General features: G+C 41.9%; 4 protein-coding genes across 14 annotated transcripts; 2 read left to right on the top strand and 2 right to left on the bottom strand.

Annotated features, from left to right (window-relative positions):
- Window positions 1-3,581: 3,581 nt before the first annotated feature.
- Window positions 3,582-62,790, bottom strand: ERCC8 (ERCC excision repair 8, CSA ubiquitin ligase complex subunit). Of its 3 annotated transcripts, none has more exons than XM_084629358.1 (12): window positions 62,573-62,787; window positions 57,786-57,881; window positions 57,516-57,617; window positions 54,694-54,817; window positions 49,990-50,071; window positions 48,849-48,917; window positions 46,937-47,003; window positions 34,312-34,415; window positions 31,896-32,020; window positions 25,062-25,259; window positions 11,474-11,560; window positions 3,582-4,714 (listed from the first exon to the last, which is right to left on the bottom strand). In XM_084629358.1, the coding sequence occupies exons 1-12, from the start codon at window positions 62,647-62,649 to the stop codon at window positions 4,658-4,660; spliced, it is 1,188 nt and encodes a 395-aa protein (XP_084485484.1). In that variant the 5' UTR covers window positions 62,650-62,787; the 3' UTR covers window positions 3,582-4,657. The 3 variants fall into 3 exon arrangements, with proteins under 3 accessions (XP_084485484.1, XP_084485485.1, XP_084485486.1); XM_084629359.1 differs by lacking the exon at window positions 3,582-4,714 and adding an exon at window positions 4,745-7,623 and having other exon boundaries at window positions 62,573-62,789; XM_084629360.1 differs by lacking the exon at window positions 3,582-4,714 and adding an exon at window positions 8,207-9,445 and having other exon boundaries at window positions 62,573-62,790.
- Window positions 62,791-63,003: 213 nt separating this feature from the next.
- NDUFAF2 (NADH:ubiquinone oxidoreductase complex assembly factor 2) lies at window positions 63,004-194,463 on the top strand. 4 transcript variants are annotated; one of them, XM_084629352.1, is made up of 5 exons: window positions 63,004-63,278; window positions 137,194-137,283; window positions 158,191-158,249; window positions 162,996-163,036; window positions 189,902-190,123. In XM_084629352.1, exons 1-5 carry the CDS (start codon window positions 63,152-63,154, stop codon window positions 190,002-190,004), a joined length of 420 nt encoding a protein of 139 aa, XP_084485478.1. In that variant the 5' UTR covers window positions 63,004-63,151; the 3' UTR covers window positions 190,005-190,123. The 4 variants fall into 4 exon arrangements, with proteins under 4 accessions (XP_084485478.1, XP_084485480.1, XP_084485479.1 ...); XM_084629354.1 differs by lacking the exon at window positions 189,902-190,123 and adding an exon at window positions 192,829-193,099 and having other exon boundaries at window positions 63,006-63,278; XM_084629351.1 differs by lacking the exons at window positions 158,191-158,249; window positions 189,902-190,123 and adding an exon at window positions 192,829-194,463 and having other exon boundaries at window positions 63,013-63,278.
- Window positions 194,464-197,673: 3,210 nt separating this feature from the next.
- Window positions 197,674-199,294, bottom strand: SMIM15 (small integral membrane protein 15). Of its 2 annotated transcripts, none has more exons than XM_084629367.1 (2): window positions 199,036-199,294; window positions 197,674-198,288 (listed from the first exon to the last, which is right to left on the bottom strand). In XM_084629367.1, the coding sequence occupies exon 2, from the start codon at window positions 198,271-198,273 to the stop codon at window positions 198,037-198,039; it is 237 nt and encodes a 78-aa protein (XP_084485493.1). In that variant the 5' UTR covers window positions 198,274-198,288; window positions 199,036-199,294; the 3' UTR covers window positions 197,674-198,036. The 2 variants fall into 2 exon arrangements, with proteins under 2 accessions (XP_084485493.1, XP_084485492.1); XM_084629366.1 differs by having other exon boundaries at window positions 199,095-199,232.
- On the top strand, window positions 199,181-236,667 carry LOC311521185 (THAP domain-containing protein 6-like). Of its 5 annotated transcripts, none has more exons than XM_084629361.1 (7): window positions 199,181-199,319; window positions 228,420-228,535; window positions 230,018-230,225; window positions 230,936-231,043; window positions 231,785-231,880; window positions 233,573-233,617; window positions 236,324-236,667. In XM_084629361.1, the coding sequence occupies exons 2-7, from the start codon at window positions 228,456-228,458 to the stop codon at window positions 236,516-236,518; spliced, it is 732 nt and encodes a 243-aa protein (XP_084485487.1). In that variant the 5' UTR covers window positions 199,181-199,319; window positions 228,420-228,455; the 3' UTR covers window positions 236,519-236,667. The 5 variants fall into 5 exon arrangements, with proteins under 5 accessions (XP_084485487.1, XP_084485489.1, XP_084485490.1 ...); XM_084629362.1 differs by lacking the exon at window positions 199,181-199,319 and adding an exon at window positions 203,770-203,984; XM_084629363.1 differs by lacking the exon at window positions 233,573-233,617.
- The last annotated feature ends 51,691 nt before the right edge of the window (window positions 236,668-288,358 follow it).

Genomic DNA, 288,358 nt, shown 5'->3' on the forward strand with positions numbered 1-288,358 from the left:
TCTAGCCACCACAGTTTTTCACAGGCAGACAAGACTAGATCCCAATTCTCTCCTGTTTTTCTCTACAAACAAAAAACCCAAAGTCCTTACAAACAAGCACATAAAAGAAAAACAAAAAGCCACACAAGCCCTTTTCATAGCTTACCATTAAATATTTCCTCAGAGCAAGGAAGTACATTTTAATGTAAAATCAATCTTAAATTATTTGTGTTTTAAGAGTTACTTACGTTATGTTTTGATAGAGGGTGGGAAATACTGAATGGCAGAAGTACAGAAAGGAATCTTCTACCCTCTGAAACAATATATTATCTTCAAGAATATCTTACTGCTGGAGAAAGCTAAATAAATACACACCCGAGTAGTTCAGCTAGCATGCCACAAAAGGTATAAGTTGTATTATTTGTATTATAGTAACATCAGGAGGCCTCGATCAGGGTCCCACCACATCAGATATTGGACACGCATACTAAGACTGCACTGAAGAACTTACAGTTTAATGAACACTGTATTGATCCTCAGCTATTTACACTGGGGGCCTTTAGGGCTGTACTTACATTACAAAAATGAGACAAGGGTAAAACTGAGGCCCTTTCTCAAATGGTATAATAGTTCTCGCCTACATGTGCGAGGCAGACGAGGGACTGTAGCACTAGGTTAAATAAAGGAAAAATGCCACAAGGGAAGTTATAACTAATCACTTTAAGGGTCTCTGACCCAGTGTTGCCAGATCTAACAATTGCTTGATCAGTCTTGTGATATTTGTTGCTTTTCTTAAAGCCCCACATGCTGGAGTAAAGTGATTACTGAAGATTGCTGGAGATAAGGGAGATGAAAATCTTAACTTTCAATGAAATAAATATAGCTTAGTCCTCATGATTGCAGAGAAAAGCTTGTAAACATGAACTCCAATAGCTCAAACAAGAAGACACAAAAGACCCCTGCATTTATTACAGTTTCGTGGATTTTGAGGGGTTTAAACACATTATTTTTGAACGCTTGGAGTTGACAATACTGATGGCTTCAAGTGACAATGCTGGCTGGCCCTTTGTACCTTAGTCCTGGCTATAAGGAAAAAGAACCCTGTTTTCCTCCATCTTGGGTCATTCAGAAGGGTCCACTGCTAAATCACTAGCAGACTCCTTTCAATCCTCATAACCAAACAGAAACATAAAATCATACATCGTAACTGAGAGTCTCTTCAGGCAGAGTTCATGCAGAGATGAAGCAGGCTGTTTCCAAGGGTTGCCTAACTTTTCAGTAGGACTGGCTCAATTCCCTCTTTAGACTGGAAGGAAAACGGAAGAGTGAAAGAGAAAGAACTCTAAAAGCAAATCATTTCCTTTTCATGTTACAGTACTTGTCCTGCCAAGTCCTGGTGGAAAACTTCCTATTTTACTGGAAGGCAAAGCAACTTTTCTGGCCAGGATAGATCCCTGGCCTGACCTTCCCTGCAGGGAATTAACCCCTTCCCAAGCATTATCCCAGTACCAACTGCTATAGCAGAAGTGCCCTCAGTAAACTACTTCCTTCTCTATGGAACCACTTGCTTTCACAAGCAGTAGAATTTCCCTTTTCTAAGTTGATCTGAGCTTCCAAATTTCTTTCAGACTATCAGGCAATATTTCATAAAGATGCTCAGATACCATGGAGGTGGATATGGCAAAAATAATCAAAACAGAACTCTTAACTTCTCAGGCTTGAATGGCACACAGAAGCAAGATCTGAGACTGTTCTATAGCTTCTACAATTCAATGTAGCCTATACCTGGCACTGTTTCAAATCCTGCTACACAGCATTCAGTTCTATCTTTGTTTAGTATCTGGTGTCTTCTGTCATAAAATTGAGGGAAAGAAATTACTGTGACAGTCCTGTTACATTTATATGGCATATTTCATCCAGAAGAATCCTTAATGTATCAATGAACTACAGTAACTTTTGAAGAATGCAGCAGCAATTTAAAAAAAAAAACAATAAAATCGCCTGTAATATTTTAGGGAAGGAAGTAAATGTCAAAACTGAATCTTTAGGGGAAATCTAAACAATCTATTACTTGCAATGGAATTTGTCCAGAATTTGTGTAACGACAATTAAGATGCCCAGGTGTTTAATAACTTGGGGACTAGCCATATGCTATGAGGCACTGCCAGCCTGATGTAAGATTTTTGGCTTCTGGGAGGTGGGAGTTGGCCAGGACTTTTGGCTTATGTCAGTGAATATAAACTGGCCCCACCTTCTCTTAAACTCCTCTCCCTTCAGCTTGGAACTAAAGCCAGGAGGGCTGGGAAAGAATTGGTACAATGCAATACTATACAGAATGAAGCCAGGCAGAGATTCCCTTGGTGCTCAGAAAGTGGGGGAATGGGAAGCATGTAGCATTTCAATTGGAAGAGAAAGGCAGTGCCAGAAAGAGGACAGAGAGTCAATGGCTGTCAGTTTGGAACCCTGGCTGGAAAATGAAAACTTTCTTTACCGTATTTGTCTTCTTCCAAGTGACAAATTTGGATCTCTCTACCTCCCATTTGGTATGGAACACAAAAACTACCCTGGGTCTACTTCTTTAAGTACCAACGTTTTCGATGATTACTGCACAGCTCAGGAAGAACTGATTAGTATGTAATTTATTTCTCCTTTTGATGGTTAGCTCTGAAGTAATGCACAAACCAGGAGAGTGGTTTAAAAAACACAGGATCTAATGAACATTTCTCTCAAGACAAAAAACCCCACCTTTTTAGTAAATTTGGAAAATGTGAAGTACAAATATTATATGCAGTATGAAGCACCTGTATATATACACATAACATGCAACAAAAATGTTGCCCAATAATACAAATAGTTTATTCATTTAGCTTTTGTCTTGTAATAAAGCTTATTTTCATTAAGTTACCAAGATTCCCTAGGCTTCAGGAGGAAAAGAACTAACAACTGGTAATTAAATGAAAGTTTCATCTTTAAGAAGCCAATTTCAATTTGCTATATTCCCCTACACTTACGGGGTCTGGGCTGGTCCCTTGAACTAAGATTAAGTGAAGCTTTGGGAATCTCCCTGCCCCCAACTAGTACAGCTTCATAACAACTTTAAGGGAGGCCAAATTTTGGGTTTCAACATTCCTGGCAATTGTAAACTTAGTAACACTTTTGAATTACTAGGATTTCCTTGAGTCTCTCTATGCCCCTTTCACTGGACTGGTGTATGGAATAACAGTATGCAATTTTTAAAAAATAGCACATAAAACTTTTACAAATGTAATTCTGAAATGTGCACTAGTGACATACAGTACACAGGCTAAATAATTTTCATCCAGTTGCTTAACACTTTTCCCCATGTTGTTTGAATCCTGCTCCTCCATTTGGTATAAACTTTTCCCTTTGAAGTACTGCATCCCAGCCATCCTTCCCTCACTTGATGGGAAGCCTTTTAGTGCAGCTCCTTAACTCAGTCCTCAGGGAATAGTGAGTGCTGCTCCTGTAGCACGCTCAGCCCAGCACTGTGCTAGGAACTGACCCACCAAACCTCCTGCATGACAGTACAGAGCGAAGACCCTAGCCACACATTCAGTTGAAATGAAGACATTTTGAAGGACTGTTTTTTACATTTCCATTTTATTCAAATTTTTCTTCTGACTTGAGGTTTATTAAAACCATAAGGCTACATTATAACCAAAGAGGGAAAACACACCTAGCACAGACAGGACACTCTCAGCTTGCTGAGATTCCTCTCAGTCGTCTTGTTGAGAAAGGGAGAGCAGGTCTTGCACACCCAGAACAGGCAGGAGGTTCAACCTCCTAAGTCACAGCACATTGGCAGAAGCCCAGTGACTCAGCACTAGGTTTCCCTTTCTCCTCCTGACTCTTTGGCTGTCACAGAAGCCAAGTCCATTCAGCGTTTGCCTGCCGCTATCCATGAACTCTCCCCTCCACTTGGGGGGTGGGGGGGGGGTGGGTTCATGCAGCAGAGGATGCCCACTGATCTTATGATCACCTTAACAGGACCAATAAGATCTTATTCCATGTAATTTGCTTCTATTTTTAAATACCTGGGATGGGGTCAGATATTAAATTGATGGGGGCTATACAAATACCTATATAAATAATGCCTCAATTCTAATTGAGGAAGCTGGATTCCATAATGCACCCATGGAGAGGCATCTGTAAAATGGGGATAATACAAAGGAACTAGGACTTACACACCCCAGCTCCTCTCCACACTCATCTAGTCTCAATCTGCCCCATTTAGATCCCCTGAAAATAGAAGGAATCATTAGTCCTCACTGTTTTAGTGAAACCAGAAGAGAGACGGGGTGTACTAGCATCTGATCATCAGAATTTTTGCTTTTCTTAATATGCAGCTCAACAACTAGGTACAATATACCAAATTGCTTTGCCTAAAGTTTGGGGGTGGCGGGGGTGGGTGGGAAGAGAGTGAGAAGGCCAGGTGAAATAAAAGAATACGATTTCAAAATATAGTAATAACACAGAAGAAACATTAAGACAGTACAAAAATGTAACTTTCCAAGAAAATCTCATTTCTGAAAGCCTGAGCTTTAAGGAACTCTACAAAGAAGCTGATGACAAATACTTGTTCAATTCTGCAGATAAAGTCCTTTCTTCACAAACATGGTGCATGAATGTCAGTTTTATATCAACAGCTAATTGAGATTCATCCTTCATCATCACTGCTGCTCCATCCATCTTCAAATGCTGGATTTAAGTGTTGCTGAAGTAGAAGATAACAGATTTTTTTTTCAATAGTTTGCTTTTTAAAAAGTGAGTGAAATCATTAAAATTTAATTATGATTTAATAAAATATGTAATTATTAAGAACTCAATTAAGGTCACTACTCAAGTCATTTCTTACATTACCATCTGAATATAAACTAATAATTTTCTCTGATTTTTACAGCATTTTTGAAGCTGATGGTTGTCCATCCTATAAACAAACAGATTAGAAGAGTACATTATGAAAGAAAGTAGTATCCTGCATATGACCGACTTAGTCACATGGTTTCTGGCACATGGATTGGAATGGAAAATTTCTTACCCAGTAATTTCTTTTCTGCTAACAGCATCTCCCACAATTCTGTTACATATGGGCTATTCCCTTCCTGTCTACAATTTGCAGAGGCAGTTCAAAGCTGCAGGAGAGCCTGTGATAGCCACACACCTTCTCCTGCTTGCTGCCAGATGATTCATTCAACAGCTGTGAGAAAGCTCTTAGAAAATTAACAACTTCAGTGAACTAATGAATTATGTACAATAGGCCACTGCCTACATGGTGACTATCCAAATAAAATGCTGACTCCTGGTTGTGAAGCCATCCAGTAGGGTATAATTGGGGATGATCCTGTTAGCAGACAGAAAATTATTGGGTAAGAAATTTTCCATTCTGCAGCCAAGCATCTCCCACAATTCAGATATGTATGAGAAGTAGCATGCAGTGAACTGGAATAGGGAGGGACAGAGAAATGAACATAAATAGGATATACCCCACTTTTTGAATTGTTCAAATGGCCAGGTTATGTCTGGACCACCACCTGCAGCATCTTTCTGCCAAAGGCCTCTGTGGATGCAGAAACTCCACCCTATAGTGTCTGACAGAGGCATTAGCCAATGATCACGTGGCTGCTCCTCAGATCTCTGTTGTAGACGTGCCTCTCTTTTGGCCCATGAGGTTGCCATGGATCTTGTAGAATGCACTTTCATTTTCCAGAACCGGCACGCTGAATGACTTGTATGTCTCAGCAATGTACAGTCCGATCCACTTGGTATGGGATAGCTTAGACACTAAGCCTTGGCACCTCGGGATGAAAGGAAATGAAGACAGCCCGATCTCCTTGAGCATTCTGTATGCTTGATATAAATATTCAGTGCTCTTCTGACACCTAGGATGTGCCACTGCTTCTTGGTCAGGTGCTGTGGCCATGGGCAGAACAAACAGAGGCTCAAAGGGTGGTTGGGTGGTTAGGGCTTTCAACACCAGTGGTAGTTCCCACTTAGGGAAGATCGGTCTGACCACTGGTTTGGCCACTCTGATTGCTCTGACAAATCTGCATACCTGAGGGTTCTGCCAAGGAGCCCACGGATCCTGTAAATCGTACACTACTTATGGCTGGCAGCTGGTAGGCTACAGTGCTGGGCAAAAGACCTTTATCTACATATTCCTGAAGGAAGTCCAGAGTGGCCAGAATCCCAGGATCCCTTGGACCTCCGCTGTGCTCCTGCATCATGAACTGAATTTGTAGGAGCAGGTTTTAGTGTGGAAGCTCTCCTGGATGAGAGTAGAGTCCTGATCATTTGAGAAGACTGGCTGAGAGCAGCTAATGCTTCCCTCTTTCAATAGCCAAGCTGCCTGTTGAAGACGATCTGGGTCTGGGTGGACAAATGGGTCTTGGAAAAAAAGATGTCGGGTCTTGCCAAAAGCTGCAACAGTGGTTCCAGCTTTAATTCTACTAAATCAGAGTACTAGGGTCTCCTTGGTTGGTATGTAGTTAGCACTGTCTCCCTTCCTTCTTCTTGCCTTATTGTTTGGATCACCTTCCCTAGAAGAAGAAAGGATGGGAATGTGTGTAGTAGGCCTTGCGGCCATCTGTGCAACACAGCATATGTCCCCGTGGGGTCTGCTTGCTAGGTAAAGAATTTTGGCCATTTTGTCTTCCTGAAATTGACAAACAGGTCAACTGAAGGGAGACTGAAAGTCTGCAAGATCAGAGTGAAGACTTCCTGGTGCAGGCATCACACTGAGTAGTTGACTTTGCATCTGCGGAGCCAGTCTGCCTTTAGGTTTAGCTCTCCCTTTTATATGCATCACCTTTAGGGAAGGGAGAATCTTCTTTGTCTTTTCATTGTTTCCATCACTTCTACACTCCTTGTTCCCCTTTGGTTGTTTATGTATGCAGTCGTGGTTACCTGGCTGAACCAAGACATGGTTGCCCTCCTGATGCACTATGCTGTTCTGGATCCCGGAAGCACTCCCCCCACTCTTCAGCCTGGCATATGTTGTGAGAACCAACAGGTCTGGAAGGTATATGGGAAGATCCCTGTGGATGTTCTCTGAGACTATCCATTATTTAGGGGATTCCAGCACCTGGTTTGGAACTGGAAAGTGGTCTTGCATTCACTCCAAGGAATGGTCCCATACTCCTAAGAAAGGCCGGGAGACACCAGATGTGTGACCTAGTCCTTGGGGAGACCCATGTGTACGAGAGCAGAAGGCCCAGTGGATAGAGACTCTGAATTATGGTTGGCCTTATGCATTTGTCCAGCACGGATATCATATCTTGGATCATCTGGAACCTGTCTAGATGGGTGGATCTTTGTCATTGAAGTGTATCTCCACTCCTAGGTGAATTATGTTTGTCTAAGGAATTGGGGAGCTTTTCCTGGTGTCATTGCAAAGTCTTGTGCTTGGAGACAATCCAGAGTATAGGTTGTAACACTGCATGCTGTGGTTTGTGCGCTGTGTCTTCTTGTGATTACAACCAGCCACTTAGGACTCTGGATGCAGAGGGTGAATCAGAAAGAAGGATTTAGTTATGCTGAGGATTTTGTTGGTTTCGAGGAATATTGATCTAGGTTTCCTTGGAAGCTTCTGCTTCAGATCCTTTTCCCCATGCCACTGTAGAAGTACTGTAATGCAATCAGAATCATGAAAGTGCAACTTACCTTTTATATGACTGCACTCAAAAACAAAGAGCCTACAAGACAAAGCATGAAGGGGCATACGAACGTTTAGCATATCAGGCATGTAAATACCATGCAACAGCAGCCACAACAGTGCCATGTGAACGCTTGTTCTCATTTTCAGGTGACATTGTAAATAAGAGGCAGGCAGCATTATCTCCCATAAATGTAAACAAACTTGTTTGTCTTAGCAACAGGCTCAACAAGAAGAACTGAGTGGACTCATATGAGGTGAACTGAAAAATACTATTTCTTTTATCTTTTTACAGTGCAAATATTTGTAATAAAAAATAATATAAAGCGAGCGCTGTATTCTTTGTTGTAACTGAAATTAATATCTTTGAAAATGTAGAAAAAGATCCAAAAATATGTATAATAAATTTAAATTGGTATTCTATTATTAACAGTGTGATTAAAACTGTGCTTAATCACAACTATATTTTTAATCTAGTTAATTTGTTTTGCGTTAATTGCATGCATTAACTGTGATTAATTGACAGCCCTAATATAAATATAAAAACACATTTTAGTTTAAGACTTGGTTTAATCAGGTGTCCTCATTTTGCTCTCCTTCTTTGGAGGTATCAGTGGGAAAACATGCATCATCATAATGCTCAAAAAGAAAGATCTATTAATAAAAAGTTTCTTCCAGGCCACTAAGAGACATCCATCTGGTCTTGGAAAAGTTCTGCTGGATTTTTTTGGTTTGTGTGTGTGTGCGAGCAATGCCTTTTTCTCTTCTTCCCCGTCTGCTTATAGGGGCAAGTGGTACACTATTCATCCTGATCTGGGGACTGTACAATAGAGGGGAATTGTTATACATCCCTCAATTCAGAAAATAGTTGTTAGATGTCCCAGAAGCTTGAAAGATTGTTTGCCTGCCCCTCCTAGTTAATAAGTACTATGTGAGTAATCTAGTACCACTTGGAGCTATACTCAGGAAATCAGTATCATTCTGAACATGTGAAGGGATTTCTCATGTACCCTTATGTAATCCCACATAGGTGCCTCTGTTCTGGTCACAGACTGCCTGAAGTGCTCAAGGCTTTAACGTGGAGCCACACTGTGAAGCTGGGAAGGGGCATCGAGAGACCCTTCCCTACCTTTCAGAGTCTGAGCCCCTTTTCATGGCACAGCATGGTTTATGGCTGATGCTCAGAGGGCAAAATTCCCATTCTGCTGCTGCTTCAGATCTACACCACTTTCCTGGCAGAGTGAGAGTCCGTGGGCTGAAAGCCAGATAGCCCATGCAGCCAATTCCCATGAGGCTGCAGTCTGAGGCAGGGCTGCACAGGAGGGAGAGACTTCTCCGCATGCCTAGATATGGTGCAGGGTGGGAGAGGGACGGTGAGCATGCTACACTGCACGGGGAGAGACTCTGTGCGGGAGAAAAGTCCTAGCAAACACTCTTTCAGGAGGAGAAAGCAAAAGTAGGGTTGCCACCTGCCCGGGTTTTAGCCAGACAGTCTGGTTTTTGGCTTCTTGTCCGGGAGCCATTTAGGGTTGCCAGATGCCTGGTATTAGACCGGAAAGTCTAGTCAAAAAAGGGACCTGGCAGTGTCTGGTCAGATGCACTGACCAGACACCAAAAGTCCAGTATTACTGCGGGGCAGGGGGAGATGCCAGGTCATTAACCCACACCAACCCCTGCTTACTGGGTCTGCCTCCTACCTGCAGGAAGGCTCCTTGTCAGGCTGCAGCAGCTCCTGTCCCATCCACAAAGCAGAGGGAGCCCAGCTTGGAGGATGGGGGACAAGTTGGAGACCATCTAGAGAGCAATGGGAGAGCAGGAGGAGACAGGGGAGGAGCAAGTGACTGGGGCGGGCCCTTGGGGGAAGAGGCAGAGAAGGGGGAAGGGCCTTGGGGGTCCGGTTACCAGCAATTAGAAAGGTGGCAACCCTCGGCAAAGGAGAAGGGGTTTAACCCCTGATTTTCACCCCACCCCATAACAGCAGTACTTGCTCCCTTGCGCAGGACACTCTTGCTTTTGCCTTTCTGGGACCCAGAGTCTGGGGTAAGTCCTGCAAAATCCAGAGAGTATCGTGAGAATCTGGATTCACGGTGTGAGGAAGCGGAGCTGTGTACGAGCCCTACTTCTCTCCCCAGAGATTCTAGGACCAATTTTAGGACTTGTGGGGTGACCCGTAGCCTTTGTTGCTCCAGGATTTACCCCCTGGATTGAGTCCTCCTCATCCTCAGAGCGTCCCCCTGTCTGCTCTGTCTACCCTGGTTGGGTTTTTCAGTGGAGTTGCAGCTACCTGGGGAGGAGGGGCCCCTCAACATGCCTGTCTGACTCAGAGCCCCATGCCCTAGCAGAGAGAGTCAGCTGGCTGGACACAGGCTGGGCATATTTTAACCTTCTGCCAAGCCTGAGAAACTTGATGCATGTATAGAGCACCTTTTGGATTTTGCCTGGTGTTTGTGCAGCTGCTCTGCCAGATCTGAAAAAGGGCAGAGGAACTTGGCAGGGAGGTACTACTCGGGTTGCCAGCAATGTTCCCTCTAACTTTTCCCATCCATGTGCAGAATTAATTTTGCTATATGCACCAATATGGAGGTGATGTGTGGTGGGGGTGGAGCCGAGGGGTTTGGAGTGTGGGAAGGGGCACAGGGTGGAGCCAAGGGTTGGCAGGGCTGGCAGGCTCCCTACTGGGCTCCGTGCAGCTCTGCGGAAGTGGCAGGAACCACAGTACTGAGCCCCCTCCCACAACCAAACTGCCCCAGCAGTGGCCGTCTCATCTGCTCGGGCAGCCTCAGAGCCAACCGCACTGGCCACTGCAGAAATCACAGAGGTCATGGAAAGTCACGGAATTTGTGACTTACATGACAGACATGAAGTCTTAATGATGAGGGCAATCCTTAGAGACCAAAAATTGAAGGAAGCAATTTATGCGCCTTTGGAAGGTACTGTTACTTAGGTTTTCCCTTTGGAAGCTGAAATTAGAGGTATTGCTACCAAGAAACACACACTACTCTAGTTATCACAGAATAGTTAGAAAACAAACAAAATAAAGACTTTTAAAAAATAACTTTACCAATATGCAGTACCAACTGTAAATCATGGAACAGCTAACAGATCTCCAGTTTAAAAAAGGATGATGAAACTGGACCTCATTTCATAAATAGGTCCTGTAAGACAGAGACCTAAATCTAAATTCACTTTACAATAATGTCTAAGAAATTAGATTGTTTAAAAAAAATAAAAATTTCCAGACTTTGTTTGTAAGCTTCAATGATTCATTAAAAATCTGTAGATGTATCAAAAGTTTCTTGGGAACTTGGATAGTAAATACATACCCGCCCCACCTTCCTTTTGTCTCAGACAGACTCTTGAGTAAGCCTGCTTAGAATTTTCCTGATACTTCCAGATCCAACAGTAATTGGATGCGAAAAACTGCTACCCTTAATCTCACTGTTCGTTTACTACTCAAACTTTTTATTATTAATTTTGTTACTATATTTCCAAAGGACCTTAAACTATGGCAGGTAAAACATAGCATGGAAATTACAAAGGCTAAGAAGAAAGTCAAATAGCCAAACAACATAAAAACAAGAAACACTTTAAATACAGGAGAATCAGGAACTCTAGTAGAGAACTGGCAGATCCATTAGGCTACTCTGCACCATAGGAAAAGCGTATTGCAGAGAAAAGACAGCTAGATCATTTCTGTGTATCAATCTTCACTGCAAAGGGCAATTGGGAAATATTTTCCTCATATCTAATTTTTCCCCTTTGCTGTAAAAAAAATAAATAAATAAAAGGACAATTGACATTCATAGAACATTCTATATATACCTTTTCAGCATCTTCATCGGGCATTGGCTCTCGTAAAGCTGGAACCCACGCAAGGATATTGCAATCTTTGCTACCACTATATAGTTCCTGTGAGAAAAAGCAAAAATAACTTCACTCCGTATTTGCTGAATATTGAACAAGAAATGCTTATGAGAAATATTATATTTAAATGACGTTGAATGTTTAGAAATAAAGAAACATTCTTAGAATCCGATCTGTAACGTAATCTAGATCACTGCAGATTTTAAAATGTAAAAAAGTCAATAGGACACAACTGCTGCCAATTTCCTTAGGAAGAGCTTACCAAAATAGCATTGCTACCATTTAAATTGATTTTACTGTTAAATTTAACTCATTTCTCATCTCCCTGTCAACTGTATTTCAAGTTTCTTCAGAGCAAAACTTCTTCCTTTGACACAATAGATCAAAAATTTAGGCTTTGTCTACATGGATGGTTTAAACCAAATTAAGTCAAGTTAATTCTGTTTGAAAACGCTTGCATTCACCTGATGCAATCCACTGTAGTATACTAACTCTTCATTTGCGATAAACTCTGGAGTCCTTCAAAGAACTTTGCTGTGAATTGAGTTAGTACAGTGTCATAAATATAAAGGGAAGGGTAAACCCCTTTAAAATCCCTCCTGGCCAGAGGAAAAATCCTCTCACCTGTAAAGGGTTAAGAAGCTAAAGGTAACCTCGCTGGCACCTGACCAAAATGACCAATGAGGAGACAAGATACTTTCAAAAGCTGGGAGGAGGGAGAGAAACAAGGGTTTGTGTATCTGTCTATATTCTGTCTTTGCCTGGGATAGACCAGGAATGGAGTCTTAGAACTTTCAGTAAGTAATCTAGCTAGGTATGTGTAAGATTATGATTTCTTTAAATGGCTGAGAAAAGAATTGTGCTGAATAGAATAACTATTTCTGTCTGTGTGTCTTTTTTGTAACTTAAGGTTTTGCCTAGAGGGGTTCTCTATGTTTTGAATCTAATTACCCTGTAAGGTATCTACCATCCTGATTTTACAGGGGTGATTCCTTTACTTCTATTTCTATTAAAAGTCTTCTTGTAAGAAAACTGAATGCTTTTTCATTGTTCTCAGATCCAAGGGTTTGGGTCTGTGGTCACCTATGCAAATTGGTGAGGATTTTTACCAAACCTTTCCCAGGAAGTGGGGTGCAAGGGTTGGGAGGATTTTGGGGGGAAAGACATGTCCAAATTACGTTTCCCAGTAAACCCAGTTAGAGTTTGGTGGTGGCAGTGGATATTCCAAGGACAAAGGATAAAATTAATTTGTATCTTGGGGAAGTTTTAACCTAAGCTGGTAAAAGTAAGCTTAGGGGGTTTTTCATGCAGGTCCCCACATCTGTACCCTAGAGTTCAGAGTGGGGGAGGAACCTTGACATACAGTGTATTGTTCATGCGCATGCGATGCTGCTGCCAACTACTTGGCAGTCCTCGAGCAGCTATCCCACACTGCTTTCCAAGCAACCATTACTGACTTGTCTGTTTAACTGTGTACCCTACCCTGCTCTGGCGTCAAGTTGGCTGGATGTTCCCTCCTCCATTTAAAAGCTGGCACGGGATCAGATTTTGCCCATTTGCTCCTGGATTCTAGTATATCAGAACTACTGCAATATTACTCTGGAATCCCTACAACATGCCTCAAGCAGCCGCTTGGAGCTGTATTAAGACCCTGAATCTTATCACAACCTGAGGTGGAGCATCCGTGCTGTAAATTCTTGTGGTCAAGCACCGCAATAAAGAGCTTTTTTGTGGACATTGCTAAGCAGATGTCTGCGACTAGGATGCTGACCAGTGCCAGATAATGTGAAAATTGCTCAGGAGAATCTATATTAAAACAAGGGATGACAGTGCCTAGCATAAAATGAGGACATTGAAATAACAGACATCATGGAAACTTCCTGGAATGAGGCAAATCAGTGGGACACAGAAATAACAGGCTACAAAATACATAGGAATAACAGAGTAGGTCATGCTGGTGGGAGAGTGGCACGATACGTCAAAGCATAAAGTCAAATAAAGTAAAAATTGTAAATGAATCAACTAACAGACTTCTCTACTGATAAAAATTTCATGCTTGAAAGTAAGTGTACAGCAGTAGGAATATATTACCAACCACCTGACCAGTATGGTGACAAGCAACTGTGAGATGCTTAGGAGATTAGAGAGACTATTATTGCATCTTCTATCTTCGTAACAATCCTTACATTGACTGGGTATATGTCACCTTAGCGGAGATAAAATGTTTAGACCCCATAACTGATTGCTTCTTGGAGTAGCTTATCCTGGAATCCACAAGGGGAGAGGCAATTCTTGATTTAATCCTCAGTGGAGCACAGAATCTGGTCCAAGAAGTGAATAAAACTGAACTGCTCAGTAACAGCGGCCATAATGTAATTAAATTTAACATTTAAGGAGGAAAATACCAAGGACAGTCACCACATTTAACTTTAACTTCACTTAGCATTTAACTTCAAAAATGAGAAAGCTAGCAAAACAGAAATTAAATGCAACAGTCCCAAGGGTGAAATACCTGCAAACTGCAAGGAGACTATTTAAAAACACCATAATAGAGGATCAATCTAAACATATACTCCAAATACCAAAACAATGCCACGATGGCTAAACAGCAGAATAAATGAGGCGGATAGAGGCAAAAGGGCATCCTTTAAAAATTGGAAGTGAAATCCTATTGAGGAAAACAGAAAGGAATATAAACAGATATAAAATTATAAGGTAGGCCAAGAAAAAATTTGGAAAGCAACTAGCTAAAGACAAAATTTAACAGCAAAGTATTTTTAAAATACATCAGAAGCAAGAAGCCTGCCAAAAAGTCAGTGAGGCCACTGGATCAAGGTGCTAAAGGGGCACTCAAGGAAAACAGGGTAATTGCAGAAAAGCTAAATAAATTCTTAGCGCCGATCTTCAGAGAGAGAATATGAGGGAGATCCCTACATCTGAGACCTTTTTTTAAGGTGACATAGCTGAGGAACTCTCCCAGAATGAGGTGTCAATAGAGGAGGTTTTGGAACAAATTAAACAATAAGAAGTCATCAGAACCAACTGCTATACACCTCAAGAGTTCTGAAGGAGTTCAAATATGAAACAGCAAAACTACTAACTGTGGTATATAACCTATTGCTTAAATCAGCCTCTGTACCAGATGATTGGAGGAGAGCTACCGTAACACTGATGTTTAAAAGAGCCTCCAAATGGGATCCTGGCAATTACAGGCCGGTAAGCCTACCTTCAGTATCAGGCAAACTGGCTGAAACTATAGGAAACACAGATGAACATGATAAGTTGGGGAAGAGTCAATACAGCTTTTGTAAAATGAAATCATTCCGTACCAATCTATTAGGACCAGAGCTGTTCAACATATTCATAAATGATTTGGAAAAGAGGGGTAAACAATGAGTTGGCAAATTTTGCTGACAATACTAAATTATTCAAGGTAGTTAAGTCCAAAGCTGACTGCAAAGAGTTACAAAGGGGTCTCCCTAAACTGGGTAACTGAGCAACAAAATGGCAGATGAAATTCCGTGTTGATAAACACAAAGTAAGGAATAGCTGCATAATCCTTCCCCTTTATAGCTCACAACTCCCACTCCTGTAGCACTTCTGGGGAGACCATCTTGGTAAATAACTTCACAGTGTATCTTTCTGGCCTGCCCTTTCCCTTTTTGAATAAAGCCATTTTCTGCCTGCCAATCACCTGTCTCTGTGTAACATTATCCAGAGTCAGGACAACCTAAAACTGGTGTATGGGGGTTTACTATCTAGTTTGCTCCCAGATGCCCCCTACTAAGCCCTCTGACACCATACAGACACCTCCATAATTCCCCTCCCCTACCACACAACCAGGAACATAGTTCTTAAAAACACCAGACTCCAAGGCACAATAGCAAAGCCAAATAGCATATACTGCACAGACAAAAATGCCAATGCACACTCTGCTTATCTCTGAGGTACCCTCAAAACTGGGAAGAATCTCAGGGAGGTGAAGTCAGAAATGCTTATTAAAAAAATGCTGTCACAGCCTCTCTGGAATATGAATAACCAACTGTGATTTTTATTAATACTCCCACAACTACGGCACCCACGCTGGCCAGACCCCTCAAAGACAGGTACTTTATGAACGGCTGAGTATTTGGCTAACCTAAGGGAGAAAAAAAATCAGAAAACATGTGATGAAGTGTTGGACCTCATTCCACGGTTCCTCCCAGTACCACAAAAATGCCAAACAAAACACTCCCCTGCCCCCCAAAATAGCAGAGAGGTGCAGACAGTATTTGAGGATGGAGAGAAAGACAGACAGGGAGCACTAGAAAGAGATTGTGGGAGTGGCCAAGGACAGCATGGCAGTTGCCAGCAACAGCCCTGCCATGACAAAATACAGCTCCAAAAAAGACAGGGAGATGCAGAGGCAATACAAAGCCAAAATGCCCTGCCGAAGTGCATATTGCTGTTGGTATACAGTCTGCACTGCCTGCTATCCTCACACCCAGCCATGTTATGCAGCCCCTAGACAATACAGATTTCTGGGAACAACAATATTACCCCACTGTGCACCCGCAGAAGTGCTCCCAGAGGCCAATCCCTTCATAGGGCACTGAACAGCTGCACCTGGGATTCCAGCTCTTCTGAGCCCTGTAGCACTCCTGATACCTTTGAACCTCACCACTAAATATTGGAAGGCTCACAAACAAGAAGAGAGAGATGAAAATGTATATTCACCGATGACTTTAAGCCTCCCAACCCCTTGTGTTGTGCCCAGAACTGCACTGTTGCACTTTGGTATTTTGTTTCACTATTGTTTTAATTAAAAGTTTAATTAAAAGTCCTTGGACAATAGATTGTTATTGTTACATAATTTAAAATGTTTCATTATTGTTTCATTTAAAGGTTTATTTTTGTTTGTTACATAATATATCATTAATAACAAAAACGTTAAAAACTTCATTCATAAGGAGTCAACAAGGCATTTTACACAGAAAAGCATTACATTTTATATAATACATAAGGTTTTACAAAGTATCTAAGCAAAAACACAAGGTAAAAATAGAATGGCCACAACGTTGCATCTCCTCTGTCCATAAAACACAGAGCTGCTCTTAGTCCATACTACCCCCACAGGCCTGAGACTCAAAATTAAGAATTATGCATCCTTGACAGAACTACCCTGGCTGTTTCCATTTTATATTGGATGCCTTGCTGGTTGCTTAAACCACTGAGCAAGATGCTATGCCCAAGTCTCCCACTTACAATTAAGGCTTTCTCCTGTACTCTCAAAAATACTGTGCAAAATATAAACATATTGCTACCAGCGTTGGCATGTTTTTTTCTGCCGCTTCCAACCTATTCCACGAACAGCATCACCTTCCTTTCAAATACACACTCCTCTACTATTCTGCACCTACTGAGGCAGTAGTTAAACAGTTTGTTCCTTCTGTCCACGCAGCCCATGAATGATCAAGGAAGCAGAGGATAACCTGGGTCTCTCAGGATAACCAGAGCAACGCCAACTCCGTTAATGTCCACAGTGCTCCTAGGGGCAAACGTTCCTTTCTCCACTAAGGTAAGCACCTGAATTCTGAAAGATCCTAGCATTATGAGCCCTTCCAGACCATCCTGCTTTTATTTCTGTAAACCTGTCATGTATGGAGAAATACCCCTTTCTGTTTATAAATTCTGATCCCTGATCTGGGAAGCAGTGTGGGGGTGGGGGTGTTTGTGTGAGGAGAAATAATAGGCACATGGGTACCATCAATTGCCTCAATACAATTTGGGAAGCTCACGTATGCAAAACCACCAATGATCTCCTGAGCATTACACCAAGCTTTCTAAATTGGTGCAACAGCACCTTTCCCATGGTATCACATGCCTGCATGACAACAGCCGATATCCCCATGCTGAACTGGTTAGATACGGACTGGCAGCATTCAGGGGTGGCCGGTTTCTAGATGGCAGTGGTAACCCACTTGTCCACAAATGGGTGTCACCACATGATGGTATGCTGCCGCTGCAGCTCCCCACAGCTCAGCACATTTCTCCAAACAGGTTGCCTTCCCCATCAGGAAATTTTCTCACCACTGCTTGTCATCCCAGGTCTGCACAACCACCTTTCCAACCAATCCAAGCCCAGAAACAGCATGGCACAGGGTGAAGCTGCTCCAAGAACCGGTCCTGTACTATCAATTGTTGGTGTCTTCCTTTTCTTCCTCGCACTGCTTCCTCGGCTGCTGTTAGAGGAGCAGCTGCTGCTGCATCATCTGATTGGTGGTATGGTGGGCAAAGTCCATAACTGAATTAATCCGGCTTTGAATGCTGAAATACAGCCGAAGCAGCTTTTGTTCATTCACTGTTGCCAGCATGGCAGCATGGAGCATTGTTGGGGCCCTACTGGCTGACAAAAATCGGAAAATGGCACTAGCCCAGCCAAAAATTAAGTATAGGAAAGTGGAAAAGTAAGAGGAAAAAATGGGAATTTTTTAAACATTTGAACTTGCCTGGCTTTTGCTATGCATCCCATAATGCACAGGAAGAAAAATTTCAGAATGCACACTGCTCAGCAGCAAAGCAAAGAACCATTGAATACCCTGCAAGAATGCCATGCCCTTAGGATGCAGTAAGCCATTGTGCGTATACAATGATGTGCGATGAAAGAAGGCACACCATCCCACATGCATGCTATTAGTACAGTTTATGTAATGCGTGTTACCTGACATGCATCAAAAAGCTGTGGGTTAAGCTCCCCCTCCCCATAGAGACAAAATCTCAATTATGCAGATGGCCACTTGGGGTTCTGATATTCATCTTGTTTACTAATAACAATGTATTTAAAAAAATTAACCATCTGGAAATAATTTGTGCACATTTATGTCTTAGATGTGCAATTATGGGAGCAGTAAGGAGGTGGGAGAAATCTCATTTTATTCAGGGAGAGAAAAGAAAGAATAGGAACATAATGTGACACTTGTATCATGTTAGGAAGGCAAATATCAAACATGTTCATTATTATTACTGGTCATGTTTATTATGGTAGTGCCTAAGGACTAAACAAGAATGGGGCCCCACTGTGCTGGAGGAGCAGACAGTTCCTGTCCTGAAGAATTTACAGTCGAAAGCATCTTCAATTTCTTCGCATTTTATTAATAGGATTCTGGTATTTTCCAGACTGCGATTTATATAGATGCATAGCATAGGAGGATGTTTATATATGGTGCTGTCTCCAAACAGTTATTGAACTGTTAATTATTTGTTAATAATGTTTCACGAAGCACATTTAAGACAAGAAATGCTGCATGTTTAAACAGCTGGAGTGAAATTTACTATGATAGAACAGAATATAAATTCTGCTTAAAGCAGCATTGGCTTTTACACTTAGCTATGGAGCTGCTATGACACCTTCAAAATAAACTCTTCAAAATATCAAGTTAATTTATTGGTATCTAAAATGGATCGTCACTGCTCCTTCTTTCCAAAGGCTCTCTTTTCATATTATATCTAAAATAAGTCCCAGTACAGGCTGAATTGATTAAAACCTGATACCCATTCTATGGCCCGAGTCATGCAAACACTTGTGCACATGAATAAGTTCTCAATGCGAGTTGTCACACTGGCCTCACTGGAACTATTCACGTAAAGTTGTGTGTGTAAGCATCTGTAAGATCTTCTGGATCCCATAATCCTCTGGAAGCACCTGCAAAACATTTTTCTTCTTTTTGGTTTTTCATGATTAATAGGTATATGCTGTGATATACAGACACTAATGTGGAATCTTTTAATCTTGCCAACAGTGCATTTAAGTGTTCCCCACCATTTTTAAGGGGAGACTGTCGATCAAGTCAGTCTCTATGTATTCAAAGATTTTAAACAATGTTAACTCACTAGGATTTGCATACATCTGTGAATGCTTTGCATGTACTGTTTTCACAGATTATATACTTAAAAACAAATTTTGAAATAAAACTTTAGTCTATAGCAAAGTGCAGATTATCACTAAAGCTTTTTAAAAAACCCAGTCTTCCCTTTGAGCAGTGTAATGGGGACATCAGTATATTTACTGGTTTCAGAGTGGTAGCCGTGTTAGTCTGTATCAGGAGAAAGAACGAGGAGTACTTGTGGCACCTTAGAGATTAACAAATTTATTTGAGCATAAGCTTTTGTGGGCTAAAGCCCACCTCATCAGACGCATGCAGTGGAAAATACAGTAGGAAGATATATATTATACATATACACATATACAGAGAACATGAAAAAATGGGGGTTGCCATACCAACGCTTAACGAGACCAATCGATTAAGGTTGGCTATTATCAGCAGGAGAAAGAAAAGCAACGGTCACATAAAGACTACCCTATACTGGAAACCTACTGACCGCTATACTTACCGACATGCCTCCAGCCTTCATCCAGACCATACCACACCACACAATCCCTTCTCTATAGCCAAGCTCTACGATACAACCGCATTTGCTCCAACCCCTCAGACAGAGACAAACACCTACAAGATCTCTATCAAGCATTCTTACAACTACAGTACCCACCTGCTGAAGCGAAGAAACAGATGGACAGAGCCAGAAGAGTACCCAGAAGTCACCTACCACAGCACAGGCCCAACAAAGAAAACAACAGAACACCACTAGCCGTCACCTTCAGCCTGCAACTAAAACCTCTCCAGCGCATCATCAAAGATCTACAACCTGTCCTGAAGGACGATCCCTCACTCTCTCAGATCTTGGGAGACAGGCCAGTCCTCACTTACAGACAGCCCCCAACCTGAAGCAAATACTCACTAGTAACTACACACCAAACAACAAACAAACTAGCCCAGGAACCGATCCTTGCAACAAAGCCCGTTGCCAACTCTGTCCACATATCTATTCGAGGGACACCATCATAGGACCTAATCACATTAGCCACACCATCATAGGACCTAATCACATTAGCCACACCTGCACATCTACCAATGTGATATATGCCATCATGTGCCAGCAATGCTCCTCTGCCATGTACATTGGCCAAACCAGACAATCTCCACGCAAAAGAATAAATGGACACAAATCAGACATCAAGGATTATAACATTCAAAAGCCAGTCAGAGAACATTTCAATCTCCCTGGACACTCAATTACAGACCTAAAAGTTGCAATTATTCAACAAAAAAGCTTCAAGAACAGACTCCAATGAGAAACAGCAGAACTGGAATTAATCTGCAAATTGGACACCATTAAATTAGGCTTGAATAAACGCTGGGAGTGGATGAGTCATTACATTAACTAAAAACTATTTCCCCATGCTAATTTCTCCCCTACTGTTACTCACACTGTTTGAATGGGCCATCCTGATTATCACTACAAAAGTTTTTTTTCTCCTGCTGATAACAGCCCACCTTAATTGTTTGATCTCGTTAAGAGTTGGTATGGCAACCCCCATTTTTTCACACTCTCTGTGTATATATATAGATATATCCATACCTTCCTACTGTATTTTCCACTGCATGCATCTGATGAAGTGGGCTTTAGCCCACGAAAGCTTATGTTCAAATAAATTTGTTAGTCTCTAAGGTGCCACAAGTACTCCTTGTTCTTTCTGCAGTATATTTACTGTGAACATTATAACTATTCTGTCTTGCTTTCCTGTCCAAGGATTGTATGGTTTTCAGTTAGCCTAGAGTTTACATTAAATAAAATTATATTAACACAAAACAAATAAACTTATTTGAGCTCCTGAGTCAATTAAGAGCAGAACAATATGTAGACTGCAAAGCACGAAACCTTGTTTAGTTTGTAATTATCTTAATTTTTCTGTACACTTACTGACTTGCCACATCAGGGCAAGTCATCAACTGCCTTTGTAAGTAGTTGTAATAGACACTTACTGTACAAAAAAAGCAAGGTCTCAGGAAGAAAGCAGCTAAATTTTTGAATGAAGTTGCAATTCTTCACACATCAGTGACTCACTTTATACTTAAGGTGCCACGTTTTTGGCACAGGTATTTTTATTAAAAGTCATGGACAGGATGTGGGCAATAAATAATAAATCCCAGATTCATTGAAACCGAAGCTGAAGCCCGAGCCCCGCTGCCTGGGACTGAAGCTGAAGACCAAGCCCCACTGCCCAGGGCTGAATTATTGGAATATTCAAGACGTCATGGAGGTCTCATAAAATCATGGAAACTGTGACAGATTCATAACCTTATTTATACTGTTCCTTAGGTTTGCATGGTGCTTTACAGACAAGACATTGTCCCTACTTCTGACTGTGTCAGGAACTCTCAAACAATGTTTATTATCTGAACACCAGACAGTAAATGCGAAACACTGAACTCCTACAGCAGATTTCACAACCAGGCTTCCCCCTGCACAGCCTCCAAAATAATCATAGAATCGTAGAATATCAGGGTTGGAAGGGACCTCAAGAGGTCATCTAGCAGGACCAATCCCCAACTAAATCATTCCAGCCAGTGCTTTGGCAAGCCTGACCTTAAAAATATCTAAGGAAGGAGATTCCACCACCACCCTAGGTAACGCATTCCAGTGTTTCACCACCCTCCTAGTAAAACGTTTTTCCTAATATCCAACCTAAACCTCCCCCACTGCAACTTGAGACCATTACTCCTTGTTCTGTCATCTGCTACCACTGAGAACAGTCTAGAGCCATCCTCTTTGGAACCCCTTTCAGGTAGTTGAAAGCAGCTATCAAATCCCCCCTCACTCTTCTCTTCCACAGATTAAACAATCCCAGTTCTCTCCGCCTCTCCTCATAAGTCATGTGTTCCAGTCCCCTAATCATTTTTGTTGCCCTCCGCTGGACTCTTTCCAATTTTCCCACATCCCTCTTGTAGTGTGGGGCCCAAAACTGGACACAGTACTCCAGATGAGGCCTCACCAATGTTGAATAGAGGGGAACGATCACGTCCCTTGATCTGCTGGCAATGCCCCTACTTATACATCCCAAAATGCCACTGGCCTTCTTGGCAACAAGAGCACACTGTTGACTCATATCCAGCTTCTCCTCCACTGTAACCCCTAGGTCCTTTTCTGCAGAACTGCTGCCGAGCCATTCGGTCCCTAGTCTGTAGTGGTGCATGGGATTCTTCCGTCCTAAGTGCAGGACTCTGCACTTGTCCTTGTTGAAGCTCATCACATTTCTTTTGGCCCAATCCTCCAATTTGTCTAGGGCCCTCTGTATCCTATCCCTTACCCTCCAGCGTATCTACCTCTCCTCCCAGTTTAGTGTCATCTGCAAACTTGCTGAGAGTGCAATCCACACCATCCTCCAGATCATTTATGAAGATATTGAACAAAACTGGCCCCAGGACCGACCCTTGGGGCACTCCACTTGATACCGGCTGCCAACTAGACATGGAGCCATTGATCACTACCTGTTGAGCCCGACAATCTAGCCAAATTTCTATCCACCTTATAGTCCATTCATCCAGCCCATACTAACTTGCTGGCAAGAATTCTGTGGGAGACCGTGTCAAAAGCTTTGCTAAAGTCAAGGAACAACACGTCCACCGCTTTCCCCTCATCCACAGAGCCAGTTATCTCGTCATAGAAGGCAATTAGATTAGTCAGGCATGACTTTCCCTTGGTGAATCCATGCTGACTGTTCCTGATCACTTTTCTCTCCTCCAAGTGCTTCAGAATTGATTCCTTGAGGACCTGCTCCATGATTTTTCCAGGGACTGAGGTGAGGCTGACTGGCCTGTAGTTCCCAGGATCCTCCTTCTTCCCTTTTTTAAAGATGGGCACTAGATTAGCCTTTTTCCATTCGCCTTCATCCAACCCCTCAGTTATAATAATGGGCCAAATCCTGCTGTCCTCAATACTTCATCAGGCTAACATCCCATCAATGTTAATAGGATATTTGCTTAAGCAGAATTTGAGCCAATAATAATATTGTACTTGTAGCATCTTTACTCCCAGTATCTCAAAGTGATATATAAATACGAATTAAGTGGCACACCATTCTTTGAAGGTAGGTATATATAACAACAACTTAAAGAAGCTATTGTAAAGCAGTGTCAGATAACTATTTTAGATCTCTTTATGATGGATAAAGATGAATAGATAACTAGACAGCAAATTGGTGGCTTCCAAGGGACCCATGATCATGAAATTCATGGCCAAAGAGAGGACAAATCCCAACCAGTCATATATATATGTGGAGGTTCCGAAGGGCTAATTAAGTTTAATGATTAAAAGCCCATCCTGGTTAAGAGAGGAAGTGAAGGTAACGATTAAAAATAATATATACATAAACATATTTGAAAAGGGGAAATAAACAGAAAGCAATATAAAATTGAAAGTTATGGAGGTGTAGAACATTGATGACGGAAGCTAAAGACCTCACAGAAAAATCCATACCTGGCAGGTCTAAGGACAACAAGCAATTTTTAAGTGTATTAGGAACAAATGAAATCCTAATAATGACACAGGACCACTACTAGATGGAGATGGTAGAATTGTTTATAATGATGCAGCACAGGTTGAAGTGTTCAAATAATATTTCTGTTCTGTATTTGGAAAGAAGCAGAATGATGTACTTATATTACACATAAGGATGATGAACTAATTTTCCAGTATATTAATAACTCAGGAGGATGTTAAACAATATCTACTACAGATAAATATTTTTAAATCCGCAGGCCCAGATAACTTCCATCTATGACCCCTAAAAGAACTGATGGATGAGATCTCTGGCTTGCTGATGTTAATTTTCAGTAAATCCTGGAATACTGAAGACAACTGGAAGAGTACTCAAGATGGGCCAATATTCAAAGAGGCCAAGAATGGGAAGCTATATTCTGGAAAACAGTGACTCTGAAAAGGATTTAGGAATCATACTGGACAAACAACTGAACATGAGCTTCCTGTGCAATGCTGTGGAAGAGGGCTAATGTGATTCTTGTTTAGATAAAGTGAAGTAGGGAGGTAATTTTACCTCCGTATGCAGCATTACTGAGATTTATTCTGGAACACTGCATCCAGTACTGCTGTTCCCATTTTAAAAAGGATGTTGTAATTTGGAGAGTGCAGAGAAGAGCCAGAAAAATTATTTGAGGGCTGGAGAAAATATCTTTAAAAGAGAGACTTAAGGAGCAATCTGTTTGCTAATCAACAAAAAATATCAAGGGGTGAATTAACTATATTGTAAAAATAGCTGCACAAGGAGAAAATAAAAGGCACTAAAAGCTCTTTAATCTATTGGAGAAAGGCAGAACAAGCACCAATGGTTGGAAGTTACAGCCAGACAAATTAAAATTACAAAAAAAGAAAAGAAAAGAAAAAAATTTTTTTTGGACAGAGAGAATGATTAACTAGATAGCCAGTGGAATAAACTACTAAGGGGAGAGGTAGATTCTCCCTCTCTTGATGTTTATAAATCGAGATTTAACATACCCAAGTTACTTGACTCAGTATAGGAGTATCTGGATGAAATTCTATGGCCTATGTTATATAGGTCAGACTAGATGATGTGTTGATCTCTTTCTGGCCTTAAAATCTATGAACTCATTATTTTATGAACATTCTAAACTCCCTTAAGTACTTCACTTACCTGAAAATTAGGCTGAAATACACAGCAGTCAACAGTACTATAATGTCCCCTAAGCATAGTTATCAGTTCTCCTGAGTAGACTGTATAAACAGCAATGGTGCTACCATATGGTACAAATGCAAATTCTGGATCACAGCCAGTAGAGATGGTGAATTTTAGTCCTTTTCTGCTTTCATTACAGACTTTCCCATAGTTCACCTGTAGGATGCAAGATTAAGCTGTTAGCTAGTATTATACAAAGCTAATTCTTGTGGATTAAATTATTAAAACAAATTTAAAATTAAGAGTTAAATTCTCAATAAAACAATGGTTATGCAAGCACCTTGCTACTTTGGAATTTAACACAACTGTGAGCTTCCCAAATGCATACACCTTATTTTTGGGTTCCAAAGTTAATGAAAACAGCATAATGAATAGGGTAAATTGTACTGAGTGGAAGATATGAAACAATGTACTCTATTTGAAGTATAAGAGATGTCATTTCTTCTCATTCTGAACAGGTGAGTGAGTTTCAACTGGGATTGATAGGTGATATGTGTTGGGCAGGAGGTGGCCCAAGATCACAAGTATGAAAGGGTAGATTAGTTATGCTGATGGCATTTTCTGGTTGGTAAGTGGAAGATGGTTACTAGTAAGAACATTCGTGGGATGGTATAATGGCCAGTATTAAGACAGTTTGTGGAACTTTAAATCTGGCTTTCTGGCTTTCAAACATAACATAATTTCTTCCAAAGGCCAACATCTCAGTAAGGCTATTTTACATTCAAGTATATGTCTTTTTATCCATAACTATCTCAATTATTTTTTGTTTGGGAATTTCTTATAGTTGTTTAAATTTTTGATTAACTCTCATGATGGCAATATATCAAATATTTCAAAAATAAGTCAAGTGAATGGATTTCTCTCTGACATTATAATTTGTTAGTGATTTAAAACCCAATGTTGCAATTTTAAATTAATGCATCCAGGCTCTTCGGTGTCATTGCCAATTGTAAAATCAGTTCTCTGCAAAATCACTGCTGAAAAAAAGTTCTGCACAGGCCTTCTGATACAAAACCAGTTACTTTCCGTGTGGAATTTACAAGTAATTGCTTGCACATTCCTTGAACCAGAACTATTTACCTTCCAGAAATTAAAAGCTCCACCAAGTGTGTCTGTAGACACTTCTGAAGTTGTTGAACCAGAACCATGTGGCTTATGAAGTTAATAGATTCAGACTATTCCATGGAAGTTTATATATTCTGCAAGAACTATGAAGAAGTTTCTAAGGACATCAAACATATGACAGAGCTCTCAGAGATTTATATTTTCATAGTTAAATCAAAAATTTTCACTTAACCTTAAAAAACATTAATGAAAACAGCCATACAATTCTGGAATCTCGAACCAACCTATTCTACAGATGACAATATAAAGAAGATTGATTTTTTTTCCAAATGTGAAAATACTTTCCCCCTCTCCTCCATAGTCCTGTAACTCAAAAATACAAAACAAAAATCACACACAGATACACACAAAATAACTTCTCTAACCACATTTTCCCCAATGGTTCTTTTCTGGACAGAATTCACATATGAGAATGTTAGGATACAGATATTCAGGCCTGTCTGTAAAGGCCTATACTCTAAGAATTTAGGTGTATTCTTATCACTTAGCTAGTTATAGAGGTATAAAAGAAAGAATCAAAACCACTGTCTGCCGGTGTAAAGTCCTTCTCTTACTGTGACAATCTGAGGCCCTGTGCTTCGGCTAAGATCTTTGGCTAAGCAGCAGAGGCAGCCATAAGCTGGGAAGCGAAGGGTCACATCCTCACATTTCAAACTAGTCACATTGAAATAAGGTGCTATTGGGCTGTTAGGAATACAATCCTGTCCTGATAATGCCTATCGCCTCCAGAGAAAGGGAAGTGCTTAGAAGATGTAAAAGGAAACTTAGTTTGATAGCATCCTGTCTTGCAAGAACTCACTTATCAATAGCTAGGATGTGAAATCCTCATTTCTTTCAGAGTAGCAGCCATGTTAGTCTGTATTCGCAAAAAGAAAAGGAGTACTTGTGGCACCTTAGAGACTAACAAATTTATTTGAGCATAAGCTTTCGTGAGCTACAGCTCACTTCATTGGTTTGCATCCGATGAAGTGAACTGTAGCTCACGAAAGCTTATGCTCAAATAAATTTGTTAGTCTCTAAGGTGCCACAAGTACTCCTCATTTCTTTGTTGTTCTATCACTGTAGTCCCCATTTCCCTATTGTCTGTATAATCTCTGTCTGGTTCTGTGATTGTTTCTGTCTGCCGTATAATTAATTTTGCTGGGTGTAAATTTTAAGGTGGTGGGATATAACTGGTTAAATAATCATGTTACAATATGTTAGGATTGGTTAGTTAAATTTCAGTAAAATGAATGGTTAAGGTATAGCTAAGCAAAACTCAAGTTTTACTATATAGTCTGCAGTCAATCAGGAAGTGTGCGTGTGTGTGTGTGTGTGTGTGTTTGGGGGGAATGGGAACAGGGATGGGGCTCGGGAAATTGGAATCATGTTTTGCTAAAGGGGGAAATGGGAACAGGGACACAGGTAAGGCTCTGTGGTGTCAGAGCTGGGAAGGGGGACACTAAGGAAGGAAACTGGAATCATGCTTGCTGGAAGTTCACCTCAATAAATATTGAATTGTTTGCACCTTTGGACTTCGTGTATTGTTGCTCTCTGTTCATGTGAGAAGGACCAGGGAAGTAAGTGGGTGAAGGAATAAGCCCCCAACAGAGAAATTTCAGGTTAAAAAAAATATTTCCACACTCATGGAAATGAGAGGGGAGTTGAAATCTAACTTGAATAACGAAAACATGGTCACATTCTTAACTATAATAAAGTAGCTACCATTGCTCCATAATGCAGAAGTTGAGAGCGAGGGGAAGCTAGATAAGTCAGTTTGTGCATGGAAGCAGCCATTCGAGCCCAGCAGGCTCAGATTAAAAGGAGCTGCAGGGCCTTTGCAGGTAGCTTGCAGCTGGGACCAGAGGGACAATGAAAGGTGCTCCTCTGTAGTCCATGGAGTTCGACTGGCTACATTTGCATAAGCTGAGACTGAGAGGACTTGAGAACTTTAACCTTAAGGCAGAGACCTTTGTGGGAAGTGGGGGGGCAGCTCCCTCCCCAGCTCTGCTCTGGCCCTGACCGCAGCCATGTCCCTGGGTCCTGGCCCAATCCCCAGCCTCGGCGTGGTTCCACTCCTGGCCCTGACCCCAGCCTCAGCCACACGTGGGGCTGGGAGTGGAGCCACATCTGGCTGCGGGCTGGCTACCAGTCCCCACCGCAGATCGGCTATGGCTCCTGTCATAAATATAAAGGGAAGGGTAAACCCCTTTGAAATCCCTCCTGGCCAGGGGAAAGCTCCTCTCACCTGTAAAGGGTTAAGAAGCTAAAGGTAACCTCGCTGGCACCTGACCAAAATGACCAATGAGGAGACAAGATACTTTCAAAAGCTGGGAGGAGGGAGAGAAACAAAGGGTCTGTGTGTCTGTCTATATTCTGTCTTAGACCAGATGATAGACCAGGAATGGAGTCTTAGAACTTTTAGTAAGTAATCTAGTTAGGTACGTGTTAGATTATGATTTCTTTAAATGGCTGAGAAAAGAACTGTGCTGAATAGAATAACTATTTCTGTCTGTGTATCTTTTTTGTAACTTAAGGTTTTGCCTAGAGGGGTTCTCTATGTTTTTGAATCTAATTACCCTGTAAGGTATCTACCATCCTGATTTTACAGGGGGGATTTCTTTATTTCTATTTACTTCTATTTTTATTGAAAGTCTTCTTGTAAGAAAACTGAATGCTTTTTCATTGTTCTCAGATCCAAGGGTTTGGGTCTGTGGTCACCTATGCAAATTGGTGAGGCTTTTTATCCAACATTTCCCAGGAAAGGGGGGGTGCAAGTGTTGGGAGGATTGTTCATTGTTCTTAAGAGCCAAGGGTCTGGGTCTGTAGTCACCTAGGCAAATTGGTGAGGCTTTTTACCAAACCTTGTCCAGGAAGTGGGGTGCAAGGTTTTGGAAAGTATTTTGTGGGGAAAGACGCGTCCAAACAGCTCTTCCCCAGTAACCAGTATTAGTTTGGTGGTGGTAGTGGCCAATCCAAGGACAAAGGGTGGAATATTTTGTATCTTGGGGAAGTTTTGACCTAAGCTGGTAAAGATAAGCTTAGGAGGTTTTTCATGCAGGTCCCCACATCTGTACCCTAGAGTTCAGAGTGGGGGAGGAACCTTGACAGCTCCGTTCCTGCCACCGCCCCCAACCACGGCTCTGCTCTCAGTCCCTCCCCCAGCTGCGGCCCCAGCCTCAGCCCCTTTACCCCTGTCTGCATGGCCCCCCAGCCTGAGTCGTGGTCCTGCTCACAGCCCAGCTCCACGGGGAAGGTCAACGGGGTAAGGGGGGCATGACCCTCAGCACCAACAGTAATCAAGGGTTAAGGCAGAAACAACCCAACAGCCCACCTCGTCATTCCCATGCATGTACACAGAAAGAGGGCTGCAAATCCTAACTGGAAATATGTACTAATACCTACAAACTTGTGTATAAGAAAGGGCACTATGGGATAGCAGGTGGACACCATCAAGTTCTGCCTTGGAAGAAGCAGGAAATGAGGTGGTCAGTGCCACTCTGCCTTTTATTCCCTCAGATGGGAGAGCATGAAATCATGCAGGGCACAGATGCAGCCCCCAAAGGCACTGCTGGTCAAAAATTCTGATCTTGTGCACATGACGTGCATGCACGCCGTAAGTGGGATCCACACAAAGAATGGCAGAAGTGGTAAACTTTGCTTCTGCTTTTGTAATCAAAATCCCTATTCAAGAGAGCAAATACTTAGATATTCTCTGTTTTTGCATCCACCCATTTCTTTCCCAGTAAGATGGTAACCTAGTTCTATAGGCCAAACTCTCCTTGCCAACTTAAAAGGGATAAATATTTACTCAAACTCCAGAGTAATTCTTGTGGGGTGCTGTGAGGAAATGCCTCTCTCAACCTGCTCCATAACAAAATCTACGAACTGTCGAAAGCCAAAATCACCCTCTTTCTGGAATATTGACAGTATTATCAAATAAGTTTCAGCTCTAAGTCTTCTCCTTAGTCATCGCTACGCCCAGGGCTCCTCAGTCCACTCTCTTTATATCCACTCTCTGGAGAGCCACTCCCACCTCCCTTTGGGGCATGTCTTCACAGCAGAGTTAACACTTGGGATCTTAACTCAGGTGTTGCCCCTCACCCCCTTCCCATCCATGAACAAAACCTTCTCATCTGAGTTTAGTGGTGCTTTCAGTCTGGGCTATATCACTTATATGGGGCTGTAGGCTAAAACTTGAATGAGGCTTTCATTTGGGCTGGTAACATTACCCATTTTACAATGAGGATGCAGACTAAACCACCCATCCCGCAATTCCCCACCATGTGCCCTGAAAAACAGACAAAGTTTTCCCACAATTCATTGGGAAAGAATCATAAGCAGGTCTTCTTACAGTAGCACAAAGAAGCATGGGATATGCCCCCGGAAGTCTCAGCAACCCACATGCGTAAATGTAGCACGAAGGGGTAGCACCAGTAACTCAGGTATGACTTTGCAGTGTGGCTGCCCACACCCAGGCTAACCCAGATACTCAGAATCTGGTGCCTATCAATGAATGCTGGTGCTGAATTAATGCTGCAGTGAAGACATACCCTTAGAATATCTAGGTGGGGTACTGAGCCTTTTTGCATCAGAAGGAACCCACTAATCTCTTCCCAGCAAGATCAACCCCTGCCAAAAGGAAAATGCTGCCAGATTTTTACGCTCATGTTAGGGCTTATCCTGTTCCCACTGACAGGAGTTTTTTTGTCATTTATTTGAATGGGAGCAGGATTTGGCCCTCAGTTTGTACTTTTGGGTAGGGATTGCCATTTATACTTATCTAAGCTCTTAATTAAATGTTTTTAGAGTGTTCTGAAACTTTAATTTTAGATCACTAGAGTTGTATTTTCATTGGGACTGTATATCTAATATTCTCTAGGGAGCAGGTGCAGCAGCAGCAGTTTAAAGCAGGCATGAGAGCACTGGGGGTGGGGAGACTAGAGAGATGAAGGAATATAATCTGTATTCCTACTGAAAGGTTGTTGTGATCTGTGACACCAGGCATGAGTTGTCCCTACTGGATGACGCCGCTGCCTTGGTGCAATCTGCATGAAGGTGTCCTTTTGCTTGGAGGGGGGTGGAGATGGCCTTCAGGAATTACCTAAAAAGGCCATTCAGGATCCTCTGTGGTTGGAACCAATGAGAAGTGGCCCTCCAGTGGCTAAAAGGGTTGGGAGGGAGCACGTAGAAAACAGACTGCATAAAGAGGGCTAGACGCAGCCTACTTCTCTCAGCGGATCTCAAACTTATTTGGAAAGAGCTATACCTACTGACAAGAGATTAATTCAGTCTCCATACTTATTCAGTTTGTGGTATGGACACCCACCCAGTGAAAAGTAGACTGAGAACCAAATTTGTTTCAGACAAGCTGCCAACAGATGTTAGTGCTTTCTGGTTACTGCCAGCCTGACCTGGATTTGAGCTACTGTCACAAATGACTGGTTTTATAGTCTCATTTTCAAATGGTGGGCCATGCAGGCCTCTTAGTTACTAATTTTCACTTGACAAAATAATAGAAAATAAATTATTTTGATTAAAAATACATAGATCAACTGAGATTACGCAGCAGCGTCCAGCACGAGATTTACTTCCAAAGATAAATTATGTATCATAACTGGACCACTGGTCTATTAGTCTCTTAAAAGTAACCAAGAAATGCAACTGAAGGTCCTTTAAAAACCTTACCAATGTGTTTTCCCCACTGGAACTATTCCAGAGTCTCATCCGGTCATCTGTACCAATAGTCAGAAGATGAAGCCCATCACTTGTAAAGCATAAGCCATTAACTCTTCCATTATGAGCAGTGTTTGCTGTCAGGAAAATATGAGCCTGTTCAGTTATTTAGGGAAGATTTATTATTTTATTTTGTACACCTGTAGTACTGAATGCACTATTTAAATATTCAAACAACTTTCCACTCAAGAATATATAAATGTTTATTTGAAAGCAACAAAGGTTCTTATAAAATATATATTGTAAAACCTTTGGATTATGATGCCAAGTGATGAAGTTCCTTCTATGTTAGGTTCTATATGGTGAATGTATTATGTGCGTTTGAAAGTACTTCATTCAAAATGAGAGTAAACATACAAAAGTTTCAATGCCCTTTCCACTTTCTGCAGATATCATGATGCTCAGATGACATTACAGTAACATCAAAAATAGAGCAAAGTGCTGATGACTACCTCCAAAAAGGACCCAATCCTGAAATCTGTGTCTTTGGCAAAACATTGACTGACTTTAATGGTTGTTTTGGATGCAGAAATAATGCAGGATCTGACACTATTTTAAAGGTTTACTAGTGTTTCTGTAGACAGCTTTTCCTCCGTCTATAATAAGAATATATTTCTCTTTTGCAGCATAAAATATAAGCTCTTTGTGAACATGATGTGAAAGCTATTTGTATAATGATCTGTTCTGTAGCACCCCACTACAAAGATTGTTTACATCTACATTTTTTACATATGTGAAGAAGTCTTTTGCACACTTAGTCCCCTCCCCCAAGTTCGTAATTTGGAGCTTCCATTTTAGTTTGTTAAAACTGCTTTACCTGCTTTGCAAAATTTGTTGAAGAAATTAATGAGCTAAGTTTATTTTACAGTTCTGATCTAGTATTTCAAATGTCCCTCTTCCATTGTTGACAATTGTTCCTCAGTTCCTATTTTAAAAACACCACAAACCTAACAGTTCTCATGAAACTATATATACACACACTTCAAAATTTGTCCTTCCAGAGAGAAAAAAATAATCAAGTGGGGAGCACAGGAATTGTGTGTTTAAAAAACTCTAACATACAACAGTCATCCAAGAGAACAGATTCCCCTTCCCACCCCTGTCTTTGGCATTTCTAAAGCACCTCTCTGAGTTATCGATCTTTGTACTTTCATTAATCCATTTTAAGACAACATACACAGAAGTCCATTTGATGGGACCCAAAAGTTGTAAGCTAAATTAAAAAGAAATTCTTAGTTCTCCCAGTATGTTGTCATTTCAATAACTTTGAGTGTCAATTACATTTTTAATTCTCAAAACCAAACATTCATATTCCATATATGCAACAGAGAACATGACACAGCACAAAGCTAAACCACAGCCTACAAAACAAACTCAATGTTGTTTTATGTATAAATCCACCATCAGTATTTTCCTGAATAAAACTCTGATCCTACATGATTAACTTTACACACTGTAATTAGTCCAATTTATGGGACTGCTCACAGTGCTTAAATTTAGGCACGAGTTAATCTTTTCAGGATTAGGATTAGACACAGTCTTTTACTTTGTCCGTTTTAAAATCTTTCGTTTCAGAAGATGCTTTATGAGATCTAAAGTTTGGTTTTGTTTGTCCAGTGTATGGAACTTGGATCCAGAATTAATCCAAATTAATTTCTGAACTACGTTTTAAAGTACAGTGCTGTTCCTTTAATTTAGTTTGCTTCCCAAGTGCAGAAATTGTGTTTAGCTGCATTCGTATAAAATGTTAATAATGTTAATGTTTTAACCAGGGCATATTTAGTATATTCCAGGACCTATCCACCTTTGTTAGTATTCAAGTAATAGCATAATTTAGCATTAAACAAAGTTAAAATTAAATTTTGAATTTTATAACTAACCTAATACATATATATGTCTTGCTTACTATAGATGAAGCTATCTAATAATAGAGAGCTCGTTATTCTAGAAGACCAAAGCATAACAAAATCCAGTGGCTGGAACTTGAAGCTAGACAGACAAACTGGAAATATGCACACATTGTTTAACAGTAAGGGTAATTAACCACTGGAACAACTTATCAAGGGGTGTGGTCAATTCTCCATTATTTGAAAACTTTAAATTCCCATTGACTTCAAACAGAGCCAAGGTTTTATCAGTATGCCTTTTAAAAAGATATGCTCTAGTTCAGCCACAAGTTACTGGGTTTAATGCAGGAGTTACCAGGTGAAATTCTATGTCTGTGTTATACAAGACATCATACTAGATGATCACAATGGTCATTTCTTGCATTAAAAACTGTGATGGTATGAAATTCAAGAATGCTTCTAGGTAAAGATGTAGCGTACCACCACCATCATATTTCCTTTATAAATATATTCTTTATTACCTGCTTCAGAAGATGCTTTTGACTTCTCCCCATTGTACTGATCAAGAGTAATCAGACATCCAGATGCTCTCCTCACATCCCAGAGTTTTACTCTACTGTCAGCACTAAGAAAAATAAATTGTATGGATTTATTGATTAGAGAAACTGCCTCCAAACATCCCCACCTTTTTCTGTCATGGGTCCAGTAGATGTTCCCATTTTGGGCTGCATTCTGCCCTGATTTACACCTTGTGATATCACATTCAAGCTAATGAGAATGCAGAGAGTGGACATTAAGGCAGACTTTGAGCTTCTTGCTCATCTACACAATGTTTGAAAAACTAGTACAATATTATTGTACTTGTTAATAATATTGTGTAAGTACAATAACAATAGAATGTGGTTGCAAAAATGCTAAGGAACAAGATACAAGTCTATCTAGTCCTTGGAGAAATGATATGCCCATGTAATTAAAAATAACAGCATAAAAGCAGGAAAAGATTAATTGTGTCCCTATTCTGTAAACAAGAAGATAGGTTATTTGCTTTGCTATTTTTTCCCCTTACTGTTTTCTGCTGCTAACGTTGCACACTGAATGTATGCTGAAAAGGCAGCAGTGCACCAACTGAAAGCAGCAGCTTTTCATTTTGCTTATGAATCAGTGGTACCAAGTATTTCCAACACATTTCTATTTCTGTGTAAAAATAGATTTGGATTAATAAAGGCAGCAGCATATTTTGCCTTCATCTGAGAATATAATACACACACACTTGTTCTGGAGGAGAGACCCCAAATTGTACCCACTTTATATAGTGCATATTTATGGTGACACAAAGTCTACTTGATTTCACATACACACACACACACACACACAGAGCAAAAAAAGAAAAAGAAGGCGAACACCAAAATTTAACAATAAGAAAATGTTCTGCATTCCTGAGTGAGTAAGATACAAAATGTTGGGGGAACTAATTCTCTCTGCAGCTCTTATAGATTGTTCATTCATTCATTCAGACTTTATCTTCCCTATTCTTGAAGACAGGTCATAAGTTTACAACAATCTGTCTCTGTCTGGATTCCTATAATTTCAAAAATAGTGTCCAGTCACACAAAGTGAGTAGAGGGACACAGCCAAGAGTAGTTTGTCCATGATCTCAATGTAGTCAGCAGGGAAAACAAGTTTTTTTAAAAGGTAATATTAAGCAAAAGACATAGCAGTGGGTATTTTCCTTAGGTTCACAACCTGACAATGCACAGCTGTACCATAACAGTATACTCCCAAGTTAGCCAAATTTTGGCTTTCTCCAATTTTTTTTTATTTCAGCTAAAATTAGGCAGCTAACAAAGTGTAAACACCTGTACCTTCACAGATTGCAGGTATACTGAATAATAGTGAAGACACCAAGAGCTACAGGTACCCAGCTACAGAAAATTCTCTTCCCAGCAGAGGTCTCTCTGAATGCTTTATGTCAAGCTCAGGGAATCTGGTTAAATGTGTTATTCACTTCTGGGTTCAGTACTGGTTGAATGTTAGCAAATCTGAGTAACTTCCCTGGGACTCAAACCTTTGCATGCATCTTAAGAGAGAATCTCTACCTGAAAACATATGTATTTAAATGTATTCATTGTAGTCACTGAACAGCCTACAAGATTTGAGATATATCATGCACCACTAATAGAGGTGTAAAAAAAAAAAAAGGAAGAGGTAGAGCTTTCTTTCCCCTTCTTTAAACCTGTTGCTTACAGTAACCAAGTGCTGGTGACTGGCTCCCTTTGTGCTGGGTGTCTTACAACACGAGGGCTGAGGAAATGCTTGTTTAAAAAGGCATAGCTTGCTGCATGCTTTGAAGGGGGTATCATAAATACAAAGGGAAGGGTAAACCCCTTTGAAATCCCTCCTGGCCAGGGGAAAGCTCCTCTCACCTGTAAAGGGTTAAGAAGCTAAAGGTAACCTCGCTGGCACCTGACCAAAATGACCAATGAGGAGACAAGATACTTTCAAAAGCTGGGAGGAGGGAGAGAAACAAAGGGTCTGTGTCTGTCTATATGCTGGTCTTTACCGGGGATAGACCAGGAATGGAGTCTTAGAACTTTTAGTAAGTAATCTAGCTAGGTATGTGTTAGATTATGATTTCTTTAAATGGCTGAGAAAAGAATTGTGCTGAATAGAATAACTATTTCTGTCTGTGTATCTTTTTTGTAACTTAAGGTTTTGCCTAGAGGGGTTCTCTATGTTTTTGAATCTAATTACCCTGTAAGATATCGACCATCCTGATTTTACAGGGAGGATTTCTTTATTTCTATTTACTTCTATTTTTTATTAAAAGTCTTCTTGTAAAAAACTGAATGCTTTTTCATTGGTCTCAGATCCAAGGGTTTGGGTCTGTGGTCACCTATGCAAATTGGTGAGGCTTTTTATCCAACATTTCCCAGGAAATGGGGGGTGCAAGTGTTGGGATGATTGTTCATTGTTCTTAAGATCCAAGGGTCTGGGTCTGTAGTCACCTAGGCAAATTGGTGAGGCTTTTTACCAAACCTTGTCCAGGAAGTGGGGCGCAAGGTTTTGGGAAGTATTTTGGGGGGAAGGACACGTCCAAACAGCTCTTCCCCAGTAACCAGTATTAGTTTGGTGGTGGTAGCGACCAGTCCAAGGACAAAGGGTGGAATATTTTGTACCTTGGGGAAGTTTTGACCTAAGCTGGTCAAGATAAGCTTAGGAGGTTTTTCATGCAGGTCCCCACATCTGTACCCTAGAGTTCAGAGTGGGGGAGGAACCTTGACATGGTGGCATAGTGGTGGGATTAACCTGAAATCATTTTGAGATCCAGTTGAGATTTTTTGAACTAGAAATACAGATTTTAAAAAGGAAATTTTTTTTTCCTTTGGAAAGGAAGTCCAGAAAGCAGTTGAAACTGAAAGCAGATTGTTTTTTCTCTGCTTTGTGGCCAAGCAGAGACAAAAGGGGATTATCTTGTGAATTGCAGGTTTTCTTTGCCTGGAGGCAGGGTACTTAACTCCTGCAAGGAAATTCACAGTCTTCCAACCCAGAGGTTTTTTTTTCTTTTCTTCCTAAAAGTAAATAGGGGGTGTGTGTTCTACCCATTTGCTTTTTCTTTGGGCTGGGTAAGCAGGTTTCCAAGTAGTTGGAGGTTTTTTGCTTTAATTTGGGCCCAGAGCAGAGACAAGGGAATTGTCTTTTTCTGTAGGCTGACAGTCACTATCAGAGAATAGGTATTCTATTCCAGCACAGCAAAATTTTACAGCCACGTTTTGTTTGTTTATTTCTAAACCTCGGGTGTAAAGTTAGTTAAAAACAGAGAGGTTAGAATGACCAAATCCTCAGCTCGACTACAGCTGGAATTAGCCAAATTTCAGGCTGAGGAAAAACAAAGGGAACATGAAAGACAGATAGAACTCATGCGGCTGGAGAAGGAGGTACAGGAGGCTGCCCACAAGAGGGAAATGGAGGCAAGGAAGCATGTGGGGGAGGAGAAGGAAAAAGAGAGGAAGCATGTGGAGGAGGTGGAGAGGATAAAGGCCCAGCAGAATCTACCAACAAACCCTAGCAATCCTTCTTCGGGTACCACTTCCCATCCCAGAAAGTTCCCCACCTACAAGGCAGGTGATGATACTGAGGCCTTCTTAGAAAACTTCGAAAGGGCCTGCCTTGGGTACAACATCTCTACTGACCAATACATGGTAGAGCTGAGGCCGCAACTCAGTGGACCCTTAGCTGAGGTGGCAGCTGAAATGCCTAAAGAACACATCAACAAGTATGAACTGTTTAAATCCAAGGCGAGAGTCAGAATGGGGATAACACCTGAGCAGTCTCGTCGGAGGTTCAGAGCCCTAAGGTGGAAACCAGACATGTCATTTACCCGACATGCCTACCACATTGTGAAACATTGGGATGCCTGGATATCAGGAGCAAGTGTTGAATCTCCAGTAAATTTGCCCTTCCTAATGCAAATGGAACAATTCTTAGAGGGTGTTCCTGAGGAAATAGAAAGATACATCCTAGACGGGAAGCCCAAAACTGTAATCGAGGCAGGAGAGATTGGAGCCAGATGGGTGGAGGTGGCAGAGAAGAAGAAAACTGGTCGCAGTTGGAGCGGAGACCAGAAGGGACCACCCCAGACCACACCCTATTACCGGGGGCTGCCCAAAGCCCCACCTACCTCCCAAAGAACCCTCCAGACCCCTTATCGTCCCACCACCCCGTCCTCCAGCAACCCTCCTCGCCCCAGTGACCCGTCAGCTGGACGATGTTTTAAATGTAACGAGCTGGGGCATGTAAAGGCCAACTGCCCCAAGAACCCCAACAGATTACAGTTCATTGCACCGGAATCACACCAGAGGTCCACAGGCCCAGATACCTCCCAGATACCCTTGGAGCGGAGGGAAACTGTGAGTGTGGGCGGGAAGAAGGTCACCGCGTGGAGGGACACCGGAGCACAAGTGTCAGCTATCCATGCTTCCTTAGTGGACCCCAATTTAATCAACCCAGAGATCCAAGTGACGATTCAACCCTTCAAGTCCAACTCTTTCAATTTGCCTACAGCCAAGTTGCCTGTCCAGTACAAGGGCTGGTCAGGAATGTGGACTTTTGCAGTCTATGATGATTATCCCATCCCCATGCTGTTGGGGGAAGACTTGGCCAATCATGTGAAGCAGGCCAAGAGGGTGGGAACGGTCACCCGCAGCCAGGCTAAACAAGCCGTGAGGCCTAGCTCTGTTCCGGAAACTTCTATCAGGACCTGGTCAGAGGTGATGGACCTGGACCCCAGGCCAATGTCTGCAACAGCAGTAGTGGATCCAGTCCCAGAGACCCAGACGGAACCAGTCCCAGAACCGGAACCAGCCAAACAACCAACACCAGACCCCGTGTCAGCACTGAATCCAGTACTTGCAACCTCAACACCAGAGGGCCCCACCGAACCTGAACTGGCAGCAGCCGATAACCCTACACAAGAGGCTCAGCCGGAGCCTGAATCCCAACATAGTGCACCAGCGGAGAGCGGTTCACAGTCAACAGAAACAGCTCCATCCCCTATATCGCTTTCAGAGGGACCAAGCCTCGGTCCACAATCCAATGAGGAACTGATGTCTCCAGCATCAAGGGAACAGTTCCAGACCGAACAGGAAGCAGATGAAAGCCTCCAGAGAGCTTGGACGGCGGCACGGAGCAACCCACCGCCTCTCAGCTCTTCTAATCGATCCAGGTTTGTTGTAGAAAGCGGACTTTTATACAAGGAAACTCTTTCTGGTGGACACCAGGAAGACTGGCATCCTCAGAGACAGTTGGTAGTTCCAACTAAATACCGGGCCCAGCTCTTGAGCTTAGCCCACGATCACCCTAGTGGCCATGCTGGGGTGAACAGGACCAAAGACCGTTTGGGGGGGTCATTCCACTGGGAGGGAATGGGCAAGGATGTTTCTACCTATGTCCAGTCTTGTGAGGTGTGCCAAAGAGTGGGAAAACCCCAAGACCAGGTCAAAGCCCCTCTCCAGCCACTCCCCATCATTGAAGTTCCATTTCAGCGAGTAGCTGTGGATATTCTGGGTCCTTTTCCGAAAAAGACACCCAGAGGAAAGCAGTACATACTGACTTTCATGGATTTTGCCACCCGATGGCCGGAAGCAGTAGCTCTAAGCAACACCAGGGCTAAAAGTGTGTGCCAGGCACTAGCAGACATTTTTGCCAGGGTAGGTTGGCCCTCCGACATCCTCACAGATGCAGGGACTAATTTCCTGGCAGGAACTATGAAAAACCTTTGGGAAGCTCATGGGGTAAATCACTTGGTTGCCACTCCTTACCATCATCAAACAAATGGCATGGTGGAGAAGTTTAATGGAACTTTGGGGGCCATGATACGTAAATTCGTAAATGAGCACTCCAATGATTGGGACCTAGTGTTGCAGCAGTTGCTCTTTGCCTACAGAGCTGTACCACATCCCAGTTTAGGGTTTTCCCCATTTGAACTTGTATATGGCCGTGAGGTTAAGGGGCCATTGCAGCTGGTGAAGCAGCAATGGGAGGGATTTACACCTTCTCCAGGAACTAATATTCTGGACTTTGTAACCAACCTACAAAACACCCTCCGAACCTCTTTAGCCCTTGCTAAAGAAAACTTACAGGATGCTCAAAAAGAGCAAAAAGCCTGGTATGATAAACATGCCAGAGAGCGTTCCTTCAAAGTAGGGGACCAGGTCATGGTCTTAAAGGCGCTCCAGGCCCATAAAATGGAAGCATCGTGGGAAGGGCCATTCATGGTCCAGGAGCGCCTGGGAGCTGTTAATTATCTCATAGCATTCCCCACCTCCAACCGAAAGCCTAAGATGTACCATATTAATTCTCTAAAGCCCTTTTATTCCAGAGAATTAAAGGTTTGTCAGTTTACAGCCCAGGGAGGAGACGACGCTGAGTGGCCTGAAGGTGTTTACTACGAAGGGAAATGTGCTGGTGGTGTGGAAGAGGTGAACCTCTCCATGACCCTTGGGCGTATGCAGCGACAGCAGATCCAGGAGCTGTGCACTAGCTACGCGCCAACGTTCTCAGCCACCCCAGGACTGACTGAACGGGCATACCACTCCATTGACATAGGTAATGCTCACCCAATTAGGGTCCAACCTTACCGGGTGTCTCCCCAAGCTAAAACTGCTATAGAACGGGAGATCCAGGATATGTTACAGATGGGTGTAATCCGCCCCTCTGAAAGTGCATGGGCATCTCCAGTGGTTCTAGTTCCCAAACCAGATGGGGAAATACGTTTTTGCGTGGACTACTGTAAGCTAAATGCTGTAACTTGCCCAGACAACTATCCAATGCCACGCACAGATGAACTATTAGAGAAACTGAGACGGGCCCAGTTCATCTCTACCTTGGACTTAACCAAGGGGTACTGGCAGGTACCGCTAGATGAATCTGCCAAGGAAAGGTCAGCCTTCATCACACATCTCGGGCTGTATGAATTTAATGTACTCCCTTTCAGGCTGCGAAATGCACCCGCCACTTTCCAAAGACTTGTAGATGGTCTCCTAGCGGGATTAGGAGAATATGCAGTCGCCTACCTTGACGATGTGGCCATATTTTCGGATTCCTGGGCAGACCACCTGGAACATCTACAAAAAGTCCTTGAGCGCATAAGGGAGGCAGGACTAACTGTTAAGGCTAAGAAGTGTCAAATAGGCCTAAACAGAGTGACTTACTTTGGACACCAGGTGGGTCAAGGAACTATCAGCCCCCTACAGGCCAAAGTGGATGCTATCCAAAAGTGGCCTGTCCCAAAGTCAAAGAAACAGGTTCAATCCTTCTTAGGCTTGGCCGGTTATTACAGACGATTTGTACCGCACTACAGCCAAATCGCTGCTCCACTGACAGACCTAACCAAAAAGAAACAGCCAAATGCTGTTCAGTGGACCGGAAAGTGTCAGAAGGCCTTTAACAAGCTTAAAGCGACACTCATGTCTGACCCTGTACTAAGGGCCCCAGACTTTGACAAACCCGTTCCTAGTAACCACAGATGCGTCCGAGCGTGGCGTGGGAGCAGTTTTAATGCAGAAAGGACCTGATCAAGAATTCCACCCTGTAGTGTTTCTCAGCAAAAAACTGTCTGAGAGGGAAAGCAACTGGTCAGTCACTGAAAAAGAATGTTACGCCATTGTCTATGCTCTGGAAAAGCTACGCCCATATGTTTGGGGATGGCGTTTCCACCTGCAAACCGACCATGCTGCACTGAAGTGGCTTCACACCGTCAAGGAAACTAACAAAAAACTTCTTCGGTGGAGTTTAGCTCTCCAAGATTTTGATTTCGACATCCAACACATCTCAGGAGCTTCTAACAAAGTGGCTGATGCACTCTCCCGTGAAAGTTTCCCAGAATCAACTGGTTAAAATCGTCCTTGAGATGTGGAAAATATTGTTAGTCTTTATGTACTTGGTAGTATATTTAGAGATGCATGTGTCTTATTAACTCTGTTTTTCCTAGAGCTCCAGGAAGAAATCCCAGCCAGTGTTTCACCCTAGCTGAGATTTGGGGGGCGTGTCATAAATACAAAGGGAAGGGTAAACCCCTTTGAAATCCCTCCTGGCCAGGGGAAAGCTCCTCTCACCTGTAAAGGGTTAAGAAGCTAAAGGTAACCTCGCTGGCACCTGACCAAAATGACCAATGAGGAGACAAGATACTTTCAAAAGCTGGGAGGAGGGAGAGAAACAAAGGGTCTGTGTCTGTCTATATGCTGGTCTTTACCGGGGATAGACCAGGAATGGAGTCTTAGAACTTTTAGTAAGTAATCTAGCTAGGTATGTGTTAGATTATGATTTCTTTAAATGGCTGAGAAAAGAATTGTGCTGAATAGAATAACTATTTCTGTCTGTGTATCTTTTTTGTAACTTAAGGTTTTGCCTAGAGGGGTTCTCTATGTTTTTGAATCTAATTACCCTGTAAGATATCGACCATCCTGATTTTACAGGGGGGATTTCTTTTTTTCTATTTACTTCTATTTTTTATTAAAAGTCTTCTTGTAAAAAACTGAATGCTTTTTCATTGTTCTCAGATCCAAGGATTTGGGTCTGTGGTCACCTATGCAAATTGGTGAGGCTTTTTATCCAACATTTCCCAGGAAAGGGGGGGTGCAAGTGTTGGGAGGATTGTTCATTGTTCTTAAGATCCAAGGGTCTGGGTCTGTAGTCACCTAGGCAAATTGGTGAGGCTTTTTACTAAACCTTGTCCAGGAAGTGGGGTGCAAGGTTTTGGGAAGTATTTTGGGGGGAAGGACGCATCCAAACAGCTCTTCCCCAGTAACCAGTATTAGTTTGGTGGTGGTAGCGGCCAGTCCAAGGAGAACGGGTGTAATATTTTGTACCTTGGGGAAGTTTTGACCTAAGCTGGTAAAGATAAGCTTAGGAGGTTTTTCATGCAGGTCCCCACATCTGTACCCTAGAGTTCAGAGTGGGGGAGGAACCTTGACAGGGGGTGAGATTCATGGTTAGCTCAATCTCCTGTGGGAAGCAGGTTCCATAACCACACATCCTTCACCAAGGATCCTCTGTCACAAATCCATGTTGAAACTTGAGCTCTGTGTGTCCCCGTCACAGCTGCTACACATTGATATTTAGATGTAGTAAGGAAGTCAGCAGGATATGGACTGCTAAACACTTTGAACTCTAGGAATGAGATGCCTTCAACAAGGGGTGAAGTTACCTTTAAAAAGCAACAGGAACCCATGAAGAGGCCTGAGATAGAACTCAGTTCATAACTAAATTTGGAAATTAACTCAAATTAACATTCAGAACATGACAGCTTTACCAGCTGAAATCTGATGGATCATACACCTTTTTTTCTCTTCTCTGAAAAGCTTTCCCACTTTTGCACCTATAATCAGCCCCAGTTTTTCTACTGCAGCTAGAGAGTTCTTCACTATGTTCCTATAAGGCAGTATTCTTGAAGAAAGATGAAGATTCTCTCTCTGTCCTTTGTAACTGTATCCTGTGAGAAAGTCATCCTTAGCAGGTCATCCATCAAGGAACATACATAAATCATATCTTTGGTCTGATTTCTCAAGCCCCACATCTTCTCATTTGTCAATAGTGAACATCTAACTCTACCATTTGTTTTCTTCTCCCTCTTATCTCTGTGCCTTCTTCAAGCTACTTCTGTGTGTAACGCAGCAGCCAGGATTGAACCTGGGACCTCTGAAGCTTAGTGTATGAGCCTCTACTGTGTGAGCTAAAAGCCAGATGAGGTTGTAGCAGACTCCTTAATCTCTAAGTGGTCTAAAGTGCCACTAGCGGGGGACAGAGCCCCACACCCAGCAGGCCCTTGTTATATATGCATGGACAGATATTCCACTCCAAGTATCTATCAGTTTTCCAGATCACTTGTGATCTATAGTTGTGAACTATACTCATCCTTAGAAAGGAACCTGTTTTATTGCTGCAATCTGTCAGAGATGATATACTGTCTCCGTCACATTCTGTTTTTTCTGTTACGACACGAACGTGAGTCTGGAAAGTTGATTCAGTGCTGTGGAGTATCCCTGGTAAATTATGTTAGGGAAAAAGGGTTCCCCTCCCGTCTAGGGTTAGGAGGGTAGCCTTCCCTGGACTTCTGTATTAGCCAAACAAAACACAGAGTCTTGGCTCTTTGATAAAGTGAGGCACTTTATTGCTAGCAAATACGACAGCTGAAGGGCTCACCAATTCCTTTTCAGAGGAAAATGGTGAAGCCTCGAACAAAGAACAGGGATGAGCTTTTATAGCTTGGTTCAACATACATTGTGATATCTCTTCCAGTTCGAACCGGTTAACCCAGTCTGTTTGAAGTTCTGGGGTAGGTACGAGCATGGAGGCTTATCTGTATAAGGAATTCTCTCCCCAAAAGCAGGGAGTGCAGGTTACACACAGTTCACATTCTTTCTATCCATAAACAAAGTAGAAAGGACAGATGAGCATAGAAAAAAGACAGCAGCGTAGCTTTACATGATTATAGGGTCATTTTCTGGGTTTTTTTCCCTATCAATTACATACACCCAGCACCCCATACTTCCTGGTCATGTCCTTCCAGCTGTCAGCAGAAGCTTAAAGCTTTGCAACAAGCCTCTGACAAGCCTTGGGATATTCTTCCTCTTTTGAATTCGTTATGTCATGTCCAGGACCTTGATCAGTGAAATCTACAGAATCTAGTGTTTTTGTGAGAAACTGAAAACCTCTCTCTGCTTGTACTGTGTGAAAGCAGCATCACTGTCACTGCGTGAACTGCACCTCTGACCTCTCCTTTCACCCTCCACATCCCTTGCTATCTTCAGGTCTCAGGCCTCTAACCATCGCTTGTGATTCTCCCATTCTCAGACCAGATCCCGGGTAGCAGTCCCTTAGGACAAACACTGATTGCCTCAGCTGGTATGACTTAGTCTCAGACCCTCCAGGGCAATGTCAGCGATAATCAGAGGCTGTCACCGGGCAACTGGGTCTTAAAGGAGAGAGTCAGGGCCTAGCTTGCCCGTGTCAGTTCTCTGAGAACTTACCTGGGAGTTACTGCTTGCCTCAGGTGACTGGTTAATGGTCAATCAGTAGAGAAGCACTCACACCCTATTAAAAATGAGTTCAGTCAGAGGGAGTGCTCTCAGGAGGAAGGTGCTTCTCGGGAGGAGAGGCTTGTAAGAGGAAGGCAAACCCAAAGGGAGACATCCCCTTAAACGGAACAGGAGTATCCCAGGGGAAAGAACTGGGAGAGCTCCAGAAGAGAAAGTGTTCTCCAGATTGAGGGAGCAGCCGTACCCTGAAGGGAAGAGATCTGAGACTTTTCCAGGAGAAAAAGATGAGTGATCTGGGAGAAGGAGCCAGACACTGTTCCATGGGTGAAGGGAAAGCATAGTGAGAGGATCTTTCTTACAAGTCTTGCTGACACCAATGCTAGCTACAGTTGCTTCCAAGTAACAAGTCTCTTAAATTCTTGAATGCAGAGTTCAAAGGTACAATAGTCAGTCACCAGCGTTCTTAAAGCACTATAAACCACAATAATAGATCGTAGAAGTGCAAACCAAGCATAAAGAAATAAGAAAGAGACACACCCCACACTGTCTGCAGGCCCTTGTCCTGAACAGGGACCTGCAATACCCTTGCCCGAACAGTGAGATGGGAACTGACAGCAGTTCTGGAGTTTCATGAGCCGATGTTGGCTTCTGTTTCTGATACATCACCAAATCTATGCCTCTGACCAGGCTAAGGTGACCTTAGTTATCAGCCTGCTGACAGGAGACGCGTTAGTCTGGGCCTCCCTGTGGTAGAAGGCCATAGTCCAGTGCTGTCGAACTGGGATGCCTTTCTCCAATCAATGTCAACCATCTTCAATGACGCACACTGATTCTGAATATCAAGGGGACTAGCAGGGGCAAGACAGAGTGGCTCACTATGCAGTGCACTTCTGCTGCCTCACAGCAGATACAGAGTGGAACAAAGCAGGAAAACTGTACCAATTCTGGCGGTGGTTGAAGGAAGAAATCAAAGATGAACTGGTCTGAGATGTCTACAGGTCTAGACTTCTCTCTGGACTTTACCATCTGCATAGATAATTGGCTGGGAGAATAAAGAGACGAAAAGACGTCTGCATCCCTTGTATCCGTGTGCCATGACCTCATCTTCTGTATCACTGGCCAAACCCATGCCTCTTATATATGCTATCCATGCACAAACTCAACCTATAATCTTAGGATATAGCTACACTGTGGCTAGAACAGCTCTCTAGCATAGATGCAGCTTTCACCAAAGGAGGTGTTTTTCTGCCAATTTAAGACTTCCCCGAATGACATTAGCTACGTTGATGTAGCTGCGTCTATAGTGGGGATCTTCTTGGCAGAGCTATGTCAGTCAAGGGTGTTTATTTTTCACACCCTGACCAACATAGGTATGCTGACATAACTTAAGTGTAGACCAACCCTGTGTGCACCATTTGGATAGCTCTTCAATCCAATTTTTCCCATCTAGGATCCACAGTATCATGGTAGCATAAATACTAATGCAGACCTTCACCTCAAATTAATATGAAACTGTTGTGTATCCAAATATTTTTTCTAAATAAGTCATTCATTTACAATGCTTTCTGTAAGTCATTTTACTGCTTATTTACATTACAGAAATAGTTTTTACCTTGCAGTTGCCAAGACATACTCATAACGTGGGGACCAGGTCACTGCCAGCACTTCCTGTCTGTGACCTACAAATATGGTACATGAGAAATTTCAGGTAACTTATTGATAAACAACTTTTCTGATATAAGTAAATGTGGCATATATCCAAGAGAAATGCAATTGGACTAATCTACCAATTTACAACTACCATTAATATTCTGGTATTAATTTGGAGTGAATGGGAAGAGCGTTCCTCATTTTGGATTATTGGCAGTTTACTTCCCCCCCTTTGCTTGGCTAAGAATGCATTCAGCTGAAAGTGATATGAAGAATACTAAGTTTACCTCTCTATACTTTACTAGCCCAGATGCCTTTATCGTTCTACAGCTATGCTAACAAAAGAATAGCACATACAACTACTAAGACTACTCCATTACTGTTACAGAAGTTTTAACAGTAACATTTAAAATACACAGATGTAAAAACAATTTAGTGTCAGTTTTTATTGAGCTATTTTAAAAATATATATATATTTATTCAGCAGATCCTCATTCCTATATCTAGATTATTTATTCTACTCCTTACCAACAGCCCAAATTTGAAGGTAAGTGTGTGTTTTCTTTTGGTCTCTTAGCAGCACGAGGACCATGCACTGCTTATTGGATGGTGATACAATATATTTAACAACAAACTATAGTGGTTTTTGAGATCTTCAAAAAGATGTCTAGAAAAACTACAAACAATAGAAAGTGTTAGGCAATCTAAATATAGTGTTGCTACTGTGCCACTTATAATAAAATGGGCATAAGCGAGCAAATCTGATTGATAAAAAGTAGGTTAGATCACATACATACATCTTTGGCCTTATAACCAAGAGTTATTTACATTACTTCCTTCTGTACATCTACATCAGTACACTCAACATTTCATCATTTATATTTCCCTTGTAGTGTTTCATTTCAATTACCCACAACCAACTCAAACACCGAGGCTTTCCAGAGCATAAAGCCCTAGAGCCTCCTAACATTATTAGATAAACGTAAAGGTTCAGATACTGCTGTCCTTATGTCGAGTAATATCTTACTCCCCGAGCCTCTGAAGCCAAAGAGTCTTAAAGAAAGTCCATCCATACAAAATCTCTGGAGGATATTTTGTTTAAAAATATTAAGATTTTGTAAAAAACGCGCACACACACCACACACAATCTTCATGAACACAAGTACAACATTCCTGGAGATCCTAAAACAACATTTAAACAAATATTAATCTATAGTGAGTCAGAACTTCAGATGGTGTAAATTGGTACAACTGTGTTGATTTTCACCAGCGGAAAACTGGGCCCATTATTCTCAAGGGATGCTATATGGAATTTGCCTTTTTACAGAACGATAAATGAAAAAGCTCCCCAGAAGTCTCTTAAAACTTTCAAATCTTAAAAATATATAATTTGTTTTTAAAAATAAACTACATTAACTAGATAACACTTTTGCTCAGCTAATTAATATTTTGATTGAGGAAGTCTGAGTTATGCAAACAAAAATACCTTTGAACATGCTTTTTTAATTTTAAACGTATAAACCAATTTTCCTCCAAACTGGTTTCACACATGCCTAGTAACACTAGAATGATTTAAGACTAACTAGTACTCCAGAAATCAGGGTTTATTATGAAAATTCCCAAAGACCTAAAATGATAGCTGTTCCTTAATTAATATTTGTGTTCTCCAATTCAGTAGCACTAGAATAATACAAAGAAGAACCTTTCTCACTGTGTAATTTTCACAACTGGTACTAAACACATCAGTCACGTTACTTACAAAGAACACATTGTTTATAGTGTTTCTTTACACTGGCTGGATTGTGTTTCTTTACACTGGCTGGTTTACTTAAAGTAGTTACTGTTTAAAAATTATGTTTCAGGCTAAAAAGTACCCTGCAGAATTTGAGAACAGGATCCAGACTTCAAGTCACAAAGCTGTACTTCGGGGCTTTTGGTACCAACTGTAACAAGAAAAACAAGACAACGTAAAAAAAAAACAACTCTTAACAAGGAATAAAAACTCTAACAAGTCTTACTACAAAGATATAAAGAAACTATCAGCTTCATAAGATTTCCCACACATTTGAACTGATCAAATTTCCAAACAAACAGATTTATATTTTCAAAGTCTCTGCATACAATTCTACTGAATTCCTCACATTAACAATAGAATCATAGAATATCAGGGTTGGAAGGGATCTCAGGAGGTCATCTAGTCCAACCCCCTGCTCAAAGCAGGACCAATCCCCAACTAGATCTTTATTAAACTATATTTAAAAGGTTGTTGGGGAGGAGTTCTCAGACTTCCTTTGTGACAACAAAAATTACTATATGACCCCAGAAGGAGGGACCAAAGCCTGAGCCTGCTGCCCCAGGCAGGGTGACCAAAGCCAAAACCTAAGGGCTTAAGCCCCAGGCAGGAAGCCTATAACCTGAGACCTGCTGTTCAGGGAAGTCCTCAGGCTTTGGCTTCGGACCCAGGCCCTAGCAAGTCTAATCCAGCCCTGGCGACGCCATTAAAACAGAGTTGGACCCACTTTGGGATCCCGATCCACAATTTGAGAACCGCTGTTGTAGGGGAAACAAGGCTGCTCTTTTTTTCTAGATTTATGAATTAAGAATATGGTCCCTTCTCTAAATATTTTTTTTTAATTGACAACAGTAAATACATACAGTATACAGTACACATTCAACTCCCATAGATCTCAATACTGATTTAGCTGCATTAATCTGAGTAGTGTGTATTTAGAAACACTAGCTGAACCATGCAAACTCGGTGGTGTGTGGTTTGCTCATTTCAGAAATGCAAAGGAAGTACTTTCCTTTCATAAACAGTATAAGCCCAAATGAAGTGATTTTATTTAGAAAATGACCTCAGTTTTACAAAGTCTTTGATATCACTTGCCAGAAAATAGTCAAGACTGTTGCATATGAAAAAAGTCATTGTAGAAAAAGGAAAATGCTAATTTTGAATCATTTGCCTCTTACTACAACCCAAACATAGATAGGAACTTCTTAAAAATGTATACATACCTGCTATTAAGCAATGCTTGGTAGCAACTGGAGACATATGATGGCTATAAACTGTTCCCTCAAAATTAAACACATCTGCAGGCTGGTAATTAAAACAAAACATCTATCAGCTTTGCCCCTTGATTAATATCATAGTGAGAATTTGTATCTCTTCTTTAAAATTGGTTAAGCATTTTTAAAGTTAGAGTTACTGTTTACAAGGCTGCTCACATGCCACCTCTCTACTGATTAAGTGCCTAATCATGCAAATAGTCATGCTACCAGAACTAGACATCCAGCACTGGCAGGGCATAGAGCTAACATGGCAAAGAGTAATAAAGCCTGGAAGAAAATGCTCTGATTACAGTGACAAGGGGGAAAAAAAAGGAGGAAGGAAAAGCAGCAAGGAAGAAGGTGGGGTATGTAAATGGAAATCAGTGATAACAGGAAAGAAAGAAAATGATGTATACTAGAGCTAATACTTGTTCTTCACATACAAAACATGCTACCTCAAAAAAAAGGATATAAAGAAAAGGTAGAAGCAATAGCGAGTGGCTAAATTGAAGTGTCACCTTATATAAAATAAGGGACCATATTTAAAGTTATTTTTCCCCATTTTCTGTTGGGACTCAAGCGGTATGTTGACAAGTTCCTGAAATCAACTCTGTTTTATTGCTTACATACTAAAACGTAAGCCATTAAATACACATTATGTGCAAGAAGACTGATAATATTAGTGTTAAGAACCTTGACTTCTCAAATTTCCTCACCAGTGTACTCAATTTTTCAACATCAATGTTGCATTATTGTCACGGTTCCCAAACTGTTTCGTACTGTCTCCCCCTTATTGATATTTTAAAGCTTGGTGGCTCCTCACAACGAAATATATATATTTTTAAACTGACTCAGGACACTAGATTCAAGAAGGACATGAGTTTGGACCGTTTTGTGATTTTATTCAACTACATACTGTTCATTACAAAATCTGATCTGGGTTTTTAAAACTATAATTTTAAAATGTGGATTTTTTGGCGTGACCAGACACAGCCTAAGATTTTATTTGGAAGAACCGACCTGTTTCAAACTACATAGCTGTGCAATGTTTTATTGAATCTCTGATAGCGCCAGTCATAAGTCACTTTAAAAATTTAAATTACTTCTGTGTTTAGAGTAACAGCCGTGTTAGTCTGTATTCGCAAAATGATAGATTTCCACTCCACCTATTTCCCCTTGTTTTTTCCTCCCCCCCTCTCCTCCCCCCCCCGACGTTCTTGTTAAACCCTGGATTTGTGCTGGAAATGGCCCACCTTGATTATCATACACATTGTAAGGAGAGTGATCACTTTAGATACGCTATTACCCACAGGAGAGTGGGGTGGGGGGAGAGAAAACCTTTTGTAGTGGTAAACACCCATTTTTTCATGCTTTGTGTGTATAAAAAGATCTTCTATACTTTCCACAGTATGCATCCGATGAAGTGAGCTGTAGCTCACGAAAGCTTATGCTCAAATAAATTGGTTAGTCTCTAAGGTGCCACAAGTACTCCTTTTCTTTCTGTGTTTAGTTTTCACAAAAATGGTTGCTGACTACTTAAGACTCAGAGAAAACTCGAAGTGAAAGGAAGCAGCACTTTCATAGCTATATCATGGAGTTCTTTGCGCTCTGTCAACAGAAATGCAGAATTCCTGGTTTGTAAGATTTGAAAACTTGGTGTTCTGAATAAGATCTCTTGACAATTCTAATATATATATATATATTTTTTATGATGAGATAATAAAGGTTGGAATGGATTCAAATGTTAGTGAGAAGGGGTTTCAAATCCAGTTGGTATCCAGAGATTCATGTTCGATTCTAGGACAATATTCATCAAAATAGGAATATTATCCAAACAAAAAACCTGGCAGTCCCTTCTGACCCTATGATTCCATAAATGAGTTAATATTTGGTCTTTAATAGCATTTTTATCAATTTTACTCTATTCAAAAGTTTGATAACACTGGAAATATCTCAGTAATTTCCTTTTCAACATGGCACCGCCAAAGGCAGCACCTGTTCATGAATCTCCCAATTTTATGTTTCATATCGATTATATTTGTATTCCTACCTTGAAGTGTTAGGTTCACGGCATTAAATTTGCCCGATTTATCCACCGGGGAAGCTAATGTAGTCAAGAAATCCATATTACTCATGTTATCTGCAAGATCTATTTCCCAAGAAGAAAAATTCTCATTTTGCCAGGCAATTCAAAGATGCATTGTAACACTTTCTCATGTGATAACCACCTGACTTTACTGTGAAACAGAAGCTGAGTATGGTTACAGCCTCTCTCTTTGCACACTAAAACACTGTGTATTCACTACCTGGGATTTTATAAAATTACCACCACCACTGAAGGCCTCATGTACTTCAGGTCGCAACTTTTTCGATGCTGATGCCTGGTGATGAATTGTTCTGTGTGTCCAAATGATGTCACATCTTTACTCGTGCTGCAACCCCACTGTTCTTCCTGGCCATGGCTGCTGCCTCACCACACAGCACAGCACACCTACAGTGTCCAATTAACACCTTCATCCACCATGAATTTATCAAGGATCTTGAATATTTCCTCACTGGTTGTTCAGGGTTTCTTTGCAAAATAAAAATTCTTCAACTATTGAACTTGCTTTGACAAATCTCACACAACACAGAAACTGAGCCAGGTTGGTTATGTTTGTGGATTCATCAAGCTGTGGTGAAAAATATTGACTTCTTCACTTGTTCTACCAACTGGTCCTGAACATTTTCTGCATGGTCATCAGTGCATCAATGGATGGGATTATTTGACATGGGAATGGTTTTCAGTGCCATGACTGCTTGCTTCCCAATCTTAATTCTTCATATGGCTATTGCTGGTGGAAGTGTAAAGGTCTTGCCAATGGTGTGTGTCTGCTTGCATTCTGTAATTCACATGCCTATAACATAAGATGAGCCTAAGGCTTTTGAAGAACAGAACAGTTGCTTCTTTAGACATGACTTGTTTTTATTCTTCTTGTTTCTGAAGGAAAAGTTTGCGGCTCTTGTTTACTAATTCCAGGGATTTCGTTTCTAAATGTCTCTGTAGCTTCCCTGGCCTCATACTTTCACTTACTAACACTTGAAAACAAAAGGCCACATTGTGCCTGTAGACTTTTTGCAGTAATACTGAGACACAAATTCCAAACAGAGTAACTATCGTCATATTGTTTACTTTTCTTCCTTTTCTGTTTAACTTTATTAAGCTCAGTGGTTTGAGCGTTGGCCTGCTAAACCCAGGGTTGTGAGTTCACTCCTTGAGGGGGCCATTTAGGGATATGGGGCAAAAATCTGTTGGATGATTTAATTGGGGATTGGTCCTGCTTTAAGCAGGGGGTTGAACTAGATGATCTCCTGAGGTCCCTTCCACCCCTGATATTCTATGATTCTATGTGAGGGTTTATGTTTAGTGGCACATTGTGTCCTTCTGACATTTTAACAATTACGTAGTACAATAGATCAAATTTGGGACTTTATCTTTAACGCTGTGGACAATATCAGGTAACTTTATTTTTATGTTTCCTTTTTAAAAAAATAGTTTAAAATTGCTTTTTATTTTAAAGAATGAACTCAAATCTTTTGGAAATATACCATTTTGTGGCAGTTTGTACACCAATTGTCCTTTATATACAGTTTACATTTTGTAACTCATTCTAAGAGGACGGTCTAAACTCTAAAGCAGTATCTGGTTCTTGCTAAGCACGCAACACGCTTTGAACAACAAAAAGGCAACGCTACCTCCTCCCTCCACAAAAACATAATTATACATCTCAACGTTACACTTTTAAAAGGGCTTAGAAAATAATAATTTTCACATCTAATTTAATCAGAGAAATATTGTGTATTGTGTCCTTGGGATGATAGAATCTCCAGTTTTCATGATCTTCTCACCTTAATGCATGAGGCAATATTCTTGGCAAACAAACAATGTCAATGTAAGTCCACTGATATATGAAATAAGAGAGATTTACCACAGTCCAAAATTCATATATCAGCTATTAGAGGACAGAATTTAGTAGCAGATAAATGGCCTGTAATGTGTAAACTTTATTTAAGTCATGACAAATTGATTAGTGTTTCTCCTCATGGTTTCCCTCGTTCTGCTGTTTTAAAAGCTTATCAAATCCTCTCACACAAATATGGCAAAAGGTTTAAGCCATCAAAGACATTGTTCATATTGTTTATAACAACAGATGTGCTCCCACAGCACACTACCAGTGCTATGCAAATATGATAACCAACAATTAATATTGTTCAATAGGTGTTCAACACCTCACAAGAAATAAACTATGCTCTCAGACCAGTTGTTGCTGGACAAATGTACATAGCACAAAATCTACCATCACAAGTCACGTTTTTATTGGCAGGCTACGCAGAAAAAACAAGCAATCAAAGACTCTGAACTACCATATTATTGGTAACATAGAAGTGGTTTCTAAAACAAGGCCGAAGCATGCTGTCAAATATGGGAGTGCCTAAACTTCTGCCCTCGTATTCTGTGCCTACAATTTTGAATGCTACCAACCTGACATTTTTCATCCTTCAAAATGCTGAGTGAGTCAACTCTCACTGAGTTCAATGGGAATTTCAGGCACACTACCCGCAAAACAGGTGCTCAGCATATCACAAGGTCGAGCGCATAGGAAGTTTGGAAAATAATTAGTAATTACTTACTTGTAATGTGTTTGTATCCCATATTTTCAATGTTTTATCAAATGAGCTTGATGTAAACATGCCAGTGTCACGAGGATACCATTGAACCGTCTCTACGCTGAATTTGTGTACATCAGGATGGCTCCTATAATACAATAATAGAATTGCACTGGTTAGGGTCAGCAGCGTCTTTTTGATTTGATACTAGCTGACCAAGGTGGGGGGGGTTTAATTATTTTTACTCTTTTTTTTTTTTTTTTTAAACTACTGGGTCTAAATTTTCAAAAGTAACCAGTAATTTTGGTGCCTCAATTTCTGAGGGACCAATTTGAGCCCCCTTGGGGCTGATTTTCAGAAAGTGCTGATCATCTGCCCTCTCAAAACCAAGCTATTTTGAGGTGTAGTCACGCTTCCAAAAGATAGGCTTTGACATTTAAATATTATTGTAGGGCCCGACTCTACAAATAGTTATGACCCTGTTGAGTTCTGCTGACTTAAATGGGATTCCATATTATATGCACAAGCTTTCAGGATTGGGGTCTTTAACAATTATTTGCTAATGGTAATGTTAAATCACAACTATGACAGAAGTGCTACAAAATTTTACTATTTTAGTATGTTGCTAACCACACGGTCTTTGTTCCAGTAGTATCTTGGTCAGATCAACACTTAAGGGAATTTAGATAGTATCTTGCAACACAGGTCCTGTTTGATTTAATCTTCACAGGCTCCTAAATACACTTCAGTTTAATGATATCTTGAGAACCAGTGAACTATTTAAGGTAGCATATCAGAATCTCAAGTGGTTGTTGAACTACAATTGGATCTCTGCTCCTGTTAGTATCCTTATCGCTGAAAGTTTCATTCCTTTTAGATGTTCCCAAAGCTCACTGTCATTACAAGTGAACTCAGGAAAATAAAATGGCAGGGATCGAGACTTAGAAAAATGGTGAAGAGATAGTGAGCTTCAGGACTCTAGGATACTCTCCATCAAGTCCATATGCAGATGTATCATGGTGTTACAACACAGAGGAGAATATCTGCCTTTGCTGTAGATACAGCACAGAATCACCCAGTGGAGCTGTACAGACAAGTTAAGTGTCTAAGCAAATATATAAGTTATAGGAGCAGCTGTTTGCGGTTGGTTGGTTTTTTTAAATGTTGACTACTCTAGTTGTTTAATTAATAATACGTGTAAAAATAGGAATCTGCTGATGATACAGTTGCATAAAACTTTTCATCCAAGGAGTTCAATACTGTAAAACATTGGATATTTTTACAGAGAGGAAAATTGGAGGCACACTGAGATTGTGTGTTGCCTAGGACCTCACAAAGCATCAATGGCAGAGTCAGCAATAGAAGCCCAGTCTCCTGATTCACAATCCTATTTTAACCAGTAGAAAACACTGCTTTTCCTCTTTTCAACTCACAGATTCCTTATTCTGACTCTCTCATATTATCCCACACTGAAATTGACCATGTAGATGTACAGTGCTATGTCTAGTCATAAGGACAATAATGTACACTTCACTCTCTTCAGTAGACTGGATAGAATCTAAAGTAATATGCAGCTAGTTACTGATGAAGTTAGAAAAACTATTTTGAGGATTCTAGACATAAATGATCCATGCAGTGGTAATCTGGAATTTGCCAAGGGCATGCTTGAATGAGGACAGTCCTAATCTTACTGGCAAAAGACAGGCCATAAGTTTATTCACAATTCATTCAACAATATTACAGCTAAAACTGACAGAGAACTCAGTATATACAGGTTTCAGAGTAACAGCCGTGTTAGTCTGTATTCGCAAAAAGAAAAGGAGTACTTGTGGCACCTTAGAGACTAACCAATTTATTAGAGCATAAGCTTTCGTGAGCTACAGCTCACTTCATCAGATGCAGTTTCCACGATATGCATCTGATGAAGTGAGCTGTAGCTCACGAAAGCTTATGCTCTAATAAATTGGTTAGTCTCTAAGGTGCCACAAGTACTCCTTTTCTTTTTGAGTATATACAGGGTTATCCTATAGTAGAATTAATGCATCTGTATCACCTCCTCACAAGTCCCCAAAGCTCTTACAGATTTGTCAGACTTTCCCTGCAGCTCATAAGGATTTGTTCTTTTTATGTATTTATTGTTCTAGCAGAAGCTGCCCATCCTTGAACTTAGGAAGTTGGGCCTCCCACAAGCAAAGACTTTTTCTGTGTCTCATGATAGTTTGGCCTTCCCTGCAGGAGTTAGTGGTTACCCTTTCCTCTTATTCTCATGGCTGGATGCTTAAGGCCTAGAAGCTGGGTATGTGAACCTGATACAGCATCGACTACTGCAGCAAAGATTACCTACAACAGTAGAAAGGCCTAAATTGTGACAGGAAAAGAAAAAGATGATAGAGCATGCATCAAAATGTGGTACAGGAACAGAAGATACTGTTGTTAACCTGCAGTCTCTAGGTCTCCATCCTTATGGGTGTCTGGACAAACTAAAATCATAATTAACGTTACGTGAATAAATCCCAGAATTGGAACAAACTCTTAAACAAACATAACAAAATTACATAATACACACTTAACAACATAAAACATTAAATAAGAGCATAATTCTGGATCTAGCCTTGAATGAGGCCATCATTATGCTTCTTAGTGTATATACAAAATATATTATACTTTTAACTGTGTGTCATCAATGTTTTTTTATCAAAGTTGTCTGGTCCTATGTGTGATTAGCGTTTTATGCAGGAAATAAAATACTAATGTGCAACAATTTGTGAATTCAATGCAAAATATATAATAAAATTGCTAAAAATATTTCATAGTGATTTTTTTTTTTTAAAAAAAAAGGTACATACCTGCCCACAGAACAAATTGCTTTACATGTATAACATGGTTTTCTGCTGAAGTTTTCAAGGTCATAAAGTACAATAACACCATCTGACCCACCTGATAACATGCTGTAAGAACAAACATAACATAGCTTTTAGATATCTTACACTCACAATCTGTTCAAAGTAAATCAACGTTCACATTCAGCAAAGTAATTAGTTTTAATCATAAATGATTAAAACTAAGTATTCATTCTATAAAATATACCTGATAATAAAACAGCACAATTTACTTACTATCTTCCCTCAACAGGTTCAATATCCAGGGTGTTAACACCAGTTCCATGGATTCTTTCCACATCTCTATCTTTGTTTAACTCCAAGCTTAGTACCCTTTAAAAAAATAGAATATATCAAACCATGAATGGTGAGAATCAGGAAGTACTCAAATTTTACCTTTTCTTTAGTACAACAAAAAAAAGTCAAATTTGTGATTCTCAGAATTCTTCTTTAACTCAACACATTCAATTATTACCCTTTACATTTTAAAGTACATTGTCAGACTTGATGTAGAACTAAAAATAAGAAAAAGATTAAAGTGTGACTGGCGGAAATTACCACACTGTACATTATTTGGAGGTGGAGGACTACAAATCTTTATTAAGCAATTAATATCAACAAATGTATGAATGAAAATTGGCATATAATGCAAGAATCAGAAATTTAAAAAAGTGAAATGAAATGTTTATATACTTTTAGATCTACTATATTCACAAATAAGTTAGTCTTCATCCCAACCATGATCATCTGGTAGTTTATTTAATAAAACTAAGGACACCTAGTGGAAAAACCAGTTATTTTAGTAAATGAAGTGATTTATGTTATACAGAATGAATAACAAACCACCACCACATGATAATTACAACAAAGTTAAATGTTTTCCACATCTTTTGTATCACTAAGAAAGAAACAAAAAATTACACTCTAATGAAAAGTATTTTTGATAAAAATTCAAATTCAGCTAACGAAACATCAGAGCATTCACTGTGTTATGGACAAGATTTGTTTTTACTCCTAATTTGAATGATCATTCAAATCCAGCTATTGTTGTAAGGGTCAATCAAGCAATTTCCTACTGTTGTAACTGACAAGAATAACTACAATTTTCCTCAACATCTGATCAAAGATAAGAAAGATACCTGGTCTTAAAAAAATTCAAATTAAGCAAAAAGTGTTTTGCTGAGATCACAACGTGCTCTGAGTTTATTATCCAGGATAAAACAGCACCAAAAAACAAAACAAAACAACCAAACACTCAGCATTTTATAGATTCAGAAAAATACTAAGTAGTCATTTGACCAAAAGACACATGAATAGCAAAATGAAAATTCATGAGAAAAATATGGTGAGTTTATAGTTGTGAGTTTATTAAAATATTTCTACGACAAAGTCCTTTCACATTTTAATTGATGTCTTCTAATTACTGCAAAGTGAAACTATCTTTGTAGCTTTGAACAAGCTAGGTCAGTGTTTCCCAAACTTGGTACAAGAATAGTAGCTGCGGGAAGCAGCAGCCAGTACGTCCCTCAGCCCGCGCTGCTTCCCACTGCCCTCATTGGCCCGCAGCAGCGAACCGTGGCTCATGGGAGCCGCGACTGGCCGAATCTGCGGATGCAGCAAGTAAACAAACCGGCCCAGCCCGCCAGGGGCTTTCTCTGAACAAGAGGCGTCACAAGTTTGGGAAACACTGAGCTAGGTGATAACCAGAAACACCTTTTGATCAGTTCTTTGGTTTGATGACTTAAGGCTCCTCTGAGTTATGAAAATATGATATACACCAAAACCCAGCTCCTTAAGCGGAGTTAGAAATCCTGCTTCTATGTTATGAAAAATCTACACTCTACTGAGCATCCCTTTTGCCAACAAAAGTACAGGAAAAAAAATCACAATTTATACACACAAAATGAACATCCAGTTTTCAAGGTGCTGAATGCCTCCTGCAGTTGAAGTCAAAGGGAGCTGGAAGTGCTCAGCACTTTCACAGACTGGCACTTTAGAGATTGCTGCTAAAGTCAAAATTTAACTACTGTTCTTATACCAAAAGTTATTTATTCTCTATGGCAATCTGGAACTAAATGCTGTGCTAAAGGCTAGGGTGTAGCAGATTGGATATCTTCCTGCAGCTTAATTTAAATTAAAAAAATTATGGTTCTGTTGACTTAAATACAGAAAATGAATAATACAATCAGATTTTTGGACTGACAATGCATAACTGCATCATAGAGATTCTTGGGAGAAGCTGAAGATTTTGGCAGCTGGGTAGGTGTACACCTGAGACTCCTGGTACCTGGAGAAGTGCAGGATCCAGTTTGGGATTATGGAAAACACATAACAGACCGTGAAATCTGGTCTTTCATGTGCTTTTACCCTATACTATACAGATTTCATGGGGGAGACCAGCATTTCTCAAATTGGGGGTCCTGACCCAAAAAGGAGCTTTGGGGGGGTCACAAGGTTATTGTAAGGCGGGGGGCACAGTATTGGTACACTTACTTCTCCACTGCCTTGAGAGCTGGGTGGCCATAGAGCCGCAGCTGTTGGCCAGGCGCCCTGCTCTGAAGGCAGCACCCTGCCAGCAGCAGTGCAGAAGAAGGGCAATACCATACCATGCCACCCTTGCTTCTGCATTGCTGCTTTCAGAGCTGGACGGCCAGAGAGTGGTGGCTGCTCACTGAGGGCCCAACTCTGCAGGCAGCAGCGCAGAAGTAAGGGTGACAATACCATACTATGCCATCCGTATTTCTGTGTTGCTGCTGGTGGTGGCACTGCCTTCAGAACTGGGCAGCTGGAGAGCAGCAGCTGCTGGCCAGGAGCCCAGCTATGAAGGCAGCGCCGCCAGCAGCAGCACAGAAGTAAGGGTAGCAGTACTTACAACACTCCCTACAATAACCTTGTGACCCTCACCTCAATTCCTTTTTGGCTCAGGACCCCTACAATTACAATTCTGTGAAATTTCAGATTTAAATAGCTGAAATCATGAAATTTACAATTTAAAAACTCCCATGACTGTGAAATTGATCGAAATGGATGTAAATTTGGTAGGGCCCTAATTATGGGATTATGAGATTAGCTGAATATTTCTGCTAAAATCATTCTCAATGAACCTTTCAACAATATTGACATATACACTGTCATCTTTAAGTTTCACAATTAACATCTGATATAAAATGAGAAATTCATGCCTCATATTTATTGTTTTAATCTGACTGCAGATTCACGAGGCTTTAGTGTACTGGTTTTCACACAGGTCTAGTCTACACTAGAAAAGGTTCTCTGTTATAGCTACATAAAGAGAATTATGACTTGAGAAGACCTGCAAGGCCCAACCATAACTCATAGTGATTTATTTCTGAAATGTTCAGAAAGGAGAAGCCACATAAAATTCTTTTAGCTATGAATCTCAAGATGTTCACATGAGTGTCTGTAAACATGTATAAAGGATGTAGAACAAATACACTTTTAGGGGGATGAAATAAGCACGCCATGTTAATGTGTTCATTGTGTAGGATGCAACTTAACATTTACAATGTCATGGGGTTTACTGTAGCATGTTACAACACAATGCTACGTTTTGGCAAAGACAGTATCCTACTACCAGGCATTGCAGTGGCTGCTGTGGTGAAATGTACTGCACTAAAGCCAAACTACTTTGCATGCAGCAGGTAGTGGAAGGTAGGTAGCAAGCATAAGTCTGACACACATTAGGGGTAGAGCATAATTCTTGTTTCAGAAGCATAGCCGTGTTAGTCTGTATCAGAAAAAACAATGAGGAGCCTTTGTGGCACCTCAGAGACAAACAAATTTATTTGGGCGAATGCCACAAGGACTCCACGCCATAATTCTTGTGTAACTTTAAGAGATTACATAATGCAGTTAAAGTGTACAACTGCAATGAAAACAGCCAGTAATATACATAACTTTGCCCAACCTAAGGCCAACAGGCTAGATCACTACTTCCATGTAGTCAACTCTCATTTGATCACAAGTCTTAGTAATAGTTGTAATTTTTTTTATTAAAGCCCCAGCTCCATGAACTGTGTGATTACATGAGAATCTCAGTTTTCATTTTCTAAGAAGGAAGTTTCCAGCCTTAGTGGTTACAGAAAAAAGTTTAGACATGTGAAACGAAACAAGAAAATTCAGAAGGTAAGTAAAAAGAACCCAACATACATGCTTTTAAATACCTTATTTCTGGACTTACATGATTGTTGGCTGCTTGGGGTTGGCATTACTACTACCACCTCTAGACAGAACACCTATTCTAGAGTGACTACTCTCAGAAACAATGTTGTACATAATCGCACCAAATAATATAATCCTCCACAGGGGAAGAAATTATTTAATAAATAGCCTGTCCTCTTTCTGAGTTTTTCTTCAAACAAATGTTGGTATGGAGAGCTGCCAGAAAAACTTAATTGGAAATGGAGGGGATAGGGGAAAGCAGAGAGGAAGTAGGAATAGAGAGGAAGAGCGTGACCCTTGGTTTCATCCACTGACACTCAAACTGGAAAGGAGGGTAAAATACAGACAGACGAGCCCGACATGTCATGCCCAGGAGCTCGCCGTGACAGGGCACTTTCAGGGCCTGCCATCCCAGTCCAAGTGAAAAGCTCTGGCCCAGCAGGGCCCTGTCGATGTCTGGTGCTGGGCAAAGGACGACACTGGTGTAAAGACATCATCCCCTACCGGGTGGAGACACTGAGTTACGGCCCCGTCACCCGGCCCTGCCTCCCGCATCCAGTAGGCGCAACACAGTGCGCGGGGGTGAAGTTGGGCAACTCTGCCGCCGCCTCACTATCCGCGACGCAGCTGTGGCCCAGGGGCCGCGCAGGGTCCTGGCTCCCCAGGGCGAGTGAGGTCTGAGGCGTGGGCAGGCACGTGCAGACCGCGGACGAGGAGAGGGGAATCCCCGGACTTCTCCGGGGCCTGCTCTGCCCGGGCGAGGCCATGGGCCCGGACCGCACAGTCGGAGGCCAGCCCCAGCCGAGAAGAGACTGAACTGCAGAAGCCGAAAGACTCTTTACCTCCGGGTGGACTCAGCCCGGCGCAACCGCAGCGGATCGTCGAGACCGGCCTGGCGGGCCGAAATGAAGGCCAACATGGCGGGACCAAGCCAGTACCAGATCAAGGAGCGCCGCCATGTTGTGAATAGGGTGACGCCGATTGGCTCAGTGCGAAACGACCGTGTCCAATGGAGAGCGCCGTTATTGAATAGTCGACAGCCTGCCTCTGGGCAGGAGGAACAGAGGTGGGGGCAGGGCACGTACACGGCGCTCACAGCGTTGGGGGCGCGGCCGAAGCGGAAGGGGCGGGGCACGTACACGGCGTTTGCAGCGTTGGGGGCGCGGCCGAAGCGGAAGGGGCGGGGCACGTACACGGCGTTTGCAGCGTTAGGGGCGTAGCCTAGCTGGAAGGGGCGGGGCACGTACACGGCGCTCAGAGCGTTGGAGGCGCGGCCGAAGCGGAAGGGGCGTGGTAGCTACTCGGCGTTCTCGGGCTCTGGGCAGGGGCCGGGCGCGTGAAGCCGCTGGCCTCGCCCCTGGGCGGCGGGGGCGTTTGCGGCAGAGCGCGCGGGTCTCGCCTGGCCTGACTCGCCCGGCAGGATGGGCGGGCCCTGGCGGCTCCTGCGCGCCCTGCGGCTCCGGCTCCTCGGGCCAGAGAAGGAGCATGTGGGCAGCGACCAGTTTGGAAACAAATACTACAAGATCCCCAAACACCAAACCTGGGCTGGTAAGAGCGGGGGGAGGGGCTGCCACGGACTCCGCAGCCTTCTCTTGGGAGCTTGCTGGGCCTGCCTCCGGCAGAGCCTCTGCAGCTCAGCCCACCTATAGCGTATCCCCTCACCGTCTGCGCCCGGGCCCCCAGCCTCACCCCAGGCACTTCTGACCCCACCCCTCCTGCCCCCAGCCTTCTTCCCTAAACCCACCCCTCCTGCCGCCATGGCACCCCACTCCCTCTGCCCCGAGCCCCCCCCCCCCCCAGGACCTCCCTAGCGCTAGGCTCCCCTCATTGTTTCCTATATCCGACTCTCTTCTGTGCTGTACAGGTTCTTATACCGTGCTCATCATCCTGGTGCCTGAGCGCCTTCCAGTAGTTCATTAAGCAGCATGACCGCACGTCTGTCACATGTTTGTTCTCTCATCTTCTCCCCAGGGTAGACCTGGGTGCAGCACAGGGTCTTGTGGTCGGAGTTTTAAACAAGTAGATATACGTATGGCTGTGTGTTTATATTCAAGAAGGCAGTGTCAAGGAAATGAGCTAGACACTTGGAATGGAAAGTGGTGAGATTTGTGATGGCCTTAGTTCTCAGGGGACTTCATTCCACAGCCGAGAGGAACTTTATTCTTACCATTGAGGGTTCCGTTGGGCCAGAGGAGTGAAGGGGTCAACATGGTCTTTGTCACAGAGCTTTAGACCATGTTTCATATATCCTGAGCGGTGGGCCCAGGACATGGAGAACTTTGAAGATGATGACTGAAACCTTGAACTTTCCCCCAGGATACCCACTACTCCTGCTCATAGCCTCCTTTGCTTACATCCTATCCCTTGCCAGTTTCATCTTCCAGAGTACCCATCCTTACAACTTCTCAATACTTCCTCTCTGGCAGCCTCTCCACCAGCCTGTGTGGTCCACCATGTTCATAGGTTTACCCTTTCCTAGACTGTTTCGTGCTCAATCATTTAATCTCCATGTACATTGCCCAGAAATTCCCTTGCATGTCTTTTGTGTGTTTCTCCTGCTTTCCCTTAGTTCCCTATACGCCCTCACATTCTCTATAGTTTTCTTTAGGCTCCTAACCCAAGTACTTTTTTTCTTCCTTCAACTTTGCCCTACTGTTTCTTCTCAGATCAGGTAGCAGCATACTGTATTTTAGGGGCTGTTTTGATAAAGACAAAAATGGGGAGGATGTGCCTCTGAACTAAATTTGTTTAATATCGCTGTAATATTGAATCAGGTTCTTCACTTGTGGTCTAGTCTGACTCTGTTACCTGTCCTGGTGCTTTCTACTACTGTTGTTTTAAATAATGCAATTTCCATTGGGGGAGGAGGCGGGAATTTGAGAAGATTTACATTAACAATAGTAGAGGGCTGTATATAAAAAGAAAATAAGTGAACCAGGCTTGAAAGATTAACAAGATTCATTTCATAATACTTTATATATATATATACACAGGGTACCCCCTGTATACATTGGGGGTGCGTTCTTGAAAAGGGCGATGCATACCAGGGAATTTTTCCCCATAAGAAATAAAGGAATAAGGGGGGGATGCATTCACAACTTCACCACACTCGCCTATGACAATGCTCTTTTTGCCTAAACAGTGTACCTTTTTACAGTGACAGGTCATACAGTACACATTTTGCACATAAAACATTGAATAAAATAATGTGGAACCCTACTAACTCCATTCAAACACATAGAACATTTTAATTATGTAAATACAGTACTGTAATACAGTATAAAACTGTCAATGCTAAACTTAGGTAGGGGAGTGGCGGGGTTTTCTTGGGCTGGCCTTTTGGTTGCAGAAGTCTTAAAAAGGATTCTATCGACGTCTGCTCTCCTTCATGAATCTTTGAACAACAGATCTCCTTGTAGCAAGCCACTGCATCATTGAGAGCCCTGGAGACTTCGGCAGACTGTTCACAAAAAGAATCACCGCTCTATGATTTCCATCATCTCATCCAGCAATTCAAAAAAACAGGAGAGATTCTTTGTCCTCAGACTCCTGGCTTCCTGCCCTACGTCATCGTCCTTGCTTTCTTCAGATATCCGTTGTTGGTCCAGCTCAGTCAGTTCTTGATTTGTCAGTTGCTCAGCGTGAGACTCCAACAACTCCTGTACATCTTCTTCCTCCACCTCCTCAAAGCTGACATCCTTCGGCAGCTTGACAATTTCTTGCTTGAGAGCAGGAATGGCATCAAATCCCACAAAGCTGTGGACAGCATCTGGCCATGCGTAGCGCCAAGCGCCATTCACACATTGCAAAGTGACCTCTTTCCAACACATGTCAATGTATTCCATGCCATTCAAGATGTTGTAGGACTTCCAAGACTCCTTTACACTGGACTTCACCTACCGTCTCCTTAATCAGCATGGAGAATATCCTCCGTGGGTAATAAGCCTTGAACGTGGCTGGCGGACACAAGTACAGTACTATACTGTACAATAGGGGAATGTGTTCCAATTCACGTCGGTCCCTATCTGTGCAAATGACAGATATGTGGACCAATGTAAATTGGAACACGTTCCCCTATTGATGAGCGACGGATGTCCTAAACAGTGGGTAAGTGAGAAATGTATACCAGGGACCTCCGGTAACCTTTTTCACTCTTTCTATAGTCTGTTAGCTTCCCAGTTAATAATGCACAGGACAACAGGGAAGAGAAACCTTTTTTTTTAAATAGGAAAGTGGGCAAGGGTCTAGAACATAAAACTCATTTAAAAAAACACAGATTTCAAATTGACTATTATTTTAAAGTAAGTAAAGATAAACCCACCCATCAGGTGACCTTGGAGCTTTGCTTTCACCTCAATCAAAACAGACTTTTCCAGCGGAAAATTTTTAGGGTATGCACGTAGGTGAAATTCTTGGAAAACTTACATGAAACTAGCCTGACTTTCTTTGGCCTATTCTCCCTAAACTGTATAAACTCTTCCATAAATGCTTCTAATAGTATCTGCTCCTATAGAGTACACCCCACACTTCTTTACAGACCTTAGACTCATTTCTTAAGTTGCACATACCCACATTCCTCAATCCAGGCAACTCATGCAGCTTCTTCTCATCCTTCCCCAGCACATAGTTTTGGATTGTCTAGTTTAGAGTGTGATATAGTATGGTTGGGGTGCCTGGAATGTTCTGTAATTACGTCAAACTAACCTTAATTGTTCCATCAGATTATCTAGGATCCTAATCATTATGGCTTTCTGTAGTCTTTTAAAATGGGACTAGCTATGAGCCTTAATAACTAATTTGCCCTGAAAATTGTGTCTGTGGATCACAATGCTAGTTTTAGAACAACTTTGTTTTGTGTGAATAATTTTAAATTACATACTTTTAGCAGCTATTATTGCAAGTAGAAAATGTTTTCAGGCCTTTAGAAAGAGGATCTTAGGGAAGACTAAAATAAACCTTTTTGACTTTGAGAAAACAACAAATGAAAATAATGAAAAAGGATTTGATGGTGGTAGGGACTTAACTTAAAGGAAAGTTGCACTGCAGAAAACCTTCATTCACTCATCTTCTGGTATTATTTATTTGTACTTCAGTTATTTTTGCACCATGCTTTGTTCACAATGTGTTAGGTACTGTCTAGATGAATAGTTAGCTACAGTTCCTCTTCCAGAGGTCTCATAATCTAAGAAGACTAACAATTAACAGAGGAGAGGGATACAATGTACAACCAATTTTTAAAAATGGGGAAATATCTCTGCAAGGCTTTCTGACTAACTCTTATTAGTCAAGTGATTTCTTGTAGGAATCAAATAAGTGTTGTGGAGTTTAAGACCAGACGGGACCAGCAGATCATCTAGTCTGATCTCTTGTATATCACAGGCCACTAACATCACACACAGCACCCACACACTGGTCTATTTTCAGTTGTTTGGATTTAAAGTACTACAGGACCTGAGAGAGAGAATGCTTGGTGCCACCTCAGAGCCCTGGCCCTCCCTTGACAATTTCTCATCTTGAAAAATCTGAAGAATTAGTTTAGAGATGCGGGTTCCATATATAAGAGGTGACATAGAAAAAAATGCAATAGTGGTTGTGGGAAAAGTGGACAAGTAGGTTGCCAGTACTGGTGGTATTGGCAGAGAAGAGGGAATAATAAGAGTGATGCAATAAGATGACCGATAAGGAGAGAGACAGTGTGGTGAAAGGTTTAAAGATGAGGGGAGGGGCCTGTTGAAAGAACATGAATGGTTTCTTCAAAATATTTTTAAAAAATGAGATCTGCATTTGTGAACATAGCGAGTCTATGTAGTCAGCTGTTCCTATTGCTGTTCTCTTCTTCCTCCCAAATCCCCACCCCTTCCATTATAGGCTTCATCCAATCATTATCTTTTACCTCTATTTAATTTGTAAGTTCTTCAGGCCAGGGACTTAATTTTACTCTGTTGTGAAGTGCTTTGAGGTTGAAAACCTGACTGAAACCTCGGGGTGCTATCAAAATAGAAATGATTAACAATAACGTGGACAGGCAGCTAGACTTGGTTGCAGTGGAAGACCGTGAGGGAACCATCAGAGAAATTGAAAGAGAGGAGGATGGCTGTTGGAAGGAATGGCAAGGAAGATGATCTTAGCAGTTGCACTATATGTGCCTGGAAGATGGGGTAGTGATGGTGGAGATGTGGTGTTTAGAACATCACAAAAAAGTTGATGAGATGTGAGATAATGAGTGCCCGGCTAAGAGTTTTTGCTGTGTGGACTGAAAAAAGGCTCTGCTGTAAGAAAAGTTATGGAAGGGAAAGATACATCTGTGAGCCATCAATGTAATGATGTGAGATGAGTCTGCAAGGGGATGAAGTTGCTTGAGGAGAGGAAAGAGAAGGAGGGGAAAAGAACAGAGCTCTGAGAGACCCCACAGAGAGTAGGAATGGAAAGTGGGAAAGAGATAGTAAAGGAACCAGAGGAGGACAGAGTCGTAGAAGCCAAGGGAGGGTGAGACTTTGAGAAGGAGAATATGACTAATAGTAGTGCGAGAGAATTTTTTAGGGTTATAGCGGTTCATTTTCCTAAAACACAAAAAATTCAAATGTCGGATGTAACTGGGCAGGAAACGCTTACATATGGTATAATTTCTCAGACCCTTGTGTTAAAGCAGAAATGTTGCATGGTCTCTAGAAAATACATTTAAATCTTCAACAATACTACTGTTGTTTTCTACCAAATAAGTTTATGCTAAAGTTAAACTTTTTCAAAGATTAGTAAAAAATTGATGACCGTGATTAAATAATACAGTTTCATTATGCCTGTCTTGGGAGGAACATCCAGTATAACTCATTAATTCTGAGATTACACTTCAGATGGCAGTCCCGAAACTGGATGTGATAGAAGGTGGGATTGGACATTTAGGTAACAATGATTGATGACTAATTTTAGTATCGCAGACAAATATTTCACTAAACAGGGTAGCTTAATCTCTGTAATGTCTTTATTTTTTTAACTGTATATCACACTGTCAGAGCATCACCATAGCTTTGCTACATGATGAATTGTTTGCTCTGCAACCCGCAATGATTCTTAAACTGTTCATAGTTCAATAATTGCTAAAATTCCTCATACAGTTTATGTATTTTATTAAGACAGCATATATTTCACAGGAGATAACTGATCCCATTTTCCACTGTAAAACTTTGTAAATATGAAGATTGTTAGTGCCTAGTTAAAGAGAAAAAATTAAATAATATAAACTGCACTAGCAGTATCCTTCAGTCTCGAGAGACCATGGGTATGTCCCCCTGAGAGGTAAAGAATTTACTCAGTTGGTTTTACGACAGCTGGCGCTGTGGCTGAAGAGATCCACTCAAGAGAGACAATCTGCTGCATCTATCACTTTTAAAGGTGATGTTTTGACTCTTTGGACTCTGCCTTCAGGCAGCTCTTTTCTCCTCTGCTAAGCTGGACTGCTTCCTCTTGTAACTTCGGAGACCTTTATTGAGCTCTTGGTTACAAAGGCTGCAGTCTGGAGTGTGATCTTCCCAGTTGTCCCCATTCATTTCTCTGAAGTCTCATTTGCACACATCCTTGAAATGCAATTTTGGGCGTCCTTTGGGTCATTTTCCAGATGCCAATTCGCCGTAGAGGATGTCCTTTGGGATGCATCCATCATTCATTCGGCACACGTGCCCAAACCAGGGGAGGTGTCTCTGAAGAGTGTTTGCATTCTGGGTATGCTGGCCCGCTTGAGCCCCTTAGTGTTGGTGACTGTCCCTCCAGGAGATTCCAAAGATTTGCCAAAGGCAACTTATATGAACGCTGTTGTGCCTCTTTTCCTGATGAGAGTATAAGGTGCATGTCTTGCTCCTGTACAAAAGTGTGCTGATAACACATGCACGAGACACACAAATCTTTGTGTGTTGTCAGTTTGTTGTTTTGCCATACCCTCTTGCTCAATCTAGATATTATTGTGGTGGCTTTTCCACTAAACACTTACCATCTAAATATTTTCTAACTTGTATTCATAGTGTCTTTGTGCACAGCGTATTTTTCAAACTATGCAATAACTTCACTTGTGCTGGCATTCATAGTAATGACTGAAACTTGAAATGTATGTGCTCTATGAAGCATTCATTTATACTTTCTAAGTTTCTTTCTAATAGATGGTGTAGCAAATCAGTGAACCTGTAGGTAGTAACTTTTTGTTTAAAAAAATAGTAATGAAGCATAAAAAGGACTGAAACAACAAAAGGCTTTAGAAGCACACTGAAAAATAATAAAGGTCACCAAATTAGCTGATTTCTATCAAGAGAGGATGTTCCTCTGGGTGCCAAGAAGAGGGCATCACCTTGGAAAAGTTTAGGGGTGCATATGATCTTTGGCGTAACTGAAGGGGAAATGGCAGAGGGTAGGGCTGGCCTGCAGTTCACCAGGGCCAGCAGCAAAGCAGCCTAGAGCAACTTGAGTAATGTGCACAGGTTTCTGGATATGCATCCGCCTCAGTATCGCTGGGCTCCTGTGGCATGGGCTTGTGATGTGCTGAGCTTTGACTTGTCTGACAACAGTATGTTCAGATATTTGGAATTAAACAAATAGCCACCAACAACCTCTGCTGTAGCAACAAAAAAGTAGCTACATAGGACATCTAGTTCTCAAACACATTAATTTTCAGTTTTCAGGGCATGTAACCTCACTGAAGTCAACATAGTTGCCACCAGGGATGAATTTGGCCTTAATTGCTCTGTAAAAGTTGATTTGACGTTGCTGTCAGTCTTCCTTCCAGCCTGGGTAAGAATAAATTCCATTCCTCTGGGGGATGGGGGGAGGAATAAAATGGAACGACTATAGTTGGTGCTCGAGTGGATTACCGCTTTTATTATAGAAATTAGTGGGAGAAGCTAGTTGTGGAAGAAAAATTTCTGAATCACATCTCAGCAATTGAACACCCATGTCTGGCCTTGGTCAGCTGACTCTGGCTTGCAGGGCTCAGGCTCCAGAGCAGTAAAATTGCTGTGTAGATGCTCATGCTAGAGCCTGAGCTATGAAACCCCATGAAAAAGGGGGGATCCCAGAGCCTGGTCTGTAGCCTGAACCTGAATGTCTACACAGCAATTTTTAGCCCTGAACCCCACAAGCCCAACTCAGCTGACTTGGGCCAGCTGCAGCAGTGCCATAGGCCTTTTAGCCCAGTGTAGATGTACCCTAAGGTTCAGGCCTGCAGTTTGATCTGTGTCTATGGGTTTCTGTGCCTGTGAGGTACAGCATAAACTTCAGTGGCACTCTGTGCAGGTATAAGGTTTGGTTTGCGAGTGTCCGATTACAGGATCGGGGCCTAATAGTACAGAAAATTGCTTGTTAATGAAATAACTGGTGGAAAGTCTGTATTGTGTGCACACTTTCGCCATGTATACGTATATAATTGTAAATCTTTGGATTTTTGAAATTTTTTTTTATTTTGATAGCTTTCTGTTTAAAAAATGTGGAGTATAAGTAAGAGGTCTATCTTTTTTTTTTCTCCCTTGTGGTGTCTCTTTATCATTTTAAGATATCCGTACAGTTCTGAGACTAAAGTTGATAACTTTTTCTACAAAACCAGCAGAGGGAGCACTAAAAGATGTTACATAGTTTTCATTCAAATTTATTTTAATTTCTCTTAGATCAAAATGATGGGTGGTTGGGTTTATGTATGTTAAAAAACAGAGGTTGATTTGCCTGTTAAACCATCCTATGGTAGGGAAATGTTCTGGGGATTCCGGCTTAATATAAAATGCTCCTTTTGTAATTGAGGTTTTGTTACATCTGCATGAGCCTGTTTAAAATAATAGGCTGTTTATAATTGATATAAAATGGTGTTAGTCTTACAAAACAGGATTACTTAGTAATTGCATGTAGACTCCATGAACTTACAGGGTTAAATTCTCTCCAATGTGTAGGGCCCAAGAGGTATATAAAACTAGTAGTGTAAACTACTTCTACACCAGCTCAAACACCTATTGGCACCTGAAGTTCTATGTAAAGGGACAATAATAGGTGCACTAGGTTAGATATGTAAGGAATCAAAAAAATTTTAGACTCCAACTTCAATAAAAATTAGTCCATGTGTTTTTGAAAAATTTTTAATACACTTTCTTTTGGTTTTAAATATTCCTTTGTAGTGTTCACAGCTCAAATATTAACTATTGTATTTGTGCATGAGAACTGCAAAGTAAAATTGACGAGTTTATTTTCAGAGTAAAGTGCAAAAAGTAACCTTTATAATGAAAAGCAGATCTTGAGAACTTGACATGATGCTTACTAGCCAGGAGAAAAATACATTCCCACACCCCTTCCAAAACCATGCTTCCTGCAATTTAAGGGCTAGATTCTTCTTCCCATGCCAGCAGCAGTGAAGAAATAAAGGTGGCAATACCACACCGTGCCATCCTTACTTCAGTGCTGCCTTCAGAGCTGGGCAGTTGGAGAGCAGCAACACCCCTGATGCCAGCACCCTGCCAGCAGCAGCGCAGAAGTAAGGGTGGCTCTACTATACTATTTCAGAGTAACAGCCGTGTTAGTCTGTATTCGCAAAAAGAAAAGGAGTACTTGTGGCACCTTAGAGACTAACCAATTTATTTGAGCGTGAGCTACAGCTCACTTCATCGGATGCATACCGTGGAAACTGCAGCAGACTTTATATACACACAGAGAATATGAAACAATACCTCCTCCCACCCCACTGTCCTGCTGGTAATAGCTTATCTAAAGTTATAGATAAAGCTGGTAATAGCTTATCTAAACTTGATGATCACTTTAGATAAGCTATTACCAGCAGGACAGTGGGGTGGGAGGAGGTATTGTTTCATATTCTCTGTGTATATAAAGTCTGCTGCGGTTTCCACGGTGTGCATCCGATGAAGTGAGCTGTAGCTCACGAAAGCTCATGCTCAAATAAATTGGTTAGTCTCTAAGGTGCCACAAGTACTCCTTTTTCTTTCTACTATACTATGCCACTCTTCTTCCACAATTACAACACTCTGAAATTTCAGATTTAAATAGCTGAAATCATGAAATTTATGATTTTTTTAAAATACTATGACTGTGAAATTGACCAAAATGGACCGTGAATTTGGTAGGGCCTTACTCACAGTGATCACAAGCGAAGTGACATTGGCCGAATTCTTCTGTTTTGCTGCTGCCAACAGGTTTCCACTAGCAGTAGTGAACTCTGACAAGTCTTTGATCAATTGTTATTCTTGCTGCAGCTTATGAAAGCTATAAGCAGCAACAGATGTTGGAGCTCTGCCTGCAGATTTAGAAGGAAAACACTGCAATGATTTACTCTAGTTCCCATTTGGAAGTTGCTTTACACCCATAAGAGGAAGAAAAAAAAGTAAATAAAATGTTAGAATCTGTAAAAGTTAATGATGCTTGACAGTGAAAGCTTCTTTCAAGAGGACTTTTCAAGTTTTGGTGAAAATAAATGAGCTCTTTTTAAAAAATGTTATGTTAATGTAATCTGAAGTGTTATGGAAACTTACTTAAAATGATTCATTTTTAAATGAGCGGTGACCATTGAAAATAATTAGATCAAGTTCAAAATAGTAAAGTGAAATTCATTTGAATAAGAAAACAAGAGAATATTGTCATAGCCTTGAGGATGTGTTTTTTTTTTTTTCTGGGAGGAAAAAATTTACTGCCTTTGATTTTATGGAAAATAATTGACATTCTGGATTTGCCCAGAAGGAGGCAACATTGTTTCAGAGATGTCCTAGACAGACAGTTTATTAAAAGTACTGTGTGTTTCCTCATAGTTAAGATTTTTTTTTAAAGTCTCTTCTCTGCAAAATAATTGGGTGCATATTTTTTTCCTCCAAAAATAAACCTTGCATTATAAACTGCCAACTTTTAGGACAAGGATTCTGGAGTGACAGGACAGCTATTCTGTATGGGCCATGTACTATGTTATACTCCAAGGAACTCTCTACAGATTTCTTTTCAAATATTTATGCTTTTAAAACATATTTGGATATTGACAGTGTCATTTTTGTCTTAAATTTCCAGAAGCTGATTGATATGGGACATGATGTGTTAATCTTACTGACTTCAGAGTAGCAGCCGTGTTAGTCTGTATTCGCAAAAAGAAAAGGAGTACTTGTGGCACCTTAGAGACAAACAGATTTATTTGAGCATAAGCTTTCGTGAACTACAGCTCACATCTGATGAAGTGAGCTGTAGCTCACGAAAGCTTATGCTCAGATAAATTTGTTCGTCGTTAAGGTGCCACAAGTACTCCTTTTCTCACTTGATTTTAAATCACGAGTGATTGAAGACAGTGAAGATGATAGTGTTTAACAGTTGATTTGTTGCTATAGCGTAACCAGGCCTTAAGCATGTATTGAGTGCTATGTTCCTAGTAGCAAGGTTCAGTTAAACTGATGATCGTATTGAATTCAGTCTGACAACAATAAACTTTCTATTATACTCATTCATTATCTTAAATAATTTTCCTGCTGTTTTTAGCCTGAGGGCCAGGTTTGGTTTCTTCAGTCTTTTTTTGTTCAAATCTGTTCCACAGCCATTTTTTTTCTGTGCTATGTCTTATTGTCTTAATTTTCTTGAATTTGTAACTGTTTATTTTTATATTTAATGCAACGTTTATTGACAGTAAACTGTTACCTGTAGTCACCTGACCGAATGGCTGACACTCTGAGGGCTGAGATCTTTCCTTTTTGTCAATCATACTGCCTTCCACAGCCAATCAGTTAAAATTGTTTAAATAAGAATAGCCCTTTTGGTGGCTGTTACTAACATTAAACTCTAAATATATTTTTTTAGATGGTTAAAGTAAGAAATGTGTGTCTGAATAAGCCCTGATGAAGTCTCAGCATTATCATGTTTGTATCCAGATGGTGATGTGATGTACCAATACAAATCCCTCGGTAATGATAGCCCCCAGATGAGTTTATGCATGGAACTTGGGAGACAGGAGAAGGCCAGCCTTTGGGAAAGAAACTGGCCAAGAATAGGCATGTGTTCTAGTAGTACATGTCACTTTCCTAACTGGTACCTGTCTGTCACCCATACTTCATTCTCAGCAAAGGAGCTCTGCTGAGCTGCTAGGGTGATGTAAACATCATCATGTCAAGTCTGCCACACTCTGCGGATAAATCTTACTATCTTCAGATTCCATTACCCCATAGAAAATAAAAGAAAACACAAACAAAAAGATTGAAAGCCCTAACTTTGAATTTTCCCATTTTGAAACAGGGAAAACAATCTATGCTTTTAACTGATGTCATTGTTCCTGCGAACTGCAATTCTGTTCTGAGAACCTGCACTGCTTATCCGAGTGGATGGATTAAGCACAAAACTGCAACTTTAACTCTAACTTGCTCTTATTGGTAAAGTGACAATTTAGATGTATACAGTTTCAGCACAATGTGTGGCATGAAAATTAAAAGCATGACACTTGCTCGCTACTATGGGAATTTTGAGTTATGCATTTAATTCAGTGAGTTTCCCAATTGTGTTTCTGTGCACAAGTTTCCTTAAGTGTGACTTGATAAAATACCAGTTTCTTTACTGGTAGTTTGAGTAGAATTTTAGTTCTGTCATAGTTGAATGAAAGGGAGTCAGACTCTCTGCAAAGTGATGTAACTGTTATTTTTGCTAGGAATTTTTCTATTAAGGGTGCTACACGTTGACACTTAAAAACTCCTATCCTAAATTGATGGTTGTAGAATTATATTATTGTTTTGTGTAGTGCTAAAAGATGCACTAAAATGTGATAGGAACTGCTAATAAGTAAATCTTATTTTGCTAAGCTCTTTTAACACACAGTATCTGTACTGCACACAATCTGTCGTAAAAATGATAAAAAGAAGCCCCTGTCAAGCGCTATGGCTGCTTCTCGAAGTTCCATATTTTAATACTGTTAGGCTTGAAGTCTTAAGTACAATAAGGTCTGGAGATGGCCTGAAACAATAGTTCCTCATTCATCTTAAGGGGTCATTTACTCTGAAACCATCCACCAACATCAACCCAGTGGGGGACTCTGGATGGGCTTAGTCTTCACTGCAGTGTTAGCGCAAAGTATAACTACAGTGGTGCTCCTAACTTGACTCCTATCCAAACACAAAAATCTCTAGCTCAAGTTAAGTGGTGCTTTATATTTGAGCTAGCTGCCCTATCAGACTGTGTGGGTTAAAGCTCAAGTGGTGCTGATGTTTGAGTTGCAGAGCAGTGGGGACTCAGCAGCTCTGTGCTGCTCATATATTGTTTCTATGTTGTGCAGCTTTACATGCTGTTGAGCTGGATGAGAGCTTAGTCCTCCTTCCTCCAGATGGTCACAGGCCTTTCTGAAGACCTGAAGAAGTATTCCAGGGAGAAGGGAGGCCTTAAAGCAGACAGCACATGTAGTGGCAGGGGCCCTCCACACTGCTGTAAACAGGGATGGGGCCATGGGCATAGCTAGGATTTTGCGTTGCCTTACTTTGGCCCTGCAACCTGACCAAGCCACTCTTCTTCCTTTCTATTCTGCTGACCAAGTGGGTAGGCAACTAGGCATTCAGTTTTGCAAGGGGATAAAACGAGATGCGTGCATGAGCTTCATGCTCTGCAAAAGCTGCTGAAAGGTTCGGTTTGATTGAGAGAAATTAGGACCCAGAGTCAATTAATAACAGATTTTTATAAGAATTGTTTGTGTTGTGTTTGAGATGAATGTTATGGTGGAGATTTTCATACTCATTTGATGTGGTCTGCTTGCTTGTACTTGAAATGGGATGACCTTTTCCAGGGTGATAAATCAACATTGAAGTATAAATATTGGATACTAATCTGATATAATCATCTCAACGGTGTTGTAACCAAGAACTGCTTTAAACTTCATCCGAGTTAGTGTTGTAGCTCCGAGAACAACATTGTCTGTCCTGATTTAAAAACTCCAGTCCTGAATTGATAACTGTATGATTATTACAACATTTTCAGGAAACGCGACATGACTTTGATAAATAGTCTGTTTTTGTTTTTACCAGATAAGAAACTTAAATATTAAGTTTTACATTTAATCGGTTACTGTTATTTTTTGCCTAGTTATCTCTAACTTTGTTTTATCATGGGGGGGGAAGTCCTGGCCCCACTGAACTCAGTGGCAGAATTCCCAAGGCCCTGGGCTTTGCCATTCTTCTCAGACAGCTACTGAGAGAATGAGCTTCATGAATATTTACATATTTGGCTCAATGTATGTTGACTCTAATGAAGTTGATGATTTTTAAATGGGTTTCAGCATACTTTAAATAGCTTTAAACAGTTACTGTGGTAAAGAATAACTCATTCATAATTGCCCATGACAAACAGTTTAGTATTAAAATACTGGGAGTCATTGTGCTACAATTGTACTAATTGTACTACAGTTATGACTTTTCCCCTATCTTTGCCCTGACAGCTTTGAATAAAAAAAAATTGGAGCTTTGCTGCATGGAACCTAAATTCAAACCCTCAAATACAACAGTATTTTCTAAGAAAGCATAGTCCATTTGCATATGGTGATCTGGGTAGTTCTGGGCCAGCTTCTGATCTCAGTTACACCAACATAATTCTTGAAGTAATTCCAATAGCTTGGAGCATCTGGGTCCCTCACATATATTTGCACCTATATGTAAACAGCTAATGGAGGTTTGTAGGATGATGGTATCATTTTATGAAGCTCACTATTTGGTTACATTGAGAAACTGTGTTGCAATTTTTTTGTTTTACAAAACAAAATTCAGTAGTAAAATTTGTATATGATTATAGACTAGTCACAATAGCTGCTGAAGAAACAAGTCATAATTATATGATCTCACTGGGAAAAGACTCAATCACCTTAACAGTTTTGCTTCCTTGCAAGAGACTTTGTTTGTTTTAATCTTGTTGCAAGTTTAAACCGCTGAAAAGCTTATTTGCTTTAGCCAAAATTTACCTTCTCATTTATAAAAGCTTCAAATTGTAGGCCTACAGCTTGGTAACATAATCAGGGATGGACCAAGGATATCCGTATCTGATCAAATTTTGTCAGCTCATGGCTAGGATTTAGATTTGATGCACCAAAATTTCATGAGCTGTTCCTGCTCGAATTCAGCCACAGTGAATGGGGGAGAAATGAATGAGATCAGCCTTTTCCAGGGTAGAAATCGCTAAACATTTTAAAATTTTCAGGTCAGTTTTGCTCCATGATCTGAAGAACATCTGAAGAGGGGCAAACTCCCAAATGAGCAGTTAAAACAGTGCTGTTTCCCCTGCTGAGTGGAAGAATGCAGTGGGGCAGGTAATTGTCAGAGCTTGGTTTGCCTGTTCACCTTCACAGAGGGCAGTAGGGCAGGTCAGTGTAGAAAGCACCAGGCCATAGGCACATGCTGATTCCTCTAGGCATGCATGCACTCCCCACCTTTGCCTCAGGAATTCTTTCTTCTTAGTAGAGGAAGACCAGCAGTCCAAATCAGAGTAAGAGAACCAAATAGTAAAATCTAGTTAAAACAAACAAAAATCAAAATAGCAGATAGACTTCTCCAGGCAAGAGTGTACTGTGTATTGTGAAACCATGCTTAGGAAGTCTTCAGCTGCCCTGTATAATTGATAGCTATATACTCTTCCTCATGCACCCTGGAAAGGTGTAATAGGTGAATAAGGATTTCCTGCCACATCTAAAAGACTGGGAAAGTATCAAGACATTATTCCCAGCTGCCATTGTGGATCACCATCTCCTAATGTTCAGATTACTGTTTCCAGCTTCTGTTGTAGGTTGCAATGCCTCGCTACCTCCTCCCACTCCAATATCGCTGTGGATCGAGGAGAGAGATAGCAGCCCATTTGTGGAAGAACTGTCAGGCAGTAAGGGTCCTCTTGGTCCACTATTTCTTTCGCTCCACTGCACCCTTTCCTGGCCTCAGTTTTTTAGTCCATAAGGTTCTGCGTTATGTACCAGTCAAAATTTAGCCTGATATCACTACAGGTTATTTTTCTTGGTGGCCAGGGACTCTGCGCTTCTAACGAGGGAAGATTTTTACCTGAAAGAATGGCCTCCTTACTATACAGGCTCTTCATTGGCAGCAAAGTCTTGGCAGGCGTTGTCTCAGCCCCCTCCTTTGGCATGAAAACAGGTGGCATTCAGCCAACAAAAATACATAAACAAATGTGAAATTTCCTCTGACACCCTAATGGCATGTCCTTGTAAGCCCCCTAGCCCAGGTAGACAAACTTGTGCTCGGGTGGCTTGAGCTAGTGTGCTAAATGTAGCAGTGTGAATATTGTGGCCAGGCTCAGGCTTTTGAGAGCCCAAGCTGCAACAGCCAAGCTGCTATTTTTAGTACCCTAGCTAAAGCCCCACTAGAATCATAGATTAGGGTTGGAAGAGACCTCAGGAGGTCATCTAGTCCAACCCTCTGCAGGACCAATCCCAACTAAATCATCCCAGCCAGGGCTTTGTGAAGCTGGGCTTTAAAAATCTCTAAGGATGGAGATTCCACCACCTCCCGAGGTAACCCATTCCAGTGCTTCACCACCCTCCTAGTGAAATAATGTTTCCTAATGTCCAACCTAGACCTCCCCCAGTGCAACTTGAGACCATTGCTCCTTGTTCTGTCATCTGCCACAACTGAGAGCAGCCAAGCTCCATCCTTTTTGGAACTCCCCTTCAGGTAGTTGAACGCTGCTACCAAATTCCCCCTCACTCTTCTCTTCTGCAGACTAAACAAGCCCAGTTCCCTCAGCCTCTCCTCGTAAGTCATGTGCCCCAGCCCCCTGATCATTTTCGTTGCCCTCCGCTGGATGCTTTCCAATTTGTCCACATCTTTTCTGTAGCGGAGGGCCCAAAACTGGACACAATACTCCAGATGTGGCCTCACCAGTGCTGAATAGAGGGGAACAATCGCTTCCCTCTCTTTGTTGGCAGTGGTCCTACTAATGCAGCCCAATATGCAGTTAGCCTTCTTGGCAACAAAGGCACACTGGTGACTCGTGCCCAGCTTCTCATCCACTGTAATCCCCAGGTCCTTTTCTGCAGAACTGCTGCTTAGCCAGTCAGTCCCCAGCCTGTAGCAGTGCATGGGATTCTTCCGTCCTAAGTGCAGGACTCTGTACTTGTCCTTGTTGAACCTCATCAGATTACTTTTGGCCCAATCCTCCAATTTGTCTAGGTCACTCTGGACCCTATCCCTACCTTCCAGCATATCTGCCTCTCCCCTCAGCTTAGTGTCATCTGTGAACTTGCTGAGGGTGCAATCCATCCCGTCACCCAGATCATTAATAAAGATGTTGAACAAAACCGGCCCCAGGACTGACCTTGGGGCACTCCGCTTGATACTGGCTGCCAACTAGACATCGAGCCGTTGATCACTACCCATTGAGCCCGACAATCTAGCCAGCTTTCTATCTACCTTATAATCCATTAATCTAATCCATACTTTTTAACTTGCTGGCTAGAATACTGTGGGAGACCATATTAAAAGCGTTGCTAAAGTTGAGATATATCTCGTCCGCTGCCTTCCCCATATCCTTGTCATCGAAGGCAGTCATGTTGGTCAGGCATGACTTGCCCTTGTGAATCCATACTGACTGTTCCTAATAACTTTCCCCTCCTCCAAGTGCTTGAAAATGGTTTCCTTGAGGACCTGCTCCATGATTTTTCCAGGGACTGAGGTGAGGCTGAACTAGACACTAAAACTAATCTGTCTACCCATGCTGGGGGGCTTGCTCCCACCTGCAATGTAAATGTACCCGGAGTGTCCCAGCATGTATATACTAGCAAAGCTAACATGAGTGGACAGTATTGCAGGTATGGTCCCTCTTAGCCTTAAAATCATACCCTAAGGTCTTCTCCCTGTAGGGAAAGTGTGGGATTCAAATCTGTATCATGCAGGTCCTTGGGGTCAGATGCTCAGACAAATAATTTCCCAGCTGTCTTGGTAATACAATGGAAAACTTTATGGAAAGCTGAGACTATTTAGAGTGCTCAGAAAAGTCAGCTTAAAACTACAGATTCTGGCAAGAATTACAGAGGAATATGGGTCATATGGCAAATTGAAGCAGTCTGTGAAGTACTAATGAGAAAATACTTCTTTGTGAGTGCTAGCTAGAATAAGTGCAGCCTTCTGCAGTCTGTAACTGCCTTCTATTGCTTCATAGCTATCTGGAGGTCTCCTAACTAGCACTATCTGGAGTTAGATCCTGATTGGTGCCAGGCTGTTTCAGTTCAGGAGCAGAAGGGCCACTTATATCTTAGATCAAATGAGGTCATTGGATATTGTCCAGAGGGGATACCCTATAGCGTTGTGCAAGAATTTCAGGAGCAGCATGTCCCGTTCCCAGGAACCCATGGAAAGGCTACAACATGAATAAAATAATCAGTCATTTACTTCATATTGGAGCTTCTAGCTTTAAACTATTGGCAACAGGCAGAGTAAGGCCCTGTGTGAAACATCTAAATGACTTTCTAAAAGAGGCTTGTCTTCAAAGCATTCCCATTTTACCATCCTCAGACAACTTTTTTGCAAATGGATGACAAACCTTTTCTTTTCCCAACTTCTGTCATTACCATTTGATATTACCTGTGCTCCCAAAGGGTCTCTCCAGGACGATCGTAGAAATAATGTTAGCTTTCGAGGAAAAAAAAATCATTCATCTCTTCCTGGGCATTTTTTTTATCCATTTTCTGTATTGAAAAGCTGAAGCAAACAGTGACATGGTTCCTGGAATATCTTGGATGTGGGACAGACATGTTGCATTAGTGAAGTCAATCATAGACCTGGGCTAAGGAAGGAAACTATTAGGTACAAGGTCAAATCTCAGAAGAATGTAAACAGAAGATGAAGATGATCATAAATGGTGTCAATTAAAAATTCCATTCCTATTGGAGACTACTGGAAATTCTCTTCTCCTAGACAGATACGCTTCAATGATCCAGAGTTCATATGACCATCTGATAGCTTCCAGTAGTTCCAGGTATTCTATATGCATCTCATTCTATCTCATTCGTTGGCAGATGTAGCTCCAGTTGTATGTTTTCTACTCCCACAAATGGTGAATGCGGAGAATCAGATTTGTATTGGAAGGGATCTTCAGTTCAGGGAACAGATGCCAGAAAGAGCGTGCACTGCATCCATCAGCTGAAACACAGTGCTTCATTGATATCTCAGAATACTGCTCCCTCTCTGGTTTTGACAGTCCGTCCGTCTGATAGCGTTCTTTCCCATTATGAAAACCCTATCAGCCCTAGCCTGGAGAGAGATTCTCCTGTCCTGGGCAGAGCAAAGATTTCTATCTCTAGAGTGATACCTACACCGGGAAATACCTTGTTCGTTGTAAGTCAGTTTGATGGGCTGGTGATTGACCTCTTTGCATCTGGAAATAGTAAATAAAGTGCCCTGCAGCTTCTGTGTGTGTCAGGACTTGGGGTGTGAGGCCACGAATGACCTCACTCAGAGCTGAGCAAGGTCCCTGCCATATATGTTCTCACCTTTTCCACTGCTCCCCAGGACAGTATAGAAGATAGACATGAGACAGCAGCAGTGATGCTGTTTGTCTTTCTGGCTGAAGAGGCTGTGGCTCTCAGGCCTGATTAACCTAGCACTGGATCTTTGGATGCCTCTACCTCACAGAGGAAGACTGGTCCTCCATCCAGGATCAGACATATTTAAAAACTAGTCCTTAGCTGGAGTGATTATTGTTCTCATGGACTCCAAATGAGAAGTCAACAAATACAACTTACTCTATTTGCTATGCAAAGTCAATTTGCTGTTTAACTACCATACTAAATCAGTGAAATATATAGGCTTGAGTTCCTCTAGGAGGGCTTTATTATGGGTGTACAAGCAAAAAGATCAAGTTTCTGTAATGTAACATTTTCTGCATATTTAAGAAAAGGAAGTGTTTTTGTACAAATCCCAACACTGAATGCTTTCTGAAGGCATCAGCCTATTCTAGCTCTGTAAGGTCATAGCATGGCCTTAGAACCTCATTCTGCTCCTTACAGAACTACCCAGACTGAGCCCCTGTGGGAAGTGTCTTTATACTTCTGTGCTATTAGAATAGGCCTCTTGATGGCTACTCTGTCTAATTAGAGTATTTTGTTGTTCTATTTGAAATTGGGAGCGTTCTCTGAAACCCAGTATTGTGAGGACTGTCTGACTTCAAAGTACAACTGTCATAACGTTTGTTCCGTAAGTAAATTCAAGTAATATTCCTCTTTCAGTTAAGCATCAAAATCCAGTGTTTAGAAGCACTGACAATCTCGGGATAGTAATCATGTGTAAAACTAGTAAAATTCTTTTTTTATTTCAACCTCAGCTTTCAAATATCCAAGTACATTTATTTGTTAAATGCATTCAACTCCCAGTCTCAGACCTTAATCTCCAGCCTGGAAAAGATTGTTACAGCTGGTCACAAGGCCCTTAAATAAGAGCCTATAATAAAGATGCTAAAACATACATTATAATTATCTTATGGTAATCAAGACAAAGGATTCAGCAACTGAAGTACAATCACTTCCAGTCTCTCTAAGTTTGAGCAAGGGAACACAATCCCTTTAATGTTCTTAAATCCCTGTAGATACCTCTGTGCTTTCTTCCAGGCTGCCCCACATGCTTGGGAAGCACTCCCCATAAATATCTGCAAAGCTCTCTCATTATTCATCTTCAGATCCCTCCTCAAAACTTTCCTTTGTTGGGGTGCCTACTAAAAACTTGGTAAGTTAAGCTGCTTGTGCGTAGAGACCATCGCTTATCATGCTGACCAATATTGTCCCATTGTTTCCTGATATTCACCTGTCAATGTGTCTCTCTCCATCTGTTGTCTCTTATACTTAGATTGCTCATCCCTGGGGACAGCAGTCGTCTTTTTGTTCTGGGTTTGTACAGTGCCTAGTGCTGTGGGCTCCAGGTTCATGAGTAGGGCTCCTAGGTGCTATGGCAATATAAATAATAATGATTATCCTGGGTCCAAAGTCGTCTTCAAGGAGAATATTTGTTCAGTAGGAAGGGTATGGCATAATTTGAAGAAGGAAAATAGCTGACTAAATATACAAATGGGGAATTAACTAGAGATAGTCATTTGTGTGAACTAGAAGAAAATAAATTGATACAATTTTAATAGCATGTAGTGTGGAAGTCAAAGTTCAGCTCATTTATGTGGTACTTTGTTCTGTTTAACTGTAGACTTTGGGAAGCTGCAAACATGAGCCCTCTCCATGTAAGTGTGAGGATAAATATTCCACAGCCGTGTTTTTTTTAAATGACTCTTGTTTTTCTTCTCAAGTAGGCACATATGACCTGGTGCTAAGTGTGGTGTAGATGATTAGAGTTTTTGTGTGGCTAGGTCTACTAAATGTTCCGAACTAACCACATACCAACATTAGGTATTACACGACATTATTTAAATGAGCTCTTGTAGTGACCACGTCATTCTATTCTTCCAGAACAGCAGAAAAGTGAAAACCAGTGTTACGGTATCACATGTGCACTGAACACAGTTCAGCTAATATCTCCACCAGTTTTCTCCTGTTAATGATACTAAATCCTTCCTTTTTTATTTACTGGTAAGAAAAAATGTGCTGTGCAATAAAACCTCTGCCTGAGGATAAGTGTGAGAGAGCTTGGTAAAATTCTGCAGCCCTTCATGCTTTTTCTGCTACTGTATTTTGTAACACACCCTTCCCCGCCACTAGAACTGAGTGAATAATTGATTTTTTTTTAGTTCCATTAGGCTCTGAAAATGTTTTTCAATTTGCTGACAAAGTCCTTTTTGGAGCAGGATTAGGGCACTTGCTGGGAATGTGGGAGATACAGGTTTGAATTGCCTCTCTGGAGCAGAGGGTTGAACTCAGATCTCCCCCCTCCCAGGTGAGTATCCTAGCCATAACGCTATAGGCTGTTCTGAGTTGGGCTGCTCTCAATTTTCTCCTGTTGGTGTTCCACTTTTTGTCTAAATACTTAACTATTCGTTGGGCCAAGTGCGGGGAGAGAGAGAGAGAATGATTCTTTAGCCTGGTGATTAAGGCATTCACCTGGGAGGGAAGAGGTGTGGTTTCAAATCTTTGTCTGATTCAGAGGAAGGATTTGTGGTGAGGGCTGTGTGACTGTGGCAGTAAAGTGAAAGATCACTGAAAATTCTGATATATAGAATGGGAAATTCAGCTTTTTCTCTGGTTGCTAAATTTCAAGCATGTGACATTCTGAATGGAGCTCATGTTTCTCCAAGTACTTTTCCTGACTCCTTGTGATGAGCAGGCCCATCCCTACCTATACCAAAGCTCACAGCTGTGTAGGGCACCAGGAAATTTGGGGCACTAAATTTTTCTGGTGCCGTGCGCAGCTGCGTGCTGCTCCACCCCCACTCCCCTGAGGACTGAAGCAGGGCCAGGCCTGCACTCACCGGTGGCGGGAAGTGTGGCAACCCGGGCCCAGCCATGCTGCCAGTGAGTGCTGTGGGGCGGTTCCCCTCTGCCCTGCAAGCCAGCCCCCCCCCCCCCGCAGAGGCCTGGGGCCCCACATGCACCCCCACGGGGGGGCTGCATAGGGCCCCAGAATAGCTAGGGACGGTCCTGTTGATGGGCAACTGAATCAGGTGAAAACCAATGTAATTAAAAAGTGGGGAAAATACATGTCTATTAAAAATATTTGTTATGGCTACATGTTAAAGTGTATGTTAAAGTGTTACATAGTGCTGTACATTTCAAAGTTGAATACAAACGTTAATCCTCAGAGCCACTCCCCTTGCCCCCAGTGACTTCTCTGAGTAAATTAGTGTTAGCAATGAGATTAGTATTCAAGAGTTCTTGGCTCTGTGTCGTGTTCAGTCCGTTCCTGGGGGGAAATAAAATGTGTTGAACATGGAAGTGCTGGAAACATACTCCTCTTTATTGAACAGTTGTTCCCACTGCTGAGTGGTGAATATAGTAAAGGTTGGAGGATTGATTCATATACATCCAAATGTTTGGGGTCTTTTTCTAAATTTTCAGCCTGATCTTTTGTCTTTTGCACATTCAAAATTCCCACTTAAATCTACTGGAGTTACAGCTGTGCAGAACCTCCGCGCGCCCCTGCCCCCCTTTTGTTTTAGGATCCAAATCTGAATTCCTCACAACAGTTGGTTCTCTGACAGTGACCAGCCTCCTTCTAGTGACTTTGCTGGACAGTAAGAGTTTCAGGGAGACTCATTTGCCCTCACCTTCCAAATAGCAGGATTTTTAGCAGGATTGTGGTCCCCCACAGAATCTGCAGAAGAAAATAATCATACTCTTGGTCCTTGCTGCCCCAGAGTTATAATACTGTGTATTGTCCTAGACTGCACAACTTTCATTCAGTACTGATCAGGGCCCAGCTGTGAGGAAAAAATAGGTTAGGATAGAGAAACTCAGGAGAATGAGGGTGACTAGAATGTGGGCAACAAAAGGAGGAGAGCATTGGAGAGTCATGGGATTGGAAAGTATTGACTGACTGCAACTCTTTATTAGAGTAGCATGGAGAAAACACCTGTTTTGAAGATGAAAAATTAATTCTTTTTAAAAAACGGATTTTAAACCTAGTTTACAACAGCACTGTACCAAAAAAGCCACATTTTGGCAGTTTAGCGTGGAAACTGATTTATCAAGAAGATGACCATTTTGAAAGCTGAGAAGTAGAAAGCTTCTTTGTCTATAGTTCTGTAGTTGGATGTAGATCCATTGTGTATTTATGTACAATTAATTGGTGCAAGAAGCTTACAAGCTAGGCTGCTGAAGCTGATAGAGCTTGCGAGCTTCATGAGCTGAACCATTACCCAGCATGAGTTTACAAGCTCCAGTGACCAAACATGCAAAGCACATAACGGTGCATTATTTTTAGAAGTATGCACTAGGAAATCAAATATAAAAACTTAAAATTTCTACTGCAATGTGTACATGCATCCATGTGCACTAGTGTTTCCTATTATTTTTCTCGTTAAATATATAAATAACCAGAAAACTGCACATTAACCTGGAACAACAGGACTGAGATCCACATTGCACATTCTGTAGTAAGCTCATGTTGTGGCAACTTAAAATTTTTGCTCTTCCTGATGTTTTGTGACTTCTGAAAAATGCAGTGCCATTGCACTTTTTAGTATTTGACTATATCCAGATCAGTTTACTAACCCCGGGTTCTAGTATGTACAATTACAATAGGATACAAACTACATTGGGGGCAGAACTTGCTAGCCATTTGACGTCTTCTGTTTAAGACAGAATAATACCTCTGAAATAAAAACCACTGCATTATTTGGATGCTGGATACACTTGGTCATTGGTCTTGTGTTTCACTCAGTGTATAATCAAGTTTATTTCGTAGTGACAAAGCTTTGCTGTATCCCTTCAAGAATAATAAAGTAACTGTAGCAAACTAAATATTCATATCTATCTCTATCGCAGATTAGTTTTCCTCCTGTAGAGATCTGTGTCTGTTTCCCAGCCCACCCCCTTCTAGCGCAGCATAAGAATCCTAAAAAAGCATAACTCTTGTGCTGCACATAGCACCTCCTCACCAGTACTGACATAAGGGCCGCATTCAAACTAACAAGACTTGCATAATACTTAACCCGTTTTCCTTTGTTCCTGTTAGCGCTGCCAAGGAAGCGTAATCCTCCACTTGTGCTGTGTTGAGGATGAGGGCAAAAACAAACAAGTGGAAAAAGTAAGGAGTAGACAAAAGTAATGTCATTGAGAGAGTCTCACAAACCTAAAGGAATTCTAGTTTAGTGGCCGCACATCCAAGGTCAAGAAGCTTGTTTTCCCATTCAGAATACTGAGAAGGCAGTATGTTCTTCCTCGATAGGGAAGGTGTGCCTCATGGTTCTTAGTTACTCCCTCTCTCTGACTGAAGGAGGAGCACTTACATGTACTTGAAGCGATTTCCAGCTCCAATCAGAGTTGCTGTTGGAGGCAAGTGATCTCTGAGGATATTGTAATATAAAAGAGAGGGACCAGAGGAATCAGTGAGGTGGAAAGGAAAGTGAAGAGAGACAGAAATCCACAGGAAGACAAGTTGGAGGTGAAGGTAGACAGCCACCAAAGAGGAGGGAGGAAAAAAAGAATGAATTGAATATCTTGTGAAGGGAGGATAGGAGGGAATACTGTTTTTGAGGGGGAGTTTCAGACACTGGAATGGCAGCCTTTCTTAAAATGTCTGCAGTCTTGTCCATAATTGAAGGAACAGGGGATGAAAGGAGGCAAAACACCCAGGCAGAAAAGATTAAATTAACCCCTTGCAAGTAGAAATAAATCCTACTCCATAAAAGTATTTTAAAACACTGCTTCCTGTAACATCAGTGAATGGTCCCCCATAATACTACCTTCAATATTACAGTAGTGATGAGCAACTATAGTTTGGGCATCTGTTTAGTTATTTGTGTTTGCATTTCCTCCTTCTACTTTAATTTTAATTACAAAATTTGGTATCTGCTTTCACTATTCAGATAATCCAAAATGCTAAGAGGCAATAGCATCAGGGAAAAAACATTGCAAAACACTTTAAAATTATATATTTCTAGAACTATTGTTACAATCAGATGCTATAGGGCATTAAAAATTTCAGGTCTTCCTTACTGCTCAACAGCCCCCCCCCCCAGAGTTGTGATCTCTAGGGTTGGGTGTGTACTTCAGTACTGTTCATAATTCAAAAGGTCGATATGTGTGCATACATGCTTTTTAAAAACTGGATCTGACTCTTAATTGAACTAAAAACTCTTCAGTGCAATGAATGTTAAAAATACTTAGAGGATTTGTGTGTAGTGTGTAACAGTTTCTTTTGGCCAGTGCTTACAAAACTGTTCCTTGTAGCTTAACTGGCAAAACTCTACTCGAATGCTGTTTTTTGGAGGTCCAAGTAGAATCTAACAACTTTCAGTAAACAAATATATGAATTGGTGCACATGCTTGGTTATTGAGGAAGTAGTGTGATGACCGCTATTAGTGCATGTGCATAAGAGCAATGACATAACTGATCCTAATTCTGCACTGATTCTCTCTGCCCTAGTTTCTTAGCTGTAAATTAGGGATAAATTGTACCTACCTCCATAGATGTGTTGTGAAGAGTAATTGTAAGTTTTTCGAGGGCTTTGAAAATGTAAAATGCTATATGAATGCTTATTAGCATTATCATTCATGGAAAATTACTTATCACATTGGCTTCAAATTGACTTAGTAATTATATAGTTCTTCACGTGTTGGAAGCACTATACCAGTGTTAACTAGTTAATCTTCACAAGGCGTGAGAGTAAGTGGATGCTTTTGTCGTGTTACAGATGAAGAAGCTGAGGGTCAAGTAATTTTGCCCAAGGCCACACAGTGAGGCAGTGGCAGAATCAGGAATAGGGCTAGGGAATCCTGACTCCCAGTGCTGTGTTTATTCTTTCAGATCAGACTGCCTTCCTCTTAGTCATAACATAATTATATTACTGTTAAGAGAGCCGTAACTGTACCTTCCTCTTTACAAACATGCTTCATAGTTCCTGCACTGAAGAGCTAAGAGTCCAGTTCTGATACAGTACATTTTTGTGCATTATTTGTTTGTGAGTAGATGGGACCAGAAAGAGACTAGTGTTGAAGGGTGAAGCCAAAAACAAATTAAGAGAGAAATTGAAGAGGAGACTGATTTCACTTGGTGCATGCATGGGAAACAGGAGGCTGTTCCAACCCTGGTATGGCAAAAAAAGAGGTATTGAGTCAACAGCTGTACGGTACAAAGGGAGCACTCCAAAAAAAAAAAAAAAAAAAAAAAAGACTAGTCAGAGTTCAGGGGATAAAAGAGATAAGAGTTGGTGGGGTGAGGCATCAGGGAGGCAGAATTGTACATAGATTTGAAGGTAAGGGTGAGGCAACTGGACTAGATGCAGAAAAGAAGAGGAAGGCAGTGATGGAGTTTAAGGAGGGAAAAATGTGATTAATGCAGGAAAGAATATGATTTTCAAAGCAGCAGTTTTGATAGATGACAAGGGGTGCTTGGTTTAAAAAAAGACCATGCTACAGTAGTCAAGGCAAGAGATGACAAAGACATTAATCAGATCAGGGATTTAGTAATTAGGATGTTTGCCGTCTCTTTAAAATCCATTTCTTCCTCAGAGTTGGAAGTTGCAAGACTTAGTGAGCGCTTGGATATGAGATAGTGATTGACTAGATTTCAGTCCATCCATATCAAAAGGCCTTTGAACTACAACACTAGTTTTGTGCTTCTCCCATTCCTCCCCCCACTAAAACCAGCCCTTCTGTAAAGGTGGTCGTTCCCCACCACTTTCCTCTGGACTAAAATCAACGTGCTGAAATTTAAGGGAGTCTTATTTTAATGCATTTTTTCACCAAAGATGATGATGATGTATCTGCTGTCACGCTGATATACTATGCACATAAACGTCTACTGTTTCATCAGCAGTTAGACTGAAATATTGCATAGATGTACAGAATGATATAATATCAATTTAATCTCTGCAGCATTCAGTTCACTGTTTCTGGGGTGACACATCTACTTCTTCAGAAGAAAGGAGTAGCTTTCAGCTTCATTTCAATTATATTTTAGGTATCGGTCCAGTTAACAAAAAATGAAAAATTCCATCTGTTCAATTGTCATGCAGAAGAATGTTTTATCTCTAAAGCACATTATCATGTCTAAAATTGACAGCATAATCTGTCTGATTTTCACTGCTTCTCTTGGTACAGCTTTGATTAACAGGAAAGAATTCTCTCATAACCAGCCTCAAATGACAGGTTGTCTTCTGCCTTTTTTACAGTGTCCCAATGACCAACAAAATACTAGATAGCTGAATAGTATTCTCTGTCTATTCTGCTTGTTTTTTTCCCACCTAGTCCTTGAATTGCACAGCAACCAATGCACCTCTTTGCATGTACAACCTTACTAGCAATCTAAGACAGAATTTCACCCCATTAGGGTACTTCATTTAGCTACAGTTGGAATTACATTGAACGGAACCAACATGCTTTCTTCCTCCAAATTTACTGTATCAACATATATTGGGTGTGTTGCATTCTGTCCTTTTGAGCCTGATTTGATGAAGGTATATGGTAATGCCCAGTTACCTTTGTGGTGTTTCTCTTGCCATGGAAAAATTCCAGTTTACAAATTGTTTTGTCCCTCCCCTCTCCCCCCGAAAAAAGTTACCCACAATAAAAGAGCACTCAATATTTCCAAAACATATTTAACTTTCTGCTTGGAATAATTGGAAAGTAAGAATTCTTGTCAATTGGCTAATTCTTAACAACATTAAATTTTTAAAATTATTGTAAATGCACTGAGTTTGTTTGTATTACAGTAGCATCTAGAGACCCGAATCAAGATCAGATCCCCATTGTGCTAGGTGTATAAATGCTTAGTAAGAGGCGTTGACAGCCTAAATAGATAAGGCAAAGGGTAGGAGGGAAACTGGAACCAGAGAGTTACGACTGGTTCGTTTTATAATTTGGGGGAAGGACAATGTAGGTTTTTTTTCACATGCATTGAGCAACCTCAGCAATCTCTGAACTTCTGTGGATTGACCAATATTGTCTCATTGTTTTCTTGTACTTCTCTACCAGCCTTATAACTGTTGTCTTACACTTAAATTGTGAGCTCCTTGGGACCATCTTTTTGTTCTGTTTTTACAGTGCCTTGCACAGTGGGGTTTGGGTCTGCGAGTAGGGCTTGTAGGTGCTAAGGTACTACAAATAATGAAGAATTACAATAATGGGGTTCAACAATGCATTGAACGAGAGGCTAACTTTGAGTATGAGCTTCACAGAATATTTTGTGCTGCTCTAATACCACTGCTGGTAAATTAAAGCTTTTAAAAGTGAAATGTTTTAAAATGAAGAGTGAACCCAGTGAACTAGACTGACAATGTTCTTAGCATGAAGCACAGTGGGAGAAAACTGGCTAAAGTTTAAAGAGATCATGGAGTTGGCTCAGAAAGAGTGTTTGCTGTTGGGCAAACCTAAATATTGGAATGCGTGTGGATGAGTAATAAATTGTTAAAAATGACAGAGCTAAAATGAAGCTCTTAAACTACAGTATATAGAGAGAGAACTTGCAGCACTGTTGGAAACTGAAGTGAGAATGTAAAACGTGTGTTTGAAGAACAGAACCTGCACATTGGGGAATTAAAACAAATAGATTCTTAAACACACAAAATACTGGAGGTCAAATAAATGACCGATTAAGTGTGGCTGTTAATAAAGCAACAAAGTAAGGTACTGAAAGGAAATGGTGGAAGAATTCAGTAGTTTAACTCCCAGCAGTCTTTGTGAAGAAAAAGTTTAACCTCTCTAAAACTTGTTTAATGGGTACTAAAGTGGATAAACTGGTACAGAATGAGTTAGTGAAGCAGATACCTTGGATAATACTCCTTGTAGTGATGGATGAAAACTTGATTCTGAATTTTATTTGCTAACTATTTATTTTATGTCCTTGGGCTCTGGGGAAACTGCCATCTCATTGGAGACAGCAGATAGTCCCGATGTTGACAGAGTATCTAGGAGAGAGACTTAAAATTTGACCTTCTAAAATCTAAGTAAAATATATTGGAGGCAACATTTGTGTTCAACTTCATGATGCATTTGAAAAATTCATGGACTCTTGAAAGGTTAATCATGATGGGAAACTAAAACTAATTGTAACTGTGAGCAATACTTGTAAAAAGTATATTTTAGGGTGTATGGTATCTTGATTATGATGTTCACTGTACAGTCATTGCAAAATATAGATCAAGGTATTTTCAGGAAAAAAGTGAAAGTTTATTATTATTCTTTGTGGCTTTTTTTCCTAAAGGAAAAACTTGAATCAGAAAAAGTAGTATAGCCAGCCTTGTAAGTATTGTTTGTTCCGCTCACTGTATTTAGGGTGGTTCTGTATTTAGGGGGAGTAGCAGCCTTCATCTTATTCTAACCCTATGACTTTTATACTTTGAAAACATTTACTTTAATATTTTGAAAGCTCAAAATATTTTAATAGTTGTAAGAGTGAAGGGGAAGTTGTATATTGTAGCCTTTTATTTTATTTAAAATGCGTTTCGTAATGTTGTATTACACTATTGTGAGTTCAGCTTTGGTGGCTACGGTTTTAAGCTCAACAGAGTGAAAGTTACTTCTGCTGCTTGCTTTAGATTTAGAGCCTTTAGGAACACAGAGAATATGGATAGTGACCACACATACATTTACAAGTACAAGGTTTAATTTGTTTTACAACTTTATTAAAGTTACAGTTACGGTTATGAGTACCCAGGCATATAGAAATTCTATAAAGACCTATGCACAAGTTGCCAATATAGCAATATTCGCATTCTTAACGATATTCTTAGGGTTTGATGGATGCCTTGCCAATTTGATCATTAGAAGAGGGATGTTTCTGCTGGAATTTTCCTGGAGGGAACTTATATTACCCAATTTGGGAGCCCTGTTTGATCTTGTGATTTTTGACTACACCTAAGAGTCTGCGCATGTGTGTGAAGGTGTTTACCTTTTTTTTCTTCCTTATTTGTATTGTTTCCCAAGAATATTGGGGTACCCTATTTTTTATAGGTTGGCTACAGTTTCTTTAGCATTTATGCCTGCGGTTAGGGCACGTGTTAGAACAATGTGACTACCGGGTGTTTTGTAGTCAAAATTACTCTTACAGTTAATTTTTTGCAGCACCACCCATTAGCACATTTTCCGTAATCTTGTGGCATAGGGTTATTCTTTGGTCACTTATGTCAAGCATTTTTAAGTCTATGGCCTCATATGTCTAAGCTGGCATTTTACAGGCCTCAGTCTGAAGGCCTTGCATTTCAGTCTATCTTAATACATACATATTCCTTTTAACTACTAATCAATCTTATACTTCTACAACTTAAATCTATTTAGCATACAATGATATGACATGTTAGTTAATCATAACATCACAGAATGAATGAATGATAAAATGAAGTAATTGGCTACAGCTCCCTCCCCACCTTGACAGGGTGAGTATTATAAAAAAGATAAGAATCCTGTCATATGTTATGACAGTACACAGCAATTATTAGTATAGTAATACACCGCAAACTTAATTGATATAATACTTAAAATGTTCTATGCAACTTAAATTTATGCTTAAAACTTTTATGTAATAACTTTGTTATTATATTATATTTGGAATTGGGGTATTTTTAGGGATTACTGTAAGTGGTGGATTTATTGTTTTTCTAGACTGTGGAACATCACACAGCAAATGAACAATAAAATCAAGTAATTGGCTACAATACTTTTTGTCAAGTCTAAGTTAAAACTTTTTCTTTAGATATTTTTTAATACGGGCAGATCTAGTTGTTTCAAGACAAACTAGTACTGACAGTGTATATACAGCTATTAGAGTGTAAAATGCATTGAGATAGTTTGTCTGAAACCGTGTACAAAAGGTAGTGTTTTTATATTACTGTAATTGTCATATTTTCCGATATTACTTACTTGTCTGTGCTACCTATTTACTTAAGGAAAATGAGTAACTACAATCAGTGCAAGTCTAGTTAAACATCATACTCCCGCCATTACACTATTTCCTGTTCTGGTATTCAGTTGCAAGCACAGGCGCCAGTTGTCCCAAGGGGTGTTCAACCCCTGCTCTGCTTTGGCTTTGCCCCCACTCCACCCCTTCCCTCCAGCCCCCACCTATCCCCTGCCTCTTCCCTCTCCTGAGCATGCCCTGTCCCTGCTCCTCCCCCTCCTCCCAGTCCCTCCTGCATGCCGCTGAATAGCTGATCTGCAGCAGGTGGAAGGCGCTGGGAGGGAGGGGGAGGAGTTGATCGGCGAGGCTGCCAGCGGGCAAGAGGCGCTGATGCAGGAGATGGCTGCTGGTGGGTGATAGACACCCACTAATTTTTTTCCAGCCCTGGAGCCACCCACAGAGTCAGTGCCTATGATTGCAACTATCTGTTCCTCTTAGTGGGCATCATATGCAGATAGAAATTTGCCCTCTTTCTACTCCCCTCTTTCCTTCTCCCACCCCCAGTGTAGAGAAGGCTAATTTACTTCAACTGTAGGCCAGATCCTGTAGAATTAAATGGGAGCAGCAGTAGGTTGTCTGTTTTGTGTTTGATAGTGTTAACAAATGACCTCCATTAAAGATTCTGAAACTTAGTTGCATGTAGACTCAGGTACGCAGCATTAATTTTGGGGCCTTCCTTGAAAGTTGGAGACATGCCTATGTTCTAATGACTACTGGGAACAGATTTCTGAAGGGGGCAGTACACTGTACTATGTAATGGTGCTCGAGGAAGGCATGGGATTTTAGGTGATTTAATTAGTACACAAATGCTATCTGTTGTCTTTTTATTATATGGCACTTTTTTTTGCAAGGGCAACGTTAAGCTGCCAAGTGAACTAGTGCCAGATTAATATTGCATTTTCTGGCACTTTAAACAAAGGTACATTCTTTTTTTAACATTCTTTGGACCTGCCATTTTGCATGTTACAATGGAGAAGGTGACAAAATGCTTTGTCTGCTGGATTTCTTTTTTTTTTTTTTTTTTTACAGCTCGGACTGACCAGCCTCAACCAATACTATGGCTATGGCAATGATGTATGCAAACATAATTTCTTTTTTTTTTTTTTTTAAGCGGCATAACAGATAACAGTTTTAGGTTAAAGGCGTAATGTTCTAATACTTACAAAGCCCTGGCCTTCACACAGCATATCAGCAGCTTGACTTCTTATGTAGTTCTATGTTGTTCTTAAATATATTCATACTCTATCTATTATATTAGTATATTTTGATATGTATTTGAATTGTAATTGAAACTGGGTTTTATAATAGAAAATAAGATGTAGGAGACACTGAGTCTCAAGAGCAGCAATGTCCAGCCTTTAAAATTTGGAGTGCCACTTCATCTGTGGAGTCATGTTATTGAATCCAGTCTGTTTGATGCTGCATTGTCATGATTCTGTCGTCCTGCAGCAATGGAGCATCCTGATGAGACGCTACTGAATTTTCGTTTTCACTTCCTACTCTTTGGCTACTGAAAGGAAAGATGTGTATCCCATCCTTTCTTTTTGGTGGAGGTGCTGATAAGCCAACGGTGAGGGAAGTTCCACGCCATCAGGCTCATTTTCAGCACTCTCCTTTCTGTTCTTTATCAGGAAGATCAGGCATCATTTCATTCTCCCTACCAGACAGTAGGGACAGTGGAGTGTTGATTAGAGCCTACAAAAGCCATATGTGGAGCCTTGAGCAGGCATGCATGTCTTGGTTCTCTGCTTTCCCTGAGATGTCTGACTCCCATAGGTTTGGGAGGCCATTTATAGAGGAGAGGGCTTCTCAGCTGAGGGAGGTGTGGAATAGCTTTAAAAAAAAAAAAGGAACTAAAAATATTAACAAAGGGAGCCCAGCTCTTACCAAGGAAACAGTATTTTATTAGGGTTGGTTAGGTCCCTGTTCCCTAAGCCTGCTTTTCTCTTTTCCTTTTCTTTTCCTTCCAAGTTGAAATTCATGTCTTTTTTTAAAGGAATTTTCAGTGTATAATGATTAGAGTAATTACCTTAACTTTATTTAAAGACTGTTAAGTTCCAAAATATACTTGATAAGAAAGTCATTGACAATTATTGAAACTGAATGGGCAAACCCAAGTTCTTTTTGTTCCCCCCGCCTCACATTTTAAAGTAATGTACTTTACCACGTTTTGTAGTGCAGCCAGCCTTTTGAAGCAGTGATCTTGCAGCTGTCATAATACAGCAATTTAATTTAAACTTCTTTTTCTAAGTCAGCTTAGGAACAAAAAAAATTCTTGATATTAGGGAGTTATTAAACTATAGGAAGCAAAACCAAATTAGCTATTAATACCGTAGACTTCTGGACAGATAAGTCAAGGAAGTTATGGAATGTGTAGGTGGCTTGTTTTTGACTCTGAGACGCAACTGAGGGCTTGTCTACACTTAAAATGCCACAGCAGCGCATCCGCACCACTGTAGTACTTGCTTCAGTGAAGATACTACTTCTGCCAATGGGAGGGCTTCTCTTGTTGGCGTAGAACTCCACCTCTCCAAAAGGTGGTAGCTAGGCTGATGGGAGAATTTTCCTGTCAACGTAATGCTCTCTACGCCGGGGGTTAGGTAGGTTTAACTGCATCGTTCAGGGGTGTGAATTTTTCACACCTGTGTGGTGTAGTTAGACTGACCTAATTTTCTAGTGTAGACCAGGCCTGATGCATTAAAAAATACTAGTGAGATTTTATTTGAAAAAGTGCTGACAAGTTAGAAGAAATTCAGTTAGCTTCCTCCTAAATACATGAAATTTTTTATGTAATTTCTTTGTAATTGAAAAAATAGCTGTTTTCTAGCTATCTATAACCAAATTTCCCCACCAATTTTTTTAATGTTAAACTAAAATACTACAAAAACAGTTGTTCAATCTGTGATTAATTCTCTTATTTCTGTATATTCACTTTTTATGCTTAACATAATTAGTAACTAATTGCTGTATTCAGTGTCTTCAGTGTCAGATTCGGAAGAAAAGCATAAATGATCATTAAGAGGTTAATAGATCAAGTGCCAGTATATGGTGCTTGAGAATATGTAGCATATCTTCTGGGTTTTGTAGGACCAAAAAACTTGTGCACTACAGATGGCTTCCTTTGTGTAACTCTTTGATCATCTCTTAACAATAGTCTCAAATTGCATGTTGGTGTCTAAATTTAAAAATACAGAAGTATTTTCAGTTTTGAAGAGAAGCTAAGATTTAGTAGATCTGACTCACTTCAAAAAATGCAACACTCAGTAATTTCAGCTGCGCTTTAGGTAGATGAAAATCTTAACAACTTTCCATTGGAATTGCTTTGGCCTCTGATCTAATAAAGCATAATGTCTCAGATCTTGGAGGATATGGAGGGAGTGGAAATATTTGATCTTCTGATATGCAGTGAAAATGATCAACACAATGAGATACTATATAATGTTCTACAGCATTCCAAATAAAAGAATCTAAAAAGGAATAGGAACAAATGTCACTGTCACAAGAATCAGAGAGCCATAGTCTCTTATTACAGTCTTCCTTCCTTCCTTCCCTTGGAGTTTTCAGCTAGTGCCACAGACAGAAATAATGAAATAATGTAATGCTCAAGATACTGTGGTAATGGCAGCCATTGTAAAACACAAAATTCAGAAAAGGCCTTTGTATGGCAACTTTGACAGCTTTTGTGGCTAGGCGCGCACACACTGAAACTAGTGACTAGAAACTACTAGTGTGTCAATACACAGGCTTTGTTATTTTACATGGTTGGTGTTGGAAGAGATTGGTGTACGTTTTCATCATTCTGTTAAAACCAACCAATAATGCAAGACCGTATCAAACTGAAACAAAATTCCTCAGCATCGTCTGATCAGGATTTGTGTCTTGGTGAGACAAAAGATCTTATTAGTTGGAACTATAGTTTGAGCAGAAAATGGCTGTCATGTCTGAGTGGGATGTTAGCATTTTCGTATTCATTGGGGAATCAAAGAGGGAGTAGCAGACTTATTAAAGTCACTTCTTGAACAGGTAATGCCTAAACTTAATGCTGAACAAGCTTTGCTATACAAAGTCGTTCATCTGACCTGTATTCTGATATGGAGGATTCACATTAATAACCAACATCCTGCTAGATGTCATCAAACTCTTTGTCTTTGTGGGCTAAAATGTGATGTTTTACCCAATGAAACAGTGGAGGGACATTTAAAGGTCAGCCAGTTGTGAAAGTTAGGAAATATGAGGAACCTGATGCTTCTGCCAGTCCAAGCAAAGCGTGATGCAATCAGGGTGACAAGGAGAGTTGTGTTGGGTGTGACTAAAGAAGGTAGGATAACTTTTTTTTAATAAGGGCTATAAAACCTTATGCTTCCCCAGCCACAAACGAGCAAAAACCTTCCTTTATGGGTAGTTCATTCCATATTTATCCACTATTGAGGTTTCTTGCAATCTCCTCTGAAGTATCTGGAACTGCACGTAGTCAGGATACTGGACAAGGTAATCTGAGTATGGCAGGTGCTAATGATGGTAGCTCGTGTTGGAGGCAGAAGTTCTTCATCTAGCAGTTTTGGCCTAATTGAATAATTTAGCAGGGCAATATGAACTGTGGTCTCTCCATTTCCTTGAGCGCAGAGACACCAGTTTAAATTATTCCCGTGCATAATGGCGTGGCCAGAGACATGGGCAATGTTTGTCACATTTCTGTTAGTCCATAGCTAATATTTGCTTCTATGTGAGGAAAGATGTCTACAAACATTTTATATGTGTGTGGGGGGTCTCTTTATTCTAAGCCATTGGCTACTTCATTGTGAATTATATTTATGTCGGTGACGTGGCGATGAGAGGGAAATGTAATAAACAGGCTACTTAAGGTTTACAGGTTTACCAGGGCACATTGCAATTAGCAAAACAACATTTTGCGTATTTTACGTTAGTATCCTTGGAAGAGAAAAATGGATGTCTTTCTAAAGTAAAATATTTGAGTTGGTATAATAAACCTTGTCTATTGAACAATCTCTTTAAGCTATTGTAAGAAATAGAAATTTGAATGGAAAATTATATTCTCTTTTAGTTGCTCTCAAGAGAACAGTGAACTGTTCAGATGTATGTGCTAACCATCCTAGCCATTTAAATTTTATATTTTCACATTTTCTCTTTCCCACCAACATTTTAATTAAAAACAAGATTTACACCAAAGAAAGAGGAAAGAGCAGCCATTGTTTCTCTGAACTGAACCTTCTCTATTCAGATGTTTAACTATTTTGACACCATAGAAAATTCTTCAGTTTTATCACAGCTAATTCCTGGATTTTCATCACTGCAAAATACTGAAAATGAATAGTGAAGAATAAGTAACTCATTTGAAAACCTTTTAAAAATACATTGGAGTTCTTTATATCCCCTTTTACTACTAAATGGAATAGGAAATGTAATGTAATTTTAATTTTTTGTTTAAAAAAATAAACCAGGTCATGTGTTATGGGTTTTTATAGTTTAACTCTTTGAATGGTAAGGAGGGATAATGAGAAAAAAAAATTACTTGTCTCAAACTGGTAGGCACTATATCTAGGCTAGCTCTATTTTAGTGCAGCTGAAATTCAAACATGAGAAAATTGCAGAAATTTACAATTCAATGTGTGTTTCATCAGGGAGAAATCCACAGATTGTTTTGACACTCAGTTAGAAATTCAGCATGAAGATGGACGTCTCATGAAATTTGCAGCTGCTGATTGAATTTATATTTCCATAAAGGCCATCAACAGTAGCAGCCTGCAGGGGAAGGGGAAGGAGGGGTGGGGGAGAAATGACAAAAATTGTGAGGCTAGCATTTTTCCTCAGCCTTATAGTAGCAAATTACTTGTAATAAGGTCCTATGCTGACCAAGATTAAAGAAAAATATAGGGAGCCAGAAGGGAATAATTCTCAGTTTAATTGATTTGAACTAAAAATGTCTAAATTTGATATCTAAATATATGTTTAGTCATTTGTAAAATAAGTAAAATGCAGTCACAAATCAGAAATGAAGTTAAACTGAAAAATAAGACACTCGTAATTACAGAAGGTTCGTCATACAGGTAATTTGATTTTCTAATAATTTCCCAAGATAGAAGACAAATGTTACAAAAACACAAAAAAGTAGGTCGTCTTTATTGGAGAGAGCGGGGAGAATCTTACTTCACTATCTCTATTAAAAAGCCCTGGATTTATTTTTCTGTGTAGCAACAATCTTATATATATTTTAAACAGTAGAAAAGAAAAACAAATACAAAATCAGAGCTATGATATTTAAATACTAACAAAACAATTAGTAAGGATTGCTATTTATATATCTGAGGTAAGAATAATTGAACAGATTTATTCTCTTTTCAGAAGGTTAAATGTTATTTTTATGCTATGTTTCCATAGAGAGGGGGAGAAAAGTTAAATGTTTTATTAAATGTTGGCTTTTATGGTAGATATATATTCTCTCAGGGATGATAATAAATGACAATAATTCCCTTAACAGCCAAGTTTCAAAATACTCACATATCTCAAGACTACTAAAAGTTAAACATTCAGAGGTTTAGTTTTATCTCATTGCATAGGGATTTGTGATTATAACTTAAAGAAAAGGAGTACTTGTGGCACCTTAGAGACTAACCAATTTATTTGAGCATGAGCTTTCGTGAGCTACAGCTCACTTCGTCGGATGCATACCGTGGAAACTGCAGCAGACTTTATATACACACAGAGAATATGAAACAATACCTCCTCCCACCCCACTGTCCTGCTGGTAATAGCTTATCTAAAGTGATCATCAAGTTGGGCCATTTCCAGCACAAATCCAGGTTTTCTCGCCCTCCACCCCCCCACACAAATTCACTCTCCTGCTGGTGATAGCCCATCCAAAGTGACAACTCTCCACACAATGTGCATGACAATCAAGTTGGGCCATTTCCTGCACAAATCCAGGTTCTCTCACCCCCCCCCCACCCCCCTCCCAAAAACCACACACACAAACTCACTATCCCGCTGGCAATAGCTCATCCAAAGTGACCACTCTCCCCACAATGCGCATGATAATCAAGGTGGGCCACCCCCAGCACAAATCCAGGCCTTCTCACCAAATAATTGGTTAGTCTCTAAGGTGCCGCAAGTACTCCTTTTCTTTTTGCGAATACAGACTAACACGGCTGTTACTCTGAAACCTGATTATAACTTGTAAGTTGTATATTGAGGGCTTTACTCTGAAAAATACAGTAAAGGCCTACAGTCATACCTCTTTGTGCTGTACTCCTGTTAGATCTTGCAAGGGTTAGGATGAGCAATGTTTGGATACGAGCCTTTCAGTAGGCACCTAGATGTTTCAGGAAGTGAGGATGATTCTCATTAGTCAGTGCTCTTTCTTCAGCATCTGTATGTAAACAGTACTCAAGCATGGCCTTAGAAGTATTGTGCAACTGAAGGGTGTCCCCTTTTAAATAAGGCAGGTCATTGGAAAGCTTAAAAGTCTAATAATTATAGTAACTCTAAGCACTTTTTATAAGAGTAGCCATTTTAATCCTAGTGTCCTGGCCAAATTCCATTTCTGGTAACTACATTTTGCCTGCCTCAGTTCCCCCCTACAAAGTGTTAGGAATTGTCTTCTTTACTTGCTGTCCTAAACTGTAGTTGAGGAGTAGTTTTCCCATGTTTCATAGCAGTGTTTTGTTTCAGTGTGTTGAGATATGATTCATGTATGGTTGTGTATCTCAGTATAGCTTTTTAGCATTTTGAGATACTTAAGAACAAATGGACCTGTATAAATATTAAAATGCAAACACATACATTACCCTAACATTAATATTATGAATCTAAACGCTCAAATCAGGAAAAGAAGATATAAAGAATTCAGGTTAACTCATCAGTATTGCTAAATTAATAGAAACTCAAAACTCAAAAGTTAGGAAAGTTTACTGTAATGTTAACATTGTGAGTGTAAAGTTTATATTTTCTGTATTTTACAAATAAAATAGGAACATCTAGAGCTGTTACATTAGAAGATTGTATACATTTTTAAAGTATCCTTCACCTGAAATTATTGGATTGCAGAGTTAAAGAATTCATAACTTGTTCTCTAATTGCTCATAAGCTCTACATAAAAAAGGATGGAACAAAATCATTTGAAAGTGGTGGGTTTCCCTTCTGTGGAGGTCAGAAGATATTCAGGAACAGAAAAATTGCAATATAAAATCTCTTTGTACACTGAAGTCTATATAAAGAGAGGTTTTTACATAGAAACATTTCTACAGAGCTATTGGCTACAGTATGTAGTGCTGTAGTTGGTACTCAGATCCCAACATTAGAAAAGGTCGCTACTACTACACGTGCATGAAAATTGGGTTGAAAACACTTAAACCTTCCTTAGTTTTTCTTTATATATTATGCAAGGGCCTAGTCCTCAGAGAACTGCTTAGCCTAAAAATTTCAAGATGTTTAGTTCAACTGCTTTTGAGCTGTGTAAGCAAAAAAAGGGAAAGTGGATATATTTTTTTCATCTTTGCATAACGACAAAATGTCCTAAGATAGTTCAAACCTGAAAAGAAAAAATCAATCCCCAGGCTGAATCAAGTGCAGAAAGTTTCAGTTCCCAAGCACTGTTTAGTTGGCTCTCCACTGTCCCCTTTCCCTGGGCTTGGCAGCTTCAAGACCAGCAGAGACATCACTCCAGTGGTCTTGACTCTGTGCAGTTTCTCCATTTTCCTTCCACTTTGATCTCAACAGGGCCAAGAGCTGCTAAGGACCTGTCTGCATTCAGGTTTTAATCCAAAGCTTTTAGATGCACATCAGGTAACTTGCAGTGTACTAGTCTCACCAATAGCATGCAAACAAAATGCCTGTTTTATTTTCAATTCACATTGTGTCAACGCATGGCGGCAGTTTGCTGCAAACTGAGAGGTAGCGTTCTTGAGGGTTATTCATGTTCCTCTGTTTCACTGCTGAGCAGTGTGCATCCTGGGATTGTTTCCCTGTAAATTGTGGGAAGCGGGGTGCATTCTTATTTTTTAAATCCCATGTTTCCACTGTCTGCCCCACACTTCCTTTCTCGGTGAGTTCATACCTTTTTCAAATTGCTGTCTGCCAGCATGGACCCAGCAAAACTCTACACCACTATAGCGACAAGGGCAAATACATAGAGGCTGCTTGGGCTGTAATACAGTAGTCAGTGCTGAATGAATTTGGCATTGCACTTTGCCTGTCGCACCACCAAGCAGATAATGAGGGAGCGGGACAATATTCTATGGTAGCAGGAGCAGTTTGTTTGGCGGTAGCAGGAGCAGTTTGTTTGGCGGTAGCAGGAGCAGTTTGTTTGGCGGTAGCAGGAGCAGTTTGTTTGGCGGCAGGGAAATATTCCGAAGTGGTGGCAGCAGGGTGAGGACGAAGGGGATGATGCTGAGCTGATGGAACTAAAGGACCAGATCATGGATCAACAACACAACCTTCGGTGCTGTTCCTGGGTCCAGGAAACCAACGTGGATTGGGAGAGGATCATTCTGTAGACCGTGGATAACCAGCAATGGTGGAAGACCTTCAGGATGGGGAGTGCTTCATCTTTTGAGATCTGTGCAGAACTGACCCTGGAGCTGCAATGGCAGCATACTAACATGTGGTGCTTCACGCTCATAGAGAAGCGCGTTGTCTTTGCCCTCTGCAAGCTTGTCACCACAGAATGTTAGTGGTCTGTAGCCAATCAATTTGGTGTGGGAAGTTGAATGGTTGGGACTATTCCCATGCTGGTCTGCTTTGCTGTGGATAAGGTACTGTCTAACTGGGTCACAGAGCTGTGTAGTACTCGGGAGATAATTGATTCCATTGCACGCATGGGGTTCCCAGACTCTACTGGGGCAGTTGCTGGAACCCATGTGACTATCATTTCCTCTTCCTCCTCCTTCCCCTCCCCCACCCCTGCCAGGGTGCAGATTTTTATGAACACAAAGGGTTACTCCATGGTGTTGCAAGGACTGGTAGACCACCACAGCAGGTTTATAGATATAACCGCAGGATGGTCTGGGAGGGTCCACGATGCTAGGATCTTTTGGTACTTAGTTCTGTTTAAATTTAATGAAGAAAGGACTGTTTGCTCCCAGGACCATTGTTAATGTTAATGGTGCAGTGGTTAGACTGGTTATTATGGGAGAACCGTCTTATCCCCTAAAGTCCTGGTTAATGAAGCCGTATGCAGGCTGCTTGGACAGAAGGCAGGAACATTTTAACTGTCACCTGAGCAGTTGCAGAATGGCAGTCAATTGAGCATTTGGATGTTTGAAAGGCAAGTGTTCCTGTTTATGAAATAGATTGGAAACAGCAGAAAAAAACATTCCGACCACTATAATTGCATGCTGTGTTCTGCATGGTGTTTTGCAAGCAAGGGAGAAAGCCTTAATGGGTGGGAGGCTAAGGTGCAGAGACTTGCTCAGCATTTCAGCAGCCAGCAAGGTGTCCCACAGAAAAAACCTGACACCCAGGGGAATATTGTGAGGGATGCCACGTATTTTGAACCCGTGGAGGGGGATAGGTACGTTGTAAGCACTGAAGTGTTGTGTAAGGGTGGTGGAAATGGAACATTCCTATGTACTTTTGTAAAATGCTATGAATATGTTTAAAGCATTATTTAAAGGATTTTGTGAGTTAAATGCAACAATGACTCATAATGAATGGATTTTAATTTTTTATTATGAAACATCACAAGAACATAAGAATGGCCATTACTGGATCAGACCAAAGGTCCATCCAGCCCAGTATCCTGCCTACCATCAGTGGCTAATGCCAGGTGCCCCAGAGGGAGTGAACCTAACCAGTAATGATGTAGTGATCTCTCCCCTGCCATCCATCTCCACCCTCTGACAAACAGAGGCTAGGGACACCATTCCTTACCCATCCTGGCTAATAGCCATTAATGGACTTAACCTCCATGAATTTATCCAGTTCTCTTTTAAACCCTGTTATAGTCCTAGCCTTCACAACCTCCTCAGGCAAGGAGTTCCACAGGTTGACTGTGCGCTGAGTGAAGAAGAACTTCCTTTTATTTGTTTTAAACCTGCTACCCATTAATTTCATTTGGTGGTCCCTAGTTCTTATATTATGGGAACAAGTAACTAACTTTTCCTTATTCACTTTCTCCACACCACTCATGATTTTATATACCTCTATCATATCCTCCCTTAGTCTCCTCTTTTCCAAGCTGAAAAGTCCTAGCCTCTTTAATCTCTCCTCATAGGGGACCCCTTCCAAACCCCTAATAATTTTAGTTGCCTTTTTCTGAACCTTTTCTAATGCCAGTATATCTTTTTTGAGATGAGGGAATCACATGTGTACGCAGTATTCAAGATGTGGGCATACCATGGATTTATATAAGGGCAATAAGTATTCTCTGTTTTATTCTCTATCCCTTTTTTAACATTCCTAACATCCCATTTGCTTTTGTGAGTGCTGCTGCACACTGTGTGGACGTCTTCAGAGAACTATCTACAATGACTCCAAGATCTTTCTCCTGATGGGGGAGGGATAGCTCAGTGGTTTGAGCATTGGCCTGCGAAACCCAGGGTTGTGAGCTCAATCCTTGAGGGGGCCATTTAGGTATCTGGGGCAAAAATTGGAGATTGGCCCTGCTTTGAGCAGGGGTTGGACTAGATGACCTCCTGAGGTCCCCTCCAACCTGATATTCTATGATTCTATTAGTTGTAGCTAAATTAGCCCCCATCATATCGTATGTATAATTGGAGTTATTTTTTCCAGTGTGCATTACTTTACCTTTATCCACATTAAATTTCCTAGGACTGACCCTTGGGGAACACCACTAGTTACCCCTCTCCATTCTGAAAATTTACCATTTATTCCTACCCTTTGTTCCCTGTCTTTTAACCAGTTCTCAGTCCATGAAAGGATCTTCCCTTTTATCCCATGACAACTTAATTTGCATAAGAGCCTTTGGTGAGGGACCTTGTCAAAGGCTTTCTGGAAATCTAAGTACACTATGTCCACTGGATCCCCCTTGTCCACATGTATGTTGACCTCAAAGAACTCTAATAGATTAGTAAGACATGATTTCCCTTTACAGAAACCATGTTGACTTTTGCATGACAATTTATGTTCTTCCATGTGTCTGACAATTTTATTCTTTACTATTGTTTCAACTAATTTGCCTGGTACTGACGTTAGACATACCAGTCTGTAATTGCCAGGATCACCTCTAGAGCCCTTCTTAAATATTGGCGTTACATTAGGTATCTTCCAGTCATTGGGTACAGTAGCTGATTTAAAGGGCAGGTTACAAACCATAGTTAATAGTGCCGCAATTTCACATTTGAGTTCTTTCAAAACTCTTGGGTGAATGCCATCTGGTCCCGGTGACTTGTTACTGTTAAGTTTCTCAATTAATTCCAAAACCTTCTCCAGTGACACTTCAATCTGTGACAATTCCTCAGATTTGTCACCTACAAAAGATGGCTCAGGTTTGGGAATCTCCCTCACATCCTCAGCCTTGAAGACTGAAGCAAAGAATTCATTTAGTTTTCTCCATGATGACTTTATTGTCTTTGAGTGCTCCTTTTGTATCTCGATCGTCCAGGGCCCCACTGGTTGTTTAGCAGGCTTCCTGCTTCTGATGTACTTAAAAAACATTTTGTTATTACCTTCTGAGTTTTTGGCTAGCTGTCCTTCAAACTCCTTTTTCGCTTTTCTTGTTACATTTAAGTTGGCAGTGTTTATGCTCCTTTCTGTTTACTTCACTAGGATTTGGCTTCCACTTTTTAAAGGATGCCTTTTTATCTCCCACTGCTTCTTTTACATGGTTGTTAAGCCACGGTGGCTCTTTTTTAGTTCTTTTACTGTGTTTTTTTAATTTGGGGTATACATTTAAGTTGAGCCTCTATTATGGTGTCTTTGAAAAGTGTCCATGCAGCTTTCAGGGATTTCACTCTAGTCACTGTACCTTTTAATTTCTGTTTAACCTCCTCATTTTTGCATAGTTCCCCTTTCTGAAATTAAATGCCATAGTGTTGGGCTGTTGAGGTGATGTTCCCACTACAGGAATGTTAAATGTTGTAATATTATGGTCACTATTTCCAAGCGGTCCTGTTATAGTTACCTCTTGGACCAGATCCTGCCCTCCACTCAGGACTAGATCGAGAATTGCCTCTCCCCTTGTGGGTTCCCGTACCAGCTGCGCCAAGAAGCAGTCATTTAAAGTATCAAGAAATTTTGTCTCTGCATTTCATCCTGAGGTGACATGTACCCAGTCAATGTGGGGATAATTGAAATTCCCCCACTATTATTGAGTTCTCTATTTTGATAGCCTCTATAATCTCCCTTAGCATTTCATCGTCACTATCACTGTCCTGGTCAGGTGGTCAATAATAGATACCTACTGTTATATTCCTATTAGAGCATGGAATTACTATCCATAGAGATTCAATGGAACATATGGATTCATTTTAAGATTTTATTTCATTGCTTCTGCGTTTTCTTTCACATATAGTGCCACCCTCTTCTCCCTTCCCGCCCCCCCCCCCCCCCAACAACCTGTTCTGTCCTTCCAATATATTTTGTACTCCGGATTGTGTCCCATTGATTGACCTCACTCCACCAGGTTTCTGTGATGCCTATTGTATCAATTTTACAATCTCTTTTAACACAAGGCACTCTAGTTCACCCATATTATTTAGACTTCTAGCATTTGTGTACAAGCACTTGAAAAACTTGTCACTGTTTATTTGTCTGCCCTTTTGTGATGTGTCAGATTCCTTATGTGAATGTTTCTCATCTGATCTGGCCCATACTTTGTCCTTTCATCCCCTCCTCCTGACTAAAACCTAGAGAGTCTCGATCAATAGACTCTCCTCAAGGAGAAGTCTCTGTCTGATCCACATGCACCTCTGCAGCAATCGGCTTTCCCCCATCTCTTAGTTTAAAAACTGCTCTGTAACCTTTTTAATGTTAAGTGCCAGCAGTCTGGATCCACTTTGGTTTAGGTGGAGCCCATCCTTCCTGTATAGGCTCCCCCATCCCAAAAGTTTCCCCAGTTCCTAATAAATCTAAACCCCTCCTCTCTACACCATCGTCTCATGCATGCATTGAGACTCTGAAGCTCTGCCCGCCTACCTGGCCCTGCACATGGAACTGGTAGCATTTCTGAGAATGCCACCATAAAGGTCCTGGATTTCAGTCTCTTTCCTAGCAGCCTAAATTTGGCCTCCAAGAAGTCTCTCCTACCCTTCCCTATGTCATTGGTACCTACATGTACCACGACCACTGGCTCCTCCCCAGCACTACACATAAGTCTATCTAGATGCCTCGAGAGATCTGCGACCTTCGCACCAGGCAGGCAAGTCACCATATAGTTCTCCCGGTCATCACAAACCCAGCTATGTATGTTCCTAATGATCGAATCTCCCATTACTAACACCTGCCTTTTCCTAATGACTGGAGTTCCCTCCCCCGGAGAGGTAACCTCAGTGCGAGAGGATATCCCAACATCATCTGGAAGGAGGGTCCTGACTATAGGAAGGTTTCCCTCTGTTCCTGTTGGCTGCTCTCCTTCTCTGGGCCTTTCATCCTCCTTAACAGTGCAGGGGCTGTCTGACCGGAGGTGGAACAAATCTACAGTGTCCTGGAAAGCCTCATCAACATACCTCTGTGACAAAACCAAAACCAAAAATAAAGCTTTAATCAAACCAATGGAAAAATAACAGTATTTCTGTAATGCAAACCTTTAATTAAAGCAACAGCACGAAAACCCCCCGCACACCCAAACAGAAAGTGAAACCATACAAAAAAGAACAAGATGTGTGTATGTGGGCGGGGAGGGGCTTAAAGTCACAGGTGAGTATCCATCTTCCCTCTGCTGCCTCTTGTCAGAATTGTTGGGCGTGCTGCAAGAGCCAGTGTTCCTGGTGCCAAGAGGTTGATTCTGAGAGGGGAAGTGCCATTGGTAGCACTGCGGTGGGGGTACAGGAGAGAGGAGTTCCTGCTGGTCCAGGAGCCAGTGTTGTCCAGGGGCTGAAGGAAGTGGCTGGGAACCAAAGCAGGGGACTTCTGGCATAACAGGAGCATGTTTTGAAGGAGAGCATTCTGGTTCAGGAGAGCGTCCATGAGTTGCCTCGGCTATAGCGATGCTGTTCCTGACCACTGCAATGCTATCCTTGGCCAAAGTCATGATGTCCTGGGAGATGTGCATTTCTTTCTCCCTCTGCATCCTCATGTACTTCCTCTGCCTCTCAGCCAGGCTGGTTTTCCTCTGAGACTCTGCCATGAGTTCTGCAAACATTTTGTTCTGAGTGGTCTTTTTTTGCCCTTCAGGTTGGCTAGTTTCCTAGTGGTTGATAGAAGCCATTTCCTTGACAGTCTGGCTGTTGCAGGTGCTATAGCTGTGGGGGATGGAAGAAAAAAAAAACACTTATTGTTCATATTCCAGGCAGGCCATAACATTTTTTATTTATATAAGTGTGTGTGTGACTTTACCTCACTGAGACTCTTCCCAATCTTGGGGGAATCTCAGATAAGTAGTCTGAGTGTGAGGAGGTGCTGGGTATGCTGGGATTTCTGTCTCCTATTGATACCGTTATGCTGTTTGTAAGGTGCGTGGTGGGGGAAGGGTTGAAATTATGTTCCCATTTTGGTTTTCCAATTTTGTGTGGTGAAGGTGCTTCTGTGGTTTATTAGGGGTTAACGAGGATTATGGGGGCACCAGGAGTTGAGCCAGATAGTAATCATCTCTACATTTCCTTTAGGCTGTCCTCACCCTTTGAGATTGCACTGAGACGGGTGACCTAAAAGGCAGAAAATGGTGTTATTCAAAAAGGCAAAAGGCACACCAGCGAGATATACTATAAAACTGTTCCCCAGGATAGTCTCCCTCAGAAGCTCTTCAGAGTGGAAGGAGCTAGCAAGTTGTAACTGTGGGATGGGTGTGCGGCTATTCCCGATGATGATCAAAACAAAATACAGCAGTTTATCAGTCTTAAGTTCTGGTACATCTCCTGCAGAGAGATGGAGAAGTGCAGAGAAAAATAAATCGGCTCCTGCAATGATTGGCTGTTAGAATGTGCAGGGCATTTGTATCTAAGCAGGGAGCAGTATAGTTTGTACCTTTACCAGCATTTATACCTCCTGTAAACTATGAAACTAGCTAAACATTTTTTTTCCTGTAACCACTGTCTCAATAAATGTTCAACTTTGCACAAATGAATGGTTTGTTATTTAAATCTCCTACAGGAGGGGGATGGGGACAAGTGTGGCTGCGCCATGCTGGCATCCTCCATTTTGAGATGTTAGACAAGGGCAGGAGTTGCTAGGCAGGACAGATGAGGGAAGGAGAAGGAAAATAGGCAGATGGGCGGTGGTCCTGAAAACAGTTGATAGTTGCGCCTTCAGTAGGGTTGCCAACTAGCTAATCATACAAAAGTGAACTCCCTTGCCCTGCCCCTTCCTCAGGGCCCCGCCCACCACTCACTACAGTCTCTCTCTCCCCCTCCCTCAGTGGATCACTCTCCCCCACCCTCGTTCACTTTCATTGCACTGGGGGAGGGAGGTGGGCTCCAAGGTGTGGGAGGGTGGCTCTGCAGTGTAGGAGAAATGAGGGGTGTGGGAGGGGGCTCCGGGCTGGGGCATGGAGGTGGGGTGCAGCAGGCGGTGAGGGCTCTGGCTGGGGGTGCAGGCTCTGGGGTGGGGCTGGGGATGAGGGGTTTGGGGTGCAGGAGGGGCTCCGGGCTGGGGCTGAGGGAATCGGAGTGCTGGAGGGGGGCTGTGGGCTGAAGCAGAGGGTTGGGGTGCAGGTGGGGGTGTGGGCTCTGGGCTGGGGATGCAGGTTCTGCAGTAGGGCCGGGGATGAGGGGTTCAGGGTGTGTGTGGGGGCTCTGGGCTGGAGCAAGGGCGTGGGGTGCGCGTGGGGGGTGAGGGTTCTGGCTAGGGATGCAGGCTCTGGGGTGGGGCATGGGATAGGTGATGGGGGGGCTGGGGGTGTAGGAGGGGGCTCTGGGTTGGGGGGGGCTCAGGGCTGGGGCAGAGGGTTGGGGCACAGGCTTACCTCAGGCGGCTCCCATCAGCGGGGCTAAGGCAGGCTCCCTGCTTGTCCTGGCTCACTGTTGCGCCCTGGAAGCGGCCAGTAGCTCCGGCTCCTGAGTGCGGGGGGCCAGGAGGCTCTGTGCGCTGCTCTCGCCCACAGGCGCTGCCCCCCATCTCCCCTTGGCTGCAGTTTCCAGCCAATGGGATCGCGGAGCTGGTGCTTGGGGCGGGGGCAGCATGCAGAGCTCTGTGGCCCCTTCGCCTAGGAGCTGGACCTGCTGGCCACTTCCAGGGCACAGTGGGGAGCCAGAAAGGCAGGGAGCCTGGCTTATTCTCCCCTGCGCCGCTGACTGGACTTTTAACGGCCCGGTCAGCAGTGCTGACTGGAGCCGCCAGAGTACCTTTTCGACTGGGCATTCCAGTCGAAAACCAGACACCTGGCAACCCTAGGCTTTACCATGTCATGTAGGCTAATTGCCTGGATGATGCAGCTGCCATTTTGGAAATGTACAGGGGAGCTGAAAGGAAAGTAGGGGCCAACGGAGGGAGGCAGAGGCTGGATACTCAGAAGGGCTCCTATCTCACATCTGCCTACAATGGCTGCAGCCACAAGGCACTTGGAACCAAAGCCGGAACCACAGTATAACACAATAATAAATAAATTGTAAAGATAGAACATACACGTGGAAGCTGCCTCCAGGAGATCTGCTTCTTTGGACCTAGCCTGGGTTTCTGGCTGGGACTCAGACTCAGCCAGTGCAGGGCAGGAATCAGGGACTGATGCCACAAGGGCTGGCTTTCCAGCTGGCTAGCATCAGGATCCTGAGTCCCCAAAAGATCCTGGCTCTTGGGGGGACAGCTTCTCTCTGGCATCCTGCTCATTGTCCAGTAGGTTTCGTCAGCTGCCCTCTGTGGGGAGATAATGCGCAGGCAGCAAGCTCCACAAGGTGTCTGGAATGGGTTGTACTATAATTGTGTAGACTCGTATCCAATTCATCAGTCATGGACAGGTCACAGGCTCCCTGGCAGACTGGCTCCTTTTATCCCTTGTTTCAATGCATTTTTTCGTAAGCTGCTTGCTGTTTTTCCAGCACTGATTTGTATCCAGGTTGTGACCCCTCATAGACTTTAGGGTCATAATGGGCCATCATGATTATCTAGTCTGACCGCCTGTACATTGCAGGCCACAGAACTTCTCCCATCCACTTCTGTAATAGACCACTAACTTCTGGCTGAGTTACTGAAGTCCTCAAATCATGATTTAAAGACTTCAAGTTACAGAGAATTCACCATTTACACTTGTTTAAACCGGCAAGTGACTCATGTCCCATGCTGCAGAGGAAGGCGAAACCCTCCCCAGGATCTCTGACAATCTGATGTGTGGAAAATTCCTTCCCAGCTCCAAATATGGCAGTCAGTTAGACCTTGAGCACGTGGGCAAGACCCACCAGGCAGATACCTGGGAAAGAATTTTCTGTAGTAACTCAGAGCCCTCCCCATCTAGTGACCCGTCTCCAGTGGTTGAGGATTTTTGCTACTGGCAGTCACCAATGGGTCACATGCCATTATAGGCAGTCCCATCATTCCTGCGCGCCCCCTGCCCCCCCCCCCATAAGCTTATAAAGCTCAGTCCTGAAGCCAATTTGGTTTTTTTGCTCCCGCTGCTCCCCTTGGAAGGCTGTTCCAGAACTTCACTCCTCTGATGCTTAGAAACCTTTGCCTTATTTTGAGCCTAAACTTGTTGATAGCCAGTTTATAGCCATTTATTCTTGTGTCCACATTGGTGCTTAACTTAAATAACTTAACTTAAATAACTGTTAACTGCATCAGGTGGGGCTTCAATGGGGCCAGCCCTCCAGCCAAGTCACACACAGTCAATATGAATGCAACAAACCTCTTCTGGGGTGACAGGTTCAACTGGGTCTGTCCTAGTGCCCTTGCTAAAGTCTTTAGCACTGTCTCTGGGCTGTTTTCAGCCCCTTCTGGACTAGCTTTAAGTCCATGCCTGTCCTGATATAGAGCAATGCCCCCAGGGCTTTCTCCTTGGAGACTTTGCCTTATCAGTTCTTATTGCCACAGCTCTCCAGCCAGGTCACTTCTTCAGGTTCAGTCCTCTTCCAGGGGGTAACAAAATGCAACAAATGGTTGGCCCTCTGCAGGGTCTTCATCCCTGTCCTTGAGCCCTTTAAATTCCAGTCCTGTGCTTGGGCTTCTAACAATGTGTTCCTTTCTCAGGGCTTTGGCCACTTTGCCAGTGGCCGGTGAGGGGACCCGGCCCCACCCACCACTCCGGGTCCCAACCCAGGACCCTGCAAGTAGCAGCCATGTGCTGCTTCCTTTTATAGTTACTGCTACTATTCCCTGGGTCACTTCCTATGTAACCACTTTCTCTTCACCCTTACCTCAGGGCTGAAGTTCTCCACTCCTCTTCTTCCTCCCCAAATGCCAATGCCACCAGAACCCATCTTCTGGTTGTCCCTTGAGCTCCAGCTAGGAGCACTCTTCATTAGTCCTCTGGTCCCAGCCAGGAACTGACCTGCTCAAGCCCTGGATCTCCTTTTAACTGAGCCTGCTGGGCACTGATTGGCTGTTTCCCTGCAGCCTTTCTAGGCAGGCCTGAGGGACTTACCTTCGCTGTTCCTTTTCTGTGGTGTGGTAGGACTGAAAGGCCTCCAGCAGAGGGCCTCAGAGGGCCCAGTACACCCTGCCACACTGGCCTATCAGTCTGACATTGATTCTGGGCAAGATAATGGAGCTGTTGATACAGGACTTGAAAAATAAATAATTAAAGGAGGATAATGTAGTTAATTCCAATCTACATGGGTTTATGGAAGATAGATCCTGTCAAACTTATCATGCTACCTTGTTTTGATCGGATTACAAGTTTGGTTGATAACAGTAATAGCGTTCATGTAGTAGACATCTGTAAGACATTTGACTTGATATCTGTGACACAGTGGTAGTTCGTTACTCTGTCAGAAACTCTTGTCAGACCAACTCGCTGTGGTATAATTTTATATAAAAGGTATAATGTGATATGTCATTGGAAAACTAATAACTCACTGATCACTAATAATCTTCTGTGATGTATGTACAGGATATGTAAAAAGAGTTATGGATATGTGCTACAATTGTTTTGCAAGTGGTGAATAAGCACAGTGTACCCTAGACAAAGGAATGTGTATTTGTTTTTCTGTCCATCCTGGTCATCAGGCAGAGACAATGAAGGTCCATCTGTATATCAGGTAAACAAAGCTAGCAAGCAGAAGAGAAGACAGCATGGGGGTCTATACCCCAGCAAGAAAGAGAAACTTTATCAGGGCTATAAAAATAGGGGGGGTCTGAACCTCATAAGAAAATAAGAATGGCCATAGTAAGTCACACCAATGGTCCATCTAGCCGAGTGTCCTGTCTTTTGACAGTGGCTGGTGCCAGATGCTTCAGAGAAATGAACAGAACAGGGCAATTTATCAAGTGATCCATCCCCAGTTGTCCAGTCCCGGCTTCTGGCAGTCAGAGGTCTAGGACACCCAGAGCATGGGGTTGCATCCCTGACCATCTTGGCTAATAGCCATTGATGGACCTATCCTCCATGAACATATCTAAATTCTTTTTTGAACCCAGTTATACTTTTGCCCTTCACAACATCCCCTGGCAACAAGTTCCACATGTGGATTGTGCACTGTGTGAAGAAGTACTTCTTTTTGTTTGTTTTTATACCTGCCGCTTATTAATTTCATTGGGTTATCCCTGGTTTTGTGTTGTAAAGTGGTAAGCAACACTTCCCTATTCGCTATCTCCACACGATTCATGATTTTATAGACCTCTTTCATATTTCCCGCCCCCCGCTAAGTAGTTGTCTCTTTTTTTCTAAATTGAACAATCCCAGTCTTTTTAATGTTTCCTCGTATGGAAGCTGTTCCATATTCCTCATAGTTTTTCTTACCCTTTTTGGTATTTTTTCCAGTTCTAATATATCCTTTTCTGAGATGGGGCAACCAGAACTGCATGTAATATTCAAGGTGTGGGAGTACCATGGATTTATATAGTGAAATTATGATATTTTTGTTGTTTTATCTATCTTTCCTAATTGTTCCTAACATAGGCTTTTTATACTGCTACTGCATTTTAAGCGGATATTTTCAAAGAACTATCCATGATGACTCCAAGATCTCTTTCTGTACTGGTAACAGCTAATTTATACCCCACCATTTTGTATGTAGAGTTGGGATTATGTTTTCCAATGTGCTTTACTTTGCACTTGTCAACACTGAATTTCAGCTGCCATTTTGTTGCTGGTCTCCGAATTTTGTGAGATCCCTTTGTAACTCTTCGCAGTCAGTTTTGGGCTTAACTATCTTGTGTCATTTGTATCATCTGTAAACTTTGTCACCTCACTGTTTACACATTTTTCCAGATCATTTATTAATATGTTGAACAGCACAGGCCCCAGTACAAATCCTTGGAGGAACTCTCTCCACTGAAAACTGACCATTTATTCCTACCCTTGGTTTCCTACCATTTAACCAGTTACTGATCAATGAGAGAGATCCTTCCCTCTTATCCCATGACTGCCTACTTTGCTTAGAGCCTTTGGTGAGCGTCCTTTTCAAAGGCTTTCTGAAACTAAGTTCACTACATCAACTGGCTCAACCTTGTCCACATGCTTGTTGACCCCCCGTACAAAGAATTCTGATAGATTGGTGAGACATGATTTCTTTTTACAAAAGCCATGTTGACTTTTCCTCAGCATATAGTGTTCATCTGTGTGCTTGATAATTCTGTTCTTTACTATCATTTCAACCAGTTTGCGTGATACTGAAGTTAGGCTGTAATTGCCAGGATCGCCTTTGGAGCCTTCTTTAAAAATCAGTGTCCCATTAGTTATCAGTCAGTCATTTGGTACAGAGGTTGATTTAAGTGATGGGTTACATACTACAGTTCTGCTATTTCAGATTGTCCAGTGGCCCCCCACTCATTGTTTGGCATGCTTCCTGCTTCTGGTATATTTAAAAACTAATAGCCAACTTTTTTGTCTCTTGCCAGTTGCTCTTCAACTGTTCTTCAAGCCTCAAATGATAATTGAATCAGCTGATTGTATACAGTATTACTGAATTATAAAAGTGTATCAAATAAGGTCTTTTTTGAAAACTAATGGCACACTGGGATTAATATTATTGTAAAATGTATATACTAATACTATATGAGGAATTATGAATATTCACTGATACTATGTTTAAAGTCTGTGACCAAAAAAGGAAGAAACAGGTTTTCTCCCAGACAGGAGGAAAGGCAGCTATCTACCTGTCTACAGTGAAATTAAGCAAGGTGTGATCAAAACCCATGGAAACCCCATTTATGTATAAATCCACAGGGGGATGGGACATCTTCAGGAAGGGCAGAACAGCATGAAGTTATCCTGAGTTGTGGACCAAAACAGTGAGTCAGGAAAGAGAGAGAGAAGAAGCCATCTTGGTATCCATCATTAGACAGACACCGGGGGCCAGAGCTTTCTGCAAGATGAGAAAGATGCATCCTTCAGACAAGGAAGCTGCAGTGTCTGGAAACTGAGTCTTTAAGAAACCTGCTTAGGCAAAGCTCCTTCACCCAGGAAGTCAAAGGAGACGAGTGACTTGCATTTCTGTGGAAGTTTCTGAATGGGAGGAAGTCAGCCATGTCTGGAAAGAAAAAGATTGGAAAGAAATCTACCTTGAACTAAGGCTGTAGCTTCAGTTAGATCTTAGCCATTAGAATAGTGGTTCTGAAACTTTTTAACTGGTGTCCACCTGCCCTCCCCGCTCCCCAAACAGGGGGGCAAGGGCCGGCAGTGGGACTGTGTGGCTGGGGGCGGGGCCGGAGTGGAGCCATGTTCAGTAGCAGGGGACAATGCAGGGCTGGATGGTGTTCCCTCCCCAGCTCCCCCCCCCCCCCATAGGGGGTGGCCTGGGACCTGCTGCACCCCCCAAATGTTCCTCCATGCCCTCCTTGGGGTCATGCCCCACAGTTTGGGGACCATTGCATTAGAAAGCGTATTTTTACTTTTATTTGCTTGTAACCACTTTCTTTATTCCTTTTACTTGGTGTCAACTTAATCCATGTTCTTCTGCTAATAAATTTGTTTGAGTTTTAATCTAAAATAACCCAGTGCTGTGTTTGAATTAAAGTGATTAACTCCAGTTAAAGTAATAAATAGAGCTGTTGTCTCTTATGGACCTTTATTACTTCCCTAAATCTTCCAAGAGAGGGCTGGACATTTCCAGGCAGACAGTTTTGGGGAAGTTTGGGACTGGAGATGTGGTGTGGTCATTTGGTAATAGTCCCCGAGGCTGGTGGAAGCCAGAGTGTGGATGTGGTGCAAGAAGCAGGCTGTTTGGTTCAGAGTTGCTGAACCAGGGCAGCTTGACACCCTGACACTCAGGGCAAGCTTGTATGCTGGCTGGGGCACAGAGACAGGGAACTACAAGAACAGAACATACTAAGACTCTTGTGCTTACAGGACAGGTGGTGACACAACCTATCACTGATCTGACCCAAAACATGACCATATCTCTTGGCATTTTTATTAAAACACTAGAACAATATAAACTTAACATGGCACATGTTAAAAGCTGGCCAGCTGAGAGCTCTCAAAATGTAATTGTAAATTGAGGATCATTACTGAGCGGGTATTTTGAGTGGGATCCCTTGGGGATTGGTTCTTGGCCTGGAAGAAAACATAAAATCATCACTGATGACCCAAAAATTGGGGGAGTGCAGAGCATAATAAAGAGCACAGGTCACTGAATCAGAGAGATCTGGATCACTTGATAAGATGAGTGGAAGCAAACAATATGCGTTTTAATATGGCTAAATGTATACACCTAGGAATAAAGAATTTAGGCCATACTTACAGGATGGGGGACTTTATCCTGTGAAGTAGTAACTCTGAAAAAGGTTTGGGGGTTGGGGTGGATAATCAGCTTCACATGAACTCCCAATGCAGCACTGTGGCCAAAAGGGCAAATGCAGTCCTCGGATGCATAAATGGGAATCTTGAGTAGGAGTAGAAAAGTTATTTGGCACTGGTGCAACTGCTGTTGGAATACAGTGTCCACTTCTAGTGTCCAAAATTCGAGAAAGAGATTGATAAATTGAACAGGCTTCAGAGAAGAGCCATGAGAATAATTAAAGGACTGGAAAACATGCCTTACAGCAATAGACTTAAGAAGCCCAAAATATTTAGCTTAACAAAGACAAGGTGAAGGGATGACTTTATCACAGTCCGTAAGAACCTACATGGGGAACAAATATTTGACAATGGGCTCTTCTTGCTAGCAGAGAAAGATGGAACATGATCTAATGTCTGGAAGCTGAAGCTAGACAAATTCAGACTGGAAATAAGGTGAACATTTTTTAACAGTGAGGGTAATTAACCACTGGAATAATTTACCAAGGATAATGGTGAATTTTCCATCACAGGCAATTTTAAAATCAAGATGGGATATATTTCTAAAAGACATGGTCTAGGAATCCTCTGGGGGAAGTTCTGTAGCCTGTGTTGTACAGGAAGTCAGGCCAGATGATCACAGTGGTCTCTTCTAGCCTTGGAATCGATGAATCAGATTTAAAAAAAAAAAAAAAACTTCTAAATCAAGTTTTTGTACATGAGGGAAAAATGTCTGGATAATAGCCAAAAACAAGTTCTCATTTTATATTTAAGACAAAAAGCACCCTGCCATGTCTCCCCAATATTTTGTCTGGTAATTTTTCCAGGAAGTAATTATCCTGGCATTAAATATTTAAGGATTGGAAATTCCAGGTGGATTGGTTGTAGTTATACAGTATATAGAGGTCAAAACTGGTTTTATAATCAAAGGCTAGCTGCCATCTATGGAACAGTCTAGCACAGGGGTCTCCAAGTCCTGGCCCGCGGGCCATCTGCGACCCAAGAACCTCCACGCTGCGTGAGTCTCTCCTCCATGGGCTGCAGACATGCTGCCAGCAATGTCTGCTGCCGGCGCCGCCCTCCGCAGCTCCCATTGGCTGGGGGAGAGGGACAGAGATACCATCACTAGCTGCTGGGCAGAGTCAGCCATGGAGGTAGCGTCACTTTTTTTCCACAATGAATATAAATGAGTCAAAATACCGAACACAACTATCTGATGCACACCTTGCTGCAATCCTGAAGGTTTCAAGGGCTCAGTCACAGAGGCCAAACGTCAACAAACTGGCAGAACTGAAGCGTTGCCTGGTGTTTGGCAAACGTTAACTCTCTGGCAGTCAAAGAATTGTACAAAGTTGTATGACATATTTTTTTTATTTTGAATTTCTTAGAAATAAAAAATACAATATAAACGTTTTCTTTTTTGAACACCATCTTCAGTGACATTATTGGCCCTCTGGGAGGATTTGAGGACTGGCACTGGCCCTAAGGTAAATTGAGTTTGAGATCCCTGGTCTAGCATCTCTACATTGTGGGGAAACTTTCTCCCATCCAGAACTCGGATGTATTGTTTTAAATGAAAAAACCCAAAACCTTTATCTGAGAAGTTCAACCTTAACTACTAATTCATGGCTTTATAACAGTTTGCTTTTAACTTTAATTTTCTTGAAAGTTAATATGTACCCTTAATATGTACTTGCTACTTTTTTTGTTTATCTAGGATTGCACTTTAAGGTGTCATATTAGGACACAATATTTTTAGTTAATTCAACATTTTCAGTTACTAGTATTTTTTTCTGGAAGTGATGTTTGCTTAATGATATGATTGCCTGAAGACCAATGAAAAGGCATGCTATATTTTAGTTTGATAGTGACTACTTTTAAATGGTCAAATTTCACTCCAGACCAACAAAAAAACAAACCCCGTTGTTGGGAAAAGGAAACTTCCAAAATATTTTAGATTTAATCTTATTACAATTATTTTAATTTATATTAAAGAAATTTATATATAAGATTCTTTAGTAACTTCATGGGGAAAAATATTATTTCCCCCCAAAACTGTTCTTTACACTGTATATCTGAAAGAGGTGAACTAAAAATATTTAAATTATGCCCTCAGTTAGTTTATACTAAAATATTGTACATTCGTAGCTGTAAATGTGTAAGATCTGAACACTACTGAATTTCTTTACAAATTTCAAACCAATAAACTACTTTTTATAAAATGGATTTAAACTTTTTATAAAAGCAGAAATAGGTTCAGCTCCTTGAGAATATTTGTACAACCAGCTTTAATAATTGACTTTATTCTGAAAAAGTAAATTGTTAAATGAGTCTTTGCAAATTAATTATAATTGAAATGCAATTCATCATCCAAACCAGACCATAACACTGCTGTGTTGGGTCATATTGCTTAATTGATGTTCTCTCCAGCTGTAACTTCCTTTTCATTTCATTTGCAATTCATACTCTCACTGTCATTTGCCCATTTCTCTTCCTTGCATGATTGCCTTTTTGTTTATCTTCATACATTGTGTCTTTATTTATAGACTACAAGGTATTGTAAACCTCCTCTCTGCTTTCTAAATTCCCTTTATACATGCTAAATCCCCATTTTATGCAGGTTTTTGATAAATTTACAGAAAATATTCAGTAGTTTTGTCTTGGATTTATTCATACTGTGACAGTAATTGGTAGAAAACTGTTTCTTGCAGTGGATAGGCAAGCCAAAAATAAATAAATAAATAAAAAAGGCAGTTAGGATAAAGCTACCACATGCCAGAGTGCTGAGGATCCATCAGGATTTTAAAAAGTGTACTTACATTATTTAAACCTCTGTTGAAAAAGGAATTGCAGTACTGTGTGTTTGTAGTAAGCACATTATGGAATTCATTTACTTAACAGTGATTTTTATGTTAAAAGTGTAGTATCTATTAGGCGCAACATTGTTTTTGCTGAGACGGAATAGTGTCAGAAGCTTTTCAAAGAGCAGAAAATAGCAAACACTGTGACTTACATGTTTGAAAACTGGATTTGAGTAGCTCTCACTGCATTCCAAACAAGAGCATAGTTGAGACTAGAAAGACAAGCAGTCTTAACAAAGAGGTTTTAGATCTCATTGTCCACTGAGGGAATCTGTGTCTCAAAACAAAATACAATAAACAGAATTATTACTTCAGTTTAACACTTCAGTGCCTCTGATGTACAGCAAACTTCCTGAAAAGCACTATTTCTTTGTGCCTACATAAAAGCCAAGGACTTCAGTCCTCACTGCAGTCATTACAGGCATTACATTCACATTCAAATAGCACAAAATATTAAACATATAATTGGTGTGAAAAAAGTTATGGAATGCAATTGGCTAATTCTTTGTTTTGACTAGTTAATGTTTTGTGATATAATTATTTGCAGCATTGTAAATGTATTATAATCACTTAATGTGTTCAGTAGGAAAACAGAAGTACTTGGGCTCTTTTCTGACTCATGTATATGTACTAAAAATGATGACAAACACTATATCTAGAAGCAAAGTGCCAAGCTCAAATCTGTGCTGATAGGGAAAGTAATAACCCTTTCTAAATTGAGAATTGTGTTTAGGTCAGTTGTGTATATTTGCATGGTAATCCTGAATCTCTGCAGTTTCCAAAGGTATGGTGTGTGCAGGACAACTTTCACATCCCACTCATGTAATGGGTGAGATCTGAAATGAGTTTCAAAGCAGATAACATTCTTCTTCGAGTGCTTGCTCATGTCAGTTCCATTCTAGGTGTGTGCATGTCCACATGCGCGGTCATTGGAGATTTTTGCCTTAGCTGTATCCGGAGGGTTGGCTGTGGCGCCCTCTGGACAGCCACACTCATGAGGTGGTATATGAGGCACCACCGGCGCTATGCCCTCTCAGTTCCTTCTTAGCGCCCATGGTGGTTAGTAAGGTGCTTAGCAAGGGCTAGCGTCTTTTCTTGTCTTACTGACTTCGAGCCTTAGGGCCTTTGTAAATAGTTTTGTTCACAGTAATTAGTTAAGTAGTTAAGTATAGTTGATAATTAGAAGTTAGTCCCAGCAGGGACTTCGCCCCGGGCGGGGCATGCCCTGGTCTCACTGATTTAAGCCCTGCATGGACTGCAACAGGCCTTTGCCTGTGAGTGACCCCCATAGCAGCTGCCTTCAGTTCTTGGGGGAATCACACATCAAGGATTGCTGCTAGATCTGTAAGAACCTCCGGCCCAGAACCCAGAGGGAGCATGACGTTCATTTTTGAGGGCTCTCCTTATGGAGTTTGCCCTTTGCCCAGCTTCTGAGCCATCCCACCAGGGCGTGCCACTGGCACCAGGCTCTCCTGGCACTGCTCCCCATTGCCAGTGCCTAAGACGAAAACGAAAAAGCACAGCTCCTCGGCACCGAGCAAGAAGGCCCAAGGGTCATCTAATAAGGGACCTGGGCCAGGCTACTCTGGAGCCACGTGTTCATTCCTCCCCGGCTGGGGCCTCTAGCCCCTTAAAAGGTCCGCCGCCACTAACTCTCAGGAGCAGTATGGGACCCAACCCCCTGCCAGCACCGTCATCCTCCCAGGCTCTCCTGGCACCGAGAGAGCACAGGTTTGATATTGATATCAAAAGTATTTATTGTTCTTACCTCATGCTCAAAAGAAATTGCTATTCAAAATGGAATGTATAACAGTTCTCTGCCTACTCTTCATAGATGCTATATATATTTCAGCCAATGATTCAATCAACACATTGATTGTTGTCTTCTAGGGAAATAAGAATAGGGAATAGTCACACCAAAAATCTTAAAAGCCTTCTCATATATGGATATTACACCAGGTTCAGTTTATTGATGGGTCTGCCTATGTGTCTGCTTGCTACTCATTTTATGAATTAATTTATTGCACCAAACTCTGGATTGGCTTCCCACTGCAATTCTCAACAACTTGCCACCTTAAATGGAGTTACCCAAACAATTTAACTTCATTTCAGTTAAAGAATAAAACAAGTTTAGTTAACTAAAAAGAGGTTTTGAGTGAATACAAGTAATTAGGTATAAAAAGTCAGAAATGGTTACAAGAAAAATAAAGGTAAAATGCTTCCTAGTGCTGAACAAACTAGACTTGATTTAAAGTAAAATCCTTACCATATCCTTCCAACAGCATTACTGACCAAACTTTTCAGGTCAGGAGCCTTCCCCCAAAGTCCAGTAGCTGTTTCCTTTGTCATCTTAGGTGTAAAGGGGGAGATGGACAGGGAGAGAGAGAGAGAGAGGGGTGTCTTGGGGTGTTTTCCCCCTCACTTTTATAGTTCATTTCCCCCCTTTCAAATGCAAGTTCTTCAGTGTGATTTCTAGGTAAAAGTTCTGAGAGCCAGGCAGCATTAAGTCTTCTGGTGAAAAGTCTTGTTGTTTTTTCTCGGCCCTGTTTGCTGAAATGCAGATACCCTTTGTCCCCTGCCTTCCCCTTCCATTGTCTGAGGACTCTGTTTACAATGTATATGTAAATTTGAAGTAAACACACATCCATTTGTTTTAAGACCTGCTTGACCCATTTGGCTTAATTGTTGCTACGTGAGTTTGAACATGCCCTATTAATATTATATTTAGGAGGGATTTCATAATTTTACACACAACATTACTACATACATTTCACCATAATATTATTGACCAGTGAGTTATTAGTTTTCAAATAATAGCTCTGTGACATTCCCCAGGATACCATCTTCACTGTTGAACAGTGGTGCCCCCTTTACTCTCTAACCTGGGATGCCTTTTACACAGTTTTGCAGTCAGAACAGTCACACGTGGCCTACTCACACAGCCTTCAGCATGCAGATTTACTCCCAGCTAAATACATGAGCACTCTGACCAGTTACTCATGAATTACATACAGGACAACATCCACAAATTCTCAGTTCCATCTTTGTTCCCCCAGAAATGTGCATCTTGAACTGTCCATTATGCTACTGAACAATGCACACTTGTAGAAAGTCCATCATTTCATCAATAGACATGATACATGCACCAGTCTTGTTATCCTAAATTGTTTCCTCACACACTTTAATCCAAACACACCAGTTAAGATAAAACAATAAAATAAGTTTATTAACTACAGAAAGATAGATTTTAAGTGATTAGAAGTATTGATGCGTAAAAGTCAGGATTGGTTACAAAAGAAAATAAGAGTAATACACAAGCTAATATCTAACTTAGCTTTAAAAGCAAAGGTTTTGTCTCACCATACGCTGCTGTAAATTTCACAGACTGGGTCTCCTTCCAGCCTGGGACCACTCCCTTTTAGTTCAGCTCTTTGATAGTCGTTAATGTAATGAGCAGAGAGATGGGAGGGGGAGAGGTGAGTTGGAGGTCACGGTCTCTCATATTTATATCCCTCTCCCTTCTTCGAGGATTACCCCCAACTGGGGTGTAGGTAACAAGCCACCTCTTGTAGATGTGAGGTTGAAATATTCATGTGATGCAATGTAAATTTCTTATGCACACCTTCCTTCCTGCCAAGGAATACCCATTGTAACTAGGTGTTTGTCCAGTTAATTATGTTTCTATGTGGCTGGGGGAGCCAGTGTGTCTTTGTCTCTGCAGAACTGGTTTGAGCCTGCCTTTCTAACTCTAGCAATGTTGTATAGTAGAAACTTATAACTTTATTCACAATGTTGATACACACTTTTTTTCCAGAACAATAATGTTCAGCAGATTGAGTTTTCAAATGATAGCTCACACAGGGCATACTTTGTACAAAATTTTATCGGAGTCTTGTAAAAGTCGTGACCATAATAGTATAGACTATCTCAGCTTCACAAGGCATATTTTGTACAAACATTTTTACAATATGTTTAGGATGTGAATACAAGCATACATCCAGTCACAGGCATCCTTTCAGAGGCCTTCAAAGTTACCAAATGTGGCTTTTAGCTTGTTTTGAATTTTAAATGGCTCAGTGGTTTTATAGGCTGAAGACATTTCAAGAGTTGTAAAAATAGGTTTGTTTAAAGATTAGTGAATGCCTCCATAGATCCTGGAATTCAAGCTCCATTTGATCGTAGAATCTGGGCAGAAGTGGAGGGTAAAAAACAAAAAAAAGAATAAAACTTCTTCAGGATTTGTGTTCCTAATTCCCTTTGGTCAGGACCAAGTGTGACTCCCCAGTTCCTCCTCCTTTGCCCTTATATTTAGGTGGAAAGACTGGAAGAACCTTTGGATGCTGAGAATTCTATGGCTTGTCTATCTCCTAGTAGCATATCTAGTAGTTAGACATGACTAGCAACTCAGAAATAATGTAAGTCTCAGAATGAATATCTACATTTAAATTCTTTGATCCCCATGGCCCAAAATAATTTGACAGATTGTTGATGGCATGTGGAACATTTCCTTAGAGAAGAGTCTGTATCTTCCAGATTGTCTCCCAGAAAAATCGCCTGATTTCTATCTCAGTGACAGATGGTCATGGACATCCATCTCTTCAGAAACTATTTTGAGCCCCACCCACCAAAAGGACATAATTTTGGAACTTGTGGTTCTCATAATCAAATTCCTGGAGATGAGCCCACATCCTATACATCTCATTTGTAAATAATTAACAAACTCAACACAGTAGTCAGTCAAGGTCACTAATAGGGCACTTAAGATTAATCAGAACACTTGCTACCCACATGATGTCTGCTGGGCTGTTCTACTCTGAGGCCATGGCTGAGAACAACAGAAGTAACATCTTTGAATATTATAGCTTTTATCTTTTGTCCACATAAAACCCTTGTATTAAGGATAACAGGCAGCTGCCAAGCTACCTCCTCTCCAGACTCTGGCCCTAGCTACTTTTTTTTAACTCTGAGGTCACTATTAAATGATTATGGACTCCATGCACAGCAGACAGCCAGGGAATAGGGAGTTGAGAGCCCCTTAAAAGCCTATAGTACCTGCTGGTGAGTGAATTTACTCTGGTTCAAAATGAGGCGATCAGACGTGCCACAGTGCCAATAAGAAAACCCTAAAAATCCATGAGATTCCTCATACTTGCTGAGGGTATGAGAAAATGGACTGTGGCATTGATATAGATGTGGAATAGCCCCTCTATATTTGGCATTGAAATGCCAAAGGGGATGGGTGATCTGTTCAACAAGACTGATTATACTATTGATATAGTTAACCCAAAGCCAAGGACAAGCATATAGCCAGCCCTATAAGAGCACTTCTTGAGCTACTAGGTAAAACGTGAAGCCCATCAAGCCGGTGTGCACATTCACATTGAAGATTCTTGTTCTTCACACTTTCAAGAACTCCCAACAGCAATGGTGAGATACCAACTCAGAATTCATATGTGAAGTCTACCGTACAGTCCAGGGGTCTCTACATCCACAGAACGATGAAGTTTTTGATCATGCCCCAGAACACAGATGTTCTAATAAACTTGTTTCTATAGCTAGCTTTCTGTCAAATAAGACATTACTTTTCAGGTTTCTAAATGACTGTGTAACATTGCTGGTGCTGTTATAAAGGCTGTTATATTTCACCCAAGAGTTGACTCCATTTCAGTGATGGAAGAAATGTCAATGCATGTTTCTATAGAGTATTCTGAAGCTTGCAAAACTTTGTTTATAACTCAATAAATAATAATCCTAACACTAATCCTTTGCTTAGGAGGCTTCTTGTGCTCCAGATTTCAGGTTGTGGCCTGATCTTGTTTATTTTGATCCCATTTAATTCTGTGGCAAAACTCTCATTGACTTAAATGTTGGGAAGTTTTGACCCTATGCTTTTCTGTAAAAAGGGGAAAATACAGAGTTTTCTCTCTTCCTCTAATCATTCCATAGACCAGGAGATGCTTAGTTTTTGTTGGAATATTTCACTGTAAAATACAGTGAGTTAATTACAGTATTCAAATCTCAAATATATTGTAAATAAATCTGAAGACATGAGTTTTCCATATCTCCCATCTCTAAGCTTGTTTAATTTTAGACAAGATGCTTGTCTGCTTTTAAAAGAACAATTCAGAGACATTAAAACACAACTGTCATAATTCTGACTGAAATTGTTAAATTTTTGGTGATTTCACTTTAGAATACTTGATTGTTCAATCAGTCAGAAATATGTTTTGTAAATTACGGACCAGCAATGGAAAGCGAAGTGGCACACACATTACATTAGCATTTCCAAGTGCTTGACTCTGCATTCATCAATCTAAAATAACTTGCTGGGATTGTAGTTCCTAATAATGGAAACTGGGTTAACTAGCTCAAAGTCAGAGTACTGCTCAACCACTTCATACAGGGCCCAATCCTAAAAAGTGCTGAGCATCACCTGTAAAGCTGAGTGACCTCAGCCCCACTGCCCTTAAGGGTATGCAGTTTTTTACCAGGATCAGATCTTCCCATTAAAGTCAATGGCAAACTCCATTGCTGGAGCAGAGGCCTAAAGAATTGACCCTGAAGTGCTGAGCACCCACAGCTACTATTGATTTCAGTTGGAGTTGCAGGTGTTTAGCACCTCAGAAGATTAGATAACACATTACTAAACAAATTCATATGTTTTGGTCATCTTTGATTCTTCTCTTCTTAGCTAATTGGTTGCATCAGTATCAGAGCCTGTTACTCTATCACCAGTGTCAGTGATTCTTGCAGTCCAAATTAGTGCAATGGCTCTGTTCAATGACAGTACTTACATAAATCATGCATATAGAGTTTTACATGCATCACCCATATTCTGAGTGCTTAGTGGAAATGTAAGAAGACAGGTCCCTGTGCAAAGAGCTAGTGATCTAAAGAGACAACATGCACAAGCAGGCAAAAGGAAGCAGCTCGATTAAAATAATAAATAAATTTACTATTTTCTTTTTTAACTCACTATTTGTATTGAATTATGGTAAATAGTTTATTTAATATTTTCCCCCTCTCTTCTGGTTTAGTCCTTAATTATTATGTTCCCCCAATCCCTCACCGATTCACATCAATTCTTAACTACCCAACCCTTAAGAGCAGGGGTGGGCAAACTTTTTGGCCTGAGGGCCACATCGGGGTTGCAAAAAAGGCTCTGCCTCCCGCAAACAGCCTGGATCCCACCCTCTGCTCCCCCACCCCTTATCTAACCCCCTGCTCCCCATACCCTGATTGCCGCCCCCCCCCGAACCTCCGCCCCATCCAACCGTCCCCCGCTCCCTCTCCCCTGACTGCCCCCTTGGACCCCCTGCCCCTTATCCATCCCTTCCTGGCCCCCTTACCATGCTGCTCAGAGTGGCAGGAGCTCACAGGCACACCGCCGCTGTGCCTGGCAGGAGTGGCAGGCTAGAGCGCCGGCAGCGCAGTGTACTGAGGCTGCAGGGGATGGGGGACAGCAGGGGAGGAGCTGGGGGTTAGCCTCCCTGGCTGGGAGCGCAGGCTTATTTATTATGAAACATTGCAGTAAGGGGTACTGTGTATGTGCCAGAAGCTTGATTAAATAGTAGGATTTGATATATTAAACATAAAGGCTTAAATAATTTAATAGATAAATAAAAGGGAATATCTAAGGCACCTGAACTACAGCCCTGCATAAACAACACTCCCCTAAATCATAAATTCTGTGGAGTTTGTGGCAAGCTAGAAAACTTTATTACAGATATGAATGGCTGATTTTATAAGCAAAGAAAAGGGAGTAAAATACACTGTATGGGCTCTGCAATGTATGTTATGTCTTCAAACTACTTCTGTTACAGGTAGTTTTACACATTTGTTTAATTGAAAGTAAAGGCAGTTCAATCATTGGGAGGGAATATAGCTGTTAGTTATGGTACAGGCATTACAGGTTTTTTTTTTTTTAAGGAAGCTGAGTAAATCACTAAGGAACAGTTACTTACAGTAATTGTGGTTCTTCAAGACCTGATGCAAACATGTATTCCACTTAGGAGTGTGTGCACCCAGCACGCTGAACCTGAAGAATTTTACCTGGCAGTACCCGTTGAGGGGCAGCACTCACATCTCGCAGCCCTAGCCCCTCCTCGCTATATGAGGCAGCACCATGACCCCCCTCAGTTCTTTCTCACCCAACTCCCAGAGACTAGACTACGAAGCAGAGGGGATGGAGGGTGGGTCATAGAATGAATGTCTGCATCATATCTTGAAGTAAAACAGCGACAGTAAGTAACTGTTTCTTCTTCTTTGAGTAGATGCAGCCGTGTATTCAGCTCAGGTCACTCACAAGCAGTATCCTTTTGAATGAGCTCGCACCCATAGAGAGGCTGAAGCTGTTTCTTATGCAGTCTTGATGCAGGAAGTTATCCAGTTAAAGATTGTGAGGAGACTGCCTGTCCCTTCATATGGTCTGCATAGAACACAAACAGGCAGGGCCGTCCTTACCCATTTGCAAAGTACGCAGCTGCGTAGGGCGCCAGGAGCTGCGTGCTGCTCCAGTCCCCCTGCTTTCCCCCCACAGAGGCCTGGGGCCGGCCAGCCCCCCTGCTCCCTCCCTTTGGAGGCCTGGGGCCTGTTCCTCCCCCGCTACCCTCCGCAGAGGCCTGGGGCCCCACACGCCACCCCTGGGGCCTGCGTAGGGCACCAGAATAGCTAGGGACGGCCCTGCAAACAGATGCGGCAAAGCCTGAAAGGGTTTAGTGCTGTCCATGTAGAAGTTCAGACACTGACATCTAATGTGTGAAGGCACTGTTCCTCCAAGGATGAATTCAGCATAGGAAAAAACCCAGAGAAATATCCCGCCTGATTCAAATGAAACTGAGACCCCACTTTAAACATGAATTTTAGGTGTGGCTGCAATGTCTCTTTGTCTTTGGAGAACTGCAGGTAAGGAGGCTGTGCCATCAAAGCCTGCAACTCTCTCTCTCTCCTTGCATATGTTATTACAAGCAATGCAGTTTTTTGACATGAGAGGAAAGAGACAGAATGCCAGAGGCTCGAATGGAGGTCCCATCAGAACCGCCAAGACTGTTCTAAAGTTCCACAAGGGAAACAGGTCCCGCACCAGGAGATAGAGGTGAAGAATTCCTTTTAAGACTCCCTAAATCATCACGTTGGAAAACACCAATCTTTTATGAATGGACAGATGGAAGTTTGAGAGAACCTCCGGATGAGTTAAGCATAAGGTCTGATGACTGAAGATGCAGCAAATACTCCAAGATGTCCTGGATACAAGCCAACATTGGCTGACCTCTGCAGGCCAATGACCATGTTGAAAACCACGTCCATTTTGCCAAATAGGCCATTCTGGTAGAGGTTTTTCTGCTGCTAAGTAGCGTCTCTTGAACAGCCACCAAACATTGCTCTTCCTCCGCATTTAACCACAGAGCAGCCATGCCATAAAATGCTGGGAGCTGAGTGGCCAATACAAAGTGCAACCATGATTCTGCATGAGCAGGTCGGGTGGAGAGGAAAGGATATAGGAAGAGGCTGAATCAAAGCATACAGGAGAGTCAATTGCCAGCTCAGGTGGAAGGCGTCAATCAGGGAGCCTGGACTGAGACCCCCTTGAAACCGGAACAGATATTTCCTGTTGTGCCTTGTAGCGAGCCAGTCAATCATTGAGATGCCTCAAGATGTGAAGATGATTCATAGAACAGTGGACTGCAGGGACCACTCGTGACTCATGGAAAAATTCCGGCTGAGATTGTCCATGAAAAGATTCTTGAACCCCGGACAAGTGATGAGCTATCTGAGTGAAACTCTTCAATACAGAACTGCCACAGCCCGATTGCCTCTTGGCTGAGCACCCTGGAGTGTGTGCCCCTTGCGTGTTGACATAATACATTGTGGTGGTATTGTTGATAAGTGTGTGAACAACTGAACCCTTGATATGATCTAGGAAAGCATGACAGGCATTGTAGATAACCTCGAGCTCCAGCACAATGAGATTCAATGAAGCTTCCTGCTTTGACCACAAACCCTGAACCTTCAGCAACCCCAGATGTGCTCCCCAACCTATCAGGATGGCAGTGGTGACAACAGTCCTGGTTGATAAGAGCCACACAAAGTGAATACCCTGACATACATTCTCCTGAACCATCCACCAGTGTGAGAAGTCCAGGATCAATGGAAGGAGGCGGACCAACCTGTTTAAAAGGGGCATAGGGTAGGACAGACAACTGTCATAAGCCACATTTGAAAATGGTGAAGGCACAACCTGGTAAATTGAACCACCTTTTTGCATTCAGACATGTGGCCCAAAAGCCTCAGGCACATCTGAACTGTTGTGGAAGATTTAGACTGGAGACCAAGATAAAGGTGGCAAATTGTCTGGAAACGGTCAGTTGGCAAAACCGCTCTGAAACTTGTAGAGTCTATTAAGGCATCAGTGACCTCGATTTTCTGAGTGGGGACCAACATTGACTTCTTAGTGCAGTAAACTAGTCATTCTAAGTCCATGCGGGGACAATAGCTGGTAAGGTGACCATACGGAACCTCAGGTACCTAGCACATTTGTTAAGGTTGCAGAGGTCGAGAATAGGCCTTACTCCTCCTTTGAATTTGGGAACCAGAAAGTACCGGGAATAAAAACTTTGACCCCGGTGCTCCACAGGAACCTTCTCCACCACTCCAAAGTCAATGAAGAGTGGACCTGCTCTAAAAGCAATATCTCATGAGGAGGGACATGAGGGAAGGTGAGGAGGAGGTATCTGCACAGTAATAGGGGGCGGTTGAAAGGGCCTGTTACATCCCACGTGGCAGCAGCAGCCATGCTCCTGGAGGAAGAAGAGTCTCCACGAGGCCTAGAGTGGTCCCAGTTGGTTATATGAGACTTTTTTTTTTTTTTTTGGCACACTCGAAGGAGAGTGATTTCTGCACCTCTTTGGAGAGGCTGCAGAGTGTGAGCCAGCACCACTCACCGAAGTCGAGGGCAGCCTCTGATATGAGGCAGGCCTCAGGGCCTGCTTGAGCAGGTGCTGCTTCAGGTGAAGGTCTTTAGCCACCTGAGTCGGTTTTGTGAATGATTTATAGATTGAAACTGTTCTTTGACATGAGCCACACCTAAGCAGAGCAAGCATCTTGTGTGAGTGTCATTGGGGATAGCCCCCCTACACGCAATGGCCATTTTCAACCCTGGTGAGGGCATCACCAGGGAAGAACACTTAACTAAGCTAACTAACACTAATACTAGGGTACTACTAACTATATACAACTAGAACCACAAAGTCCAAGGATTTTGAAGAACTGTGAGGTTAAGAACTGCACAGCTCTCTTTCTCTCTCTCTCTCTCTCTCTCCAGCTATGGGTGGTAAGAAGGAACTGTTGAAAGTTGTGATGCACTAGTTATGATTTTAACAACCTCTGATGATATAATTTATTAGTGAATATAGCTGACTTTCTGACTTCCTTTCAGATAACATAACATCCAGTTAATTGGAACACTTTTTTAAGATTTCTGCTTGAACTTTATTCCAGTGTTTTCTGAAATATTGGATAGGTTAATAGCCACTAAATACAGTCTAACTTCTCTTTTCTTATCTGTTAGAAAGGTCAAGATGATTTTGTTTTTTCCAGGCTACTTTTTCCAAAAAATAAAATTAATAAAGTATTAGCAGGGCTCATTAACTTCCCTATAATAACAAACAAGAGGTCTGATCTGAGATCAGATGAGCACTTCAGTTCCCTTTCGTGTGGATGGCAGTTGCAGAGACTCAATGTAATGAATTGGCCTAATGTTTGATTTGTCTCCCTCTAGTGGCTGGTTTCAGTGACTACATAACCTGCTGATATTTCACAGCCACTGAAAGCTCAAGTAGCAGAAGCTTGTGATTTTGATGGTGACTGCTGAAGGGTCCCAGATTTCTGCTCTCACTCCTTGTGTCACTTTATATAGCCAAGGTTCAGTGCACCTTTCATGATTAAGTCTAGTATATGTACTTAGAAGCTTGGCACCAAAATCTCTTTTTCAAATGATTACTTTATAAACAGTGAGTAAAAATGTATTGGAAAAATTAAAACACTATCTTGAGTAGTCAATAAAACCTTAAGAACAAGGTGATACTGACTTCTTAAAACCATATGCAAAGAGGATTTTTATTGGCTCCCAGAAGAATAAACCAGTAGCATGAGTTTTTTTGCAATAGTTGAGCCATTCTGTTTTGAGCTACGTCATACAAGTACTATAGTGCAATTTCTTTATTGTGAAATTGCAACTTACAAATGCATAATTATTTTTTACATAACCATGCTCAAAAACAAAACAATGTAAAACTTTAGAACTACAAGACGAAGCATGAAGGGGCATATGAATGTTTAGCATATCTGGCACGTAAATACCTTGCTACGCTGGCTACAATAGTGCCATGCCAATGCTTGTTCTAACTTTCAGGTGTCATAAATAAGAAGCAGGGGCAACATTATCTCACATAAATGTAAACAAACTTGTTTTGTCTTAGTGATTGGCTGAACAAGAAGTAAGACTGAGTGGACTCATATGGGGTGAATTGATAAATACTGTCTCTTGTTTACCTTTTTTACAGTGCAAATCTTTGTAATAAACATAGTATAAAGTGAGCACTGTACACTTTGTATGTTCTGTTGTAATTGAAATCAATATATTTGAATATGTGAAAAAATCCAAATTTATTTATGATAAATTTAAATTGGTATTCCATTATTGTTTAACAGTGCAATTAAAACTGTGATTAATCGTGACTTTTTATCTAGTTAATTTGTTTTGTGTAAATTAATCGCAGTTAATGCATGCGATTAGCAGCCCATGTCATTTGTGTTTAAGATCTATTATTGTCACATGAAGATTGGGTTCGTTTTGAAATTTAAACTATAGGATATTAAACTGTGACACTTGAATAGGTACTTGTGTTTGCTTCACATATGTACCCTTGCAAGGGAAGTTTCTTGTACTACTGTAATGATGTCCTCATCACAAAATTTATGTGAAAGCACTTTACAATAAATGCACAGTTTCATGCACAGCAAAGCGGATATAGTTATTACTGAAAGGTTATTTCTGATTCATTTAAAAAAATAACTACAAATTTGTGCAAGCAGGCTTTATATTAGGAAATGGAATAGCTTAAAGGCAATTTCTGCCCCAAAAAATCAGTATCTGATTATGAAGAAGTGCCTCTGTAACCTATAAAAGGCCTTAATTTTAAATCCCAAAAGCCTTCTGTATGATCTTTCTTCAGTAGATAAATATGTGAATTACTTGTAAGCAAAAGTCCGCTGAAAGAAAACCAAGAGACAAAGCAAACTAGACAGTTTTTGTCGTTGAGTAGCATCCTATCCACATCACAGATGCAGAAAAGATGTAAAAGCCACCAACCCAATGGCATGGTGATTCCTCAAAACAATGACTTTGAGAAGTGTCATAACCATACAGCTAAGGGTAACCTAGAATTCCTCCCTTACCTGTAAGGGGTTAAGAAGCTCAAATAACCTGGTTGGCACCTGACCAAAAGGACCAATGGGGAAAGAAGATACTTTCAAATCTTTGGGGCGGGGAGAAGGCTTTGCTTTGTGTGTTCTCTTGGGAAGCAGAGAAACATCAGGTCAGGAAACTCCTTCTGCTATTAACCATCCTAAAAGTCTCTCATATTACAAAAATTGTAAGTAAAAGCCAGGCAAGGTGTGTTAGTTTATCTTTTGTTCTGCTTGTGAATTTTTCCTTTGCTGGAGGGAGGTTTATTCCTGTTTTTTGTAACTTTGAAACTAAGCCTAGGGTAAGTTATGCTGTGTTTTTGAATCTTTTGTTACCCTGTAAAGTTATTTTCCATCCTGACTTTACAGAGGTGATTTTTACCTTTTTTTAAAATAAAATCCTTCTTTTAAGAACCTGACTGATTTCTCTATTGTCCTAAGACCCAGGGGTTTGGGTCTGTGGTCACTTTGTAACCAATTGGTTAGGATAGTATTTTCAAGCCTCCCCAGGAAAGGAGGGTGTAAGAGCTTGGGGGAATATTTTGGGGGAATAAGAACTCCAAGTGGTCCTTTCCCTGATTCTTTGTTAAATCACTTGGTGGTGGCAGTGTACCCTCCAAGGGCAAAGAATTTGTGCCTTGGGGAAGTTTTAACCTAAGTTGGTAGAAATAAGCTTAGGAGGTCTTTCATGCGGGTCCCCACATCTGTACCCTAGAGTTCAGAGTGGGGAGGGAACCCTGACAAGAAGTAATTTTCAGAGTTTGGCACCAGGATCTGATTCTTACAAGACTAGCCTGTATTGTACAAAGGATGAATATTGGAGGAAGGAACCTCAGTATTGCGTTACTTTTGTTTTATGAAAGCATGGATCAGGATTATCTAATAGAAGAAACATGTTTAGTTCAAAATGTATAATTTGTCATGTATGTAAACTTTATATAGCTATGTAATATACGTGGATCACATATGGGCTGGTGATAGCCATGTGCTGAATTACATTCAGTATGCACCTTTGATTATGTCCTCTACACGCAGCCCACTATTCTATCTCTGCCAAGACTGCAACATGTCTGAGCAGCTGTTCTTTAAAAAGCTGTCCTTTTAACTACAACACCAAATCACCACCACCTTCAAGGAAGTGGAGAAAAATATCTTCAATACTCAGAGATATACTGACTCAAGGCTAATATCTTTTCAAGATGAAACAAAAAGACACCCTGTGCTTTATATCCGTGAAGGTTGCTCTACTCATAATATATCTACCACAAAAACAAGGAAATTAATACTCGCCTCCACCCAATGGCCTGTATCACTACATAGAACAACCACCAAACACTAGACAACATGTTAAAACCTTAGCTCTGTCTCCATGCAGATGCTGTATTTTCAGAACTCCTTTCACAATCTTGCTTCTTCCCACAGATCCCATATTAGTCAAACTAATTGCATTTGTCATTATATGTGGAATTCCTGCGTATACTCAACCTTTAGAGGCTCATGATGGCTTTCCTCCTCTCTCATTTCCCCACAATTGGACTTACTGCTCCATTTATTTTATATGGGGAAATATACTTAGCAAAGTGCTTTTTCTGCAGCTGATGAAAGGAACATGGAAGTTACCTCTTGTACAACATGCTATGGCCTGCCTTCTAGGCAAATCTGACTAATCAGAGCACATCACACTCTACGCTGGCTTCCCATCTGATTATGGAACCACTTCAAGATTCTGGTCCTTGGCCATTAAGGGCCTTAATGATATTTGAGTGTGGCAGATACAGTTTATGGGAAAGCCTCAGCAGACAGTCCTCCATGTGACATTCTTAATGGAAAAAACTGCACAATGAACTGATATTGAAATACTTTGTTTTCAGATTAGTTGTTGCATAATCTGTGAATGACTTGGGATCTTAAACTTTTAAAAATACGTATAAAAAGTTTAGCAGTTTGAATTGTAACGTCTAAATGGCCATCTTTTCCCTCTACACGATGATCCTTTATTTTAGTCTGTGGGGCTGATTTATATTTGTGAACATAAAAAGTAACATTCGTTCAAATGAAAGCAAATGTGATTGAATGCTTACCCCACATATGCTGTGAAAGGGTTAATATGGGCCTGAGAAGCCAATTAACCTTGCACCTGGAGGGTGGGCCAGGCCTGATTAGAAAGAAAGCCCAGGGAGTACAGGGCTTGTTTCCATAAAGAGCTGGGTGAGCCCACTTGGAGAGAGGAAAACTCCAGAGAAGAGGAGTTTGGGAACTTTCCTTTGTCTGAGAAGCAGCCTGATGGAAGGCCATGAAGGAAAAAGGGGGAAAATCAGTCAGGCTTTGCAAGGATAGAGCTAGAGACCTAACTGGAGCTTGTCCAATGTCCTGGATAAGGGGAGGAGAGTGCCAGCTCCTGGATTATGCCATGGATTGAGGCACAGAAGGACCATGTAAAGCAGCAGAGGCACACCTATGATGAGGTAGCTGCCAGTTGAGCCCGGGGGGGATGAAGGTTTGTGGTTTGTATACATTGCAGTCCTTTATCAAAACCCTGAAGTGTGGCCCCAGAAATGGCACAGGACTCTAAAGTGGTCTGGACAGAGAAGGCAAAAGAATAATAGAGGGAAACTGAACCAAGGGCGCTGCAACGCCACAGCTAGTCAAGAAGGGGGTGTGTTGGGGCAGCAACTTTGTCATAGCATAATCTGCTTGGCTGTTAATGTTACCTGGCTGTATACTTTAAATGTAATCTTTATTTGTGTTAATAGGACAGACCATTCCAGAGAAAAGAATAATAGAAGCTGTAAATCAAGAGGAGTATAAGTATGAAGTGGGCGACTTGCCAACAGAATGGGAAGGTAAATGTTTGGGGTTTTGTTTTTATTTTCATGTAACCTGGAAAGTACAAAATGCTGAAAATTGAATTCAGTGGAATACCTGACTCTACAACTTTATTTGTTCTTTCCTGAGATCTTTTCATTTTGAGGCATGAAGACTAAAGTAAGCCTATCCAGCTATTGCGAATTCTGAAAGTATCCACTTTTAAGCACAAGTAAAATGATGTGCTTACCTTTAAGAAATGGGTCAGTACATGAAAATGTGTGTATAGTTTGCATGACCATGATTTTGATTTCCTCTAACCAATTGTGAAAATATTTGAGAGTGAGGGAGCGATCTGACCAAATGACCCTGAAAGGAATATATGTGGGCTAAACCTTTTCAGGGCATGTCCTCACTGCAGGTGTTTGGTGCCCATGTCTGAGTGGCCACACTCAAATTCCTGGGTCTGCACTCGCTCAGGTATGCGGCTAGGACTTCTGGGGACATGTCCCTATTGCTTAGTGCTGCAGTAAGTTGATGCTCTATGATTCTTTCCCAGTTAATTGTGGGACCACTTGTCTGTGCTTCTGTGCACACAGTGGGAATTGTGGGAGGGCATTGGAGGACTACCAGCTTTCGAGTTGCTTAGCCTGCACCTCACAGCAAAGGAGGCAGGTTACCTGCTGGAATGAAAGCAGCACTTGGGCTTTTGCCTGTACCCAAGATTGGCCTGCTAGTTTGCATTGAAAGCACTATCTAAACTTGGGTCAGAGGTTTTTGTGTGGGGAGAAGCCAGGTGAGGGACAACACTTGAATGGGAGCCTGAGTTAACTCTGCGGTGAAGATATATAATAGAGAGAACTTCCAACATTGTCAAACCAAGGGTGTGTGTTTAGCTTTCCGCCTCCAAGAAAAAAAGTGTGGCCAACCACATTTTTATTACTTGCATTTGCACTTTTAACACCACACTTGTTCATCCTTGTAATTACCATAAAAAATTCTTTGTGACTATGGCAGCACTGAATTGGAAGGATGCATGAAGGTCAGGGAAATGGGGAAAAATAAATAGGTAATAGTTATTTTCTTTTTAAATGCAGAGCCTTTCAGGGAATAGGAAGACCAGATTCCAACTGCGTTGTTTCCCATCCATTATTTGAACAGAAGAGGTGTGCAGTGTACCTTGTTTGTTTATGACAGAAAAAGTGCAAAATAATTCAAAGAGCCGAAAATATTAACAATGATGCTAAGTGGATTTTTCAGTGCTGTGTCAGTTGAAATGTTAACAGCTGAAATGTTGTGTTATGGAACTATGGATGACTGAAATAAATGGAAAGGGCCAAATCCTGGCTCCTCTAGTATAGGTTCAGAGGGCCCCGTACACAGCAGGATCAGTGTGGTTTTGCTGCATTGGAGAGGCCAGATTTGGGAAGCCCCTTCAGGAAGCCATGGAGTTCAGTTCCTCGGTGACTTCATGTGTATCTGTGCATAGCAAGGATTGGGTGTAGCGTGAACAGGGGTACAGGCTGATGGATCAGCCCTATATGGATTCTGGTTAGTCTTTCTACATTAAGTGGCCTAATGGAAGCTAGTGAATTCCCGAAGTGAAGCAGAGCTTGATTTTGGTGGCATCCTAAATCCTATTACCCCATTTAAATGTATTCTTCCACCTTGGGGTGATAATAACAGGGGACCTGCACACAGCAGCTGGTTTGGTGGGGGATCTATCACTCCTTTGTGTAGTCTGGGCTCTCCCCTCAGTTCCATGGCCCACTGCTCCCTATCTTCAGAAGGGTGGGGGTCTATTTCAGAGAAGGGAGATCTCAGTCCCTACCCACCCAAGCAGAGTGCCCCAGTTGACACCATTCCATCAGAGCCATGATGAAGAGCGACAGTAAGAGTCATATCAGAGAGATCTGTGCTAAGGTGGTGTTGGTAAGGGATTCCCAGAGCAGCAAGCTTAAGAGTTAAAATGAGGGGGCATGTCGCATGGTTTGAACTGTCATTTCAAGCCATCTGCATGCTTGGCGTGAGGAAGCCTCATTTTTGTGCCTGCTGTGGTCAGCACCCCAATTCCACCTGCCACATGCAGCATGACCACTCCTCTCTGGGCCCACGCAGGCCCAGCTATCTCTCTACAGATGAGCTATAGGCAGGCTCCAGCTTCCGAGCATCTCCCTGGAGTGTCCAGCCTCTGTTCCACTGAATGTTTTGCAGATTTCAGATTCACTGCTTCCAAAGAAGCAGAACACTGCAGCTTACCCTTTTCACCTCAGATCACCACTCCTCTTCACACACCGCACTCAGATGTGTTTATAGTGAAAACAAGTAAAAGTTTATTTAATGAAGTATATAGATTCAAGTGATAGCAAGTAGAATTATTGGAAACAAATGATTACATGTAAAACAAAATCATAACATATATTCTAGAGCCTAGACTTATGTAACTACAGTAGAACCTCAGAGTTATGAACATCTTGGGAATGGAGGTTGTTCGTAACTCTGAAATGTTTATAATTGAACAAAACATTATGGTGGTTCTTTCAAAAGTTTACAGCTGAATGTTGACTTAATACAGCTTTGAAACTTTACTGTGCAGAAAAAAATGTTGCTTTCCCTTTATTTTTTTTAGTAGTTTACGTTTAACACAGTACTGTACTGTATTTGCTTTTCTTTTTCTTTCTTTCTCTGCTCTGCTGCCTGATTGCGTACTTACCATTCCAAATTAGGTGTGTGGTTGACTGGTCAGTCTGTAACTCTGCTGTTTATAACTCTGAGGTTCTACTGTAGATAGTTTCATGTCTTATAGAGCAATGCTGACCCAAAGTCCTTCCAGTGTTTTTGTAATCAGGCTTGGTTGTGGTCGTCCATTCATGAGACAATCATTCTGTCAGCTTGCTTTCTCAGTGAAAGTATCCATGGGATACCTCTGCAATCCCCAATTTTGCCCCAAAAATCCTTTGTCTTTACTCATAAACTGGATACCCTCCTGCTGTTTATTTCTTCCTGTAAACTTCATCTCTTGAAGATTCCACAATCTTCTGGCTATCATTTAGTTCAGTGTGCTATTGTGAGACATACAGTGCCCGACACACACATGACCAGACACAGGGATAAGTGTCTGTTTCTTCCTGCTTGAAAGGAACCTGAGACTTGTCACGTACTTTTTAGTATACACATAACTCCTTAAACATTAACCATACATGCATTGTGCAGTGATTATAATGACCTGTGGGCTACTGACTTTTGGTAGAGACCTCACATGCCACCCTTTAATGAATTATTATGCAAATATCTGACTCGGGGTCCCTGTAAAACCATGTGTATCCCCTGTGCCTTCTGCCAGTTGGCACCAAGAGATCCCTGGGTTACAATGCTCAGGCAGGCATTTGTTCATCTTTTCAAAATTTTCTTCACTACCACCAGAACTAACAATATTGTATTTATTTGTCATGGACCAAGACCCCATTATGCTAAATTGTAACTGGGCCAGCTGCCTCCCATGCACCCCCTCTTGGCTTAGGGTCATGCTCAGAGATGAGCTGCCAAAATCTTAACAACGGGTTCCCTCCTCACCCTATGAGGGGGTCGTTGCCCACCACCACCCCCCGGGACTCCTGCCTCATCCACCCCCCCTGCGTTCCTTGACGCCCACCCACAGGACCCCTGCCCCATCCACCCCCCTCCCCTGTCTCTGACTGCCCCCAGAACCGGGCAGGAGGGCTACTGTAGTGGGTGCCCACCCCGCCCCTAAGAGACAGAGGCACCTGCCGGAGGGCGAGGTGGGGAGTCCTGGAGGTGCTTACCTGGGGCAGCTCCCAGGAAGCATCCGGCAGGTCCCTATGGCTCCTAGGGGTGGGGGAGCGTAGCTGGGGGGGAGCAGGGGGAGTGGCCGCTCCCCCACTGATCACATCAAAAGTGGCGCCTTAGGTGCCGACTCTGGGGGTGCTCTGGGGCTGGAGCACCCACGGGGAAAATTTGGTGGGTGCAGAGCACCCACCAGCAGCTCCCCACCCCGCGCCCGGCCCCAGATCACCTCACCTCTGCTCCACCTCCTCCTTTGCTCTGCTTCTCCGCGCCCCCGCTTCCCATGAATCAGCTGTTCGGCGGGAAGCCTTGGGGGGAGGCGGAGAAGCAGGCGGCAGCTTCACACTCAGGCCAAGAGGTAACCTGGGGTTACCTGCTGCGGCGTGGGTGGCCCTCCTTGCTCCCCTCCCCCACCTCCCCAAGCTCACCTCCGCTTCCCTGGGCCTGAGCGGGAAGCCACAGCCTGCTTCTCAGCCTGCCCCTGGTTACCTGCTGTGGTGGGGTGGCCCTCCTCGCGCATCCCCGTCCCCCCCCCTCCAGCTCTCCTCCGCCTCCCTGGGTCTGAGCAGGAAGCCGCGGCCTGCTTCTCAGCCTGCCCCAGCTTCCCGCGCGAACAGCTGATTCACTGGATCCCTCGTGGAACAACTGGTTCTAAAAGAGCTTCTAAATTTAACAGCCGGTTCTAGTGAACCAGTGCGAACTGGCTCCAGCTCACCACTGGTCACGCTACTGGCAGCCTGCCTCCCTTTCTCCTCCTTGGACTGTTCAAATAAATCATCCCTTCAGGTTTTTTCTTGATCAAAACCAACCCCTCCCTAGGGACTTGGTTTATTGATATAAAATAAACTGAAAATAAAACAAAGTCCATTCCTAAGTCCACACAAGACAAGGGTTCTCTTCCTCTTCCCAGGCCTTCCTGCCTGGAGCCGTTGCAGTCTCTCCCCTGTTTGGTGTAGGTCTTTCCCAGCTCTTCCTTGCTGGGGAAAATCCCCTGGTCTCAGGATACTCCGGGCAGGAGCCTTTCCTCACTTAATGCAGACTTGCCACAGCTTCCCCCTTCACTGCAGCCAGCTGCTGAACTTTATAGGGAAATACCTGATTCAACCCAGATGTGCTTCATTCTGTAACCAGGGCTGGGTAGGCCACAGAGCTGACGGAGCAAGCCACATAAGTTACATAAGTTCTGTACAAACACAGAACAAAAACAGTCCCTGCCCCAAAGAGCTTTTAAAATAAAAGCTGAGATGCTGATGTAATTATGTGACTTATGGAGCTGGGCCTTAAGCACCACCCTTTGGTGACTAAACCTTAATTTGGTCCCAAGATGGAAGATTTCTGTCCCCTCACCCTTGTCCCAGGGGTTTCCACATTGCAGAGCCTGCTGGCTTGGGCTGTGTATTGATAGAGGATCTAAAAGAACAGGGCATGTGATGAAAAAACGTTATGCTTAGAATGATGTGTAAACAGTTTTAAGGATTCATTCTGCTATTACTATGGCCACATCTGAACCATGCAGCACACAACCACTGCCACAGTGTGGCCTGTAGTTCAAATGCAGCCAAGAGCCATCTTTTATGTGAACATGCGATCCACAGAGGCCGTTGGTGCCAGCATGAAATGCTTTCTCTCTCTATCTGAGCAACCAAGCTGTATTCCATGCTGGGACCTGTAATCTCTGTGAATTCCATCTCTGTGTTAAAGATGAAGGCAACTGCAATGTATTGCAGTTACGAACCAGGCGCAAGTCGTAGTCTTCTGGTAAGCAGCCAATATAGCCATCAGTTAAGCAAAGTTTGGGCCTAGAGCTGTGTGAAGAAAGATAATTTTGTTTCATGGAGGATTTTGCTATTTTGAAAATTCTTTTAATTCCAATTTGGAACAAACCCCCAAAATGTCAGCCTTCTGCAAAAGGGAGTGGAGCCCTGGCCCAGTCCGCAGATCCTGGAAGCTCTGAGGTCCCTGTCTCCAAGGCAGTCCAATAGGCTGGCTGACAATAAGCCAGGTGGGCGAGTTGGCATATCAAAATCTGCCTGACAAGCAAAGTTCCATCAGATCTTTGTCAAAATAGAGCAGTCTCCATGAAACATTTTGCTTTACACAAATCATCACATTTTGACAAAAAAATGTTCGATTGGCGTTTTTCCGACCAGCTCTATTTGGGAACCCAGTAGACTTAAGTGCTTGAACTCCTGTACAGTTTTAAGGGGGAAAATTTGGTAACGTTCTTTCAGTTTGATTACATTCTTGTTTAGGAAATATTTAGTCATTTAGTGGTTAACAACTGTGTCTGAAAACACACTTGAAATATTTGAGGATGCAAATATAGAAATGAGTCTAAAACGAATATTTTCAGATACAGTTTTTATCTCAGCTCTGGTCAAACTCCCCTTGTTGGACATTCACCAGACTGGTATGTTTGGGCCCCACACACTGGGCACTTGTGCTTTTTAGCTCTCCTTTGTCACTTGGCGGGCTCCAGCCACCATCTCTGGTTCTGACCTTTCTGGCACACTTCCTGGGCACTGACTCTCTGTGTGGTTCCCTTTCTGAAAATGGGATCCCACAGGCCACAAGACCAGTGCTGAAACCTGTCCCTCCCCCCAACCTCTCCCAAAGACTTTCCAGTAGTAGCTTAAGAACATGCTCTCTCCCTTGTGGGCACTCTGGTTTATACGTTACCCCTTCAGGACCCTGTGATAGTTAAAGCAAATAAACATTGATACTGCAGAAGGATTTCTAAGAACAATTGCTCTTTATTTTAGACGTCATTAGAGACGTACAGATCTAGCCAAAACAGTAAACACCGAAGCACAATTCCCTGCCCTAGTTTCCTCATAAGTGGTCTTTGGGAACTGGGTTGTTCTTTCAGGGTTTTGGGTCCCCTCTGCTGAACCTAACTCATCCAACTTATGACTTCTCCTCCATATCATGGAGTGTTCTTTCTGCCCATTTCCTTCAGCTTTGATTGCTCTGGTAACCAGAGTTTTCCCCTCACTAAGGAAGCCTGCGCTTTTGTTCCAATTGCCAAACTTCTCACCTCTGTGGTTTTAAAGGGCCGTACCAACACCTCAGTCTCTCTTATCCTCTTTTGGGGATTTTCTACATTTTCTTCTCTGGAAATCTGGAGAGAGCTGGCTTCATCTAGGTTGTAGCTCTCCCTTTGTTCTGCCAGGACCACTGTTCCCTCTAAGCTCTGCGCGTGTGCACGCGCATACAGATCCTAAACCCCGTGCACACGGCAAAACATTGCGCGCACAAAAATTTGCACAGAAGTCATTTTTTGCGCACATGGCCTGTCAAAAATTAGAGGGAACACTGGCCAGGACCCAACCTTTTCACTTGTTGTTAATTCTTAAGGATGGTCTCCTTTGAAGACACACATTCAAGCATTCCTCCCCCTCTGCTTAGCACAAGGAAGGTCTCTGGAAAAAAGTTACCAAGTGGGTAGCAGTACAATAGTGAGTGGGTAAACTGAGTCACATAATTTTCATAAAAATTTCCCATATTCTCCATAGTTATCAATATACTTCTAAATGTACAGTGCAAATCACTTTTTCACATTCTGGAGTGGGGCTTTATGTTCCAGTCCTGAGGGGTTACGTAACTCTGCAAGGCTGAAGCTTTACTCCTGCTGAGTTCCTCTGCAATTCTCTCTTCCTGTGGTTCTTAGTTTAATTTAAAAGCTCCCCAGGACTAAATCTCCCAACTGCTCAAAGCCATGATTTTTACAAAGGTTTTGAATGTCCTTCGAGCTCTATGTAAAACTGAGACTTGCTTGATATTACAAAAGTAAAATCATAATCCCTCCATTCTCCTGAGTCCAGTATTAGTTGACTCTAATTTGTGTGTATAGATAAGTTTTGTTACAAAATGAAGCCTTTATTGTATATTTTTCTTTGTATTATTGTTTTGAATTCATTTAATGTTGTTATTAAAAGAATCCATGTTGACAGTATAAACATAGATAACTTTGTGATTAGATAAAGCCCTCCTGTTATACTACACTTTCCCCTTTAAATAAGAAAATAAAATAAATGATACATTTTTTTCTATGGCAGTGTCTCGTGGATGCAGACAACTGATAACCTTTCTGTAATTGTAATTTTGGATGGTCACCTACACTATCTAGTGATAGAATACCTCAGTTACCTCCTCAGCTCATGTCAACAGTGCTCCTGAAAGGATATCAGTCATTTTCAGTGCCTGTAGAGATTCAAGGAATTGCATGCTTCAGGCAGCATTTTACTGCCTGCCTGTTCTTGTGGTTTTTTTCTTTTTTTTTTTTTTTTGGATTGGTAACATTTAGTGATTAATGGGAGTCTTAATTTGCATGCTCACTTTTACGCTTGTTACAGTGCATTATGTGCCAGTAGGAGTTACTAACGTTCAATAAAAATCTCATGCATACTAATGAGAATGCAAATGAGCGCTGATGAAAGAATGCCTGGGTCTCAAGGTATGAAAAGTCCAGTTATCTTGCAAATTTGCACACGGACAAAGATAGCAGAATAATAAGCACAGAATGCAGAAAGTACCATATAGATATAAATAGCAACAGCAACATAATTAGACAATTTGAAATGCAGGCAATCTATTCATTTTCAAAAGCTTTGCAGAAAAACCCTCCTGTTTTGGTCACAGACCTGTATCACCACCTTCTTTGCTTTGCTAAGCCTAATGGGTCTTGGCTGTGTGAAGGTATTTTGCTTTTTTGGGATCGGGGAAGGGGAGTGTTCGAGTGGAAGTATTTCCAGACATAGCCTTCACTGGATGCATTTTTTTAATTAAAAAAGTAAAGGAGCACCATTCAAATAACACACATTAAAGCATCTATCTTATTGTTCCCTTCAACAATAATATTTAACTATGCTAGAAATCTCATTTCTTCAGTCGTTTAAAACTGGATTGGACAAAACACTAGAGGAGTATATTGCAGGCACAAAGGGGATGGACTAGAGATCAGTGGTTTTCAACATGGGGTCTGCAGACTATGTCTAAGATTTCCATAAGGGTCCAGATCTGCATCTGAAATTTTTTAGGGGTCCGCAAATGAAAAAAATTTGAAAACCACTGGTCTCCATGATCTTTTCTATCTCTAAATTTTGGTGTATAAGTGTATTCAGATAGAGAATATAAAATACTACATCTCTTCTATCTCAGTTACATGATTTAGTCAGTTGGTTTTTCTTAAATTAGATAATTGCTAGTCATTTTTTTTTTTTTGCACTTTAGCTGCTGCTGGTTTTTCTCATCATAGTCCATCATTATGGCTCTGACCCTGCAAACACTTACGTACCTGCCTAATTGTACTCATGTGAGGAAAGTTTCCCACATGCATAAGCATTTGTTCACAGGCAGTGTCATGTCAGATACACAAAATTTTACTTGTACTGCCTGAACTCATGAAGACTTCATAATTTTGCATTTGAAATAAAATGTCCTGAAGCTTAATGGGGGAAAATATATGAGAATCTCCTCATCCTTCTCCCCAAAGATAGAAGAATGATCTGGGTTTTAGAAAATCTGTGAGTAGTTTTTGAAAGACTGATAAAGCTATATTAAAGACTGTCGGTTCAGAGGATGGCTTTGTTTTTGGGGGGCGGGTAGGGGAATGTTCACCTTACAAAACATTCAAGGTGTGCTTTGCTGCACAGGAGACACTTGTATCAGGCAGTAAAGGAACACTTGTGTCACAAATTCATTATTTTCTCCTGTAGCTTATTACAAATACTAAACTTAATTCAGCTGTAACTGTTCGGAAAAGTAGTATGTAGTGCTGTGTTTGGATCAACAAGTTATTTTTAAGGTTCAGCTATGAGATTTTGTGATTCTGGCGTTTAGTCCAAGGAAAGCAGGGTGGAACCATCTATAAAACTATAAATTCAAAGATTTGGGGTGTTTTTTGTAGATGGAGAGCGAAAAAAAGCATACCATCATAAATGCATTATCTATGTGTGTAGACGGGAGTAATATGATGATGGAAGGTTTGATATGAGAAATAACTTCATAAATGAGGGATGACATTTTATCACTCCATGAGTGCAGCAAAGTGAGGGTCATCTCTAAAGCGTAAAAATATTTTGAATAACATATTTCTCACTTCATATATTTTGCTCATAAAATTTATTTAACTTTTAAAGATAAAGTTAAAATACTTGCAATGTCCTGTGTGTGGAGTGTTGAGCTGAGGCAATTAAATAAGTATCACTTCATACAAACACTCCATTCAACTGCAAATCTCTAATCAAATCATTGGTTAAGAATCCAAGATGGCAGTGGGGGGTGGCAGGAAGGGGAAGGCAACCACTGAAATGCTTCAGAGTCCTGTGGCACCTTATAGACTAACATATTAGTTGGTGAATTCACCCACGAAAGCTTATGCTCCAATACGTCTGTTAGTCTATAAGGTGCCACAGGACTCTTAGTCTGGATCTGTAAAAGCGGCCAACACGGCTACCGCTCTGATAATTGAAATGCTTGTATTTCTGCAATCACTTGCAGCTGCAGCTTAAACTTGGTATGATTTCAAAGATCCGTTTGTACAGAACTGTGAATTGGTGGTAAGCTGAAGGTGAAATACAGCTGTGAAGATACTAGCATTTTAAGAAAATAATAGCAGTTTTCCCAAAATGGAAAGCAAGTTATAGATGTTGAGAATTGAGGAATCAAACTGACTGTGCTGTAATAAAACCATTCATAGAGAGACCGTAGAAAATAATCACCTACATGATGTGAGTTTAAAAACTGCCCTCTTTATTAAACATTAAAACTGCCTTCTGCTTTCCTGCTGCCTGCCTGCCTGTTTTGTGTCCATTGCACACCTTTCATGCATCCGATGAAGTGAGCTGTAGCTCACGAAAGCTTATGCTCAAATAAATTGGTTAGTCTCTAAGGTGCCACAAGTACTCCTTTTCTTTTTACACCTTTCATTATGCTTCTAACATGTCCGCTGCTTTACCCCTTTTTTAGGGGTTCCAACTTTCTATTTGCAGGAAACTGAACACCTTTGTCCTGCCCCCCCACTCATTCTATTCCCCCCCCGGTCCGGTCGCTCACTCTTCCCTCTCTCTCTCATTTTCACTGGGCTGGGGCAGGGAGTTGGGGTGTGGGAGGGGGTATAGGCTCTGGGCTGGGGGTGCAGGCTCTGGAGTGGAGCCAGAAATATGTGGGAGGGGGCTCTGGGCTGGAGCAGGGGAGTTGGGTACAGGGAGTGGGGGTGAAGGCTGGGAGTGCAGGCTCTGGAGTAGGGCTGGAGATGAGGGGTTTGGGGTGCAGGAGGGGGTCCAGGGCTGGGGTAGGGGGTGGGGACTCCTGGCAGTGCTGATCTCAGGCAGAAGTGGCCTGGATGTCCCTCCGGGTCCTAGGTGCAGGGGCGGCCAGGAGGCTCCGGGCACCACCCCTGCAGCTCCCATTGGCTGCGTTTGGGCGCAGCTTGTGGAGCCTCCCTGGCTGCCCCTGTGCCTACGAGCCGAACGTGCTGGCCATTTCCAGGAATTGCTTGGAGCCGGGCAGGCAGCCTGCCTGCCCCGCTGCTCTGCTGACTGGACTTTTTTATGATCCAGTCAGAGCCACCAGGGTCTCTTTTTGACAGGGTGTTCCAGTCGACAATCAGACACCTGGCAACCCTGCTGTTTTCCCTAGAGCACCAGAACTGCTGCTGGTGATGGTCTGAAGAGATAGACCATCTGATAGAAGAGAAGATTTGTGTACCACAAGGCTCACACTTGCTCCCTTATTAACAATCATGAGTCACTTCCTTCTTTAGTCTTTCTGGTGTTTTTACAGTTGTACAATACAACTTTAATCTCTACCACATTCAGTGCCATCAGCTGAAAAGTTTACAGTTTGGCCATCAGCTGAAAAGTGTGACAGTTTAATACCCATACTAATTTAGGCTGTGATCTTGCCAGATATTGCAATGGGAAAATCCTATAAAATGTAAGCATTGAAACAAATAGAGTTCTGTAGAATTTAATAGAAAATCACTTTATCTACTTAACCAACCTATAGAATGGAATACCATTTTCTTATTGTTTTCTGATTGATGGTGCGAAAACTCTGTAGACAGGTTAGTGTTGCCTATTCAGTTCTGAAAGACTTCTCCATAAAGGTAAGGTTTGGCCTCTTGAGTATCAGGATTGAAGGACCTCCAAGGAAACCCAGACACATCAGGAAATTTATATGTTTCATGGCATATAAACCAAGAAGTTACATAAAAACATAAATACTCTCGCTGAAAGGTTGCCATGTAAACACAATGTTATTTCTTAGAATTCAGAACGCCCCAGAACCCAAACAGAAAGAGAAACAGGCTGATCCCTGTAGCCTGAAAGCAAGACCCAAAAGCCCCATCTGCCCCTAAAGCGATAACTTGCAATTCCAACACAGTCCTCGGTACACCACAGGAGTAGTGTTGGTAAGTGAATTGGTGTTCTCTGTCATGGAAGAAATGCAGCAGTATGGTGTAAAGAAGAAATACTGCTTTGAGGGTGCCATCTTGTAGACTAGAGGCAAAAATTGAGGCCCTGTCATTAAAGGAGGGTTGCCAGCTTGGTAATATTTTAAAAACCTCCCCTGCCCCGCCTATTTCCCCCCAAAGCCCCACCCCGTCCCACCTATTCCCTGAGGCCCCACCCCATCTGCTCCTCTTACCCCCTCCCCATGTCACTCAGTGCTTTTTCCCTCCCACCCCCAACCCCCCACCTGAGTCAGGAGGGACTTGCCTGTGGAGCCAGGGCTGGGAGCTGCAGCTACCTGACAAAGGTAGGAGGCAGCCCCAGCTGAGTAGGGGCTGGAGCGAGTGATGGCCCAGTGCCTCCCCATCTCTCCCGCTCACAGTGACCGGACACTGTCAGGTCCCCTTTTCAACCAGACTTTCAGGTTGAAAACTGGGCACCTGGCCACTCTACATTAAAGATACCTTAGTATTATCCTTGAGTTAAGACTGTTAACTTTGGAGTCCTGGCTAAATTCCAGATAGGCAAAATGAAATTGCCCAGTCTTCATAATAAGAAAAGGAGTACTTGTGGCACCGTAGAGACTAACCAATTTATAGCTCACGAAAGCTCATGCTCAAATAAATTGGTTAGTCTCTAAGGTGCCACAAGTACTCCTTTTCTTTTTGCGAATACAGACTAACACGGCTGTTACTCTGAATCTTCATAATACTGCTCTCATTTTAATTGGAGACTAGTTCCTCCTACCAGCTATTTCATGGTGTTGCTGGAGCAGATTGGCTGCCATGTTTCCTTTCAGTGGTGAAGTGAAACAATCTCTATCTATGCAGTTTGCAGAGTGCTCTTCGTTTTTCTATGGAAGTGCTGTGCGAATGTAAAATAGTACTGTATTAGAAATGGTAAAGATTGTCATGAAGTGCTCCACAAACCACCCTGGAATTTTTATAGATGCCCACAACTCATACTATGAATTCAAACATATTTCATTGAATGTCACTTTTTCTCTATTTTCAAACACAGTAGCAAGTGTCTTAATTCTACAGACACATAGGAGAACATTTTGCTATATATGTGTATGTGGAACTGGTTGTCCTTACATCTGTCCTGATGCTCACTACTGGCCGCTTGTGTCTCTCTTGCTTATTCATTTGAAAAATTATAGTGGGGGGGAGAGAATATTTGCAGTCATACATGCCTCATTTCTATATGTTGAAAGCTCAAATAAGCTAAATGCTAGTGCACTGGTGCTTCTAAATGCTGACATATATTGATGTATATATGGACAGTACCAGAGATATATATTTGTATGGTATCTGTGGTGGATTTCAAGTGGTCTTTTTAATAGTTCATTAGCCAAGTGAAGTGAGGTCTAACATGGAACTTGGCATTTGTCTGTAATGCAGTAACTTTGGAACAGCCCATCTGATCAATACCAACATTTCTGGGAGTGTTCTAGACATCCGTGAGCCAAAACCTGTTGAGATTGGTGCAAATGGGAATACTGGGAATGCCTGATTGACAGGAACATCAGGGCCCCCAGATTTTCTGGTGCTGCAGGCGGAGAAATCTCAACTACTGCCCCCTGCTGCTGTGCACACATATTAGAAGCAGCAGTTTAACTTGAGTGGACATTGTATCCTGCACACTAACAAAAATAAGAGAGCCTTACAGGAAGTGTGTGCCTGTGCATGTGGAGCAAGGAACGGGGTAGGAGAGACGGGGAAGCAGCAGGCACTGGAGGGATGCAGCACTGTTGGTAGGGAGTGGAGGTAGAAGAAGAAGGAAGCAGGGACCTGGAGAGGACTGAGGGACGGTGGTTGGGCGGGGCTGGGGGGGGAGGGGAGGAAAGGACCTGGTGGAAAAGGACCTGGTGGGAGGTATAGTATTTTCATGACAATCAGAGTTGTCAAGATAAACCATTTATTATGAACAGAAACTAAGTACAGAATAAGATAACACTTCCTACTATCCTGTATAGCTGCAGCTTGCAACAGCCCTGTCCTGGTCTTATAGGACCTGTGTGGCTCCCCTGGTATGTTATGATCACTGAATCTGAACACCACCTCAGGCGCTCTGAGTCTGAATCCCATCTGGGGCAGAAATTTGAAAAAAACAACAGGGTCTGCCTGTCCTGAGCTGCTTTTGTTTCTGCCCCAGCTGGAACTGTGTCTTAGGAAACCAATGACAGTATCTAGAAGCGTGACATCTCTTCACTTCCAGGAGGAATTACCATAACACTATGAAATTTACAAACTGTAATAAATACAATACCTGACTTCACAACCCTTCAGGTTCCTTTAACACGACCTTAACATGTTTCAATCAGTCTCATTCAGCATTTCAGCAATGTGCCCAATTTTCTGTTTTGTAAACCCTCTTAAGGCAAATCCTTATCTGTAAAAGACCATTCAGTCTCATAGTTAATTACAGGGTCAGTTTTGTGTATTGTTTTCAAAAAGTGTCTGCTCTCACTTCACTTGTCACAGCCATATTTTCAGGTATCTTGAGCAGATGCTTAGGATTCCTTCATAAGATTTTTGCCTTCATCTTTGATTGCTATAGTTTTGACTGGCCAGTGCCCATCTTGCCAAATTCTCAGTCTTTTTTGTTTTTTAACTGTGGAAAATGTCTTGTTCCTTTATGTAATATTTTGTCTCGTTGTACTTTCCTAGTCTTTTCCTCACTATTGCGGACCCCTTGGTCATCCTTTATTTTTTCCCCATATCGGGTAATTGAGTCTTTATACATTTCATAGACTTTAAGGCCAGAAGGGACCATCATGATCATCTAGTCCGACCTGCACATCACAGGCCACAGAACCTCACCCATCCACTCCTGTGATAGACCCATGACCTCTGCTGAGTTACTGAAGTCCTCAGATCTTGATTTAAAGACTTCAAGGTTACAGAAAATCCATCATTTACTCTAGTTCAAAGTAGCAAGTGACCCATCCCCCATGCTGCAGAGGAAGTAGACAACCCCCCAGGATGTCTGCCAATGTGACCTGGAGGAAAATTCTTTCCCAATTCCAAATATGACAATCAATTAGACCCTGAACATGTGGGAGAGACCCATCAGCAAGACACCTGGGAAAGAATTGTCTGTAGTAACTCAGGGCCCTCCCCATCTAGTGTCCCATTTCCAGCCATTGGAAATATTTGCTAATAGCAGTCACAGATGGGCCATATGACATAGGCAACCTCATCATACCATCCCCTCCAGAATCTTCCAATCTCAGTCTTCAGACCAGTTAGGTTTTTGCCACCACTACTCCTCTTGGGAAATTGTTCCAGAACTTCACTCCTATAATAGTTAGAAAGCTTTGTCTCATTTTAAGTCTAAACTTATTGATGGCCAGTTTATATCCATTTGTTCTTGTAGAGGAGTTCAACAGGTGATGTTTTTCACATTGTAGCTCTATAGCTGAGTAGTGCTAAATATAAATCTTTTTTTATATATATAGATAGATTTTAGCAAGTTCTTCACTGTACATATTCCACATACAGCATTGGCTTTGAGGATATCTAGGACTAGCTGTCTTGTGATGAAAGTTTGTACATTTTAGCAAAATCCAGGAATGCCCTATTCTTGAACTGTTCTCTGTTTGTCAGTTATTATTGTTCTTGGTATTTCATGATGTACAAATACAAACTTAATGTGCCTGACAAACTTAATGTGCCTGTTGCTGCAGTGGGATCTTCAGATATGACTACTTCTGGGAAATTAGTAAAGTAGTCGATTTTAACCAGGTGGTCATGTCTTCTCAAACTGAACATATCCATTCGAACTTTGTTCCATGGAACTGAGCATTTTTTCATATGATACCATTGCTTCTTTCTGCTGGGAATTTCTGTACTTCTGACATATTCCTCACCTGTTCCCCATTTCTTCAATATCACTAGTGACCAGAATACAATTTCTCTAGCTCTCCTTTTTGATTTGGTCATTCCCAACTGCCCTTTGTGTATTCTTTCCAATGTTTTCTTTCTCATTGTGAGAACCACAATATGTGTCCCCTTTAAGAGCACTCCTGAGATCACTAAAAGCTAACTTTTATTGAGGGAATAGGCAGGTAGGAAGTGTTGCATTTTTTCCCTCCTATACTTATAGCTTATCACTGCTTGCAGGATTTCACTTTTAGCTGTTTATCTCCTGTTCATCCCATAAGCTTGGAGAGACAGCATGTGATGATTTTATAACATTCACATGTATGATTATTGCTTGTTTCAGATTATTAGGCTATATGTACTGTCTAATGGAGCATAACCTCTTGAGACTGTGTCTGCTATTACTAAATAGGATACAGGTTGGAACTCCAGGGTTTCAACTTTGAACAGAGGCAACAACCAGGGGAGTTTTGGAGGGAGTACCTGCAGACTCTGTGCTTTGAGGTAGCAGGACTTAGTGAGTGGTGTGTCTGGTCCATCTGTTGGCGGTTTGGTTGACTGTTCTCTGTAAAAGGACTGTAGATGGGCCCTGGGCTCCTGAGTAAGCAGGGTGCCCTGTAAAGCCCATGAGGCGCTAGCCCTTGGAGCTTTCATCAGCCCACATGTTTGAAGTCTCTGATTGGTTAATTGCTCAGTAATGGTGAGGAGCAGAGCTGAGTTAAGCAGGGAAGACTTGGTATAAAAAGTCACTTGCTAGGCAAATCCAAGAGCTGCAAACAGGCAGCTAACAAGGGAGTTTCCAAGGAAGTTTAGAGGGGCAGGGTGAGAGGCTTTGCTTTCAGGTTCCTCACTACATGTGATATCAAGATGGCCAGCAATAGAACAGTGGGGATGACCTGCAGCAGATGTGCCATCTTCTCTTTCCTACCTGAGGACAGAAGGGATTTTATGTGCATGAAGTAGAAGTTGGTTTCTGTGCTGGAGAAAAAGATTATTGGATGGAGAGGCAAGTTGAGATGCTACTGAGAATCGGAGAAGCTGAGGAGTTCCTAGACTATCAGGTTGGGAAAACATCACCTAGTACCCCAGGTTCCTGGAAGAAAGGAGCTGGCTACCAAGGAATTGGAGAGTGAGGAAGTCAGAGAGGAGGCCTGGCAGTTCATAACCACCAGAGGCAAGAGGTCATTGTGGCATTCTACACAGCTGGAGATAGATGAGGATGGTCAGGCTGTTGCCACCAGAGGGAAGAAGACAGGAGGGATTCCATATAACTAGAAGTTTCAAATCCATACCCAGTCCTGAACATGGAAACTTTGCAAGGTACTTCTCACAATCCAGCAGGTTGAAGGGAACAAAGAGATCTATGGGGGGACACATGTGGATGGCAGCTAAGCTCAACCTGTAAGAAAATCACGCTTGCCCACAAAGAGTTCTCTAGTCATCCAAGGAAGACAGACTATGCTTGTTGAAGATTCAATACTCAGAAGACTAGAAAGAACATTCTGCAAGAGGCAGATGGACAACAGAACAGTATGCTGCTTTCCGGAGCCACGACACCAGAAGTCTATCCAATCTTAAAGTAACTTCTCAAGTCATTGGGCAAGGATCCAGTGGTGATGGTTCATATTGGCACTAATGATACTGCAGCGTGGGATATCTTGCAGATAGCAGATGACTTCAGGGAACTCAGAAGTGTGCTGAAGAAGAATGTCCAGATGATCTTCTGAGACCCTTCCTCTCACATGAGCAAAGGAAGACAGAAGGTAAAAGATTATAGAAATGAACCACTGGTTAAAATTGGTGTAGGGTAAGGGGTTTTGGTTTTGTGGAACATTGGTCCACTTTGCTGTGGGGAGAGGGGACTGTGTAGTTTGGATAGCCTCCACCTAATTATAAGAGGGACCAATCTCCTTGGGGACAGACTGGCTAGAGTAGTCAGGTGGTAGTAAAAGTAATAACAAAATGGAAGGGTAAAAAGAGGGATGATATGAGCATTCAGCACAAAATTGAGATGTTGAGAACAGAAGTAATCAAGGAACCAAAGGACATGAAGAGAAGAAATTCTTGACTATCCTATACGCCAACACTAGGAGCCTGTGTAACAAATGAGGAATTGGAATTGCTCATTTATGAACATAAATTTGGTCTAATTGGTATTTCTCAAACCTGGTAGGATGATTTGCACAATTATAAAGTTAAAATCAATGGTTATAACCTATTTAGGAAGGATCAAGTAGGCAAAAGGGGAAGGGTAATGACACAGTATGTAGAACATCACAATACTTGTTTCTGAGTCACTGATAGCTCAAAAGAAAATGCTATTGAATGTTTATGGTTCAATGTCTTAACAGATAAAGCACAAGAGGAGTATTAGTTAGTGTCTGTTACAAACCATCACTGATAAAGTTTGCAGATGACACAAAAATTGGGGAGTGATAAATAATTTAAAAGGATTGGTCACTGATTCAGAGTGATCTGGATTGTTTGGTAAACTGGGCTTGAGCAAAATATGCATTTTAATAGGCTAAATATAAATGTGTACATCTAGGAACAAAGAATGTAGGGCATACTTACAAGATGAGGGATTCTCTCCTGAGAGCAGTGACTCTGAAAAAGATTTGGGGGTCGTGATGGCTAGTCAGCTGATTGTGAGCTCCCAGTGTGATGCTGTGGCTAAAAAAGTTAATGCAATCTTGAGATTCATGAGCAAGGGAATCCTGAGTAGGACTAGAGAGGCTATTTTTCCTCTATGAATTTGGCACTGGTGTGACTGCTGCTGGAATACTGTGTCTAGTTCTGGTGCCCGCAATTCAAGAAGGATGTTAATACATTGGAAAGAGTTCAGAGAAGAGCCACAAGAACGATTAAAGGATTCCTTATAGTGATTGATCTCCTTGAGTCTATCTATTTTGCTTAACACTCCAGTGGCAGGAATCAGAGTAGCAGCCGTATTAGTCTGTATTTGCAAAAAGAAAAGGAGTACTAGTGGCACCTTAGAGACTAACCAATTTATTTGAGCATAAGCTTTCGTGAGCTACATGAAAGCTTATGCTCAAATAAATTGGTTAGTCTCTAAGGTGCCACTAGTACTCCTTTTCTTTTTGCAGTGGCAGGAAGTTGAAGCTAGACCACTTCAAACTGGAAATAAGGCATACATTTTTAACAGTGAGGGTAATTAATCCTTGGAACAGTTTACCAAGGGTCATGGTGAATTCTTCATCACAGACAATTTTTAGAAAAACATCCATTCTTGATTTAAAAATATGCTCTAGGAATTATTTTGGGGAAGCTTTGTGACCTATGTTCTACAGGAAGTCAGACTAAGCGATCACTAAGGTTCCTTCTGGCCTTGGAATCTATGAATTCATACTTCTGTATTTTCAAAAGTAGTCACTGTATTCTTGGTGATGTTTCTTCAAGTCCCCTTTTGTGTAGTGCAATCAGTGGTTTGTGATCAGTTTCTGCTTTGAAGCTTCTACCATAGAAGGAGTTGACATTTTGTACACCATACCGAGCGTTTCTTTTTCAGTTTGCGCATACATCTCTGTTGCTGTCATAGCCCTAAATGCATATGAGACTTGCAACCAATCAGTTTGATGACATGGTAATAGTACAACTTCAAGCCCTTCTTTCAATGCATCTGTAGAGAATTTGATGCCCTACAGTGGGTCAAAAAATTGCAGCACTGGAGCTGATGTCAGAGTGTGTTTTAAATCATTGAACTCTTTCATGCCCTGGTATCCATACCCATTTGGTGACTGAGACATGGTATATCGGACCCGTTGAGGCCCCCTGCTGGAGGCCTTGTGGTCCTACCACACCTAACCCCAGTGAAGTTGAGTCCTCCTGCCTACAGAGACTGAAGGGAAGCAGCCAATCAGAGCGCAGCAGGCTCAGATAAAAGGTGGTGTAGGGCCTGAGCAGGTTAATTCCTGTCTCGGACCAGAGGAGTAAGAAAGTGTGATCCTTGTTGGAGCTCAAGGGAGAACCAGAAGATGGGTTCTGGTGGCATTGGCATTTGGGGAGGAAGAAGAGTTGAGAACTTCAGCCCTGAAGTAAGGGTGAAGAGGAGAGGGCTGCATAGGAAGCGGCCCAGGGAATGTAGCAGGAGCAATTCATTAATGGAATCAGTACATAGCTGCTGTTTATAAGGTCCCTGGGTTGGGACCCAGAATAGTGGGCGAGCCTGGGTGCCCCCCCACCAATCACTGGCATATTGGCCAAAGCCCCAAGAAGGGGACAAGTTTCGTTTAGAAGCCCAAGCACAGGGCTGGTATTTAAAGGGCTCAGGGATGGGGCTGAAGACCATGCAGAGAGCCAACCATTTGTTGGACTTTGTCACTCCAGAAGGAGGATGAACTTGAAGGAGAGCAAAGGCAAAGAGTCTCCTGGGAGAAAGCCCTGGGGGCACTGCTCTATACCAGGGCAGGCCAGACTTGCAGCTAGCCCAGTGGGGGGCCACAGATACCAACAAGGGCACAGTGATAGTCCTTTTTGGACCTTTGTTTTCCCAGAAGGGGTTCATCCATTTTAGACATTGTGTGACTTAGTTGGAGGGCTGAGCCATTGAAGACGCATCTGACTCAGGCAACAGCCAACAGGAGCATCACGAGCAGAGAGAGAAGGCAGGTTCATACCTAGCCGACAGGAAGTGCTCGTGAGAGGCGAGTGCGCCCCGTCACAATGATCTTGTGAGGGAGATATCTTAGATGAGTTGTGCAAGCTGTATAATAAAGTATGTATTTGCTGACATAATTCAACATGCCTAGGAACATTTGAATCCCCTTTTTATCTTCAGATCTCAACATGTTCAGTACTGCCTTAATCTTTGATTCATCAGACAAAATTCTTTTTGAGGTGAGTCTCTCTTCCAAATATATTATTACCATTGTTTGAAATTGACATTTGGTCACATTAAGGTTATTAGCTCTTGCAATTTTCAGAACTGTTTGGTATTTCCTGATGTTCAGTGGAAGTGCTTCTCTAAATTATGTCATCAATGTACCCTTTCATGCTTGCTAGGCCCTCTAGCATCTGGCTTGTTGCATGGCGAAATACTTTTGGAGTTGAACATATTCTGAAAAGCAGTCTTAGGAAGCAGTATCTGCCAAATGGTGTGTTGAAAGTGCAGATATTTGAGCTCTCAGTGTCCAAGAGATCTGCCAACATCCAGCTGATGCATCTAATTTGCTGAAGAATTTGGCTCCTGCCATCTGGGACAACAGTTCACTTCTTGTGAGTAAGTGGAAGTGTACCCTTATATTTTAGTTTAACGCCTGAGGGTTGGTCCATATACAGTCGTAGTACCCCTCCTTTTTTCTGTACAGTTACTAAAGTGTGAACTCGGGCTGTACGTTGTTCTATTCTCCAGATGATACCATTTGGTTTGCGGCTCCTAGTCTAGCCTCTTTCTTAAAGCTTGAAGAACATTTTGTGTAGCGTGTACTACAGGTTCTGCATCTTCTCTTTACTATATCTTATATATTAGTGGAAAGCATTCATCTCCTGTGAATAAATCTTCATATGAAATGATTAATACATTCATAGCTGGTTCTATGTTGTCTTTCTGGCATACATCCTCATAACAAGACCAAGCACCTTACATGTGGGAAGGCCCAAAACACTTCGTTTGCTTCCCTCTGCGTACGACCACAAATTCTTGTTTTATCATTTTCCCATTACATTTAAGTGTCAGTGTGCACTCACCCACCATTAGAATTGTTTGTTCAGAATAGTCTTTCACAGACACTTTTGACTTTTCCACTTTCATGTGCTCCTTACATTTCTCTATTTCACTTCCTGTTGTTCCATTTACATGTGCCCCAATGTCTGTTTTGGACGTCACATATGTGCCAGCCATTTGTACACAATTTAATTACCCCGTCTTTTGAGTTCTCTGATGCCTTTATTATTGTCTTAAGAAAAGCTCTTCCTCTTCACTTGAGGAATCCCGTGCGCTTTCCTGCTTTCTCTGCACATTTTAGCATAATGGTTGGGTTCACTGCAGTTTCTACATACTTGCCTGATGCTGGGCATTTCCTATACTCATGGTTGCTACATCGCTGGATTTGTTTTCTGCTTTCCATGTTTCTGTCCTTGGCCAATTTCTGTGAGCTTTTCCTTTTCTGGTTTAGCTATAGTATTTTGCCATCAGCTCTGTGCCTATCTGTAAGCTTTTTATTTGTGTTTCTGTTTGTTTTGCTGCTTGGTATGTACATATTGCCCTTTCTAGCGTCAGATCCATTGCCTAGTAACTGTTACATCACAGGACAATCTGATCTTTAATGGGAGTTTTTTAATATTACAACACTGACTTTTTTGTTTTAAGCCCAACAAACTACTTTATTGTTTCACCTTCATTCTGTGTTCTCATCCTGAACATATCTCTCTCATAAGTAACTTTTTTTTTTTTTCCTAGGGACACAATGATCCTCAAACACTTTTGTTATTTCTTCAAACCTTCTTCTCTTCCACCACCACCACCATCTGTTTAGAATGCATTGTGTACATTTAGGGCTTCTGTACCTGCTACCGTTAAGAGCAGAACAATCTTTTGCTTATTCTCTGGTTTATTTGCCCCTGTAGCTTTCATATACCATTCAAATTGCTGTCTGAACCTTTTCCAAGCATAAGCAGAACTTCCCCAGATTCTTAAGGCTGGTGGGGAATTACTTGCAGTTGCATGGGCTCTGCAGTAGCCTTTGCAATGTGAACTCTCACTGGGTCTTCCAGCATGGTGTGCCTTCCACACCTGGTACTATGTAGTATCTGCCTGATGAGCAGAGTGGTGTCCAGATAGACCCTTTATTAGGAACAAGAACAACATATAGAAAAGAGGTAACAAAAACTTCCCACTGCTCTGTGTAGCTGCAGCCTGTGGCTGCCTTGCCCTGGGATTCTTGTTTCTGCCCCATGGGAAGTGTGTCGTTGGGGAAACCAGAGACTGTGTTTAGTGTGTAGAGCAGGGGTCTCAAGCACGGGGCCCTCGCGTGTGGGGTTATTTCCTGTGGCCCGCCAAGCTCCCCGCACCCCCCGGAGTTATTTCCTGCGGCCCGCCAAGCTCCTCTCCCCCCGCTCCCCATCCCCCCAGCACACCATGTCTCTGCTCCTCTGCCTACCTCCAAGCGCTTCCTGCTGCCAAACAGCTGTTTCCAGGAGGGAGGGGGGAGAAGCGGGGAGCCGCACACTCAGGGGAGGAGGCGGAGAAGAGGCAGGGCAGGGGCAGGGATTTGGGGAAGGGGTTGGAATAGGGGCGGGGAGGGGGCAGAGTTGGGGTGGGGACTTTGGGGAATGGGTTGGAATGGGGGCAGGGAAGGGGTGGGAAGGGGCAGGGCAGGGGCGGGGCCTCATGGAAGGGGTGGAGTAGAGGGCGGGGCTGGGGGCAGCGGGCGGGGGTGGTGTCAGAGATGCGGCCCTCGGGCCAATGTACTAGTCCTCATGTGGCCCTCCTGGTGATTCAAGTTTGACATCCCCAGTGTAGAGGAAGCATTACATCTATATATTTTCTAGGGGACTTACTGTATGGAACAAGGAGGAACTGGGTGGCTGGGGTGGGTGTGGAAGAGAGACTTTCGTTGGTGGAATGAAGATACGGAGTCGAAAGCAGGGACTTTGGGGTGGCAGGGACCTGGTGAGGAGGAATGGGAGTGGAGGGAACCCAGACCCTGCCATGGTGTGAGGGGCACACAGCAACCTTTGCAAGGGGGTTGCAGGAGCCTGGTATGAGGGGGCCTTACAGAAACTTCAGCATGGGTAGAGGGAAGAATGGGACACGCACAGGGTTCCTGCCAGGGGTGGAAGAGAGGATAAGGTTGCCACACAGCCCTTGCCATGGAAGGGAATGGGGCACAATGGTATGGGGAGAGGGAAACACCACAAACCACTGGCATGTGGCAGAGGGGGGAATGAGGAGGAGAGACAGAGCTCTAGGCATGGGATGGGCAGGGAGACTGTGAAACAGAGAAGGATGGGAGGGTGGCATACAGGGAGCTTGTGGGAGGGACTGGATTGATGCAAGGAGCTCCTGTTGGGTGCAATGCACTTGGCCTACAGAAGCTATGAATTGTGCAACCCCCTACTGAATACTGTATTTGACCTGGTTATTGGAATATTTACTGAATGACTACATTGGATTAAATCAATAGAACTATTGGGAAACAAACATGACTCAAAATAAGACGCCCCTCAACAAACTCTTGGGAATTGTTACAAAACACCTGAGACAATGCACGGGCCTTTTCTTTGATGCTCTAGGTTGGCCCCTGTAGAGCACACCAAACTGGTTTTGGACATCAGGTCCAAGCATGTGAGCTGAGAGAACAAAGAGCTTTGTCTGCCTTTAAAGACAGTTCTTACCACATCCTTGAGGGACTTAAGGTATGTCTACGCTGCAGTGAAACACCCGCAGACCATGTCAGCTGAGTTGGACTCGAGGCACTCAGACTACGGGGCTGTTTAATTGCAGTGTAGCTGTTTGGGGACCCTCTCCCAAGTGAGAGGCCTGGGCTCCAGCCTGAGCCTGGATGTCTACACTACAATTAAACAGTCCCGAATCCTGAGCCCCATGAGCCCAAGTCAGCTGATCCAGGCCAGCCATGGGTGTTTAATTGTAGAATAGACATACCCTAAGATTCCAGAGGTTGGGGTGTCTGTGAAATTAGACATACTAGGTCTTCATGTTAAGGATGGTAGGACTTCAGGTATGATAGACTTGCACTCAGTCCTTGCATTGTTTTTTAAAAAAAACCTTTTGATCTTATGTTATGCTTTGTTCCAGTGGTTAAGAATAAACAATATTTGGTTTTAAGAAGGCTATTTTGAGTCACTAATCCACTGGTCACAAGTTTCTTCAGGGAAGAACTGTAGGTAGCGAACACAGGCATACCGGTTTGGATAAGCATGGTTGATGTGCAGGGTACTGCATCCCAGGGAGAATCGTGGTTTCACCCCAGGAGGGTTGAAGGCACAAAGCCTCATACCCCGGGGGGGACGGGTGGAGGTGTGCTCAGAGAGACCAGATGGGGTTTGGAAGTGCAGCTAGCCCTGTAATTGTCATATCTACCACAGAATGGGCCAGACTCTGCTACTTGTACTCAGCCAGTGGGATTATTTGTAGAGCAAGGGTACTACCTCAGCATGAGTAAGGGTTTCAGAATCCCACCATACATCCTATTTGTCACGTTTTCATGAGTAACTTCTACATTTTTGGACTTTAACGCTTTAGCTATATCCAGGAATCCTCTCTCCAAAGTGGTGTAAAGCCATTGATCATGCCCTTTGCTGGAGAGTCATTTTGTTGTTTTCTCTGTGTGAAATTCACTGTTGTGCAGAGAGCTTCACAAAAGGCTTGAGCCCTTCTTTGAAGATTTAAGTAATGCATAGGTCTTGTTCATGCTCTCTAAACTGAAGGGGTGAATATTACCGACTAAGGTTTTGGGCAAGGGCAAATAACTGCTTAAAAATTAAATACTATATTTTTGGGGAATTTGCTATTATAGTCTCCTGCAAATTGTTGCTTTGTGGCTGTGCCTTTTGTGAATTCATAATATCTCTGAGTTGTCAGAAATGTGTGCCTTCTTTGAAATATTTTAATATGTTTTGCAGCTTGGATTAGAAAAAGAAGAAAGGATCCACCCACAATGGAGGTAAGAGCTGAAGTACCTTGTCAATTGTAAATCCAGTTTAACTAGACCTATTAGTTTTCTTGGACTGATCCGTCCAACCATTTTAGAGAGAGAATGTAAATAGTGCTGCCTGCCTATTTTTTGTTATGTAAATTATATTCAGTAGCGATATAAGCTTCTTTTAGAATTTTATAGTACAGTGTTAATGTCAGGGTGTGGAAGTAGAAATGAAATTCCTCCATTGTTTATATATCTGTTTCTTACAAAGAATTTATCGGAATTAAGTTACATTGTGATGTTGGGGTAAGTAATTGTGGTCATTCAGAAACTTCTAAATAAGTGAATTCTAAAATGGCTATTATTATTTCTTTAAAAAATCAGACCCGCTATATCCTAGTATGATTTTTTCATGCCAATTGACATTAAAATGCATGCTTCAAAGGCAGTTTCCAGCATATTCATCAGAACAGAAAAAGATACTGCATTAACATTTTACAATGCTAATGAGATGGGCTTTTTGCAGTCCTGACTTTTTTTCAAAAGTGCTTTCTAATGGAATAAAGCTGTGAAATATTGCTTACTCTTTCATGCTGACAAATGTGCAAAGAATGGAACAATTCTGACTGTTTTGATCAGATAAAACAAACCTGAATTTGACACAGTTTTATTAAAACCTGGCATTTAGCAATGAAGCTATAGACTAAAAAAGTGAGTTACCATAAAGGCTCAATCTAACAGACTGTGTCAGGAAGTAGAGCTCTATTGACTTCAGGGGCACTACATTGATGTACATCAGCTGAGGATCTGGCCCTCTATCTGTGACCACCTGACCTGCACAAGCTAGCAGGTTACCCACTTTGGCTGCACATTAAGATAACCTATTCAGGATACTACTCAGCCTGTCATTTTTACACACCAGTATTTTTTCAAGAGGTGTAGAATTGTAGAAATGAGCTCTCACCTGCTATGCAGCTCTTTCTATTGCTGTTTCTTCTGCTTTCCCTTCCCCACTCCTCACTGGAGTTACCCAGGCAGTGGGGGCTGTAGAAAACCCATAAGTGGAACTAAAATGGAGTTAAGCCTGTGTCCTAGAGGTTGTTGAGGACCTTAAAACAAAAATGCTTGTGCAAAGGGTACATCTTTGCTTATACCCCTCCTTCTCTAGTCACTGAAGAAATGGGAGTGCTACTCTCTCCATTCTTTCTGCTGGGGGGCTCCATAGATCAAAGTGCTTTTGGGGACAGAGAGGGAGTATTCAGCCCACTGGGCTCTCTCTCTTCTCCCTGGCTGAGCTTAGGCCATCAGCTAAATGTCAACTTGGATCATGATGTCCTGTCAGTATTTCTTTCCTTGCTGAGAATATACGTCCTGTGGTACTGGTACTTCAAAGATGTTGAGTGTCCCCCATCCCCAATATCGCTTCCATAAGTCAGATTGCCATGCTTGTTGGGCTGGGTAGAGTCTGAGACTATGCCCCCGAGAAGCAGGATTAGTTTGTTCAGCCATTTTCTTTTGGAACTGATGTTAAGGGTGCTTCTGGATGGGGAGGTTTGGGGGGTTGGGGCAGTGGTCAGTACCCCTTCAGAACAGGGAGCAAGCATCTCCTGCAGATGAGCAACTATAGAGGCACATTTGGATCATTAGACCCCTAAATATGTCACATTGTAGATGAAGTGAGCTGAGGAGGATGAAAGATTATTGGAAGTAATGGTGCATTTAGAGTCATAGAACTACTCATGCCTTCAACTTCATGAGGTTTATTAGGGTCTAAAAATTATTTAGCAGCTAAGAACTGTACCTGCAGGGCTGTGCATTGACCTTATCAGAGAAGAAATGATAAACTGGGAATCTGAGTAGTAGTTATTTTTTGTTGGAACTAATCCCTAAAGTAGTTTTTTTTCATTTATGTAATATAAGTGAAACTAATACACATTGGTGTGGGATAATGTTTTTCAGCATTCAGGTGGGATGATGTACATAATCCACTTGCCATGATAGTCTTTATATCACAACACACCATCTCTCTCTCTCTCTGCCTCCTCTCCCCCCCCCCCCCCCCAGAGACATAGTTTGGAAATTTTCCTGTTTTCCCACAATGTACTGATAGCTTTAGTGTTTTATCTACAGTAATCCCTAGATATCTCTGCTGGTTTGTATTCTGTATTATACTCCCTTTTTTACAATAATGTTGATATGGTAACTGCTCTTTGACAGCTATGGAACTGGGGAATATTTGTGACCATATTTCATACTGAAACTGTTGTGTAACAAATCTCCTTGTTTTTCTCACATCTTTCTCCTGGGGTGAGAGTATCTCCTCAAAAGGCTGTGGAGTGCACAGATTTTGAGTTTCATGTCTTGACATTGCACTGTTATGTCACTTTGTGACGCTGCATCACGACACAGCGCAAACACTGCACTTCCTGAAGCTTAAGGAACTGGAGCTCTACCTCAGCTGTTTTGGTAGGAAACAGCTGTACCCTGGCGAATTCCTGCATTTTTTAACCATTGCCCTTCTCTTTAGCCCTTTACCCATCCTTGCCCCTTTTTCCCCCTGCCCCAACTCTAACATATATTGTTCTTTCTCTTCATTTCCCCTCCTCCATTCTGCCCTGTTGGCCTCCTGTCTCCCTTTCTCTTTTCACCGTAGACCTTATCTACCCAGCAAAACTTTACTTGAGGTGGTTGTGAACAACAGAGGTAGGTGACTGATACTGACCATGATACTGACTTCATGGTCAGCATAGACCAGCAAAAATAGCATTCAGCATCACATCAATGTTTAATCGGTTACTGACGTGCTGCTAAACATGATTTGTTCAGCTCTACACTGATCATGAAGCCATGGTCAGCATCAAGTCACCTAACTGTATTGTTCAGAACCATGTTCAAACATGATGCACATTTTATAGCACAAACAAGGCCATTCTTCAGCCCCCCTTTACTTTTGTCACCATGCACTCAACAGATCTTCATCATAATGCTTTAACTCAGCCCCTTATGGGCTGTAACACACAAGGAATTTAATTGATATTCATCTGTTGGTGTTGTCACTAGATTTAGTTTTTCTTATAGTGGAATCCTGCGATAATAATTTCTATTGGACAACTACTTGTTCAGCTTTAAGGTACTTCACATACTTTGAGTTCCTTTTATTTCCCTTTTCCCCCTTTTTTGGAGGACAATTACTTAGAACAACACCCCGTTTGCTTGGCAAGTCAAAACCAGGAATATTTTTCTTCTGTCAATTATGTCTAATTTGGGCAGTAATGGAAAGAATGTCAGTGGTTCAGAGCCTGGGGTTTTACAAAGTAACCCTCTGGGATGCTGAGCCACAGTTGGTTGCCTTTTGATTTTATTCCAACTTGAAATATACCAGATCTCCTCCTTAACTCATTTATAAGATTGGTGATAAAACACAGCTTGGTCTGCATTCATTTGCAAAGTAATCTGCTGTTAAGAATACTGTGTTCCTATGGTAATGAGACTCCATTTAGATAGAGACTTTGGGCCATATCCTCAGCTGCTGTAAATCAACATATACATCAATTTATACCACCTAAGGATCTGGCCTCAATAGCTGTATCATTGCATCCTAAAGGCAGTAACACATTGTGTATGTATGGACATATATAGTCTGTTCAGAGAAAGTTACACTGATATGTTCCTGAACTACTATAAAAGACATAAAAAATTAAACCTTTACAAATAGAACAAGAGATGAATGAATAAATATCTTGGAACATTCTAAGATTAGGCAGTGCCCATCTCTTAACTTTGTATACAGGCACCAGAAGTGAGCATGGACCTTTCCAGACAAATAAAAGACATGTCCCTGTCCTGAGGAATTTATAGTCCAAATTAATCAGAATATTTTAAAGTCTACAGAAGTTGCAACTTTAAATCAAGTGCTATTCTGTCAAAAGAGATCTGGTAAATTATAACATTAAATGCAAATTAGCTTATCTGATAAGTGTTTGGGATGCCCTAAATTACTGATGGGTTACCAAAAGTTGTCTTTGGATATACTGGTGGTGTACTGTTATACTGTTGGGCCTACAGATTTACCCTGATTGTGAGCTCAACTATAAAAAGTGAGTGTAAGTTCATAAGATGTCACAATGACCCATGATAACAAATGTAAATAGGAACAGACGCAAAAAACCAGACAGAAAACCTAAATTAGTCTTTTTTTAAAAAAAGAAGCCTATTGCTATAACTCCTGGACGGTGTTGGGATTATGCTTGGTAAATAAGAAAATGTGAGTCGAAAAATTAATGAACCAAAATTAGTGTGTCAAATACTAGGCTTAATTGGTGGACTGAATAGTGAGGGAATGGGCCATTCAACCCACTCCACTCCATTTTTGGGTCCTTACAGAAAGATGATTTGGTTGGGGAGGTGGGAAATCAGAAGAACAGATGGGGACTACTGGCTCAGTCTTCACCATCATAGCTGCCACCCCTGCCACCTTCCTGGACCCTGAGCCTGAGAGAGATCCTGACTAGACCAGGCCAGAGAGGGGGACCCAGATGACATTGCCACGTCTACTGGTGCTGGCTAAATCCCAAACACCACCTGAAATAAAAAGGGATTGTACTTTAACAGCTCCAGTCCAGCTCAACTAACTTCTTCTCTCTTTCCCCAAAGGACAGTTATTAACATCTTTAATATCCTCTAGCAGACTGTCAGAGAAGGAGATTTTCCTTCTAAAGACTCTCTTTCCAGCTAACAGGAAAGGGAACAAAGATTCTTGTTTTTTTTAATAAAAGCCTATTTAATATTGTATATTTAAAATTTTTAACTGTTTTTCCTCCTTTTCTTTATCGTTAATAAAAAGTTTAAAGGATGTTTAATGTGTTTTGCCATGGTACTAAGCAGACTAAGATCTCTGTATACCAGGGATTGGCAAACTTTGGCACGCAGCCCGCCAGGGTAAGCCAAAGGTGTTAACATTAATGTTGGACAGTGACTGAGTAAACAGTGTTAAACAAGGCCCAGGGTTTAGTATACAGCAGGGATCTGCAATCTCTGGCATGCCAGGGTAAGCCCCCTGGTGGGCGGAGCCAGTTTGTTTACCTGCCGCATCCACAGATTCGGCCAATCACAGCCTCCCACTGGCCGCGGTTCGCCGCTCCAGGCCAATAGGGGCTGCGGGAAGCGACGGCCAGCACATCCCTCAGCCTGCGCCGCTTCCCACAGCCCCCATTGGCCTGGAGCAGCAGACCGCAGCCAGTGGGAGCTGCAATCGGCTGAACCTGGAGACACGGCAGGTAAACAAACTGGCCCCGCCCACCAGGGGGCTTACTCTGGCAGGCCACAGGCCAAAGGTTGCAGATCCCTGCTGTATACTAAACCCTGGGCCTTGTTTAACACTGTTTACTCAGTCACTGTCCAACATTAATGTTAACACCTTTGGCCATACATTCCATCTAAATTAATAGGCACCCATAGGCCTAAAGGGTTAATACGTATTCAGAAGCTAGCACACTGGCAAACAAGAAATTGTTTTCAAGATTTAAAACAAAAAATTGTTTCTAAAATTCTTTGATGTGTTAAGCTTGTTTAAAATGAGTATGCAAAAAAGTTAATATTTTTGATTTTAAAAGAGGGGTTTACAATTGTTATAAAGTTATTAAATTTTTATTTTAGCAAAGGTTTGCTTCATTTTTTCTTTTATTTTAAAGTTTGTACTTTCTGTAATTAGTAATTTTAAGTTCAATACAAATATTTTTTAAAAAGCAAAAAATTATAAAAATGAAGTGTTAAATTATGAAAGGTTAAGTTGCTAAACAATTTTTTATAAATGACATCTTAAATAACCCTCTTATTAACCAAATGACATCTTAATTTGGGGATGCAACTGCATTAACTGTAAATTAAATCTCAAACCACCAAAACCAAGGGCTTTTGCAACACCAAACTTTTTGGTAATTTTTCTAATTGTTTTATTTTTGCAATCTTTTTTTCCCTCTCCCATGTCATTTTTACCACCTCTGGGTGTTGCAAATGTGGTTGCAAAGTAACTTTTTGATGACTTTTGTAAAAATGCCGTCAGGGCTGAAGTGTTGTTTGTTTTTTCCTCCAAGTGAGCAAGCATAACCACTGCTGCATAATATTTTCATGGTTTGTGTAAATGTACAACTTTAACTGTGCAAGCAGAAAAGGAGGGGGAAGTTTTTGCCATCTTTACCCATTCAGGATGTAGAACCAAAAAAGTACTAAAAGCTAGTTTGTTCTTAAATATTTTACAAACATATAACAGTAGCAAAGTTTTTTGTTTTTATCAACAAATGAAGTAAGTTCTTAAGCTTTGTTAACATCACCACCTCTCCCAGCTCCATCTAAATCCCAAATGCCATGTAAAACACAATCAGACTTTAACAGCTTCAGCCCACCTCAACGAGCTTGTTCTCTTCCCTCCAGAAACCAGTTATTAACCTCTTTAATATCTTAAAACCTGTCAAACAAGGGAGATTTTTTCTAAAAACTCAAAAATAATTGTTAAATTAAGCCTTGTTTAATACTATACATTTCAAATATTTTAAATGTTTTTTCTTTTTCTTTATATTTAATAAAAAAATTTTTAAAACATTTGCCAAAATACTAAACAAACTATCTCTGTACACCAAACTTTGTATAACACTGTTTAATGTTAAACAATAACTAAGTTATATTAACACCGTTAGCCCATATATTTCATCTAAATTAATACAACAATACTATGGGGGTAAGGTTGTATTCATGATAAAAGATTTCTCTTCAGTTGTTCTCCATGTCCACCAAGAGTAGGGAAAAGAAGTAATGGGCCTAATTTGTAGCAAGGGAGATTTAGATACTAGGAAAATTTTCCTCACTATAAGGATAGTTAAGGAACAGGTTACCTAGGAAAGTTGTAGAATCCCCATTACCAGAGCCGTCCCTAGGGTACTGCAATTGGGGGCGATCGCCCTGGGCCCTGCGCTTTGGGGGGCCCCGCGCTTCGTGAGGAGGCGGATGGGGAGGTGAGGCGTGGGGTGGGCAGGGGGGGTGAGGAGGAGCCCCCTACCAACTTCCCCCTCCCTCCCAGGGCCTACCACCGATCAGCTGTTTCACAGCATCTGGAGGCGCTTTTGGGGGAGGGGAGAGGAGCTAGGGCGCAGTGCACTTGGGGGAGGGGGTGGAACTGGGCAGGAAAAAGGCGAGCTGGGGCCTTGGGGGAAGGGGTGGAGTGGGGCTGGGGCCTGGGCGGAGCTAGGGGAAGCACCTCTGGCAGAAAGAAACTCGGCACCTGTGTCCCGGGTCCCGCACCCTCGTAGGGATGGGCCTGTCCATCACTGAAGAATTTTAAGAACAGGTTAGACAAATATCTGTCAGCAACAGTCTGTTTACTTAATCCTGCCTCAGCATGGGAGGGATGGACCAGATGACCTCTTGAAGTTCCTTATAGTCCTCCATTCCTGATTTTTGTGGTCTTTCCCTTCAGTATTTCAAGGCATTATCTGACTTAACTTTTAAATAGTGCTGCTCGTAAACAACATTGTAATTAATGCTATGCAGGTTGTTATCAGTTATAGACCCCTATTCTTACAGTTTCCCTTCTGGCTGTAAAAACTACTCCAGGCTGAAAGCTGGCACTCTTCATGTCTCAACTCCCATAAGTTATCTATTGGATTTTTAAGACTTAATTATAAAGGGACAAAAAAAGATGATATTTTCAAAAAATCCTTCAGGGTCTATCTCATGGGCTTATGTTTCCATTACATCGCCAGGCATGCAAAATTTAAAGCTCTTAGACACTGAGGCATCCATAAGAGTCTTATGGGCATCTCGCAGTTAGTGTTTTAGGCTGCTTCCTGCATCCTAAATTCATTTTCTTTTTGACTACAGGTGGCAAGTAACGCCTAAGACTTCACAGTGCTTTCGTGATCACTCAGGCTTGCATGTTTTTCTCAAGCTTCACAGCATTCTACATCCTCTCTATCCTTTCTGGGTCAGTTTTCTGGTTTTGCGTGTTTTGTTTGTTTGGGGTTTTTTTTGTTGTTGGTTTTTTTTTGCTTTTAAAGCAGTCTTTCTTTTTTGTTGGTGTACTTCCTACTTCATCCAGTTTCCAGTTGCATCAAATGGGTACTTCAATGAGGAACTGGAACTCTTCTATCCTCATCTCCATCATGCAAGTTTTCCAGGGATAACTTTAATCACAGATATACTGGACCTTCAGCTTCTAGACTCCTCAGTCTGCAGCTTCTTAGGAAGTAAGGGCCTGACTGAATCCAGCCTACGATTTATCTAGTTCAGTACCCTGTTACCTGGATAGTGGTCAGTACCAGTGCTTGGTTTATGTCCTGGCGATGCCTGGGTTACTGTAAGCCATACTCCCCAGATAAGCAGTGCATCATCCGTTCTGAAATGCTGCACCTGGCCTTGGTTGAGAATATCTCCCTACTGCAATTCCATCCAGTGCAATGGAGGCTGCTGTCCTGATCTGGATTTTGAAAAAAGCACAGGGAAACAAATATTGCAGGGAAGCTAAGAACCGAATCTATGTGAGGGTGTGAGCCTCCATGAAGGGGAATGGGGCAAAAGTGTTCGTCCACTAACCAATACTGACTAATCCTTCCTTCACTATACTGCCAGAATAGACTATCAACCTTGTCCCTTTCTGGTCCATCTTGGAGAATAGGAAAGATAAGCAAGCTGAACAACCTTCAGATCATTATGACCTATTTACTAGGGTGAAGTCTAATGGCAATGAAAGTCTTTCATAAAGCAGCCTAGAATAGTATTCTGACTCAAGTGTGCCAACTTGCTTATGAACCTCCTCAGTTAGGCATACTGTCTGGAAGAAAGAGGATACCATCTGGCTTTCCTCATAGAGCATGGATGTTTAATAGGTAATACAGTTTCAGCTCTTAATTCACTGCTTAAATCAGGCTTGTACACCCACCACTAATTCTCTGTAATGCAACTTTGCACCGGGTGGATTGTATGCCCATTCCTCCAGGCAGGGACCTGAATCACAGGCTATTCATCCCTTCTTCTTACTCCCGCTGCAATCGCACCATGTTACCACGACGTCTTGAAGAAGACCTTGTAGCTCCAGATGTCACCCTCTGACACCTTGCAATCCCAATTGCCCTTTTATTACACGTCAAGCTACTGGGTCAGAGAGGAATGGGGCTTCGTCTCTGTGCCTGGCTTTCTGATACTTCTGCAGCAGCCAGAGAGCTATCAGTAGTGGAGCTACTTTGTGCCAGTTCCCGTCTTATACCAGCTGTCACAATGAGCCAGGTGCCACCTAGACAATCCATCATTACTGGGGTTCAATCAACAGAGCATCCTGCTGGATGGTTGGAAATGGGTTTAGCTCAAAATGTCCTCAGTTTTCTCAGTTTGTTACACTTTTACTGTTACTCTGACATTTTTTTGTGTGTGTTAATATTTTGTGAGAGATTAAGTAGGTTTGTGTGTTTCTTTAGCTAGTGTGAAAAGCCTGAAAATGGCTTGGAATAGAAAACTCTATGCTGTAGTAAATGGCTGCTTTTCATTTCTAATGCATTATGTGCTTGATATGCAGTAATAAAACTAAATGGCTTCTGAATTGCACAGTTGGATACAAGGTGAAATGTTAAAAAGAAAAAAAAATTGACAGCTCCTGTCTTCTTTCAAACTATTTCTAGCATTTCCATAATTATCTGTTTTGACAGCCTCCTTGTCAAGGGAGGAAAAAATGTATTTCCGTGAGTAGTAATAAGCATAAGGTTTCAATGATTGTTTTGCCCCCAAAAGAGAATAATTACACTGAAAATTACATTCTGTTTAGTTACCACAATGCATACCTGTTTTTTCCTTTTATTTGATCATAAATATTTATTTCTGAGGTTGTATGATGAAAACTAACTTCAATCAGAAGGATTAGTTTACACAGAATTCAAATTCTCTCACCAGAATGATATGCAATTTAGAAATATTCTTTATTTGACACTGTTTGAATCACACGCTTTATTTTTGCTTCTGTCTCTTTTCATATTCTTCAATTGAGAAGTTTTAAAATGGAAACTACTCTATGGAGATTCTAGTACATTTCTCTCTGAAAAACCATTGCACTTGCACATAGAATAGGATTTTAGCAAATTAGGTTTTTTATTACTGACACCACAAAAAGCTGAAAAATAGGATTTACAAGTGTTGGGAAATGGTGTGATAAAAGACAGAGGACAAAGAGATCTTTGGAACAATATACTTTTCACCCATGTTGCTCAACATCACTAATAAGACTGGAAACCCTGGCCAGATTCAGATGCCCTTACTCGCATTGTATTGCACCTTACTGCAGGAGTCAGCATGATTTCAATGACACTAATTGTATACATGTGCTACTCAGCGTTGGTATTGGAATCTGTTCCTACCGTAGTATTGAGGCTGGAAAGCACTAGTCAAAAGGCAGTGGCCTCTTTCTCTAATAGTCACCTCCGGAGGAGGGGAAGAACATATAGAATCCATCCTTTTACATATTCTTCGCTCCTTGATTCCCTTTGTTTCCTTAGTTTGATCATAAGTTGGCCTATGAGCTGCACAGAGGAGAACTGAGAGAACAAGGTGCGCCTCTTTACCTCTGTGCTGGCTACCTATATATCGGTTCACAAGACAGTAGTCTGCTACTCCCACTCCTGCACATGTAGGTTGGAAGTGGGTGGAACCTTGGCTGTATCCTCTAGCATAGGCGCCGACTCTGTGGGTGCTCTGCGGCTGGAGCACTCAAGGGGAAAAATTAGTGGGTGCTCTGCACCCACTGGCACACAAGCTCCCCCTCCTTGAGCGTGCCGTGTCTCCGCTCCTCTGCCCACCTCCCAGCGCTTCCTGCTCGGTGGCCGCCAAACAGCTGTTTGCACGTTCTGGGGGAGGGGAGAGGAGAAGGGACATGGCGTGCTCAGGAGAGGAGGCGGGGCTGGGGCGGGGATTTGGGGAATTTGGGGATTTGGGGAAGGGGTTGGAATAGGGGCAGGGAGGGGGCGGAGTTGGGGTGGGGACTTTGGGGAAGGGATTGGAATGGGGGTGGGGAAGGGGCGGGGCCTCATGGAAGGGGTGGAGTGGGGGCAGGGCTGGGGAAGGGGGGAGTCGAGCACCCCCTGAAAAGAGGGGAAGTTGGTGCCTATGTCCTCTAGTGCACCAGTCAATGCAGCTGAGACAGTGGAGGGGGATGTAAACTGTGCCAGGAAAAGAGTTGGTACAGATTACATCATACACGAAGCAAGCAAGGACAGGAGCAGGGACCAAACTGTGACTCAGAGTCATAGTTTAGTCGCTGCTGTGTTCTTGGAGCACCTTAGCTATGCACTGTTCTTTATTCAGGACAGAATGCTAGGTGCCAGTGCAGCCCTGAATGATTTCAGTGTTCTTATTCCAACAACTTTCTCTTTTGTACATGAACACATATTTGGTTCTCTAAAATTCTACTTACTTTTCTTCTCCTGCCATATGTAAAAATCCAACTTAGTTCCCCTCTCCCCGTATTTCAATGATACCACTATGGTGCTGATAGTTATTTCACTTTCTAATTTCGATACATTTCCCCTTTCTTTTCACCCTCCTCAGAAAATATTTTTGCCAAGTCCACTGGATAATAACTTCAACTGATTCCGTTAAATTCTTTTAACTTAGAAATAGCAATGCAGTAGCTCAGTAAAATTTTCAATCACTTTGGTCTAAACTGTATCTAAACTAGTGTTCCTGCAAGTTATAGAATTAGTACCTATTCTACTTAGCCCTGAAGTGCACCAACACTCCATTTAAAACTCTGTACAAGGCTGTTATATATGCATGAGCCTATTAGAAGCCTGCTAATGTACTTAGTGGCTTAGTACTTCCATGTTAAACTTATAATGCCCCCAGACATGATTAATTGCAGTTTTCATGCTGTTATCAGTTCATATCAGGGTATTAGCACACCTCTCATTAAAGGGTCACAAAAATGACATAAGCACCACTTTCACAGAGTATAACCAAATGCTGACCTTAACAGAATATCCTGAAAGACATCTGTTCAGTTGTGTTTCCATTGTAGGAGAATTACCTTCAATTTTACCTTTTTAAGAACATGTGCTGTTAGTATAATTAAAGGTCTAGTTCTTTTCCTGCATATGTTTAGAGGTTGGGTTAAGTTGTAAATGAAAGTACCACTTCTAAAACAATTACTATTTTAGCTTAATAATTACTTAATTTGGGGGATTTAAAAATTACTTTGTCTTGTGTTCAAAGAACAAAAAAAGCTTACCACCAAAATTCTCTAGCCAGTGAAGAAGACAAACTATGTAATTGTCCCCAAATAAAGAAGATTGTTCAGATCAATTTGTTGCTGGAATATGCAGGACACACAAGCTCAAAAAAGCATGTCAAAGTAAAAAGCAGTCCACATTTTAATAATTGTAATTAATCAAAGGGTGTTTTCAGTGAAACTGAATCTGAATAAATTACATTTGACATTGATTTGGCAAATGTTTACTGTTAGTTGGCAGGAATACTTAGAAAGCACATCTTATGCAAAATCATTACTTGACTAGCCACTGTTTGGTTTAAATAGATTTTTTAGCAAATCCAGATTTATCTTTCTAACTTCAACTGCTCTTCTGTGTTCACACTGCAATGACACTGCCCTTCATTTACCTTTTTGGTTACCACTTCCAGATAAGAATGGTTGGATTAATGTTCATTTGCTGAGCTGGAAGGAATTGTTTGGGTCAGAACATTTGGTGCTGGCTGGTGACCAGAGAGCCCTTTTCTCCTTCCCAGATTTGAAACATAATAACATAATAGCCTATTATTTCGTCTTGACTGTTTAACTTGTAAAACCAGAAAATGCATTTAATTAACCAATTTGTCAATAGTATAAAAGTGTACACATCAGTTTAGCTTTCATCACATTACTAGATTTTAATTATGTCTCCTCAGGTAAAAACTTTGATGTTGTGACATAAATACTAAACTTTATTAATAACATTTCAAAATAGCTTCTCTGTGTCCTTTCTGTTCACCAAATGTTATAGAAATATGTTTCTGCTCAGATGTGCACAAGCATTCTTAACAGAGTTTAAAGTTCAAGTTTCATGGATTCCAAAGCCAGAAGGGACCGTTCTGATCGCCTAGTCTTACCTCTCATATAATGTAGGCCATAAACTTCCCCAAAATAATTTCTAGAACATAGCTTTTAGAAAAACATCCAATCTTGATTTAAAATTTGTTAGTGATAGAGAATCCATCATGACCCTTGGTAAATTGTTCTATTGGTTAATTACTTTCATCATTAAAAATGGATGCCTTATTTCCCATCTGAATTTGTCGAGCTTCAACTTCCAGCCATTGGATTGTGTTATACATCTCTCTGCTAGACTGAAGATCCTGTTTATTAAATATTTGTTTCCTATGTAGATATTTATAAATTCTGATCAAGTCCCCCCTTAATCTTCTCTTTATTAAGCTAAATAGACTCAAGGAGTTCAATGTATCACTATAAGGCATGTTGTCTAATTCTTTAGTCATTCTCATGGCTCTTCTCCCAACCCTGTCCAATTTATCAACCTCCTTGAATTGGGGACATCAGAACTGGACACCATATTTCAGCAGTGGTCAAAACAGTGCTAAATACAGAGATAAAATAACCTCTACTCCTACCTGAGGTTCCTATTTATGCATCCATATATTGTATTAGCCCTCTTAGTCACTGCATTGCACTGGAAAGTTATGTTCAGCTGATTATCCACCCATGACCCCCAAATCTTTTTCAGAGTCACTGCTTCCAGAATAGAGAACCCCATTCTGTATGTATGGCTTACATGCTTAGTTCCTAGATGTATACATTTACATTTAGCTATATTAAAATCCATATTGTTTCCTTGTGCCCGGTTACCAAGTGACCCAGATTGCTCTGTATTAGTGACCAGTCTTCTTTATTATTTACCACTTCTCCAATTTTTGTGTCCTCTGCAAATTTTATCAGTGATGATTTTATGCTTTCTTACAGGTCATTGATACAAATATTAAATAGCATAGGGTCAAGAATCAATCCCTGTGGGACCGTTGCTCAATGTTTCCCTGTATACAATTACATTTTGAGACCTATCAGTCAGCAAGTTTTTAATCTATTTTATGTGTGCCATGTTAATTTTACATTATTCTAGTTTTTTAATCAGTGGCATGTGGTACCAAGTCAAATGCCTTACAGAAGTCCAAGTCCATAATATCACCACTACTACCTTTATTAAACTGAACTTCAAACCTCATAAAAAAAATCAAGTTAGTTTGAGAGTTTCTATTTTCCATAAATCCATGTTATTAGCATTAATTATATTACCATTTTTAATGCTCTAGGAATCAAGTCCGATATTAGCTATTCCATTATCTTGTCTGGGATTGATGTCAAACTGACAGACCTATAATTACCCAGGTTGTCCCCTTTGCCATTTTAAAATATTGGCACAACATTGGCTTTCTTTCAATTTTCTGGAACATCACGGTTTTCTAAGATTTATTGAAAATCAAAATAAGTGATCCCACAAGGTCCCCTAAGCCAGCTCTTTTAAAACTCTTGGATACAAACTATCCAGTCCTCCTGACATTTTAAAATGTCTAACTTTAGTCACTGCTGTTTATCATCTTTCTGAGATACTAGTGGAATAGGAGAGTGTTATCAGATGATCAGTATTTGGGAAAAATAGATGATAATGGTCTGAACAGAATATTTCACAGAATCATAGAATATCAGGGTTGGAAGGGACCTTAGGAGGTCATCTTGTCCAACCCCCTGCTCAAAGCAGGACCAATCCCCAACTAAATCATCCCAGCCAGGGCTTTGTCAAGCCTGACTTTAAAAACCTCTAACGAAGGAGATTCCACCACCTCCCTAGGTAACGCATTCCAGTGCTTCACCACCCTCCTAGTGAAAAAGTTTTTCCTAATATCCAACCTAAACCTCCCCCACTACAACTTGAGACCATTACTCCTTGTTCTGTCATCAGCTACCACTGAGAACAGTCTAGATCCATCCTCTTTGGAACCCCCTTTCAGGTAGTTGAAAGCAGCTATCAAATCCCCCCTCATTCTTCTCTTCCGCAGACTAAACAATCCCAGTTCCCTCAGACTCTCCTCATAAGTCATGTGTTCCAGTCCTCTAATCATTTTTGTTGCCCTTCGCTGGACTCTTTCCAATTTTTCCACATCCTTCTTGTAGTGTGGGGCCCAAAACTGGACACAGTACTCCAGATGAGGCCTCACCATGTCGAATAGAGGGGAACGATCACGTCCCTCGATCTGCTGGCAATGCCCCTACTTATACATCCCAAAATGTCATTGGCCTTCTTGGCAACAAGAGCACACTGTTGACTCATATCCAGCTTCTCGTCCACTGTAACCCCTAGGTCCTTTTCTGCAGAACTGCTGCCGAGCCATTCGGTCCCTAGTCTGTAGCGGTGCATGGGATTCTTCCGTCCTAAGTGCAGGTCTCTACACTTGTCCTTGTTGAACCTCATCAGATTTCTTTTGGCCCAATCCTCGAATTTGTCTAGGGCCCTCTGTATCCTATCCATACCCTCCAGCATATCTGCCTCTCCGCCCAGTTTAGTGTCATCTGCAAACTTGCTGAGGGTGCAATCCACCCCATCCTCCAGATCATTTATGAAGATATTGAACAAAACTGGCCCCAGGACCGACCCTTGGGGCACTCCACTTTATACCGGCTGCCAACTAGACATGGAGCCATTGATCACTACCCGTTGAGCCTGACAATCTAGCCAACTTTCTATCCACCTTATAGTCCATTCATCCAGCCCATACTTCTTTAACTTGCTGGCAAGAATACTGTGGGAGACTATGTCAAAAGCTTTGCGAAAGTCGAGGAACAACAGGCCAACCGCTTTCCCTTCATCCACAGAGCCAGTTATCTCGTCATAGAAGGCAATTAGATTTGTCAGGCATGACTTGCCCATTGGTGAATCTGTGCTGACTGTTTCTGATCACTTTCCTTTCCTCTAAGTGCTTCAGAATTGATTCCTTGAGAATCTGCTCCATGATTTTTCCAGGGACTGAGGTGAGGCTGACTGGCCTGTAGTTCCCAGGATCCTCCTCCTTCCCTTTTTTAACGATGGGCACTACATTAGCCTTTTTTCAGTTGTCCGGGACTTTCCCGGATCGCCATGAGTTTTCAAAGATAATGGCCAATGGCTCTACAATCACATCCGCCAACTCCTTTAGCATTCTCGGATGCAGCGCATCCGGCCCCATGGACTTGTGCTCGTCCAACTTTTCTAAATAGTCCCGAACCACTTCCTTCTCCACAGAGCGCTGGTCACCTCCTCCCCATGCTGTGCTGCCCAGTGCAGTAGTCTGGGAGCTATTTATTGAACACATCAGCGTTTTCTGCCTCATTATTGTTAATTCTATCATTTCCATCAAGTAATGGACAAACACCATTGTCAAGATTCTTTTTTTGTTCCGAATTTACTTAAAAACCCTCCATCCTATTGTTCTTAATACTGCTGGTCATAGATTTCTCCTTATGTCCAGGTGCATCCTTTATCAATTTTCTACAGTTCTTAGCTTCTGATATATATTTGTTACTGTAAAATTTGCATTTCTTAAGTTTGTTTATATAATTCTTTTATATATATAAAAATGCCTTCACTTCCCCCTCTAAACCAGGTTGCTGTTTTAACCAATACAGCCTTCTTCCTTGATTGTGGGATTCGGGCTTTTTGGGCATCAAGTGAAGTGTTCTTAAACAATTCCCAACGATCATTCAAATTTTTCTGATTAAATTCAATCAGAATTAAAAAACAAACAAAAAAAAAACACACTTTAAATGCCAGAGACTAAAACACAAATCTTCCATGAATATGAAGTATTTGAGTAATTCAGACAAAGGGGGGTGTTGCTGTGTTCAGATCTTTCTCACTTTTGGCACCCAACAATTGTGCAGCTAATCCTGTATCATAAGCCAAATCAAGAAGCGTGTGAATTTGTCAAAATATATAAAGTATTTACAATAATTTTGGATAATCTAGACAGCTCGCATTTTTTAGATCACCATAAAGTGTCCATTTATTTTTAAGCAGCATTTAAAACCAACCCCATGTAAAATCCTAACTGGGATTATTTTCAGAAATTAATAAAGTAATCTAAATGTTAGTGTTTCTGCATTTATATTATTTGGTACAGTGTCTTCAACAAAATTGAAACAATAAAACAGATATTGGATTGTCAAATTACTTCTTTAAAACTCCACTCCTGCCTGCTAGTCCACATGTACAATATATCTCATTTTCTACATCCTCAGAACAAGGATGGCTTGCACTTTTCCTTCAGGTTTCAGAGTAACAGCCATGTTAGTCTGTATTCGCAAAAAGAAAAGGAGTACTTGTGGCACCTTAGAGACTAACTTATTTATTTGAGCATAAGCTTTCATGAGCTACAGCTCACTTCATTGGATGCATACTGTGGAAAATACAGAAGATGTTTTTATACACACAAACCATGAAAAAATGGATGTTTATCACTATAAAAGGTTTTCTCTCCCCCCACCCCACTCTCCTGCTGGTAATAGCTTATCTAAAGTGATCACTCTCCTTACAATGTGTATGATAATCAAGGTGGGCCATTTCCAGCACAAATCCAGGTTTTTCTCCCCACCCTCCCCAACAAACCCACTCTCCATTGGTAATAGCTTATCTAAAGTGATCACTCTCCTTACAATGTGTATGATAATCAAGGTGGGCCATTTCCAGCACAAATCCAGGTTTTTCTCCCCACTCTCCATTGCTAATACCTTATCTAAAGTGATCACTCTCCTTACAATGTGTGTGATTATCAAGGTGGGCCATTTCCAGCACAAATCCAGGTTTTTCTCCCCACACTCCCCAACAAACCCACTCTCCATTGGTAATAGCTTATCTAAAGTGATCACTCTCCTTACAATGTGTGTGATCATCAAGGTGGGCCATTTCCAGCACAAATCCAGGGTTTAACAAGAACGCAGATGTCTTACGCACATTGTAAGGAGAGTGATCACTTTAGATAAGCTATTACCAGCAGGAGAGTGGGGTGGGGGGAGAGAAAACCTTTTGTAGTGATAAACACCCATTTTTTCATGGTTTGTGTGTATAAAAACATCTTCTGTATTTTCCACAGTATGCATCCGATGAAGTGAGCTGTAGCTCACGAAAGCTTATGATCAAATAAATTAGTTAGTCTCTAAGGTGCCACAAGTACTCCTTTACTTTTCCTTCAGGAGACTTTGACAGCCACAACAGGGGAAAACTGGGCTTTGACGATCTAGACCAAGGCCTTGTACTGGCTATGGATATGTATGGGGAGCCAATGAAGGGACTGGAATACAGGCATGATGTATTTATGGGGTACAACTAAAAACCCACAGTGGTCTGTGCCAGCTGACTCAGGCTTGCAGTGCTTGGGCTAAGGGTCTATTTAATTTCAGTATAAATGTTTGGGCTTGGGCTGCCGCCTGATCTCTGGGACCCTTCCACCTTGGAGCCCAGACTCTAGCCCAAGCTCGAACGTCTACACTGAAATTAAACAGCCCTTTAACCCGAAGCCCACCGAGTCCGCTGGCATGGGCCAACCCGGGTGTCAACTTGCAGTGTAGACATACCCATAGAGGCCTGTGACATTGAGGAGATGGGAGAGTTTCTCCTGTCAACCCAGTGCAGTGTATACACTGTAGTAAGTGGACCTGAGCTATGTTGACTCCAGCTACGTTATTCATGTAGCTGGGGCAGTGTAATTTAGGTCAACATACAGCAGTAGTGTACATATAGCCTAAGTTTTCAATTCTCTCTAGAAAACCAAGCTACTCAACAGCAGGCCAAGGTGCCAGTGGTTTGTACAGCAGTCTACTTATTGTCCACTGTATTGACCCCTTAACTCTGTGCTCCCCACTCATACGCCCCGCCTGAGAAAATCACCATAGTTTACAGAGACAAACTCTATCAGATTAAGCACACAAATTAAAATTTAGAATGCCTGTGACAAGAAGAAACCATCTAAATTCATGGGCCAACACTGCAGGTTTTTTCCATTGCAAAGGAGGCAAAACCAGCTTTCTACTCCATAACCATTACTTCAGTAGAATCACAAGCAGCAGAACTTTCCACATGACGAATTGGTTAATCAATCAATTGTCAGTTTTCAGCATATAACCCAGACACTGAACCCAAGCTGTAAAATGCATCCATCAAACTTCACTGAAAAGATCAACCGTCTATGAATGGAACTAAATAAGAAAACTCCATTCCTGACCAGCCTGTATTCCCTAATCCCACCACCCTTCTCAAACTTTGGCCCTGTCATGCTTACCAGAGACCAAGAAGCCCTTAAAAAAATTAGAGCCACACCTGCAACACAGAGCCATGGCTGGCTGGCAACAACCAGCAAAGAATAACTATGCCTACTGCTAATGACAGACATCAATGACACCTTCAGAGGAGGTCTGCCCCATCCTCAAGAATCCAAATGTTGACTCAGAAAAATCTCTCCAACTACTGTCTGTCTTCTAACATCCCATTCTTAGTCACAATGGAGAAATTCCATCATGAGCCATCTGCTATCATCCTGGATGGCTTGCCTTTGGGCTTCAGACCAGAGCACAACTGAGAGACAGCCCTGGTATCACTAAAATACAATCTCTTTATGGCCATGGTCATTATACTGGACCTCTCTGCAGTTTTTGGCACATTGGACTGTAAGGTATTGCTAAATACATTAACACACAACAGAGCTGGAGTATATGGCACAGCACTACATTGCCTCCAATCATTCCTTTCCAGCAGAACACCAAGAGTGGTGATAGATAACTGCTCCTTCTCCCTGAAGAACTTCACTTGTGGAGTCCTAGAGGGATCCAAACGATCCCCTCTTCTCTTCAATATCTCTATAAAGGCAGTTGGAAGAGAGTGAGATGTCATGGGCTCTGCTGCCAATACTGCATTAATGACACCTAGATGTGTATATCATTCTTCACTGATGCAACAACCATCATGTAGGATAGGTCCATCAATGGCTATTAGCCAGGATGGCCAAGGATGCAACACCATACTCAGGGTGTCCCTAAACCTCTGATTGCCAGAAGCTGGGACTGGACACCAGGGGATAGATCACTTGATAAATTGATCTGTTCTGTTCATTCCCTCTGAAGCATCTGGCACAGGAAGACAGGATAGATTCATAGATACTAAGGTCAGAAGGGACCATTATGATCATCTAGTCTGACCTCCTGCACAATGCAGGCCACAGAATCTCACCCACCCACTCCTGCGAAAAACCTCACCTATGCCTGAGGTATTGAAGTCCTCAAATCATGGTTTAAAGATCTCAAGGAGCAGAGAATCCTCCAGCAGTGACCCGTGCCCCATGCTACAGAGGAAGGCGAAAAACCTCCAGGGCCTCTTCCAATCTGCCCTGAAGGAAAATTCCTTCCCGACCCCAAATATGGCGATCAGCTAAACCCTGAGCATATGGGCAAGATTCAGCAGCCAGATACTACAGAAATTTCTTTCCTGGGTAACTCAGATCCCACCCCATCTAACATCCCATCACAGGCCATTAGGCTATTTACCATGAATATTTAAAGATCAATTAATTACCAAAATCATGTTATCCCATCATACCATCTCTTCCATAAACTTATCGAGTTTAATCTTAAAGCCAGATAGATCTTTTGCCGCCACTACTTCCCTTGGAAGGCTATTCCAAAACTTCACTCCTCTGATGGTTAGAAACCTTTGTCTAATTTCAAGTCTAAACTTCCTGGTGGCCAGTTTATATCCATTTGTTCTTGTGTCCACATTGGTAGTGAGCTTAAATAATTCCTCTCCCTCTCCGGTATTTATCCCTCTGATATATTTATAGAGAGCAATCGTATCTCCCCTCAGCCTTCTTTTAGTTAGGCTAAACAAGCCAAGTTCCTTGAGTCTCCTTTCATAAGACAAGTTTTCCATTCCTCGGATCATCCTAGTAGCCCTTCTCTGTACCTGTTCCAGTTTGAATTCATCCTTCTTAAACATGGGAGACCAGAACTGCACACAGTATTCCAGGTGAGCTCTCACCAGTGCATTGTATAATGGTACTAAAACCTCCTTATCCCTACTGGAAATACTTCTCCTGATGCATCCCAAGACCGCATTAGCTTTTTTCACAGCCATATCACATTGGCGACTCATAGTCATCCTGTGATCAACCAATACTCCGAGGTCCTTCTCCTCCTTCGTTACTTCTAATTGATGTGTCCCTAGCTTATAACTAAAATTCTTGTTATTAATCCCTAAATGCATGACCGTACACTTCTCACTATTAAATTTCATCCTATTACTATTATTCCAGTTTACAAGGTCATCCAGATCCTCCTGTATGATATCCCGGTCCTTCTCTAAATTGGCAGTACCTCCCAGCTTTGTATCATCCGCAAACTTTATTAGCACATTCCCACTTTTTGTGCCAAGGTCAGTAATAAAAAGATTAACTAAGATTGGTCCCAAAACTGATCCTTGAGGAACTCCACTGGTAACCTCCCTCCAGCCTGACAGTTCACCTTTCAGTCGGACCCGTTGTAGTCTCCCCTTTAACCAATTCCTTATCCACCTTTTAATGTTTATATTGATCCCCATCTTTTCCAATTTAACTAATAATTCCCCATGTGGCACGGTATCAAATGCCTTACTGAAATCTAGGTAAATTAGATCCACTGCGTTTCCTTTGTCTAAAAAAATCTGTTACTTTCTCAAAGAAGGAGATCAGGTTGGTTTGGCACGATCTACCTTTTGTAAAACCATGTTGTATTTTGTCCCATTTACCATTGACTTCAATGTTCTTAACTACTTTCTCCTTCAAAATTTTTTTCCAAGACCTTGCATACTACAGATGTCAAACTAACAGGCCTGTAGTTACCCGGATCACTTTTTTCCCCTTTCTTAAAAATAGGAACTATGTTAGCAATTCTCCAATCATACAGTACAACTCCTGAGTTTACAGATTCATTAAAAATTCTTGCTAATGGACTTGCAATTTCGGATGCCAATTCCTTTAATATTCTTGGATGAAGATTATTTGCCCCCCCCAATTTAGTCCCATTAAGCTGTTTGAGTTTCGCTTCTACCTCAAATATGGTAATATCTACCTCCATATTCTCATTCTGTCATGCTACCATTATCCCTAAGATCCTCTTTAGCCTTATTAAAGACTGAGGCAAAGTATTTGTTTAGATATTGTGCCATGCCTAGATTATCCTTAACCTCCACTCCATCCTCAGTGTTAAGCAGTCCCACTTCTTCTTTCTTTGTTTTCTTCTTATTTATATGGCTACAGAACCTTTTACTATTGCTTTTAATTCCCTTTGCAAGGTCCAACTCTACTTGACTTTTAGCCTTTCTCACTTTATCCCTACATGTTCTGACCTCAATAAGGTAGCTTTCCTTGTTGATCCCTCCCATCTTCCACTCCCTGTATGCTTTCTGCTTTTTCTTAATCACCTCTCTGAGATGCTTGCTCATCCAGCTTGGTCTACAACTCCTGCCTATGAATTTTTTCCCCTTTCTTGGGATGCAGGCTTCTGATAGCTTCTGCAGCTTTGATTTAAAGTAATCCCAGGCCTCCTCTACCTTTAGATCCATAAATTCTTCAGTCCAATCCACTTCCCTAACTAATTTCCTTAATTTTTGAAAGTCAGACCTTTTGAAATCAAAACCCCTAGTTGCAGATTTATTTTTGTTAATTCTTCCATTCAGTTTGAACTGAATTAGCTCATGATCACTTGAACCAAGATTATCCCCTACAACCATTTCTTCTATGAGGTCCTCACTACTCACCAAAACCAAATCTAAAATGGCATCCCCTCTAGTCGGTTCAGCAACTACTTGATGAAGAAATCCATCAGCTATTGCGTCTACGAAAATCTGAGCCCTATTATTATTACTAGCACTCGTCCTCCAGTCTATGTCTGGGAAGTTAAAGTCTCCCATGATCACACAGTTTCCATTAGTATTTACTTTATTGAAAACATTAAAAAGGGCTCTATCCATATCCAAATTAGATTCCGGTGGTCTATAGCACACCCCAAGCACTATCCTAGGGGAGGCTCTAGTAGTTTTCTTCCGCAATGTAATTTTTGCACAGACGGACTGTGTCTTATCCATTCCATCGCTTCTTATTTCTTTACATTCTACCTCATCATTGATATACAATGCTCCTCCACCACCTTTACCTTTATTTCGGTCTTTCCTAAACAGCACATACCCTTCAATACTTGTAGTCCAGTCATGACTACTATTCCACCATGTTTCTGTTATCCCTATAATATCTGGTTTCACTTCTTGCACCAGTAGCTCTAGTTCCTCCATTTTGTTACCTAGGCTCCTCGCATTGGTGTACAAACATCTTAATTTTTGCTGTTTGGCCTCGCTCACATTCTGTACCCTATTAGGCACGGTCATTCTACAGCCAGTATAACCTGTTAGACTGGTATCCACATTGCCCTTCCTCCTTGTATACGTTCTCCCACCCACGGCTGTATCCCTTCTTACTTTGTTTTCTTCCCTCTCAATGCTAAAATCCGGCGTGGAGATTACCTGGACATCTCCCAACCATCTCCCCCGAATTCCTAGTTTAAAGCTCTCTTAATCAGTTGTGCCAGCCTCCATCCTAGAAGTCTATTTCCTTCCCTACTCAGATGAAGTCCATCCCGAGAGAACTGTCCTTTGTCCAGAATGCCTCCCAATAGCCTTACATCCCAAAGCCCTCCTTATAGCACCACTGCCTAAGCCATCTGTTGATAGTCATAATCTTGTCACACCTTTGTTGCCCTTCTCTAGGAACAGGCAGACTCCCACTAAAGAGTACCTGAGCCTCCATTTCCTTAAGCGTCTTCCCCAGCCTAGCATAGTCTCCCTTAATACTTTCCAGCAAGAATCTAGCCATATCATTTGTTCCCACATGAAGGATAATTAGGGGATTCTTTCCTGCTCCCTTTAGGATCCTTTTCAACCTCAGGTCTATATCCTGTATCTTAGCACGTGGAAGACAGCACACCCTTCTGTTCTCTGGATCAGCTCTGGTTACAGGCCTGTCTATTCTTCTCAGTAAAGAGTCCCCGATCACATAGACCTGCCTTTTCCTGGTGACGGTGCTATTCTCCAGTCTATCTCCTGTTCCTTCTGGCTGTAAGTTCTTTCCATTCCTATTCTCCCTTGTAATCCTCTTCAACCCATCCTGTATCCTCCTGGGGCTCATATTTGGTGTAGTCTCCATTGAGTCTTCCCCTTTTCCTATAGGACTAGCTGCTCTTCTCTTTTTCCTTGCCCTTCCACCTTCAGTGACTACCTGGTGAGCCCCTTCTTCATTTTCCAACTCTGCAAACTGTTCTTGAGCTCTATTTCTCCTTCACTAGCCCATCTTTTCCTCTGCCTGGTTCTTATAGTCACATGCTTCCACTGACCACTTTCCTCACCCAGTCTCCCCTCAGAATTCCCCAGCCCTGCTTCCATCTGCAGGTCTAAGCTTTTCCCTTCAGATACCTCATGTCTTTGGTCCATAATCTGCTCAAACCCCTTCCTAAACTCAACCAGACTTTCCACCTGCATCTCCAAACCTCGGATCTTTTCCTCCATCTGCTCTATCAGACGGCGTTTCCTGCAGACAAAACTCTTACCAGGTACCCCCTCCAGGATCATGTACATGCCGCAGCTTCCACATCCAGTCATCCTCATTGTGTCTCCAACTACATGGGTCACTCCCACTGCTGCCTCTGTATCTGTCATAGCCTTCCCAGCTAAATGCTGTTAATCTGGGAAACACAAACCACACCAAAGCACCACCACCCACAGCAAAACCAAATCCCAAACAAGTGAAAGGGGAGTTTGTATCGTGCTAAACTCCCACTCAAACTCCCCTGTTTACAGCTTTGTGTGCTGGCTCCTGTGCCATGGAGCTGTCTGTGCCGCTGCCTGACTGGCTGGCTAACTTTTAGGACCCCTAGTTATGCTAGATGGACCATTGGTCTAACCCAGTATGGCCATACTTGTGGCCATCATCCCGCAGATGTCCAGAATGGTTACAAGAGATCATCTTCTGGATGAGACGCAGCTGGCTCAAACTCAAGCCAGGCAAGTAATGCTGGTTGATGGGAACTGCTTTTAAGAACCATTTTGAACACTTCCCCTGAACCCTTGCATTCCATAGCAGGGATACAGTCCCCAATGCAGTAAAGTTGTGTTAAGCCTCTGGGTCCTGTTTTGTTCCTCAACAAACCTGGACAACTAGGTAGCCTCAGTGACCAAAAATGCCTTTTTTCACATCCATCTTACTAGCAAACTTTGCCCCTTCCTCACAGATGAGGACCTTGCCACAATAATTCTGACATTTGTCATCTCCAAACTGGATTATTGTAATTCACTGTATCTGAAGGTGAATGTCTAAACAATGTAAAGATTCCAGCTACTGCAAAATGCGGCTGCCTCTCTCCTTCATGGTTAGTCTTTTTATTTCAGTTAATGGATCTTTTCTCCTGAGTTCTGCTCTACTCTGAATAATAAAGAGCACTTTCAGCATTCTTCAGATATCATGTGATAAAATCTACCCATTGAGAATTCCAACTTCAAAATCCTGACATCCTTAGTTTATATTTCCTGGGAAGGTCATGAGAATTGAGTCAGGACTTCCACAAGTACAGCTGGCTAATGGATTTAGTGCTGTATCTCTGAGACTTATTGGACAGACTGAAGCTTGTCTGTCCCCTAAAGATCAGAGCACATTATGCTTTAATATTCTTTTATTGAGCTCTCTGCTGAAATGCCCTCTAGCCATGTTTATTTGGGCAACAGTAATCAGATTTGGGCAATCGGTAACAAAGTTAGGCCATTTTATAAAATATTTCAGTTCAATTTAGTGACAAACTTCCTAAGTGAGAAGCTAAGTCACTCTTCTAATCCTGGAGCAACTTAAAAATACTAGTTAAAAATACTTCTCCATACTTGTCACTTCCATACAATATATAGCACCGTGAATGTTTATATATAAAACTTTTCCAGTCACAGTGTAAATGCAATCTCTTAATTCCTTAAAGAAGCAAATCCTGCTCTCTTCTCCTGAGGCACAGAGGGTACTGCATGGTACTGCTGTGCAAAATGGGAGGTGGGCAGGGGCAGTTCCATAGGCGTTCCCTGCGTATTAGCCTGCATTGAGGAAGTATCTAAGGTGCCACAAGTACTCCTGGTCTTTTTGCGGATACAGACTAACACGGCTGCTACTCTGAAACCTGAGGAAGTAAGTGTGAGTGTGTGTTGTAGGGAGGTGGAAGAGGGAGGCAAGGAGGTTTCATGGCTGCTACTCTGATCTATAATCTACTCCTCATGGGGAAAGGGGTGAAATCAGCAAGGCTGCAAAGGACAGATTCCTAATGCAACTCCTTGGGCTGGATACTATAGACAGGATTTGAAGCTGAATTGGTAAAAAGCCTGATATCTAAGGAGCAGTATATTTTTAGTGAGTTTTAATGATATTTCTCCCATAAATGAACTATATATATTAATCATAATTAGTCTTGGAAGGAATTGCTTCTTGTTTTTATAAATTTTAAATTTTTACTTTTTGACTTACTTTTGCACTAATAGGAAATCTTAAACTTGGTAACTAAAACTGTAATACTTTTAGTATTTGAGATCTTCAGCATTTAGGAATACAATCATATTACTGTACTTAATATACCAGGGTATATTTGATTTAAATCAAATTGATTTAGATCATGATTTAAATCACTAGTCAGGAAGACTCGATTTAATCATGGATTTCTACATAAAAGTGCATTCTTGTTGGTTGTTATGTATTAAGATTATATTCCCCCATATCCTCCTCACCCAGGCACCCAAGAATGCGGGGGCGAGGCTCCAGGTACCCAGCTACTCCACTCCAGAGGATGGCCCAAGCAATGGAAGACTGTCATTCAAACAGTTTTGATTTGTAGTATGGCTACAATAAGCAATGTGGCCTTGTCTTCCCTCCTCCCCCACCCCACCCAGGCTAACTTGTCAGTTATCTCACTTTTTTTTAATTAATAAAGAACGAACGCATGGTTTCAAAACAGCAATGACTTTATTTCCTTTGCCAGCTGTGATCGAAGGGGAGAGGGTGGCTGGCTTACAGGGAATTAAAATAAACAAAGGGGGCAGGTTTGCATCAAGGTGACACACACACAACTGTCACAATGTAGCCTGGCCAGTCATGAAACTGGTTTTCAAAGCCTCCGTGATGCGCAGTGGGCCTGGCTGTGCTCTTCTAATCGCTCTGGTGTCTGGCTGCTCAAAATTGGCCGTGAGGCGGTTTGCCTCAACCTCCCACCCCGTCATAAACGTCTCCCCCTTACTCTCACAGATATTATGGAGCACACAGCAAGCAGCAATAACAGTGGAAATATTGGTTGCGCTGAGGTCTAACCTAGTCAGCAAATAGCGCCAGCGAGCTTTTAAATGTCCAAAGGCACATTCTACCAGCATTCTGCGCTTGCTCAGCCTATAGTTGAACCACTCCTTACTACTGTCCAGGCTGGCTGTTTATGGCTTCATGAGCCATGGGAGCAAGGCGTAGGCTGGGTCCCCAAGGATAACTATTGGCATTTCAACATCCCCAACGGTAACTTTCTGGTCTGGGAAGTAAGTCCCTTCTTGCAGCTGCTCGAACAGCCCAGAATTCCTAAAGATGCAAGCGTCATGCACCTTTCCCGGCCATCCCACGTTGATGTCGATGAAATGTCCTTTGTGATCCACCAGCGCTTGAAGCCCATTGAGAAGTACTCCTTGCTGTTTATGTACTGGTTGGCAAGGTGGTCTGGTGCCAAGCTAGGGATATGTGTTCCATCTGTTGCCCTGCCACAGATTGGGAAACCCATTGCCGCAAAGCCATCCAGTATGACCTGCACATTTCCCAGAGTCACTACCCTTGATAGCAGAATGTCAGCGATTGCACTGGCTACTTGGATCACAGCAGTCCCCACAGTAGACCTGTCCACTCCAAATTGATTCCTGACTGACCAGTAGCAGTCAAGCGTTGCAGGCTTCCACAGGGCTATCGCCACTTGCTTCTCAACTGTTGGGGCAGCTCTTATCTTGGTATTCGTGCGCTTCAGGGCAGGGGAAAGCAACTCACAAAGTTCCAGGAAAGTGGCCTTACGCATTCAAAAGTTTCACAGCCATTGGGAATCATCCCAAACCTGCAACGCTATGTGGTCCCACCAGTCTGTGCTTGTTTGCCGGGCCCAGAATCGGCCCCACTGCCACCATGATGTCCCAATTGCCATATCCCGTGCTTTCAGGAATGTCTGTGTCCATGTCCTCAACATAGTTGTCCTCGTGCTGGCGGCTCCTAGCCAGGTTCTGCACATACTGCAGGATAATACGCGAGGAATTTACAATGCTCAGAACAGCAGCGGTGAGCTGAGCGGGCTCCATGCTATGGCGTCTACACGGATAGTCCAGGAAAAAATTCGCGAAACGATTGTCTGCTGTTGCTTTCACGGAGGGAGTGAGGGAGGGGAGACTGACGACATGTACCCAAAACCACCCGTGACAATGTTTTTGCTCCATCAGGCTTTGGAAGCTTAACCCATAATTCCAATGGGCAGCGGGGACTGTGGGATAGCTATCCACAGTGCACTGCTCTGTGAGTTGATACCAGCCGACTTAATGCGCTTAGTGGGGACATACACAATCGATTGTATAAAATTGCTTTCTGAAAATTGACTTCTATAAAATCGACCAAATTTCGTAGTGTAGACATTTAGACTTTGCAGTGTTGATTAATACCAATTAAGAAAAATACAAGGGGTTATTTCTTTTCTGTTTTCTGTGGCGAAATCATGGTGCCAGGCAAAATCAAAACTCCAATTTCACAACAGCCAGGGATAGTGTAGATACTACATCAGAGATTTTTTTTATTTTATTTTCCATGTGCCTCTTAGCCAGTAAAAGCTGATGAAAAAATTAACATTAGTGCATCCTTTCAAACCAAACTACAGTTACAAATAAGTGAATAAAATGGACCTTAAAACATATTGGATTTAGTTAAAACTATTTTTATCTGATCCGGTAAGGCCCATTTCATTAGATACCCCTTGCAAAGATTTGGGATTAGAAAATAGCTGCCTCAAAAGCAAAATGGACTGACTCCCTATATTTTTAGTACAAATTTTAATATCCATTTAACAGACTATAAACACTTCCCAGATACTAAAAGCATATGTTTTGATTATTTAAGGGTGCAACACATACACAAGTCAAATCTGGAATAAGTCCTTGGAAATCAGTGAAGTTATTCTAGATTTATACTAGTATATGGTAAATGAGGGCAGACTTGGGGGACAATGTAAATTCATTATTACATCTTGATAATGATGAAGAATCATTACTTTGCTGTTCTAGATATTTTTTATTCCCGTTCTAGATAGTGGAGATAATACCACTGTGACAGAAAGTGCCCCTGTATTCACACCCTGAATAATAATCTTCGAGAAAAATATGCCTTGTAAATATCAGCTTTGAAAAGTGCAGTTCAGCTCTGTTTTGATAAGTTAATCAAAATATTGGAGCATTTTTTTAAACTATGACTACAGTTGCAGTAATCCAAAGCAATGCATTTTGACTGTCTTTATTTTGCAAATGCATATGAAGAGAGAATGTGTAAAATTAAGTTTAGGAAAAAAGATACCTGTGGGTTTTCGTTTGCTATTTCAGTAGTGTAAATTACATTGATGTCTGCTTTAACCATTTTCCTTCTTGCCTGGTGGCTTTTTGCAGGAAATTCTTAAGAATGAAATGTATAGAGAAGAAATAAAACTGAAAATCACAGATGCTTCTGAAAAGGACAGCCTCCTTCAAACCAAAGAATATGAGGGACTTGTTGCTGAACCAATTCAAACTCAAATTAAAGGCCATGCATCATCCCCTTACTATGGAAAGAATGAGCCTTCACCAGACCCATCCAGCACTGCAAAAACCTTTCAGCCAGGTTCCTGGATCCCACCAGCTAGCAGTAGCCGTAATAAATAAACAGTTGTAATGTGAAAAATCTTGCCAGTGAATTGTGTAGAAAATTGCTCTAACAAGCAACATGACTGAAGAAAACTCTTTTTCACTTACCAACTGTGTGTGAGAAATAAACTGATATATTAAAGTTAATTTTCATTTGTTTTTACAAGCTAGATCTTAGAAATCATTGAATTCTTAGTTATTACTGTGACTAATTAGTAAATCTTAGTATAAAACTATTGATACTTAATTTTTTTTAAAGTAATTGTTAATCTGTTATTCTTGAGCTCATTCTATTTAGTTAATTGAGATAGGAAAATGTCACAATACACTTTCTTTTGAGGGGCATTTTCCTTAAAGGTAACAATTATTTTTTAAAAAAATTATAATTATAATCTGGTCATCAACATAATGGATTTCACATAGCTTATTTGTAGACATGAGGCTTATAAATGACCTTTTGCATTATCAAATCTAGATTTTTTTTGCTTAATCATCATGTATTTCTATGGAATCCCAAAGAGTTCCCTGCCTATTGTTGCCTTTTAATGTGGTCAATGCTGTTGGCTCCCTTAGGTGATTGTAGGGTTTGTTTGACCTCATTAACATAAAGCACTTCAAAAATATAGAGAGACTACATTCTTTGTTAATTTTAGGGGACTATATCTTGTAACTGTATTAATAGATGGTAAAATCAACAGTTAAAGTGTGTCTTGCTGGCCATCTGTAAGTAGTCTAAAGTGCTATAGGGAATCAGTCTGAGTCAAATAAGAGCAGAGGGTGGAAGCACTTCCTCATTTTCCAGGAATTTAAGACCTCCTAGGTCAGGGGTTCTCAAACTGGGGGTCAGGACCCCTCAGGGGGTTGCAAGGTTATTACATGGAGATCGCAAGCTGTCAGCCTCCACCCAAAACCCACTTTGCCTCCAGCATTTATAATGGTGTTAAATATACAAAAAAAGTGTTTTTAATTCATAAGGGGCATCGCACTCAGAGGCTTGCTGTGTGAAAGGGGTCACCAGTACAAAAGTTTGAGAACCACTGTCCTAGGCAGTGTCTACACCAATAACATTCTTATCAGGATTACAGGAAGGGCCAGTAATGGTGCAGCTGCATCAGTGATAAGAAAAGTGTAAACTAGTGTGGAGAGGGCACAGACTTTGTCCTCTTCCCCCCCCCCATGCTATTAAAACCTGCTCTGTACAAGTTTTCATGACTTAATGATAAAAGCACCTGAGCTCTAGGTTAGTGACTTAACACATCTGATTCATAGCAATGGAGAGTGCTATGGCTAGGTCTCCCTAAAAGCTGTGACCCCCAGGCCCTAAATTCTGAGCTGAAGGTGTCAGACTTGTAACAGCTTCAGTAACAAAAAAGAAACATGACTATTAAAATATAAAAAGTATCAGACAATACTCCTTGTTTTGATATTCAACTGTGGACATCTCAGTGTTGGAATGTCTTTCAAATGTGCATTACCCCCAAACTGTTTAATTTGCAATAGGATTTGATTTGGATAATACACAACTTCTTTACAGAAGTTGTCAGACAGGAAGAGCTGGAGGCTTTGGCTCCTGTGCAAGGGTCAGTTAAGGTTTCAGGCCTTTGAGAGGCAGCTGAAGCTTTTACCAGCTGAAGAAAAGAGTCATCTCTTTTTTTTCTTGTTTCCTATCCATATACATGATTTGACATTTTGATCTCTTGTTAACACTTACTGTCACTAGTTTTCAGAGTTACCCCTACCCTTGCAAGGAATGGACTACACGTTTGTATCCTAAGAACTTCACTGGTTTATGTTAGTTTAGAAGATTGTAACTATAGATTATGAAGGCAAACATGATTTTTAATGAAGTTTAGATTCTTTTGTTAAATCAATTTTATGGCTATGGAATTGGAAAGAAATTTAAAGGGCCAGAGATATATTACCACCCCACCACATTCCCAAACAATTTTAGGAATAGTACTGAATGGAATCTGAGATGGAGACTGACCACTATAAAAATTTTATATGATAAAGGGAAAAGCTGTGCGTGGTTATTACTGCCTGCAAAAGGGAAATAGTATTCTACTTAGAAAAAAATATAATTTTGATGGGTTATGCCATGGTGTGAGAATGAGCAGAGTGAGTTTGGATCTAGCATCTGCCCTACAGCTGCCAAAAGAAAAGGCTTAACTCAGAATATTGTTCAGTAATCAAGGTAGACTATCTTACCCAACCTGATACCAACCCCCAGCCACTGCCTATATTTCCCCTTTCTTCACTTTTATTTTCAAGTTTATCTTCAAGGCCAGAGTTGCCTGATCTGTTTTTGTACCACCTTTATGTCCATCCCCCCATCTACCAAAGGTGTTGGTTTTGATGTTTCTGTTACACTTAGCCCTGCCTCTGGCCCACCCATCTTGAGCTGCTCTAAGACACTACCCTCTTTTAAGAGAACCCTTTAACTTCCTTCTGCAGTGTCTACAAGAAGCCTGTCACATTTTAAAGTTACTTGCTCCATCATGCTGTTATTCCTAACAAATCTTATTTGCTCCTTTCATCCTTCCCCAGGCTGAACCAGGTCTGAAACTAGTGTGTAGCCTCATCTGGGATTTTCAGTGTTTCAGGGGATTCAGAAATCGACGTGTTTACTAGCACATGTTTTCACTGTAGTGGGAGGCACCCAGCACATGCTGGGGTATTAAAATAAACTAAAGTGGTGGAAACACATCATGTGGGATTTAAAGTGACTGAACAAAAAATTAATATAGGAAACAATCTTTCAATAATAGACTAAACAAATAACAGGTATTTTCCATGTCTACCTTCTGATTCTATAAATTAACTAGGCTACATCTGGCTTTAACTGGTGCGCATGATGAGATCCTATGTTCCACCTCCAACACAAAGCAAATGTTCCCAGTCAGGATTCACCAGCTGATTAACAAATGCTTCATTTGGAGACTTTAAGAGTATGAGTCCTTTACATCAGCCACACGGAGTGAGCTGTGCCTACTATAAAAAACATTGTGTAAGTCACACCACTTTTGAGAGGATTATGCCAAAGAATTAGTTAATTTGGATCATTTTCACTTATCAATGTATGTTGAATCCATTCTCTTTAGAACCCTATATTTAAATTAAATATATACTCAAGTACTGTATAGATGGCACATTCTTTTTCTCTACAGCTGATACACATTTTTACAAGTCAGAATAAAGAACGAACACATTTTTAAAAAAGTATCAAATTTATTTAGGTAATGTAGTTAGTTTTGTGTCTGTTCCATTTTAAAACAATATCAAAACTGTATAAATACCAAGGTGTAACCACATTCAAGACAAACAGTGAAGACTTAATCCAGATCATAAAAAGGTTAAAACATGCTTTCTGTTCTAACAATACTTGTCTTGAGCAACACTCGGAGAAGAAAGCTAACTGTTACGCCTGAATGTTTCACATCCAACTCTTAACTAAGGGCTAGTCTACACTGGCAACAGTTAACATGCCTTGTGTGGTCACAGCTCTCAAAAAAACAAAAAAAACCTACCCCCCACCTCCATGAGGGGTGTAGCTCCCAGCCCTGATGCACTGTCTACACTGGTGCTTTACAGTACTGAAACTTGCTGCGCTCAGGGGGGTGTTTTTTCACACCCCTGAGCGAGAAAGTTGCAGTGCTGTAAATTGCCAATGTAGACAAGCCCTAATATTGATTTAGCAAAACTTCCTGTTTGTTAGCATTGGTATTTATCATCTCTTATTCACTTCCTCCTTTCAATAATATAGAGCATCTGCTTTCATAGGTGTTTATCCTTTACATACTAAGTGAAGAGCTAGGCACGAGAATCCTATTTGCTCTGATTAAGAGACATGTTATTGGAACAGGGCCTAAAACTTGATAGCTACTACAGGATCAGACCCATTGGAACTAAAGTACTAATAAAAATTAAGATTTGCTAAAGCATGATATTAATCTACACATTTTTCACTTTTACTATTATTCTTTGGACAGAATAATCTGAATAAATTAAATAGGTTAGTCTTCGCTCCAATTTACTTTGCAACTTTTACAAAATTAGAACCACATGTGACTTTTGTTTCCTTTCATTAAGCCATCCTTTCAAAGCTGGTAATATCCAAGGCAGTTCCTCTGCTGCTCCAGAGTTACTGTTGTCCTTACCTAAACCTAGAATGGTATTTAGTTTGCCAAATGGAGCTCCACATTCATTTTGTGAAGCACATTGTAGGCAAGAGCTGTTCACATTGGGATATTGTGAAAATGAAGTCATTTGCCTACTGCTTTGTTGTAAAAACTTTCCTTCTGTGAACTATCCAAAAAAGGCTCAGTGGACTACTGACCGTCCAGGAAGCAGATTTTGAGAGCCACTCATGAAGAATTTAGTCAAGTGAATGTGAAATGCTAACACTGTTCATATAGTAAGAAACTCCTGAGAATACAAAGCTGACAACTGCTGCAGAAACAAGGACTGCTATTCCAGGACCAAGTTGAAACCAGGTTAAAAAAAAAAGTACTATAATGAAGACAAACTAACAGTAGAAAAAGGGCTGTATTAAAACAAAGTTCCTAAGTGTCTAGAAAACCAATGACTGCAACATTTTTAGAAAGTCAGACATTTTAATTTTTTCTTCCATAATTTAATATTGACATGTTTGAACAACTGCTAAAGCAGTTCCAATTTAAAAAACCAAACCCCACCCCCCAAGTGCATTAATTTTAATGTATGGCATGTAAACATACAAAAGTAAACTCATTGGAAAGTGGTATCTGGTTGAATTATACACATCAAATGCCACTGTAGATTAGACAGAGACAGCAACACAAATTGTGTAAGCAGAACATGAATAATTTCAGGGGTTGAATTGTTGTAGTTCAAGAAGACTGTTGGAGGAAGACAACAACACACAAAGATACAAGTGCACAAGAATGCATCAACGAAAAAGCACATTTTTTGCACAAGGAAGGCATTTTGTCTCACTTAATCCCTCTTTGTTCGTTTGGCCTTTGCAATATTTTCCTGGCGTTTCTGTTTCTTCTTTTGCTCCCGCTCCCTGGCCTCAATCATTTTTGCCAGTTTCCATGATAGCACTGCACTTGCTAGGAACAATGGTGTAAGGGCCAAGATCACAGTGGTAAGAAAGCCATATGGATCCTTTGCAGCCCATTCCACAATATATTCAGCCCAGGCTTTGATATCAAACATCTTTTCTAGCATCCAATTGGGGGAATCCTACATAAAAATTGAATGATAAAATCTTTTCATTACATAGTCATAAAAGTACTGCAAAAGTTACCGTGCCTATGCAGTGCAGTAGCAATATCTGCCCCCGCTACCTAGTTAATCAGAGTGCTTCACGTTTCTGTAGATAGAGGGAGCGAAGCCGCTATTTCAGTCAGCTGTTACGATCGTTCTCCAACACGTACTTTCCACCCCCGTCTCGCCTGTACTTTCTGAACTTTCCTAGTCAGACGAGTAAACCGGTGGGTTGTTTATGCCGCCAAACTCGTTTTCTTTCAAACTCTTGTTCCACCCCCCGGAGCTGGCGGGACCCCCGATGGTTACGGTTTCTCCGCACCCCCGAGTTAAAAACCCCGCGGCCCTAGCGCACCTGCGGGCCACACAGGAGGGAGCGCGGCGCGGCGCGGGGGCAGCGCGGCCGCTCCAGCTCCCCGCACCTGGAGCGGGGCCCGGCCGGGAGCGAGCGGCTCACTTCACTTCCCGAGCCGGCGGCGGCGGGGGCGACCCCCGCAGCGGGCCGAGGAGCCCACAGGGTCGTCCCAGCCCCACCCTTATCCGACGGCTCGCGGCCGGGTCACGCTCCCTTCCCCGGCCCCAGCGCGGCAGCGGCACCCGAGGGGCGGGGCCGAATGAGTCGCTGCCCCGCGGCGGGCTCCTGCGCGGGATCGCGGGGCCCAGGCGGAGGCTCTCTGGGAGCCCTCGCCCTAGAGCCAGCCCAAGCCCCAGGGAAGAACTGACCCCTCCTGGCGGTGCCACGGCGGCTCCACGACCAGAAGCCGCGAGGACAGGAGACTCACTGGCCAACCGGAAACAGGAAAAGGAGACCGCGCAGCCCCCGCCGTTACGCCTCCGTGGCCATAGAGTCACTCTCTGGCACCGGCTAGCGCGTCCCTTCAGCCGCTGCTCTCGGGGCCTCCAGTCACGTGATTGCGGCCGGCGGTGGCGATGTCTCTGCCTCCGCCGTTGCTCTGGGGGGGCAGCGCAGCGCGTCCGGACGGCGCGGGGCACTTCCGGGGCAGGCGGTAGGTAAACCGCGTGCGCCTGGCCGCCCGCCCGCGCGGGAGCGGGCTGGAGCAGTCCGTCCCTCAGTTCGTGCCGGCGGGGAGCTGGCTGCGGACCGATGGGAGGGAATGCAGAGACCCCCTGAGGGGGGAGGGGAGACAAGGCTCCCTCAGGGGGACAGAGTCCCCCCCTTTCCCCCACCCCCCCGTAGCATAGTCTGGCAGATAATGAGCGGGGAGGGGGCTGCAGAAGCCCCTTGGAAAAGCAGAGTCTACGCTGCTCCCTCGGGCCGATGTTCCTGGTGCTCCTTGAAACTGAGCCCGTCAGTGATAAACGCCCCGGTGTCGTAGGCGGCGGTGGTGTAACCCTGGGAGACGGACGGGTCCATCGTCAACACCCCAAAGTCGGCGTCCCGTGCCGTGGGCAGCTCACCCCCCCGCCCCGACTTCGAGCAGGAAAGGAAATAAATTTGTTCTCCCAAAGCGCCCTGATCCCCTCATTTTATATACCGACGTGCAGTGTGGTGGGACCTGTCTGCTCATTTTAGAGGGGGGTGTGTGCAAATATCTTGTTTGTAATTGAACAACTGCTGGTATTCGGCTCTAGGTCGCGTTTAGACCAAGCTCATCATTGTAGCCTTCCCATAGCTCATTAAGCCACGTGACGAATCTGTGATGTGTTTGTTCTCTCATCTTCTCCCCTGGGGAAGGAGTACATGTAGTAAAGTCTGGTTTTGGAAATGTTTTAAATCTATATATACACATGTTACCATAAATCCAAGAGGTTTCTGTCTCCATTAAAAAAAACCCCAACAACACAACAGGCCAACTACTGGACCTCCAAGTTAAATTAGGTTTCAGAGAAGCAGCCCTGTTAGTCTGTATTCGCAAAAAGAAAAGGAGCATTTATGGCACCTTAGAGACTAACCAATTTATTTGAGCATAAGCTTTCGTGAGCTACAGCTCACTTCATCGGATGTAGCTCACAAAAGCTCATGCTCAAATAAATTGATTAGTCTCTAAGGTGCCACAAGTACTCCTTTTCTTTTTGCAAGTTAAATTAGTTGAACTTCCTTGTCTTGATGTGGTTCAGAATCCTAAAACTAATAGTGCATTGTTAAATGCATGTAAAATGGATGCAAAAATTCAACAAGTGGGGAAGGTAAAGTACATTTGCCTGGAAAATTTTTGATATAGTAAAAGCCTACAGTATGGGTAGATAGAACAACATGTTAGGCCCCACTCTTGCATACAGTTACACATGCTTAATTTTACCACTGTGAGTAATCCCATTGATTGCCATGGGGCTGTTCATGGTAGTAAAGGACATGCTTTAGTGTTTGCAGGATTGGGGCTTTAGCGTGGTGGATTCAGAGATCTTGCAGTTACTTGAACTAGGTTGAGCTGTTCAGTAATTTCCATTCCCAGCTTTTGTATGCTTGTTTCTCATATATATTTGTATTACTTAAAGGGCACCACATGAGTAACAAGTAGTGACTGTGCTTTACCAAAGGACATAATAATTGGCAAGAAATCTGATCTAAAATTCTTTCCATTGGGTATGTGTTATACATACATTTTTGCTACATGCAGATCCTTATCATAGGATAATTTATGCATTCTTAATACAAATTTAAAATTTTCTAAGGCTGTACTGTCCAGGCTATGCCTATAATATGCACTGAAAAGCACAGTCTCACTTCCTGTACTGTATTGCCAAGCCCTTATACAAGCACTGGAATCTCTTAACTTTTCTGTCTCTTTGTATAATAACTTCTTCTACAAATGTCAGGAAAATGCAGAGCTCATCTAAATCAATGATGTGGTTATTATTTCTAAGATATTGTATTAGCATTATTGTTAGATGGCTTTACAAACTGTGTTATCTAAGTTAATAGTTCATATAGCAGGGGAACTACCTGGTTTTAGAAACTTGGGATACCTTAAAATGAACAAAAAGAAAAGGAGTACTTGTGGCACCTTAGAGACTAACCAATTTATTAGAGCATGAGCTTTCGTGAGCTACAGCTCACTTCATCAGATGCATATCGTGGAAACTGCAGCAGACTTTATATATACACAGAGAATATGAAACAATACCTCCTCCCACCCCACTGTCCTGCTGGTAATAGCTTATCTAAAGTGATCATCAAGTTGGGCCATTTCCAGCACAAATCCAGGTTTTCTCACCCTCCACCCCCCCACACAAATTCACTCTCCTAAGTGACAACTCTTTACACAATGTGCATGACAATCAAGTTGGGCTATTTCCTGCACAAATCCAGGTTTTCTCACATCCCCCCACCCCCATACACACACAAACTCACTCTCCTGCTGGTAATAGCTCATCCAAACTGACCACTCTTCAAGTTTAAATCCAAGTTAAACCAGAACATCTGGGGGGGGGGGTAGGAAAAAACAAGAGGAAACAGGCTACCTTGTATAATGACTTAGCCACTCCCAGTCTCTATTTAAGCCTAAATTAATAGTATCCAATTTGCAAATGAATTCCAATTCAGCAGTTTCTCGCTGGAGTCTGGATTTGAAGTTTTTTTGTTTTAAGATATCACATAAACACCACCCTATACCGGAAACCTACTGACCGCTATTCCTACCTGCATGCCTCCAGCTTTCACCCTGACCACACCACACGATCCATCGTCTACAGCCAATCTCTGCGATACAACCGCATTTGCTCCAACCCCTCAGACAGAGACAAACACCTACAAGATCTCTGTCAAGCTTTCTTACAACTACAGTACCCACCTGCAGAAGTAAAGAAACAGATTGATAGAGCCCGAAGAGTTCCCAGAAGTTACCTACTACAGGACAGGCCTAACAAAGAAAATAACAGAACGCCACTAGCCGTCACCTTCAGCCCCCAACTAAAACCCCTCCAACGCATTATTAAGGATCTACAACCTATCCTAAAGGATGACCCAACACTCTCACAAATCTTGGGAGACAGGCCAGTCCTTGCCTACAGACAGCCCCGAAACCTGAAGCAAATACTCACCAACAATCACATACCACACAACAGAACTACTAACCCAGGAACTTATCCTTGCAACAAAGCCCGTTGCCAATTGTGCCCACATATCTATTCAGGGGACACCATCACAGGGCCTAATAACATCAGCCACACTATCAGAGGCTCGTTCACCTGCACATCCACCAATGTGATATATGCCATCATGTGCCAGCAATGCCCCTCTGCCATGTACATTGGTCAAACTGGACAGTCTCTACGTAAAAGAATAAATGGACACAAATCAGATGTCAAGAATTATAACATTCATAAACCAGTCGGAGAACACTTCAATCTCTCTGGTCACACAATCACAGACATGAAGGTCGCTATCTTAAAACAAAAAAACTTCAAATCCAGACTCCAGCAAGAAACTGCTGAATTGGAATTCATTTGCAAATTGGATACTATTAATTTAGGCTTAAATAGAGACTGGGAGTGGCTAAGTCATTATGCAAGGTAGCCTGTTTCCTCTTGTTTTTTCCTACCCCCCCCCCACCCCCAGATGTTCTGGTTTAACTTGGATTTAAACTTGAAGAGTGGTCAGTTTGGATGAGCTATTACCAGCAGGAGAGTGAGTTTGTGTGTGTATGGGGGTGGGGGGGATGTGAGAAAACCTGGATTTGTGCAGGAAATAGCCCAACTTGATTGTCATGCACATTGTGTAAAGAGTTGTCACTTAGGAGAGTGAATTTGTGTGGGGGGGTGGAGGGTGAGAAAACCTGGATTTGTGCTGGAAATGGCCCACCTGATGATCACTTTAGATAAGCTATTACCAGCAGGACAGTGGGGTGGGAGGAGGTATTGTTTCATATTCTCTGTGTATATATAAAGTCTGCTGCAGTTTCCACGATATGCATCTGATGAAGTGAGCTGTAGCTCACGAAAGCTTATGCTCTAATAAATTGGTTAGTCTCTAAGGTGCCACAAGTACTCCTTTTCTTTTTGCGAATACAGACTAACACGGCTGTTACTCTGAAACTTAAAATGAACAGGCCATCCAGTGGCTAAATGATATGTTTATCATCATATTTCCTGGAAAGCAACATAACACTATCTCCTTTGGTGACATTCCTGGATGCACTTATTGGAGATAAATTAAAGGAAGTCGTAGCCTAAGAGTACTGCATAATCATGCAGGCAAGTCAGGCATTTTGGATACCCCAGGTAATCTGGCAGATTGAATATCTATGACCCTTTTCTGGTTTTTGTTCAGTTCATTTATTTTTCTCCATTTTAGTGATGCTACACTGTCAAATTAAAGTACACTGCAAAACAAGCACTAGCCCAGTGAACATCACAACTTTGTACAGAATGGAGGCCACTTAGGCTCACCACATTCAGAGCTAAATGCAAAACCCACTTCTAGGCCCAAGCTCTCCCAAAGAACTACCCTTATTCATATCAATAGTCATGCTCTTCTTTTTAAATCATTACAGCAAATAGAAGAATGTCTGTCTCTTGGAGGTGGTGGAATCACAGTGCAGTGTGGGCTTGCACCTCTGCAATGTAAATATTGTGGGAGCTGATCTGTGTTTTCACCAGTGTGCACCATTCCCTGAAAACTGCAGACATTTGCAGGGGCAGGCAGAAGAGAGAATGAGACCCAGAGGGGCTGGTACAGCTGCCATGGCACCTGGAATCAGGCCAAGGAGCGGGTAGGAACTGCTCCACCTCTTCTCCCTGGCACCCCAACTCCCCATACAGAGCACCCACCTTGACTCCCCTTCCTATCTCTGACACCTGACCTTCCCCTGCTGCCCCCACTCCCCTTGTTCTACTGCCCATGCAGAGGACCTTTGCCCTCCCATTCAGAGCAAGCTTCTACTGCCTCTGCTCTTTCTGTCAGAAAAGGAAGAGAGAGGGGGATCATTGTTGATATTATTTTTTACTACTGGGAGATGCTCAGTTGCAATCATGATGGATACCATTGTAAGTACCCAGATAAGTAGGCTAGATTCTGCAAAGTCCAGCATCAGATCAGATAAAACAGGATAAAGCCACACTACACACCATAATAAATCATTTCAGACTTGAACCATAAGCATACTTTTGTGTTCAGTCAGACTGGTAAATTGGGAATTGCTTTACAAAACTCTTTCAATGTGCCGCTGCCCTTTTTCTGACATCCCTGTCTAGAATTCCTTTACAGGGCACTGACTGAGTCATTGTTCATATTTTTTAAATGAGTTATGAGAGAATGGAGGAGCCTAGGATGGAACAATGAGGGACACCTTGATGAAATCTTGTGTCCCCATAAAGAATGGTCTTTGATATGTACTAAGCATTGTAATGGTTTTACCTACAGATTGCCATGCATAGAGAGCGATGCTGTTAGAGACAAGTGTTAGGGACTCTGGCAAGAGTTGTGAAACAAGCTGTAAGACTTTTTGTGTATCAAAGCAGTATGCAATAACTTTAGGGTCTTAAATCTCTACAACCCACACATCTAGGTCACAGTTGGGATGAAATCCTGGCTCTTTTTAAATCAATGGGACTTAAAACAGCCATTGACTTCAATTGGGCCTGGAGCAGGGTGGTCTGCTCCTTTAAGGAATTACTAGGGCCCTGGGACAGCCAGCCCTGTTCTGAGGCAGAGCCCCTTTAAAATGTTTGGGGAGGATTTGGCGACAATTGGCAACAATTTGGCGAGGATTATCAGACCCAGCTGGGAAGGGGCCAGGGCGATTCCTATAAGGATGGAAAGAGCTCAGTTGAGAATGGTATCAGCTGGTTCCTGTGATAGGCTCCTGTAGGAGGACTGGGGAAGAGTTTTGTTTGGTTTTACTTTGTGAGTTTTGTATTTGAAGAATAAATAAAGGCCTCAAAAAGAGGACCTGATCATGTGTTGGACATGGCATCAGTCCTTACTGAGCTGGAGAAACAGGCCAGCAGCCCTACAGGGCCAAGATTTCACACTTAGTATTTTTGGGAAAGGAAAATATTTGGTTTTTCAGCGATCACCAGCACTCAGTGGTAACAGCTAATGAAACAGTATCAAAATACCACTCAGCAATATTTTATAAACCAATTAACTTCAATAACATTAAATTGCCACCATTTAAAAAAAATCTTTAACATACTTGAGCAGCATTGTAAGTTTTGTTAGGATGGAATCTTGAGTGAACTGATACTGAAGAGGTCTAGCAATCTTGTCCATTGTCAAACTACAAAAAGAATGGGTTGACAAAGTTGTGAAATGAGAGCTACAAGATGCCAAAAACTCCAACCTTAATAGAAATGATTGATAATGCAGAGGAAGGCACAGCAGTGCCGAGATTATAATAGTGACATGGAAAATGGAGGAGTCACTTGCATGAAAGCAAAGCAGTCTCATGTTAGGAATCATTAATGAGGATGAAATTTTGAGTGTATATGTTTAATATATGCTTTCAATAAATTTGTTCATTTTGCTATGATGTGGTGACATGTTATTGGTGTAGAATCATGTAGAAAACCAGTGCTAAATGTTGTGATCATAATTTACATGCCTCTCTAGTCGACTTTGAATTTGCTCCACAAAGTAGCATGATACAACCCTGGTGTAACTCCATTAATATGTCCCATTGTGTACATAAAAATGTAAGTTGATAGTCCCACACACAGAATGGTTTCTACAAAGTTCATGTATTATTTAATTTCATAATTTTCTTGACCTTGTATATTCCACCTGCTGAGTAATATCACTCTTGTTTCTGGATGATGTGTATGAAACTCCCTTACATTGCATATTGGTGAATATTTTTTTGAAGAACTGTAGAAATTAAGTTTATCTAGTGTCTCCCCCCCACCCCCACCCCAGCTTGTAAAACTTCTAAACTGTGGATGCTTTATCAGCACTGTCTTGCCCACGCATGACACATCTGTAGTGTATGCAGACCAGTAGGCTTTCTGTTTCTTATAGCTGTACTTGAGCCAACAAAACTCCATTGTACCATTGGGGATTACAGCCTCTTTGTGTGCTACAAATCTTTATTTGAAAACTTCGTTGTGTTATGCTGAAGTGGACTAGCAGTACATCTTTATTTCCTAGGCCAGGGGTTCTCAACCTTTTTATTTCGGAGGCCCCTGCAACATGCTATAAAAACTCCACGGCCCACCTGTGTCATTACAACTGGTTTTCTGCATATAAAAGCCAGGGCCGGCATCAAGGGGTAGCAAGCAAGGCAATTGCCCCAGGGCCACACACCACAGGGTCACTGCAAAGCTAAGTTGCTCAGGCTTCAGCCCTGGGTGATGGGGCTTGGCGCCTTGGGCTGCAGTCCTGTGTGGTGGGGCTTTGGCTTTCTGCTCTGGGCCCTAATGAGTCTAATGCCAGCCATGCTTGGTTGACCCCCTGAAACTTGCTCACGGCCCCCCAGGAGGCCCCAGACCCCTGGTTGAGAATCACTGCCCTAGGTTGCATGAAGAGAAGAATGAGGGGGGATTTGATAGCTGCTTTCAACTACCTGAAAGGGGGTTCCAAAGAGGATGGCTCTAGACTGTTCTCAATGGTAGCAGATGACAGAACGAGGAGTAATGGTCTCAAGTTGCAGTGGGGGAGGTTTAGATTGGATATTAGGAAAAACTTTTTCACTAAGAGGGTGGTGAAACACTGGAATGCGTTACCTAGGGAGGTGGTAGAATCTCCTTCCTTAGAGGTTTTTAAGGTCAGGCTTGACAAAGCCCTGGCTGGGATGATTTAACTGGGAATTGGTCCTGCTTTGAGCAGGGGGTTGGACTAGATGACCTTCTGGGGTCCCTTCCAACCCTGATATTCTATGATTCTATGAAGAGCCTCTTCCATTTGTACTATTGCTATCGTTCGTACAGCTGGACCTGAGCATCTCAGAAGAAATCATGAGTAATTCCACTGGTGTGCTCAATCCATTTCCACATCATCTGTGTAAACTCTTCTTAGACTAAGTTGTTTAGGGAAGGGACTGTATGTGGATGATGTCTAGCACATTCTGGGTACTACTGGAAGGCAAAAAATAATAAGACTATTAAATTTTTCAATTTGTTTTCATAATAGTGGGTTTTGTATCTGGCTTTTAAAATGTTGATGGGACAAAAAAAGTATGCATGACCAGCGTCAGATTAAAGTACCTTCATCCTTTAAAAGTGACCCACAATTATTTTTATAGTAGCATTGTTTTTCTTCTCCTTAAAATGTTTTGGTACCCTGTGTTTTTGATCAGACATGAACCATATTTAGCCTTAATCTGCTTCTAGTTATATCACAACTTGTAACTTCCTTTTTCTGAGTAATCAATTTTAGAGTTCAAAACAGGAAGTCAATTGCCCATAAAGACAGTAAGGGAAACTGGATTGCTTGACAGGTTTCAGAGTAGCAGCCATGTTAGTCTGTATTCGCAAAAAGAAAAAGAGTACTTGTGGCACCTTAGAGACTAACAGATTTATTTGAACATAAGCTTTCGTGAGCTACAGCTCACATCTGAGGAATTGAGCTGTAGCTCACAAAAGCTTATGCTCAAATAAATTGGTTAGTCTCTAAGGTGCCACAAGTACTCCTTTTGGATTGCTTGTGAGATTGATAATTGGATATGAACCCATCCATCTCCTACCTCGGTCACTAGTTCAAATCCACCCTGGTATGGTAATGACTGAAATGGCTGTTTATTGGTTTGTTTGTTTTTTTAAAAAATGCTGAAAAAAGAACCTCAGCACTGCTAAAGCTTTTTCTAGTAGTTAGAATAAGTGTCCGGAAGTCAGGAGACACGGAGATTATTTTTCCAGGTGGGCCACTAACACACAGCATGTCTCTAGGAAAATCACCTCAATCTCCTCATCTGTAAATGAGGATAACATTTATCCTTGGGTAATACTCATCTTTGCAAAGTGTTTTTCTTTTCTTTGTTTCCCAGTTATAAATGTATAAATTTGTTCATCTTATCTGGATGAATGAAAATGTACATATGATTATAAGTGTGGCCAGGATGGTGCTGTCACGGCCTGCTGGAGCCTTTGTTCCATTTGCTTTACCTGCTTGCACCTTGGCTCTGTTGTTTTCCTACTATATAATACTTATCCTGATTCACATTAACTCAGCTACGCTAGTGTGTGTTGTTTCCATCAAGGTGTGTCATAACAGCAGCTCAGCCTTTATGTGGGATGGGCATTGAACTTTTCATAGAGTCATAGAAATGTAGGGCTGGAAAGGACCTTGAGAAGTCATCTATGCCACTCCCCTGCACTAGTATACCTAGACTATCCCTGACAGGTATTTGTCTAGCCACTTCTCTAAAGCCTCCAATGACGGGGATTCGGCAACCTCCCTTGGAAGCCTGTTCCAGTGCTTAACTATTCTGATCATTAGAAATATTTTCCCTAATGTCTAACCTAAGTCTCCCTTGCTGCAGATTAAGCTCATTACTTCTTGTCCTACCTTCAGTGGACACAGAGAACAATTGATCACCATCCTCAATGACAGCCCTCACATATTTGAAGACTGTTATCAGATCCCCCTTCAGTCTTGTTTTCTGAAGGTTAAATATGCCCAGTTTTTGTAACCTTTACTCATAGATCAGGTTTTTAAACCTTTTATTATTTTTGTTGCTCTCCTCTGGATCCTCTCCAATTTATGCACATCTTTCTTAAAGTCAGGTTTCAGAGTAACAGCCATGTTAGTCTGTATTCGCAAAAAGAAAAGGAGTACTTTTGGCACCTTAGAGACTTATGCTCAAATAAATTGGTTAGTCTCTAAGGTGCCACAAGTACTCCTTTTCTTTCTTAAAGTGTGGCACCAACAACTAGACACAGTACTTCAGCTGGGACCTCACCAGCACCAAGTAGAGCAGAACAGTTACCTCCTGTGTCTTACATATGATGCTCCTGTTAATACATCCCACAATATTAGTCTTTTTCTCATATGCATCACATTGTTGGCTCATATTCAATTTCTGATGTAGTATAACCATAGATCCTTTTCAGCAGTAATACCACCAAGCCAGTTATTCCCCATTTTCTATTTGTGCATTTAAGTTTTCTTTCCTAGATATAGTACTTGGCACTTGCTTTTACCGAATTTCATCTTGTTGATTTCAAATCAATTTTTCAAGGTCATTTAGATTTCTAATCCTGTCCTCAACATTTCAATTAAAAATGACCCTTTCAGCCCAATTCACTGTTATGGGGTCCGTGAGTTGCCGGTCTCGGGCTGTGTAACAAAGAGGTACTGCATAAATCGGCTACTTTTGCACCCTTTCCCCACAAAGTTCTTCCTCTTTCTATTGCTGAATTTTTATTTCTCCCCCCAAACTTATTTTTTTTAAGGGGGAGCATTTTGCGCCCTTGTCCCCATGTTCCTGTGGAGATCACAGCAATCTGTTTTCTCCAAGGCAAGATTTCAGTGCATCAGAAATATCAAGGAACTGTTCCAAAAGCAGAGGGCACATTGCATGCTTTTTTTCCTTTCTGATTCAAAAACATTCCTTCACATTAGTAACAATGCCTTTCCAGGCAGGGAGAGGCAGAGGCGGGGGTTCGTTTTTCATCAGCAAAACATTTTGAACTAAACAAGTACATTTTTACCCAGTCCCAAAGTTTAAGTAGTATGTGCTTGTTTTGTTTGTTTAATTGGTCAGACATTATCACAAGAAATTCCGCTCTCTCCATTCTGGAGTAGAGCATGGAAAGAGCCATGAGCTTTAGCTTCTGGTTCTCATAAAATGCCCCATTGTTACATTGCCCCTTGTTAGATGAAAGATTTTCATGACCCCTGAACTAATTCTGCTGCTGTTAAAGTTGGCGGCGAAGGTTCCATTAACGTCACTGGCAGTAGAATCAGAACCTTAGAAAAGACATCAAGGAAAAGGATGATATAAATTTATCATTTAAAAATTAAGATCTCTGAGATGAAGCAAGCATTTGAATTGGTTGGTCTTTTTAGAAAAACAAACAAAAACACAACACCAACTGCTTCTTTACTTCTCTCCATTGCAGGAACTAGAAAACAAAAACTAAAAGAAGAGTCAAAGATTCATGTATCTTTAAGTCTTTAGAGAGGTGGTTGTTGTTTTTTTTTAATGCTACATCCAAAAATCCTAATTGCCTTGCAGAACCAATATCTAGTCAGGCTGGCCTCTGCCTCAAGGAGTTATCAAACTAGAATTTAGACATGACATAACTAGTGAGAGGGAGCACGAATTAGGGGACCTCCGGGCTGCTGTAGCTTATAATGTGCTTTCCATGGCCCTAGGAAATAGATAACCGCTATACTGCAAAAAGAAAAGGAGTACTTGTGGCACCTTAGAGACTAACAAATTTATTTGAGCATAAGCTTTCGTGAGCTGCAGCTCACTTCACGAAAGCTTATGCTCCTTTTCTTTTTGCAATACAGACTAAGGGTATGTCTACACTACGGAATAAGGTCGAATGTATAGAAGTCGTTTTTTTAAAAATCGGTTTTATATATTCGAGTGTGTGTCCCCACAGAAAATGCTCTAAGTGCATTAACTCGGCGGAGTGCTTCCACAGTGCCGAGGCAAGCGTCGACTTCCGGAGTGTTGCACTGTGGGTAGCTATCCCACAGTTCCCGCAGTCTCCGCTGCCCGTTGGAATTCTGGGTTGAGATCCCAATGCCTGATGGGGCTAAAACATTGTCGCGGGTGGTTCTGGGTACATATCGTCAGGCCCCCGTTCCCTCCTTCCCTCTGTGAAAGCAAGGGCAGACAATCGTTTTGCGCCTTTTTTCCTGAGTTACCTGTGCAGACGCCATACCACGGCAAGCATGGAGCCCACTCAGGTAACCGTCACCGTATGTCTCCTGGGTGCTGGCAGATGCAGTACTGCATTGCTACACAGTAGCAGCAACCCATTGCCTTCTGGCAGCAGACGGTGCAATATGACTGGTAGCCGTCATCGTCATGTCCGAGGTGCTCCTGGCCGCGTCGGCCAGGAGCACCTGGGCAGACACGGGCGCAGGGACTAAATTTGGAGTGACTTGACCAGGTCATTCTCTTTAGTCCTGCAGTCAGTCCTATTGAACTGTCTTATGGTGAGCAGGCAGGGGATACGGATTGCTAGCAGTCATACTGTACCATCTTCTGCCGGGCAGGCAAGAGATGAGGATGGATAGCAGTCATATTGCACCATCTTCTGCCGAGCAGCCATGAGATGTGGATGGCATGCAGTCCTTCTGCACCGTCTGCTGCCAGCCAAAGATGTAAAAGATAGATGGAGTGGATTAAAACAAGAAATACACCAGATTTGTTTTGTACTCATTTGCTTCCCCCCCTCCTCTGTCTAGGGGACTCATTCCTCTAGGTCACACTGCAGTCACTCACAGAGAAGGTGCAGCGAGGTAAATCTAGCCATGTATCAATCAGAGGCCAGACTAACCTCCTTGTTCCAATAAGAACAATAACTTAGGTGTACCATTTCTTATTGGAACCCTCTGTGAAGTCCTGCCTGAAATACTCCTTGATGTAAAGCCACCCCCTTTGTTGATTTTAGCTCTCTGAAGCCAACCCTGTAAGCCGTGTCATCAGTCGCCCCTCCCTCAGTCAGAGCAACGGCAGACAATCGTTTTGCGCCTTTTTTCTGTGCGGATGCCATACCAAGGCAAGCATGGAGGCCGCTCAGCTCACTTTGGCAATTAGGAGCACATTAAACACCACACGCATTATCCAGCAGTATATGCAGCACCAGAACCTGGCAGAGCGATACCAGGCGAGGAGGCGACGTCAGCGCAGTCACATGAATGATCAGGACATGGACACAGATTTCTGTGAAAGCATGGGCCCTGCCAATGCATGCATCATGGTGCTAATGGGGAAGGTTCATGCTGTGGAACGCCGATTCTGGGCTCGGGAAACAAGCACAGACTGGCGGGACCACATAGTGTTGCAGGTCTGGCATGATTCCCAGTGGCTGCGAAACTTTCGCATGCGTAAAGGCACTTTCATGGAACTTTGTGACTTGCTTTCCCCTGCCCTGAAGCGCATGAATACCAAGATGAGAGCAGCCCTCACAGTTGAGAAGCGAGTGGCAATAGCCCTGTGGAAGCTTGCAACGCCAGACAGCTACCGGTCAGTTGGGAATCAATTTGGAGTGGGCAAATCTACTGTTGGGGCTGCTGTGAAGCAAGTAGCCCACGCAATCAAAGATCTGCTGATATCAAGGGTAGTGACCTTGGGAAATGTGCAGGTCAGAGTGGATGGCTTTGCTGCAATGGGATTCCCTAACTGTGGTGGGGCCATAGACGGAACCCATATCCCTATCTTGGCATCGGAGCACCAAGCTGCCGGGTACATAAACCACAAGGGGTACTTTTCAATAGTGCTGCAAGCTCTGGTGGATCACAAGGGACGTTTCACCAAATCTACGTGGGATGGCCGGGAAAGGTACATGACGCTCGCATCTTCAGGAACTCTGGTCTGTTTCAAAAGCTGCAGGAAGGGACTTTATTCCCAGACCAGAAAATAACTGTTGGGGCTGTTGAAATGCCTATATGTATCCTTGGGGACCCAGCCTACCCCTTAATGCCATGGCTCATGAAGCCGTGCACAGGCAGCCTGGACAGTAGTCAGGAGCTGTTCAACTACAGGCTGAGCAAGTGCAGAATGGTGGTATGTTTTGGTATTTGGATGTTTAAAGGCGCGCTAGCGCAGTTTACTGACTCACTTAGATCTCAGCGAAACCAATATTCCCACTGTTATTACTGCTTGCTGTGTGCTCCACAATATCTGTGAGAGCAAGGAGGAGACGTTTATGGCGGGGTGGGAGGTTGAGGCAAATCGCCTGGCTCCTGGTTATGCGCAGCCAGACACCAGGGCGGTTAGAAGAGCACAGGAGGGCGCGGTACACATCAGAGAAGCTTTGAAAACCAGTTTCATGACTGGCCAGGCTACGGTGTGAAAGTTCTGTTTGTTTCTCCTTGATGAAACCCCCCACCCCTTGGTTCACTCTACTTCCCTGCAAGCTAACCACCCTCCCATCCTCCCGTCAATCACCGCTTGCAGAGGCAATAAAGTCATTGTTGCTTCACATTCATGCATTCTTTATTCATTCATCACACAAATAGGGGGGTGACTAACAAGGTAGCCCAGGAGGGGTGGTAGAGGAGGGAAGGAAAATGCCACACAGCACTTTAAAAGTTTACAACTTTAAAATGTATTGAATGCCAGCCTTCTTTTTTTTGGGCAATCCTCTGTGGTGGAGTAGCTGGTTGGCCGGTGGCCCCCCCACCGCGTTCTTGGGCCTCTGGGTGTGGAGGCTATGGAACTTGGGGAGGAGAGCGGTTGGTTACACAGGGGCTGTAGTGGCAGTCTGTGCTCCAGCTGCCTTGGCTGCAGCTCAACCATACACTGGAGCATACTGGTTTGGTCCTCCAGCAGCATCAGCATTGAATCCTGCCTCTTCTCATCACGCTGCCGCCACATTTGAGCTTCAGCCCTGTCTTCAGCCCGCCACTTACTCTCTTCAGCCCGCCACCTCTCCTCCCGGTCATTTTGTGCTTTCCTGCACTCTGACATTATTTGCTTCCACGCATTCGTCTGTGCTCTGTCAGTGTGGGAGTACAGCATGAGCTCAGAGAACATTTCATCACAAGTGCGTTTTTTTTTCTTTCTAATCTTCACTAGCCTCTGGGAAGGAGAAGATCCTGTGATCATTGAAACACATGCAGCTGGTGGAGGAAAAAAAAAGGGACAGCGGTATTTAAAAAGACACATTTTATAAAACAGTGGCTACAGTCTTTCAGGGTAAACCTTGCTGTTAACATTACATACATAGCACATGTGCTATCATTACAAGGTCGCATTTTGCCTCCCCCCACCACGTGGCTACCCCCTCAACCCTTCCCCCTCCCCGTGGCTAACAGCGGGGAACATTTCTGTTCAGCCGCAGGCAAACAGCTCAGCAGGAACGGGCTCCTCTGAATGTCCCCTGAAGAAAAGCACCCTATTTCAACCAGGAGACCATGAATGATATCTCACTCTCCTGAGGATAACACAGAGAGATAAAGAACGGATGTTGTTTGAACGCCATCAAACATACACTGCAATGCTTTGTTGTACAATGATTCCTGAGTACGTGTTACTGGCCTGGAGTGGTAAAGTGTCCTACCATGAAGGACGCAATAATGCTGCCCTCCCCAGAAACCTTTTACAAAGGCTTTGGGAGTACATCCAGGAGAGCCGCGAATGCCAGGGCAAATTAATCCTTTCACATGCTTGCTTTTAAACCATGTATAGTATTTTAACAGGTACACTGACCGGAGGTCCCTTCTCCGCCTGCCGGATCCAGGAGGTAGCCTTGGGTGGGTTCGGGGGGTACTGGCACCAGGTCCAGGGTGAGAAACAGTTCCTGGCTGTCGGGAAAACCGTTTTCTCCGCTTCCTTGCTGTGAGCTATCTACAACCTCATCATCATCATCGTCATCTTCTTCGTCCCCAAAACCTGCTTCCGTGTTGCCTCCATCTCCATTAAAGGAGTCAAACAACACGGCTGGGGTAGTGGTGGCTGAACCCCCTAAAATGGCATGCAGCTCATCATAGAAGCGGCATGTTTGGGGCTCTGACCTGGAGCGGCCGTTCGCCTCTCTGGTTTTCTGGTAGGCTTGCCTCAGCTCCTTAAGTTTCACGCGGCACTGCTTTGGATCCCTGTTATGGCCTCTGTCCTTCATGCTTGGGAGATTTTGACAAAGGTTTTGGCATTTCGAAAACTGGAACGGAGTTCTGATAGCACGGATTCCTCTCCCCATACAGCGATCAGATCCCGTACCTCCCGTTCAGTCCATGCTGGAGCTCTTTTGCGATTCTGGGACTTCATCATGGTCACCTCTGCTGATGAGCTCTGCATGGTCACCTGCAGCTTGCCACACTGGCCAAACAGGAAATGAGATTCAAAAGTTCGCAGTTCTTTTCCTGTCTACCTGGCCAGTGCATCTGAGTTGAGAGTGCTGTCCAGAGCGGTCACAATGGAGCACTCTGGGGTAGCTCCCGGAGGCCAATACCGTCGAATTGTGTCCACAGTACCCCAAATTTGACCCGGCAAGGCCGATTTAAGCGCTAATCCACTTGTCAGGGGTGGAGTACGGAAATCAATTTTAAGAGTCCTTTAAGTCGAAATAAAGGGCTTCATCATGTGGACGGGTGCAGGTTTACATCGGTTTAACACTGCTAAATTCGACCTAAAGTCCTAGTGTAGACCAGGGCTAACACGGCTGCTACTCTGAAATCTGTCAGCTATAGTGCAGTTCACTTTAGCTATGCCCTCTCTATCAGGTAGTGGGAATAGAGCCACCAACCCCGGCAGTACTCTGGCTACAGGAGTATCTTTGCAGATCGGGGATTCTCAGGAGGCTGTTTCTGCCTACTTTCAGGCCTTTTGTTGTGCCAGACTAGCATAAAATGGCCTTTGTGTAACTGAGAATCAGGGCTCTAGAATTCCAGGCTGGTTGCTTCTCTCTTGTAGTCAATTTTAAACCTGAAGTCAATTTTAAACATTGCCTTTAAAGTACAATTTTATTTTGAAAAAATGAATATATTAAATATTGTTTTCTTCTGCCAAGTGGTGGTAGATGTCATTGCACGTCAGTTTCCCATTGGAGTAGAAATCAGTAATGTCTATGGAGTCTGGATATTTTCTTAGTGTAACTTGTCCATTTACACTCTATACACCAGTCATTGAACAGAGGTGGTCACAAACAACACCACAAACAACCCCCTTCATGAATGTCAACCCAGACCCCAGTCAGTTCCCAGGAAGCAACTCTGTACTAAGGCCTGGTCTACACTAGGAATGTATATCAGTATAGCTATGTCTCTCAGGGTTGTGAAAAATCACACCCATGAGAGATGTAGTTATACTGACCTACTCTGGTGTAGATGGAAGAATTATTCCATCGACCTACCTACCATCTCTCAGGGAGGTTGATTACCTACACTGATGGCATAACCGCTCCCATCGCTCTAGGTATTCTTAACACTGAAGTGCTATAGCAGCACCAGTGTACCGTTTTAAGTGTAGACATAGCCCAAGAGTCTAGACCTGACTCTCTAATTAGAGAGACTCCCCCAAAATCTCCCCCGAAAATATAGCATTTATTCAGAGTATATAGCGATCATATGCAAATAGAAGTAATTTACAAGACTATGTGTGACGGTGACATTTGGTGACTTTTATTATTATTTATTTATTTATTTTATTTTATTTATTATTTGTACTACCATAGTGCCCATGAGCCCCAGTCATGGACCAGTACCACACTGTGCTAGGCACTGTACAAATTTCTGCCATAATAATATCTTGTTTAATAATGATGTCATATAAGAGATCTTGGTCTGAGTCCTGCTCTTGTTGTATTAATTGTAACTTGGGAAATTAGATAAAAAATCACTAGCTTTCAGTCCTACTGCCACAAGCTGGAGCTTGTCTTATATTATAAGATTGGTCCTGAGTGACGACTTGCCTTGTATTTTAAAGGATGTTCCTTATGGGGATCCTATTGCCCTGCATCCCCTAGTAAATCTCAAATGCAGTTTAACCTGTATATAGGCAAAATATCATACCCCAATTGTGTTCAGTTGCATGATCTTGTAATACAAACAAAATTTTGTATGCTATCTCTTGAAAAGAAGCTGTGTCCATGTTTTAAATCATCGATCCATTAGCTCTTTGAAACATTGTTCATCACCCTAGTCTGGTCAATTGACATGGAAGACCTCTGAGAAATATGTCTTGTGTTCCAGAGTGCATCCACTCTTCCATTGCTTATGGAAAGTCTTTGTATTTCCCTCACCTTTTCATTGAATTGGGGCTATATAGAGTGGCTGCACTGACGGCAGTTCAGATCCACACATCCTTTCCTGTCTCTGCCTTGCTCCTGAGGGGGAATATTTTTTCCTACAGCTCTTTATGGTGCACAGCATTTGCTTCTGTTCACTCCAAACCAGCTTGGTTGACCAATGGGTTGCGGGAGAGGAGCTCCACCCAATCTCAACCCATTTGCTTGGCAGGAGGAGTAGCAGCTGTGCTTTAACATAACATAAGAACGGCCATACTGGGTCAGACCAATGGTCCATCTAGCCCAGGTACCTGTCTTCTGACAGTAGCCAATGCCCAGTGCTTCAGAAGGAATGAACAGAACAGGAAATTATCAAGTGATCCATCCCCTGTTGCCCATTCCCAGCTAGGCTAGGACACTTCAGAGCATAGTTTTATACCAAAGATCGCAAAAGATTCAGGTTGCTTCCAGTCCCAAGAGACTAGACTTACCCAGGTCAGTTTGTACCTCAGATCTCATATCAAAGACAATGCTTGTAAGCAATCATATAATAAACTAACTAAGGATTTATTAATTAGGAAAAAGAATTGAGAGAATTATTTGCAGGTTAAAGCGGGGAACATATGTACACAAATGAGTTAGTCTATGGTTCCAAAAGGTGACAGAGCAGTAATTACCTGTCAGCACTGTATGCCTTTTAGGGCTCACCCAGGTTAACACTGGGGATCTCTGCTTTTGTTTCTTAGCTCTAGTCCTATGAGAGTCCAAACAGCAAACAGATGAAGAATTTTTATGTCACTATCTTTATTTCCTTCTTCCAGAATTCAAGCTGATGGGACAAGCTTTCTTGCATATATCACCTTCACAATGTAAGAGGGTCATTAACCCCATCTTTGTAGCATGTTTCACTATGGCCCACTTAGTTTTGATAGTCCTCCTTGATGGGCTGCAGAACCACTCCTCCTGCCTGGGTTTCCAAATTCAGAGCAGGCATTTTTACAGTTATAAAGCAAAACCTACATATTACCTTATAGCATGGGATACAGATGTTACGAGTAAGATTAATGCATGCGGCAATTAACCGGCGTTGTATAGAGTATGAACACCAACACATTTTCACAAGTTCAACACCTATTTTGAACAATACTAACATACAGGTAGGTTAGTCTGGTTTCCATGCACGAGCTTGTCGGTGCTCAGCTGAGGCCTAAAGCCTTGGCAAGAGCTGGCACTTTCACAGGAACCTGGCCTCTGTCCCCTTGGCCTGATACACTATGACAGAGTCTTGAGTTATACAGTATTGTGCAATTATGTAACAGGACACACTATTTGGCAAATAATATGATGTAGGCAGCTGAGCTGTTGTCTGTAGCCGTAGATGTACATGTATACAGTAGTGTTCCATATTTATAGCATAGATTAATGTTATTTGATCATGTAATATAGACATTAAAATAGTGTTCCATCTCAAGTGTTTTTAGAGGCATGTAGCACTGTGGTGTGTTTGATCTAATGCAAATGAAGAAAGAAGAGTTAATGTTAACAGGAAGACTTTAACTCTATTGCACAGACACAAGTGTCATTTACACTAGGGCTGGTCTGCGCTACCAAGTAGATCCCCTTGCTTTGATCTGTTTGTGCATGGCTATACTCAACTTTGTGTCCAGCCAATGTAAATGCCCCATTACATCAACACAGTAAAACCACCTCCACGAACAGCATGGAGCCATCCTTAACCTACCGAGGTTGGTGCAGTGTGAGTGTAGACGCTGCATGACCTGTGTCAACTCAACAGTCCTCCAACAACTGTCCCACAATGCCCCATTCTCTACAACAGTAACACTCTGGTCACAATTGAAAATTTAAGTGCCCAGAAGTCACAGATACTGGAAACTACCCCCACTTTGAAGCCCCCTACATGTTTTTGAAATGCCTTTTCTTGATTGCCTACCTTGGTGAGCACACCTAGCAGCTCTCCTTGTATGCAACTGCCCAGTCGACTGTGCCAGCACAATATCATAGATGCGCTCCTGCCTGGAGTAGACAGAAGTTATAGGATCTTCTGGGCTTGTGGGGAGAAGCAACTGTGTTAAGCACAGCTATGGACCAGTCGTAGAAATGTGGACATCTAAAATAGATTGCATGGGGGATGCTGGCAAAGGGATATGACAGGGATCAGTAGCAGTGCTGCATGAAAGCAAAGGAACTTGGCCAGGAATACAATAGATCTGGTGGTGCCCTGCAGATCTGCTGTTTTTACAATGAGCTGCATGCCATACTTGGCAGAGACCCCATCAGCATCCCACAGACTACTGTGGATACCTCAGAGGAGCCTGAGACAGAGACTTCTGCTGTGAACAGTGAGGAAGAGGAGGAAGCAGAGGGGGTGGGGGAAGAGCTCCAGCTATGCCGTGAGCCAGGGTCTGTTCACAGTCTAGCCAGTCCCACCAAGGGCGCATGGATGAGCCTAATGAAGGAAATAGAGTAAGTGCATTCAAGCATTTTCCTTACAGTGTTTAAATTTAAATATGGCACCTGGCCCATCCCCAAGTTAACAAGATAAAGATATCAACTTTTCGTTCATTTGCTTATCTGAGAAGAAATAAAGGTACAACAAACAGGTAAAGTTTTCATTCCCCTATTGGGTTGGGCGGGGGATGCACAGCACATTATTTTATGTACAGAGGGTTGTCCCTTGTATCCTGAGAGATCTCTATGAAACTTCCATGGAGATACTCTGCAATCCTCTTTTGAAGGTTTCTGGGGATGGCTGCCTTCATTGTTTCTGCAGGAAGACACTTTCCCACACCACTCTGTGATTACTTTGGCTGGCATCATTGCAGTAAATAGGCTAGTGTCACATGGGCCCAGGCAGCTTCAGAATGCCAGTAGGAGTTATGTTCTCTGTGCCTTTGGATAAAAGATATCAACCAAAACCAATACCCCCTCCCCTCCTTTCCACCCCTGCAGACCATGCTAACTATGCCTCTGGCTGGAGAGCAGTGCTGTGCCAAGGTGCTCCAAAGCTGAAGTGTCAATAAGCATTATTTACTAAACATTTATGGGCATAAGGGAAGTGAGTTGTGAAACTTATCTTTTCCATTGGAACTGTAAATGCAGTGGTGCATCTTGTCTTTTTTTTAAATGAGCTGCTTCTGGTGTGGTACTTCCCCATTCCACACCTGCAGAACACCTGACCCTGATGAGGAAGAGAAAGAAGAGGACATATTCAGTGAGATACTGTAAGTCAGTGCTGTATCAGACCATGAACAAAGGGCTTGGAGGGCCAATATGACTGACAGCCTAAAGAAGGAAAGAAAGGACAAGAGAGAGACCCAGGAGTCTCGGCAGGACAAAGAGAGGGAAATACACCAGGACATAATGGGACTTCTCAGGCAGCAAACCCAAATGCTGCAGCACGTGGTTGACCTATAGATCCAAAAACGTTAGACGCTCCAGCCTTTTCAGCTCTTGGAGAACTTCATGATTTCTGCTCTCTACCCCTCCCAACATAGCATCAAGGGGAACATCCTTATCCCTATCATTCCTCGCCAGGGACAGCAAGGAAAACCACGGCTTCACAGAACCATGGTTGGTGTGTGGGTAGCCACAACAGACTACACTTGTGCACGGAAGTGGACAGAAATGTTTGCTTATAAAGTTTCACTCCATTAATTTGTTAGAATTTTGTATTACATTGCCTGTGGGATTTTTTGTATTGTTTTTCTGCACTGTTTTTCCCACTCAGTAAAGTTCTATTTTTGGAGAATAAAATTATCTTTATTAGTTCACAACACACATTGTAGAATGCATATCAGTACTCAAAGCAAACAGTACTTGTTAATTTCCAGCAAGCACAATGTAATTCATAGCCTCAGGAAAACACCTAGTCATATTTATAAATGAACAGCAAGCAGTACACAATTCTTAGCAGCACCCAAAGCTCCAACTCCAAAGACTAATCCAGCACCGAACACTACTGTGGCTGACAGTTAAAGTGCTCTTTCAAAGCCTCCCTCAACTGTATAGCCCCACACGGGGCTCTTGTAATGGCCCTTGTGGCTGGCAGACAGCTGCTCCAGCTCCACCCCGGCGGGAGCTTTTCCCCCTTTGCCTCACAGATATTATGCAGAACACAACAGGCAGCTATAACTGTTGGGATATTTTTCTTGCTGACATCCAGCTAGAAAGTAAACACTGCCAGAGTGTCTTCAGCCTACCAAAAGCACATTCAGCAATCATTCTGCATCTGCTGAGCCAGTAGTTGAATTTCTTCTTAGTGCCGTCAAGGTGACCAATGCATGGTTTCATGAGACGGGGGAGAAAGGAGTAGGGTGGGTCTTTCAGCATCACTATTGGCATTTTAATTGCAGATGGCTAACCAATTTATTTGAGCATCCGATGAAGTGAGCTGTAGCTCACAAAAGCTTATGCTGAAATAAATTGGTTAGTCTCTAAAGTGCCACAAGTACTCCTTTTCTTTTTGCGAATACAGACTAACACGGCTGTTACTCTGAAACCTGTCAGGAAAGAATGTTCATGCTTGCAGTTTTCTGAGGAGTCCTGTGATCTTAAAGATGCAAGTGTTATGCACCTTCCCTGACCCCAGTCCATATTGTTCTTGGTAAAGTGTCCCCGGTGATCCACCAACACTTGCATAACCATAGAATAGTAGCCCTTTCTAATGATGTATTCTGTGGCAAGGTGGGCAGGTGCCAAAATACAGATATACATGCTATTGCCCCACTGCAGTTCAGGAACCACCATTATTGCAAAAATCCATCCGCTGTGTCCTGCACACTGCTGAGAGTCCTCCCTAACAGGAGACGATTAGTGGCCCTATATACTTGCATTATGGCAGCCCCACACTGTGGATTTTCCAACTGCAAAATGATTTTCCATTGACTGGTAGCAATCTGGCATTGCAAACTTCCAGAGAGTGATCTCTACTTGTTTTTCCATTGTCAATGCAGTTCTCATTTTGGTGTCGCTGCACTGGAGAGTTGAGGTGAGCTTGGTACACAGATCCAGGAATGTGGCCTTTGTATCCAAAACTTTTGCAGCCTCTGCTCATTGTCCCAAACCTATATTACAATGAGATCCCTCCAGTCAGTGTTTGTTTCTGGGGCCCAAAAGTACTGCTCCATCGTCTGCAGCTGCTTTGTGAACACCACCCACAACTTGAATTGTTTTTCACTATGTCCCTTAGCAAGCTATGCTCGAAGAAATTGTTATGGCCCCCATTGTTGTGGTACTTCTGTGGGTTTCCAAATAAAAGAGAATTGAGCATCCTATATTTGCAACATTCATGAGAACAGTGCAGAGCTCTGCTGGCTCCATGCTTCTGTGAGAGATGGTGAATCCTAAAAAGTGCTGTACAGGTTTCTGGGGTTTTTTTTTTTTAAAGGCATGAAAATTATGGGATATGGATGGCATTAGGAAATTCAGCACGTTGCATGCTGGGAACTTGACCTTTGCATCCAGAGATCCCTGGGCAAGTCATTTCTATCCACAACATATTCTGAAAATTTTCCAAAAGGCAACGCACCAGATGGCAGCATGTGGCACACTGAGGTGCTTACCTGCAGCGCACTGCACTTTGCATCAACACACTCTTGGTAAGTACCTGCAGTGTCAATGCAAGCCATGTATGCACACTCCCGAGCAATATACAAGTTTTGGTGGCTGTCTGCCAATGTAATTTGCATCAACCAAAGTGTGTAGTATAGCTGTGTCCTAAGGCTCCTTTAAAGTGAGTATAAATGTAATTATGTTTGTCTTGAAGGCCTCTTTATTCTGCCAGAGTGGCATAAAAGGGCCTTAGTGTGTATGAAAATCAAAATCCATCTCTTCGTAGTTAAAATCTCAAGCTAGTGTTATATTAAGGTTTTTATTGTTTTGATTTGGGATTTTTTGCACACAATTATTTCTTGCTTGGGTGTATATTACAATAGGTACCATGCACTTTTGTTCCATAATATCATGAGCTACTACGTACAGTTCAAACCAGGTTTTGTCAAAAACGTTTCAGTTGTGTTTTGTTTTTGTTTTTATGAACTTGTGGTAGTTTTGGATTCATGGTGTTTAGAAATGTTGATGTCTGTTATTCACCAAAATGTCTTTAACCATGATGCTTTACATTTTCTTGTATTTTTTTTTAAGAAAGCACAATAATATGAAATGCTTTTATTTTTACATTCCAAAATTTTTTTTTTTTTGTTTTATTAAAACCTGTAGCACCAAATGTAGTGTATCTGACTAGGTTAGTATCTCTTTAAAGAGTTTGTGAGCCCTCTAGTGGTACCCACTGTTTTCAAAAGCCACCAGAAACCAGTCAGAGCAGAGGTATGGGTGTAGCTATGCTTTGTATGTTTGTGTATATTTAATAAGCACAGTTGTTTGGGATCCTGCTGTGCTGTGTTGTTTCTTCATATTGTTTTTGTTGTGGGGAAAAGCAAAAACCACCGTACTGAACCAGAGCACCAAGAACCTCCCAAAACAGAACTTGCAAAAAGTCTAAAATGTTCAATACAATGTTTTAGTTTATCAGTTTTTCCAATTACAAATGTTCTACTTAACAGACTCTCACACAAAAACTAAAGACACTTTAGGCAGCCAAATTATGAGACCCCACCTAAATTGTTCTTCATTTTACAGCCCCTCCAGCTATCAGCTCCCAACCTTCCTAGATTCCTGTAAGATAAGTTGGGCTTTGCAGCATGCCTGGAATGGTGCAAAATCTAGGCACTAATGGACCAAGGAGGGAAGCAAATTCCTGAGCCAAGGGCCTTGAATGGGGAGTTCCCTTCTTATTCCTGAGCTACCAAAGGTTTTGGAGGGGGTTTACTCATCTCCACTAACACATATGAAAAAATAAAGTATTTAAAGATTTGAAGAAGATAATGAGAAATATATGGTCCATCTGAATAGATATCAAATAGCACTTGTAACTGTGAAAGCTAGAACATTTTTTCTCAAACACATTTAACTCTGCTCCTATTTAATGCATCCGTGTTTTGAGGTTATAAAATATAAGCTAAGTAAACTCAATGAACAGCTATCAAAAGATGCAGATTTTAAATTAACTGTAATATAAATCAGTGTAAAAAGGGAAATGTCTATTTAAGTGCAGCTGTGATTGTTTTCTGTTGTAAAATGCTGAGATTTTACTTTTGATTCTCTGGAGTACACAGTGTGACAGTGAGATCGAAATCTTCTTCCACATTATCTCAATACAGGGCATATGTGCAGGGGAGATGTGGCGTGGGCCTTTTCTGTGGCCACTACTGCTCTGCCTCCGTCCCCTCACAACACCTTTCAGCCAGTGGATTGGCATAGCCTTGAATGCTCCAATCTCATTCCATGTAATGCAGGGAGCCTACACAGAGCTAAGTTCCATTGTGTGTATAGGGTCTGAATCCCCTAAGCAGCACAGGGAATCCTGACCCATCCATGGAATAGAATGACATTCGTTCTGCTCTGTCCAAGGCTTAATGGGAGATGGGGTGGGGGCAGGCAGGATTGGTTTCTAAATTAACAAAGAGCAGTGCACCAGTCACAGCATTCTCAGCACCCCTTTTCTCCAAAAGCAAAATGACCTTGAACTATAGAATCTTCACATCTAGATTAGACTTGCTTCTCATGCTACCAAAAAAGGTTTTCTCCTTGTTTACAGAAATAAACATAGTTTTAAATTCCCTCTCTTATGCTGTGTTTCTGTCTAGTTTTGAAGATTTGCGCTGCATACCTCTTTCCTGAATGACAATGTGCTTATTGGATGGTTCTAAGAACTACTTGGTATTACCCAAACAGCTCTGATAGCAATTCGTAACACCAGAATGTGACATGCAGGAGGGTGCTTGCAAATATACAAGAGGGTCTTTACGTTACATTTAGAAAAGTAAAGTATTTGTATTGAGATTATGTAGCAGAACCCAGACAAGTGACAGAGGAAAAATGTAACATGCACACTTGGTTTGTGTGTTTGCCTCTAGGAAAGAAGTACCAGTAAGTGAAGCAAGAATTTATGATATAAAATTGCAGGGCACAGTTATCCACCAATAAGAGTCAGTTTAATGATAGCACCATTTTGTATGTAAATGTATGTTTGAATTTGAGTTAACCATTTCAGGCCAGGAAGAGTATTCTAGTCTCTTAGGGAAAATTGTGCCCTTCCACACAACAAGGAAATTAGATGGAAAATTCCATAGCTTCACAGCCACAGAATTCTACCTAGTGGGAGAGAGATGGGGTGTGCCCCCTCCTGGTCTTCTAGCGTGGGCAGGTGACATTACCCGTCCAAACTGAAGACATCCCGAGTGCTATAAGATAATTCCAGATGTCAGGGCAGCCACTCCAGGTCAAAACATATGCATAGAAGGCCATTTCCTCCACCATCACTTCCCATGATTCCCTCCGTGGCAGCACAGCTCCCTAGTGAGCGATGCTCCCACTACTTTCCAATCCATGCTTCAGTGAAATCTCTATTCTCTTATGGTCTACATAAGAACGGCTATACTGGGTCAGACCAAAGGTCCATCTAGCCCAGTATCCTGTCTTCCAACAGTGGCCAGTGCCAGGTGTCCCAGAAGGAATGAACAGAACAGGTAATCAAGTGATCCATTCCCTGTCAGTCCTTCCCAGCTTCTAGCAAACAGAAGCTAGGGACACCATTCCTCACCTGTCTAGTCTCACTTTTTATTATTAAATGAATAGTACATTTTGCATTGAAAGAGTGTTAAATTAATTGTGATGTTCTTTGAATCTGCATTAAGCACAATAAAAATAAAAAGAAATAAATTAATAAATACATCAGTGATAGTGCTGAGAGCGGTTTTCCCCATGCCCTGTCTTCTTCCCACCCAGTCACTCCGTCTTCCAAAACCAAGGAAGTGTACCTGTGAAGAGACTGCATGTGTGTGTGTGTGTGTGTGTGATGATGATGATGATGCCCCTTAAATAATATTTCTGAAGATGTTTCAGTCTTCTCCTGCCTTTTATTACTCTCCAGGAGAGTCAGCAGCTCACTTGATAACATCCTTGAGGTAGCCATGGGAGATATTTCCAAAAGTAGTGTATGTTACCAGTATTATAATTCTTGTATAACAAATTTACTTGCCTCTTTCTGTCTTTTTAATTATTTTCCAGTTTTTAACAAATTCCTTTGCTTGGTCCCTCCTCAGATAAGTGTTAGAATATTATAGTTCACTGAATGGGCTGTAAAGGGGGACACTGATTGCATAATGTGGTTATCAGCTTTGCTAAAAACCCTAATGGTAATATTTTTCTTGTCCTAATCACAGAGATGATGGTGTCTCTTTGGTGTTTCTGTGCTATTTATTTAGCTATAATGTGAAAGAGAACCCCACCTTTTCACATGTGTCTCCAAATTAGATTGGAGTTAGCTCTTCAGTAGGTCTGATTATTAAATTTATATGCAATCCTTTTACACAATATAAAAGTAATAGAATTAAGAACAAAGTATATGACTAGTTGACATGCTGTTTCTTCAGTGTTTCAGTTCATGTTGTGCTAATTCATCTTGATATTTCAGATAATTTTAGACTTTGATAATAGTTCCCTTAAAAAGCTCTATAATATAGATTTTCCTTTAACAGTGAATAAAGATAATATATACAAAGTACTATTTTTCTGGTTGCTGTAAGAGTAAAGGAGTGCAAGAAGAAACTTGTAAGAAATATAATCTAGTAATAACAAATTTCTCAACGTGATGAGAGGCCTGATCCAGTACCCACAGAAGTCAGTGGAAGGACTCCCATTAAGTTCCATGGGCATTGGATCAGTCAGGCCTTAAAACAAAAGGAATTTGTGCTATGTCCCTTCTCTGACATGTCTTTTTAGACCTTGACCTGATTTTTGCAGATTTAGGCCTGATTTGCAAAACGGATATAGCTGTCTTTCTGTATTCAAGGGTTGCATTCTTCAACCTTCTAAAGAAAATAAAAATGTGATCTGGCATTTTCTCCTGCATTAAATGAAGCCCTGTTAATATTTACTTTTAATAGGTATTTGCTTAATGCAGTTATTGTGGAACACATTCCAACTTGTCCAAAGAATGATGTTTCCAACTGCTGAGTAAATGACCCTTGAATTATAAAGTTAGTTGTTCAATTTTAGCCAGAGGGATGATGCCACTTTTTATAAAATTGTGGTAAATACATTCCAGGTATTAAATACTCAGTGTACTGTTCCAGCATAACAAAGCCAACTGCAACCTTTGAAATACATTTTTTCTTATCTGTTTTTAAGAGAGATGAAGTGTTGGACTATGTCATATTGCTATAGGTTTGTTTTGAAGTCATATTTGGCAGGAAACTGTTTTTTGTTTTCTTTAATTGCCTCACTGAGACTGTTTATGCTAAGGAGATGTAATACTTTCCACAAAGAATAAACCGCAAATTCAGCACTGAGCACACAAAGAAAACAACATCCTCAGTTTTGCTTTTATTTATTTTTTCCTGTGTTTATTTTATAACTTGCTGCACTTCTTTTATAGGTTACCACTTCACAGTATAGCCGTTCTCTGGTTCTGTGCAGTCTCCTTGCCTATAGAAACTGGCTCCTCTATGCCAGCATCCCCTATTATTGCACTAATTTAATTTCTCAGCTTTCTTTCTTTCTCAGCTAAGCAGTAATCATGGATTTGTATGGCTACTGTGATGTAACTTTGAGAATGCTGTTCTGACATTTTGGCTGCCGTGCAAATGCCATTGTAGCTGCTTTTCTGTTTCTCTGAGCTGCAAATTTCAGGTGCTGCTGCAGACCTGTTTAAAGTAATGAAGGTTTCAGAGTAACAGCCGTGTTAGTCTGTATTTGCAAAAAGAAAAGGAGTACTTGTGGCACCTTAGTAATGAAGGTTATTCTTACTGAATACACTCTACTGGAAAAAATATATATGTGGAAAGTTGTCACAGTTTCAGTTAAGTACAGCACAATAGTATTAATGATGTCCTGATATGCTTGCCCATTGTATTATCAGCTTTCAGAATGATGGTAAGCTATTTTTCTTTTCTTTTAATAATAAACATGGCTCTTTGTCCTAGTGACTATGCATGATCATTTATACCCAAAACATGAATTACTGCATTTTACTGAGTAAAGTATATGTCTATAATATCAGCAGACAGAAATATATCAATACAGTACTTGTTTTAGCACACTTATATCACATCATGTGGAGGAAGAAGGTAGTTTGCTTTATTTATTATTATTACTTCTCATTCTCACTTCTACTTTCAGCCTTCCAGTTGGAAATGTACTGCAGAAACTGTCCACTGATGCCCTTTCAGCAGATGTTACCTCTAAATGTGATATGTTAAACATCTATTCTCTTCTCATTACAGCACTGAATGCAGTGACCATCTCTGAGGGGGACTATCATGGTGAAATATTGTGCAGCATATAACTGCAGTAACGCAGACACAAAGTTAAATCGGAAGCAGGGAATAACTTTTCATAGGTGAGCCTGATGATCATGGGTATCAGTGTATTCTGATTGCAGGTACTGCAGATGTTGGGTGGAATCTTAGGCAAAACTCCCAGTGATTTCAGTAGGGATTTCACCCTCTAAGTATTTTGACCAAGCAAACCTTCTCCCAAGCCTAGTATTCTGGAGTGGCAGCCTGATGCCAGGAGCTATCCCAGTGCAAGCCTTTCCTCCTGGCTGATGAATTGGACGCAGCACTTCCTGTCAGGAATTGGGAAGGAGCACTGATTGAGGAGTGTCATTTCAGCATACAAAAAAGCAGCAGCACAGCTAAGTGAGGTCCTGGCTTTCAGTGCAGGGACCTGATTAAGAGTAATAGCCAATTGGTGAAGTACAAAATGTTGTTTAAATTAAAACAAAAGACATATGTTCAATTATATTAATGAGGAATTGCACAGAAGAAAGAGGCCATGAATGACAGACAAAAAGATGGGAAGGGCCGTGGGAGAGAAGTGAGGGTTAGTACCTGTTAGTCAAGATTTTAATGTATGACAACTTGTGTTTAGTATTTTTCTTAGAGCATCATCTACACTAACATTGTTATTATTTCTCCCTTGGAATCTTTGAAAATTATTATACCATTTTGAAAGCGTAATTGATTTTCTGTACGTGGAGTCTATGCTGCTTCTGAGAACTGAGTGGCATGAAATTAAGTAGAACTGGGTTTGTGAATGTGACATGCATATCACAGAAACTAAGAAAGGGAAATAAGCCTATTAGGTCATCTAGTAAATTTCCTGAAGCTAATGAGCAATTGTTTTCTGCAGTATACTCTTCAGTGCTTTGTCCAGTCCATTTAAAATGACGTGATGAGCATTTCACCATTTACAAAGAACATGTGAGCACTATATGTGTGAAATTGTGTTGTGAGAGTCTTACAGTGTATCTAGTGAACTTAGAAGATGTATGTACGTTACTTCTTCCCCTCTAACTTTTTATCCAACTGGACGTTTTAATAAGGGGATTTGTGTTTCTCCCTGAGTACCTTCTCTTTTCAAACCTAGTGGGTAAGCAGTATGTTCTTTTTAGTTTTTATTTAATTGACCTGCCATCCTCACTAACTAATACTTTGCAATCTTTTAGCTTCTTTTTTCCCCCTGATATTCTTAGTGATTTACAAATGTAGGTGCGCATTATTATCCAGAGTTCTCAGACAGGCAAACTGAGACACAGAGAGATTTAAGTCACTTCCCCAAGGGCACAAGTGTAGTCAGTTGGAAAGTTGGGAATAGAATCTAGGTCCCTAACTCCTAGTCCATGCTCTGTGTACTGGACCATGCTGTTTCTCTCTGGCCCCAACTCAGCAAGGTACTTAAGTAAGTGCAGTTTTAATCATGTGAGTTGTCCCATTGACTGTAATGGACTGTATGGGTAGCATCACCCCTTAAAGTATAATTACTAAACAAAACCCAGCTGACATTCTTTGGTCTGTGAACTTTGTTATTTCTGTTTTAGGTTTCCCAAGGATAATAAGAAAAAACAGCAGTGGGCCCAGGCAGTACATCGGGCTGACCCCGTGAGTGGCAAACTCTGGACACCATCTGAATGGGACATGATTTGTTCTCAGCATTTCAATCCTGACTGCTTCAAAGAAATTAATGGAAAGAAATTTTTAAAGGAAGGGAGTTGTCCTTCTATATTTTCCTTTCCTGACAATTTTCAGGTATAAAATGTGACACACTGTGATTTCATTAAAAATAACTGATTCATTATCAACTGAAGTACATAACCGCCTCGGGTGGCAGGTTATTGGAGTGACATTTCACACAGAGTGCCATACTGTTACTAATATGCTAATAAACCTTTGTTAGGTCAACTAAAAATAGCTGTAGTAAAATCTTGGGGGTCAGGGGTGTTGAGGTGTCAGAGAGAGTGTATGTATATTAGTGGTTAAATTACGCATTCTAGAACTGTAATTTAAAACTGATTGGTTAAGTAAAAGCAAAAGCTGTGTCCTTGTGTCTAGTTCAGATTCTTTCAGCCTATATTATTTCTCTTAACTTAAAGACTGGAATGGTTAAATTTGTCACAGTATGGATCACATCTCAATAGAGAGAATTTCTCATGGACAGGTTTTCCTTCTATGAACAATTGCATAGGCTAGTACCTTTCTCATTCACACTTATGTGGACCAGGTCTCAACAGCTCTCTGGCAGTTTCTACTGTCTGCTGGGCTCTCTTTCCTAACAGTGAGCCTGATCTGGTGCCTGTAGAAGCAGATGTGAAGGAGGTGAAGTCAACACCTAATATAACATTTATAAAACCTGGCTTTGCTGATGAAAACCCCATTGCCACCAACCTTAATTCTGAGAGCTGAAGTTCTCTCTGAACTTTAATTGCGTTCTTTTTTTTTTTTTTTTTTTTTTTTTGAAGAGAATAGATAATTCTCTACGGAGATCAAAACGTGCTGGCATAGTTCTAGAAAATCCTCCTCTCGAGGCAGATCCCAGTGAGGTGCATGTTACGCCAGCCACGGTAACGGTAAGCATCAGAACTGTGACTGAATGCTGAAAGAATAGTGTCATAACGTGAGCCTTTCCTTTTGTATTTCCTGTATTAATGACCAATTCTGTGTCAATTTGAATTGGAGAAATACTTGTTTATTTTAGCATTTAAAAATAATCTGGGATACTGCATGATGCTGTGCTTTATTGGTCTTGGAGCAACAATTAATATTTGTTAGGCTTATTGGAGAACAAAAAATACAAAGATGTAAAAATGTTGTAAAATGTGCATGTGTAGGGTTTACAGTGAGGCAACAGACATGTGCCACGAAGCGATTAAAATACATGGACTGAAATCCTGGCTCCATTGAAGACCATGATAGTTCTGCCACTGATCTCAATAGGGTCAGGATTATACCCATAGTATAAGACCACTGGAGAGAATTTTGAGCAGAACTAGATATCAGAAAACTCATCTCCTTGTCTTTCAGTAACTTGTCTAATGTGCAACAAATTAATGTTCTTCACATTCAGTCATGAAGCACCTGTGTCATGCGACCATATGTGAGTGCATATGAACTAGCCTGAAAGAGGGCATTTGAATTTCCAAGGTTATACAGGACTCCCGTTTCTCATTGCTGTTGGAGTGAGAGAAAGGCAGAAAAGTTTTTTAAAAGTTGAGAAAAAGCTGTATCCCGTTAATTCTTTTTTGGGGGCATAACATCATGTACACACTCCGTTCAAGGTTTCATTTCTCTGTTGTTGTTTTCTACAAAAGGAAACAGCAAACAACCCAAAAAGATTAACAGAAAATTTCAGCTGTTCTCATGAGGTAGACACCAATGGGATGTGTAATACACAGGACACAGTAATGGTGAGCATCAAACTACAATGGGTATACTTCCTCCTTTTACATTCTTTCTGTTTTAGGCTTTTTAAAATGTTCTCTTGTTGACACTGAGTCCAATCTTAAAGCCCTTATACACTCAAAACTCCTACTGACTCCACACTATCCGTGAGAATCTTAGTATATTGGAACATAAGATAAAAGGCTCAATGATTTTGTTTTAAATGTTTTGTTCACAGTTCAAGATAGCATTTGCCTATAGTTACCACACAGTGCTAGAGGAGGTAGTTCTGTTTCCCTGTATATTTAGGGAAAGAAATAAATGAAGCAAAAGCTCTCAGATATTTAGCAGTAGCCACTGTATATGAAATGAGTACATGCTTGCAGTCCAGTTCCAAGTGGACAGGTGTCTGCCTCTCAAAAGCCACTCTCACAATTGAAACTGTTGTTAACCATTGCCATAGAGAAGCTTGAAAGATTGATTGGACATGGAGATAGAACCACCCTCTTGGCTTTACAGGTGGTACCTTCACCAGGTCAAGGTGCACCTAAGGCCTGGTCTACACTGCAGGGGGGGGAATCAATCTACGTTACGCAACTTCAGCTACATGAATAACGTAGCTGAAGTCGACGTACTTATATCTGCTCACCGCAGTGTCTTCACTGTGGTGAGTCGACTGCTGCTGCTCCCCTGTTGACTCCGCCTGCGCCTCACGCCGGTGGAGTACAGGAGTTGATGGGAGAGTGCTCGGCAGTCGATTTATTGGGTCTAGACTAGATGCGATAAATCTACCCTCACTGGATTGATCGCTGCCTGCTGATCCGGCGGGAAGTATAGACATACCTTTAGGCACTAAACTAACTTCGTAAGTGAAAAATAAAAAAAAATTCTGAAAACTGTAGAAGTCGGTTCTACATCCATGTAAGCTAGTTCAGGACAAAATGCCCAGCTGATCAGAGGGAAAAAATTACATTTTATATGTAAATGAGGTATCCAGAAGGTGTAACTCTTACATATGTGAACTTAACTCTTTCCATGGCATGCTATATTAAGGGCTAAATTGCTAACACTTCGACCTCTGAGCCCAGAACTCAAGGGAAGTGCTGCTTCAGTAGTGCAGCTTTAGGGAGAGAAATGTTCTCATCCTTTGGAAAAAGAAAAGGAGGACTTGTGGCACCCAACAAATTTATTTGCGCATAAGCTTTCATGAGCTACAGCTCACTTCATCGGATGCATGCAGTGGAAAATACAGTGGGGAGATTTATATACACAGAGAACATGAAACAATGGGTGTTACCATACACACTGTAACGAGAGTGATCAGGTAAGGTGAGCTATTACCAGCAGGAGTGTGGGGGGGGGGAAACCTTTTGTAGTGATGATCAAGGTGGGCCATTTCCAGCAGTTGACAAGAACGTGTGAGGAACAGTGGCAGAGAGGGGGGAAATAAACATGGGGAAATAGTTTTACTTTGTGTAATGACACATCCACTCCCAGTCTGTATTCAAGCCTAAGTTAATTGTATCCAGTTTACAAATTAATTCCAATTCAGCAGTCTCTCGTTGGAGTCTGTCTGTTTTTGAAGTTTTTTTTGTTGAAGAATTGCCACTTTTTAGGTCTGTAATCGAGTGACCAAAGAGATTGAAGTGTTCTCTGACTGTTTTTTGAATGTTATAATTCTTGATGTCTGATTTGTGTCCATTTATTCTTTTACGTAGAGACCGTCCAGTTTGGCCAATGTACATGGCAGAGGGGCATTGCTGGTACGTATCACATTGGTAGATGTGCAGGTGAACAAGCCTCTGATAGTGTGGCTGATGAGATTAGGCCCTATGATGGTGTCCCCTGAATAGATATGTGGACACAGTTGGCAATGGGCTTTGTTGCAAGGATAGGTTCCTGGGTTAGTGGTTTTGTTGTGTGGTTGCTAGTGAGTATTTGCTTCAGGTTGGGGGGCTGTCTGTAAGCAAGGACCGGCCTGTCTCCCAAGATCTGTGAGAGTGATGGGTCATCCTTCAGGATAGGTTGTAGATCCTTGATGAGGCGTTGGAGAGGTTTTAGTTGGGGGCTGAAGGTGACGGCTAGTGGTGTTCTGTTATTTTCTTTGTTGGGCCTGTCCTGTAGTAGGTAACTTGTGGGTACTCTTCTGGCTCTGTCAATCTGTTTCTTCACTTCAGCAGGCAGGTATTGTAGTTGTACGAACGCTTGATAGAGATCTTGTAGGTATTTGTCTCTGTCTGAGGGGTTGGAGCAAATGCAGTTGTATTGTAGAGCTTGGCTGTAGACAATGGATCATGTGGTGTGGTCTGGATGAAAGCTGGAGGCATGTAGGTAAGCATAGCGGTCAGTAGGTTTCCAGTATAGGGTGGTGTTTATGTGACCATCGCTTATTAGCACCATAGTGTCCAGGAAGTGGATCTCTTGTGTGGACTGGTCCAGGCTGAGGTTGATGGTGGGATGGAAATTGTTGAAATCATGGTGGAATTCCTCAAGGGCTTCTTTTCCATGGGTCCAGATGATGACGATGTCATCAGTGTAGCGCAAGTAGAATAGGGCATTAGGGGATGAGAGCTGAGGAAGCATTGTTCTAAGTCAGCCATAAAAATGTTGGCATACTGTGGGGCCATGCGCGTACCCATAGCAGTGCTGCTGATTTGAAGATATACATTGTCCCCAAATGTGAAATAGTTATGAGTGAGGACAAAGTCACAAAGTTCAGCCACCAGGTTTGCCGTGACATTATCGGGAATACTGTTCCTGACGGCTTGTAGTCCATCTTTGTGTGGAATGTTGGTGTAGAGGGCTTCTACATCCATAGTGGCCAAGATGGTGTTATCAGGAAGATCACTGATGGATTGTAGTTTCCTCAGGAAGTCAGTGGTGTCTCGAAGATAGCTGGGAGTGCTGGTTGCGTAGGGCCTGAGGAGGGAGTCTACATAACCAGACAATCCTGCTATCAGGATGCCAATGCCTGAGATGATGGGGCGTCCAGGATTTCCAGGTTTATGGATCTTGGGTAGCAGATAGAATACCCCTGGTCGGGGTTCTAGGGGTGTGTCTGTGCGGATTTGTTCTTGTGCTTTTTTAGGGAGTTTCTTGAGCTGATGGTGTAAAAAGAAGGATTCTGGGTGGACTCCTCCTGAAACAACAGACTGGACTTCTACATAGAGTGCTTCCGCCGATGTGCACGGGCTGAAATTGTGGAAAAGCAGCATCACTTGCCCCATAACCTCAGCTGTGCGGAACACAATGCCATCCACAGCCTCAGAAACAACTCTGCCATCATAATCAAAAAGGCTGACAAAGGAGGTGCTGTCGTCATCATGAATAGGTCGGAATATGAACAAGAGGTTGCTAGGCAGCTCTCCAACACCACTTTCTACAAACCATTACCCTCTGATCCCACTGAGGGTTACCAAAAGAAACTACACCATCTGCTCAAGAAACTCCCTGTGTATGATAGCACCCATTGTTTCATGTTCTCTGTGTATATAAATCTCCCCACTGTATTTTCCACTGCATGCATCCGATGAAGTGAGCTGTAGCTCACGAAAGCTTATGCTCAGATAAATTGGTTAGTCTCTAAGGTGCCACAAGTACTCCTTTTCTTTTTGCGGATACAGACCAACACAGCTGCTACTCTGAAACTCATCCTATGGATGAGCCATTATTCCAAAGTCCCCTTTGCTAATCTCATGGTGTTTCAGGTGGATTTTAAAGATTGCATGAGAACCTTGATGTTTTGGTCAGCATCCCTTGCCTTTATACACTAGGCTGCAATGTTCAAGGCAGTGGATGAGTTATTGCTGACCCCACCGTGCACTTTTAACAAATCTGAATAAATAATAGCTGCCGCATTAGTCTACACTATCATCACACTATGGCTATACAGCTCATTAAAAAATTCTTAGGTGTTGAGCCAGACCCCTATCTTAACATGTCCTATTTATTTGAGCATTCAGTGGATTCTATATCCTGTGTCCACTTCTTATACCTTTGAGGATTCTCCTGCGGGCAGAGGTTAAACGGGGCCAGTACATGGCAATGCAACATGTCAGCAGGTGATTCTTCCACTACAGACTTTAAATCAACGGAGCTGACGCCTAAGGGTGTATTGTAGTAGGGCCAGAATGAGCTCTGGTACTTATGTCTGGCAGATGAAGTCTAGTACCCCATCTTTTAATCAGATCTGCTAGCTTGTCTTCAGTGGGGCTCTATATAGGCACAAAGACACTCTGCAAATGGATCTGATTGTAGACTTGTATCGTACTTTCTTTCCCCTCTCCACAGCGCTTTGCTCCATGTTGTTATGAGTTCCTCATCCTACTCTCAGTTCCACCATGGAGCTGCAATACGTGGAAGCTTTTTAGTTTTGGTTTGTTTTTTGGTAAATTAAGCCCCAGTTAGCTCTGATACTAACGAATACAGCAAAAATCCAGCATTGTTGCTTTCTTTTATCTTTAAATTAGACAGACCACCATTACCATATCGCAGACAGTCCAAAAACTCTGAAGAGGAAATTGGATGAACTTTTAGCAGAGAATCACAAGCTCAGAAGAAAATTAAGGAATGCTTCTGATCAAGAAGAGAGACTCCATAAAAATGTGGAAATCTTCTTGGACAAGCTGCACTCTAAAGACATGTTGTCGAGGGAAGTAACGTGATTGCTAGATCTGTGCAAAGGGCATGGGCTGAATGACAGATCTTCTCTCCCACTGCACCCAGCTGTTGGATAAGAAATGTTCACTAATGTTTATTGCTATACATGTCATTTTTGAATGTATTTATTAAATAAAAAGACATGTAAACACTACTGAAGTTTTCATATAAAAGCTAGAAACTTCAACGTTAAGATTGGCACTTGTGGTGTTCAGGGAGCGAATGTCAGCCTTTTCTTTTAATCCCTGTCTCCTCTTCATTTGTCCCACACGGGGACAATGAATATATATACCCCATATATTTTAGATATATAGTTTCATGGAGGGTGGATGGGAGTTTTACTGTTTCTTTGTTTGTTTGTTTTTAAAGTCTTCTGTAGACATTTACTAAGTGGACAGTATTTAGCACCTACGTTATTCATTTTTGTCTTTTTCCCCCCTTCTCCATCTTATGTCACCTTTTCAGTGCATTAATTTCTAGAGATGCAATGGTGTCATTGCAACAGCCATCCACAAGTGCACTATAAAGTCAGTTTACATAATGGATTGAAATATATACCCTTTTTTTTTTTTTTTTGGAAAGCTCAGCATTTGCATTAACTATCATGTTAAATCCTGTGATCATGCGTAGTAAAGGGTATGAGGGTGTGGGGGGGGTGCATGGATAGATGCAGACTTATTCTAGTCCATTGTATCAATATATATTTCTGCTGTCTATATAGCGTGCTAAAATTGAACATATTAAAATTCATTACGAAAAATAACTACTGTGTACACTATGTGCAATATTTAGCCTTCACATAGGGTGCCCCCCATGTAGGGACAAGAGGGGAATGGGCAGAGCACAAAGCATTCCAGCTAATCTAGGCTGTGAATCTAGTGCATAGACAGCCATGCAAAGCTGCCATAAATTTTGCAGTCCCAATGGCTGCTCAGGCTCATGCCGGGCCGGGATTGCACTGGTCAGTGGAGTAGTCCAGAATTAGGTAAACGCAAAGATGGTATATTAGCCGCCTTTGCCCTTCCCCTCCTGTGGGCTGCACCTTTTGCACCCTGCCTCCCAAGTGGCGCAGCATGGAATTTGTCCCTATTAGTTTAGATATTGAGGACACTACTAAAAGGCCTTTGACGGTAATGGAAAGGCTTTCTCTGACTTCAGCGGCCTTTGAATCAGGTTCTGCATTATCCAGTGATGATCTTCAAACAATGACCAGGGGGTTGTGCACTGTTTTCAGAATTGTGATATTCCAGATACCCTCCTGCAATTAAAAATATTAATCAATTAAAAACACCAGCTAAAACTGTTCTTTGTACAATAAATGCACATCAGGTTAGGCAATCTGTGTCACACCAGGCTTTTATTATCCCATAAACAATAGTTGTCAGAACATTACACACATACCAAACCTCCATCAAAGTCTTTGGGAGTTTGGGCACAAAAGGAATATTGTCTTCTGACATGTTCAGTACCACATACTTCAGATGTAAACCACTCTCAATGGACAATTTTGCAATAACATGCTCATAAGCTAAAGCAAAAAAGGGCACATGAATTTTTGCATTTAGGCCTCTTGCGGTCTCCTTTGAAAACCAGCCCTGAAAAAGATGTGGGAGTTTATAGCTGTAAGATTCCCATTGAATTTCATGGCCATTGCATGGCTGAAACCCTGCACAATTCTTAGCATCTAGGTTGCAATATACAGCTAGTTATAATTATACTATTAACACATAATTAAACCACAAGTCACAACCTAAACATTTAGGCATGTGTACAGCTGAAATTAAATAGGAGCTCATTTCTTTGTTCTTCACTGCGCTGGTGGAGATGTTCTGGGCAACAGCACAAACCAGTTTGAAATCCTATAAATGTTCCTGCAAGGTATTTTTTATGGGTGCAAGAGGGACTAACCAAGAAATAGGGGCAAAAATGAAACATCAGACGCAGCCCAGAGCTCCAAGACACACACACAAAAACATTCATCTAAAAACTGCAGTCTCCAGGACAACAAAAACTTCTGCATTATTTGCTAGTATATTTTTTCCTTATCTATTCCCTGTGCTTAAATAATCAAACCTTCACAGGCTCAGAGCCTGCAGGCACCTCTGGCTAAGGCTAAATGGCAATACTATGGAGGTGGAGGAAAGCACCTAGTGGAATATCACAGAGATCAGTGTTAGGGGGAAACAAACCACCCTTTTAAACATCTTCCTTAATCATATAGGAAAAGCACTAAGCCTATTAATGAAATGTAGATCATGTGACATTGAGGAAAACTGACCACCAGTGAGAACAGAGATGTAATTCAAAGGAATCTAAAGAGATTAGCAATGTAGACAGAAAATGAGGTTCAATTTGGGAAATTTACATTAAACACAGCCATGGAAAAATACTCTAAAAGACAAGCATACAATGGGAGGACTAGAGCCGGAAGGCGGTAATACTGAAAGAGAGCTAGTGGGGTGATAGATGATCAGTTCCATAAATGTTTGCAATGGAATAGAGCAGCAACAAAGCCAGTCTGCTTTGGGGCTGTAAATGCAGAGGCATCACAGTAATAAGCCTTCTCTTTGTGACGCTGGTGTGATTACATTTAGAAAAGGGAGCCCACTTCTGGACTCCACGTTACTAGAGATCAGAAATGATCAGCGGGCTGGAGGCATAGGTGCTGGAACGAAGAGTGCTGGAGGTGCGGCTGCACCCCTATGAAGTCGGAGTAACCCAAATACATAGTTTCTGCCTTCAGCACCCCACTATAAAAATTGTTCCAATACCACTGGCAGGAGGGACTTGAAAGATTAAAAGAGCTAAATATAGCTTTGCAAAGCGATGACGACGTGTGGGCAGGGGAGGACATGCTCACTACAAATCTTTGAAGAGTGTCAAATTCAAGGCTAGAGAAGAAAAATGTAGGTTAGTACAATAACTAATAACAGGATACAATTAATAACGATGCCAAACAGTGTGATCTTATTGCTGGAACCTTTGCGTCTCCTCACCCAATCGCCTCCCGACTATTTGTTATCCCCAGCTGTCTATATTCTGTAAGCTCTTCAGGGAAGGCACCACATCTTTTCATTGTTCTGTAAAGCACCTAGCACGTTTTTGGGGCACAGTATAAGGAATGTTTCTGTCGGAATAGTATGGAAACTTCCTGACTTTAAGTCCCTAGCCCAGGGGTGGCCAACCTGCGGCTCCGGAGCCACACGCGGCTCTTCAGAAGCGAACATGCGGCTCCTTGTCCAGGCACCGACTCCGGGGCTGGAGCTACAGGCGCCAACTTTCCAACGTGCCGGGGGGTGCTCACTGCTCAGCCCCTGGCTCTGCCACAGCCCTGCCCCCACTCCTCCCCCTCCCCCCCCCCCGAGCCTGCAGTGCCCTCCCTCCTCCCCCAGAGCCTCCTGCACGCCAGCTGATCGGGAGGGAGGGGGAGGCTCTGATCAGCTGCTGGTGTGTGGGAGGCGCTGGGAGCCGGGGGTGGGGTGGAGCTGATGGGGGGGCTGCTGACATATTACCGTGGCTCTTTGGCAATGTACACTGGTAAATTCTGGCTCCTTCTCAGGCTCAGGTTGGCCACCCCAGCCCTAGCCTGTGTAAAAGGGAGGTGGCAGATATCTGGAACAATGCTGTACTGCCAAGGAAATGGTCTTGATAAACTAATCAAGCTTTTCCATCTCTGTCTATGATTAGCTCATGCCCATGCTTCACCTACAACATCTGAACATGTGCACAAGGAGTGTTTTCTCAACCTTCTCTACTTCTGGGTAGGTCTAGGAATAGCCCACAGGTGGAGCCAACCCTCTCACCTTGCCCTCAGTTGAGGCTCAGAAGGGAATCTCCATCAACTGTTCCTTCTTAAGTATAAAGAAAGCTTAGGGACTTGTTTCAGTGGGAGTAACGAACACACAACTGATGCAATAATCAAGTCCCCCCTGTTTGTTAGAAGCATCTCCTTGGTAGAATGTAACAAAACTCATACCCTCAGATATTGAATGGTGCAATTTCAAAAGTTCATGGATTGGCTGAGAGCATGAGCACTTCTGGTGCAGATACTTGTTCATGCACATTTAAAATTTGCTTTTTGCAATTATTTTTGCATGCAGCTTTAAGGTGTGCTTTCCCTAAACATTCATGCCACTAACACTTTAGTCACATGGAGGCTCACCGAAAGTAACCCAAAAAGTTTAAAAGTCTAGCTGGAGTTAATTCATTTTACAACTGGAGCAAATATGTGTGGGACATTTTCATAGTATTCATGCAACTTTAGTTGTGAGCAGCATAATTATTTAAAAAGTGTATTTCCTGCCTCACTGCAGTTTTCTATTTTTCACTTTTCAAAAAACTCCATATCTAATTTTTCCAAATTTTAAAAAATACCCTATTGAAGAAAATAACTAGAAACTGCAACTAAGTGACCAGAATGTGTAGTATTTGCTTACAGGGGAATCACTGACAATCCATACATTGCTGGCTTTCCTTATTTTGATAGAAAGCAAGAACTGACTTTTTCAGAGAGCAGAGAACACCCCATTTTTTCAGAAAGGGCTATGGCTTTCTTTGTTTTCAAGCACTACAGCAAACTTGCTGCTGCCTTTTCTTTTCATTATTGGCAATTTAATTCTCCTCAGTGCATCTGTATTAGGCTAAACTGCATCCCAATCACGTCACTTACACTTTCGCTTTGAAACCACTTGGACTGGGGGAAGGATTCTGTTTGACGCTGAGCATTCTAAATGGGGAGGCTAATATTGCAAGGCAGCAGAAATGGCTGCTAATTTTAAACTACCAGCTTAATCTTTCTCTAGCAGAAACACACATTTTCTTCTACCATATTTTTTTCTCATAATAGAAATGAGACAGTTCCCAGGGGTGCGGTTACCAAAAGATAATCTCACCCCAATCTGTTTAGAGGCATGAGGGTCATGCCTCAAAATGCTCTAGCATATGATTATTTTATGAAAACCATACTGTGTATCATGGCTTATTGATTAACTAATAAAGCTTCAGTATTATTATTCAGAAGAGGGGGTGAGATATCAGAGGAAGATCTGATTCTGGAATGGGAAAGATTCTATCTTGCTAATCAAACCACCTTTCTCTTGCCCTGATTATAACCTCTGTGTGAAATTATAGGGTCAATGGATGCCAGTTTTAGTTTTTCATCAGTGATTAGCTCACTGGTTTATTAAAACTGAAAAACACCCGGAAACATATTTACGTGAAGACAAATTTTCACTAGACTGTTCCCTTTCCATTTATACTACATATAAGGGTTACAGAGCAGAATAGGATTTGGGTTTCTAGCGAGCCTTATTGTAGTCAAGGCACTAGAAGTGTGTCACACGATAGTACGTTAGATACCAGCAGTGCAGTGACTCATAGCCAAGTATGCCCTGCTGTTGCACTTTTAATAATAGCTCTTGCACAGCCTGGAACATTAGAACCTATTTTACTGAGAGAGGCAATGTTAGACTGGGCACTGGGGTAAACATCGTGCTCAGGGATGCTCTAAATGATGCCTGCTGGTAATGGTGCCCATTCCAAAAGACTGTTATGCCGCCAGAAGATCACTTGAGAGCAGTGGACTACTCTACACCAGCTGGAATTCCCCCACATTGGAGGACTCCTGATCTACTCATTTAGTGCAGCTGTTTGGCCCTTATGTATCAAGAGTGGCACAGAAAGGCTGGAATCTAGCCCTTGCCTCCTAGTCCAGTGCTTTAATTGCGAGACCATCTCCCCATAGGTTTCAGAGGAGCAGCCGTGTTAGTCTGTATCTGCAAAAAGAACAGGAGGACTTGTGGCACCTTAGAGACTGTAGCTGTAGCTCACGAACGCTCATGCTCAGATAAATTGGTTAGTCTCTAAGGTGCCACAAGTCCTCCTTTCCTTTCTCCCCATAGAGTTTCAGCCCTGTATAGAAATCCACAACTGGCATGGGACTTGATCCCATAGCCGATCAAGTCCTTGAGCTATAGCAGGCTGGATTCTGAGTCCAGTTACATCAATATAAATCTGGAGTTATTCCACTGACTTGAGTCGAATGAGTCCAGATTTATTGAGGCATAACTGAGATCAGAGTCAGGCACAGCACACTGAAAAAGGACTTAACTCAAAAAGATTATATCTGTTGTGGTATAATATCCAAACTACTGGACACAACTACAAATACCTATTTAATATCACCCTCACTTAAATTTGAACATGTTATTGGAAACAACTGGTCAAGTATTATGTATTTTTATCCTCTCCTAGTACTCACAATAAAAAGAGTCTGATAATAATGTAAAGGAAAGAAAGGTTTGATTAAACCCTTCAAGGTGGTATGTGCAATGAAGGTCTAACAGAAGGATCATTACACAATAATATAACCTACACAAGCCACCAGTGAAATGCCCCTCTAACTGTTCTCACTCTGTGCTACATTGTTAATTATTAATAGTAATGAGGTGCTACGTGATGTACAAGACTCATCATGAAGACGGACCCTGTCTTGAAAAGCTCAGTCCAAAAGGCAGAAATGGAGAAGACAAGATGCCCTGGGAAGTCCAGAAGAAGAATATTTATCTATCACTCCAAACATATGTATCAAGTGATATCATTTGAAGTTTTAAGATATTTTATCACTCCCCTTTGTCTACTTTTGAATACTGGTTACTTTCCTATGAAAATCAGAGCATTCAAACACACTTGTTAATTTTTATTTTTTTCCTTCCAAAAGTACTGTTTGTTCAAATTACCCAGTTGATTGTCCTATAGCATGGTTCTCAACGAGGGGTCCAGGGCCCCTGGGGGGGCTGCAAGCAGATTTCAGGGGGTCCACCAAGCAGGACCAGTGTTAGACTTGCTGGGGCCCAGGGCAGAAAGCCGAAGTCCCACTGCAGGGGGCTGAAGCCTGGGGCCCTGAGCAACTTAGCTTCACGGTGCCCCTGTGGCATAGGGTTCTGGGCATAGAATCATAGAATCATAGAATATCAGGGTTGGAAGGGACCCCAGAAGGTCATCTAGTCCAACCCCCTGCTCGAAGCAGGACCAATTCCCAGTTAAATCATCCCAGCCAGGGCTTTGTTCTATCAAATCCCCCCTCATTCTTCTCTTCTGCAGGCTAAACAATCCCAGCTCCCTCAGCCTCTCCTCATGAGTCATGTGTTCCAGACCCCTAATCATTTTTGTTGCCCTTCGCTGGACTCTCTCCAAGTTATCCACATCCTTCTTGTAGTGTGGGGCCCAAAACTGGACACAGTACTCCAGATGAGGCCTCACCAATGTCAAATAGAGGGGGACGATCACGTCCCTCGATCTGCTCGCTATGCCCCTACTTATACATCCCAAAGCCCTGGCTGGGATGATTTAACAGGAATTGGTCCTGCTTTGAGCAGGGGGTTGGACTAGATGACCTTCTGGGGTCCCTTCCAACCCTGATATTCTATGATTCTATGATTTGTCAAGCCTGACCTTAAAAACCTCTAAGGAAGGAGATTCTACCACCTCCCTAGGTAACGCATTCCAGTGTTTCACCACCCTCTTAGTGAAAAAGTTTTTCCTAATATCCAATCTAAACCTCCCCCACTGCAACTTGAGACCATTACTCCTCGTTCTGTCCTCTGCTACCATTGAGAACAGTCTAGAGCCATCCTCTTTGGAACCCCCTTTCAGGTAGTTGAAAGCAGCTATCAAATCCCCCCTCATTCTCAGCTCCCTCAGCCTCTCCTCATGAGTCATGTGTTCCAGACCCCTAATCATTTTTGTTGCCCTTCGCTGGACTCTCTCCAATTTATCCATATCCTTCTTGTAGTGTGGGGCCCAAAACTGGACACAGTACTCCAGATGAGGCCTCACCAATGTCGAATAGAGGGGAACGATCACGTCCCTCGATCTGCTCGCTATGCCCCTACTTATACATCCCAAAATGCCATTGGCCTTCTTGGCAACAAGGGCACACTGCTGACTCATATCCAGCTTCTCGTCCACTGTCACCCCTAGGTCCTTTTCCGCAGAACTGCTGCCTAGCCATTCGGTCCCTAGTCTGTAGCTATGCATTGGGTTCTTCCGTCCTAAGTGCAGGACCCTGCACTTATCCTTATTGAACCTCATCAGATTTCTTTTGGCCCAATCCTCCAATTTGTCTAGGTCCTTCTGTATCCTATCCCTCCCCTCCAGCGTATCTATCACTCCTCCCATTAAGGGGTAGCAAGCAATTGCCCTGCTTGCTACCCCTTAATGCCGGCCCTGGCTTTTATATGCAGAAAACCAGTTGTTGTGGCACAGGTGGGCCGTGGAGTTTTTATAGCATGTTTGGGGGGGTCTCAGTAAGAAAAAGGTTGAGAACTCCCGCCCTATAGTATTCCTTACACTAAGCATTATGGGCTTGATCTTGGCCTCAGTTTAATCAATAGGAGTTTTGCAAGGAGACAGAGAATTAGCAGTCACTCTGTGTAAAGCAATGCAATGACTTTTCCATTAGTCATGACACTCCCTAATGAACAAAACATAAGAACCTCCAGAAGAGGAGAGAAAGCTGACGCCTTCCAAAAACAACAGACAGGTAACCAGTTTCCCCTTGTATATATATCACACCTCTTACCCCATGCTAAGAAAGAAATCCCTTCTTAAAAAAAAATATGTATTTGACTTTAAACATATGAACAGTCCCATTTAATTCCTTATGAAATCCAGGCTGTAGTGGGGCAGATACCCTGCGCATGTGAAGGGCTGGGCTGATTGGGGAAGCAACCACAGCTGGGGCCACACCCCAATCAGGCCACAGCTGGCCCTATAAAAGGGCTGTGAGCCAGGCACTGAGTGAGTCTCTCTTTAACTCTGGAGAGAGAAGGATCTGGCTGCCTGGGAGAGAAGGGTACTTGAGGTAGAGTAGTGCTGGGGAGCTCCAGCTTCTAGGCCTTGTGTAAGGCCTAAAGCAGGGACTGAGGTTGCAGAGGTACAGTCTGGACTGAAGAAGCAGTAGCAGCTGGTCTAAACCCCTTTGCCAGTGATGAGTAGTTTATAGACTGCAGTCTGCCCCAGTGGGTGGGGGTCTAGATGAGGACTGGCAGTAGCCACTGAGGCAAGGTGGGGATAGAGGGTTGGAGGGTTCCCCTGGGTGGGGAGATCCTGAGTGTGGGGTTACTACTGGGGGCAGAACCCCAAGGTAAAGGGGCACTGGGGTCTGAGAGGGACATGGGGGTCTGAGGTAGGTGAGCCACTGGCAGAAGGAGGCCCTCCATATGCTGGAGAGCTAATTCCCAGGATGACCAGCAGGAGATGCCACACAAGTGAATTGTTGCTTTGCTACAGAAGCCTATATTCTTTATACAAGTTATTTTTCAGAACTGTGCTGATTTTGCTGCAGAGATGTACAAGACTAGGCAAGAAACCCAGAAAACGTTTCTTTTCCTGTACATCTTTAAATGTGGCTTCTTTCCTTCCACCTCTGACACTGTACTATCCATTCCCTGCCATTTGTCCCTGTCTCCTGTCCCCCAGAGTGAGGCCATCAACATTTGAGTCAGGAGGAATTGAGAACTCTGTGGAGACCCATCGTACACTTCTAGTAGGTAAATAATTTCACCAATAGTCTTCCCCTCAACATCACCAACCAAAACAATTGAATGGCTGAAATGTTCTATGAAACTTCCACCCCAGCATAAGATAATGTCTTTAAAATTCCATATAGGTTTCTCCATGGCAAAATTGAGCATTTCTCCATAGCACAGTATACAAGAACATTTTCATTGTCTTTTACCCAGTGTATAACACTCAAGCATATAAATGAAGCATATAAATCTAGTATTTTGTTAAATATGTTTTAGCTGTGTGTAAAAGAAAGAAGTAAAGAAAGTCATGAATAGATGAACATAAGAATTCCTGGTCTGCTGCTCATTTAAATGTAAGGTATAAAACTAAAATTAATCATGAGGGTTTTTGTTTTTCACTGGGATTATTTTAGATAACATATGTTATGTGGTTAGAGGGGAATTCTTGTTACTGAGGTTCAGATTTCAATATCGTTACCAATATTGACCAGTATTTTACTCTATAAGTAGGGTCATTGATTCCAAGGGGATTAATCACATAGTAAAGTACTACTCAATGCGAATAAGGAATCTGAACATGGCCCTATGTTGATTGGAATCTGCTTTTGTCTATTTAATGTTGGAGAGTACTTTGTTTTAAAAATATATTCTTTTCCTCTATGCAATAGAAAATGCAGCTTCATAAAGCAATATAAAAATATAACCCAGGACTAAGACTTAATGAGAAAAGGGAAAATACATTGACACTTTCAACCCTGTGTGGCATATTCTTTATGAAGTTGGGTGTTTGGGGTAGATTTTAATATTTTTTAAAGATGACAAAAGTGTTGTAATTGTTGGATAAAAATAAAGGGCTTCTAGGACTTTGAAATTCTTTCTGAGATGACAAAGAACAAAGGAAAGTCTCTGCCTCAGGATCCATTCCAGCCAAATTCTGCTCTCAGCTCAGCAGGCAGGGCTCCCATTGAAGTCATAATGTTTTCATGCCATATTGCATATCCAAGTGTAGAATGTGGCCCTGAGTGACTGATGTCCAAGGCTTAGGACCAACAGCCACTGGATGAATTATCCTTCCATCCAAACCCATCAATACATATGGTTAGTACTAGTGGGGGACTCATCCGTAAGAGAACTACTGTAGCAGTTGTATCAAGGCTCACACAAGGTCAAGGATTTAATTGGGGATTGGTCCTGCTCTGAGCAGGGGGTTGGACTAGATGACCTCCTGAGGTCCCTTCCAACCCTGATATTCTATGATTCTATGATTACAGTCCTGGACATTACATTTCATCGGTTAACTCAGAAGGGTTGGTCAATGGCTTTGGACACCAGTCTTTGTGCTCAATCTGTTCTAGCTGTTGAATAACAGAATGGGGAGGCGGAGATGTGTAACAATAGCTAACTCTCTCTCTCAAGAGAAAAGCCATGCTGCTCTATTCCTGTTGGAAGGTGACGGGAAACCAAAGGAAAGTACACTATAACAACTGTGTTTGTAGAACACAAGGAGGTTCTGTAGCTCAGAACTCCTGATGACCCTGTTGTGGTGGAGTGAGTGTGTGTAAACCCTTTATTTATTACAGGACACTAATAAGTATCCTGAAGGCAATATGCTAGTGCAGACAGTAAGCCCAGAGGACTTGTACTCAAATACCTTTACCTTTGCTATACAAAGATAACTAGAGGAATGGAAAGTGCCTGAGTTCTGCAGAACTGTTATTAGTGTGATGGGTGTAAAATCATATATTAACAAGGGATCAGAAAATGAATGATATTTCTAAGGATCAGTGAAGTATTTTGTTTCCACCAAAATAAAACTCCGGGTCAGAGAGCCTTTGCGTACATGAGAATGAGGTGCAGAATATTGATTCTGCAGGGACTGGACAAAGTGGAGTCAGACAATTCCTGAGTAAGTTAACACACAAATTCCAGTAGGGATGCTGATCATGCAGACTGTCATTTCTATTGACCCTTAGTTTTTGAAATGTCATTTATTGTTTCTATGATGTCTCTGAAAGCCCTGCATGTGCCCATTCCTGATGCCAGTGGAGCCAATTGCAAAACACCCTTTTACTGCACTGGGTGCACAGCTGAACTCTAGGGTTCAAATTCACTCCAGTGCAGAGGGCCAGTGCAAAGTCTATGTACCACTTACATGCTACTTGTGCCCTCAAAGTAAGGCCTTTAATGGGACCTAAAGTGGTGCATGGGATTGTGGGCCCACTGTGTACGGGTGAATTTCACCATAGGTGAGTAGAAGCACATTTCAGGAGCACATTGGCATCTCTTCTGCCTTAAAACATTAATGGATGTAAGGAGTATGGTATATGTCTGGCACAGATCTCCCTCCATACAATGCTGTACAAACTTCTGATGCTATATAAATAGCAAATAAAGTTTGAAAGAGCTTTTGATGAAGATTAGCTGCATATGTTTGTAGTTTTGGTTAGCACTACAGCCAGTCAGCTGTCCCTCAACATCCCTTTTCCAGTACAAGCATGTAAAGTCTAGCTTCTGCAAAGGAATAGTTCTGTTGAAATGATGTTTTCTATATTTAGAAGCTGATAATATAATTTAATTTGCCTCCTGTTATTGCGGACACACTATGATTTGCATGGTTCAAAGGCTTTTCTCCACCCCAGAATGAAGGAGGAACTGAATAGTTTCATGTTGGACATTCTCCCACTCTGTAAGTAACTTTTAAGTTATATTTTAAGCACAACCATATGTTTTCTTGGGTAAGCCTTTGGCTGGGTGATGTGGACTCTTATTTATTTGGTTTTACATTTTATAAAGCCATAAAAATAAATCACACAGCCAGATACTAGAACTAAGCAAACAGTGTGTATGTGAGAGAGCGAGAGAGAGGATTTGTACAAATATTTGTTTGAATTTGAAAGCAAATTTGGATTTGACCTTGTTTGTGACACTTTGTGAAACTATTTGAGCACTCAGTAATTACAAAAAGGGAATGTTAAGGTTGAGAATTCACCAAGAGCAATTTCTGAATTTTACACTGGATTGTAGTTGTCACAATTCTAACGGTGTTTGTAAAAAGGGTGCATGAACCTCTTGAGGCATGTGGAGGAGGAGAGCCCTTTGTGAGCCAGAAGCACTGTGCTCCTGTTTTTCAAACCAAAACACCAAAAGAAAAAGAGGCCACTTGATAGCATTAACAGGGCACAGATGTTTCCTTCCCACTCTTCTAAAGCAGCTGTGCTCTTACCAGACTCATCAACCTCCTTCCAGTCAAAGAGATCAGGTGGATACTGTTATTTCAATAGTGGTCTCTTCTCAGAAGGAGGGAAGAGATTAGGGAGAAAGGTTTCCCTGGATGGTTCACAACTAAAGGTATGAGTTCAGTGTAATTTTGCCCTAATCCTTGCAACTGGATCTTCCCATGTGAATCCAATTGCAGAATTGGGGCCTCTGCTTGTCATTTGGAAATGGGCTGCTTCAAAATCAAAAACTTTTGTTTAACTGGAACTAACTATAGACTGAACCAAACCCAAAAAAAGGACTTTCTATTAGAATCTAAAATGGATGTGAACTAGCTCCCTTTCCCACACCCTCCTTTCAGCTGTGAACCTTGGACCTACTATTGTGGGTCACTTTCATAAATCATCCAATCAGGAAATAGAAACAATACTACTTGACTTATGTAGCTAACCAACAGCATGTCAATTAAGAATATTTACAGCTAACTGTTTGCAAATAGTCTATAGGTCAAGAATTACTTGTTGAAGAAATCCACAGATAACATCAAACATGGTATACACGCAAGCTTTTCACAATCTGTTTATGGACAATTTGAAAACAAAAATAAATCTGAGGAATAAATTGGTGACAAAACTCTCCAGCTCCTATAAGGCAGACGGAAGGGGCCAGGCTTGATTTTCCCTTCCTTTCCAAGGCCCAGACTTGGCCGCGATGGCCCAACCACTTCCCTTTTTCTGAGGCTACGTGGGTGAGGCCAGACAGAGACTCTAATTATTTATATGGGCCCTGTCACTTTAGTATGTGAGCAGTTTTTCAGCTGCTGCCAGAAGAGCAGCAGTTGGTAGTGAGAGGGGGAGACCTTCTCATGGGAGTCTCACCCTTTGATGTTATGAGCATGACACCAAGGGCTTTCATCTGTGATGTCATCAGTACTGACAGGAGAGTGTATGAAGGACCCTCAAAGAGAAATTTGGGTTTGCCACCTCATTGGATGTTAGGTGGATTTTGATTAAAAGGCTGCTCTGGCACAAGGTGGGAATTTTGTATTACTAATCTAAAATAATATATAAATTAATTAAGTAATAAATATTAATCATTTGAAAACCGAACTGTTATTAACTAACTGGCAGATGTGTAATAGCTGAGCAACCAGTTGAATTACTAAACAGATATTTGGCTAGGGATAAGAATCAACAAAAATGAACGAACAATAAGTTGATGGAGGGGCAGCTGGAGGATAATATAAAAAGAGAACTAACCTAACATGTGCCTGTCATCAGTGGGATCTCTTTCTTCATGTGCTTCCCCCATGCCTCCATCTGACTTTATTTCATTTAAGACCAAAAGCTCTTTGACACAGGGATTGTCTCATGTGTCGTATAGAACCTGCCATGATGGGACTCCATTCTTCTCAGGGCATCATCATCATTTCAATTTACTGCCAGCTTCCTGTATCTGCAAAGAAGTGCTCCCTGGTGTCTTCCAGCACAAGGAAGTGTTGAGTATTTCCTACAAGGTGCCGAGAGACCTCCCCTCCTATTGAATCAATAGGAAATGAGGGTGCACCTTGCAGAAAATGTTCAGTGCCTCCATAGCATTGGAACCAAGGGGAATACCTCTCCCTCTCTACTACATGCACCATGGAAAGAGGCACTTGTGTTTGACTAGGAAGGGCGCCCTGCAGACAGTGCTAGCTTTATATGATACTCGCTCTCAAGTGCTCTGCAGGATGGGGGAGCGAAGGACAGTTTTGGCATGAGGGATGTGACGTGGAATGGATTTTGGTTGGATTGGGTTTGTAGAAGGAAAGAGGAAGTGATGTAGTATGAAAAGGATTGAATTAGAGAGCTTACATCTGAGAGTTTGAGGTAGCTGCTAATGGCCCCCTTCTTTAGTCTCCTAGGCCCAAAAAACAATGGGAGTTAGGCCTCTAAATACTTTAGAGTATCTGACCCTTGCTTCCCAGCAATTTCACTTTCAGTGCCCTCATAACCTTGGTGTCCATCCTGTGAGGGTGAGTGCCACCTGAGATTGCGTTCAGCACATCTTGTGGAATTGGGTTCATGATGATTAACATAAAGCCAGCAGTGCCTGGTGTGGGCCCAGACCCACAGGATGGGATTCACAAAGGAATTTAGGTGCCTAAGTCCCACTGACTTCACTGAGTTAGGTGCCTAAATACCTTTGTGAATTCCACTACCCGCAGTAACTCACGCTTTCCACTACAATGTATTTACGTGCTGAGATACTTCCCATTTGAAGCACCCAAGGCTGTCTGACTTGGGGGACAGATGGCTGTAAGGTTGGTACTGCATGCAGACAGCTAGATAGAAGGAAGTTGTGATGGAATCTTCTCATTCTCAGCCTTCACCCTGCTCTGGAAGTCAAGAACGCACTCAGCCACATAGAGTAGTATCTGTTCATCAGCATCCCCTCCTGTTCCTGACAGGCAGGAGCGCTGTGTCCCTGTTGCCTAGGAGGATGGCTTTTAAGGAGGGAGCCTGCTGTTTCTGCCATCTATCCCAGTTCCACTATCCAAGTCATCTGCCTGATGACCCTCTAGAGCTAGCTCTGCAGGTAAAAGAAACTACTGTGCTTTATGTCTCTGAAGGCAAAACGACAGAGTCATGAATGTCTCTTGTGCTCTACGCAATAATTATCCGTTGTGGACAAACTGATTTCAGGTTTTAGCAGAAATTGATTTAAGTAAATTTTCCTGCCAAGCTCACCTGAGCCAGCCAGCCAGCTCAGTCTAGTGCCAAATCTCTCCTGATGTTCCCTCATTTGATAAAAAAAACAGATACATACTATTAGATACAGCTTCACCCGAGCTAGCCATACTGCAAACTTGTTTCTCTCTAGTTGCCTGCCACTCAGCTATCTAGACAGGTTGTCATTATCAGCTTCCCACTGCCCCAGCTTTGCCCCAATTTTTTTTAAGCCCTACAGCATTGTCATTTGATGTGGCTGGTGAGGGAATTAAAGTAGATGAAGATTGAGGATACCACTCCCTTAGGTAATGATATATTCTGATTCCCTCCAGCTATCTTGCTAACAACCCAATCCTCCTCCATCCTGTCCTTACTCCCCTATATTAAGAACTAAAGAATAATTAAAACCCTTCTTCATAAGGTGTGGCTAAATTCAATATTCAGTTTACATTATGTTAAAAAATGCTTGTGACAGATGGGGTATGTTATGTGCTATGGCAATAAGTTAGTTGGCATGTAATAGCCAGCAGGAAAAGCAGACAAAGATACCTGGGTATGCAATAGCCAGCAGGAAAAGCAGACAAAAATACCTGGTGCTTTATACTTTTGAATCACAGCCTTCAGTAAGCCCTCATGGATTAAAACAACAATTATTAGGTTTTAATAGTAGTATTAATCTAATATGGGTATTACCTGTTCATACAGCAAAGATAAAATGAGTAAATGTTACAAATATATGTTATGATCCATCAGGTACACAAAACACCACAAGAAGACTGTGCATAAGGCTGTATAGACATGTCAGGATCCCAATAATATCACAAGACATGGGAGCTTTTCTTCTAAGGTTAGCATGATCTTGTCAGAATTGCCCACCCTGGACCCTTTTAGGCAAAGAAGCTTTGATTTTAAAAGAATTGCTAATTTCTATATGCATATACAAACTTGGGCCTTGATCCTGTAAACACTTTTTACTAGGAGTAGGCCCAGTGGCTTACATACAATTAATCACAGACATACATCCAGCAGTAAACATTTGCAGGATTAGAGCTTAGGTTAGATAGTTATCTAAAGATATTAGGAGTATTTTTTCCCCTATATCAAAGATCATAGGCTAGGGGAGTCAAAGCTGCTGTAAGATACTGCTCCAAAAACCACCTTCTCTTAGTCCACACCCAGCAATTTCTGATGAGATCATACTAACCTCAAAAGCAAAAGCTCCCATGACTTGTGATATTATCAGAACCTTGACATGCGCATACAGCCTTATTCTTGTTTTATTTTATATACATGATGGATCACATAATACCGTAACAAGAAAAACAGGTTTGATGAAAATCAAATAAAACTAAACATGACAGTGAACAGTGGTCATAAGCTTTAAATTATATGAGGGGTGGCAGGGAAGACAACTTTTTCTGTCAGAACAGTGCTAGCTACAGGAATCTGCTATGGTTTCCTTTACATGTGGACAGAGATTTGTGTTCCTGAGAACCAGTTTGGAATTATGTAAAAAAAACAAAACTTGCTACAGATTTCAAAAAAAACTATTCTATAGCACAGTTTTACTGTCCTGGTTCTTGGGTGAGGGGCTACATCACTGTCTATTTAAATTAGGGATCTCCAGAGCAGAAACCATTGTGGTATCTAAGCACCAATGCTGAGGAAATGCTGATTGTGACCATTCGGGGAATTTATTTAAACCTATGAATTCCATTCAACTTTCTGAATTCTATTTCTGATCATAAGAAATCAGTTTGGAATAAATCTTTGCCTTTCTGGCAGAAAACAGAAAATGTCTGAGAAACTGAAACAGGACCATTAGGAACTGAATAGCCTTGTCATGGCAGAACAATGGAGACTGTCTGCTCAAGCCATTGACTGTTAGTGATCCTCTGCCTGCAATAGGGCAGAGAATGGAAAAACCCTAGTGGAAGGACAGAAGGAGCACAAGGTATTAAAAATTGGTCTTAAAAAGAGAGAGACTTTGTAGTAAAGGTGGGCACTCCATCACCAGAATGGGAAGGCAGAGCAAGCAGAAAGGGGGGAGCAGGAAGGAACTAGACTCTCTGAAGGACACTGACCAAAACTCAGAGGACTCTCATGAGTGCCGAGTACCCTGGAGGAGGTTGCACTCAGGTTTTTGTTATTTTTCCATAGATCTTAAATCTCTTATGATTTTCAATGAGTAAAATGTGTGTGTTGGAGAAGTTCCTTTGCCAAACCTGTCTGTGTTCTTTACCTTAACTGTCACTTAGTCCACAAACAGCTAAATGGTAAGCCACAGAGCCCATGCAGGTGGGACCTCAGGGAGAGCATGCATAAACTACTGGGGAGACTTGAGGATGGTTCAGCCCTAGTTTAGGGGTGGCCAGGGTTTCTGGTCTATGACACTCCACATCCCACAAGGCATATCAGGCAGGGAGTCTGCCCATTAGGAGTCTGCCTGAGAGGTCAGATTTACTGATATTGTCTGGATGCTGTTCAGACCCAACTGGGTTGAAAGCACAGGGGATCCAAAGATGGAGTCCAATACAGCAGCTTGGTAACCATCCACAAGAAAGAACAGTGAGTGCCCCTAGTATATAAACACGGTTGTAGCTAACATGTTCTGATCCTGTTGGAGACAAGTCCTTAATGTTTTATAGTCCTATTGTTTGATTTCAAGAACTTTATGAACAGCTGATTATTGGATGATTAGGCTTATGAGATCAAAGATTAACTCAGTCAATCATTATAAACTCTGTCTGTTTGCATATGCAATGCTATTAGATAAAATGCTGTAAAAGTAGGCTGGCTCAGTGATATAGCCACCCGAACCTTGTCTCCCTAGCTTGCAGGCATTGACAGTCACAATATCCAGCTAACTTACAGAAGAGGAGAGATGAACTCCAGAGAGATGGTAGCTCCAGAGAGATGGGGTGGATTGCCACTGAGCGAATGTGATGTTCACACTCCACACCCAGTTATGCCAGGAAAGACTTGGCTAGCCACAGAAGAAAAAGAGCTCAGCTGCTAAGTTTTGAGTCCTCCAGCTCTGCTCATTAAGAGGAAGATATTGTCCCTCTTATTAGGAAAAAATGGTATGTAAGAGAGGTGTTCCAGGAATTGGGGCCTGGTCAGGATTGCTGGGAAAGAAGTCCTGAATTAATTGCATTGCTGCTTAGGGATAGCAATACTGTACTGGCTGAAATTGGAGACTGTTATCTTACATTTGCACTTGGCTTTGACATTTGCCTGGCCAACAGCCTACATGCCCATTTGGGACTCAGCAGAATGATGCTGGAGCTGTTTTACAGTCTAGGGCTGTGGAAAGCTCTGTCAGGGATGTGGGCAGAATCTTGGTTTTCTTAGTTGTGTTTGTCCATAATAAAGACCAGGAAAGCACTTTACACTTTATTTGGCTGCTGCCTATTTCATAATGCCTGGGAAACATGATGAGGCACTGAGTGGGCCAGAGTCTGGCCATCTGGCAAAGTGTGCACCACAGCGGGGAAATGAGAGAACTACTCCACCCTTCAAAGTTGTACAAGTGTCTTTATTTTACACACAGGGGCCCAACACATCTTAGGAAAATATTCTACAGTGATGTATCCTTCCAACTGAACAACCAGCAGCTACAATTATCACTAATTGCGGCCAGTGACTGACCACCAAACCAGAGAAGACAAATCAGAGAGGTTTTTAAAAGAAAAATCTTAACATTGTACTTAGGCTGACTTTCTAGATTTTTTTTTCCCTCCCCTTAGTTTGGTAAGACTGGATTGACCTGAGACTTGCCATTTCAAGAGCAATGTTTTTTAAAATATGTTAAAACTTAAATTTAATAATAATTCCAATTTTCCTCAAGTCTGGAGGGTTCAGCACAGCACTTTCAAGATAGCCTCAAGAGAAGTCTCTTTTCAGCAACTAGCCGTAAAGAATGTGGCTATAGCTTTTCTAAAAGTGTATCTGGATATGTCTATTTAAATGTAAAATTAATGTTAGTATTGAGAAATCAAGTACTCCAAAATGAAAATTCCTCCTGCAGTATTAATTTGGTAAAGCACATCCTTACATTTTATGGTATATTGTTGACAAGAAACTAATAGGCTATGTTTATGTCTTAATAAAACAAAGAGAAAGTGCTAAATACAGGCAACAGGGCCATCAATAACTAAGGCATCCTTAACACTATATGACCAACATTCTAAACTATTCTAGTTACTTTAGTTGCACATCACAAGCCATCTAAAGCCAGATGGTGTGTAGATTTGCCTACCTGCCACTTCCTCCCCTCCCACCTCACTGGCTATATTTTCCCTGCTTGATTCTTCCACATTATTCCTGCTCCTCCCCCACCTCTTCCCCAGGACTGTACAACCAACCTCACATCTCCAGTTATCTGTCTCCTCCTCCTAACTGCTGCTGACTTCCTCCTCTTCCCACTCCTGAATTCAAAAAGTAAATGCAAGAGTTATGGGGTTAAAAGCTCTTCCAAAAGTGAAATAAGAACATAAGAATGGCCCTACTGAGTCAGACCAAAGGTCCATCTAGCCCAGTATCTTGTCTTCTGACAGTGGCCAGTGCCAGGTGCCCCAGAGGGAATGAGCAGAACAGGTAATCATCAAGTGATCCATCCCCTGTCGCTCATTCCCAGCTTCTGGCAAAGAGAGGCTAGGGACACCATTCCTTCCCATCCTGGATAATAGCTATTGATGGACCTGTCCTCCATGAATTTATCTAGTTCTTTTTAGAACCCTGTTATGGTCTTGGCCTTCACAACATCCTCTGGCAAGGAGTTCCACAGGTTGACTGTGTGTTGTGTGAAGAAATACTTCCTTTTATCTGTTTTAAACCTTCTGCCTATTAATTTCATTTGATGACCCCTAGTTCTTGTCTTCCTTATCTACTTTCTCTACATGATTTTATAGACCTCAATCATATCTCCCCTTAGTCATCTCTTTTCCAAGATGAAAAGTCCCAGTCTTATTAATCTCTCCTCATATGGAAGTCGTTCCGTACCCCGAATAATTTTTGTTGCCCTTTTCTGAACCTTTTCCAAATTACAATACATCTTTTTTTGAGATGAGGCAACCACATCTGCACACAGTATTCAAGATGTGGATGTACCATGGATTTATATAGAAGCAACATGATATTTTCTGTCCTATTATCTATCCCTTTCTTAATTATTCCCAGCATTCTGTTTGCTTTTTTGACTGCCGCTGCATGTTGAGTGGATGTTTTCAGAAAACTATGCACGACTCCAAGATCTCTTTCTTGAATGGTAACAGCTAATTTATACCCCTTCATTTTGTGTAGTTGGGATTATGCTTTCCAATGTGCATTACTTTGCATTTATCAACATTAAATTTCATCTGCCATTTTGTTGCCCAGTCACCCAATTTTGAGGGATCCTTTTGTAGTTCTTCGCAGTCTGCATGGGTCTTAACTATCTTTAGTAATTTTGTATCATCTGCAAATTTTGCCACCTCACTGTTTAACATGTTCTAGGGATTGATCATGAGCACTTTGGCCCCGATCCTGCAAAGCACTTAAGCAGCATGATCACACGTGCACATCAGCTATTTTAAAAATTGGGAGCAATCCGGAAATAAAAAGCCTCTGACTCCGCTTGTATGTAGGGCCTTGCTTGGTCTGCTTTAGTGAAGTGTTATGCCTCTTCTCAGTTTCTTATGTATCTATCCCTCCATGGTGAAAAAAACTTTAAGCCTTTTAACAGAAGAGTGACAAGAAAGTAAAGGAGTTTAATGCAAGTTGGAGTGAAAGTGAACAAATGACAAGAGTGCACTGAAAGGTCACTATTTGTGATGTATTTTATATTTTCTTAATATTTGAGAGGCGTCTGGAGAAGCAGAGCCATTACTGATGCACCTCCAGAGCCATGGTAAAACAGTGAGCTTGAATGGATAAAATACTACTGAAAATAATTTTGAAAACATTGTAAGGAGAAATATTGATTAATCATTCAGTACCTCTTTTCTTCTGATTTGGACCTAGATGCTGTCATCCATGCCTCTTAAGACTTTTGCAATGTGCTTTACAGAAGAATACACCTAAGGGATCACCATTTGTTCTAAAGTCTCTTTGGAATTGCCCTCAAAGCTGTAATTATTTTCATGTAGTGTCATTTTTCTTCTCTCCCCTCCATGTCCCCAAACCAGTTACTGGTGCCACAAAATTTATTGAAGGGTGGTGAAATAAAACATAGCGTAAGGATTTGCTAATGTAGACCCTGCACACCTGAGTATTTCCCCTTCCCCCACAACTTTCCTCTCCTCCTCCATCTTATTAGAAAGATGGGTTGAGGGCCATGCTTTTTTAACTGGTCAGGACCATGTTTCCATTTCTTTTTAGGAAGTCAGTCTTAGCAGCTTCTGTAACACTGATTTAACACATGTTTGAGGACATAAACCAGCAGCCATGCACCAGCCCTGGAGGCAAATGGCTATACGAATAAAGAGCCCTGACTTTGAGGGAGAGGGCATAGGGAGTTGTAAGAAATGGAGATTAATGGTATTTTTCAGGCATAGAGATAATCAGTTCTCAGCTCAGTCATTCTCCACCTTCCAATGTGATGTAGTAGCTAGTACCATAGAAGCCAACTAAGCTCTCAAAAAAATTTGAAATATTTAGCCATCAATATGTTGCATTACTGGGTCAAAGAGTACTCCCTTTCCTCTTGTACTTGTATCATTTCTTTCCCCCCATTAAAAAAATAAGACAGTTGCTTGTGTGAAAGAGAACTAAGGGCTCGTCTGTATGGTGGGTAATGTGCTCTATGGGGATGGGATTTCTAAAGTGGACTAAAGTGTTCTGGGTAGACCTCACTGGTGCACACAGAAGGTTTCCTAGTGCACTTTAACACAGACCTATTTCAAACAGCACTATGTCAAAGTGCACCAGCAGGGTCTCTGTGGACTAATAATGTTCAACACATTAGTGTAGTTTAGAAATCACACCCCTGTAGAGTGTATTACTCCACTTTATTGACAAGCCTGAAGTAAAATACTCTCCCCTCCCCCCCCGAAAAAAATCCAAACACCAACCCCCCTCCTTCCTAATGATCTCCTTCTGCCTTATCCCCTCTATTTAATATAATCTTCTTAGGCAATCACTATGCAAATATAAAATCAGTGTTACAGCAGGTACTACACCTTACTGTTTGCATTCAAACAATGAAACAGGTCACTGGAAAATTAGAACCATAATAAGTTTACTGTTTATTTTAATAATTGTTTCTGCATCTAGGCCATTAAAGATATGCAACCACATGTTTAAACTACCTGTGTTACACAGAGGAAAGCAGCCCCAACCTTGTTCCACCCCAACTAACTACAATCAATAATTCTGCAATGGTTTACAGTCAGACAAATGCATGAGGACGTGCAGTGCATTCTGGAGAGCTGGAAACTCTGGCAGACCACCAGAGGGAGTGAACTGCACAGCCAAGGGCCCTCATTGAAGACCCCTCCTCTCTGTTTCTCAAGAATGAATATCTAGGGACTCATAGCAAAAGTGCTGATCTGTTCCCTCGTATCTACAGCCTCACTAAGTAACCCGGGGATATGGCTAATGCTTTTCCACTAGGTCTTCTGCTCCATTTACAATAGTGTGAGGAAATGCAGCAAAGTGATAGATCCAAAAAGGTTACACATCTGTTGCAGTGGGGGAGAGTACTCCCCTTCCACATGGATTTTATGTGGGAAGAGGCACATATGGCTCTGAAGTTTAAGTGTGTGAGGTCCTGCTATCTCAACACATGTAATACCCTGCATCTGCTTAGTAACAATATTTTTTGAACACCAGAATACAAACCAGGCCTAATACAAACCAGGCCTGTATTATATATCTTACCCCCACTCCATATAGCAAATAGGAAATCCCTTTAACCCTGCAAGGTCACAGAAAGCAGGCTAAGAGTCATTCTTCCACAGGAAGCAGGCATTTCATCAGCTAGGGTAGGTTTCTGTTTTGTTTGTCTATCTGTCTTTTAAATAGGGTTCCAGTTTCATGACTCATAAACTTGGTGTTGGCTTGAACAGGAAAAAAAACAGTTACACAGGCCTTCCTTCTTAGTGGCTGACAGTAAAACTGGATGCTGCATAAACATGTACTAAAAAGCTAACTCCTGCCCCCAAGAACTCCCAATCTAGATTATAACAAGGTGTAACTGATGCATGAAACAAAGAGTGGTGAGGGTGCGAGCCCAAGGGAAAAGTAAAACAAACGGAGTTTGCATAGCAGGCAGGTGTCTCAGCTCGTCATCTGCCTGTTCTTAGCCAGCAGTGTCTTGTAGGTATCTCTTACAACTTCAATACTTATGATTACAGTTTCAATTATGACTTATTTTCATTACTTGAACTTTCCAAAACTCCCAGTCTCAGCCAAAAGGTGATTTTTTGGCATTATATTTATAGTCAATACTTTTGGAAAGTTTTTCGGGGGCAGAGGAGGACATTCAACCATTTTCAAATTATGCAAGGCTGAAATAAAACAATCACTCCCACTTCATGAAAATCCTAAAAATGGCTGACACACACATCAGGCTTGATCCACCATTCTGTTACAGCTTTATAAGGACATATCTCAATTTAGTGCAATGGAGTTACAGTGAAATAAAGTGGATGGAAGGCAGTGGATGATTTGTATTCATTAGATTGCACTAGTTCAGCTCTGCCCTGACCATACACCATCTCCTGCATTCCTCTTTCCTCAGCATACTCATTTCTCCTTCCTCCCATACATTTACCAGTGCTCACTCTAGTGTAGGCATAGAGGTTTGGTTACATTGGTGAGCATTATACCTAGCCTCTGCATACATGTGTTGACAAACAAAGAGCACACAATACTAGCATTGTAACCCTCCACTCTTCTTTCAGCCTCCACGAGTGATTCTAATGCTAAGCTTTAACTTCTCCAAGTTCTAAAAGAAACAGTAATATCATATTGAAAATGTCTTGCCTGTGTAACTAATAGCATGACTATTCACAATTTATGCTCAGCGTGGACAGTGAAACTGGACTGGTCATTTTCATTTTCAGGTTCTCACTTACAAACACAATATTGTTGCAATGTTGGAAACACAAATGCAGAGAAAAACATTTAAAAAATTCACTTTTTATCATTGTGATGGGGTGTTCACCCACACAGGGCTAGAAGGGGTTAAGTAGGCCTATTAACTCCACAGGCTGCACCTGGAGGGAGAGACAGGGAGCAGGGAATTGACTGCAAGCAGGTTCAGCTGTGCAGGAATAGGTGTGGCCTATAAATCCAGGCAGCTACCAACAGACAAGGGATACTGCTGGGAAAGAACAGTCACTCTCTAGGAAGGGGATTTGGTGCTGATACTCCTAGAAAAAGCAGAGGAACCAGGAGTGGTGGGAAGCAGTTCAGGGAAAGAGTGGTGAGGGCTGAGAGAGTAAAGTCCAAAACTACTGGGTTGAGGGTCTCTGGACTGAAACTCACAGTAGAGAGTGGGTCTGTGTTCCCCTCACAGCCACTGAAGGAGTGGAACCTGAGGGAGTGAATGGGAAAACCACCTAAGGCTGCTGAAGAAAAGACTTTGATATACCCCAAAAGGGTGGTATGCTGACTGGCCTGGCCAGAGTACTGAGCCATGAAGAGGACACTGCAGTTACTGGAGTGAGAGAGGGGCTATAGACCAGAGAAAGAAATGGGAATGGCTGTTGACCTGATAAACTAATCCCCAAAGCAACCAGGAGGAGGCACCAGATTAGCAGTGAGTGGTGCACTGCATCACAAGTGGTGGAGAACACGGGCATTCGGTCGCCCCTGAGGGAACAGTATTGTGTGGAGGACTGTATAACCAGTGAAGGGATGTAGGAGACAGTCACCCTGCTATAAGGGGACTCTGTGTGTGTGTGTGAGAGAGAGAGAGACTGTGCATGGCAGTTGCCCCTGATACAATGGGCCAAGGATAAATTGTGCAGGAGGAGTATCCCAAGGGTGTGTATGAATATGAAGCAGCCTGCAATACAGGCTTTTGTGGCTGAGGAAAGCTATGCTTTATGAGGGTGGATGCTGGAGTTGCTGCTCCCACAGAGGGGAGCTGAGAAGCAACAAGGGCGGCCCATGCCACATGGGGATAGATCCTTGAAAACCAGCAGAGACTGTAGGAAGTGCCGGTATACCAAGGGTAGGTGGCCAATAGCAGCATTTGTACAGGATACTACCGGTGGGAAGTAGAAGGTGGAAAGGCTCTCTGGAACTAGGAGGTCAGAGACCCAACTCTGAAGATGTTAGGGTTGTGGGAGCCAGGGGCACCTGAAGAGGGAGTGTCCCTATATAGATGGAAGAAAAGAGCCTTACCAAGAGGCAAGGGTCCAGGGAGCCCCACACAATAAGTGACTGAGTCAGAGAAGTACTTGCTTTTGGTGTGTGGAATAGGGTCATATAAAGAGACCTGTCCCCTACAGAGAAAAGGACAATTAGGAAAAGGGCAAGGGCTTGAGGAAACAAAGGAAAGAAACAGAAGCCCATGATAAATCTGTACATGTGGTGAAAACTGAGGGCAGGTAAGACTGGGGGGAGGAGAGCTAATCCCCAGAATGGCCAGAGTGAGGCGCTAGACTAGCGGTGAATGGTGTGCCCCATCACAAGCATAACCACCTTTGTTCATATTACATTTGTGAAATCCCCACCCTAAAAATATAAGAGAATCAACAGCCTAAATTGAATCTACACTATCTTGACATTGTCTCATTACATTTTGACAAATGTTCTATCCAGAGTATCAAATGTGAAGAAATAAAATAATTTAATTTGCTCTTCATAAAGTAATGTTCTTACTGAACTCTTTGCTCTATTGGCAGGGTCACTTTAGTATGTTTCCATAGCTTTACATGCATTTTGGTTTGTAAAACAAAATTATTTTTTTTTAATGCTGTGCATTTTGATGAAGTACTATGAACGTGGCCCTAGCATATCCGGTAGAACCAGAAGTGATAAACGATGCTGGTATAAAGATATTCTATAATTTAATGAATTGTTTTGATAACAACTTGTAGCAATCAGCGCGAAAGAATTTCCCATGAAATTTTCCACAAATTATCTTGAGGCAAGTATGTAGTAATTGGGTGTTTGGAAAAAAATGTAATGTATCAACGGCTCAAGACAAGTACAGTCTGTATTACTCAGGACGTTGTAACATGTAAATACTTAAAGTGCATCTTTGTAATGTAATACATAAATTCCTAGCCTAAGCATCATCGGCATAAGAATGTCTATTGGCATGGGTGGAAATAGTTTCGTGATAGAAAACTTTTCTTGTTCTTTTGGACTTGTTAAAATGAAATATAGCAGTGAAAATATAATGGGTAATTGATATCTGAATTGGATAATTCAAGAAAAATAGCCAGTCCTGTAAATAGTCATATACTACTCAGCATAGCATTTACTCCTGTGAATGGACCCATTACTTCAGTGGAACTACTTGTGGTAGCAACCATTTTGCAGGATTCTGGGCCTAACTTTGTATACCATTATTTTCATTATGAAAAATATCAAAGGGTCCAGTTTTGAATTACTTGAGCATCTAAGACTGCCCGGGACTTCAAGATCAGGCCGAAAAACCTTGAGGCTACCACAGACTATTGGGTTGCCAACCAACATTTACTGACCGCTGTTTTTAAAAATCAAAGACCCACCCCCACACTTTTAAAGCTAACAAGACATTAAATATCGTAAATGAACTTTCTGTTGCTTTTAACCAAAAAAGTGGATGTTAAAAAAAAAAAATTGGCATCTTGTCCATAAACATGTTAGAATTGGTGATGACTGTCTGCCAGTTTTACAGGAATATAAAACTTCAAAACAAATGTGTTCAGTTTCTAATAAATAAATAACACCCAGCAAATAAAAATCATAATTACAAAAACTATTGTCTCATTAAAAATGACAAAAGCTGGTGACACCTTGACTGATCTGACTGAAATGTCCCTAGCTATGAGAGAGTGGTAGATACGCTGGAGGGGAGGGATAGGATACAGAAGGACCTAGACCAATTGGAAGATTGGGCCAAAAGGAATCTGATGAGGTTCAATAAGGAGAAGTGCAGGGTCCTGCACTTAGGACGGAAGAACCCAATGCACCGCTACAGACTAGGGACCGAATGGCTAGGCAGCAGTTCTGCGGAAAAGGACCTAGGGGTGACAGTGGACGAGAAGCTGGATATGAGTCAGCAGTGTGCCCTTGTTGCCAAGAAGTCCAATGGCATTTTGGGATGTATAAGTAGGGGCATAGCGAGCAGATCGAGGGACGTGATCGTTCCCCTCTATTCGACATTGGTGAGGCCTCATCTGGAGTACTGTGTCCAGTTTTGGGCCCCACACTCCAATTTATCCACATCCTTCTTGAAGAGAGTCCAGCGAAGGGCAACAAAAATGATTAGGGGACTGGAACACATGAGTTATGAGGAGAGGCTGAGGGAGCTGGGATTGTTTAGCCTGCAGAAGAGAAGAATGAGGGGGGATTTGATAGCTGCTTTCAACTACCTGAAAGGGGGTTCCAAAGAGGATGGCTCTAGACTGTTCTCAATGGTAGCAGATGACAGAACGAGGAGTAATGGTCTCAAGTTGCAGTGGGGGAGGTTTAGATTGGATATTAGGAAAAACTTTTTCACTAAGAGGGTGGTGAAACACTGGAATGCGTTACCTAGGGAGGTGGTAGAATCTCCTTCCTTAGAGGTTTTTAAGGTCAGGCTTGACAAAGCCCTGGCTGGGATGATTTAACTGGGAATTGGTCCTGCTTCGAGCAGGGGGTTGGACTAGATGACCTTCTGGGGTCCCTTCCAACCCTGATATTCTATGATTCTATGATTCTATGACTCTCGAATGAAAAGCAGCACATAAATGTGGCCATAACCATAAGGTATCATCAGCTTGTCAAGATTCTTTTCTCCCACTAGAATAGCACTACCGCTGACTGGAACACAGCTGCTTTCAAAGCACAATAAAAATGATGATTTTTAGCATTCCCTCCCCCTCAACACGCTATATAAAATACAATAATTGTCCACAAAGGTGATACGGTCATTGTAGGTGCCAAACTTCTCATACTTTAGGACACCTGTCATAAGCTTTTTGCTTTACTATTTGATAATTAGTGAAAATTTGTTCTAACTCTCTATTTAAAAAGTTGATTGAGTTTACCAGGAAAACAATTATGGATTTGGTTTGACAATGTTTCAATTGCAAATCAAGCGTTGCAACTAGATATTAATCAAGTCACCCCAATATCAAAATGACAGTCTGATTTGCCACCATCGGACTTTTCTTTTATGGATGGGCAGGGTAGAAAAAAAAGTAAGTTATGTGCTTACTCTCCAAGGGCAGGTGTAGGCCAGTGTATTTTCAAATCACCCCTTGAAGGCCTATTCTCAAAATGATCTGGGTGGAAATCCTGTCAGGAGAGGTTTGCCTATTTCCCAAGCTGAAAGTAAAGTGCTGGGAATTCTCTTGTGTATGGACTTGCTTAAGTGAGACAGAATAACCCGGCATTCTCTTTTCTTTATTTATTCTGTAATTTATTTCCACAGGAAAACTCAATTTAGATGCAACATCTGTTGTTCAGTGATATAGCTCCTGCATTTACCCACTTCTGCAGAGTTGCAAAAACAACACTGGCTAACTATTAATAGAGAGCTCAAATCTCATTGCAAGTAGTGTATACCCCAGAATGGAATCTAGAACCAAAATCCCAGATTCTACTATGAGACCACAAATACTTCCATCGTGCAGAGCTTTTATTGTACTTCTAGTTGTGACAAAGCTCTGTCCTTGCCTCCGTGGGTCCTGCGTTTCCTGGCAGATTTTGCTAGCCTCAGAGGCTCACTGTGACCCTCCACGTAATCCTTCTCTCTCTAGAGACAAGGGTCACAGTCTACTGAGCCATTTTCATCCAGCAAGGGAGGTGAGGAGAAGTTATCCTTCCTTGCACAGTCTCTGTTGTCTCCCAGTCTCAGTGATTAATCAGGGAGCAAAGAGAGGGGGGGAGCCCGGGCCCACCCTCTACTCCAGGCTCCAGCCCAGGGACCCTAATAGTATCAGCTATGGTAGCTGACCTTTTAGAAACATGACATGTACAATTCCCTGGGCTACTTCCCCCACAGCAGCCTTCACTTCCTTAAGCTCCACTTCACCCTTACCTCAGGGCCTCCTTCCTTGTGCCTGATATGGTGTGTACTACTCAGTCTCTCCAACAGCACACCATCCTCCCACAGCTCCTGACACGCACACCCACCTGACTAACTGGGAGGCTTTTAACTAGTTTCAGCCAGCCCCGATTGGCTTCAGGTTTCCCAATCAACCTAGCATTCTCCCTGCCTGCTCACTTTACCTAAGACTAGGGTCAAACTGGTAGGTGCGAAGTGCCCCAGTGAATATATTATGACCAGCTTGCAACTCAGTGACATTCCCAGACCGCCATAATTCTGATCCACTTCATTCCACCTGAACCCAGTGCTCTGCTCCTCTTCCTAAGCCCCAGTGGGCCTCTGAAGAGTGGAGTATATACCATCAAACCTTTACTTTTTTATTCCTGCATTATTTTGGCATCTGTTTTTAAAACAAAATCATAGAATATCAGGGTTGGAAGGGACCTCCTGAAGTCATCTAGTCCAACCCCCTGCTCAAAGCAGGACCAATCCCCAACTAAATCATCCCAGCCAGGGCTTTGGCAAGCCTGACCTTAAAAACTTCTAAGGAAGGAGATTCCACCACCTCCCTAGGTAACGCATTCCAGTGCTTCACCACCCTTCTAGTGAAAAAGTTTTTCCTAATATCCAACCTAAACCTCCCCCACTGCAACTTGAGACCATTACTCCTCATTCTGTCATCTGCTACCACTGAGAACAGTCTAGATTCATTCTCTTTGGAAACCCCTTTCAGGTAGTCAAACGCAGCTATCAGATCCCCCCTCATTCTTCTCTTCCGCAGACTAAACAATCCCAGGTCCCTCAGCCTCTCCTCATAAGTCATGTGTTCCAGGCCCCTACTCATTTTTGTTGCCCTCCGCTGCACACTTTCCAATTTTTCCACATTCTTCTTGTAGTGTGGGGCCCAAAACTGGACACAGTACTCCAGATGAGGCCTCACCATGTCAAATAGAGGGGAACGATCACGTCCCTCGATCTGCTGGCAATGCCCCTACATATACATCTCAAAATGCCATTGGCCTTCTTGGCAACAAGGGCACACTGTTGACTCATATCCAGCTTCTCATCCACTATAACCCCATGGTCTTTTTCTGCAGAACTGCTGACTGGCCATTCGGTTCCTAGTCTGTAGCAGTGCATGGGATTCTTCCGTCCTAAATGCAGGACTCTGCACTCGTCCTTGTTGAACCTCAGGTTTCTTTTGGCCCAATCCTTTAATTTGTCTAGGTCCCTCTGTATCCCTACCTCTATCCCTACCTCTCCAGTGTATCTACCAGCGTATCTACCTCTCCTCCCAGTTTAGTGTCATCTGCAAACTTGCTGAGGGTGCAGTCCACGCCATCCTCCAGATCATTAATGAAGATATTGAACAAAACCGGCCCCAGGACCGACCCGTGGGGCACTCCACTTGATACCAGCTGCCAACTAGACATGGAGCCATTGATCACTACCCGTTGAGCCCGACGATCTAGCCAGCTTTCTATCCACCTTATAGTCCATTCATCCAGCCCATACTTCTTTAATTTGCTGGCAAGAATACTGTGGGAGACCATATCAAAAGCTTTGTTAAAGTCAAGGAATAAAACAGAGCCAGTTATCTCACCATACAAGGTAATTAGATTAGTAAGCCATGACTTGCTCGGACCATGCTGACTGTTCCTGATCACTTTCCTCTCGTCTAAGTGCTTCAGAATTAATTCCTTGAGGACCTGCTCCATGATTTTTCCAGGGACTGAGGTGAGGCTGACTAGCCTGTAGTTCCCGGGATCCTCCTCCTTCCCTTTTTAAAAGATGGGCACTACATTAGCTTTTTCCCAGTCATCTGGGACCTCCGCCGATCTCCATGAGTTTTCAAAGATAATGGCCAATGGCTTTGCAATCATATCCACCAACTCCTTTAGCACTCTTGGATGCAGTGCATCCAGCCCCATGGACTTGTGCTCATCCAGCTTTTCTAAATAGTCCCAAACCACTTCTTTCTCCACAGAGGGCTGGTCACCTCCTCCCCGTGCTGTGCTGCCCAGTGCAGTAGTCTGGGAGCTGACCTTGTTCGTGAAGACAGAGGCAAAAAAGCATTGAGTACGTTAGCTTTTTCCACATCCTCTGTCACTAGGTTGCCTCCCTCATTCAGTAAGGGACCCACACTTTCCTTGACTTTCTTCTTGTTGCTAACATACCTGAAGAAACCCTTCTTGTTACTCTTAACATCTCTTGCTAGCTGCAACTCCAAGTGTTATTTGGCCTTCCTGATTTCACTCCTGCATCCCCAAGCAATATTTTTATACTCCTCCCTGGTCATTTGTCCAATCTTCCACTTCTTCTAAGTTTCTTTTTTGTGTTTAAGATCAGCAAGGATTTCTCTGTTAAGCCAAGCTGGTCGCCTGCCATATTTACTATTCTTTCTATACAACGGGATGGTTTGTTCCTGTAAGCTCAATGAGGATTCTTTAAAATACAGCCAGCTCTCCTGGACTCCTTTTGCCCTCATGTTATTCTCCCAGGTGATCCTGCCCATCATTTCCCCGAGGGAGTCAGAGTCCCTGCTTTTCTGAAGTCCAGGGTCCGTATTTTGCTGCTCTCCTTTCTTTCTTGGGTCAGGATCCTGAACTCGACCATCTCATGGTCACTGCCTCCAAGTCAAGAAGAACTCTGCCCCTAGCTGGTTCCTCCAGCTCCAATATTTGCATTTCCCTCTACAGCTTTTCATCTTTTCCTTTTATGTTCCCTTCCTTCCATTATAAGTCATATCTCTTTTCATTCATCTGTGTTCACTGAATCTATCAACCTGCCTCTACTCCCTCCCTTTCATATCTTGTATTATTCTCTTCCTCCTCGCTACATATACCTTTGCCCATCTTCCTCCTTCCTATGTCTAGGCTCCCTCTCCCCCACACCTATTTCTGTCACTCAGTCTCACATATAATGATTCTCTTTCCCCTAACCCTCACCTGTCGCCTCCACCTACTGAGCCAGCCTGATTCCAGGCCTGAGTCAGAGGTGGCATTCACAGGAAAATCTTTACATGCATTTCTTGCCCTAGCACTTATGGTTCTTCATATCGTCACAATCTAGTCCTAAGAGGGCACTGCCAGAATGATCTTCGCTTCAACTAGGCATTGGGAAATGTGAATGAGTAGGATCTCTGATCTGGCTGCGGCTTGCTGTCCCTACTGTGAGACTAGCAGGAAGTAGTATTGCTAGCCTCGTGCATTCAAAAAAAAAAATAATAAAGACATGTCACTTTCTGACCCCAAAATGACTATCAATAATAAAAAAAAAATAGATTTTGGTCATCTGGTTTTCTTGAGTCTCTAGTTTACAGTTGAGTCACGTTCAAGATTTTCTTCACAACCTTGGGTCCAAGAAACATATTTTACAAAAAAAAGTCTGAAATTCTCCTTTAATCACATGACTCCAGAAGTTGGGGCTTTTTTTGGGGGGGAACCACCAAATATTTCACATCTTACAAGAAAATTGCAGGAGTTGGCAACACAGAAAATCAGTAAGTGGAATAAGGCTCAAACCCTGGACACTATTACAGAGACTAGGTCAAATGCTCTTTTACCCAGAGCCCTCATCGGGGCCTGCTCATCTGAGCAGTCTCACTGACATCCACTTTTAAAATACCAAAAGCAAATTTTTAAAAGCGCCAGCAAAATCATCTTAAAAATCGATACTTTTGTTTCATATTGGACAAGAGCAAGTTACCTGTAGAACTGAAATACTTGATAGCCCAAATAATGAAATTAGGGAGAAATTTTGCAGATTGCTAAGGCTGACCCAAGCCTCCACATGTAGCAAAGCTGGTACAATTCCACAACATGGAACCAAAGAGGGGCTAGCTCTCAGAGAAGGTGAAGAAGTGACAGATATTATAGATACCTTTGAGACTACTGTTTCAACTTTATAAGTGTGTGTATATCTGTATGGTCTAGGGTTTATATTTATCTACAGGGGGAAGTTATGGCAGTCTCCTGCAGGAGCTAAGAGCATGGGGGGAAGGGGAACAACTGATGCTACCTGGCTAGGGATCTGTAAGTCTGGAGGACTTCCTTTGAAGGAAGTTGAATATACTATTTTAACCCTGTTCAGGAGACCCTTGAATGGAACACTGTATAAGGTGACCTCCCTGATACAGGAAGGGAAATCATTCTCACCCTGGCCAAGAACTGACATGAGACTGTGACTAGAAGGGACGGACTCCGTGAAGAGGGCCTGAAAGACTTTGAAATCTGCCAGTGTGTCTCTGTGTAAGATGTGACTGCCTGATAAGCGACAACCTGCATGTAAGCTGTTTATTGCTTTCAGGATAGGTTTACTCTGTAATGCTTTTGTTCTGGATGTGAAAGTGAGAACAAGGGTTCGCATGGCACATATGAAACCAGCGTTGCAATATATTTATGTGCCAGATGTGCTAAAGATTCATATGTCCCTTCACGCTTCGACCTGCATTCCAGCGGCCATGCATCCATGCTGATGATGGGTTCTGCTTCATAATGATCCGAAGTAGTGCTGACTGAGGCATGTTCATTTTCCATCATCTGAGTCAAATGTCACCAGCAGAAGGTCGATTTTCTTTTTTGGTGGTTCAGGTTCTGTAGTTTCTGCATCACAGTGTTGCTCTAATAATTCTGAAAGCAAGCTCCATACCTCATCCCTCTCAGGTTTTGGAAGGCACTGCAGATTCTTAAACCTTGGGTCAAGTGCAGTAGCTATCTTTAGAAATCTCACATTGGTACCCTCTTTGCGTTTTGTTAAATCTGCAGTAAAAGCGTTCTTAAAACAAACATCGTATGCTAGGTCATCATCCGAGACTGCTATAACATGAAATATATGACAGAATGTGGGTTAAACACAGAGCAGGAAACATACAATTCTCTCCCAAGGAATTCAGTCATTAATTTAATGAACACTTTTTTTTAAACAAGCATCATCAACATGGAAGCATGTCCTCTGGAATGGTGGCCAAATCATGAAGGGGCATATTAATGTGTAGCATATCTGGCACATAAATACCTTGTAATGCCGGCTAGAAAAGTGGAATGAAACCTCCTGTTCTCACTTTCAGGTGACATTGTAAACAAGAAGCATCCAGCATTATCTCCCGCAAATGTAAACAAACTTGTTTGTCTGAGCGATTGGCTGTACAAGAAGTAGGACTGAGTGGACTTGTAAGCTCTAAAGTTTTACATAACTGCCCTCAAAAACAAAAATGTAACAAAACCCCTACATTTGTAAGTTGCACTTTCATGATAGAGATTGCACTACAGTACTTGTATTAGGTGAATTTAAAAATACTGTATCATTTTCAGTGCAAATATTTGTAATAAATATGAGTACTGTACACTTTATTCCATTGTAATTGAAATCAATATATCGAAAGCTTAGAAAAAGATCCAAAAATATTTAATACATTTCAATTGGTATTCTATTTTGTTTAATAGTGTAGTTAATCACAATTTTGAGTTAATTGCATGAGTTAACTGAGTAACAGCCCTAAAAAAACAAAAATCCCTTCGCTACCGCAGAAAATTGAATTGATAATTCAATAGATGGTATACTACAGTCAGAGTTGATACTGAATTAATGTTCCAGCACAATGCTAGGGCATGCTTTGCTGGAGGTGCCTCCCTTTAATGACCCTGTCAGGATTAACCAAAGATCCCACAAGCCTATCTACAAGTGCTGGTGAAGTACACTCTGGGTAACTACATTCTACCTACCTCCAGTTAGATATGGTGTCTTTTCACTTCCTATACTGTTGAGTAGCATTATTGTATCTTATTAAACAGTTGCAGTGTTGTAGTCTGGCAACTGTATTTCATGGATTGGTGTGTGTATGTATATATATGTGTATATATATATATATATATATATATATATATATATATATATATGAGAGACAGAGAGAACGAACCCTGGGTTCTTTTAAGCTTCTATATAACTGTAGAATCATGATTAGTTTTTGTGGGACTGATTTGTATTTTAAAAGTATTACACTTGGCTATCCTGTTGCACTTACCTGTGAGGATGCTCCATAATAAAACAAATCAGATTTATAACGGCCTAGGCAGAATATCTGCTGGGGGGAGGGGAAATCTGTGCAATGTGTATTTCTGAAGTGAAATCTAAAGGGACGATTTTATCAGGACAGTAATCTCAGGCAGATGAAAACAATTTATGAAGGGTAGCCACAGCACCCAGAATTAGTCTCCAATAGCTGTAAGAATTCTGCTTTAGTAACATGCTCAAGTGGATCAGAATCCAAAGGAGAAAATTGCACAACTCATGAATCAGAATAAGGCAGTGCCTCCAACAAATTGCCACTTCCTCTTAAACAACAGTTCCTCCTTTCTCTACTTCATATCCCCAGGATCTTCCAAATCTGAATCTCTTGTGTTCCCAAAGCACCTGAGCCTGTTTATTTTCTTTGTCTTCTTACAGAGGCCCTGCTACACCTTAGAAAGTTTTGAGTGCTTCTCCCACTGAAACTTGCAGCCTTGACACAACAGTGCTGCTTCAGGCTCAACTAGATAGGCAGCAGATAGAAAATAAATGGGTTCAGAAGCACAGGGGACATAGTGATGTACCATAGCTGGCAATGACAATAAGAGGGGGAGCATAACAAGGTCCATTGAATTCTTGTTTGTACTGCCTCATGCCTTTCTGGTCAAAGGGTATTTTTTCAAGTTTGAGCAAGAACAGTTCAACTTTCTATATTTCCCCCCACTCCCCGAGTAGGAACACAGGCCCACATTCAGCCTTGGTGAACTATGTTTTTTAATTGAGTTTGGATTAGAATATGTGACCAGTCCAAAGCATGTGACTAAAAAGAATGAATTCATGAGAAAGGATTGTTTGTGTTAAACTTGCAGTGCCCTTGATATATTAGTATGATCTTATTTAAGGTTTGGGCTGAGCTCACATCTATAAAGAAAACAGTTGATTGGGTACCAGGTACAGTAAATTGGGTTCAACTTGTTAAAAAGAAATGCTAACTTCAGTAGTTAGGGAAAAATATAGCAAAGTGAAATAAGAAAAACCTTCACGAGACAGCAGGGTTCTAAACTGCCTCATCTTGCCATTTCTGGCTATTGGACCTTAGCTAAAGCATCATTTGTCTAAGACTGGGTTTTTGTCAGAGCTTTCCTTTACCCCTCTGGAGTTGTGCCATGATGGGAAGGTATCTCCTAGGCTGATCCAGTTGTATTTTGGCCTATACTTGTAACTGCATTGATCGGATATAGATTAAACCTGGATATGCTTATATTTGTATTTTTGGGTATAATCAACACCAAGTGGCCTTTGGACTAGAAGAATGCTTTTGTGGTGGCCTTTGGACTAGAAGAATGCTTTTGTGGAAACTGAATCATGGAAAAAGTTAGTAAAATTACTAGGGAAGTTATTTTCAACACCCCAAGCAAAAATAAAACGGGCCTAGGGCCTAAAGGCTGGGAGGGAGAGATGAAAATGAGCAGGCAAATATCCCTCAGAAGTACCTTTGAGCATCCCTATGAATACTGGTTATGCTTTGATTGAATTAAAGGCTTTGGAAAAAAAATCAGACTTCATGTATTACCAATTATACCAGTTCTCTTAAGCACCTTTATCTTTGCTCTGTTTGTAAATTGGCACTGTGCATGCCTCACTTAATTACACTCATCTCCATAGTGCGCTGAATTACTCCAAACTGGCCAGACCCTACTTCCAAAGATCCCTGTCAAAGAGGGATCATGATAAAAGAGATCATGTTGCTTTCCCTGTATTGATGTTATGTTGTTTCAGTCCACTGAAGAGCCCATGATCTTATTAGTAAGAGTAGGGGTCTACTCTGGTGACTGAATATCAAATTTCCCTTACCTCTACAGTACCACATCTTGAATGCTGATTGGCTGCTGCCATCCACTCAGATGAGCACAGTTCCATGGTGATATCTTTCTATAATACATGAAGTGCTTTTGGGTGAAAGGTGCTGTATAACTATAAAATATTTTAACGGTACATTCCAATTAGATGGGAACCAGTACAGCAATACAATTGCTGAGGCATCACCTTGGAAATTGACTTAGTTAACGATGATGAAAAGTAATAACTGATGCTTTATTGGGGCAGTATTAGTGTTCACTTTACCTAATACCATGCTGTTTAATGGTGATGAATCTAGGGCTAAATAGATGTCAGATCCAAGCTCTGATTTCTCACTATAGATGTTGCCAAATGAAGATTAAAGTGATGGAGGCTAAGAAGGTATTTTCTCTATCGACAAGTGTTTTCTCCTGGTTTTGGGTTTATTTTTCTGCATCTTCCTCTGGTCCTGTCAGAGATGAGATACTGGTCTGATCCACAATAGCAAATCCTTGTCCAGTGTCCATGCCACAACCTTACACAAATCAGCTACATTCTCTACTAGATTCAAGTTCTTAGATTAAAATATGCACATTCAGGTAGTTAAAGGCAACACACACACACTCTACAGCACCTTCAATACTCAAAGTACTCAATTATACCTTTATTATCAGAGATATGTTAGAATTATTCTCTGCAAACTGAATTTACTTCGAGTGTGTAATACTAAATACTAGGCGAACCCAATCTGAATCGTGCTAAAATATCCAGTAGTGCTTAACTTGAATCAGTAATGAGTACAGTTGTGGAACAACCCAATTAATGTTTCCTTGATATGTTGCAGTTAGCCTCAATTAAATATGTACCACCACCAAGGAAATAGCTGTTCAGTTTTCTCCATGAGACATTAGGTTTTTAACCTGTCAATACCTGAATAACTCTGTAATGATTAAAGTAGATGTCATTAAATATCTATCTTACTATGTTTCCACACAGTAGCTTATCTCTTAAACAATTAAAAGATACGTTTCCAGTGGTATCAGAGTATCCTTATTAAAATTTGCTTTAAGCACACAATCTAACACAAAGCCTGAATGACTCTGTGAAACTAACATTGAAGAAATATTATTAATTCATTGTTGAATAGATTATGTGGTAAAATAGCCTGGAATCAAGAGTGAGAGAAATAGAAAATTTTCAAATGCTGTAAGCTCTAAATAAAACACAAGACCACTTTGAGGAGGGGAAACAGTATACAAGTCTGTATTTGATATGTGGCTCATAATTACAGGAAGCTAGTAGAAGGTGCCATGATACCTGTCAATTATCAGCAGGCAGAAAATGCAGAAAACATACATAATTCATCAACATACTGCCCTTTGTTAAACTGACTGATTTAGCTCCATAACAAAACTGCTTATTCAAAAGAAGAAAGTTACATTTTCAAACTAAGCTATTTGAATTTGTTCAGTTATTCAATTGATTCAGAGGTATATGTTTGTGTTGTTAAATGTTAGTAACAATGATTACTGTCATACAGAATTATATGCATGCACACGCATTTGTCGTGTTCTGAGGCAGAAAGACAGTGCTATCAATAATGGAAAAGTTAATCCTTACAATCTTGCACCCTGGAATGATTTCTTTTATGGTAGTTTTTAACGAATTGTAGAGGAATTTAAGTTATTTTAATAAGCAATAAAATGTTCATTTTATTTACTGTTTCATATCTTGCCCATAGCATTTTTAAATTTCATTTTTAAAGTATCAATAATATAAATACACTACACATTTTAAGATTCTGAAAGATTCTAAAGCCTATAAGCAGTTTTCAGTGTATTCATCACTTCAACTTGATTTCTGGTACTATCTTGAATTGTCACAGCTTGGGGACAGATGAGTCTGAACTAGATTCTTGCTTTTCTGTAAAAAGGTAGCAGTGGGGTCTGATCAGAGTATAGAAAGTTTTTAAACTTTGCCTAAAAATGCACTCACCTAGTATTCTGTGCTCAGCAATACTTATCCTATCTTTTTTAAAAGCATAGCTTAGTAGAAATAGAAATTAGGAGTTTGAAGAGACTCTTGTATGAAGAGAAATTAAAAATTCTGAGACTAAGAAGACATGATAGCGGTACACAGAGAATGAGATAAACTCTCCTATTTAATGTTTCATAATCAAAAAATAAGGGGATATTCAATTAAACTGAGAGGCAACACTTAAAACCCATGAAAGGAAATACATGCTGCATTTAAAAAAAAAAAAGGCTGTGGAACTCACGCCTACAAAGGTCACAAAAGCAAAAAGCTGAGTAGGATTTTAATAAAGACTGGACTCAGAGGAGAACATGCAGTTATATTAGCAGGATATAGAAGATATAAAACCTCTATGTTACAGGGCCAAAGCCATCCACTAACTGATGGGAGAACTTTCCTTATGGGCAGGCTCCTTGCACTTTCCTATAATGTAACTGGTACTGGTCACTATCACAGACCAAATACTGGGATAAATGGACAACCAGTTGACTCTAGCATGACAGTTCCTATGTTCCCAGGACAGTTATCTTCCTGTAGTGCCACTTTTTTCAGTAAAGCTCAGTTTCTTATATTGTGGCAATTTTGTAGCGTCCTTGGGGACGCATACTGCTCCATATCCACATTAACAACTTTCATGTGCACGTAGAGGGACATATATGGTCCTTCGTTTACCAATAGAATCAGTCTAGCTTAAGTCTGAAATCTTGGGCATACAGAAAGTCTGTATTTAATATTAAACTTAAAATGAAAAGAAAAAAGGAAAGTCATTTTTTCTCTATGGCAGTATTTCTTCTCTAATACCAGTATACCCTAGAAAGAGAAGGGGATGTGTTTAGGTATTTATATCAAATGCAAGGTGGGCTTGGTGCTTTATAGATTAATTATCATGGTCCCTGACTGAAGAAGTTCCAGTCTAAACAGATACGAGCCAAAACAAGTAGAGGGAGGGAAGGGGAGGACAAGATTACAGCATGCTGTTGTTTAAATTGTTATGCATATCTCTTAATGGGGTAGGTATGGGTTATCTTTTCTTATTGGTTATCTTGCATTGAAATAGGAGTGGGTGAAATGAGACTGGTGGGGAAGAAATTAGTTTTAGGACTAAGTCAGAAGGAAGAAAACCAGAGGGAGAAAGGAGACAGGCTGGACAGGAAAAGGGAGGCTGGGTAGTAAAGAGGTTGGATGGGAAAAAGGAAGAATTGACAACCAACAGCAAAAAAGTCCAGATATCACTTAAAATTTTAGTAAATCAGATGCTATGCAGAGACTGTACTGTGAAGGTGACCTGAGGGAAAGGGGAAAAGGTGAAATGAGGGGGGGAAAAGGTGAAATGACAGGCCTGACACTTATCCTCTCATGGACTTATGCTCTTGGGTCTGCTATTGATGAGCACAGGATGTAGGCTCTTCAAGACGATTCAGAAGCTCTTTCACAGGTGGTGCAAGCTCCTGAGTGGAGTGGAAGCTGCTGGATCTGGTCAGGTGCAAAGGGTGACAGGTCCTCTTGTAGCTGTCTGGAGCTGCTACCGAATTCCACAGGGCACTGCTGTACAACTTAGTTTGCATCCTCCATGACTGTCCCATCAGTAGATTTACTGAGTAACACGCCACTCACTTCTACGGAGTGACTAAAAAAAAAACAAACACGTTTGAGAGGGGAAAAACAAAAAACAAAATCTGATATCTATTTTGTTTTCGAGAGCACTTTATTTAAGTCCCAGTCTTGCAAGCCCTTACTCAGACATGTAGCGCCTACTCACACAACAATCCCATTTACTTCAGTGGAAATACTGTACCCATGTGAGTCAAGACTACTCGCATCAGTTGGGGCTGGTAGAAGTAGATGCACCTCTGGCTTCGTCCCCCAAATTTTGTAAACAGCAGGCTTACCTGGCCATAGGTTGTGGTCAGTCTTAACAATAATTCCTGCAGGGTTTAAAGTAGGAAGTCTTGTTTATCAAGGGTTTATCCCATTCTGATACTTTAGGCCATATAAGTAGAAAATGTAAAAAAATGTGCCTTGTGAAGGTTTTGGCACAGTGGTTACAATTATTTCTTGTTTTGTTATTCCCAGCAGCTATTGATTATATCCCAGATTGTGGGTTTTAAACCATGGGCGATGCTTCAAGTGGTGTTCCCCGTGAGTAACTCTGCCTACCTCAGCCAACCTTTTTCCGAGGCTCTCCCAGGCAGCTCAGGCTGCAGCATCAGCTCTGCCCTTATTTCAAATGGACACAACTTGTGCTTTCCTCCACAACTGCTCATTCATGATCCCATCCTCATCCCACCCCTTTCAGATAGCTAATACACACAGGAAACAGTACCTGTATTTCAGCAGGACTGGCTCTTGAATGGCTGCCAGGTACAATTCCAGTTTACAGGAAAAAGGCACTGTCCTCAAGTTAAGACCAATGTCATTTCGTATCCTTATGCGAGTGGGATACACTAACATTTTTTCCACTTCTTCCTGATTTATTTTGCTATAGATAAAATTAAAAATGCTGTTGCTCTCATTTGGGTTCAACTGTGTGAATTTCAATCATTTTAATTCTCAAAATGGAGAAGTGGCTGAGCAGACCTACACAATTACTCATTTTTGGCTTTGTACTTTCAGTATGGAATCTGGATCCAACTCAGATCTAAATAGTTTAAATATCCTTTTGCTATGTGATGGGAAGTCGAATCTCACTTCAGACCTTGGCCAAATTCACTGCTGTAAGAGGGTGCAATTCTGGTAAGTCAGTGAGAGCTGTTCCTACTAACATCAGCAATGAATTTAACCCTTAAAAATTATTCTCCATAAATCAATATCTGTTTTTAAATCTGGAAGTTGGGTTGGCTGACCTTCAATTAAAATTACATTATTGGCATGCTAAATAATACAAGTGTTCCCATATTTGTACCCAACACAGACACTATTTATCTACCTACAGTAGCAGCAAATATAGTAAGCAGCATAATACAAAGCATGCAGTAGAAATACCTCATTTCTTATATGTAAATGAAACTGTACACAAACAAACATGCTGCATATACAAACAATGAATATGCTGTATACACAAACGTACAAATAACTGCACTTAGTTCCGATTACTCTATTTCTGGGCCGAAATAACATGGCCTCGAGGGGAAGGATGTTGTCAGGACTGATTCAAACACATCTGGGACCCAATGCAAACACAGTCAGTTGGGGTCCCCTTACAATCATTCATGCTTCCCTCTTGGTGAGGGTTGGGAGGCTTTTTTTTTGTGGGTAAAATAAAATATTTCTCTAAACTAGGACAGGATAAGGGTGGCTTTGAGCAGGGGGTTGGACTAGATGACCTCCTGAGGTCCCTTCCAACCCTGATATTCTATGATTCTATTATTCTATGGCCATGGGGAGAGAGGAAGGAGTGCAAGGCCAGGAGAGGGAAGCTGCAGCTGCAGCCTCAAAAAGGGAAAGAAGGAAGTTCTCTCAAGAGAGGGTAGCTGAAAGAAGCCTCTAGTCAGGGGCAGCAGTAAAATACTAACTGGGGTGGGAAAACAGGGTGGAGGAAGAGCTTTTGGGAGTTTAAAGTCCTGCCACCACATTGGAGTTAAATTTGGGATAATTTCCCTGTCTCTGATGGAGTCCCCCTGCCCCCCCCTCCCCCCCCGCTCTCACTTCAGCAAAATCATCCTTGCCAGAGATGTCATCTTACACCAAGGCACCAAAAATACATCTGAAGCACAAATATTTTATCTTTGGAATGGACCAGATTGTGTGATGGGACAGGTATTTTCTAAAGACTTTACACCAGTTTAACACTGCTATGTTATCAAAATACCCTTGCTAATTAAATTATAAGCACTCTTAGCAAAAGTCAGTTTTCTTCAGCTTGCCAGGAGGTGGTGCTTCCCTCTATATTTATGATTGAGAAAATTCCTTTAAAGAAAAAGACACATGAGTAGATTCCCCACACTGTCTCCTCCATTCCTGAGTACCATACCACTGGGACACAGGGTTTATCATAAAAATAGCTATACTTGGTCAGATCAATGGTCCATTTAGTCCAGTATCCTGTCTTCCAATACCACATGCTTGAGAACTGAACACAACAGGGCAATTATCAAGTCCCCCGTTGTCCAGTCCCAGGATCAGGAAGTGAGAGGCTTAGGGACACACAAAGCATGGGGTTGCATCCCTGACCACCTTGGCTAATAGACCTCAATAGACCTATCCTTCATGAACTTATCTAATTCTTTTTGAACGCAGTTATACTTTTGCCTTTCACAACATCACCTGGCAATGAGTTCCACAAGTTGACTGTGCATTGCGTGAAGTACTTCCTTCAGTTTATTTTAAACCTGCTGTCTATTAACCTCAATAGGTGAGGACCGTTCTTGTGTTATGTGAAGGGGTAAGTAACTCCTCCCTATTCACTTTCTCTACACCATTTATTTTATAGACCTTTATCTTATCCCCCACCTTAGTCATCTCTCTTCCAAGCTGATAGTCCCAGTCTTTTTAATCTCTCCTCATATGAAAGCTGTTCTATACCTCTAATCATTTTTGTTCCCCTTCTCTTTACCTTTTCCAATTCTAAGATTGTTTTGGGATGGAGCAACCAGAGCAGCATGCAGTATTCAAGTGTATTTATATACTGGCATTATATGTTCTGTCTTATCTATCCCTTTCCTAATTCTGTTTGCTTTTTCGACTGACACTGCACATTAAGTGGATTTTTCAGAGAACTATCCACAATGACTCCAAGATCCCTTTCTTGAGTGGCAACAGCTAATGTAGACCGCCATCATTTTGTACGTATAGTTGGGATAATGTCTGCCAAAGTGCATTACTTTGCATTTATCAATGTTGAATTTCATCTGCCATTTTGTTGTCTGGTCACCCAATTTGATGAGAGCCCTTTATAACTCTTCAGTCAGCTTTGGACTAACTAACTTCAGTAATTTTGTATCATTTGCAAACTTTGCTACCTCACTGTTTGCCCCCTTTTCCCAGATCATTGCTCTTCAACAGATTCATAATTGGTTGCAGGACAGATCCTTGGGGGCTGGGGGGCCCAACCCTGTTATTTACCGCTTTCCCCTTACCTCTCTCCATTTTAAAAACTGACCACTTATTCCTACCCTTTGTTTCCTATCTTTTAACCAGTTTCTGATCCATGAGGACCTTTCCTCTGTCCCATGACAGCTTATTTTGCTTAAGAGCCATTGATGAGGGACTTTGTCACAGGGTTTCAGAAAGTCCAAGCACACTCTATCCACTGGATCACTGTTGTCCACATAATTGTTGACAACCTCAAAGAATTCTAATAGACTGGCAAGGCAGGATTTTCCTTTACGAAAGCCATGTTGACTCTTCCCCAACAAATCATGTTCATCTGTGTGTCTGTTCTTTAGTACAGTTTCTACCAATTTGCCTGATACTGAAGTTAGCCTTACCAGCCTCTAATTGCCAGAATCACCTCTGAAGTTTTTTTAAAAAATTGGCATTACATTGGCTATCCACCAGTCACCTAGTACAGAGGCTGATTTTAAGCAATAGGTTACATACCAGATTTAGTAGTTCTGAAGGAACTCAAATATGAAATTGTAGAACACTTGAGTGAATACTATATAGTCCTGGTGACTTATTTCTATTTATTTTATCAGTTTGTTCTAAAACCTTTTGCTGGTTGGTCTTCACTCGTTTGGGGCCTGCCTAATTATACTTTTACCCTTGATGTGCCAGAGTTTATGCTCCTTTCTGATTTCCTCAGTAGAATTTGACTTCAAAGTTTTAAAGAATGCCTTTTGCCTCTGCCTCTTACTCATGATCGCTTTTTTTATCCTCTTACTTTTAGTTTAATTTGAGGAGAAAGGAGCAGTAGTCTTAAAATATTCTTAAAAATATTGGCCACCTAATGTTAAGGAAAGGGGGTGGCAGCAGAGGAATCCCTGGTCAAAGATAACATGAAGCTGCCTGGCACAGAGAAAGGCTCAGTGTGGGCAGCAGCTAAGCAGAAAAGGACTGACTCCTTCATAACCAGCCAAATGAAATATTCCCGCATACTAGTGCTTCTTCTCACATCTCACTGGGAAAAGGGGGAGAGATACACTTAGATCCAGGTATAGCAAAAGTCTTGACATTGCAGAGGGGCGGGCAGGCAGGCCTGGGCCCATGAGACTTGGTTCTGTTTTCTACTCTGACTTATTAGTTGGTGCGGGATGAGAAGAGTAGGGAGTATGGTCAGAAACATATGCCTCTATGTGGAGGCTTCTGAGTAGTGGTTCTGGAGCTTGTCTGAACCAGCCTTGAATTAATTAATTTATTTTTACAAAAAGAGTTGTAGAACACTTATTGTTGGGAACTAGTTTAAAGGAGTGAACTATTATGTATGAAATTTAAAATAAGTTGGGAAACCATTTAATCCTCTTCTAGTACATGTAGGTCCTACAGGCAAATTGCATAACACTATTCAACCAAATTACCATTCTTAAATTAGTTCCAGCTTTGTAGAGTTGCATCAAGGACTGTATCTGAAGATTCATTTCCCACAGCGCATGACGACTGGCACCTTGGCATTACACAGCATTCTGGCACTTGATCTACTGCAGTGTGTGTGACAGCAAATAATTTACTATAAAACATTTTCAAAAATATTGCCACAGATTACCTGAATTGTATGGACATCAACCACCAATCTGCCTTTAACACCTGACTTTCCACCTTACAAGTAAAGAATGTTCATCTGGGCTTAAAGATAAACATAGATATCACAAAAAAAAAATTCTTATTGGCAATGCTGATCTCACTCAGATGCTTCCCAACTTCTTACATTTGATACATAGTTTCACATTCCTTCCCATAAGTTCCCAACATTACAATGTTAAACAATTCATTTTGCACAAATCATTCAGGACTGGTTCAGACAGACTTCAGAGCCATCAGGGAGAAGGTACTGCCCTGTTGCCAGTGTGATTCTGGCCCCAACCAGCAAAGAGGCTGGAAAACCCACTGTAATGAATCTGTGGATCTAGGCACAGGAAGGAAATTTTCAGGTAACTACAAAAGGTTTTTTTCCCCTAGTTTTCAATACACAGATGGAGGGAATTGGGATGTTGCACACAGTAGTAAAATATTACTATTAGTTATCTTAGTGCCTTTGATACTGAAGGATTGCAAAACACTTTACAAACAAATCCCAATTCTATGAAGTGCTGAGTGCCCTCTGCTTCTACTGACCTATCAAGGGGAGAACACTGGGCACCTCAAAGGATCAGGGCCTAAAACCATGTTTCCCTCCCACATGAAAAGGTGCAGAAAGGCAACTCTTTCCTTAAGCAATATGCAAATTAGAGAACTGCTCATCTGATACGCTATTCCCTCTTCTGGATGAGGCCAGCAAGCCTATATCCAGCATGGGCCCCAGTACACTGGCATTTATCATTAACCCAGAGGGATTCCTGGTAAGAAACAATCAGGACCTATGCAGAGATGGTGGTAACATCTTACGTAACTGCCTTTCTTTGTGCACCTTCACAGAAGGGTTTTCTGCCATTTTGCTTTCCTGGGAGAGAAGGATAGGGCACTATCTGTGTAAACTAATTACTTTAACTACACTTGAGGTGCAATAGCACAATGGTTTAGCATCCACAGATAGGAGATAAGCAATGCAGTGTAGTAGTGATTGTCATCTCTAGTCCTGACTCATAGGAAGAAGTAATTCTACCAACAGGCTGGTGTGCTGCCCTGAAATGTTGATTGAAAGCAACATGAAACAGTCACTGTATTCAGCATCTGTTCATGAGGCACAACTTGAAATCTAGTCAACTTCTAAAAGTTTTAAGTAGTTCTAAGCTTGCCCAGGTTTCCCTAACAACTTGTGTAGTTTATTTTATACTAACATGTTTCTCTCTTTGTTGCATGCAGGACCCACATAGAAGGGGAAAACTAACTTCAGGGGAAACAGTGAAATTAGACATTAACAAAGTGCTGTATAATTAACAAATACTAATTAGGAAATATTTCTATTCAGTGTTACTTGCTACACCCTGTAAGATTGTCACACAAAAGCATATGTTTAAGTTGACTGTTTTCCTTTAAAAAAAGGGGATTTGTAGATAGCATATTCATTTATGTCTATTACCCATAGCTTTCCAGTAATTCTGTTAGACCGTAACTTCTCATGTCAGGGAGTTACCCTTGTGCTCTCATGTCTGCAGAAAAGAACTAAACCCTTCAGCTTTTTAAATCACTAATTATACATCAATATTTTTGTTGAGAAAATCAATTTTTATTCTGAACGTTTGCATTATAGCTGTGGATGAAGATTAGTAGTATTTTGTTACACCCAAACACTGTATTTGTCATGCTGCCCACCAGTGGTATCTGACTACCTCACAAAATCAGGACACAAATTCTATATAAATATTTACCTTCTTACAACTCTGCTCAGCAAGATGTGAACTGTGTAAACAAAAGACTTGTGGGGTTACTATTGGAAGACTAGGTTGAAGAAAGGCAGTTTTAGTCCCTTCAGAGAAAGCAAAATGGTAAGCTTTATGGCCATCCTGATCTCTCCTTAAAAAAAAGAACTCCATATTCTCTCGCTACTTGCTGTCCCGTACACTTGAGTTTCACTCTTACACTATATATGGAACTGCTAGTGGCACGTCATGATATAAGTGTTGCCATGGTTATAATCCCTCTTTTCTAAATAGTATCAAATAAAACCACATTGGATGGCAGTAACGCAGTTTAGACATATCCCACAGTTCTTCTAAAATGATTCTCCATTTCTTTTAAGCGTTGGTAATAAGTCACCACAGGTTGCAGTTTCAATATTGGTAGTTTGTAAATGAGCACTCCATTCCTTTTAGAAAATGCTCCACCTGAGCAGGCACTAGCTTTCTGTTTCCTACAGAGTTCATCAAAGATAACACGAGAGACTGCAAACCAGTGGGGAGGATCCCCATCTTCCCTTTCAGCAGCTGAGGTGGCTGACACACAGCTATTGCTACAGCATCATTTGTCTGGGGTGGGGTGGGCTGGAGTGTAAGGAAATGACTTCTTTGAGCATAAAACCAGTTCTAGGAGGAGGATTTTCCAGATATTAGAACTAATTTAGGGTGGACCCTCATTCTCTTGTAGTAAGTGCTATGTGCAGTGGAAAAGGATTGGCTTTATGTACCAAACTGTACTTCCACCCTTGCTGGCCTCTTGTCATCCTCTTCCTCTGTTCTTCCACTCCTCCTTTGCCATTCCCTGCTTAAAAATCAAAGGGACAAAAATTTACTCACCTATAGTCAGTAGGAAGGAGAGAGCCAATAAGTGCTGGAGAATAAGGATTTAAAAAAAAATAAAGTGTCTAGCACTTGTTTGCAAAGAACTGTCCAGCTAGGGGCAGGGTACAAGCCCGTGCAGTGTTGTCCTTCAATTTGAACACAGGGAGCTCTAGTTCCAGTACTGATGCTCAGAGCTCTGGTGAAGTACAGCAGAGTGAAAACTGGCCAGTGTCTTCCCAGGTCTCTCTGCTGCTATTCAGAACCACCTGGGCAACACTGAAGCCATAAAGAATCAAGTCACCTTCATGCTACTGTTTGTGGCAAAGCACTGAGGAGAAGTAGATACTGGGGCTATTAACCAGGAAGGAGTTCAACTTAGTGTAGTGGAGTGACACTCTGCTCTCTCTCAGCAGACTGTGAGGAACCACAAAATAGCAAAGACCCTCCACCCTTTAGCAGCCAGCAAGAGTCTGTTAACCCAGCGGACAGTTCCATTTGCTTGGGATAGGATAGACTGGCTTCACTGCACTTCTGTCTTCCTGCCATACAGAGCCCTCTGCTGGGGTTCAAGCAGCTGGACTGGCTGTTGGGTTAAGTACTGGGAAAACCCCTGCTGCAACCCCTACCTCTCCAGTAGGTAAAGGGAACGCCCTCTTACTGCCCCTGATTCCCAGGGGAGGAGGGCCCCTGCTGTTGCCTTTCTGGGATGAGAAGGGAATCTCTTGCCACTATTACTTCCAGGGGGTAATAGAGCAGGGCCACATCATGGTGTGGCTAGAGCCCTAGATTGCCTTTACAAAACTCTGGCAGCCAGGTTTGTGGTGAGCAACAGAACAAGAATACTCCTTTCCACAAGGTCAGACTTCAGATGCTGACTAGTCACAGGCTGGTATGAAAGATAAGAGCCCTGAAGGAAGCTCCAGGGAGAGTGCTATCATAGGAATCCCCACTACTTTCCCAGTAGCTCAGAGAAGGCCAGTTTCTCACACTGGCACTGCTGCTAACTATCTTCCTGTTCCCCAACTTCTGTATATGGTTAGTAGGTTTAGTCTTCTAGCTCTGAAGTATCTGGCAAAGTTTCCAAGGTCCTATTTGGGGGGAGGAAATGGTGGACCTGAGCCACTGATAGGATAAGCTAGAAAAGTACAATGTTGAGAACTGTGCAGAGAAGATGACAGTTTATGGTAGAAAACATTGTACAAGAAGGTCGGGTGGGCGAGAAGAGCAGGAAACACACACTGAAGACTTGCAGTCCAACCAGAACTTAGTTCTGCAGGAAATGTTTGTAAGGCTCTTTGAACATTTGTGAATTAGATCTTAATGAAAGGAAGGGGTTAAAGTTGAAATGGACTTTTAGAAAACCTACCTCCAGCACATGTTCAGACTCATATTCACTGACTTCCTCTGTTTGCAACATAAGGACATCTTTGTGCAAGACCCAGAAAAACTGACCCTTCATTTCTCTCCCCCCTTCGCCTTCCCCCCACCCTCTGTCTCCTAGGTCACAGCCTGTAAAGATGGACCAGTGTCCAAAAACATACCCTGTGACAAACGGCAGGAACACCAGCTGCTTAATTCAAGTTCAGCTTTCCCCTCCCAGTGTACAGATGTTTTGACTGGGTTTGCAGCGGTGTTGGAAAGAGCACAGAACCTGTACATTTTAGGATAAGGGTGAAGTGGGAAGTTTCCCCATTGTTTTCTGGTTAATTAAGCTACTTTCTTGTAAATACTGCCTGCTAAACCTCAATAAGTCTTGAGGCAGAAGCTTGCTGGGGAGCAAGAGCGGGGCTTGTTATGGTGGACCCATTCCACCAGCACACACATTTTCACTGTCAGGAAAAATCTATCTATAAATATTGTATATTTAGAAAGGTTCCAATAGCCTTAATACTTTACTAATGTTATTTATACAGTTGATGTTTCTCCCCACCCCCAAAGCTTCATTTAACTAACATTTTGTCCATGTCAGTTGCTTTCTTCTCCTCCTCCTCTGCCACAGTGGAATAGTTGTGCAGGCAGATGACTTTTGTGGCTGACGTTACTTGTTTAAAGCTTGCATGCCCTTCAGATGCACCAAGTTTCCTGCCAAGAATAAATATGCTGCTTACCACAGCACAACAGCTATAGGGTGGGGTATAATGCAAGGAAGCCTAAAGGGATGATGTAGCTATTTCGGGGGAGGAAGCTGGGGATTATAAAAGTAGTTTCCTTTTGGGGGAAAAGAGTTAATATAGACAGAATATCACAAGAAGCTAGTCAGTTAGTTTTTAGTCAAGTATTGCCATAGACTGCCATTAAGATAAACAGTTTATTTGAATAGACAATATTTGAGCTTCATGTAACAAAATGTCTTCAGAAAAAAGACATTAGATTTTACAGCTTTCTGTACACAGTATATTCTGAAGAGTAAGTTTCTATACTGGTACTCCCTAGAGGCTGGAGGAGGGAGACAGCTCATGAACTGGACTAATAAGATGCAAACTTGCACTGATTACACTGTCACATGTTTCATGGAGAATAGCTGACAGGAATAAGATTAAGCTTTGAGGAAGCTTTTTAGTATTTCACAAGTATACTATCACAACTGAAACTGCTTGAAGCTATTAATATATTTAAAGAGAAAAAATACCTGGGAGGAAAGATAATACACTTAAAAGATATAGAAATTCTTGTAACAAATATCAAACTTTTCCATATTGCTACTAGGAAAGCAAAACGTTTCATCAATTCTTATTTTTAAACAAAAATAAGATTGTTTTGGCTTTAAGTAGGGTGTGTAATATTTTCAAGCACACATCTATTGGAAAAGTCAAAACAAGTTTACAGTTTAAGTTACATCCAGTTTCCTGCCAAGTATAGAACTTCTGCAAATGTTCAGAGAACAAATTAAAAAACTCTAATAGAAGTTAGAATACAGAAATGTGACTAAACCAAGAATTTTAGTTTCTCAAACAGATCTAACAGATTCAGGTGATACTTCCAATATGTACAGCTTCCTGATTTCATTGCACATGTTCATTTTACCTGTATTTAACAATTACTTTTTTTCTTTCCTACAGTAAAAGCAGCAGTAGTGAAC

The sequence above is a fragment of the Lepidochelys olivacea genome, assembly GCF_965140295.1.
Source record: "Lepidochelys olivacea isolate rLepOli2 genome assembly, chromosome: 5".
NCBI classification, from domain to species: domain Eukaryota; kingdom Metazoa; phylum Chordata; order Testudines; family Cheloniidae; genus Lepidochelys; species Lepidochelys olivacea.

Bases quoted from the DNA above. Each gene is read 5' to 3' on its own strand.
- LOC311521185 (XM_084629361.1), top strand. From the start codon at position 228,456: ATGGTGAAATATTGTGCAGCATATAACTGCAGTAACGCAGACACAAAG. The intron at 228,536-230,017 runs GTGAGCCTGATG...TTTCTGTTTTAG, and splicing joins CAGGGAATAACTTTTCATAG to GTTTCCCAAGGATAATAAGA. The intron at 233,618-236,323 runs GTACGTATCACA...TCTTTAAATTAG, and splicing joins ATGGCAGAGGGGCATTGCTG to ACAGACCACCATTACCATAT.
- ERCC8 (XM_084629360.1), bottom strand. From the start codon at position 62,649: ATGTTGGCCTTCATTTCGGCCCGCCAGGCCGGTCTCGACGATCCGCTG. The intron at 34,416-46,936 runs GTAAAAACTATT...TATTTTTCTTAG, and splicing joins TATGTCTTGGCAACTGCAAG to TGCTGACAGTAGAGTAAAAC. The intron at 25,260-31,895 runs GTAAGGTTTTTA...TGCATCCTACAG, and splicing joins CCAGTGGGGAAAACACATTG to GTGAACTATGGGAAAGTCTG.
- NDUFAF2 (XM_084629351.1), top strand. From the start codon at position 63,152: ATGGGCGGGCCCTGGCGGCTCCTGCGCGCCCTGCGGCTCCGGCTCCTC. The intron at 137,284-162,995 runs GTAAATGTTTGG...TATGTTTTGCAG, and splicing joins CTTGCCAACAGAATGGGAAG to CTTGGATTAGAAAAAGAAGA. The intron at 163,037-192,828 runs GTAAGAGCTGAA...GGCTTTTTGCAG, and splicing joins AGGATCCACCCACAATGGAG to GAAATTCTTAAGAATGAAAT.
- SMIM15 (XM_084629367.1), bottom strand. From the start codon at position 198,273: ATGCTAGAAAAGATGTTTGATATCAAAGCCTGGGCTGAATATATTGTG.